Raw genomic sequence first — 288358 nt, 5'->3', positions numbered from 1 at the left:
GGAGTGGAGAGCTTTGGAGACCTTTGTAAATAGTTTGAGACTGGTTGCTACTTTGTTTGCTTTTGCTACTGTTGCCTATACAAGTGACTTTATAGATCAAGTAAATGTGGATTCAGAACAACATATTTGGAGTCAACTGAGTTATTGAGTGGATTTGTTCAAAAGTCTGAACTGTTTATTTGACGTCCTGGGTTATTCCATTCCCAGACTTGTCCCAACAATTCATACATTTGTTTTCGTATCCAGTTCTCACCACTCAGGGCAAACATTAAAGGCAGCTGTCTAGGTGATCACCAGAACCCAGGGTTACATATCCATATTAAAATAAACCTCATATAGTCATCAAAAGTTTTACATCAATCAGTAATCTAACTTGATGAGTTTTTAAAATATTTGGATTATTGTAAACACATTTTTAATCGGGGAAAACCTCAGAATCCAGCCAAAGTGGTCTCGATATTGACTTGTGTACATAAACTGCATAAAATTAGCTTTCATGCAATCATCAGTAAAACACCTCTTGTGTTGTATGTATTCTTGATGCAAAAAATGTTCCAAAATGTTACTTAAACAGCCGCAAATTGGTGTTATTTCAAACCATTTAACAATTGTCCAATAAGTCCCCCATGTTTTTTTTAAAGAAACACTTTCACTTATCTTAAAATATCTGTTATGTTTATGAATTCAAATCAAACACAAAGCAGCTTAATTCTTATGCATTTAAACAAAAGAAAATAATGAAAGCCAACTTTACAACTGCAAAATAAATCATCTCAAATGTGTGTGCAGCAGTAGTACTTGAAACACCACTTTTACGTTTGCCAAATACAAAATCTCCCTTCTGTGATATTATTCATCTACAACCCACTTCTAAATTCAATCTTGGCATTCAAACCCGCAGCCTGTACAGTTCCCAGCTGGAATATCCACTATTGTTTCTTTTGCATTGATCCCTCTTCTCTTATTGGAGGCCACACAATCAATGCAAATACATCAAAGAATATTTGAAAGGTATTAACATACAAACAAACCTTTTCCAAAGATGGGAAGGTGGTAGGCCTAGAGGTCATGAATTTAGGTTTCAGGGGGGCTGACACAGGATTAACATCAGGAAGTACTTTTTTACGGAGAGGATGGTAGGAATCCTATATGGAAAGAATGGAATCAAACAAACTTAGCAGTGCTTAGACGGCAACTCTAGTAATTGGGAAGCAAAGCCAGTGTCTGGCAGACTTCTATGTAGAGAATGACACAGGAACAGGTAGTCACGTTAAACCGCAGTAATCCATTGTTACACTGTGGGAACGGCAGAAAGTGTCCGTGTTGTACAACAGATTCAATCAGCAATTATTTCCCCACCCAACGGAAGTGGTAATAATCCCTGTACCTGCAGTAAAATGGATGCTTATCTTTTACCTCTATTTTACTGCTGGGACTGGGCAACGTCCGACATCCGGCCTCCTCTCCATTCGTTTTGCTCTGCTGCTCCCTGCCTGCAGTGCAGGGTTGCCAGGTGGAAATTTTTTTCCCACCCAAACGAGCCCGAAAAAACCGCTTAAAAAACTGCCCAAAAGACCCAAAACAAGCCCAAAAAAACGCAACCCGCCGCAGGAAATTCGCGGAAAACCGCCCAATTGGGCGGTAAAACCGCCCACCTGGCAACACTGCTGCAGTGTACTCATGGTGGCACGCATGTGCACAGTCCTTCCCAAACTCCTCTCTGGAGTGGCATGCTGGCATATCAGTAGTCCCCTCCCTACTTACAATGCATGACATCACCAGAAGAGAGGACCCTGATTGGTCATCTTTCATTTCACGCTACTGCCACCACACTGTTAAATAGCATGCCACCACAGCACACCATTTTGTGGATTATTCAGTGTAGAGATGGTAGTGGCATCATTGTTAGGAGAGAGAGTAGCGGCCGCGGGCAACACAGTAGCAGTAGAGCAGTAGAGGAGAGGACGGCGTCGGGACTTAGCTAGAGGACTCAGGTAGGAGGGCTCAACAAGGAGTGTAGTATGCCTAAACCCAGGAGGAACACAGTACACCCTCGGAAATTGTGAAGTGGGACAGGGAGGGAGAATAGGGGAGGGGATGTTTGTGAAAGGAGAGAAGGGAGGGAAGATGAGGGGATGCATCTTCTATTTTTCCTTTATAAATGACAGTTCAGAATATTGTTCCTTTTTATTTTGTAATAAAAAGATTTAATTATAAAATCAACTGTTTGAGGCTTCTGTGGATGGGCCGGGGTCGGGGACAGAGTTTGCTGAATTATATGTGGTGAAATACTGAAATTTGTTTTTCTTATTAGCATTGCCTGTCACCAAAAGATTGATTTGTCTGTACAATGATGTTACATATGCTGCAGCTTCACACTTACAAGGTCCTCTCAACATGTTGCCCATCAAAGCAATATCATGCTTCTTGCTATTCAGGTAACATTAATGGACCCAGTATCTTTCAAATTATAATTTCTTTTATAGGCAATCCTCAATCTACAGTCTTGAAAATATGGTAATAGATATAACACCTGTTAATGCTTCTTAGTAATAATGCTGATTTTTGTGGCTTGTGATGTATATCTCAATACACATGTCAACACTTTATTGCCACCCTTCACTCTGTTTTTATCCATTTCTACAGGATTTAATAATAACTCTCTATGACTGAATAATGTTCTTTTATATGCTTTGTGCACAATATGTTGAGGATAACCTCTTTCCAAGAACTGCTTATTTAAGTATTCCTCTTGATTAAACATTTATTTACAATAGTCAAAATATTTAAAAAATCAAGTTGGATTTATTGATTGATGTTTGATGAGGAATTTTTGATGACTGTATGAGGTTGCTGGATTCCACAACCATTTTTGTGGTTTATTGAAATATCCTGAGAGAACAAAAAAGAAGGAATATAGTCTGCAGAAGAGAAGCACAGACACAAAGAATGGAACCAGCCAAGAAGAGGATGCGGAATCACAACAGTTTATTGAAATGCTGATGCAACAAGGTTGGCAAGGTGTGTCTGCATCAGGGGTCCAAAATCTAAAATACAAATACATTTAACCCCCAGTTCTAAAATGACGCCTAAAGTTGGACACACAGATGCATGCCCAGTTGTAGAATAGGGTCAGTTGTGTGCATAACATAATTAGCTATTTGGCACTAAATTAGTACTTCATTAGAGATGAGTACCAATAATTGGCATTAACAAGTTCTAATTATACTAATTAGCAATTGCACATGCAACTGACTTATGCTCCTATTCTGTAAACTGAGCACCTATCTGCTCTTGTGTGCAACTGCAATGGGGCTGTTAATGTGGGAAGGGCATGTGTGTGTCAGGGCAATCCAAGTATTCCTGTGCATACTTTATAGAATAGATGCATGTACACGCCCAACTGCTGACTTTAGGTGCTAGCATTTATGCCAGCTATAGACATAGTGTAAGTGGTCGCACCTAATTTTTGGCATGTAACTGCGGACATACTAGTATTTTATAACAGATTTGGTGTGCAACTCTGTTGTTATGGAATACCGGCTTAGTGTCCACTTTTTTGGCACCTAACTTTAGAACCATTTATAGAATTTCCCCCTTAATGTAATTAAAAAAACATACATAGGACATGCAAAACACATATAAAACCTTATCAAAAATGTAAACAATATCTAACAATACATGTTAGTAAATAGACAACATAAAAACCAGCAACAGAAACATCAATTAAAAGCATATTTATGTATTAAAAGCATAGAAATCAATAATAGAAATATTAATAGGAGCAAACAAAAACATATTGTGAATAAAATATTAGAAAACATTTCTGGTAACATTATTGAATAAACTTGAGTAAGGAAACTCACTGAGACAAATAATGGACACTATAAAAATTATATTCAGCAGCAAATACTCAGAAAAGCAGAAACTTTTGCATATATCATAATACTTGAGTAGCTGCCAAGGAAGGAGAACCAGAACAGCAAAGCTGTATATTCATTATATTATAAATATATTATTTTAATCGTAGGAGCCCTTTTACGAAGAGGCAGTGGGGCTACTGCTGAGTTGCGTGTTGTCAAATTGGCCCTACCTCCGGGCTTGCCCAGGAGCCTGGCAGTAGTTCTGGGTCTGTGACATGCCATTTCTAGCACCAGTGGGCGGGGAGTGGGCATGCCCAGTGATAATCGGGAGCCCTCACCACCTAGATAGGAAGCACTAAGGGCTCCAGCAGTAAATGGCCATGCAGACATTTTTTAAAGTACCACACAGCCATTTACTGCATCCTTTAAAAAAAAAAAAAAAAACTTTTACCCACTGTGTAAAAGGTAGCCTCAGTGCATGGCAACCCATGTGCCATCACCTCCACGGACGACCTTTTACTGCCACTTGGTAAAAGGGCCTCTTATAATGATGCTATAAACAAAAATATTTACCTAATGAAAGAAGTGTGTTTATTGTTTCCCTTGTAAAAAAGGAAGTGTCATCCATTGATGACCAAAAATCTTCCAAGACTTGGTAAGATTTTTCAAGGATATACATCAAAACAACAGCAAGGAGGTGGAGGAGCTGTGCCTGCTAGAGAGTGAGGAGAACTAGAGGAGCCTTGCTAGCAATTGAGAAATTTTAAACCTGCAAAAGTATCTCAGCCACCCAATAAAGCTTCAATTAACGTTGATAACATCATTTAATGAATTCTATATGGGAGTGAAGTCTGGATTCTATGTAAGATTGGACAGAATCTTAATATACAACCTGTACCTCTAGTTCTCTAACACATATTCCACATTTCTCAATAATGAAGCTAGGCAGTGGCATATCTATTCAAGGTGCATGTGTTGTGTACACACTCCCTGTCAGTCCCTTTTCTTCTTCCTCCTGCTGCATCTCTCTCTTCCCTTCCTGGCTCCACAAAGCTCTCACAATTCCCTCCCTCACCCCACTCCCTCCCTCATGTCTTAAAATCACCTCCAGTGTTTGCCTGGGCAGTACCAGCAGCACTCACAGGTTGCCTGCATAGGCTGGCTGCGGCCTGCACTGGGGCTTTCTCACTGCACTGCCATGCCCCTTCTAATGCAACTTCCTGTTTTCTGAAGGGCGGGACGGTTCAGAGAGAAAGCTCCGGTGCAGGTGACAGGCAGCCTATGAGTGCTGCTGACCATGGGTGAAGGCTGGAGATGATTTTAAGGTATTGGGGGGAGGGGGAGGAGCAGTGGCATGAGACAAATCTCCTGTTCAAAGTTCCTGGCTACGCTGCTGAACCTAAGACAGGGGCTTTCAAACCTGTCCTGAGGGACCCCAGCCAGTTAGGTTTTCAAAATTCCTAAAATAAATATGCATGAGACAAATTAGCATGCAATGGAGGCATTGTGAATATCCTAAAAACTTGAATGACAAAGAGGGGCATAATCAAAAGGGACACCCAAGTTTTGCTGAGGACATCCTCGCAAAACATCCCGGCGAAGGGGCGGGGAAACCCCTATTTTCGAAACAAATGGACGTCCATCTTTCATTTCGATAATACGGTCGGGGATGCCCAAATCTTGACATTTAGGTTGTCCCTAGAGATTGTCGTCCCTAGACTTGGTCGTTTCTGATTTTCGGCGATAATGGAAACTAAGGACGCTCATCTCAGAAACAACCAAATGCAAGCCCTTTGGTCGTGGGAGGAGCCAGTATTCGTAGTGCAGTGGTCCCCCTGACATGCTAGGACACCAACTGGGCACCCTAGGGGGCACTGCAGTGGACTTCACAAAATGCTCCCAGGTAGATAGCTCCCTTACCTTGTGTGCTGAGCCCCCCAAAACCCACTCCCCAAAACTGTACACCACTACCATAGCCATTACGGGTGAAAGGGGGCACCTAGATGTGGGTACAGTGGGTTTGTGGTGGGTTTTGGAGGGCTCACATTTACCACCACAAGTGTAACAGGTAGGGGGGATGGTTCTGGGTCCATCTGCCTGAAGTGCACTGCACCCACTAAAACTGCTCCAGGGACCTGCATACTCCTGCGATGGAACTGAGTATGACATTTGAGGCTGGCACAAAATATTTTTAAACTTGTTTTTGAGGGTGGGAGGGGGTTAGTGACCACTGGGGAGTAAGAGGTGGTCATCCCCGATTCTCTCCGGTGGTCATCTGGTCAGTTTGGGCACCTTTTTGTGCCTTGGTCATAAGAAAAACAGGACCAGGTAAAGTTGTCCAAATGCTCATCAGGGACGCCCTTTTTTTTCCATTATGGGTCGAGAACGCCCATGTGTTAGGCACGCTCAAGTCCCGCCTTCACTACGCATCCAACACGCCCCCGTGAACTTTGGTTGTTCCCGCAATGGAAAGCAGGTGGGGTTGCTCAAAATTGGCTTTCGATTATGCCGATTTGGGCGACCCTGTGAGAAGGACACCCATCTTCCGATTTGTGTCAAAATATGGGCGTCCTTTTTTGAAAATAAGCCTGCAAGAGTCCCCCAGGACTGGTTTGGGAATCTCTAAGCTAGAATGTTTACTCTTATAATTCACTATACATTAAAAAAAATACTCAAATTGTGCTGAAACCTCAGAACTGGAACACACTCTTTCCACTGCCAGACACTTTGGGGCTCATTTTCGAAAGAGAAAAATGTTTAAAAAGTGGCATAAATCAACATTTGGACATTTTGCTTGTTAAAATGTTCAAATCACTATTTTCAAAACCCATTTTGGTATACAGTTCATCGGCAGTGAACAAGGGGGCATTTTGGGGGCATGTTGGGGGCGGGATTTGTGCATTCCTAAGACTTGGACGTTTTTTCAGCCATAATAAAACAAAATGAAAAACTCCTGGACTACAATTTAAACATTTTGGTCTAGACATGTTTTTATCATGAGTAAATCAGAAAAAGTTGCTCTAAATGACCAGATGACCCCCCCCCTTACTCCCCCCAGTGGTCACTGACCCCCTCCCACCCTCAAGATGTGAAAGAAGCAGTACATATCAGCCTCTATGACAGTCTCAATGTCCTATTAGAGCAGCAAACAGGTGCCTGGAGTAGCCTAGTGGTTAGTGCAGTGCACTGTGGAGAAGGGGACCCAGGCCCATAATCCACTCTAACTGTTACACTTGTGGAGGAAAGTGTGAGCCCTCCAAGGGTCTGGCCTGCAGAGACTCGTGACTATATTTCCACAGTGCACAGAGATGGACTATCAGGGGGAAAAGATCCAAAGAAAAGAAAAGAAAAGATAAAAGCTCCAAAGAAGTTCCCCTACAAAATACCAGTGACTAGTGTAGTTATTGTCCTGCTCTGCCCTGCCCAGGTGGGGCAGGACCTTACCAGGATGAACAATCAAATATGTATATGTGAACACAGCCTGGCTGGGGTAACATACACGTCCACGGAAAAGGGGAATGTTTTTTTCCCTCAGTTACTAACTGATAAGGGAGGGTGAAGGTCTTTGACTGTGGCAGGAGGATTCAGAGACACAGCAGTGCAAACATGGGCATGTCAGATAAGAAAAACAAATGTGAGGCACAGACGTGAAGCCAAAAGGTAAGGCCTTGGATACCTAGGGAGAGGCTCTAAAAGGCCCAGTTCATAGTTATGTGGGCCCAATTTACTTCGACAAAAGCAGGTTTGTACCATTCTGCATCATTCCACCTCTTGGAAACTGGGGTCACAGATGTGCCCTATACAGCAGGCTGTGCATCTGATCATAAGCAGATATACCATAAGTAGGATAGTCAGGAATAAGACTATATATTGCAAAATGCCTGTCGGATGTATGATAGACCTTCTCCCAGGAAACACCTAAGGATTCTCTAATTTCATTATCATTGGAACATAAGCACTGCCATACTGGGACAGACCGAAGGTCTATCAAGCCCAGTACCTGTTTCCAACAGTGGCCAATCCAGGTCACAAGTACCTGGCAAGATCCCAGAACGGCAAAACAGATTTTATGCTGCTTATCCTAGAATGTGCAGTGGTTTTCCCAAGACCATCTTAATAATGGCTTATAGAATTTTCTTCTAGAAAATTATCCAAACCTTTTTTTAAACCCTTCTAAGCTACCTGCTTTTACCACATTCTCTGGCAACAAATTCCAGAGTATAATTACTAATTGAGTGAAGAAATATTTTCTCTGATTTGTTTTGAATTTACTACTCAGTAGCTTCTTTGTGTACCGCCTAGTCCTAGTATTTTTGGAAAGAGTAAACAAGCAATTCACATCTGCCTGTTCCACTCCACTCAGTATTTTACAAATAAGTACATAAGTACATAAGTAGTGCCATACTGGGAAAGACCAAAGGTCCATCTAGCCCAGCATCCTGTCACCGACAGTGGCCAATCCAGGTCAAGGGCACCTGGCACGCTCCCCAAACGTAAAAAACATTCCAGACAAGTTATACCTAAAAATGCGGAATTTTTCCAAGTCCATTTAATAGCGGTCTATGGACTTGTCCTTTAGGAATCTATCTAACCCCTTTTTAAACTCCGTCAAGCTAACCGCCCGTACCACGTTCTCCGGCAACGAATTCCAGAGTCTAATTACACGTTGGGTGAAGAAAAATTTTCTCCGATTCGTTTTAAATTTACCACACTGTAACTTCAACTCATGCCCTCTAGTCCTAGTATTTTTGGATAGCGTGAACAGTCGCTTCACATCCACCCGATCCATTCCACTCATTATTTTATACACTTCTATCATATCTCCCCTCAGCCATCTCTTCTCCAAGCTGAAAAGCCCTAGCCTTCTCAGCCTCTCTTCATAGGAAAGTCGTCCCATCCCCACTATCATTTTCGTCGCCCTTCGCTGTACCTTTTCCAATTCTACTATATCTTTTTTGAGATACGGAGACCAGTACTGAACACAATACTCCAGGTGCGGTCGCACCATGGAGCGATACAACGGCATTATAACATCCGCACACCTGGACTCCATACCCTTCCTAATAACACCCAACATTCTATTCGCTTTCCTAGCCGCAGCAGCACACTGAGCAGAAGGTTTCAGCGTATCATCGACGACGACACCCAGATCCCTTTCTTGATCCGTAACTCCTAACGCGGAACCTTGCAAGACGTAGCTATAATTCGGGTTCCTCTTACCCACATGCATCACTTTGCACTTGTCAACATTGAACTTCATCTGCCACTTGCACGCCCATTCTCCCAGTCTCGCAAGGTCCTCCTGTAATTGTTCACATTCCTCCTGCGACTTGACGACCCTGAATAATTTTGTGTCATCGGCGAATTTAATTACCTCACTAGTTATTCCCATCTCTATCATATCTCCCCTCCGCTGTCTTTTCTCCAAGCTGAAGAGCCCTAGCCACTTTAGCTTTCCTCGTAGGGACATCATCCCATTCCCTTTATCATTTTCATCACCCTTCTCTGTACATTTTCTAATTCCACTATATATTTTTTGAGATGCGGTGAACACAACTGCATACAGTATTCGAGGTGCAGTCGCATCATGGAGCGATACAAAGGCATTATAACATTTTCACTTTTGGTTTCCATTTCTTTCCTAATAATTCCTAACATTCTATTTGCTTTCTTAGTAGAGGGTTTCAACATATCATCAACGATGACACCTAGATCCTTTTCCTGGGAGGAGACTCCTAATGTGGAACCTTGTATCACGTAACTATAGTTAGGGTTCCTCTTTCCCACAGGCATCACTTTGCACTTGCTCACATTAAAAGTCATCTGCCTTTTGGATGCCCAGTTTCCCAGTCGCGTAAGGTCCTCTTGCACTTTGGCCATTTTCAAATCCAGGCTAAAAGCCCACCTCTTTAACACTGCTTTTGACTCCTAACCACTACTCACTTGCCCTGTACCCTTTTAGCCCCACCTCTCTTTAATTCCCTTAGCTCTTAGTTGTTCTATCTGTGTGTTTGTCCTATTTAAATTGTGAGCTCTTTGAGCAGGGACTGTCTTTTTGTGTATGATGTACAGCGCTGCGTATGCCTTGTAGCACTATAGAAGTGATAAGTAGTAGTAGTAATAACTTTGGGGCTCATTTTCAAAGCACTTAGACTTACAAATTGCTGAGGACCCCTAGGAAACCCCACTATCTACCCTTCACCATTGAGAATAGTGACAATTTAATCCTACTCTCTCTGTTTTCTATCTTTTAACCAGTTTTTAATCAACAATAGGACATTGCCTCTTATCCCATGACATTCTATGGAGGCTTTCATGAGGTACTGTGTCAAATGCCTTTTGAAAATCCAGATACACAATATCGACCAGCTCACCTTTATCCACATGCTTATTCACCCCTTCAAAGAAATGTAGTAGATTGGTGAGGCAAGATTTCCCTTCACTAAATCCATATTTGCTTTGTCTCATTAATCTGTGCTTATGTATATGCTCTGTAATTTTCTTCTTTATAATAGTCTCTACAATTTTGCCTGGCACCAACATCAGGCTCACCGGTCTATAATTTCCCGGATCACCTCTGGAACCCTTTTTAAAAATCGGTGTTACATTGGCCACCCTCCAATCTTCTGGTACAATGCTTGATTTTAAAGATAAATTACATATTACTAACAATAGCTCTGCAAGTTCATTTTTCAATTCTATCAGTACTCGGGGATGTATACCATCCGGTGCAGGCGATTTGCTACTCTTCAATTTGTCAAATTGCTCCATTACATCTTCCATGATTAAAGAGATGTGTTTCAGTTTCTCTGGCTCATTAGCATTGAATACCATTTCTGTCACTGGTATCTGTCCCACATGATCCTTGGTGAAGACTGAAGCAAAGAATTCATTTAATCTCTGTGCTATAGCCTTGTCTTCCCTGAGTGCCCCTTTTATCCTTTGGTCATCTAGCAGTCCAACTGATTCTTTTGCCAGCTTCTTGCTTCTAATATACTAAAGTTATTATTCTGTGTCTTTGCCTTCAACGCAATCATCTTTTCAAAGTCTCTCTTTGCTTTCCTTATCAGCACTTTGCATTTGACTTGCCATTCCTTATGCTGTTTCCTATTACTTTCAGTCAGATCCTTCTTCCATTTTCTGAAGGATTTTCTTTTAGCTCTAATAGCTTCCTTCACCTCACGTTTTAACCATGCCGGCTGTCGTATGCCCTTCTTTCCTCCATTTTTAATACATAGAATATGTCTGGTCTGGACTTCCAGGATGGTATTTTTGAACAGCATCCATGCTTGATGTAAGTTTTTGACGTTTGCCGCTGCTCCTCTAAGTTATTTTTTGACTATTCTTTTAATTTTATCATAGTCTTCTTTCTGAAAGTTAAATGCTAATGTATTGGATTTCCTGTGTGTACTTACTCCAGAGCTGATATCAAATCTGATCATATTATGATCACTGTTATCAAGCAGCCCCAGCACCATTACTTCCTGCACCAGATCATGCACTCCACTAAGGACTAGGTCTAGAATTTTCCCCCTCCTCTTCTTGTTGGTTCCTGAACCAGCTGCTCCATAAAGCAGTCATTGATTTCATCAAAGAATTTCACCTCCCTAGCATGCACTGATGTTACATTTACCTAGTCAATATCAGGGTAATTGAAATCACCCATATAATACAATTCATTTCTACAGTTACTTATGGGAATAAGGCAAACCAAAATTACTAACAATTATGCTAGGCATGTACGCAATATCACTAATACTAAATGAGCATTACTCAGATCTTCTTTTGCCATTCTTGACAGTAACACACTTGTCATGTGAAATGTAAATCAATCAGTTCATGATGGTCTTTCATATAGAGTGACTCTTGTGGTTCTAGCTACATACAGGCTCATTTTCAAAGCACTTAGCCTCCCAAAGTTCCATAGAAACCTATGGAATTTAGCCTCCCAAAGTGCTTTGAAAATATGCCTCAATTATTATGTAACATAGTAAATGACGGCAGATAAAGACCTGCATGGTCCGTCTAGTCTGCCCATCAAGATAAACTCATTTTACATGTGGAAACTTCTGTCTTGCTGCACGTTCGGTGGTCAGTTCAGTTCATCTCTTCTGCAGCAGCATGAGGTAGCTGAGGTAGCTGTTTCAGGTTGTCATCAGCATCAGCCCAGTTGTTAACTACCAGATGGCTGTGGTTGGATTGCTTGCAGGACAGGTTCACTGTTCACAGGTGATGTGACGTCCTGTGGGTAAGAACAGTAATTCTCCTGCTTCCTATTCTGCTTGATGTCCCTCCTTCTTGGGACAACTGTGTTGCAGGTTGTGGCAGCTCCTAAGTACTGGAGGTTTGATCCCGAAAGGAAAGGGAACTGTTATAGGTAAAGGTACACATCATCTATCCCAGGTGTTCCCACTCAAGTGGCCCAAGCCATGACACACGTCAAGCTACTGAAAATCCACACGCCCAGAGTTTAATGTATCAGTTTGTATTTTAGGAGATAAGGACAGACACCATCTCACTGTGTTCTGGGGTCAGAGAGCTGTGAGTGCTGACACAATCACTTCTTTTGTTTCTGCCAACACTAACATCAGGCTTGCCATCCATCAGTAAGTTTATTGACAGTAAACGTTCTTTATTATATGCACTGACAATAAAATCCATGAGAGTTGAATGTCGAGAAGGAGCTGATTGTGAACTGTTATGACAAAACTGAGTCATGATGCAGACACAGGCATGTTCAAAAACACACGTACTAATTCCTAGGCCAATTGTATTCCCAGCAGTACTGCATTTGAAATAGATGTGTTCCTGGTTGAAGTATATGAGATACTTGGGGGAATATGATGGGACCAATTGAGAGCTCTTAAATGACAGCTTGACTTTGCTGTTTGTCACTGAAATAACAATTACTTTCTATCAGTCTGAATCCTGTTTTCACATGGGAAATCACCAGAAAGTTGAGAACTAGAGTTTTCAAATCAGTCAGAGTACAAAGGAAGCATCCAGTGACTAGAAATAGCAGCGTTTAACCTTGCCTATCAAGCTGTTCTGCAAATCTGTCTGCTGAAAACAGTAGGCTATGACAATGCTAATCATAAACTAAAAGTGGAACCCACAGGCTTATTGGAATATTCTATGAAAAGTACTATTTAGTTTAAACAGTTAGTGCTTACCTGTAATTCATAGCAGAATGAGAGTATTTGTAAAGCTCATATACCCAGTCATCATTTACCAGAAAACATATTTACATCTCTTGTAATTTTATGGATTAAAATAATCAAATGTGTAGCACTATATAGGATATTTTAAATGCAAAAAGAAAAAAAAGGAGAAGTGACCTATTTAGATTGTGAGCTCTTTGAGCAGGGACTGTCTTTTCGTGTATGATGTACAGTGCTGCGTATGCCTTGTAGCGCTATAGAAGTGATAAGTAGTAGTAGTAGTAATAACTTTGGGGCTCATTTTCAAAGCACTTAGACTTACAAATTGCTGGGGACCCCTGGGAAACCCCACTATCTACCCTTCACCATTGAGAATAGTGACAATTTAATCCTACTCTCTCTGTTTTCTATCTTTTAACCAGTTTTTAATCAACAATAGGACATTGCCTCTTATCCCATGACATTCTATGGAGGCTTTCATGAGGTACTGTGTCAAATGCCTTTTGAAAATCCAGATACACAATATCGACCAGCTCACCTTTATCCACATGCTTATTCACCCCTTCAAAGAAATGTAGTAGATTGGTGAGGCAAGATTTCCCTTCATTAAATCCATGTTTGCTTTGTCTCATTAATCTGTGCTTATGTAGTGGAGTATAACTATAATCCCATTATGACTGGATGTATGTCCCGCCACAGCCAATACATTAGAGCAAGACCTTATAGAGTTACTACTTGGATCTGAGGTTAGTCCCATGGCACACCCTTACAATTAAGGTGATGACTTGGGATCCCTGTGTGGGAGGAAGTAGCCATCAGGGAAGCTAAGAGGGGAGGTGACGGGCGGGGGGGGGGGGGGGGTACTAACCCTTCTGGGAGATAGTGGCATAATTCCTTGACAGCTGGGGACGAGTGATAGGTGCCCAGTGACTGAGCAAGTACCTTCATTGGCTTATGGTTTGCATAGATGGATAAACTTTGAACATTTCATAGGACCCAAAAATGGACAAAAGGCTCCTGTTAGGCCCACAGGGGAAAGGCTATTCTTGCCAGGACTTGTTAGGGCTAACAGGGTGGTGGACCACTGGCGAATTGTAAACTCACCATGACATGAAGGGGGAGCCAAGTTAGGACCCTGTGGCTGGTGGCGCTGCAGGGGTGGAGACTATTCTCTCCTTTACAAAAGATGAAAGAGCTTTCTGTGGTGGATTGTGGATGGATCTCTTCTAGAACTATTAGACTGCTGTGGAGGATCTTGGATGGATCTTTCTTTTTGGATTATTGTTTTGTTTGAGGTCCACCCTTTTCTTTGACTTTTGGCAAGGTTTTGTGGACCTACTTTGATCCTGGATTATCGTGTTGATGTGGAATTCGCAGATACTCGGCTCACACCTTCGGGTGGGCGGTGAAGTGAGTTGGCAGAGGGAGCAGGGAGCCAGCGGAGCCGAGAGCCGCGCGGCTGCTCCCAGTAGCCAAGAATGCACCCGGGGGGGGGGGAGGGGGAATGATGCACCGGGGGCGGGGGGGGGGGGTGTCGTGCTGCACCCAGGGGGGGTGTGCATCGGCGATCTGCCCCGGGCAGCAGCCGACCTAGGATCGTCACTGTGTTTGACACCCATATATCAAAAAGTACGTCATTCAAAACTTATTACTTATTTATAGAACCCAGTAAAAGTCACCATTAGTATTACCATTATTATCTTAATCTTATTTTTTCATATTTTATATAAGGAAGAATAAAAGCCTCATAGAGCATATCTTCTGACTTGTCACTTCACTCATTTTTTCTTAATCATAGACAAAAATTCTTTCCTATTTCTTCACTTATATGTGGTCACTACCATAACAATGTAATTTATGCAAACAAAACAGATGTCCTCTATCTCAAAAGCACTTAAGTTAGAGGCCCTTTTCCAAACGGAGGTAGTGGTAGTGTCAGTTTGGCGTGCACTGATTAGGCCCTACTGCCAGGCTCCTGGAACTGGCCGCACGACAAGTATTTAACTTACTGCATGGCCAATTCCTTTTTTTTTTTTTTTTAAGCCTTTTACTGGCAATGGTAAAAGGGGGTCTTGGCATAAGGCAAATCCACTCGCCAATGCCATTGGAGGGCCCCTTTTACTGCCATTTGCTAAAAGGGGCCCTTAATATGCTGTGTCTCAATGGTCCATCTCTGACAGTGGCAAGTGGTTTGCAGAAGTACTGCTGTTTCAGGGAGCCCAGACCAAAGTTTCGTTTCGAAAAACTCATGTTCACTAGAGACACTTTGATCCAGTTAGAGCAGAGCTTCTCAACCCAGTCCTGGGGCATACTAAGTCCCATCGGGTTTTCAGGCTATCCACAATGAATATGTATGAGATAGATTGACATGCACTTCCTCCTTGGTATGCCAATCTATCTCATGCATATTCATTGTGGATAGCCTGAAAACCCGATGGTGTGCCCCGAGGACTGGGTTGAGAAGGCTTGAGTTAGAGAACATTTGTTTTGTTTGCAGAAGATGGATGGATGCAGAAGGATTGGATCCTAAGGAGCTTAGACAAGATTGGGTGGCAAAGCCGGTGGCGGGAGACAGAGATGGTGCTGGGCAGACTTATACAGTCTGTGCCAGAGCCGGTGGTGGGAGGCGGGACTGGTGGTTTGGAGGCGGGGATAGTGCTGGGCAGACTTATACGGTCTGTGCCAGAACCGGTGGTGGGAGGCGGGTGTCTTGTGTGAGAGGACGGTGAGCCCTTAGGTCCCGTAAGGCCCCGAGGGACCTTAAAGAACAGCCGTGCAACCCCAAGTCTTCACCCGCGGCGACCGCCGTTCACCAAGGGTTGAGCCCCCAGCTGCAGGCGGTCAATGGGACTTCAGGAACCGCGGGGTGCCAAGCTGACCCGGACAGGGACCAGGAGAGCAGAGGGCAGATGGAGAACGAGAACATCCAATAACAGTCAAGGTTCAGGGCAGGCAGCAGACAACGAAGTCAAGATCCGGCAAGAGGTCGAGGCAGGCAGCGAGCAGGGAAAAAACCAGGAACAGTCCAGAGGTCAAAACCAGAGGAACACGAAACACAGAGGAACACAGGAACAAAATGGAAACGGGCCTCGGGAACAGAACCTGAAGCAAAGTTCTAACTCAGTTCTCTTCCTTAAGTACTGTTCAGCATCAGCCGCCCCGCCCCCGCAGGTATAGCCGACCAACCCGAACCTGGCTATTGACAGAGCCCTTCTGATTGGCTCTGTCTGCCCAATCCAGCACCTCAGAGGCGGAGCTCCGGACCCCAGCGCCCAGGAGAGACGAGGACGCTGGCCATCGCGCCTCGGCACCGCCTTCTCCCGCAGTGCAAACACCGCCCCCACAGCCGGCGACCGCGAGACCGGCGGCCGCAATCGCCGGCCTCTGGCCTCGGCCCCGGATTGGGCGGCCATCACCGTGGCGGGCCCCAGCTCCCCGCTGCGGCTTCCGGATCGTCGACCCTCGCCGAAGTGGACGCCAGCTCCCGCCCCCCGCGGCAGAGGAGCCGGAGGGAGCTGCGGACGCAACAGTATCCCCCCCGGATGCCCCCTTCCTCCTGGGGCCAGGTTTATGAGGATATCGCTCATGGAAGGTCCTTACCAACTCCGGGGCATGTACATTGGTAGCCGGTTCCCAGGAATTGTCTTCGGGACCGAAATCTTCCATGATAACAGGTAGAGCAGCTTTCCCCGACGCCTCTTGGAGTCAATGATTTCTTCCACCTCGTATTCAGGATTGGGGTCAGCCTCCGGAACAACTGACTCTCTATTCTGTGGATGCCATTTGGACCCCCGGAAACTCTTCAGCAGAGAAATATGGAAGGCATTATGGATCCGTAGAGTACTAGGTAGCCGCAGGCGGTATGTCACAGCTTCGATCCGAGATTGGATAGCAAACGGCCCGATGTACCGTGGCCCCAACCTCCGAGAGGGTACCCGGAGCCTTAGGTATTTCGTGCTTAACCATACCTTTTGCCCCGGTTGCAATACCGGGGCGGGACGCCGGTGTCGGTCAGCAAATGACTTGTACTTGGCGGCCACTCTCTGTAGTTGCTCTTGGGCCATATTCCAGACTTCCTGCAGGTCCGCCAGGGTTCGGGTAACCATGGGCGTAGAGGAATCAGAGGGAATGGGTGATGGAAGCCGCGGGTGTTGCCCATATACCAAGAAGAACGGAGATTGCCCAGAGGCCGAATGTTCACTGTGGTTATAGGCGAACTCGGCCCACGGAAGAAGGGATGCCCTGTTGTCTTGCCGCTTGTTGACAAAGGCCCGCAAGAACCCCTTCAACGTTTGGTTAATCCGTTCAACCATTCCGTTGGTCTGTGGATGGTAGGCAGAGGAGAAATGAGTAACAACCCCCAGAGCAGAACACAGGGCTCTCCAGAATCGTGAAGTGAACTGGGCTCCACGGTCACTGATGATCCTGGCTGGTAGCCCATGGAGCCGGAAAATATGTTGGATGAACTGTTGGGCTAACAGTGCTGCCGACGGAAGCCCTGGCAGGGGAACGAAATGTGCCATACGGGAGAACCGGTCTACCACAACCCAGATCACGGTGTGCCCCTGGGAGCGGGGAAGGTCCGTTATGAAATCCATAGACAATTCCTCCCGGGGGGCTGCAGGGACGGGCAAAGGCTGCAGCTCTCCCCAGGGGCGCCCCACCACAGACTTGGCCCAGGCACAGGTAGGGCAGGTCGTGACAAACTGAAGGATATCTTGCCTCATATGAGGCCACTGGTACTGTCGAGAAATCAGACGGAGGGTCTTTTGGAACCCAAAGTGTCCGGCCCATACATAAGAATGTCCCCAACGCATTACTTTACCTCGGTCCTGTGGAGGCACAAGCTTCCGCAACGGAGTGACCCCTCCCGGGGCCGCACTGAGACAGACTGGGTCCAACATAGGATGAGGCTCTTCAATGTCCTCTGAAGCTTCAAAAGCTCGAGAGAGGGAGTCCGCAGGGGTATTCTGAGCAGCAGACTGGAAGACAAGTTGAAACCGGAACCTGGCGAAGAACACCGACCAGCGGGCTTGCCACGGATTCAGCCTTTGGGCCTCCTGCAGATACAAAAGATTCTTATGGTCAGTAATTACCGTAAACCGGTGCTCCGCCCCCTCCAGCAAATGTCTCCACTCTTGCAGAGCTAACTTCAAGGCTAGCAGTTCTCTGTCTCCCACAGTGTAATTGCATTCTGCTGGGGAGAACTTTTGGGAGAAGAAGAAGCAAGGTTGACGCTGGCCCTTGAGAGAGGACTGCCCCGGCACCCAGAGCAGAAGCGTCCACCTCTACCACAAAGGGCTTGTCAGGATCCGGAGCCTGAAGAATGGGAGCAGATGCAAAGGCTTTCTTCAATAGGTCAAATGCTGCTTGCGCCTTGGCTGGCTATTTCCGGACATCCGCATGCTTCTTAGTGAGCGCTGTTAGGGGAGCTGTCAATTGTGAATAGTGCGGAATAAATTTACGGTAGTAATTCGCAAACCCCAGGAACCGTTGCAGCGCCTTCAGGCCCTGGGGTTGAGGCCACTCCCGGATAGCGCGGAGCTTATCTGGATCCATTTGCAGACCTCCCGGTAACAGAATATGCCCCAGAAAGGGCAGAGACTGCTGATGAAAGGAGCATTTGCTGAGCTTGGCAAACAGGCAAAATTGTCGTAGACACTGAAGCACAGTTCGAACGTGGGTAACGTGCTCCAGAGGATCTTTGGAAAAGATCAGGATGTCATCCAGGTAAACAATTATGAACCTCTGGAACACCGCAGGAGCATTGCACAGGCCGAAGGGCATCACCCGGTACTCGAAGTGTCCTTCATGCGTATTAAATGCAGTCTTCCATTTGTCCTCCTGCCGGATACGGACCAAGTTGTAGGCCCCACGGAGATCCAACTTGGTGAAGATCTGGGCCCCCTCCAGCCGATCAAACAACTCTGGAATAAGGGGCAGAGGGTATCGGTCTTTCACGGTGATGGCATTTAGGCCCCGGTAGTCAATACAGGGCCTCAAAGAGCCATCTTTCTTGGTCACGAAAAAAAATCCTGCCCCGGCAGGGGACGTGGAGGGACGGATGAACCCCTTCTGGAGATTCTCCCGGATATAAGCTTGCATGACCTTCGATTCCTCCCAGGACAGTGTATAGAGACGGCCCCGTGGTGGCATTTTGTCAGCCATCAAATTAATAGCACAATCAAAAGATCGATGAGGCGGTAGTACATCCGCTTCCACAGGACTAAACACATCCGCGAACTCCCGGTACTCCTCTGGCAGGGCAGCTTGACAGGCTGACATAGCTCTAGGGGTGGCTATTACCGCGGGACAGCTGGATTCCCGGCCCTTTAAACAGGCCTCAGTGCAGGCGCTACCCCAGGCCTGTATTTTCCCTAAAGTCCAGTCTATTACAGGAGTGTGGTGCAGTAACCAGGGCAGGCCCAATACCACAGGATGAATGGTGCGGGGTAAGATCAGAAATTGAGCCTCCTCACGGTGATCCTCCCCCACCTGAAGCCCCAAAAATGGAGTCACCTCTGTGATAGGCTGGGGTAACGCTGTACCCTGGATGGATGTCACTTGCAGAGCAGGTCGGTAGGGCAGCGTGGGCCATCTCATCTGCCGCAAGAGTTCCTGACAAATGAAGTTCCCCCCGGCCCTGGAATCCAAGAGGGCACGGGTGTGAACCATTGTCTCCTGCCACCGCAGAGTCACCAGAAGAGTTATCAGATGGTCGGGTAGGGGAGTAGAGTGCCCCAAGACCCCTCCCCTCAGGGCGCCTTGGGAGTGGCGTTTCCCGGCCGTGCGGGGCAAGTGCGAATGAAATGACCAGCCTCGCCACAATACAGGCAAAGACCGCCCCAAAGACGTTGAGTCCTTTCAGATGGAGTCAGTCGTTGGCGGCCGATAACCATAGGTTCTTCAGAGGTCTCCCTGGGTTCTCTAGAGCCACGGCGGGGGGACGTTCCCCAACTAGACCGAGACCCAGCCCGGGTCCCTTCCGCCGATCCGCTCGGGCTCTAGCCCTTTCCTGAAAACGGGTATCTACCCGGACACAGAGCGAGATCAAGGCATCCAATTGCCCCAGGACCTCCCGGCCAGCCAGCTCGTCCTTGATTCGATCCTGAAGTCCCTCCAGGAAGATTGCCGATAGGGACTCCTGATTCCAGCGCAACTCAGTTGCCAAAGTCCGAAACCGAATAGCATATAGTCTGCCACGGTCCCTTCACCCTGTTGAATCCGCAGCAGCTCGGACGCGGCGGAAGACGGCCTTCCTGGAAGATCAAACACCATGCGGAAGCGGCGTTGGAACTCCGCATAGTTGTCCAAGAGCGGATCCTGCTGTTCACATAACGGGGACGCCCAAGCTAGGGCCCGTCCCGTAAGCAAGGAAATAACATAGGCCACTTTTATCTGGTCTGATGCAAAAGCCTCTGGTTGCATCTTGAAGTATAAGTTGCACTGGTTGAGGAAACCCCGGCAGCTTCCGGGAACACCATCAAACCATGCAGGCTCAGGGAACCGAGGTCCCGGGAAGGACCCTCCCGGACGGGGAGCCGCTGCGGCGACCTGGTGGACCGCAGCGGCCTGGTTCTGTACCTGGACCGAGGATAACTGGGAGCATACGTTCTGTAGGGCCCCCGACAGGGCGTTCAACTGCTCCTGCTGCTGCTGGAGAACTTTAGCCAGGTCCCGTAGATCGGATTGCGTAGGCGAGCTCATGGCTTCAGGTTCCTGTCTTGTGTGCAAGGACGGTGAGCCCTTAGGTCCCATAAGGCCCCGAGGGACCTTAAAGAACAGCCGTGCAACCCCAAGTCTTCACCCGTGGCGACCGCCGTTCACCAAGGGTTGAGCCCCCAGCTGCAGGCGGTCAACGGGACTTCAGGAACCGCGGGGTGCCAAGCTGACCCGGACAGGGACCAGGAGAGCAGAGGGCAGATGGAGAACGAGAACATCCAATAACAGTCAAGGTTCAGGGCAGGCAGCAGACAACGAAGTCAAGATCCGGCAAGAGGTCAAGGCAGGCAGCGAGCAGGGAAAAAACCAGGAACAGTCCAGAGGTCAAAACCAGAGGAACACGAAACACAGAGGAACACAGGAACAAAATGGAAACGGGCCTCGGGAACAGAACCTGAAGCAAAATTCTAACTCAGTTCTCTTCCTTAAGTACTGTTCAGCATCAGCCGCCCTGCCCCCGCAGGTATAGCCGACCAACCCGAACCTGGCTATTGACAGAGCCCTTCTGATTGGCTCTGTCTGCCCAATCCAGCACCTCAGAGGCGGAGCTCCGGACCCCAGCGCCCAGGAGAGACGAGGACGCTGGCCATCGCGCCTCGGCACCGCCTTCTCCCGCAGTGCAAACACCGCCCCCACAGCCGGCGACCGCGAGACCGGCGGCCGCAATCGCCGGCCTCTGGCCTTGGCCCCGGATTGGGCGGCCATCACCGCGGCGGGCCCCGGCTCCCCGCTGCGGCTTCCGGATCGTCGACCCTCGCCGAAGTGGACGCCGGCTCCCGCCCCCCGCGGCGGAGGAGCCGGAGGGAGCTGCGGACGCGACAGCGGGGCTGATGGTTGGGAGGCGGGGATAGTGCTGGGCAGACTTATACGGTCTGTGCCCAGAAAAGGACAGGTACAAATCAAGGTAAGGTATACACAAAAAGTAGCACATGTGAGTTTATCTTGTTGGGCAGACTGGATGGACCGTGCAGGTCTTTTTCTGCCGTCATCTACTATGTTACTATGTAAGATGATACTAATGGTAATTTTTACTGGGTTCTATAAATAAGTGACAAGTTTTCAGAGAAGTTCTTTTTGACATATAGGATATTTTAAATATACATAGCACCAGATTATTACTACTTGGACATACCTGTATTCCATGTAAACGGCCATCGCAACCCCTAGTGGCAGTTTCACGGACTCATTAGTAGGAGGGGGAGGGCAGGGCACTTGCATACCTGTCACATTTTGACTGGTGGGTGAGCCCTTGGTCGCTGGAAAGGGTGTCCTGAGTCGACGACCCAGAGGCCCTAACTGGTGGTAGACAGAACGCCTGTATGGGCACAGAATAGGAGCACTCAAGCCAGCCTGTCCTGTAATGGCTACGGAGGAGCTAAGACAGGAACAACTGAAGCACTGGGGCAGCCTTATCCCAAGATGGCTTTGGCTGAGACATGACCGGACTGAAGCACTGGAGCAGCAATTTTAAAGTTTTTTTTCTGTATGTAAAACCATTTTACCCATGGAAAAGGCCATAAGAACATAAGAGTAGCCATACTGGGTCAGACCAATGGTCCATCTAGTCCAGTATCCTGTTTCCAACAGTGACCAACCCAGATCACAAGTACCTGGCAGAAACCCAAATTGTGGCAACATTCCATGCTACAAATCCCAGGGCAAACAGTTGCTTCCCCATGTCTGTCTCAATAGCAGACTATGGACTTTTCCGCCAGGAACTTGTCCAAACCTTTTTTAAACCCAGATATGCTAACAGTTGTTATCACATCCTCCAGCAAAGAGTTCCAGAGCTTAACTATTTGTTGAATGAAAAAATATTTCCTCCTATTTGTTTTAAAAGTATTTCCATGTAACTTCCTTGAGTGTCCCCTAGTCTTTGTACTTTTGGAATGACTAAAAAAATCAATTTATTTCTACTCATTCTACACCATTCAGGATTTTGTAGACCTCCATCATATCTCCCCTCATCCATCTCTTTTCCAAGCTGAAGAGCCCTAACCTCTTTAGCCTTTCCTCATATGAGAGGAGTCCCATCCCCTTTATCATCTTGGTCACTCTTCTTTGAACTTTTTCTAATTCTGCTACATCTTTTTTGAGATATGGCGACTGAAGGCAGTACTCAAGGTGAGGTCGCACCATGGAACAATACAGAGGCATTATAGAATTTTTAGTCTTATTTACCATCCCTTTCCTAATAATTCCTAGCATCCTGTTTGCTTTTTTTGACTGGTGCCGAACATTGAGCAGAAGATTTCAGCATATTATCTACAATGACACCTAGATCTTTTTCTTGAGTGCTGACCCCCACCCCCCCAGGTGGACCCTAGCATCCGGTAACTATGATTCAGATTACTCTTTTGTAACACTGTATGGCCATATATGTTTATAAAAATACACATACCAAAATGTTGCATGTATTTTATTTTATTATTTTTTTTTTTTGTTGCATTTGTATCCCACATTTTCTCACCTATTTGCAGGGTCAATGTGGCTTACATAGTACCTTGAAGGCGTTTGCCAACTCCGGTAGAGAAGCAAATACAAAGTGATGTTATAGTCGAATAAGGTTCATATGTTACAGACACATTGGGAATCGTAGAGAAGAATAATTATATAGTGTTCATTACGAGCTTTAGTTACATTGTGTTGCAGGGTTCAGACACTTAAGATGGGTCGGTAGGGTATGTCTTTTTGAACATGTTGGTCTGTAGTAATTTCTGGAAGTTGAGATGGTCGTACGTTGTTTTCACAGCTTTTGGTAGTGCATTCCACAGTTGTGTGCTTATGTAGGAGAAGCTGGATGCATAAGTTGATTTATATTTGAGTCCTTTACAGCTTGGGTAGTGGAGATTTAAGTATGTACGTGTTGATTTGACTGTGTTTCTGGTTGGTAGGTCTATGGGGTCGGTCATGTATCCTGGGGCTTTGCCATAAATAATTTTATGGACCAGGGCGCAGATCTTGAAAGCAATATGTTCTTTGATTGGGAGCCAGTGCAATTTTTCTCGGAGGGCTACCTTTAGGCAGACCACATGTAATCATTCCTTTGGTCTGAATAGAGCAGAGAGCTCATAGTGCTAATTTGCCAACTTTGCTTTTTTTCCCCCCAAAAAAAACTCCCAATATGTAATCTCAACTGGCATTCCTATCCACATATCCTGAACTGCCACCCCCTCCTCCAAGCCCTCCCAAAATCCAGAGGCCATCATTTCACCACCTAGTAAAGAAAAACAAGGGAGGATATATATATATATATTTTTTTTACATTTGTACCCTGCACTTTCCCACTCATAGCAGGTTCAATGCGGCTTACATATTATATACAGGTACTTATTTCAATCCTCATCCCAATTTATACCACCCAAATCCTTTGTATATTTATGAATAAAACTAGCCCATAAAGAAATGCATCCCCTAGTCCAAGCCTTAGAACTATATATGTTTGCAACTCACTGTGGGCCAACTGCATCATCTAACGTAACCAAACTTGATATGGGGGAGCTTCCATAGAAATCCAGTGTTTCGAGATTAACTTTTTCATAAGCATAAGTGTGTATAATGCAAACCTTTCCCCTGCTTTCTACTCCCTCTTCCTTGTCCTGTTCCCAGTCTCCCAGCATCAAGAGTGGGTATGTGCAGTGCATATCCCTACCTAATATGCCTTCCGCAATCTGAATAGCATTAGTCTAGTCTCTGTAGTATAGTATACTCTACAAATGAATGAAGCCATATGCCCCCTGTTTGCCTACATATATGACAAACATCCTCCTCCCACAACTTAATTTATAAGCCTCGAACCCTAGTAATATACACTCTGAAGTATACTGAATATAATTTCTTGATACTACACAGCAGGTATTTATTTATTTATTTGTTGCATTTGTATCCCACATTTTCCCACCTAATTGCAGGCTCAGTATGGCTTACATTGTTCCGTCATGGCAATCGCCATTCCAGAGTGAGAGATGTAAGTGGTATTACATAGAGAACATGAATGACAAAATAAAATTAAGCAAACAGGTATAAAGAGAACACATTCAGAATAATAGATAAAGTGGTAATGCGTTAAAGTTCATATGAAGGATCGTTGTGGTATGCCTTGTTGAAGAGGCAGGTTTTTAGTGATTTCCGAAAGTTGATTAGGTCGCATTGTTTTTTCACGTCAAGTGGTAATGCTTTCCATAGCTGCGTGTATATGTAGGAAAAGCTGGATGCATGTGTTAATTTGTATTTTAGTTCTTTGCAGATGGGGAAATGAAGATTTAGGAATGTGTGTGCTGATCTTTTAGTATTCCTGGGTGGCAAGTCTATGAGGTCTGACATGTAATCCGGGGCATCACTGTAAATAAGTTTATGAACCAAGGTGCAGACCTTGAACGTAATACATTCTTTGAGTGGAAGCCAATGCAGTTTTTCTCTTAGGGGTTTGGCACTCTCATTTTTTGTCTTACCAAATATGAGTCTGGCTGCAGTATTTTGGGCTGTTTGAAGCTTCTTGATGATTTGTTCTTTACAACCAGCATAGAGTGCATTGCAGTAATCTATGTGACTTAGAACCATTGATTGTACTGGGCTGCGAAATATTTCTCTTGGGAAGAAAGGTTTAATTCTTTTGAGTTTCCACATTGAATGGAACATTTTCTTTGTTGTATTTTTCACATGGCTTTCGAGTGTCATATTTCGGTCAATTTTCAGGCTGTCTGAGATGGGAAGGGTAAAGGGTATTAGTTTATATCTTTGAATCCAAACTTTCCTAAGGGTATTTTCTATCAACTCCACCCCTAGTTCTTCTGACCATATCTGAGCTAACACACAAACTTGCCCCACTTCTTTCATTTCCTGCATATCCCCATAACAAATGGTAATTTGTAAAATGTAGGGGGCACTGCAGGAAAATCTTCCATTTTCCAAAGTCCCTCCCAGTAATTAAGGGACTATTAGGGATCTGCCAATGGCATCAAAGGTTGGAAAACAACTTGCTCACCATCCTTAGTTCTCAGCCCACTGTTCTGGAGCTGCAAAGTTAACCAGTTCCAGGAAGCAGACTTGGCCAATCCTGTTCTGTTCTTTTTTTTTTTTTTTTTAACGTACATCTCAATTCAGTGTGTTATTTGTAGTTCCTGATTCTGTCCATTGAAATCAGCGCTATAAATTTGATAATGCACCAGGATAAGGTTGCCTAAAATCTCCCTTCTTGAACTGTGTAACTTGGTAGTTCTACAACTCCAATCTTTAAGCACTCCATTTGAAGCACAAGCTTGCCTAGTCCCCATACTCACTCACAAACTATTACTGCCACTACAGCCACGGCTAGGCTCTGCACTTTTCCCTGCTATTTCTGGAGAGATGATACGTGTGGGGAAGGCCATAAGAATAGCCATACTGGATCAGACCAATAGTCCATCTAGCCCAGTATCCTGCTTCCAACAGTGGCCAATCCAGGTCACAATTAGGCAGAAACCCAATTAGTAGCAACATTCCATGCTACCAATCCCGGGGTAAGCAGTGACTTCCTCCATGTTCATTTCAATAACAGACTATGGACTTTTCCTCCAGGAACATGTCCAAACCTTTTTTAAACTCATACACTAACCGCTGTTACCACATCCTCCGGCAGCAAGTTCCAGAGCTTAACTATTCTTTGAATGAAAAAATATTTCTTCCTATTTGTTTTAAAAGTATTTCCATGTGATTTCATTGAATGTCCCCATGAATGAAGATGGTTTGGAAGGGGAGAGGGAAAGTGACTCTGGCAGTGTGAGATAAGAAATAAATGGTAGTCCATGGTAGAGTAAGCCATAAATATATGGTTGCCTAGAGCCCAATATAGTGTTAATCTAGCCCTGAAGGGACTACAAATTAGAAACAGAAACACACAGACAAAAACTGAAATGGAAAGCTTAACAGTCTTTCAGCAGTAGAACAGAAAAGAAAGAACCAGGGATGAATTCTGTCCTGCACTGAGCAAATTAAGAAATGCATATTCCCAAAGTTGATATATTCCAATCTCTATAAATTCAAAATAAAATGCTTTTCTATATCTTTTTTGACTAATCCTTTCATTTTTCTAACTGGATTGGTCATGGTCTATTTCCATTTTCCTCTAATTGATCTTTTTCCAAGTCTTTCCCTGATATATCTTTTTAATTTTTGGTTTCTTCTCTTTCCCTGTCATCTTTCTCTCTCTCTCTGACACTTATCTTTCATCTTTTTCACAGCTGAGACTAGCTTTTTTCTGCAACTGGGACAGATGTTCAGAATTACAAACCTCCCTCCCACTTGCTGTTTTTGTTAATTTGAGCTTCCTTTAATTGTAAAGGTTGGGGGAGGGTTGCATGGAGCAGCGGTTCTCCTGAGGACTTGCCAGCGCCAGATGATTTGTCATTCAAGGTTGGGATAGGGAAGCCGGTAGACCAGTGGATCATCTGGATAAATGAATTTGGGTTGGAAATAGAATAATTCCAAATGACATTGATCATTGCTTATGATACAGTGCTTGCAGTTGTTTGGTTTTTCAGGAGTTGTTTTGGCCTGGTTTCAGTTGCTCTTCTCTAACTGGTTTCAGGAAATAAAATTAGCCAAGCAGTGGCGTAGCCAGACTGCCAATTTTGGGTGGGCCTGAACCCAAAGTGGGTGGGCACAAAATTTTCTCTCTACCCCCCCCCCCCCCCAGCAAAATTTAGTCACACTCATATGCATTTGTCACACAGGGTAAAGTGCTGCTTTTCAGTGCATCCGATTTCAGACAATTTATTTAATAGCCTAATCCTTTTCAGTGAGCTTTCAGAGGCCAAAACCTCCTGCCTCAGGTCAGTATAATGCTGTTACGGTATCCTCTCCTGACCTAAGGAAGGAAGTATTGGGTCTCTGAAACTTTATTAACACCATATTACTTTATCCTAAATTAAAAATAAAATTATTTTCTTTACCTTTGTTGTATGGCCATTTACTTTTTCTCATTGTGTTGCTCCCAGTCTCTAGATTCTGCTTTCCTTCGTTTTCGCTTAACTCTTCTGCCAGGGTTTCCTGGCCATTTGTCATTTTTCTCTCCTTTTTCTTTGCTTTCTTCAATATTTTTCTGCCTCTCTCTGTGTCCAGATTTAATTCATTCTTACTATCCATTCTTTAATTTCCTTCATCTACTTATGGCTTTTCATCTTTTCTCACCCTTGTTCTCCCCATGCCCCTTCCTCTTATTCTCCAATCTTTCACTACTCCCCCTTTCCATGCAGCAGCTTTCCTCTTTCTCTCCCCATCCTTACAGTGTCTCCCCTCTCTCTCCCCATCCTTCCAATAGTCTCCCCTCTTTCTTTCTGCATCCTTCCATCCAGTGTCACCTCTTTCTCCCTACCCTTCCATCCAGCGTCTTCCCTCTTTCTCTCCCCATCCTTCTACCCATCTACCCTCTCTCCTGATCCTTCCATCTAATGTCTCTCTCCCTCCTTCTAACCAGTGTCTATCTCTCTACCCTTTTCTGTTCAGTGTCCCTTCTCTCTCCACATCCTTCCAGTCTCTCCCCTTTCTCTCTGCATCCTTCCATCAAGTGTCACTTTCCCCATCCATCCATTTTCCCTCTTTCTCTGCCATCCTTCCATCTGTTTTCCCTCTTTCTCTGCCATTCTTCCATCTTCTTCCATCTCTGTACCTCTATCTTCCTCCATGTTTAGTATCTCCTTTTCTCTGTGTCCCTATATTACTCTGTCCATCTTCTTCCCTCTCGTTGTCCCCAGTGCCAATATATCTCTACCCTCTCTGACCCTACCCCATCCAGCTTCTCTCCCTCTCACTCCCTCTTCTTTCCAGCATCTGGTTTGGTTGCTTGATTTCCTGCCTCCCTCCCTCAAGCTGTAGGTTTAATATTCCCTTTTCCTTCATCTCCTTGGTCTGGTATCTCTGTTTCCCTTCCCTCCCTCCTTGTGCTGTACCAGCAGTTCTCTCCCTTCCCTCCAGTTCTCCTCCCATGTCCAGCAGCTCTCTCCCTTCCATCCAGATCCCCTCCTCCTCTTCCTCCCACATCTAACAGCTCTCTCCCTTCCACCCAGATCCCCTCCTCCTCTTCCTTCAGCAGCTCTCTCCCTTCCATCGTCCCCTCCTTCTCTTCCTCCCATGTCCAGCAGCTCTTTCCCTTCCCTCCAGTCCCTTCCTCCTCTTCCTCCCTTGTCCAGCAGCTCTCCAACCCCTTCCTCCTCTCCCTCCCATGTCCAGCAGCTCTCTCCCTTCCATTCAGTCCCCTCCTCCTCTTCCTCCCATGTCCAGCAGCTCTCTCCCTTCCCTCCATCTTCCAGAAGCTTTCCAGCCCCTTCCTCCCTTGTCCAGCAGCTCTCTCCCTTCTATCCTGATCCCCTCCTCCTTTTCCTCCCACCTCCAGCAGCTCTCTTCCTTCCCAGTTCCCTCTAATCCCCTTCCTCCTACAAGTCTGACTCTGTCTCTGGCAAAAGTATCCCTTCTCCCCCCCCCCCCCCAACCAACCAACCAACCAACCACAAATCCAGCACTTACTCTTCCAGGCCCGCCCATCCAAATCCTTCATCGCTGTCGCTGCCCTTCTCCCGCGGCTTCCGGGAGGCAGTGATCAGCGTTACCTGTCAGTGCCTGCCCTGAAATTGTGCTTCTCTTCTCCCCAGGCTTCGCCCCGCTCGTTTCTTCGCTCGTCGCGCTGCGCTGCTATTCAAACAGGCAGCTCCACTCCTCTCTGCCGCGTCTATCCGGCCCTACTAAACAGGAAGTGCATCAGAGGGCCGGATAGACGCGGCAAAGAGGAGCGGAGGTGCCTGTTTGAATAGCAGCGCAGCGCGACGAGCGAAGAAACGAGTGGAGCGAAGCCTGGGGAGAAGAGAAGCACAATTTCAGGGCAGGCACTGACAGGTAACGCTGATCGCTGCCTCCCAGAAGCCGCGGGAGAAAAGGCAGCGACAGCGATGAAGGATTTGGATGGGTGGGCCTGGAGGGAAAGTGGGTGGGCCTGGGCCCGTCCAGGCCCACCCGTGGCTACGCCCCTGTAGCCAAGGTTATGTTTTTGAAAGCAAGTGTCCCCTCAGGGTTCCACTCTATCAGCTGTCACCTAGATAGGATTTTAGATAGTGCTGGGGAGGAGCCAGCTGTCTTGGTACATGTGGATACCAATGACATAGGAAAATGTGGGAGAGAGGTTCCGGAAGCCAAATTTAGGCTCTTAGGTAGAAAGCTCAAATCCAGTTCCTCTAGGGTAGCATTTTTTGAAATGCTACCTGTTCCACGCGTAGGGCCCAAGATACAGGCAGAGCTCCGGAGTCTCAAGCGTGGATGAGATGATGGTGCAGGGTTTTAGATTTGTTAGGAACTGGGCAACATTCTGGGGAAGAGAGAGCCCAGGCTGCTGGCATTGGCATTTAAAAAGGAGATAGAGCAGCTTTTAAACTAGAAACGGGGGGAAGGCCGACAGTCACTCAAAAGTGCATGGTTCGGGATAAGGTATCTTTCAAAGATATCTCCAAAACAGGGAAGATAGGGTATCCTGATAGTGAGGTTGCAAAAGAGACCGTAGATCAGGTGTCCTTAAATAAAAATAAAAATCAGACAAAAGATTGCAAATTAATACTGTCAAGTACTAAGTATGATGTAAATAGGAACAACAAACATACTTTGTCTATATGCGAATGCCAGGAGCTTAAGAAATAAGATGGGAGAGTTAGAATATATTGCACTAAATGAAAAATTTGATATAATAGGCATCTCTGAGACCTGGTGGAAGGAGGATAACCAGTGGGACAGTGTCATACCGGGGTACAAATTATATCGTAGTGATAGGATGGATCGAATTGGTGGAGCTAAAAGAAAATCCTACAGAAAATGCAAGAAGGAACTGACTGAAAATAATAAGAAATAGCATAAGGAATGACAAGTCAAATGCAAAGCGCTGATAAGTAAGGCTAAGAGGGACTTCGAAAAAAGGATTGCATTGGAGGCAAAAAACACATAGTAAAACTTTTTTTAGGTATATTAAAAGCAGGAAGCCGGCAAAAGAATCGGTTGGACCACTAGATGACCAAGGAATAAAAGGGGTGATCAGGGAAGACAAAGCCGTAGTGGAGAGATTAAATTAATTCTTTGCTTTGGTCTTCACTGAGGAAGATTTGCTTGGGATACCGGTGCCAGAAATGGTATTCGAAGCTGACGAGTCAGAGAAACTTATTGAATTCTCTGTAAACCTGGAGGATGTAATGGGGCAGTTCTACAAATTTGAAGAGTAGCAAATCTCCTGGACCGGATGGTATTCATCCCAGAGTACTGATAGAACTGAAAAATGAGCTTGTGGAGCTATTGTTAGTAATATGTAATTTATCCTTAAAATCGCGCGTGGTACCAGAAGATTGGAGGGTGGCCAATGTAACGCCGATTTTTTAAAAAGGTTCCAGAGGAGATCCGGGAAATTATAGATTGGTGAGTCTGACGCTGGTGCTGGGCAAAATGTTAGAGACTATTATTAAGAACAAAATTACAGAGCATATTCAAAAGCATGGATTAATGAGACTAGTCATGGATTGTTACGCCAAGGATTTTCAAACTGTCTGCGATAGGAAGGGTATAACCTGGGGTGTTTATGTTTGTGGGTTTATATGTGTTGTATTGGGATGAGATTATGAGACAGTGTGTTTTCTCTGCATTGAGTTTTAGTTGGAATGCGTTTGCCCATGAGTCCATGATTTTTATTTATTTATTTATTTATTGCATTTGTATCCCACATTTTCCCACCTCTTTGCGGGCTCAGTGTGGCTTACAATAAGATATGAATAGTAGAAATACATTTGTAACAACTTGAATATGGAATACGTTGTGCAGAGTTGTGTGAGACATTCGATTATCATTAGGAATGAAACAATGGGACATCAACATAGAAACATTAGGAGGAGACAGTGGGACAATTGATTACAGGATGAGGGATCTGAAGTGGATGTATGTTGCATTGATGAACAGTGAGTATGGACTCTATGTGTTTTGGTTCTTTCCGTAAGTTTGTTCAAACAGGTGCGTCTTCAGTAGTTTTCGGAAGGAAGCTTGTTCGTTAATCATTCTTAGGTTGCGCGGTAGTGTATTCCAGGCCTGCGTGCTCATGTGGGAAAAGGTTGACGCGTGTAGCGTCTTGTATTTCAGGCCCTTGCAAGTGGGGAAGTGGAGGTTGAGGTATGTTCGGGATGTTCAAACTGAGCTTGATTTCATTGGTGATTTCTGCCAGGTCGTGTTTGTAGGGGATATATATTGTGACATCATCAGCATATATGAATGGGTTGAGGCCTTGACTGGCTAAGGACTTGGCTAGTGGGGTCATCATGAGGTTGAAAAGGATTGATGATAATGGTGATCCTTGCAGTACTCTGCATTCTGGTTGCCAAGGTGATTATATATTTGTGCGTGGTTAGGAAGCCCTTGATCCATTTGAGTATGTTTCCGCTGATTCCGAAGTACTCTAGGAGTCTTAGAAGTATGTTATGATTGACTACGTCGAATGCATTGGACATGTCGAATTGTAGTAGAAGAATGCTTTTACCTATCGCTATGTCCTGCTTGAATTTAGTTAATAGGGTGGGTAGTACTGTTTCGGTGCTGTGTAAGGGGCGGAATCCTGATTGTGATTCATGTTATATTGTGAATTTGTCTATGTAGTCATTACGTTGTTTGGCAACCAAGCCTTCCATTAGTTTGACTACCAGTGGGATGGATGCTACTGGACAATAGTTGGTGATGTCATTTGTTTTTTTCTTGGTGTCTTTTGGTATTGGGGTGAGTAGGATGTTGCTTTTTTCTTTAGGCAAGGTACCTTGTTGAAGCATGAAGTTTAAATGGGATGTGAGGTCTGTTATGAAGCGATGGGGGGCAGATTTTAATAGGTAACTGGGACAGATATCCAGTTGACAGTGACTATTGGAGTACCTCTTGATTGCTTGGGTAACTGTGTCGGCAGTGAGAAGGGCAAATTTTGTCCAAATTCAGTCCACTGGGTAGTCACCAGGGGGTGGATCCTGTTCACTGATGAAGGTTTTGATGTCCGTGTTGTCCTGAGGCAGAGTTTTGCGTAGATTTACAATTTTTTCGTTGAAGTAAAGTAAGATTGATAAACCCCCTCCCATCCCGTCGATCAGAAAGGGCACCGCTGTTCTCTCTAAGCTGAACGGGAGTCCTCACACAATATTGATGAACTACCACCCACTGGTAGTAATGCAGTTGGAGGACTCCTGTTCAGCTTAGAGGGAACTGTGTTGATCTATCCCCTCACTTAGGGTAGTTCATTTTGCTGAGGCCAGGTCCTGCACCTCTTCGATTGCTGGGCCTGTAGTGTGGAATCCAGTGGCATAGCCACGGGTGGCACAGGCCCAATCAACAGTGGTGTATCTCTGATGTGGCTGGTGGGGCTCCCCTAGGGTTACCATATGGCTCCAGGAAAAGGAGGCCGGATTGAGCCAGCCGGGTTTTACTTCCACTACTTTCCATTGAAAGCAATGGAAGTAAAACCCGGCTAGCTCAATTACTTCCATTGAAAGCAATGGAAGTAAAACCCGGATGGCTCAATCCGTCCTCCTTTTTCTGGAGCCATATGGTAACCCTAGGCTCCCCAAGTCCTGCCAGCTGAAGGCTCCTGGAATCTCTCCCTCCTCTTCCCCGCAAGCATTGCAGCATCTCTTAGCTCTATCCCCCTATACCTTTTAAAGCCTTAATTTCTTTGCCAGCAGTGACCAGCGACTTTATACCCACTGCACATGTTGGCCTCAAGCTTTCCCTCTGACCTGGTTCCACTTATGCAGAAACAGGAAGTTGCATCAGAGGGAAGGCTCTGGGCCGGCATATGCAGTATGAGTCACTGCTCATTGCTAGCAAAGAAATGAAGGATTTAGAAAGTATGGAGGGGTGGGTGTGAAGGGGGAGAAAGAGTTGAGAGGCATCCTGTCACCTGGGGGGGGGGGGGGAGGGAGTGATGGCAGGCAGGGTTCTTGTACTCACCCGCTTTGGGCTCAGGCCCACTCAAAATTGAGTGCCTGGCTATGCCCCTTTGCCTGGAATCAACTGTCAATTCAGCTTAGGCTAAGCACAGGTACAGCAGAGTTCAAGGAATAGCTGAAAGCATTCCTCTTTACACAAAGCTTTTACTAACTGATGTGATCATACTTTTGCAATCAGGTGTTTGTTTATATGAGGTCTTCAATCTTCTGCTGGTTTGATATAGTCTGTATTGATGTTCTGTTTTGTTTAAATTGTTGCAAATGTTTTACTGTACTGCATTTAGTACTGTTAGGTGGATTACAAATCCAATAAATAAAATACAGTTTCACACATCATCACAACCCCTCCCATCCCTGCCTTTAATTTAGCTACAAAGACAATACAAGAAAAGTCTCAAGGGCCTTCTATGTAAAAAGGAACCCCCCAGCCAGTAACAGCCATCCAGGAAAACTGTCATTATAACTGATAGCGTCATTCAACTAATTATTCCATATGGGAGTAAAGTCTGAATGCTATACAGGATTAGAGGGAATCTCAATACAAAACCTACCTCCAGATCTGTAACACACTCCACATTCCCTCAACTATGGTCTAGGATATTTCTCCTTACAATTCGCCATACACAAAAAAAATCATAACCATAATTTAATTGTGTTGTAAACTCAGGAACAGGAAACTCCCCTGCTATCAGACACTTCGCAAAATAACATGAAATCCTGTATAAAGACATGCAGAATCTATACAGCAAGCTTACCATAACAGCACTAACTCCCAGTGCTAACACCCACTGCAACAACCGTATCTATTATAAAACAGCATTGTGAATATTACACCAGGCCCAGAGCATTACTTCACATACTATTGGGAAAAGAGAGCAAGCAGGACTATTATTGATCCTTAGACCCAGTTAGGTTTTATCCCTTATTCTCTGAGGAGAAAGACTAGCTTGGTTGGCTCAACAGATTGAGAACCAGAGAAGCCAGGATTCAATTCCCACTGACACTTCTTGTGATCTTGGGCAAATCACTTAGGGCCCATAGGAATAAAATGGGCTCTGCTGCAGATATCTCGAGTTACGCTTTATGTTTCAATCATTTTTATTGATGACATCCCACATGAAATATATTCCACTTTCCAAATATACAAGAACATATGCATGTACATATAGGTTTGTCAATTAATACATAGAACTACATTTGTCATCAAACTTTTGTATTAGTTCCTCCCCCCACCCCTTGATGCAGGAGTTAGCAATATATACTAGCATTACCAAACCCAACATGTTTCCAGGAATCCTGGGGAAAAACACAACCTTACCTCATACTATTTACAATGAACCTTTTGCCACTCTTCCTTCTTCCTACTTGCCATTAAGTTTAACATTTTAGGCTTGCCAACTTTTTTAACAACCATTTGGTACATCAATCCTTCCAACATTATCAAAACTACCATGCGGTAACATCCCTAATTAACTACTAAGCTCCATATTTTTCGATTGGTCTGATTTCTAATCCTGGTTCGATTCTCCCCCCCCTCCCCCCCCACATACATTCCATTCCATCCCCCCACCCCACCCCTTCTCTCTGCAGTTAGTGATTCAATCTCTTATTTATTTGTCCATCTAAGTTCAAATATTTAACAGATAGCTTCTGGCCTTCGGGTTCATGGTATCCCAAAATGGGCTCCATCTTTGCTGGAATTTGATGCCTTGGATAGTGTCAAATCCTTTTATGCCCCTGCGTTCCATATGGAGCATAAACAGCATTCGGGTGCGCCATTGTTGCCATGTGGGGTATTTGTGGGATGTCCACTCCGTTAAGATGGACTGTTTTCCAACAATTATGGCCCTCTGCACAAACGCAGTATATTTTTGAGGGTCCCAGGTTAGGGTGTCCAAACAGCAGGTCTGGGTTACAATACCATCTCTGTTTCCACATCTTAGCGACATGAGTGGTGATCAATTTCCAGAACCTCTGGACGCCAACACAGGTCCAAAACATGTGGCCCAAAGTCGCCCCACTCTTTCCACATTTCGGGCACTCCCCCCACGGTGAGAGCCCCATGTGAAAGGCTCTACGCGGAGGGATGTGCAAACGTAAAGCCATTTTATATTGTAATTCCCAATGTTGCGTCAGGTCCGTTACTTTTCTGATCGCCAATATGTGGGATTTCAGCTGCGCTTCTGTGACCATCACTTGGAGGTCTGTAGACCACAACTGCGCCAATTTACGATATTCCAACTCTGGGACCGTGTCTCGTATGTGCCTATGGTGGTAAGACATTGGCACTCTGTGTTGTGATTCAAGAGAGAAGACTGATGATAGTTCCTCCTGAACATCTTCTGTCAGAGACGTCCATGGTAATGATGATATGTAATGGCGTAGTTGTGTATAGTAGAACTTGTCACTATCTGGAATGTCATATTCAGCTTGCAGGTCCCGAAATGGTTTCACATGACCCTCCCTGGTCACCACCTGTAGCAAATATACGATTCCTTTAGTCTTCCATCTTTGAAATACTGAGTACATCTGTCCTGGTGTAAATGCATGGTTATCACATATTTGCATGTACGGTGTTACCTTGGGGGTAAAGTGATGCAAATGGCAGATCCACCCCCAAACTGCTCTTGCAGTCTTCAGGATCCCAGAATGTTGTAAAGCTGGCGGTTTAGGTGCTCCCGTCCCATGCAGATGGTTACTGAAGTGAGTCCCCAATGAGAGGCTCAACTCCAGATCTGTATTGGCATAGTCGTTAGTATTCCTATACCAGTCATTGATTGTCCTCATGCCGCTGACGACATTCAGATATCTCAGGTTTAGAAGGCCAAGTCCTCCATACTCCACTAGTATACTTAGTGTGGAGCAGGGGCGTATCTGCATGGGGCCACAGGGGCCTGGGCCCCCGCAGATTTCACCCTGGCCCCCCTCCCCGCGTACAACGTGCTGCGACGTCAGACTCCGAACTGGATTCAACGAATCAGCAGCGTTACTTACAGCATGGCCACAGAGGTGTCGGAGGAAGATGAAATATGAAGACTGCGGGTCGGACCTCGGCTGGCGGGGGTTGGGGCCCCCCGCCAGCAAAGGTAAGCAGTGGGGGAGGGTTGACGGCGGGGGGGAGGGTGGAGAGTGGCAGCGGGGTTTGGGGGGAGGACTACTACTACTACTACTATTTAGCATTTCTATAGCGCTACAAGGCATACGCAGCGCTGTACAAACATAGAAGAAAGACAGTCCCTGCTCAAAGAGCTTACAATCTAATAGACAAAAAATAAATAAAGTAAGCAAATCAAATCAATTAATGTGAACGGGAAGGAAGAGAGGAGGGTAGGTGGAGGCGAGTGGTTACAAGTGGTTACGAGTCAAAAGCAATTTTAAAGAGGTGGGTTTTCAGTCTAGATTTAAAGGTGGCCAAGGATGGGGCAAGACGTAGGGGCTCAGGAAGTTTATTCCAGGCGTAGGGTGCAGCGAGATAGAAGGCGCGAAGTCTGGAGTTGGCAGTAGTGGAGAAGGGAACAGATAAGAAGGATTTATCCATGGAGCGGAGTGCACGGAAAGGGGTGTAGGGAAGGACGAGTGTGGAGAGATACTGGGGAGCAGCAGAGTGAATACATTTATAGGTTAGTAGAAGAAGTTTGAACAGGATGCGAAAACGGATAGGGAGCCAGTGAAGGGTCTTGAGGAGAGGGGTAGTATGAGTAAAGCGACCCTGGCGGAAGATGAGACGGGCAGCAGAGTTTTGAACCGACTGGAGAGGGGAGAGGTGACTAAGTGGGAGGCCAGCAAGAAGCAGATTGCAGTAGTCTAAACGAGAGGTGACAAGGAGGGAGGCAAAAATGTGCCCCCCTCTCTGGCTCTGGCCTCCCCTACCGCCAGATTCCAGATACGCCCCTGGTGTGGAGACCGGGAGACGTGCCTTTTTCCCTTTCCAGAGGAACTTCTGCAGATGTGAGTTATAAATTCGTTCTTCCTTCCGTTGCAAATAAATCGGGATGGTTTGGAAAATATAAATCCACTTGGGCGCCACTATCATATTGTATAAAGGAATCCGCCCTAGCAGCGAAACCGGAAGTGTAGCCCAGGCTTGTAGCTTTGCTTTACTTTCAGCCAGTAACCGTTGTATATTTAGTTCATATAAGCGTTCTAGGTTGGTTGGTATTTGCACTCCTAGATATTTGATGGATGTTTCTGCCCACCGAAGGGGGAATTTAGTTTTCCAACCTGGATGCTCTCCTTTCACGATTTCAAGGGCCGAGGATTTGGTCAAGTTCAGTGTGAAGCCTGAGATCTTGCTGAAACGTTCAATCTCTGCAAGCAATGTCTTCATGGACCCGGGCGGGTCCGTCACTGTTAATAGCAAGTCATCTGCAAACGCCATCACTTTCACCTCCTGCCCAGCCACTGAGATTCCTTTAATTTCATTCTTTTTCCTAAGCACACAGAGCAGTGGTTCCATTGCTAGCACAAATAAGGCCGGTGAGAGGGGGCAACCTTGTCTAGTGCCTCTTAATATTTCGAACCCCTGTTCTCTTATGCTATTTACCAGAACACTAGCTCCCGGGTTGCAATAAAGAGTTCGGACTGCCTGCTGGAACCATCCTGTTACTCCCGCTGCCATTAACGTGCAAAATAAGTAGTCCCATCCAACCAGATGAAATGCCTTGTCAGCATCCAGGCTAACCACTGCAGCTGGGTCCCCTTCTCCCTGGCTTGTCGCCATTGCTAGGAGCAGGCGGCGTACATTGTGTGTCGCCTGCCTACCTCGTACAAACCCAACCTGATCTTTACCTGGGTAGAATTTGCGCCAATCTAGCTGCCAGCATCCCCGCTAGTAACTTGGTGTCAACATTTAACAATGATATCGGTCTGTAATCCTCTGCCTTGTCTAGAAGCTTCCCTGGCTTTGGTATGAGTGATTAAAGCGTGATTAGCGTATTGAGGGAAGCGCCCTTTTTCTGTCACTGCTCCATAATAGTCTAGCAGGGCCACTTGCGCATCCAGAGGGAGTGTCTTATAATATTCCCCTGTATACTGTAATAGGTTGCTGGGCGTTGCTCAGCCTCTAGGGCTATCCGCCCTTCTCAGCAGCCTTTAGCATACAAGTCTTGTTCAATAAAGAAACAAACGAAAAAAAACACATCAGGATCAAATACAAACTTTTCCCTTTTATTGTTCTCCCAATCCGCTTGGTAGAACACAGCCCAGGCTTCAGCCGCTGATTCCCCTTTCCCGGCTTCCTTGTTCGGAGAGGCTCCAAAAGAAAGACACCCTAATTTAGTCCCTACCCGGGCTTGTTATAACACAGTCCCCATACAGCCTGGGTTCAAAAAAAAAGAACTAACAAAAAAAAAACAGCTCAATACATCTTGGTTTTTAAATCCACAGTTCATGTAGTCAAGCTCTTCAAAACCGCAATATAACCTGGCTTTTTAAATCCACAGTTCATGTAGCCAAGCTCTCCAAAATAGCAATATAACTTGGCTTTTTAAATCCCCCAGTTCAGGTAGCCAAGCTCTCCAAAATAGCAATATAACTTGGCTTTTTAAATCCACAGTTCAGGTAGCCAAGCTCTCAAAACAGCACTATACCTTGGCTTTATAAATCCACAGTACCTCTGGCTTTGCGCGGGCTCAAAGCCTGGGGTCCCACCCTCTTGGTCAGACTTTTACTTACTCTCTGACCTCCTCCCGCTTGACCCCTTTCCTTCTCTGGCCTGCTTAGCCAGTGCCTGTCTTACTTCTGTGGCTTTCTCTGGGCCAGAGCTGATACATCCATGGGCTCCTCCAGGGTTTGCTCGGGTACTGTCAGTTCCATGGCCCAAGGCCCAAACTCCTCTTTCTCCTTCTCAGGAGCCCAGTCCATACTCTCCTCGCCCCACCCTCTTCCCAGCTGCTCCTCATTTTCCTCATTAACCCTTTTAGGCTTTTTCTCTTCTTTTTTCCACCTGTTCCACCTCTCTTTCCCCCAGGTTGGAGAATTAGTATTACTCCTTCTCCTGCAGCCCCCTTCTGGTGACTCTTGTGAATGCACCCTGGTTTGTCTCTCTTTTTCCCAAGGTGGCTGCTGGGATTTGTATTTCTTGCCCCTAAGTTGTCTCTTGGGGAAAAGCGGCCGGTAAGGGAGAATCTGCTCTGTGGCTTTTTGGGGGTTGTAGGATCTGGTTCCCTGTGTTTCTCCCAGGTCCCTATGGTTTTCCACATTCCCTTTACAATACCCGTCAGGACCCGGGGCTGAGCGAAATTTCAGCCTCTTAATCGCCTGTTGCAATTCCTTCAAAGTCAGGGAGGTGTTAAGCATACCTAATTCCTCCTCTGTCAATGTTGGCAATCCTGCCTGTTCTATATACTCTCGCATTTGCTCTGTATGTGGCGTTGCACCGGATGCATAAAGAGATTCAAAATATTTTGTAAAAATCTGTCCTGTTTCTTTTTGGCTTGTTGTTAGCTTACCTCGGGTATCTCTCAGTGCAGTCACCACCCTAGGCCCTCCCCAATTCTTTATTACCCTGGCCAGTAGTCGACCTGATTTATTACCGAATCGTTGTAACTTATATTTGTAATAAAGAGCAGACCTAGTTTCAGTCTCATGGATTAAGGAATTTAATGTTATTTGTATTGTTTTCAAAGTTTCTAATGATTGTGGGGTGGGTTTATTCATGTGCACTTTTTTGGCCCTACCAAGTTGATGTTCTAGTCGCAATATGTTCGCCACCCGCCGTTTCTTCTTTATGCTACAGTAAGCTATGATGTCTCCCCTCAAGACTGCTTTCAAGGCAGACCAGTACAAAGCCGGATCTGTCTGGGCATGCTCTTCGTTATTATGCGCATAGTCCTCCCACTTATTTACCAGGTATTCCTGGAATTGGGGGTCTGCGTGTAGATAGGCTGGGTACCTCCATCCTACCCCTCCCATCTCTTCCATTGGGAATTCCATATCCACCCAAACTGGAGTGTGGTCCGAGATCTCCTCGGGTCCTATTGAAGCCGCCTTTACAAACGGGAACATGGCTCGCTCCATCAATATATAATCTAACCTCGCTAACGTTCCATGGGCTCTTGACCGGTGTGTATAATCTCTCTCCCCGGGGTGTAACGTCCTCCACACATCCAATAAATTTAATGTCTGCATGAACCCCGAGAGTGTTCCAGCCCTCGGCCCTGAGTAGTGCGTGGAGGTAGGGTTAGAAGAGTCCTCTGCAGGGTCTAGGACTAAATTAAAGTCTCCCAATACCATCATCTTAGTACTTTCACTTTGTAAACATTGATTCCCGAGGGTCCCCAGGAACCCGGGGTCATGCTCCGTGGGGCCATATACTACCACTAACAGAAATTCGACCCCTTGCAACCATAGCCGCAGGAAGAGAGAGCGTCCCTGTTCCCCTTTCACCACCTTAGTCACTTTGTACGCCAGCCCTTTTCTGAATAACACTGCCACCCCACCTTTGTGTCCTTTGGAGGCCACTGCATAGCATTCTCCCACCCAGGATCTTTGTAATTTCATATGTTCCAGGTCACTTAAGCGGGTTTCTTGTAAACAAGCTATATTTGCCCCGTGTCTTTTTAAAGCTGTTAATATTTTATTTCTTTTTATTGGGGACGTGATTCCCCCTACATTCCAAGTGATTATTCTTACAGGCATGGCAACATTAGGATTTTATGAGCCCTATCTTCCACTCCCTCCATGACGCACTCCGTGTTAATCGTGTCTAAAGTAAGGCCCTGCCACGTCCTGCCCTCTAAATCAACAAAATTTGTCCACCATCCGGCCACTAAAAGGGGTTTGTTTCCCACCTTCTGCAGAGAGTCCCTTCCCCCCCCCCCTTCCCATGCTCCCAAAACCCTAATTATACCCCGTTCCAGCCACATAACTAGTCAGGTGGCAAGGGAAGACCTCGGTTTGTGCCAAGGACCCCCAGCTCCACATTCCATGTGACCTGTGTATTTCTTACAAGTTCCCTCCTTTAACCATATTTCTCATATCCCACCATCTACTGTGCGCTTAGGACTAATCTCAAATTGCGTCAATTACCTTGTTTTCTAGTAATTGTTTCTGGGCTTCCGATGCTGTCTGAAAGGTCTGCCATTTTTCTTGGTAGAAAATTTTGAGCTGGGCAGGGTACTGGAGTGCAAAACGGATTTTCTTGCTTGCTAATGCTGAGCACAGCGGGTGGTACAGCTTCCTCTTCTCTTGTACTAGCAGGGAGAAGTCCTGAAATATTAAAATGTTCTTTCCATTATATTTAAGGGAGTCTCTTTTCATCTTGAAGTCTTGGAGGACTTCCACCTTGTGTTTATAATTTAGAATTTTTGCCACTACAACATGTGGCCTGTTTCGTTCTGTATTTTTCCGGCCCACGCGGTGGGCTCGCTCAATCAAGAAAGGGCCCATGGTGTCCGTTAGAGCCAGTTCTTTGGACAGCCAACCTTCGAGCCACGTGTCTAAGTTCTTCTCTGGCAATGACTCGTCCAAGCCCACAATTATAATATTATTTCTACGAGCCCTATTTTCATATTCGTCGAGTAGGTTTCTTTGGTCTTTTAGTTGTTGTTGAAGGCTGGCGATATCAGGGCCGTAGCCTCGGGAGCAGTGGCGTAGCCAGAAGGCAATTTTTGGGTGGGCCAACAAGTTGGATGGATGGGCACTAAAGAAACACTTGCCACCTGATATGCCCTGCCCATGTCCCTACTCCTACAGCACACCTACCCCACTCCCAATAACTTCAATGGGAGTAGCAGTGCTGGCCTCAGTGGCAGCAGGACACTTTGAGAGCTAGGGGAAATAAAAGAGGGTGCACGCTTCATCCTCCACTGAGCCACAGTCCGCCAACACACATATGCTTCCCCCAAATATGCCCTAAATTTTACAGTGGGGCCCTAAAATATCAATACATCAAGAAAACTGAACAAGCCAAAGTACTATAGAATACTACATAGAAAATTGGTGCGAACAGAATACTTTGGTCACACACACAGAACACAAATGCCAAATACAGAATAAGTGACCACAAACCATAAGCAAATTAAATCAAAATCCCAAGAGGCCAGACCTTGCATTTAGCACAGAGAAACACAAAGAGATGCATTTTCTCCTATACTGTGCAAAATATGATACCACATGCAAGAGACAGCGTTAGGGGAGATACAACTAGGGCAACTGCATTTGGCCCCCTAGCCAAAGAGAACCCCAGGCCAGCTGGAAGCTGAAGAAGGTGCAATCTGTTAGCATGACTGGGGCCCCAAAGCAGATATTTAGGGGTCCCCTCCTAAATATCTGCCTTGGGCCCCAGTCATATCTACCACCAGCTCTGGCAGGATGTACATTTCAAATCTGACATATTCTAGTCACAAAATAGAAAAATAAAATTATTTTCTCTACCTTTTGTCGTCTGCTCATTTTATTTTTCAAGTCATGTTGGTCCCAGTCTCTGGTTTCTACATCCTTCTGTCTTCTCTTAACTCACTCACCAAGGTCTCATGTCCATTTGATATTTCTACTCTCTCTCCATGTCCACTATCCATCTTCTTCCATCTCTGTACCTCTATCTTCCTCCATGTTTAGTATCACCTTTTCTCTGTGTCCCTATATTACTCTGTCCATCTTCTCCCCTCTCTTTGTCCCCAGTGCCAATATATCTCTACCCTCTCTGACCCTACCCCATCCAGCTTCTCTCCCTCTCACTCCCTCCCTCTTTCCAGCATCTGGTTTGGTTGCTTGATTTCCTGCCTCCCTCCCTCCCTCAAGCTGTAGGTTTAATATTCCCTTTTCCTTCATCTCCTTGGTCTGGTATCTCTGTTTCTCTTCCCTCTCTCCTTGTGCTGTACCAGCAGTTCTCTCCCTTCCCTCCAGTTCTCCTCCCACGTCCAGCAGCTCTCTCCCTTCCATCCAGATCCCCTCCTCCTCTTCCTCCCACATCCAACAGCTCTCTCCCTTCCACCCAGATCCCCTCCTCCTTCAGCAGCTCTCTCCCTTCCATCGTCCCCTCCTTCTCTTCCTCCCATGTCCAGCAGCTCTCTCCCTTCCCTCCAGTCCCTTCCTCCTCTTCCTCCCTTGTCCAGCAGCTCTCCAACCCCTTCCTCCTCTCCCTCCCATGTCCAGCAGCTCTCTCCCTTCCATCCAGTCCCCTCTTCCTCTTCCTCCCATGTCCAATAGCTCTCCCCCTTTCCTCCAGTCCCTTCTTCCTCTTCCTAGCTTGTCCAGCAGCTCTCCAGCCCCTTCCTCCTCTCCCTCCCATGTCCAGCAGCTCTCTCCCTTCCATTCAGTCCCCTCCTCCTCTTCCTCCCATGTCCAGCAGCTCTCTCCCTTCTATCCTGATCCCCTCCTCCTTTTCATGCCATCTCCAGCAGCTCTCTTCCTTCCCAGTTCCCTCTAATCCCATTCCTCCTACAAGTCTGACTCTGTCTCTGGCAAAAGTATCCCTTCCCTTTCATCTCCCCCCCCTAACCAACCAACCAACCAACCAACCACAAATTCAGCACTTACTCTTCCAGGCCCGCCCATCCAAATCCTTCATCGCTGTCGCTGCCTTTTCTCCCGCGGCTTCGGGGAACGGCCGTCCGGGAGGCAGCGATCAGCGTTACCTGTCAGTGCCTGCCCTGAAATTGTGCTTCTCTTCTCCCCAGGCTTCGCCCCGCTCTTTTCTTCGCTCGTCGCGCAGCGCTGCGCTGCTATTCAAACAGGCAGCTCCGCTCCTCTCTGCCGCGTCCATCCGGCCCTACTAAACAGGAAGTGCATCAGAGGGCCGGATGGACGCGGCAGAGAGGAGCGGAGCTGCCTGTTTGAATAGCAGCGCAGCGCTGCGCAACGAGCGAAGAAAAGAGCAGGGCGAAGCCTGGGGAGAAGAGAAGCACAATTTCAGGGCAGGCACTGACAGGTAACGCTGATCGCTGCCTCCCGGACGGCCGTTCCCCGAAACCGCGGGAGAAAAGGCAGCGACAGCAATGAAGGATTTGGATGGGCGGGCCTGGAGGGAAAGTGGGTGGGCCTGGGACCGTCCAGGCCCACTCGTGGCTACGCCCCTGCTTGGGAGTCATCCTCTGCAGCTGACAGTCTAGTTTCCAAATCTCCTACTCGGATACCTAATCCATCCAACGTCGTTTGGTAAGCCTCCAATTTGTTATTTAACTCCGTCCATTTGGGAGTCCAGGCTTTCTCTATCGCTAAGGTGAGCTGCGTTAACTGTGTCTCTGTGAATGCTGTTCCCGGTGGGGCCGATTCCTCCGCCATCTTGACGACTCCACTGCTCGCTTTGTTTTTCTCTTTTTTTGTTGTTTTTTGCGCCATTCCTGCTGGAGAGCTTTTGAGGAACTTGTCTATACAGCGATATTATTCGATGCGGGTCTGTTATTTCGCCAATTATTACTTTGTTAGAGTCGGGGGTCTCAGAGCCTCGGCAGTGCTGCTCCTTAGCTCATGACGTCCCTCGAGTTACGCTTTAATAAAAGACCCCTCTTAACTTTCTGTTGCCTCATGCACCAGCTTTATTCAGTATATTGTTAATGTAATTGAGTTCCGTTAAATGTAAGCCACAATGAAATGAAATTAATTTTTACATAATGTGGGATATAATAAATAAATAAATAAAATACCTACTATACCTATCTCACTCCTACTAAAAAATGTGAGCTAAATCCAAAATTTCTTCCCCCTTTCCTCCTCTCCAGTCCTCAGTCTCCCCTGTCTCGTTCTTCTTTCTCAATTTTCTATTCCCCTATCAATCGTTCCTTAGTTCCCTGTTGTCATCCTCTGTGCTCACCCCTTCTCAGCCCATCATCCAGCTTCCTCTAACTCTCATTCCATCACCAGCACCAGCTTCTTTCATGTTATTCAACCCCTTTATTTTTCTTACCTGTTCCCAACTTCCCATTGCCCTCTTTCACCGCCTCTCCAGTTCCACAGTCTCTTGCTCCGGATTTCACAGTCCCCTGTCCATTTACACGATCTCTCAATTCTTTACTTCAGATGCGTATTTATTTTTATTTATTAGGATTTTTTTTACTACCTTTTTAAAGGATACACTCAAGGTGGTATTCAGCAAGAAAAAGTCAAACATAAGCAATAGACAATTACAGCAGCAAAATTATTCAAATAACAATACAGAGTGTGGCATGGTCTACTACTTACAATGTCAACACAATACATAATTAAACATTTTAATAGACAGTGTAGGGTATAAGCAAAGATGGAACATATAGATATGTACAGTGGTGTGCTGGTAAATGTTTAACAACATGCTCTCTCCTCGGTCCCCCTCTGCGCCCCCCCCCCCCAAATTGCAAAGCTGGCTATAGCCGGGGAGAGCGCCTGGGGGGGGGGGGGGTGGCAATGCATTACTCCAGTAAAAAAAATTTAATGATCTCAGGTTCCAATCTAATTAATGTTTAATGTGCAATAAAATGCCATAAATAAGTGAGAATCAGGTGCTCAACATTAAAAGTTCATATTTATTTAAAGTGAACATATTCCAAACACTATAATGAAAATAAAATGATTTTTCTCTACCTTTGTTGTCTGGTGACTGTTTTTCTGATCATGCTGGCCCACTATCCGATTCTGCTGCTATCTGTCCTCTTACTCCGTTTCCAGGGCTTCCTTTCCATTTATTTCTTTCCTTTCCTCCTTTCTTCTTCATTTCTGGTCCTCAGCTTCTGCCTATTTTCTTCATCCATGTGCAGTTTTTCTCCTCTCTTCCTTTTCCCTCATCTCATCTCCTTCCTCACTCTTCCCTCCCCTCCATCCATGTCCAGCATTTCTTCTCTCTCCCCTTCTCTCCCCCTGCCCTCCATCCACCCATGTCCAGCGACCCTTCTCTCCCCCTGCCCTGCATGCACCCATACCCAGCGACCCTCTTCTCCCCTGCCCTGCATGCACCCATACCCAGCGACCCTCCTCTCCCCTGCCCTGCATGCACCCATACCCAGTGACCCTCCTTTCCCCTGCCCTCCATCCACCCATGTCCAGTGACCCTCCTATCCCCTGCCCTGTATGCCCCCATAACCAGCGACCCTCCTCTCCCCTGCCCGGCATGCACCCATACCCAGTGACACTCCTTTCCCCTGCCCTCCATCCACCCATGTCCAGCAGTGACCCTCCTCTCCCCTGCCTTACATGCATCCATACCCAGCGACCCTTCTCTCTCCTCCATCCACCCATGCCCAGCGACTCCCTTCTTTCCCCTGCCACCCCCTCCCGAGTTGTTCAGCGAATTCTCCTCTCTCCCTCCGGATCCGGTCCCTCATTGACTCCTTGTCCTTCGAATTCTTTGGGGCAGGCAGTCTTGTCTGCCCACTGCCAGCACTGACTCTCCCCCACTGCCGGATCGCGCTTCAAAATGGCCACCAAGACTTCAGCAGAAGTCTCACGAGGCTGCCTCTGGAAGTCTCGGCGGAGAAAATGTTTCTTCACCCAACGCGTAATTAAACTCTGGAATTCGTTGCCGGAGAACATGGTGAAGGCGGTTAGCTTGGCCTGGATTGGTCACTGTCGTGGACAGGATGCTGGGCTCGATGGACCCTTGGTCTTTTCCCAGTGTGGCATTACTTATGTACAAGATGGATAAGCAAAAGAATAATCGTGTATACTTTTATATTGCACATTTTTGATAGAAGAAAAATCTAATCTTAAAAAAGAGGTAGAGCGAACTGGCATTCTACTAGAAGGGTAAATTAATAGCTCACTGAGAGAAACTGGACAATCAACCTGTGAAGATCAAGTAAACAAAACAGGACACACTAAAGTCCACCCGCACTGTCACTGGCAACCAATGAAGTTCTCTCAAAATAGGTGGCACATGATCATATTTCTTACAACTGAATATTACTCTGTCTGCAGTTTTCTGTAATAGTTGTAATCTATTCAATAACTGTTGATATATACCAGCCTACAGAACACTGCAATAATCAATCTATGAGAGAATTATCATCTGTACTATCACACAAAACTGTTCTTGAAAAAAGAAAGAATGCACTGCCCGCAACTGACGTAATTTAAAGAAAATTCTTTTACATAGAGAATGAATCTGATTTTTCATATTCAATTGTGTATTGAGTACTACACCTAGTACGCTTGAAGAAGTTTCAAACTTTAAGTTCTCTCCCGAATTTATAGTAATAGTTTTTGGCATATCCAACAATGTCTCACAGAAGTAAAGTAATTTCGTTTTATCTGTATTAAGCTTTAAATAATTTTTAGATGCCCAATTTCGTGTTTTATTTATAAAACCTGTATCGGTTTATAACCCTCTTCAAATCCTGAAATGATAGGCACTAATATAAAAATATCATCCTCATAGGAGAAAATATAATATAAAGAAGAATTCATATAAGATCCCAGTGAACTCATAAAGATATTGAACAAAACTGTGATAAAGTTGAGCCCTGTGAGACTCCACATCTACATAGTAACATAGTAGATGACGGCAGAGAAAGACCTGTATGTTCCATCCAGTCTGCCCAACAAGATAAACTCATATGTGCTTCTTTATGTGTATACCTGACCTTGATTTCTATCTGCCATTTTCAGGGCACAGACCGTAGAAGTCTGCCCAGCACTAGCCCCGCCTCCCAACCACTAGCCCCACCTCCCACCACTGGCTCTGCCACCCAATCTCTGCTAAGCTTCTGAGGATCCATTCCTTCTGAACAGGATTCCTTTATGTTTATCCCACACATTTTTGAATTCCGTTACCATTTTCATCTCCACCACCTCCAGCGGGAGGGCACTCCAAGTATCCACCACTCTCTCCATGAAAAAATACTTCCTGACATTTTTCTTGAGTCTGCCCCCCTTCAATCTCATTTCATGTCCTCTAGTTCTACTGCCTTCCCATCTACGGAAAAGGTTCATTTGCAGATTAATACCTTTCAAATATTTGAACGTCTGTATCATATTACCCCTGTTTCTCCTTTCCTCCAGGGTATACATGTTCAGATCAGCAAGTCTCTCCTCATACATCTTGTAACGCAAATCCCATACCATTTTTGTAGCTTCTCTTTGCACCGCTTCAAATCTTTTTACATCCTTAGCAAGATATGGCCTCCAAAATTGAACACAATACTCCAGGTGGGGCCTCACCAATGACTTATACAGGGGCATCAACACCTCCTTTCTTCTGCTGGTCATGTCACGTCTGTGGCCGTGACCACCCTCATTCTTACCCTGTTTCTGGGAGTCAGTGGCTGTGCTGGCTTCTGCTTGTCTCTGTGTCTGTCTTAGTTTCTCTCTGGCTCTGTGTGCTGATTGCCTTACTGGACCTCACCTGTGTGGGCTATGCCTCTTCCAAGATGGCTGCCGACTCCTCTATGCCAGTATCCAAGATGGCTCTCGCTGTTCCTTCCTGTGGGCTGACTTCTCTGTGTGTCAAGCCTCTGTTTGGAGGCAAGGAGATTTTTGCAGCTGTGACTCTGGTGTTGAAGGGCTTTATTAATCACTTAGAGACTGCAGCCCTGGCCTTTGCATTTCGTCTAAGGGCCCTGGTATGTAGAGTGCTCTGTACACTGCTACATTGTTTGCTCTGTGTGAGTTTCTAGTGTTTGACTTGTTAGCTTGGGCACAGCTTTGCTTGTTAGCTTGTGTACAGCTCTACTAGTTCTCCTGTGTTTGCTCTGTGTATGTTTCTAGTGTATGACTTGTTAGCTTGGGCACAGCTTTGCTTGTTAGCCTGTGTACAGCTTTGCTAGTTCTCCTGTGTTTGCTCTGTGTATGTTTCTAGTATATGACTGGTTAGCTTGGGCATAGCTTTCCTGTTAGCTTGTGTTCAGTTTCCTAGTCTTCTCGTGTTTTGCTTTCTGGTTTTTCCCGTGTGTGTTTTCTTTTGCTTCTGGAGCTTCAGCCCTTGTTCTGGCTGTTGCCAGTACTCTTTGATACTGGAACTGCTGCCATAGTCTTGCTCCTTGAACTGACCATTGCTTTGATCCTGACTACTGCTTTGCTAGCCGCCTGCCCAGAGACTTTGCTTTGAACCTGACTATTGCTTTGCTAGCCGCCTACCCAGAGACTTTGCTTTGAACCTGACTACTGCTTTGTTAGCCGCCTGCCCAGAGACTTTGCTTTGAACCTGACTACTGCTTTGCTAGCCGCCTGCCCAGAGACTTTGCTTGGAACCTGACTATTGCTTTGCTAGCTGCCTGCCCTGAGACTTGCTTTGAACCTGCCTTCTGCGGAAACCCGGACTTTCCCTGCCTGTCTGCCTTGCTTTCGCCTAGGTGCCTGGGGGCACTTCTGTATTCTGATTCCTGCTGTTCCTGCTTGCAAGTTCCAGTTCCGGTTTTTCCTGTAAGCCCTGCCGGCTGCCCGAACCTGAGGGCTCAACCCTCGGGGAAAGGTGGCTAAGCGTAGGTGAAGCTTAGGTCCAGTGTGTTCCTGTCCAGCGGGTTCCGGTCCCGTGGGTTTCAGTCCAGTGGGTTCCGCTCCAGTGTGTTCCAGTGCAGCGGGCTTCACTCCTGTATGTTCCAGTCCAGTGGGTCCACTCCAGTGTGTTCCAGTCCAGCGGGCTCCACTCCAGTGCGCACCCGTCCGGTGCGTTCCAGTCCCGTGTATTCCTGTGTAGAACTCCAGTCTGGGATTCCGGTCCAGTCTTGTCTCGTTTCTACCTTGAAGGTGATCTTGCATGCCATTGCCGCTCCACGGTAGTGGCCCAAGGACTCACGAACCCAGTGCTCCCGGGGAAGAAGCCTGACAGTATGCCAAGGCCCTCGGGAACGCGACAGGTCACACCTATCTCTATACAGCCTAGCAACTTTCTAGCTATGGTCACTGCCTTGTCACACGGGTTCGTCACCTTCAGATCCTCAGATACTATCACCCCAAGATCCCTCTCCCCGTTTGTACATATCAGACTCTCACCGCCTAACACATACGTCTACCGTGGATTCTACTCCCTAAGTGCATCACTTTGCATTTCTTCGCATTGAATTTTAATTGCCAAACCTTAGACCATTTTTCTAGCTTCTGCACATCCTTTTTCATGTTTTCCACTCCCTCCTGGGTGTCCACTCTGTTATAAATCTTAGTATCATCCGCAAAAAGGCAAACTTTACCTTCTAACCCTTCGGCAATGTCACTCACAAATACATTGAACAGAATCGGCCCCAGCACCAATCCCTGAGGCACTGCACTACTCACCTTTCCCTCATCCGAGCGAATTCCATTAACCACCACCCTCTGGCATCTGTCCGTCAACCAGTTCCTAATCCAGTTCACCACTTCGGGTCCTATCTTCAGCCTGTCAAGTTTATTCAAGAGCCTCCTGTGGGGAACCGTGTCAAAAGCTTTGCTGAAATCTAAGTAGATTATGTCTATAGCACGTCCATGATTCAATTCTCCGGTCACCCAGTCAAAGAATTCAATGAGATTCGTTTGGCACGATTTACCTTTAGTAAAACCATGTTGTCTCGGATTTTGTAACTTATTGGCTTCCAGGAAATTCACTATCCATTCCTTCAGCATCGCTTCCATTTCTTTTCCAGTAACCAAAGTGAGGCTTACCGGCCTGTAGTTTCCAGCTTCTTCCCTATCACCACTTTTGTGAAGAAGGACCACATCCGCTGTTCTCCAATCCCATAGAACCTCTCCCATCGCCAAGGATTTATTAAACAAATCTTTAAGAGGACCCGCCAGAACCTCTCTGAGCTCCCTCAATATCCTGGGGTGGATCCCATCCGGTCCCATGGCTTTGTCCACCTTTAGATTTTCAAGTTGTTCATACACACTCTCTTCCGTGAGCGATGCTATATCCACTCCATTCTCATATGTACTTTTGCCAGTCAATCGTGGTCCTTCTCGAAGATTTTCTTCTGTGAAAAAAGAACAAAAGTATCTATTTAGCAAATCTAGGTGACCAATTGCTTGAAAAAGTATTACCCTTTTTAATTGTATCTTCTATTTAAAAAAAAAAACCCTGAAACCAGTCAAGAACTGCCCCAGAAACTCCATGTTCACCTACTCGACAATTCAGCATGGTCCACAGTGTCAAATGTACCAGAAATATTAAATTGAGGTAGAATTGTTGGTAGTTTTTGACTTAATAACAGTTTCACTCTCGACACTAAAGACATCTCTGTGGTTGTGCAGGTGAACTAATCCATAAGATGCGACAAAAAGCTTCACAGTCAAGAGGCCAACACCACCCTGCTGATGAGGAAGCATCAAAATCTATGTGGGGATGCAGGCTCATCGCCCACGCCATAAATAAGAGGAAAGGATTCTAAGCAAACATTGCTAATCTTTGTAGGATAGAAATAGTGGGAGAGTTTATAACACATATAAGCCACTTAGGAAGAAGGATCATATTATACAGAGCTATCTGCTCAAGGAGGGAAAGGGGAAGAGAATGCCAGCCCTGGAGAACATGAGTCATGGACAATTGCAAAAGGCCAATATTCTGGTTATACAGCTGTGTGGGATCTGGAGAAATATGCACCCCCAAGTATTTAAAAATCTGAGGCCCATTAAAGGGGAAATCCCCTATCCAACTCTCCCTCATTGAGGAATGAATCAGCAGTGCCATGGATTTCTGAAGGTTCAGATGAAATCCAGAATAGAAGCTGAATTCATCAATGACACTAAGCAGGTGTGGGAGAGCCTGCTGGGGGTTGTGTGAGAGTGAGCATGATATCATCCGCAAATGCTAATATTTTGACCATAAGAGATGAGAGGATATTCCTGTGATCTCAAGGTCAAACTGGATGGTACGCAATAGGGTTTCCAAATATAATAAAAACAGTAGAGGAGAGCATGGACAACCCTGCCTGGTGCCCTTATAGACAGTGAAGGGATCAGTACAAATGCTGCTCACAAGAAAAGCTGCCCTAGGATCAGTGTACAAGGCCTGAACAGCACTAAGGAACCAGCCGCCCAACCCAACATACTGGAGGACCTGAAAAAGGTAGTCCCATCTCACTTGATCAAATGCTTTTTCCACATCCAGACTGACCAGCAGCAAGGGCTCTTCAGTGGCTCTGCTTTTGGCTATTGACAAGAGTACCTTACGGACATTTAAGACTGAATGATGACCTTGGACAAAGCCCACTTGGTGGTCAGCGACCAGGGTTGGATGATGGATAACAAATTGGTCAGCCAGGACATGGGCCAGGATCTTGATGTCAACACTGAGCAAGGAGATGGGTTGGAAGGACTCTGGCCTATCAGGGGTTTTTCCGGGTTTGGGATTAAAGTTATCAATGCATCATTAGCATACAAAGGAAAGACACCTTTGGACACTGCCTCCTCAAAGTACACCACTAAGGGCCACATAGATGACAAGATTATAGTAATCTGAAGAGAACCTGTCAGGGCCGGTGTAGTCATAGATGACAGGGATTTTATGGCTTTCTGAATTATCTGTGTCCTCAGCGGCATTGCAAGCTGTCACTTAGCCTCTGGAGAGATAATAGGTAGGCCAGAGTCCTCCAGGTAGTCAGACAACATGGGGCCAGGAGCATCCACCCCAGAGGAATACATGGAGGAGAAATAGTCATAAAAAGCACTGACTATGGCCAAGAGGTTGTGAACCTGGGTCCCATCCTTAGTTAACATGGTGGGAATAAATTTGTGGGGAGACCATGCTTTAACTAGATGAGCTAAAACTTTCTCAGCCTTATTGCCAAATTTATGGAATTGGAATTGACGATAAAAAAGACATTTTTTAGCTTGCTCGTGGATTAAGGAGTTCAACACAGCTAGGGCAGCCATCATTGCTTCCTGATTGATATCAGAAGGCATACAAAGATAATCGCATTTAGCCACCCAATATGCCTTTTCCAAATGTATTATACCCCATGAGAGGTTACGGGCGCTCACAAAAGCTATGATATCGTCTCTAATTAACACCTTAGAGGTTTCCCAAAAAGGTACTGAGGAGTCGAGATGTTGCTCATTGGTGGCCAGGAATGGCCCCCATTTCCCCACTAAAAAGTCATGAAAATCAGTGTCCTATATTAAGTAGGAAGGAAACTGCCAGGCATTAGGGCCCACAAACCATTGCCCCAGATTGATCTCCAGCCAAATAATAGTGTGATCTGAGACCTCCATAGGACCAGTTTCAACTCTCTGCACTAAAAAAAAAAACAGTGATTGGGACACCAGAATGTAATCTAAATGAGACCAAGTATGGGAGAGGTGGGTATAGTCACGTGTGGTAGGGTTGAGCAACCACCAGGGGTCCAAAAGATCCAAGGTCTCACACAAAAAGGGCAAGCCCTTACCACTTACCAGGGCTGGTCATCCTCGTGGGGAGGAGCGATCCATTGCAGAATCTAGCACTTGATTAAAGTCACTCACCCAAATCCAGGGAGTAATGCAGACCCAAGGATACCAGTCGGGAAAAAATATTGGGAATCATAGGTGTTCGGGCCATACACTGCACAGAGATAGAACTGTTGCCGTAAGTAGTTCACCCAAACCACCACATAGCAACCAGCGTCTTCGCAGGCAACCAGGTGCAACTGACAAGGTAGGTTCTTCTTATAAAGTATAGCCATACCACCTTGTTTACCCTCTGAGGAAGAATAGTAGCAATCACCCACCCACTGTTGTTTTAATTTCTCATGTTCCCCATCCGAGAGTTTCATCTCCTGGAGACAAGCAATAGCTGCTCTGTGATGTTTGAGCAAAGATAATATTTTGGAGCGCTTAATAGGGGACGTTATTCCAGACACATTCCATGAAACGTGAGGCATGAGAGAGTTAACCATTGCACAATGACATGGGAATTGTGTCTGAGACACCAGAGAACCCCAGGATACCCAGCCTCACCCAGGGTGCACAAACAGGAAACCTGTTAGGAACCATACAGGCCCCAGAGGGCCAACTTTGGGACACCAGACAAAGATCAAAGTTACAGCAAGCAGTGTGCAACCAAACCCCAACCCGCACAACCTCCCCACCCTCCCATCTCCTCCCCGAAAACACAAGACAGACGAGTCAATTCCCACCACAGAGGAAACACAACAGCTCATTCAGATGCTAAGGGGGTCTCCCCCCCCCCACACTCACAACTCAGATAAGAGAAACAAAAAACAGAATCAGCACATTACGAAAACAGTAAGAGAAACATATCTAATGGGTACACAATGTAGAACGGTAATATGAGTGCACAGATCCAGGTCCAGAGAGCAAAGTCCATTCAGATGGAAACTAGTGCCATCAACGGACATCACATGCAAAAATCAAGCCAGTAGCCCCTGGTGACATGTCTCATAGGAGAGCCAATGTGTTGAGCCATTCCTGAGCCACTGCTGGTATGGAATAAGATGTCCATTTGCCCTCATAACAAATCTGCAAAGTAGATGGATACTGAAACTGAAACCACATCTTATGCTCCACCAACTTGGTACGCACTGTAGAAAAGGTGTGTTGTTTTGCTGAGAGTGCCACAGAGTAATCTTGAAAAATCCATATGAGTGAACCATCAAAGCAGATCTCTTTCTTGCTAGATTGAAAGAGGCTTCGTGCGTGTGCCAATAGAATTTAGCCAACACCATGTGGGGCCATCTGCTTCGGTGTGCAGGTGACCCAGCCTGTTCCAGTTGGATGGATTCACTACCACCAGCCTGTGGAAAAATTGCCACATTTCCAGAGTACAGCAGAGGGAAGCTTCAGGCACAGATTTGGGGAACCTGACAAAGCGCAAATTTTCTCTTCGGGCCATCTTCTCAAGATCATCAGTTTTGGCTTGTTGTATGTGCACCAGTTCAAGGCACACCAAATCTGAGGTATGGGCCTGTGCCACACCCTCTTCATCAGGCATGTGGCACTCTAGTTCCACAGCCCTCCTGGTAAGTTCAGATGTTAGTTGGGAAATCCCCGCCAGTTGCTTGGATAGCTGGGGAAAGCATGGGTCGAGAGCTTCTGCAACCACTGCTGTTAATTCTGGGATTAGGTTGGCCAACCCTGATGTTTGTGAGGAGGAGGGTGAAGCCGCCATGTTGGGATCAGGCATTCAACTGTGCTGTACCTCACGGCACTGGGAGGATAGGGACAAAGGAGAATTGCTGGACATAGAAGGGAGGGGAGGGCAGGGGAGAGAGCAGAGTTGCTGGACATGGATGGATGGAGGGAAAGGCAGGAGAAATGCTGGGCATGGATGGAGGAGAGGGAAGAGCGTGAAAGTGAGATGAACATGGATGGAGGGGAGGAGAGAGGAGAAATGCTGGGCATGGATGGAGGAGAGGGAAGAGAGTGGAAGTGAGATGAACATGGATGGAGGGAAGGAGAGAGGAGAAATGCTGGACATGGATGGAGGGGAGAGGAGAAATGCTGGATGTGGATGGAAAGAAGAAGGAGATGCATACTGTCGAAATGAGGGAAAGGGAAAAGAGGAGAAAAACTGCACATGGATGGATAAAATAGGCAAAAGCTGGATCCACTCTATACCTCCTCCAGCCAAGTCCGCGGAGGACCCAGCTTTTACCTATGGATGTAGGGCAAGAAATTAAGAAGAAAGGAGGACAGTAAAGAAATAAATGGAAAGGAAGCCCTGGAAACAGAGTTAAGGGAACAGATAGAGAGCAGCAGAATCAGATACTGGGACCAACATGATCAGGAAAACAAAGTCACCAGACAACAAAGGTAGAAAAAAATCATTTTATTTTCATGTTAGTGTTTGGAAGATGTCCAATTTGAGAATTTATATCTGCTGTCTTATTTTGCACTGGGTATACTGGAGCTGTAACAGCTTACAGAAATTATTTATAATGAAAAAAAAAAGTTATTTTTTTTTCTCCTATACTGGTATAGTATTTTCAGTGACACTGCTTATATGTGCCATGACTGGTATAAGGGGTATGGCTACCATAGGGGCGGAGCCATAGATATTGACCCTACCCATAATGAGTACCGGTACCTTTTTTCCTAAAAAAAAAAAGCACTGGATATTCAGTAGCTCTGCCAATTAAGTATCACTGAATATCCCTTCCTGAGGCACTGAGTGTGGTTTAACCAGACAGGAGCCTATCCTCCATGGTAAAATTCTTTTGAATATTGGACCCAAAATAATTTTTGAACATAATTTTGAGGTTCATTTTCAAAGCACATAGACTTACAAAGTTACATATACTATGTAACTTTGTAAGTCTATGTGCTTTGAAAATGAACACCATTGTGGGTGAAATGTTTATAACCAATGCAGCACATACTGGTTAGGAAAACACTATCATGATTAAGAAACAATAGCTATTTCTGTTTCTCATCTTCTTCAGATCAACAGGAATACTGGCTCTCTGTTAAGAGCATCACAAATACGTATCTCAGTTTTGCTGTTTACAATAAGACTAACAGCCATAATTTTTGCATAGCACAGTGTTGATTAAATGATACAGCCTCACCCTGGTGAGTGGGAGCTGAAAAATAAAGTAGCATTCTAGTGGATCAGTATGAGTTCATCTTTAAACCATAAATTATAGCATTTATGATATGTAAGACGATGAAACTAGCTCGAGTGATTAAGAATTGTTTCTATTCCTGAGTAACCTGAAACAAGGCATTAATTAGGTGATTGTACAGACTGGTTCTGGAGAATGGCTAAAGCCTCGTAGGCAAAACACAGTAAACAAGCTGTGCAGCAGGCATTTGAGACATGAGGTGCAAACAGTGAGACATCAAACGAGTAAGGCTGAAAATAGAAAGAAGAGAGTAAAGAAGTTTAGCTAGTAGGAAAATTAGCTGCTGTGTGGGTAGGTCTGAAGATTAATTATGATACAACTGTGTTTGGAACAGTTTTTGACACTGACATTAAAACTGGAATCTCTAAGGATAAAAAAATATATCAAGCTTAGGGATGGCCCCAGTGGCACAGTGGAGGTCCCTGGACCCCAGTTCAATCCATTTTGGGTTTCTGCTTGCCATGTCAGCTGAGGCACTCCTCACAACCTCTCCCCTGGAAGAAGGGGAAACATGGTTATTGCTGAAGGGCGACACCATTCTGAAAGGAGCCCTGGTGCATTGCCCCGGGCCTAAGACCTTCATTGCAATGAACAGCCTGAGTACGTTCATAAGTGAGGAATGAATATGAACATAGAGGGAAAATCCCTGGATGGTTGTGTCAATGAAGACACATGGCGCTAGATCCTTGCCCTGGTTCTGACAGAGCTTGAAGGACAAAAGAACAGAAGAAGATTACTAAGACAAAAGCAAAACAAAATAAAACAAAACAAAAGCAAACTCAGGTTGGCTGAATGGCCTTGCTATGTACAAGACCTAGGTACAGTTCCTAGGCCAGGGCCTTTACTCCCAGGCTATCCAGGGCTGGGGATGCTGCAGAGGCAGTGTTCACATTCTCTGCAGGCAGGGAGAGGGAATGGCAACTATCACTCAATAGTGACAACTAATGCTCAGATTTCGGATCCACATTATCCCCTGGATTCTATAAATGGCACTCAAGATTTGCATGCCCAAATTTGGGTATGCTCTTGAGATGCACATGCAAATTAATTGAATAACGAGCTCTGAACCATCAATAACAGGGTGCCAACAACCAATTATTGAAGTTAGTTAGCACGCATTAGAATATGCACATGCATCTGGCTGCATGCTATTCTATAAAGCAGTGCGCCTAACTCCTATGGCGTATATCTCAAAAGAGGGCATGGCCATGGGAGAGGCATGGGCGTATCAAGGGCATTCCAAAAGGTTCCATGCATCCAACTTGGGTACCAGCATTTAAACCAGGTTTCAGCAGGCGCAAGTCTGGTATCAAAGAGGGTGTGGGAATCGTGTGATTCTCTCAAGTGTGCGTGCCATTAATAGAATTACGCTTAGCACCAATCTTTTCTGGCATCCATTTCTAAGTGCCATTTTTAACTGTTTTTTGGGTAAAGTGGATGAGATGGTAATGGCATGGAGTGATTATCTGAGATTTAATGTAGAAATGGATGGATGAAAACGCTGTGTAACACTGAGGGAAAAAAATAAAATGGGAAGAGTGGTTTATTATAAGACGAAAACTGAGGGTTTGATATTCAAAGCAATTAAAATGGCCAGGAGAGGCCTGTGCAGGGCTGTCTACTGATGTTAATTCACCATTCCTCATTATTTTAAAATTATCACTGCTTCATTTCAACATGACAGGTCTCCACTTCAGGTGTCCTTTAACCATCCGTTCCAATACGATTTCAACATTTTTAAATTACTCACCCCCCACTCCCAAATGTTTCTCCACACCAGCCTAACTTCTTTCAACTCTCACACCCATCCAGTCCAATCTTTTCCTGTCTAAACTTGCCACTTTATTCATTTTTCCAGGAACACAATTTTTTTTTTAAATTCAGAACCCAGATTCACCTTCCTGCAAAAACCCATTTTAAAACAAAAGGGTAAAGGGGTAAAAGGTCATAGATTTCATATAACACCTTTCTGTGGTACAGCCAAAGCAGCTTACATATTATATATACAGGTACAACCAAACAAATACAAATAAAAAAAAAAAAGTCAATTTCTCTTCTGCAAACTACCAGCATGGTCAAAGATTACATTTCTAGGAAAATATAATAGAATCATTAAATTGAAAACATTATGTAGAATGAGAGTCCTTTTATCTGAACAAAATTACAGGAGTATGTTGTATGCATTGGTAATTTCAATTTTTAATTACTGCAACTCTTTGTTGCTAGGTGTGTCTTTGAATTTTTTACGTTCTTTGAAATGGCACAAAATACCACAGCCAATATTGTTACAGGCACTTTAAAATTTCACCATATTTCTCCTGAACTTCAAAAACTAAATTGGCTGTTACGCGGCGAGCACAGTTTAAAGTGTCTATGTTGTGACCTGAATTCCAAAATCTTGGCCATACCGGTTTTCAATTAGACTCTCTAATCCGATAGTTTTACAGGATACCTTCTGGAATGGATGGTACCATAGTAAGATAACCCTGGTGTCACCCTATGAGATAGGGTGAAGAGGGGAATGTTAATATGTGTCCCAGCTCGAGACCCATCCACTGGAATAGTGGTGGGCCAAGTTACATAGCTTAAACTGCCTGTCACCGTCAGCGAAGCTACGGTCGGTTGAACTGAGAATTTGACTGATGTCTGTAACAGATTGAAACTTCATTCGGTAAGAATAAAGACTTATTCTATCTTTATCTATTTCAGTCTTTGAATCAATTCTTTGCATCTTACATCTATTTCCCTCAATGCACCTACACACTCACAATAGAAACTAACACCTGTTCTCAAACATATTAGGGTTGACAATATGTGGCCAAAGATACACATAGATCCTAGAAGACAGAAAGTTGAGGTCATGGGAATTAGATTTGAATTGCGCCTTCTGTCACCCCCTCTACACCTCCGTGCCCGAAGGAATTCCTTTGGTCCCCTGTTCACCTCACGGTGGAAAGGGATTCCACGTAGGTCTAGAGAGGGGTGGATAAACAGACTCTTAAAAAAAACAAAAGTTTTGACTTTAATATTCAAAACTTTAACTGGAGATGAACCCCCTCCCTCTGGTCACTACATTACAATTCTACTGTCCACCACCCCCACTGAGGTCTGCTGACAAATTAATATCGAATGTGTCATCATTTAGGCAAATTAGATTGGACAATTCCAGATCAAGAATTTTTTTGTATGTAGAAGGTTTGTGCACCCTCCCAGAAGGAATATGTTCTCTACAATACTATTTGCAATTTAGAAAATAACTTAAGACACACTTATTTCAACAAGCTTTTAAAATAATAATTTGTTTTTAGAATGTTCTGATTTTATTGTTTTGGTTGTTTTTAAGGGCCCTGTTTACTAAACCGTGCTAGAGGTGCATTAGTGCTTTTAGCGCATGCTAACCATTAGCGCGTGCTGTGTAGGTGCCCACAATATTCCTATGGGTGCCTATACAGTTAGCGCGCGCTAATTTTGTGCATGCACTAAAAACACTAGCGCACCTTAGTAAACAGGGCCCTAAGTGTTTTTTTTTATTTTATTATTATGAATTCAAATTTATAAACTGCCTAGCACCATGGATAGTGCAGTAAATAAACTGTGCAATAAATAAATAAATAAATAAGATATGCAACAAATTATTCAAAACTATTAATCACAAAATACTTCTGAAAACTATCATTTCTAAAATATATATTGTCAGAAGTAGTTAATTATTAAGAAAATTCCTAAATAAAAAAATGTTCAACTTTTTTCTAAAAACTTTATCATCAATTTCCATTCTTAAAGAAGCTGGTAAAGAATTCCATGTTGAGGCAGCTTGATAAGAAAATTATCCCCTGTTTACTAAGCCAAGCTAGTGGCTGCCACACGGCAATGCCGACACAGCCCATTCAAAGTGAATGGGCTGTGTCGGCATTAGCGCATGGCAGCCGCTAGCGAGGCTTATTTCTTCAACAGATTCTATTAATGGTGCCTAAACAATAGGCGCTTAGTGCTATTTTATAAACTGTGCTTAAAGTTAGGTGTGGTTTATAGAATAGTGCTTAGCACCAGGAACCGTGACTACATTTAGGCGTGACCATTTACACTAATGAAAGCCTGGTATAAATCCTCATGCGTAAATTAGGCACGGATCTCCCTAATTCTATAACAATGCAAATAAATTGCAGGGGACGTCTCCAACCCGCCCTTGCTCCTCCCATGACCGTGCCCCCTTTTCAGATTAATGCACCAGAATTTATGCGCAACTCTTTATATAGAATACGCCTAAAAAGATGCACATGTAAATTCTAATTATTGCCCAGTAGTGTACCAAGGGCGGGGCAGTGGGGGCAGGGCAGTGGGGCAGGGTATTGGGGGCAGTCCGCCCTGGATGCAGGCAGCAAGAGGGTGCACGGAGCACTCGCATGGCTGTTGGCTCTGCCGGTCCCCTGCCCTCACTGATGTTACTTCCTGTTCTGAGGCAGGGGACCGGCAGAGCTGACAGCTGCATGACTGCTCTGTGCACACCCATGCTAGGAGGAATGGTGGTGGGGGTGATGTGCTTTGGGGGAGGTGACACACCTCAGGGGGGTGATGTGCCTCAGATAGGTGTGACTCCGGGTGGCAACCAAGCTAGGTACACCACTATTATTGCCAATTAGTGCTGATGATTGCTTGTTATTGCCCAATTATCAGCACTGATTGGCTCATTATTCAATTAAGTTGCATGCCCAAATTTACAAACACAACTCAAAGCATCAAATATAGAATCTAGGGGTTAATGTCAGGATAGTATAAATTTAGGTTTTGTGGTAGGTTGAGGATGATTGATCAGATGACGTAAGTATAAAGGAGTGTGTCCTTGCACGATCTTAAAAACTAGACATGTGGTTTTAAACATAACCCTTGGGTTATGCTATCTTGCAGGAAAATTACACATGGAGTCAGAAAAGATGCATGAAAATGATCTCGGCTGGTAGGAGTTGATAAGCAAGTTCTGCTACATTATGGGCGGCTTCTGTTAGTCCTTGAGTGTGTGACTAGCTATTTAGTTGTTTCTTCCATTATAGGCTTGGGAGAAGAGCCAAGCCTTCACCTGCTTCCTGAAGTAAAGATAGTTTTGTGTTAAATGAAGCCTTTCTAGGAGAGTGTTCCAGAGTGTGGGGGCTACCCAGAGAAGGATCACTGCTGAGTGTAACACTATGTGATTTCCTTTGGAGAGGGTGTGGTTACAGATATTCCTTGGGAGGACCTTAGTGACCTTGGGCATGTGTAGAGGGAGATCCTTTTTTTCAAGTACTCTGGCATACTAACTTTAAGGGCCTTGAAGATCAGACAGTGTTTTAAATTTAGTCCTGTATTGTACTGGTAGCCAGTGAAGGTTTTGCAGGAATAGTGTGATGTGGTCACATTTCTTACAACCTTCTATCAGACGTGCTGCGGCATTCTGAATCAATTGGAACTAGTGCAAACTCTTTGTAGTCAGACCATAGTACAGTGCATTAAAGTATCCAGCCTTGATGTGACAAGACTTGCCTTCTCAGTGTATGGAAAGAGACAACTTATTTGTTGCAGATGATAGATCCAGCTCCTGAAGGTTTCTTGGATTTGGGCTATCAGTGTAAGTGTCGAATCTAGCTATACAGGGCTTTTTTTGAGGGGGTACTTGGGGGTACTGAGTACCGGCACCTTTTCCATTGTCTGCTAAAATTGACCCATAAACACCAAGTTTTAATGAAAGAGCTCAGGCTTTACACACTAATTCTGCCTTGTCATAGATTCTGTGACTGGTTGCAGGGGGCCTGGCTATTGTGAAGTGCATCCCTCAGTGATCATTCCACCCTTCAAGGGTGGCCTAACATTTGAGTACCGGCACCTTTTTTGCTAGAAACAACGCACTGTAGCTATACCTCAAGGTTTTTGACCAGTGATTTAAGGGGGGGGGGGGGGTTCGTAACTCCCAAAAGTGATTTTGATATCAAGTATGTGTCCCCTTGTGTTAGGGACCCAAAAGAGCTGTTTTACTTGGTTTCAGGCCAAGTATTTCTCTTATGCCAATTATATTGTGCTACTGTTCTTGTTAGCTGATTTGCAGATGGTTTATTCTCATATGAATATTGTTTTTGATTACATTTATAATTGGATGTCTGCACTTGAATTTAAAATTAATCCTGATAAGTACAAATATTTTAAGGACTGGGTGTCAGTCAACCTTAGAACCACAAAAAAAAATGCCAACTGGCAGGACGGAGGTCCCAATCTGAAATGAAATTAAGATTTTGGGAGTCTTACTTGATTCTGGATTAACAATAGACAAGTACATCAATAATGTTATACAGAAATCATTTTTAAGTTTAAAATGCCTCATCAAACTAAGCCTTTATTGAATGTTAAGCATGTTCAAGTGGTTACTCAATCTATGGTAGTATTCCATATAGATTATTAGAATTGTTTACCTGGGTCTTCCAGATAAACAATTGTTGAGACTGTAAATTGTATAAAAATGCTACTGCTAAATTCATTTCAGGAGGCAAATAGTTTGAACATGCCTCCTCTTTACTTTATACTGGAATTATATCCTGCTAATATCATGAATTGTTCTAAGCAGGTTGTCAGGATTGCTGGATGTCAGGATTGATGAAACCAACTCCTGATAACTCCCCCCTCTCTCAGGAATCACTGAAGATGGCAAATGGACCAAATGCTGTCCAGCTGCCTGCTAGCCCTTTTGTTTCTCAATTAACATACCTTTGTCCTCTCTGGGCATCTGGGAGCAGGGCTCTCTGTGAGAACAAAGAAAGCCAGACAGTTAGGCTCCAAAACTGGGGACTTCAAAGAGTAGAACCTGTGAAAATGGTCACCTTCCTTACATCAAGGAAATTAAACTGGAGTTTGGCTAGGAAGGAAAGAAGTTATTTGATCCCTTTCTGTTCCTGAGGTATATAAAGGAGAAGCACATGGCTCTGGGCAGCTTTCTCTTTCTTTCTTTCTTTCTTTCTTTCTTTCTTTCTTTCTTTCTTTCTTTCTTTCTTTCTTTCTTTCTTTCTTTCTTTCTTTCTTTCTTTCTTTCTTTCTTTCTTTCTTTCTTTCTCTGCACCCCCCCCCCATTCTTACCTTTCTCTCATTGATTCCCATCTAAACCCACACACACAAATACAGCATTGTAATATTTACTGGTACTAAGTGCTGTGAGCCTATATATGTAAATACAATATACTTTCTATATATATATATCCCAACCCATGTGGATTGTGTATTCTATGGGAACCCACTGCCTCTATGAACCCACTGCCTCTGTGAACTGGACCCGGGACCATACCTAGACAACGATTGCTGACACAGGTCACAAGTGAAAAAGAATAAATCAAATGTTCACATAGCACATCAGTTAATTAACTGATACAATATTCTTAAAAATGTACGATTCTAAAAAGAAAACCAATAGATTATACATTTAAAATATTTCCAAAATAAAAGGTTTTAAGAGATTTCCTAAAAAGCAGGTAATCAGTTATCAAACAAAGTTCTAATGATAAGGAGTTCCAGAATGATACTGCCCTAAATGAAATAGAGGTAGACAGAAATCTCTTGAACCTAACTTTGTATATACACATGGAAAGTATAGTAAGCATTGTCTCTGTAAATAATCAGACTTATAGCTTGTTGAAATAGTCACCATTTTCACTAGATAATATGGAGCCTCACCATATAACATCCTAAAGACAATAATCCCTAATTTGAAATGCACCCACATCTCAACTGGCAACCAGTGTAAATCAGACAAATACGGTGTTATTGAGTCAAATCAACTCAAGGAATAAATCAACCTAGCCGCCATGTTCTGCAAAGAGGTTTTGATGCAACCTGAGAAAACTCTATTACAATAGTCAATTCTGAAAAGAATTAAAGATTGAACTGCTAATCTAAAGGTAGATGTATCAAAATATTTTCTGATATGGCATAATTTTTTTTAGTAAGAAAAAAGATTTATTAACAACAAGATTGATGTCAGATCACATATTAATCATACTATCTAACTTGATGCCAAGCACCCTAGCTGACTTATCAACACTGAAACAGTCTGTCCCAATATTAAATTCTAGACTCCTAAATAGTGGCTGTAAGACCTAGCCAGAGAAATTTCGTTTTTGCTTATTTTATTTAAGCCTATGAATCATAATCCAGTTCTCTATTATGCAAAAACAATTTGCTATACCAGTCAGAAAAAATGGGATACAAGATCGAAATATCATCAGCATATATGAAAAATTATAAGTTAGCTTGCTCCAAAAGAACTCCCAGTGACTACAATAAAACATTGAATAGAGTGGGCAACAACGGAGAGCCCTGCAGCACTCCACAGGGTAGTCTCCAATAATCTGATATTCCATCATTCCACTTTACTAAGTAAGACCTACTAGAAAACCACAGAACCACTATAATACTGAACCAGAAATTCCAAAATTTCTCAGCGTAAACAGCAAAATCTCATGATCAACCAAATCAAACATGCATGAAAGTTCGAATTGAACCAAGATAGCACACTTACCTTGGCTCAACAAGGTTTTACCCAAAGCAACAATCAAACATACCACAGTTTCAGTGCTATATTGTCTACGAAATCCAGACTGGGAATAGTGTAGAATATGATATCTTTCCAAATATATCTGAAGGTGCTGAATAACAAGACCCTCCATTAACTTTGTTATAAGTGGTATAGAGGCAATAGGTCTAAAATTACTGGCCTCTGTTATGTCTCCATTTGGGTTCTTGTGAATAGGAGTAAGGACAATGCTACCATAGTCAGAGGGAAACATACCTTCCTGAAATTGAATGTTAATCCACTTAGTCAATAAACACAGATATGATGGTTAGGCATGCTTCAACAAATATGCAGGACAAATATCCAAACAATATGAAGACTTAGCATATTTCCTTAATGCTCTCTTAGTATCGTTCAACCATATCCTATCTGCTAAAATGGTGGTATTTGACAAAGCTGTATTCATTATAAAATCTTTATGCAATGGTAATTGTATTCTCAACTTTGCTTTTAAAATATTGAGCTAGTTCCATAACAGTTGGCACTTGCAGTCCACTAGGCTGAACTAAGTCCTCAGGTTTAACAAAAGAAGCAACCAAATTAAATAGTTTTTTTTTAAATATTGAGCTTATCCTTACCCACTAACTTTGAGTAAAACTCTTTCTTCTTTGCAGATATTGTCCTCTTATAAACACAGACTAAAGAGCACCAATCACATTTATTTGCCTCTGCAGGAATTTTCCTCCATAATCTTTTCTTTTGTCTACACTCTCTTTTTAAAGAAAGCACTTCCTGATCAAACCATTTATTAGATTGTCTGATTGATTATTTTAACCTTCTAAATTGAAGGGGCAACATCATCCAATATATCTATACATACTACATTCCAATTAAAAATCAAATCCTTAGGTTGAACTGAAGATTGTGTTAAAAACATCATCCACTCTTGTTACGATTGTGGTCATGACCCCTCTCAAACTTACCTTATTTCTGGTGGTCAGCTTCTTAGCTGGCTTCTGTCTGTCCTTCCTGAGTTAGCTCTGTCTCTGTATGCTGGCTGCTCCAGCATGGTTCAAATTGCTTCACTATACTGCACCTGTGTGTGTTGCCTGAGTTAGCTCTGCCTCTGTCTCTGTGTGTTGGCTGTTTCCAGTGTGGCTCTAATTGCTCCACTATACTGCACCTGTGTGTGTTGAGCCTCTCTGTGCTTCAGTATGCTTTCTACCTGAGTCCTGTAGCTGTGAAATCATCAGTCAGGCCCTTGATAAGGAAGTGGTGTTCTTTCATTCAGGGCCTTTGCAAATGCCAAAGGTCCAGGTTAGTGTTTGGTGCTGTTAGCACTTCTGCCTTGTCTTGCTTGCCTTGAATCCTATCCTGATTCCAGTCCTTTTGGCTCCCTTTCCCTCCTGTCTGAGAACCCTGTATTCTTGATGCAGTTAGCACTTCTGCCTTGCTCTTGTCTGGGTGCCTGGTGGCACTTCTGAATCCTGTCTGCTTTTGGCTTCCTTTCCCTCCTGTCTGAGTACCCTGTACCCCTGTCTGCCTTGCTTTTATCTAGGTGCCTGTGGGCACTTCTGAACCCTGTCTGCCCTGCTTTTGTCTAGGTGCCTTTGGGCACTTCTGAATCCTGATTTCTGGTGGTCCAGTCTGCTAGTTCCAGTACCAGTTTTCCTCCAAGCCCTGCCGGCTGCCTGCACCCGGGGGCTCAACCCCCGGGGAACGGCGGCTAAGTGTAGGTGAAGCCTGATTCTAGTCCTGTGTGTTCCTGTCCAGTGTGTTTCAGTTCAGTGCATACCAGTCTGGTGTGTTCCAGTCCAGTGTGTTCCAGTTCAGTGCGTACCAGTCCGGTACTTTCTAGCCCAGTGTTGGTTGGTGGGTTTTGCCTGCTGCTGCCTCTCCTCGTCAGCAGCCCAAGGGCTCATGATTGCTCCAGAGTCCGTGCCTGCGTGTTATGAACCTGAGAACCTGACAACTCTATACCAAAAGTTGGAAGGCTCAGTTTTACCTCCGGAATACCTAATTTGCTTGTGCTTATTTTTTCTAACTAAATTGTCTCTCCAAAACAATACAAAATCAGTAAGAAAATGATCAAGGCACTGGAACAAATGAATTAAGCTCCAATGTACAGTAATTTTTTACATTAGTAGACACTGCAAGCAGATTTAACTGATGGTCTTTCTCATGGGTTTGATTGAACCTAGGCCAATCAAAGCCAGAAAAATCCCAAAATTCCATAACCTCCCCTACCTTGGAGCTCAGATTATCATCAAGGTGTAAAATGATATCTCCAATCACAGAACATGATCATATTGCACTAATTGTTTATAAAAACTCATAGAAAGAATCTCTGCAAGTGTACCATTTTCCAGGAGGACAGTAAAATAGAACACAATTAACTGACCCTATAAAAGAGTCATCGCTAATTTCACATGACAGCGCCTCCAGAGAGAGAGAGAGATAATCGAATGTAACAGTTTGATATTAAAAAAAGATTTATATAAGCAAGCCCACCCCCCTCCTATCCATCCTAGGCAAATGGAGGATTTTATAACTAGGGGGACATAAATCTCTTGATCTAGGGTCTTTCTTCAACATCAGCCAAGTTTCCATTACAAAAAATAATCCAAGTTGTTTATCAACTATTACATCCCTAACTGTATCAATCTTATTTAATCTGGTATTTATGTAAGCACAAGGGATTGGTGTAAAAGTTATATGACAATCCGAGGACCTTGGAATCTGACCAAGTGTAATGCTTTGGACATTGTTGACACCAAGTTGCCTGAATCTAGGCCTAACCTGGCCATAAGTTGTATCAGCCTTGTTCTTTCTTCTAAATGTAACGCTGCTATTTCATATGGCATTCTATCTGAGCAATTCACCAAATTTCCCCTGTATACTGAAAAAGGTCATAACCGTTTATATGAAATAGTGGTACCTTTTTTATTGAACATAACTTAATACATTTCTTGATTAGCTTTCGAAGGTTGCCCTTCTTCATCAGATCGGAAATATTCTTTTCCATGTTTTATTTTGTTTGATTTCTATTGATAACCTTTAAGAGTGGACTAACACGGCTACCACACCTCTCTACTTATGAAGTAGTGGAAATAACATCATGCCATGCCTGAGAATTAATACTAACCAGTAACCCCCCCACAGCCCCAAATTAAAGACAACCCCAATAAATAATACAATACCCACGTCATAACTAAAATCATCTTTAAAAATCTTAATTACAAAAAAAAGTATGTAACTAATTTTCAACAAACTCCAGCACCATCCTGCACACATCACAACACTAAGGAGCTCCTTTAGATTGTAAGCTCCTTTGAGCAGGGACTGTCCTTTGTTAATTGTACAGCACTGCGCAACCCTGGTAGCACTTTAGAAATGTTAAATAGTAGTAGTAGTAGCTCCCAAATAGAGTAAGACTTGAGTTTAAACCACTGCTTTTTGTGTTTTAAAGTGCAATATGGCCTGGGCCCTGGTTATCTGAAGGATTATGTCACATTATATTAACCTAAATTCAACTTAGGAGCCCTTTTACCAAGTTGCAGAAAACGGGCCCTGTGCTAGCAGCATGGGCCATTTTTGCCATGCACTGAGGCCCTTTTTACCGCAGCAGGTAAAAAGGCTGAAAAAAAAGACACGGCTATTTGGTAAGATTGCTCTTACTGCATGGCCATGCAGGAGAAGATCACTTACCGCCACCCACTGAGGTGATGGTGAGGGCTCATATGATAACCTAGCGGTAACTGGGTAGCATGCAGTGCTGCCTGATTACCACCGGGTAACCCCCTGCCAAAATATTTTTTGGAAAATTTCCACTAGCGCCAGAAATGTTATGCGCTGAGGGTGGAATTACCGCTGGTGCCCACATTGGGCTGGCAGTGGCTCCAGATTGGTGCGCGGTAAGCCCACGGGGCTCCAGATTGGTGAGCGGTAAGCCCACGGTGGGCTTACCACTGCTTAGTAAAAGGGTCCTAAAGAGAACAGGAACCAAAAACACCCTACACATAGTCCAGCAAGCACAAATGAGCAGGGGTAGACCAAAAGACTTCCAGACCACAATTATGGATATAAAAGTATTTATTAAATGAAGCACCTCACAAAAAAACAAGACCTTGTTTTTTGTGAGGTGATTTGTTTAGTAAGTACATTTATATCTATAATTGTGGTCTGGAGGTCTTTTGGTCCACCCCTACTCCTTTGTGCTTGCATACATTGTATTATCCTACCAGGAATTTAAGATCAACACAGGAAATTAGACAAGTGCTTCTAAACAACAAACTTTGTCGTTTTAAAAAACTAGAAATAGGACTATTTTTGAGAGAGACCCAGATTAGTAAAAACATGGCTTTCTCAAAAGTTCTTTGGTGAAATTATGATCGAAAAAAATTATTCACCCAAAACAGTGTTACTTTTTTTCAGCTGGGAGAACAATTTTTTTTCGATCATAATTTCAACAAAGACCTTTTGAGAAAGCCATGTGTTTACTAATCTGGGCCTTTCCCACAAATAGTCCAATTTCTAGTTTTCTGAAAATGATAAAGGGCCCTGTTTACTAAGGCGCATTCGCGTTTTTAACGCACCTACAATTAGCGCATGCTATAGGGATATTGTAGGTGCCTAAATGGTTAACGCGCATACATGTTTAACATGCGTTAAAGATGCTAACGCACCTATAACGTGGCTTAGTAAAAAGGGCCCAAAGTTAGTTGTTTGAAAGCACTTGTCTAATTTCCTGCATTGATCTTAAATTTTATTTTGAATCTGGTAACAGAATTATTTTGTATATTTTGATATTTCTGTTAATTTTGTTAATCTAATTTCAGGTCTTTATATTAATGAAATGTATTTTTGTATTTCTTATTGCTCTCTGTCTAGAACTTTTTGGGTTAAGCTGTCAGACCTGTGAGTTCTTGTACCAAGTAGAGCACTGCCGAGCCTGGTAACCGGACCAGGTTCTGCTTGGCGGCTGGACAACCCCGGGTTTCACCTGCGCTGACTGCCGATCCCCAGAGGTTGAACCCCTAGGTGTGGGCGGCCTACAGGGCTTACGAGATGGAGCAGGAAGTGGGGTGATGAACGTGACGGCCAGACAGGCAGCAGGCAAGAGAGTGATCCAGGTACAGGCAAGGTCAGTAGGCAGGCAGCAGACACAAGAGTAATCCAGGTACAGGCAGAGTCAGCAACGAAGAACAAAGGAGGAGAAGCACACTATTGAGCAAGTAACACCTACCAAAGTAGAAGCCGATGCAAGGAGTCGAGGTCGAGAGCTCAGCTGATAAAGTGCTGGCGTCTGACATCAGCAGGGAGAAGGGGCACAGCCATAGGACAAGAGCAGGGGAAGGAGGAACTGAAAGACCAATAGGAGAGATGCAAGGGAAGCCAGGCAGAGGAAGACCAGACCCAGGTGGGTGGAAGCAAAGCAATCAAGGAGCTAGAAGCCAGGCAGAGAGAGAGCAGGGCCAGGTGCATAGAAGCAAAGCAATCAAGGAGCCTGCAGCCAGAGAAGAACTACACACACACATGGCTCAGGGCTGTGCCAGTCAAGTGTGCGTGTCGACGGGACCCTGCGCAGCCCGAGGATGAAGCTTGCATTGAGGTAGGGGACATGATGGCGGAATACAAATGCATAAATTATATTAAAATAAATTACGTTTGTTGGTTTTAGCCCATTCTTGAATCACTGATAAACAGGTAGTCAGTTATTTCAGGGCTGTAGTTAAGTCTGGTTCAATTAATATGAGTAGCTGTGTATTTATGCTGCAAGGCACAACATGTCCTGGTGCATAATATGGGAGTGAATAATGCAGACTGTTTTTCCATTTAGAAAGCTGTAGGTGGAGAGTAGGCGATTTCATAGAGGGGTATAAGAATCCATGTAGATAAATGTGTCCTTTTGAAGGGACGTAGCCACAGGGGGAACTTTGGTTCCCTCCACTTTTGGCTCAGTTCACCCCTACCAGAATGTACCATGTAGGAATCATAGTACATTTGACAGAGATTCCCCGGACTTTGCCATCTGCGAAAAGCCAAAGCCACTGCTGCTGAAACAGACACAAGGTACACAAATCAACTGCCTGTTGTATAGAGGCAATGGGAAGAGAAAGGGGAAGGAATTTTGGATTAACTCATGCTTTTTTCAATAGTAGCTCAAGGCAGGCTACATTCAGGTAGTCAGAGAAATAAAACCTGCCTTTTGGCTGCAATTTCTCTTCTCATACTGGGGGTTAATCAACCTATTGTTTTTTTGAGATGTGGAAGACAGGCAGAGTTTTATGCATGTGTAGTGTGGCTGCCACTAAGGAGCAACACTAAATCTCTGGGAAAAACACTCAATATGGGGAGGAGTGGCCTAGTGGTTAGGGTGGTGGACTTTGGTCCTGGGGAACTGAAGAACTGAGTTTGATTCCCCGCACAGGCAGCTCCTTGTGACTCTGGGCAAGTCACTTAACCCTCCATTGCCCACCGCATTGAGCCTGCCATGAGTGGAAAAGCATGGGGTACAAATGTAACAAAAATAAAAAAAATATTCCCTGATCCATATCAATTGTGCTTCCTTGAAAATCAACATAAGAAAAAATGCTGCACACTGGCATTTGGATCATTGTATTTGACACATTTCTATTCTCTCCTTCGATTTACAGCTTGCTTTTCTCACAAATATTTAAAGCGGCTATGTGATAGAACAGTGTATTTTAAGCCTGTGATGATTATTTTGATATTTTCCTGCAATATATTTCTCTAGTTTGGCCAGCAGGTGGTGCATGTTCATGCTTAAAGCTGTTACAGAGAACTGACCTTTCTGTCTTTAGTTAACACAGAGAAAGGGAAAGTGCCTGCAGTGATGTAGTCAGATGTTTTCAAATGTTGTTGTTCTGGACTCTGATTGGCCTGGAGTTTGAAGTTACCCGGGAGCTACTGGCTTTTGCTCCAGTCTTAGCCCAGGAGAAGAGAGAGACAGATCAGTTCTATCTGATAATCTGTGAGTAGCATATTTCCTGATCTCCCCAGGTACTTTTTAGAAAGTAAACAAATATTTAGATAGTTTTATCATTAATCTATATTTAAGTTACCTATTGCTTATGACTCTGCCTGTCTGGACTGATGAAGAATCCTGGTGATTTGTGTGTTGGGACTGTGAGTGCTTTCTAGTAACTGTGGGACCACTGGGAGTGTGGCCTCCAGTAACTTAGACATCACTGGGGATAATTTGAGAGCGGGGACTTGCCCAGAGGTGGTTGTGACCCAGTCAGTGGGAGGAGGGTGCTAGTGTAGAGCACAAGCGGCAGGTGCAGGTGGACTTGAGCTGTGCTGGGGAAAGACCCTTTAAGTGGCCGCGGGACAGCCCCAAAAGGATGGCTAGGCATTTCGTGACAGGCTAACATCAAGGTACAATGAATATAATAAAATGTATCCCCTCTCCCGATACTTAAACTCCAGGGTCACTGTTAACTTGATCGTAGTGTTTAAATTTATACCTGGATATTCAGCACTAGGCTATACCCAAATACTGGCATTGAATATCTGGATGTAAGTCGCAGCCAGAAATTATCTGGGTACTGCAAAATAGCTGTCCTAACTTTCCCAGATAGTTATCCAGGTTCCAGTGCTGATATCAGCAGTATCTGAATAACTTCCATCTCCACCTTCGCTCCACCAATGGACTACCCTGGCACTATCTGGATGGAAAACAAGCAGGCCAAAAAAAATAACCAGATGATAACCAAATCACAAAAAATGTGCCAATACTTGTAAACAATTTTTACTAATTTTTCTCACAATAATATTATTGTGAATCTAAAAATGGAGGAGAGACCTCAGCGGTTCTGGGGCAAATCAGTACCATGATTGCTTTTTGCCACCTTGAACTGATGAGCTGTTACGAAGATACAAAGCTAGTATATGTCACGATTGTGGCCGTGCCCTTATGTTCAGACTTACTGTTTCTCTGTATCTAGCTCTGTGACCTCTCCAGTCTGCCTTTTTTCCTGTTGTTGTTCTTCCTGTTAGCCAAGCCTCGCTTTGATGTCCCTGAAGCCAAGCCTCACTTTAGTCTCCCTGCTTCTGCTTCATTTCCTACTTGTGACCAGTGTTGCCAGGTGGGCGGTTTTACCGCCCAATTGGGCGGTTTTCTGCGACCCGCCGCGGGAAATTTTTGCCCGCGGCGGGTTGCGGTTTTTTGGGCTGTTTTTTGGGCTTCCGGGCGGTTTTTTGTGTGGCTTTTTCGGCCGCGGGGGCGGGGTTAGTGACGTGGGAGGCGGGGCCGATGACGTGGGAGGCGGGGCCGGTGACGGGGGAGGCGGGGCCGGTGATGGTGGGGGCGGGGTTAATGACGGCGGGGGCGAGGGTGATGACGCGGGGTGGGGGTGTCAGGGGCGGGGTTTGAGTTTAGGCGGGTTTTGGGCGGGTTTTGTGCTGGATTGGGTGGGAAAAAAATTTTCCACCTGCCAACACTGCTTGTGACATCATCAGCCTACTCCTTTATAAGGACCCAGGGAGCTTTTCTACGTTGCCTTGCAACAGGTCTATTTTCCTTTTCTTGTTGTACTGTTTGATTCTGAGGGAACTGGTCTTCTTGTTAATCTGTGCCTTTGGGCACAGCCCTGAGCCCTGTGTGAGTGGTTTTGGTTTGCTTTCAAGCAAAGCCCTCTTCTGTTTCTCTGTGTGTGTTGTTCTGGTTTAAACCTGTATGGATTACTTGTCTGTTAACTTTGCTCCTCAAGCAAAGGCCTGTTCTATGTGTGGTTCTGCTCGGAACCTGAATAGATTCCTTTCTCGTTTCTAGGCTCTCTAGCTTAAACCTGTTTTGTTTCCTTGTGTGGTTTCCCTTGTTACCTTTCACTGTTCAGAGAGCTGGTTGCTCCCAGTCCAGCTGCATTTCTTGATTACTTTGCCTTCACAGCCTAGCTGCTTTCATTGATTACCTTGCTCCCGTGCAGCTGGGTATGCTCTCTCTGCCTGCCTTTCCCTTTCCTACCTGGCTGTGTGTACTGGTTGAGTTCTGGTAAGAACATTGTTTGTTTTTTCCTTTGTTTGCTTTAAACCTTTGACTGCAGTGTAAGCCCTGCTTCTTTCTGATGTGTTTTAGAAGCAGCTCTTTCTTTAGCCTGCTTTAACTCTTGGTCTGCTGGTCTGTCTCCTGATTTTTGTGAGCATTGCTCCTTATCCAATTTGTGTATGTAAAGCAGCTTTCCCTGTTTTCTTGCTTTTCCCTTTGTCTCTAGTGTCTGTTATTTGAGTGCTGTGTGGCACAGCCTTGTATATTGTTATGAGTGGCTTTCCTTTTTCCTTGAGTGCCTAGTGGCACACCGTTGAGTATTCCTATGAGTGGCTTCCCTTATCCTTGTATAGCATAGCCAAGTTCTGTTCCTATTGTGTGTTTGAGCCAGGTTCTGCCCCTGATCTGTATTTGAGCTAGTTCTGTCCCTGTTCCCTATCAAGCCAAGTCCCTTTCAGAATCCTGTTCCAGTCAAGCCAGGCCTGTTCCAGAATCCTGTTCCAGCCAAGCCAAGCCCGTTCCAGAATCCTGTTCCAGCCAAGCCAAGCCTGTTCCAGAATCCTGTTCCAGTCAAGCTAAGCCAATCCTGTTCCAGACAAGCCTGTTTGAGAATCCTGAATCCTGTTCCTGCCTTGTGTATTGTCTTGCTTGTTGCTTGTCTTGAGTGTGCTCTGTCTGTTTGCCATGTCTAGTATCCTGTTTGTATTCAGTGCCTGGTTCACCTTTGCTCTGCGCCTCCCCAGAGGACTTGTCTGCTGCAGCCTGGCTGCAGCCCAAGGGCTCACCATCCCGGGTTCCGTGACAGTATATTTGCATTATTGCCGACATTTCTATCAAGTGGAAATAATTGCTGTTCTTAAATTAAAATGAAAACATAAAAACATATGGAGAAGCTATAAAATAAGTAACAGATATAAATAAACAAGTAGAGGTATTAAATGATTGAAAGTGCACTATTTTGGAGGCTTTTTTTTTACCTATGATTGGAACTGGGAATCATGAAGGTATCAAAAAAGCAGTCATGGTACTGATTTGCCCCAGACAATATTAATTATTGTGAGAAAAACTAATAAAAATTGTTTGCAACTATTAGCACATTTTTTTATTTACTATATGGATAGTGCTGAAATGGTCACATATGATCACCAGTGAATTCCAGATAATGCTGCTGAAAATCACTGATGGGAGATGGGAACACTAGTTATCGAGGTAGCAGGTACTACTACCTAAAAAACTAGCTTTGAATATCAGGCCCATACATTTTACACAACACACATTCAGCATATACTAATAAAATACATAATTAAATACAATAATTCATTCCTTGTATTATTATTTTTATTTTGCTTTGAACAAATTATCAAGGATAACTTTGATTAAGATATAGATCTTCCAAAAGTGTACAATAAGAAATCAATAACCAACAAAAGTAAAACAAAATCAAACAGCTTATTTATAGGCAGCAATTTCCATAGGCTGCCCTGCCGCCAGTCCCAGCCCTGGCCCCTTCTCTCTAGTACAGCCTGTCTCTGAGGAAACAGGAAGTTACTTCAGAGAGGTGGGCTGCAGTAAAGAGAAGGGGCTGGGACCGGTGACAGGGCAGCCTACAGGAATCGCTGCTGCTGCTGCTGTTGTCACCGCCGCTTTTTAAAAAATAAAACAAAAAAAGTTAAGTTTGAGGAAGGGGGTTGGGGAAGGAACGTAAGGGGGAGATGTCAGATCACGGCGGGGGCGGCAGAGGAGGCACTGGGACAGCAGCTCATTGCTTGCCTCAGGTGGCAGATTGTCTTGGGCCGCCCCTAGGAGTGATTACCTATAAGAATCATACATTTACAAGGATATCGCAATTGAAGCTTATCTCCAATATCTAAAACCCATTGACGAAGGTGAAGGAACTATCTATGTCTGATCTGAGTAGAACAAGCAACGTCAACAAATATAGAAATCTTCCCTCCAAGAAAATCAGAAATCTTAACTCTAAAATATAAACAAAGTATGGCTTCTTTATTTTGAAGGAACACAAAAGTCACCAACAAAAGTAGTTCATGTAACCTTTCCAGTATGCTAGTCAAGACCAAACTAACAGACAATAAATACATCCATAACAGATCGATCCCTCTCAGGAATGGATTGCTTTTTGTTCAATATTGGCTTCCATAGCCTCCTACAGATCAATCTAGAGATTTGTGGGTTGTGTCCCTCTACCAGCAGGTGGAGATAGAGAGAACCTCCGAGGTTTGCTGTATGTGGACCTGTGCAGCCAAGTAAACCTTGGTATTCTCTCTATCTAGCAGATGGAGGGACATCTCTGTGCAGCTCTGGTTTGATCTGGCTACTGGTGTCCTTTGGGCCTAGTTTAGCATAGTCAGGGGTTGAGTGTCTGTTTGTAGCTTCTTATGTACACCTGGTGGTGCCAGGTCCCTCCCGGTCTCCCCTTACCTTTCCTCCGTCGCCCAGGGCTGTGGGCCTGATCGGGTGTTGCCTTTCTCTCCTGAGTAAAAAAAAAAAGGTAAGCTTCTCTTTAAGAGACTTTGTTTTTGTTTATTCATACGGAGGAGCTAGACGGGCTGCCAAGTCTGTTTGAGGGGCAGGCATTTATGGAGCATGTCAGTGCCATCTGAGGCAGCTAAGCGCTGCTCCCAGTGTGGGGGCTGGAGAGCAGCGTCGGGGGAGTGTGAGTTGTGTCGCTGTCAGCCCACAGCGGGTGTTCAGCGCGACGGGGGTTCTCCTCAGGTGTCCGGTGAGTCAGAAGCGCAGGGGATAGTTTTGGCAGTTTCCTTGGGGCAGTTAGTGCAGCGCGCGTTGGCAGGTGCCACATTTTCTTCTCAGGCATGACCAGCTCTGCACGTGGCAGTTGACAGACAGGAGGCACAGCGTGCTTCTGTGGCACAGGCTCCGATGGAGGAAAGCAATTTAGAGGGAGCAGGGGAGTCCCTTTCAGTTCCTTTTTCCACAAATTTTGTTTTATTAATGCACAATGCCTTTCTTCTGAAGAAGTCAGGAGCTACTCATCAGGCAGCCCTGTCTCCTCCTCAGCAAACTTCAGTTGCTGCAGCCTCTCAGTCTTTCCTGCCAAAACATTCCCGGATGGAGATTTTGGATCCCGAGGAGCTATCTGAAACAGATGGCCCAATTTTGTCTCTGGGCTCTTCCTCAGAATCATTTCTGTACACCCTCCTGAAGAAACGTGAGGATAACCGATACCGAAGCTGCTGACAATCCCGAACTCGCACACCACGAATCAAAGGTACACCACACCCTAGCATAAGCTATCGAGGTGGATCTTTTCTGAGCCTGAAGTATCGTAGCGATAACCGCGTCCGGATATCCTTTCCTTCTTAACTTCGCCCTTTCAAGGGCCAGGCCGTAAGACCAAAGGGGGAGGGATCCTCCATCATGACTGGTCCCTGCAGCAAGAGACTGTCCTGCGCCTGGAGCCGAAGAGGACGATCGAACAGGAGCCTGACCATATCCACGTACCAGGGACATCTGGGCCAATCCAGGGCCACCAGAATCACTCGACCGGGATGACTGGCAATGCAAGTCAGTAACCTGCCCACCATAGGCCATGGGGGAAAGGCATAGAGCAGGCCCCTTGTCCAAGGTTGTAGAAGAGCATCGATGCCTTCCGAGCCCAGCTCTCTTCCCCTGCTGAAGAAACGGGGAACCTTTGCATTGAATGCGGTGGCAATTAAGTCCATCATCGGCATCCCCCAATGGGCAGCTATCTGATCGAAGGCAGAGGGGAAAGTGTCCACTCCCCCGGCTCCAACGGGTGGCGATTGAGAAAGTCCGCTTGCACATTCTGTGACCCCGCTATATGAGCTGCCATCAAGAGAGAGAGATGAGTCTCTGCCCAACGGCAGATCAGGGCCGCCTCGTGTGCTAGTGGTGCACTCTTGGTGCTCCCCTGACGGTTCACGTAGGCGACTGCCATCGCATTGTCTGAGAGAACTCGAACTGGGCAACCATGGAGAAGAGACAGAAACTCCCGAAGGGCCAGACGAATCGCCCGCAACTCCAAGTGGTTGATGGACCAAGACGCCTCCGTTGAGGTCCAAATGCCCTGGGCCGTCTGTTGGAGGCAATGAGCCCCTCAACCAGACAGCAACGCATCCGCAGTCACAATCTTCCATTCCGGGGTTTGCAGAGGAATGCCCGATACCAGATTCTTTTGAATGAACCACCAATGCATGATTGTGTGCAGACGGGTCGAACATGGCACCTGAACCTCATGGGTGCTGTGGGTGCTCGAGCACCCCCAATATTTCACCCGCCAGAAGTCGGAACCGGAAGTTCCATTCGCCAGCCTGACCTGCCCGGTGCCCTCCCTCTTCTCCCTCAACAGTCCTCCGCCGGTCCGCCCTCGCGTTCCTGCATGCCGCCAAGAATTTTAAAAGTCATCTTACCTCGGGGTCCCGGCGGCAGCAGTGAAAGGTGAGCAGGCTAGGTGCTTCCGCCTTCCCTTCTCTCGTCTGAGCTCTGTTCCCGCCCGGCAGGAACTCGGAGGGAGGGAGGGCAGGAGGGGGGTCTGGAACTTGGAGGGAGGGTGGGCCTGGAACTCGGAGGAGGAGGAGGAGGAGAGGGAGTGGGAGGGGGATAGGGAGAGAGGGAGGGGGGAATGCACCACCTGTAAAAAAAAATTTTTTCAGCAACCCCAATCACTTTGAAAAGTTGGCTCCTACGGTATGCCTCAGAGGCAAGGAGATGGCCAGAACCTCAGCCCAGCTGAGAGATAAAGCTGTAATACTCAAAGGGAATAAGGTATTGGAAGGAGAGAAAAGTGGAGTGGAGGAGTAGCCTAGTGGTTAGAGCACCAGTCTTGTTATCCAGAGGCAGCTGATTTAAGTCTTACTGCTGCACCTTGTGATCTTGGGCAAGTCTCTATTGCCTCGGGTACAAAATTAGATTGTGAGCCCTCCAAAGATAGAGAAATACTCAGTGTACCTGAATGTAACCCTACTGAAAAAGGTGTGAGCAAAATCCAAACAAAAAACAAGCTGAGAGAATTTAGTGGAAAGATTAAACAAGCACAACAAATCAAGTGAACTTCCCACTATGTTTTTCTCAAGCTGCGTTGGCTCAGATGGTTTTGCTGTATCTTGCCCATTGTGGATATCACACTTACTAGCTACTGCTGCTGCTGCTGCTGCTGCTGCTGCCTTTGTGCAACTGATAGTAACAGGCACAGGATGTACTGTTGCTTCACTTTCTGAAAGACTAATTAAGGTTCTAAGAATAAGGAAGTACATGATTCATGACCGTTGTTTTGAAAGGTGTTTTAGTGAATTTTTATGTGATGTTTATTGAGCTCACACATGATGAAACATACATGCTCTCATTCCTTTTTAGCACTGGTTACAGAACCATTATCCACAGAAAACATATTAAACTAGAGCCATGTAAGCATATCTCAGATTAAAACATGAGAACTGTGGTTCAGAGAACTGATTTTTAGATTGTCAGAATAATTTATTTACGGGAATTGCCAATGAGCAGCAGAACAAAATTATGGTGTCATTGAATTTCTCTTCCCTCACCACAGGCCTTTTAATGCTCCCTAAATGAGAAAGTTGAAACAAGGAGGACCAAATAGGCTTTAAAAATAGCTTGCTAACAAATGAAAGGTACTAACTCTGGGAGAGGTAATTATTGGATAGCATAGTGAGCTGGAGAAGGCAATGGCAAACACGCCACTAATAACCTGCCAATAATCTGTCATGCAAGTCATTCTCAACCTGGTACTTAAGTTGTGCAACCCAAGTCTCACCCAGGTTAGTTCTGGACCCAGGCCACAGAGAAACACTCTCATTCTGCTTTCAGCCAGTGGGTCTCAGGCCCATCCAACAGTAGCACATGGTAATGAAAATGCTGCTCTCCACAATACTGGCACCTTCGCATGCTCAGTTTTCAGCGCATGCCTTCTGCAGACTACCAAGATGGAGACTGGAGAGAAGCATTTTCCCACCAGCTGAGATATTTTTTTTTTATGTGGGGGTGGGGGAGAGAAATTTGGTGCCCACCCACTTCTTGCCTAGGCCCACTCAAAATCTGCTGTCTGGCTACGCCCCTGCTTTCAGCTCCAGAGTGTCTGCTCACTCTCAGGCCATGTGCACCCCCATTTTCTCCCATTCTCCCTTGCAGTCAACTGGGATGGGTGATGGTCTGAAATAACAGTTAGGGTCTTTGGGAGACATTTATTTCTGGATTCCGCTCAACTTTTCAGTCCAGGAACCACACAGCACTCCAGGAGATTTAATAATCACTTGATCTTTATTTACAACTTCAGCAAACAACTTTGCTTCAATGATTTTTCAACACAGTCAATTAAGTAATTGCCCTGTAACTCTGAGTCAGTAATCTGTGGGCATTTCTTTCACTCACCCACCAGGGGTTTTGCAAGGAGCAGTTCCTTTATAAGGCTATATACTTGGGAGGGGCATAATCGAACGGGGCGCCCAAGTTTTCCTGAGGACGTCCTCGCAGGACATCCTGGCGAAGGAGCGGGGAAACCCATATTATCGAAACAAGATGGGCAGCCATCTTTAATTTCGATAATACGGTCAGGGACGCCCAAATCTCAACATTTAGGTCGACCTTAGAGATGGTCGTCCCTGATTTTCGGCGATAATGGAAACCGAGGACGCCCATCTCAGAAACGACCAAATGGCTTGGATTTGGTAATGGGAGGAGCCAGCATTCGTAGTGCACTGGTCCCCCTGACTTGTCAGGACACCAACCGGGCACCCTAGGGGGCACTGCAGTGGACTTCAGAAAAAGCTCCCAGGTGCATAGCTCCCTTACTTTGTGTGCTGAGTCCCCCAAACCCCTCCCAAAACCCACTCCCCACAACTGTACACCACTACCATAGCCCTTGGGGAAGATGTGGGTACAGTGGGTTTGTGGTGGGTTTTGGAGGGCTTACATTTACCACTACAAGTGTAACAGATTGGGGGGGGGGTGTGCCTGGGTCCTCCTGCCTGAAGTGCACTGCAGTACCCACTTAAACTGCTATAGGGACCTGCATACTGCTGTCAGGGAGCTGGATATGACATTTTAGGCTGGCATAGAGGCTGGCAAAAAATATTTTAAAAGTTTTTTTTTTAGGGTGGGAGGGGGTTACTGACCACTGGGAGAGTAAGGGGAGGTCATCTCCGCTTCCCTCTGGTGGTCATCTGGTCAGTTCGGGCACCTTTTTGAGGCTTGGTCGCAAGAAAAAATGGACCAAGTAAAGTCGCCCAAGTGCTCATCAGGGATGCCCTTCTTTTTTCCATTATCAGTCGAGGACGCCCATGTGTTAGACACGCCCCAGTCCCGCTTTCGCTATGTTTCCGACACGCCCCCGTGAACTTTGGTCATCCCCATGATGGAAAGCAGTTGAGGACGCCTAAAATCAGCTTTCGATTATGCCGATTTGGGCGACCCTGTGAGAAGGACTCCCATCTCCCGATTTGTGTTGAAAGATGGGCGCCCTTCTCTTTTGAAAATAAGCCTGATAGGCACAATCTTGCTATGCCTATCCTGCAGCCAGATGTAACCCCAGGGCTGATTTCTCCTTCTGGTAATCTCTGTTACCACCAGGTCTGGACCTCTTTATAGCTATCTTTCTTTCGTGGGTATCACCTTGCAGGTAACACTCAGCTGTGGGTAGACTGCGTTCTACCCTGAGCCCCATTTATGGGCCAGACTCCCCAGTCTGCTTGAAGTTCTGGCTCCTTGACCTTTTGCTATGAATTTGATAGCAAGTGTCCCTTTGGGATAGCCAAACTGGAGCTGGCACTTCAGGACCACCCCCAATCCTCTGTGGGCCACTTGGTGGGTATCGTAGGAAACTCAAGACCTAGGCAACTAAGGACGCTTTCCCGCTCTAACTCCGTCCTTTTATTTCCTTCCCAAACTCCTCCCAAGCTGTAACTCTACAAATCAGGTAATTATTCTACTGCATTTCACTTCATACACCCTCCCCTAGGCTTGGTCTCTTTCCCACCCAGGGACCTCCCATATTTTCCATTTTAACCAGGGGTTACACTTACATACAGGGACTACCTTTACCTTTATTTGGTGTGCAAGACAGTCACTAGACAAAGCAGAGACACAGCAAAGGTTGCCTTCAGCAGCCCCCTTTCCGTTTGGGCTCACATGCTCACAGGTTGATGGAAAAGGGTGATTGTTCTCCCCACATCCTGCTTGGCACCTAGGGCAGTTGCCACCCCCCCCCCCTCCCACTGTTCTAGTGGACCTGGTGTTTTTTCAAAGCAATGCAGCATTTAGTACGTTTTTAAAAAGTGCTACAGACGGTGCTATGAGCCTTATTGCTACGTTACTTTGGGCATGGTTGTAATGAAGTGCTTGCTTGCCAAGAAGATTTGGGTACCTAACTAAATGGCTGAAAGAAATGAGTAGGGATGCCAGTACAGGTGTGGTGAGTAATATTTGATATATAAATGAGTCAGGACCTGGTGGAGCTAAAGGGCTGGATTTCAAAGGCCCAACTGCATAGCTGGAAATGGTTGCCTTTAGTGCAAGGGTGTCATATGTTCCATGGGTTGTTTCTGGTCCACTGAGCCCCTTCATCCAACAGATTTTCTATTACAAGCTCTGAAGCTGTTTTTTTTTCCACTCACATTTAATGGTATGGAGAACTAACTTAGTGGTTAGACCACCAGCCTTGATATGAAAAGGTGCCTGGTTCAAATTCCACTGCTGTTCCTTGTGATCTTGGGCAAATCACTTAACCCTCTATTACCTTGGGTACAACAAAAATTTGATTATGAGCCTCTCAAGGACATACTAGTATACCTAAATATAACTCACCTTGAGCTACTACTGAAAAAGGTGTAAGCAAACTTCAAATAAATAAAATGGTAACCTGTACTGACTAAAGGGAACAGGATATGAGGTAGCCTCTGGGAAATTATTTATTTTCATTTTATGGCCCTGATCTTGGCTGTGAAAAATTTGGCAGCAGCAGAATCTGGACTGAGGCAGCACACTGGCATGTCAAAGACCAGAAATAGAGCAGGTCAGTAGCAGAAGCGGCAGCTCATTGCCCTTTCCTCCTTCTTATCTCATGCTAGCTCATCTCATCTTAATAGGATGGAGGGGAAGACAGCAGCATGCAGCACCTCAGGCCATGTTTTCCTCTTCTGCTATTCAATCCCATTGTTCCATGCTTTGAACTGAACAGCACTACAGTGTATCCTGTGGCTTTCAAAGTACAACATAATGGGCCTGGAGAACAATTACTCCTGAAGAAATTCTGTGCAACTGCAAAATGCATGAATTCTGCAAGTAGAGTTCTGCGCAAGCAGTGGCAACTGCTCAGTAGTGATGCCTTGACCAGCCAGCCTCCCTCCTGCGATTAAGAGGAGTAGGTGCACAGCTGCAAATGGGACTATGTCCTCTTCCTCTGCCATTCTGGACCCAACTATTGCTTTGAACATACAGCCACATGATTTAAAGAAAAAGGATGGCAGAGGAGGAGGATGCAATGATGTATAGCTACGTGACTCCTCCTTTTGCCATGCAATTGAGAAGGGGTCCCACAGGGTAGGGGGCTGAGAAAGCTGGGGGAGGGGTGCCATGGGAGAGAGGGTTAAAAAAAAAAAGCTAAAAGCTGAATGGGTTTTCCAGGTTGGAGGGCAGGGCTGGATAAAGTTGAAGGGTGTGTATGCTATGGAGAAAGGTAGTGTATGCCACGGTTGGGGAGGGGGGACTGGTGAAGGCTGGAGAGAATGTGTGCCATGGGAGGAGGACTGGAGAAAGCAGGCACTAGTATGTAACATGGGGGAGGGGGAGGGACTGGAGAAAGCTGTAGGAAGTGTGCCATTGGAGGAAGTAGTGTTTACTATGGAGGGGCAGGGCTAGAGAAAGCTGGAGGCAGTTGGTTCCATGGAGAGGGAGAGTGTACACCATTGGGAAAAAGCTGGAAGGAGTGTATGCCCTGGAGGGAGGGAACCTAGAGAAACTGAATGGAGTGTATGCCATAGGGGAAGTGGGTGTTTGTCATGTTGGGGGCTGAAGAAAGATGGAGATAGTATGGGCCAAGAGGGGAGTGGGTGTATGCCATGTGGGGAAGGGGGCTGGAGAATGCTGGAGGGAGTGTGTGCCACAAGGGGAATGGAAAATGCTGAATATGTGTTGTATGGGTGGGGAGCACTGTAGCAGGAGTGTGTGGCATGGGAGCTGGGGGAAGATCAAGCTGATGTGTGCCACAGGGAAGGGGGAAGAAAAAGGAGATGTGAGGATATGTCAGATATTTCCAGTGCATTTTTTCTAGCGAAAAAGGTGCCGGTACTCAAATGCCAGGCCACCCTTTGGGGGGGGGGGTGATCACTGAGGGACCCACCCCACAATAGCCAGGCCCCCTGCAACCAGTCACAGAATCTATGACAAGGCAGAATTTTTGTGTAGAACCTGAGCTCTTTCATTAAAACTTGGGGACCATGGGTCGATTTTAGCAGACAATAGAAAAGGTGCTGGTACTCAGTACCCCTAAGTACCCCCTCAAAAAAAGCCCTTGGATATTTCAGATATCTGTCTTGTCTTTAAGATTTTGTCATAGCATTGCTTTTATTTTATTTTTATTTGTTAAATCTGAGGACAAGGAGGATACTAAGATCTCACAAGTGGTTGATGTCATCCAACAACGTCCAGCTCGGGAAAGTTTGCCTTATTTTAGGAACAAAGAGCTTTTGACCCTGATAGCGCATATGCAGCACTGTACTATTGCAGAGGAGCACATCAGCTCTTATTTTTTAGCAGAGCCCATAAGACATGCCCTCTCCCCCCCATCCCCAAATTCTTAAAAGTGATGTATGGGTCATCCCTTCTTCTTTCACTTTTTTATTACTGTATTTAAAAACCTTTGAGAGCAACTGGAAAAAGCAGCAGCATACTGATAACACAGTACATATGAGAAAAAATTACAATTTGAAAGGTATTACAGAACAAATAAGCCTTTTTCAAATAAGAGTAAACACTAGAATTAGACATGATGTGAAGTTACAAGGAGGTAGAATCAAAAGCAACTTCAGGAAATAGTTTTCTCCAAAAAGAGGTGGGGAAGGCCAGAATTAAAAGAAGGAGTGGGTTAAACACAGTGGACCCCTAAAGAGTACAAGGGTGGAAACAAAGAATGGCCCTTCTAAATGCAAAACAGCTGTAAAATGTCTGTTGTGCCTAACCTCTTCGCAACCCCACTGCACAGACTGGATGCACCATATTGGTCTTCTTTATCTCAAGCATCCTATAAGTCCACCAGTGTGGGGAAACCAGTTAGGAAATAAAGCTATTACACATTTAGACAAAAAGGGAAAAATGCATCAAATTAAAAAACAAAATGTAGCTATCTTCAGTCAAGATATAATTGAACTAGAGACAATGAACCTTACCAAGACTCTTTGGCATCAGAAAATATGTATTGATTATTTCCACACTTAAAAAATGTACTTGGAAAACAAATGAAAAAAGTGCCAAGGTTCTCTCTCTCTCTCTCGGTACATTAAAAGACCTTGTTTTCTCATAGCTTGTGTGATATGATATATGTAAAGAAATACCCATATCCAGTATCCCAAAAACGTCTCTCTATTGTGAAAATACAATCCCAGGATCCAAGCTTTATCTGGCTCTAATACCAATATAAGAAGATGAATAGCTCTTATCATCTCGTCCCCTAAAGAACATCTGGGGATTGGCTATGTTCTTAAAGTCTGTTTTGCTGCAGGTCTTCAAGTCTCACCTCATTTTTTTGCAGCTAGATAACATGGTAGCATGGAATGTTGCTATTAATTGGGTTTCTGCCAGGTACTTGTGACCTGGATTGGCCACTGTTGGACGTAGGATACTGGGCTAGATGGACCATTGGTCTGACCCAGTATGGCTATTCTTATGTTCTTATGATATATGCATGGAGGGTGGGTAAAAAAGGAGGAGAGGTGTGGGGTGCGTGCCAGGGAGGGAAAGAAATAAGAAGAGATAGGGGAATGTGCTGTGGGGATGCTGGGAATTTTGGGACCAACATAACTGGGAATCTTGCTGGGAGTTAGGGAGAGAGAGAGAACAGGGGGGGGGGGGTAGTGAAGGCTGAAGGGTGGGGAGAGAGAACTGTTGAAGGCAGAGAGCAGCTAGTGGGTAGAGAATAGGTGAACAGAAAGGGGGTGGGTCACGGAGAAAACTGGGAGGTATTCAACCTGGAGAAGGGGCAGAGAAAGTTGGGGGTAGAACTTACCAGGGGAAGCTAAGGAGTTCAAACTAAGGGAGAGATGTGGAAAGTGGAATCTGAGGAGGGAAAAAAGCTGAGGGAAGGGGGTTTCATGTTTGGAGGAGTCAGGCCTTATGATGAGAGAATTCTGTGCAAAAAATTACATATAAAGGATTCAGAATTTTACAGCACTTTCAAATATTCTGCCCATATTTCTTTTAGCTTGGCTTGCTGGGTTTATAAAATGTTTGAAGGTACTTGCCCAGAGTAATTGATAAGTTTATTTTCCCTTTCTTTGTCTTCTACCTCATCTAAAACTGGAGATGTTCATCTTCTCGATTTTCCATCATTCCTAGGGATTAAATATAAAAAAATCTTTGCAGGTATCTTTTCTTTATCAGGCAGTTCATTCATACTTGATGTTCTCTACCTATTGAGCTTAGGATTATGCCCATTTATTTATCCTTTTGAAAAAAAGGACACCTGAAGACCTATTTGTTCCAGAAATCATATCTGTAATGAACGTATTTCTTTTTTATTTTTGCTATCCGCTTTGTACCTACATTATGGTAGTTGGCGGACTATAAGCATATCATATCAAATTTTCATATTTTTGGTGCAGAATTCCCCCAGGAGTAGGAGGAAGATGCATTCCCACTATCCTCCTTCTCCTCCACCTGCTAACAAGCAAATGGGACCATAAGTGAGAGGATCAGAAGGAGAAGAAAGTGAGGGTAAATACAGGGAAGCAAGAGAATGATGGAATCAGAAGTGCTGTGGAGGAAGGGAGCAAGAGAGTTGTTATGACCCAGTAATAGTGAGCCCCTGTGCCCCGACTGAGCACGGCTGAGATGGAGTGATGCCGCACTCGGTCAGGCAGTCAGACAACCTCTAGCTTCACCTGGGAAGCGACCACCGTTAACTGAGAGTTGAGCTCCCAGCTGTAGGTGGCCACCAGGACTTCTGGAACCGGTGGCGTTGCACAGCCGCTGACTAGGATGGCAGAGAACAGAACAGTCCAGAACCAGAACTCCAATAGGAAAGAATAGTCAAAAGCAGTCCAGGGTCAAGGCAGGCAGCAAACAAGCAAAAGCCAAGAAAACTAGCCAAGGGCAGGTACACAGGCAACCAGGAACAGAAGATATTTGGTGAACACCACTCACCAGCAATTCCTCAGAACAATCGAGGCCAAAGCAATGAAGGCCTGGAGGCAGTGCTTTAAATAGTGAAGCAATCTGAGTAAACCAAACTCAGGTGAATCCAACATGGCTGCCCCCATAGGAGAGCCTCCCAAGACCAAATATGGAGTTCCTTCCTGTTCTCGTTTATACAAGATGGTTGCCCCCTCCTGAGCTAGCCAAGATGGCTGCTGCCCTTGCTCCAAGCCGGATGACGGCTGCCAGACTTAGGAAACTGAAACAGACCCTCCTAAGACTGAACCTTGTCCCTTTTGGACGGAGCTGAGGAATGACTTAGCTGGGAGGAGCGTCGAACAGGTGAGGGACGTAACAAGAGTGAATGAGGTGAATATGGTGGGGATGGGGAGAGACTGAGGTAATTGGAGAAGCGGTGTGAGGAAGAGAGCGAATGAGGGGCTATGGGGGACACAAGAGAATGAGTGATGGTCTGTGAGGGGCATGTAAGAATGAGATACAAGATGTCTAGCTGTCAAGAGTGAGGGGATCTAAAGTACTGCAGGATAAGAATGAGAAGTTTAGAAAAAAGTGAGAAGAATCAAGGGTGCAGCAGGGTGAAAAGGGAATGATTGATGGGACCAGAGGTGCATGGGATCTGGCCTTTCCTCTCCCACTCCTTGACCCCCTTTTCTTACCCAGAATCCCCTTTCTCCTCCTCTCTCCTCTCACTGCGTGATTCCTCCTATTCTCCCCTTCCTCCGCACCTCCATCCTCCCGTCTTCACCTTTTTCTCTCTCTGTTCCTCCTGCCTTAGATCCCTTTTCAGTTTCCTTCCTTTAGATTCCATCTCTCTCCCCATTATCTGATCCCTTCTCCTTAGCCTATATTATGTCCCTCTTCTCCTTTCCCCAACACCGATCACTAAAATCTCTTCCTCACCCAAAGGCCAGCCCTGCCTTTAGGTAGATGAGACGTCTGCCTAGGGCAGAATTGGTAAGGCGGCTTTGGTGCACATGAGAATCTTTGTTGGGCCTGTTACCACCGCTCCCTGCCCTATCCTGCACCAGCCTAAAACTTAAACAAGATTGAGCACTGCATGGGTCCTGTAAGTACAGGCCCATGCTCAAGTGCTGCCTTGTCCTGCCCGCTCTGAAATAGACATCCTGTCAGAGAGGGGTAGGACACATCAGCACTTAAGCACGGGCCTGTACTTACAAGGCACATGCAGCACTCAATCTTCTTTAAACTTCAGGTTGGCTTGGGAAGAGATAGGGAAGCAGTGTCAGCAGTGGCCTAAATAGGGAGGGAAGATTCTGTATATGGGGTGAGAGTAGATAAGGGGAAATGAGATGCTGGTCATTGTGGTGGGGGGGGGGACAGGAAGAGGGATGCTGGTCAGGGAAAGGGGAGATGCTGGCCACTGGGGGGGGGGGGGGTGTATGAAGGAAAAGAGGAAATGGTGAACTACAGGTAGGGTTTGAGCTGCCCGGGGGTGGTGCACAACTAAAGGTTTGCCTAGGGCATCTGATACCCTTGGGCTGGCCGTGTCTGTCCTCTTCCCAAAATAGACTAAATACATTAACTGGACACACAAACATATCAGAAAATGATTTCATTCTACATAATTTAATATGCAAATATAAGGAAAATTATACAAACCCTTTTCCTTTCCTCTTCCAGTGAGTCCATGGAAAGTACATTTTTTCCAGTGCAGCCTAACACTGAAACAAGATTGACACCCTTGCCCTAGTCTATTTCTTTTATTTATTTTCAGTATTTATTTACTGCCTAGACTAGACCTAAGCGGTTTACAATTTCTTTACAGGTACTGGCACTGTCCCTAATGGACTCACGGAGTGCTTGACTAAGCTGTGACCCAGCAACATTAAAGGTCTTAACATGCATCACACTGAGCCAAACTGCTGCTCAGTCAGAAAGGAAGACCTGGACTTCCAGCAGCTCCAGTACATTCTTGGAGAATCAATGGTAGGCCGTACCACATAACTGAATAAAGTTTGGCAGAATGAACATTTTTGAGAAATTATTTAGAATTGTTTTTCCCACAAAACTGTATGTAATACAGAGGAAGATGCAGACTCACTGAATTGATATAATATTTGTTGGAGTAATCTGATTAAGAAGAATAGACAGCAGAGTCTTCCAAACAACATAACTTATGCACTGTACCTTACAACACACTGATAGAGAAGCACTCCAAAAATATGGAGTTTATGTCTGATCTTGCTGCTGCTGCTGCTGATTCGTTAGCAGAAAAACAAACCAAAGCCATCTTTAGCGTGCAAAGATTGAATAGAGGACATGATACGTTAATTTCAAAATTGTAATCCTTGTAAAGGGCAAGAAGGCAATGAGATGTAAGAATGATCAATCTGCTGAGTTCCACAAGCAGGACTTTAAATGAAATAGCTGACAAAATCAGCTGACAAGAAAGCAGAATATTTAATAATGGGTGATGAGGTTACAATATTTAATGATTAATACCTAGTGGCTGTAAATATTAAATTAACAGCTAAAGTGCTGAAGTTTATTGAAAACAAGATCTTGAAATAAGATCTAGAAGAAATAACATCTGCATTATATGATTACTGGAAGGTACAAATGCAATAGTATATCTGCATACATATTTTGCAGAATCACTGGGAATTCTTGTTGGAGTGAAGAATCCAAATCAAAAGAGTTCATTACTCCCACTTGTTAAACTAAAAGAACATAAAAGGCAGAGAGCTGCAATCCTTCAAATCTTGAATTGTAGAGACAAAGAGAAGATTCTGAATGTGTACTGATCCAAAAAGGAAATGTCTGCTGATAACCAGATTACTATTCAGCAGATCTTAGTATTACTTTGAGCAATCAACTATCTACTAGGGCTGTTTCTTCCATTAGGCAGACCAAGCAACTACCTAGAACACAAAAATGTTGTGGAAAGCATTAGGGGCTCTCCTCCAAATCAGTAAACATCATATATGTAAGGATTTTGTTTTGTCATTATCAACCATGTCCATTTTTATTATGTTAAACATTATCCTTCTAAGTACATTTTAAGTATTTTTATTGTTTTCAAAAGGTTGTTTTCACATGATTACTGTACTTTTTATATATATTTTTGTCATTTATTTATATTTACATGCATTTATACATTTCTCCAGCAGTACAGCTTTTATTTTTAATTTTCCTTTTAAAATGTTATTTGATCATTGATATATATGTAATCAGTTTATTTTATCTTGATCTTATCTTTAGAAACTATAATTCAGATGCAGGCAACTACCAAAATGGGCCTGTGTTGGGTTTATGTTCAACCAATAAATTGTTGTGTCAGTGCCATACCAGCGTCACATTGTGCTGATCCTTTCATTGTCCGGCTATCTTGGACCTCTTATACTAGGTTATTTTAGAGTGAGATCAATCCAGGAAAACAAGGAGTTGGCTACAGACATCAAGGGATGAACCAGAGGATTTCAAGAGTATCTCACAGTGGATTTTATTGAACGACGTGACGCAGACTGTGTTCTGGCCAATGCCTACTTCAGGGGTTTTAGTTGAATGATACAAAATTATTTTAAAAAAACGTATAATTTAGAAAGACTTTATCTATATATATAAAAGGCACCACTGAAGCCTCCAGCCGGAAGTGTGAAGCGCCAGAGATATCCGGTTTCCCCATGAGTGAAGGAAAACAGCACAGCACGAAATCCCAGGAAACAGTGAAGGACTCAGAGGGGGGAGGGGAGAGAGATGCCCTCACTCTCTCTGTAACACAAACACAGAACAGCAGGAAACAACACTGAAGGACTGGACTCGGAAGGGGGAGGGGGAGGGAGAGAGGGCAGAGGGCAGGGACACACACACTCCCACATGCACACTCTGAAGAAAACCTTGCTAGCCCCCGTTTCATTTGCATTAGAAACGGGGCTTTTTTACTAGTTTCAAATATTTTCATTGAAAAATGTGTAACGGTATCAGTTTATTACTGAAATATGTAGCATGTTTGCTGGATTATATATACACCAATATATTTGTGTATCTTTTAAAAATATATATTTGACACTGCAGCAGAGAAAATAGGCTCATTCCAAAAGCCCTCTTCCCTCCCCCTTTGGGGCCTCACCTTGCCTTTTCTCATTCCTCAAACAAAAGACTTAAGACTGCTTTAAAGTTTTAAATTGACTCTATTCCTCTGCCCTCCCACCTAACAAAAGATGGACTAAGGTGGACACCTGAATAAAACAAAGAAACTCAGGGGAACCATAAACAGGACATTTGCTTGTCAAAGGTATACCTGCCCCTCCCATCAGCTTCCAGACATGTGCAGAAAGGAAGGACTTTTAATGTGTATCTGCCCCAGAGACTGAACAGGACATCAAAAGACATTTGCCAGCAAAGTCCAGACTGTAAGTCTCGTGATGTCATAAGACATGGGACCAACTCAGGGGTCGTGTGCAGACCAAGATACCACAATGCTTTGCAAATGCTCAGGGGTCGTGTGGAAACCAGGAAATCAGAACAGGGATCCACATGGCATACCCTCCTGCAGCTGCAAGGTATAAAAGCAAAAGCTGTTTCCCCAAGAGTCAGATTCTCATCAACTGCCAGCAAGTCAAATTCTCTTCAACTGCAAGCAACTCGGATTCACTCACGGCAGAAGCCCTCCTGTCCTAACCATGTGCTCATCAATCAGCTGGACCACAGCATGCTTGTAACAAGGACTTGTAAGTTGATCTAGACCTGCTACTTTGTTCTAATTTTAAGCACAGATTACCTGTAAAGATTCCTCTCAAAACCTACCTCTCGTGTGCAATTGTATATTAAATCAATCTTTTTGAAGCTAAAAATATGGTCTCTTTGTGTTCTGAATATATATATATTTAATTTATTTAATTTATTGCAATTATCACCTTTGGTGATTGGTGGAGAAATTAATATCCTAAAACTTATAAATACAGCGCTTGCTCTTAAATTATAAACAGTAGCGAGTTGCTCTCGAGCTATTTTCCCCAAAATAAATCATTTCTTCCAACATATTAATTGTACTTGTAACATTAATTGCTGGAGAAGTGGGTAGAATTTCTTGTAACATATTAATTCGTGGAGAATGTGGGCAGCAAGTAACAAATGGACACTCCAGCAACAGTACATATGCTGACATTGTTGGAACAAGGACCTTGCTGGCGATCCTGAACAGCATCCTGAAGCTAAGTACTACCACTAATCATTTCTATAGCACTATTATTTATTTAGTGCTGTATATATTACTAGTAAAAAAGCCCCGTTTCTGATGCAAATGAAACGGGGGCTAGCAAGGTTTTCTTCTGTGTGCATGTGGGAGTGGGAGTGTGTGTGTCCCTGCCCTCTGCCCTCTCTCCCTTCCCCTCTGCTCTCTGTCCCCTCCCCCCTCAGAGACGAGTCCTTCAGTGTTAAGTTTCCTGCTGTGCTGTGTTTGTGTTACAGAGATAGTGAGGGCTTCTGCCCTCTCTCCTCTCCCCCCTCTGAGTCCTTCACTGTTACAGAGAGAGCGATTTGATTTCGTGCTTTGCTGTGTTTTCCTTCACTGTTTGTGTTACAGAGAGAGCGAGGGCGGGGCAGACACTCATGGGGAAACCGGATATCTCTCCCCCTTCACACTTCCGGCTGGAGGCTTCATTTAGAATGTTGGTGGTGCCTTTTATATATAGAGATATGCAGGTACTTTGTCCCTAGAAGGCTCACAATCTAAGGGGGTCTTTTACTAAACTGAGGCAATGGAAGGTTAAGTGATTTGCCCAAGATCACAGGGAGCTGCAGTGGGAATTGAACCCAGGTTGCCAGGATCAAAGCCTGCTGCCATTAGGCCATTCCTCCACTTATGTGGAGTAAAAGACTGGTAAAATAGAAAAAGCAAGGAGGTTTTTTTTTTTTTGGATCTATGATTGATTCACCTGAGCTCTAGCACTGAGGAATCACATGCAAATTGTTATGTGGCACTGAGATGTTTTTCTCCTCGTGCAGTGTTTCTGCCTATATAAAGTGTTTGTTTTAGGATTGGCTTGATTTGCCAGCAAATTATTGTCTTTATATCAGTGAAAAAAAAAAAGAGATGACAGCAAATACAAGAACTTTACAAGATGGTAGGCATAGCTGGCTGGGGGTGGGGGGAGAGACACTGACTTACTCCTTGGGGAATTCTGCATTAAAAAATACAATTCAGCACAAAATATTTCAAAATGCTACACACAATATTTTAAAATTATGCTTACTTCATTTGTAATATTTTTGTGCAGTCTCTCCCATCATAAAGTCTGACTCCCGCCACCAGGCCTGAAATCTCCTATCCCACGGTTTCCCTCTTCAGGCTCCACTTTCTCCAGCTCTTTCTCACTCCAACTGCAGATCTTTCCCCTCACCCCCAGCCTTCTTTACTCCCCTTCTGTATCCTTCTAACTCTCTGAGAGACTCCCTAATTCTCTCTGTCCCCAAGGTCTCCCCCAGTCACACACATACACTTTCCCCTCATCCTTTCTTCCCCTCAAACACATACCCCCACCACTCCTCCATTCTTCCCCTGGAGTATACTCCCAGCCTGTCTTCTCTCTCCATGCCCTGCACATACAAACCCCTACCTCTCCTTCTTTCTTCCCAGGTATATACCCCACTTCACTTTCCTTGCCATACCATGGGCATTTCTTAAAGCCAGGCATGTTATGCACCTTCAGCAAGTTTTCAAATGTTAAGAAGCTTTTTGATGAGTACAAAAGGGTTTGTTTGGTGCAGAGCTCAGTAATCCAACCATTAGGAACAGCAGAAAAAGTAGACCGTGGGGTTGCCTGACCTTGCCCTACAGGGATCCCTACCACACATGTTCAGAGGGATCAAGAAAAAAAAAAAAGAACTCTCTGAGTTACTGGAGAGCATCTCCATCCAATGGAAGCTGCCGGATGACCCTCACCTCTCCTCCTTTCTTCCCAACACATACCCCACCTCACTTTCCTTCTGTTACCCCCCAAAAACATACACCCTCAAATTGGCTCCCCACACCCATATGGCACATTTTCAGCCTTGCTGTGCCCATGCTCCCATGACATACCATCAAGCTTGCTACACCCCCACACCAACCCTTATGGCATGCCCCCCAAATCTCTTCCCCCACCCACACTCAATGCTAATTCCCCAGACCCCTAAGTTTGTTATGCCTCCCACCAACATGGTACACCCCTAAGCATTCTCTCCCCCCCCAGCCTGCTCCAGACATCCTGTCTGTGGCACCCCCATGGAACTTACCCCAGCCTTCCCTCCCTGCTCCAATTGTGCAGCAAGAGGAGTAGGAGACACATAGGGACAGATTCAGTAAATGGCACCCAAAGGGCCATTTTTACCAAGCTGCAGCAAAAGGGGGCCAGTGCTGGCATCGGCGCATGTTTTACACGTGCGCCGAGGCCCCCTTTTACTGCAGCTGATAAAAGGGAAGTCTCGCCTTCCTGCAGGAAATGATCCTGCGGCAAGTAAAGCACTTGCCACACGGCCATTTCAGGGGGGAGCCCTTACCGCCACCCATTGAGGTGGTGATAAGGGCTTCTGCATTAACCCAGCGGTAACCGGGCAGCACGCGGCACAGCCCGATTACTGCCGGGTACACTCCGGTGCTACCAAATTAAATAGTAGTGCCGGAAATGACGGCACACTAGGGTTGGGAAGTATCGCCAGGCTGCTGTGGTTGCCCGGCGGTACTTCCTGTACAGCGAGCGGTAAGTCCATGTTGGGCTTACCCCTGCTTAGTAAAAGGAGCCCAAAATTAGGTGTTATGATCCGCGCTGATAGCACTCTGTAAAGGATGCTCTGCATGCCTAACTTTGGTTGTGAGCGCTTACACCTGCCAAAAGCTGGTGTAAATGCTTGCACCCAATTGATGGCAGTTAGATGTGCAAATACAGGTATTCCATAACATCGGGCCTAATTTCTGGGAATGCCTCTGACCGGCCCATGCCCCCTTTGAAATTTATGCAAGCATGTTATAGAATAGGGTGCAGGGCAGATCCACGTGTAACTCCTAATTACTGCTAATTAAGTGCTTGTTATCAATAATTATTGCTTAATTAACTAATTAGTTTACGTGCAGATTTGGGTAACCTATGCAGAACCTTGGGGATGGTGCATATCAGGCTACAGCCTCCTCCTCTACCATCCTTAGCCCAACTACTCATTTGAACTATGGGGCTGTACAGAAGCTTGTGCGGTTCAAATAAGCATTTGTGTCTAGGATGGTAGTGAGGAGCATGTGGCTTGTTGTGCACAGTGCAGGCAGGGGGAAGGGAAAGAAAGGACAGCTGCACAGGTGGAAAATTCTGTACAAATTCTGCATTGCATACTTGTGCGGAATTTCCCCGGGAGTACTGACTGAATGAGCACATGATCAGCAGAAAGTAGCAGGGGGTTGTGGAGTCAGTTGTATAAAATTATAAATTTATCATATATTAAACTAGTCCACCACAAGTTATCCCTGACACATTGGATGCCAAAATCTCTCATCTGCATAATCCAGTGGTCTTCGTTAATTTTTAAGTCAGGGCCACTTTCCAAATACATTCTTTTTGCCTTGTCCTTCAAGCATGTGACTCTTCCTCCTATCCACTTCCCCCTTTCTGTCATGAGCATGGGTGGAGAAGCAGAATGTAGTTGGGGGTAGTGGGCTTTGGGGGGCTCAGCAGACAAGATAAGGGCACAAAAGTGAGATGTGTACCTGGGAGCATTTATTTAAAGTCCACTGTAGTGTTTCCTAGGATGCCTCATTGCTCTCCTGGGATGTTTGTGTAGCCAGTCTACTAAGAATGCTGGCTCTTCCTACATCCCAGTGGTTTGAGTTTGTGCGTTTTTCACTTGGACATTTTTATTTTTGAAAATGGACCAAAAAGATAAATGCACAGAGCACAAAAAAAATCTAGCAAATAGCCATTAAAAAAAAAGAAGACTTTTTTCAGTTTTGAAAACGGCTATATTCCCCACTTTAATTTTAGTTGGATTTAGAAGTCATATTGAAAATACCCCTCCACGTATGTGCATGTACAGTATGTATGTCTGAAATATGACAGCGTACATGGATATATCTGAAGCATGAATGTGAATGGATGTGTGTGAATGTAGATCTGAAGAATGACAGTAAGTATACATGTGTGTTATGTGCATATGTGTACATGTTTCTGGTGGGGATAGTCACATATACATAGAATGTCCCTATGAAAATTGGAACTGGAATGGAGAAGTCTCCTGGTGGTACTAATGTACACAGTAATTGAAGGAAGTTTTCTTTCTGGAGAATCTTACCAGTTATCTGGCCAAATTCATTTGAAAACTATCATAATACTAACTCTACTCTGTCTATACTGTTTCAAAAACACAAAAGAAGGCAAATATAATTTTATGTTGCTACACTTTAAGAAAAAAGAGTTTTGAAAAACACCACAAGCTAAAGGTTTAGGGGCTAAAGTTCAAAAAGTGAGTTTTACAGAGAAAATCAATCACATAGAAAAGATCCAAACTACTACAAGGCCAAAGTCAGAGAGACATGGAAAAAGAAGAAATTGATCCACAAGGTCAAATGCTGATGTCAGGTTGAGTGAGATCAGCAAAGCTATCCTTCCTCTGTCAAAGATGTCATGGAGTTTGCTAAGTAAAACCGTGTAAGTATTTTGATATCGTGTCCTGCACAGAACTCAGATTGCTGAGAATGAAGGATTTTTGAGTGCTCATGTGTTGCAAGAGCTGAAAAACACACTGCCTCCTCCAGAATTTTGCAGGCAAAAGAGAGGTTTGAAATTTGTCTGTGGTTCACATGCACAGAACTATCTAGATTAGGTTTCATTGGGATAGGGCAGAAAATGTAATGTTTCCATACATAGGGAACCTTCCCATTTAGAAGACTGAAATTTAAGATTGTCAAGATCATTGAAAGGATACAGATCCAAGGAGATGGGAATGGGTCAAACAGACACATTCTAAGATTAGAAGATGACAAATGCTTTGAAAGAGCAAGGGATTAATAGTATTAAAAGGGTTGAAGATGTAATGGATATAGGTCATGCTGTCAAATCACAGGCAACAGAGTGGAGGTAATTGTTTGCATGGGACCTGAACAGAGGGAAAATGTGAACTGACTACGCCAGTGATCTTCAGTGCAAGGCCTGGGGGCCAATGACGGCCCCAGGAGAACTCTGGGGCAGCAGGACTCAGCCTCATTCTGTTTTTTATGCTACGTTCTGCTTCTCCACCCAAGCTCACGACAGAAAGGAGGAAGTGGATAGGAGGAAGAGTCACATGCTTGAAAGACAAGGCATTTCTCAGTAGGCAAAGAGAATGTATTTGGAATTGCCCACCTCCTTGAGGATACACCCAATAAAAAGCCTGAAGGTGGGCTGGTTAGGAGTGTTGTGGCCCTGCATGGGAGGATATATGGAGGCTCATTTTCAAAGCACTTAGCCTCCCAAAGTTCCATAGAAACCTATGGAACTTAGCCTCCCAAAGTGCTTTGAAAATATGCCTCTTAGTGGTTCTCCTTCAGCTCATTTGGATCCAAAGTGGCCCTGACATTAAAATTAGCAAAGACCACTAGACTATGCAGATGAGAGATTTTGGCATCCAATGTGTCAGGGATAACTTATGGTTTACCAGAAGTCAAAGTGGAAATGATAGAGAACATTTTTGTAGCACCGGTAGGCGATTAGCAACCAAAGTAATTTGTTTGGAGTGATAGGCTCTCAGGGCTTCTACTATTACTGCTGCCATACCCACAGCTAGACTCTGCACTTTTCCTTGCTACTTTTAGAGAGGTGAAATGTGGGAAGACCATGAATGAAGGGTGGGGGGGGGGGGGGGGGGGTTAAAAGCGAACATGACTCAAGGGGGTAAGAAAAGAAGTAAATGAGTTCCATGGTAAGGGGCCCCACAAATATATGTTTTCCTCTGGTCCATAAATGGCAGTCAAAGTATAGAAGTTCGTATTAGTTTCTTATCTAATACTCCACAACCTCCTTATTCAGGTTCTGTGCGGATTACACATAAGAAGTCTTGAACAAAACCAAGGAAATATAACAAGATTTTCTAACTAAAATTCATACATCTACATATTCCTATATATAATCATAACAACACCTTGAAACTTAAGACCTGGATAACAAAAGCTTGTGAAATAGGAAAGTCTTTAATGCCTTCCTAAAAAGAGCATTAGCAACATGAATAATCTGTCAACTATCAGATGCATTGTGAAATAATACAAAACCTGAAAAAAAATCTTAACTCAACAGACATGTAGCAAACATGTCATACAACAGCAGCATTAATCCTATGATTTACACATCGAAGACCATACCTATGAATAGGCAGCACTACAAATATTGCACTGGGTTCTAAAATACCAGTACACCTACTACAGATAAAACAGAACAAGTGGGATAGCTAAAGATCTCTACACAGAAACAATATGCAAACAGAATACCACACCTTAGTCACGTGCAAAACACAGACAGATCCTCACCAAATACAGAACAAACTAGAAATAGAAATATACAGACAAAACTTGAACTGGGAATCTCAAGATGTCAAATTCAACATGTACTGCAATACTGGAAAAATAAAAACAGAAATGATTGCCCTTTTGTAGTGAACATAATACAAAAACATTTATGATGCAGATTTCCCAGAGCTAACATATTCCTGTTTTTTTGTTTTCTGTCTTCTTCTGACTGACTCAAAGCAGAATCGTAAAATTTTACCAAAGAGAACAGGAAAAACAGGAGAACACCACAAATCTCAGTAAGCAAAAAAGATCTCCCAATCAAATGCAAAGGAAGTGTCCAAATTTATTGCATATTCTTCCACACACTTTTGCAGATGAAAAATGACAATAGGTTTTGCAACTTTTTCTTCTAAATTACCAAAATCAGTTTTTAAAGCGCCTGTGATGTAAATGAATTTAACAGCATCAACAGAAAATGTCTGCTGTATGCAAACCAGCTTATTTTCGAAAGAGAAAGACGCCCATATTTCGACCCAAATCGGGAGATGGGTGTCTTTCTCCCATGGGCGAACAAATTGGTATAATCGAAAGCCAATTTTGGTCGTCTTCAACTGCACTCCGTCGCAGGAATGAACAAAGTGGATGGAGGCGTGTCGGAGGCATGGTGAAGGCGGGACTGGGGCGTGGTTATCGGCTGAGGAGAGATGGGCGTCTTTAGCTGATAATCGAAACAAGAAGGGCGTTTTTGACGAGAATTTGGTTCACTTTATTTGGACCCTTTTTTCAGGTCCAAGTCCCAAAAAAGTGCCCCAACTGACCAGATGACCACCGGAGGGAATCGGGGATCACCTCCCCTGACTCCCCCAGTGGTCACTAACCCCCTCCCACCAAAAAAAACCCCACTTTACAAACTTTTTTTCCCAGCCTGTATGCCAGCCTCAAATGCCGTACCCACCTCCATGACAGCAGAATGTGTTCTATCCTCTGACAGCCTTTCCCTGGTTCTGATGTGGCTCTCGGGTGAGTGTGACACCTTTTCTGTTATGCGCACTGCAGAGTCACATCAGCAATGCATTGTGGTGGGTGTAGGGTATTGGGCTCCGTGATTCCACTAGCTTGTGTTAAATGCTCACAATGTTGGTAGTTGGTAGGCTCTACTCCCATAGTGCTTTTCCCTCTGCTTACTGGGTCAGAGTGTGCCCTGTTTTGTTGCCGGTAGTCCATGAGGTAGTGGCCATTTTTAGCTCCCTTTCATGTGTTACCTACGTTACTGAAAGTGGGCATTGTACAGCATTCTGCCAGCTCTGACCTACTGCTAATCTCAGTACCAGGGAGACTCTTTGCCAGTGGGGCACAACCTCTGACCTGCAGTTAACTGTGAGTAAATGTGCTTATTTCAATAAAGGACATTTTCGGAGACATTAGTCTTCAGGTGTCAACTGGTGTGCCAAGGTTCTACAGCAGCAACAAGTCCTAGAGGCCTGCGTGTATGCAGTTCCCTGGAACACTTTTAGTGGGTACCGCAGTGCACTTCAGGCAGGTGGACCCAAGCCCATCCCCTCTACCTGTAACACTTGTGCTGGTAAATGGGAGGCCTCCAAAACCCACTGTACCCACATGTAGGTGCCCCCTTCACCCCTAAGAGCTATGGTAGTGTTGTACATTTGTGGGTAGTGGGTTTTGGGGGAGGGGTTGGGGGCTCAGCACCCGTGGTAAGGGAGCTATGCATGTGGGAGCTGTTTCTGAAGTCCACCGCACTGACCTCTAGGGTGCCTAGTTGGTATCCTGGCATGTCAGGGGGGCCAGTGTACTACGAATCCTGGCCCCTCCCATGACCAAATGGCTCGGATTAGGACGTTTGTGAGCTGGCCGGTTTTAGTTTCCATTATCGCTAAAAAAAAAAACCGCCCAGCTCAGAAACAAACAAATCCATGGCATTTGGTCCGTACAAATCGTATTTTCGAAACAAAAAAAAGACGTCCATTTTTTTTGAAAATACGGTCTGTCCCTCCTCTTCACGTACCCGTTTTCGGACATAGACGCCCATGGAGATAGGCGTTCGCGTTCAATTATGCCCCTCAAAGCCAACAGGACCCATTTCACCAACAAACATGGCTTCATCAGGGTCTAAGATGTAAGTTTGTCTTCGACATACACACAGCAACTGCAAAATTGGTTGTAGGTATTGTTCAAGACTCTGAATGTTGAGCTCCTGCTCATATCTTTTACTGGTCCTTTATCAGGAGAAAATAAATCTATGCATGACATGCTAGGGTATCCCCTCCAAATGACACACTGATTACAATTTATAACATATGACTACTCTACCTATGCAAAGTTATTGTTATTATAGTTCCTCTGTGTACATCCGTATGCTGCACAAGCTGGCATGTTTGAAAATATATGAGATTAAATAAAAATGCTACCAACAATAAAGAACGACAACATGGATGCAACAGCTCATAGGTTTGTTTGCTTTGCTTTGATTGTACGCAGAACAATGGCTGCACGGGAAAGGGGAAACAGACTAACCTAAGTGGCTTCAACTTTTTTTACGTCATACCGCCTCCTGTTCTCAATCAAACCTCCTCGATCGCAGCCAAGGAGATTTAATAGACAGGAAATGAATTGATGTCAGAACGCTGAAGCCAATTAGGGCAGTCTAATTTTCCCCTTCCCAACGTAGCTGTCATCCCTGTTCACTCAAAACAAAGCAAGCAAACCTAGGAGCTGCTGCATCTACTTTGTTGTTCTTTATTGTTGGTAGCATTTTTATTTAATCTCACTTATATTTTCAAACATGCCAGGTTGTGCAGCATACAGGTGTACACAGAGGAAGTATAACAACAAAATAACTTTTCATAGGTAGAGTAGTAATTTGTTATAAATCTTAATCAGTGGTCAGTTGGAGAGGCTGATTACAGAGACACCCTAGTGTTACAGTCTTGCAGAGATTTTTGTCTCCTGGTAATAGACCACTAAAACAGACATCATGTTATGAGAATCAGGTGCTCAACAGTCAGAGTTTCTATTTATTTATTTATGACATTCATATCCCACATTTAACATGTATTAGGTTGAAACCAGGGAGCATTTCAAAGCTTTTTTTTGTCCTGTGCCTAGATCAAAATAGAAAGATGGTTTGTGGGAACTTGCTCCTTCTGTTTTGAAGAATGCTGTGGTATATTATAAAAATGCACTTAATATTGTTTATTACTATTATTTGCTACTGGTTGATATACAGCAGAAGTTAACCAAGTCAACTTCATGCTTTGTAATATAATTTTAATAGCATTTTCTCAGTTATTACCCAAATACAAATAAAATTATAATGTTAATTATATGACCGTGATTGCCTCGTATGGTAGTTAGGATAACCTGGTCCTGGAGCTAGCTACCCAAGGCAGCCAGGTTTGTCAGGATATTGACAATGAATATTCATGAGAGAGATTTGCATACAGTGGAGGCAGGGCTTGTTATGAAATGCTTTGAGTCTTACTGATCTGTATATCTGTTGTGTTATTTTGGCAGGTGGAAACAGTCAGGTGGGCTTATAGGGAGGAAGGGGAGTACAGGAAGGGAAGGGTTATTGGGGTATGTTCTCTGTAAAAGTTTGTATTGTGCCATGTTGGATGGTTTACTGTTTTTTTCTTGTTCTGTATGAAGCTTATCAACCAACATATTTTGCTTTTAATAAAGATGATTAAAACATAAAAAAATAAGTTTTGGATGTTACTGAATTCTATTATTCTGTCTCATTGTATTTCCAGTTTTGGCACAGTATAAGCCATCAGAAGAACAAAATATAAGAAAACCAATGGACTGCATTGGGGGCTTATAGCCCATTTAGTTATGTTTCAACAAATGAGAGATCTGTTTGACAGAAAATATTTTTATTATTTTGACTTATAAACCACTTGTCCCTGAAACATGCTCAACAACAGAATAATCCATTTGTGTATCTAAAAGGTAAACTTCTACAAAACAGATGATGTGATTCCATGTGCCCCAATGAAAGGAGAATTTTATTCTACTTCCATTTAATTTCAATATATTCCAAAATCTTTATAACACCAGGCTTCCCAAGACAGATTACAACAACACTTAAGATGAACCTCTCAGGAAACAGGATATTCTCAGTGAAATTTGGCCATTGTATTGTATGCAGTGTATTATTTAGTTTTTAGTGTAGAAAAATGAGCACAAAATACAGAGTTTAAAATTACTGTTTCTACCAGCTGTAATAATTTTTAAACTGTTTTAGTGATATTCAATTATTATTTCATGATATTTATATGTACATATGGGAAGCTTTCAAATAAATTAAAAAGATGTCCAAAAAGTTAAAAAAAACACAAAAACAAAACAATTTTGTCCTCCACCTTTTAAGGCACTGCCTGTCTAATTGAAACAGCTTTAGACTTGCTACAGATGGACCAAAAAAAAACAAAACAAAACGACAATGTGGATGCAGCAGCTGATAGGTTTCCTTGCTTTGTTTTGAGTGAATGGGGATGACACCTGCGTTGGGAAGGGGAAACTTACACTGTCCTAACTGGCTTCCTTGCTTACAGTGGTCTAGATAGGCTTACTTCCACTCCTGTTTATTAAACCTCCTTGATCGCAGCACAGTCCCCTATCCTGCTGCAAGGCAGTACTGTACTTCGTGCGTACCAGCGTACGCAGTTGGACGTACGCGCATGTCAGCACGTGGTGCGGAAGAAGTGACTCGCTCCTCCGCTTCCTCCTCCTTCTTCCATCCGGGGTAAACGGTCGATGTTCTGTTAGGCTCGAGGGGTAAGGGAACGTTTACGTCGAGAGCTTGCGGGAGGAGACGTGAGTGATACTGCTCGCTTTCGCAATAAAAGTTAGACGCCATTATAGATAGAGGAGTGAGTGCGGGAGCAGTTTTCGAGGAGGTGAGTGGTGGTGGTGGTGGTGTTTAATGTATTACTTTATCTCTCTTTCTTTTCTTTCTTAGTATGTTAGCCTCTTTTCTTTCTTAGTATGTTAGCCTTTGCTGAGCGACGTGCGTACTAGGTTTGGTTGCTCAACCGTGTTCCTCTACTTAAGAAAGAGTCATTTCCTGGGTGTTGTAGGGAAGGTTGCTGGGCCGCGGATGGGGGTATAGTCCATCTTGGGTGTGTTTTTTTTTCGCAAGAGACTCGGCTCTCGGACCCGTATGTCGGTGATTTTGCTGTTGATAATTGTATGTAGCTTGTAGCATTTCCTTTTTTCTGCTCTCTTAATCTGCAGTACCATTATCTGTGTCTGGGGTTTGACTAGGCAGCAGGGAAAGTCCTTGTTCTGCTCCAGCTGTCCTGGAAACCTGCCAGGCGCTAATCTTGGGTATAATATAAAATCTAGTTTCCATATTTAGGCCTAAATGCACTAAAATGTTTTTCTCATCTTGTGTTTATGGGGGGGGGGGGGGGGAGGCTTGGTGCGGAAGATTGTAAACGAATATGGCTGTAATGTCTCGTTTGTGCTTCAGTGACTAGTGAGAAGAAATTTGGGATTTAAGAATGCAGATTATGTAACTCGGTCTAAAATGTCACTACTCAGGGTTCAAATATGTTTTGTCGATTTGTTTTCTGTTTGTGTATGTTATATTGTTTAGGAAAAGCTTTTTAGTGGTTTTAAATAAGTAGAGCCGGCTAAGTGATGGTCATTTGCTGCCCAATTCGCTTCCTTAATAAGACTAGTGTAATTCTACGTTGGTGCACAGTTTTACAGTTGTATTTTGTTAAATATATTGTGTTGGTCAGAATTGTATGTTTTGTATCTAACATGACTGTAAAAAGAGAAATAACATCAGTAGTGAAGGACCTATGGGGTGGGTGTTTTGTTTGGTGTTACATGGTTGATGTATTAAACTTGGGGAAAGTCTTAAGAGTTGAGAAGAAAAATCGAGGAATATTATCCAGTTATTTTAGCTAATCAATTACCAGCAGCTAAACTTGTTTCATGTGCTGTTATCTGTACTTCAGTGTGTTTGATCTGGGAGTGAGTCCCTCTACTGAATTTGTGAACAAGTTATGGGTAGGGATTCTGTTCTTGGCCTCTTATACATTATAAATGTAGGTGTTTATTTTCCAGTTAATTTTATCTTTTTTTTTGGGGGGGGGGGGGGGAGACAACGAAAAATCTGCATTTATGGGTGTTTTTGTGCCATAAGTACTATTGATGGGTATCTCTCCTGGTGGAATCAGATATTTGTCACTTTATTTAGTTTTTTTTTTTAGTTTAATGAATGGTTTGCAGTGCAAACTTATGGTAAATTAGCAGCAGCAAAGAATTTTACAAGCAAAAATAGTTCAGACCAAAATAAACATAAATGTTCAAATATAGCACATAGGAAAAAATATAGATTAAAAAATTAGGACGCATGTGGTAATAAATATCTGACACACAATCAGGCTAGGAAAAGGGCTATATTGTGAAGCTGTATAAAACACCCTATCAAAAGTAGGGCTAAAGTAGATGGCCATATTTGCTACTGAAAGTTTGGATGTTTTTTCCTAAAATGTCCAAAATCGGATTTAAATGTCACATCGAAAATGCCCTTCCACATCATACTTTATAGTATTATTTGAATATTTTTACTGCTGTAATTGTCTATTGCTTTTGTTTGGCTTATTCTTGCTCTACACTGCATTGAGTGAACTCCTTCAAAAGGGCTGTAAATAAATCCTAATAAATGAGCAAATGCCTATGTAAAAAAAAAAAACGAATATATTTTGTATTAGTTACATTTGTACCCCGCGCTTTCCCAGGTTCAATGCGGCTTACATATTATATACAGGTACTTATTTGTACCTGGGGCAATGGAAATCCCACAATCCTTGGTAAAAGAATAAAATATACTACTGAAAACCAAAGATATTAACTGCTGTATGAAAAACAACTCAGGCTAACAGCTGTATAAGGCAAAAAGACTTTTGTATACTATATGATAATCCTTATGTTATTTCTTTGTATATCTCAATATTTTCAAAGAGTGCCCTCAGAAATCTCCACTCGTTTTAAGGCAATATAATTTGTTTGCCGAGTGGCATAGCGTATCTTTCATAGGGCCACTCTTATACATAAGTGTAAGTGCAGTTGCCTGCATCAAAAGTGCTATAACTATTATAGTGCAAAAAAAATTAGAAAAAAACGTGAACTTATCTTTAAACGTTTTTTTCAAAAGCTCAGCTCGCAATGTGACTGCCCAAACGGCTTCCCCTGGAGATGCCAGACTCCACGGGTTTCAAAAGACTTCCTCAGGGACTTGGGTTAAAGCCATCCAACGCTTCCGTACCAGCCATGTACTCTTGACTGCACCATATTGTAACTATGGTGCGGTCAAGAGTACATGGCTGGTACGGAAGGCAAAATAATATTGCCTTAAAATGAGTGGAGATTTCTGAGGGCACTTGTTGAAAATATTGAGCTATACAAAGAAATAACATAAGGATTATCATATAGTATACAGAAGTCTTTTTGTCTTATACAGCTGTTAGCCTGAGTTGTTTTTCATACAGCAGTTAATACCTTGGGTTTTCAGTAGTATAGGTAAAAAAAAAACCCCAGCATCTTAAGTTTAGGCAAAGATGATTCATCCCTAAGATGATGCTAGAGCAGTGGTTCTGAACCCTGCCCTCAATGTACTCAGGTTTTCAGGATACCCTCAATGAATATGCATGAGTTAAATTTGCATAAAATGGAGGCAGTGTATACAAATTTCTCATGCATATTTATTGTGGATATCCTGAAACCTTACTGGCTAAGTGTGTCTTGAGGGATGGGTTGAGAACCACTGCAATAGGTCTGTTTCTTATTGTGGGATTCCCTCTATTTGACACCCTCAAGTCAGTCCTAGAGTACCCCCTTACCAGTCGGGTTTTCAGGATAGCCATAATGAATATAGGTGAGATCGATTTGCATACACTCCATTGTATGAAAATCTTTCATATGTATTGATTGTGGCTATCCCAAAAACCTGACTGGCAGTGGGGTACTCCAGGACTGAGTTGGGAAACACTGAAATAGGTAAAGACTTTTGAATGGGTGACTTCAAAACAAATGTTAAGAATTATTAATGCAGAAACGGTGGAGGATACAAAATAAGCCTGGGAGGGGCTGAGTACCAGAGAAACGTTTTTTTTTTTTCTCTTTTAATCAAACACCCTACTGTTTAAAAACCTAGAACTAGAAGTCCTCATTATAGTTGCATTTTGGAGTATAAGGGGCCCTTTTACTAAGCCAGGTAGGTGCCCTTGTAATTTCATTTTTTATGAGTGTCTATTACACGCACCAGAAAATATTTTTATTTTCTGGCGCACGGGCGGTAATTGGCTTTTTACACATATATACCATTACCTCCTGTTTACTGCGGGAGACCTTACCAGTTGGTCAATGACTGGCAGTAAGGTGTCAGACCCAAACTGGACATGTGGCAATTTTCATTTTTGCCCCAAATTTAAAAAGGCATTTTTTTACAGGTGCACTGAAAAATGATTCTGCGCGCACCTAAAACACGCATCTACACTACCACAGGCCATTTTCAGTGCACATTTGTAAAAGGGCCTATACGTATCCCAGTTGAAAGACAAGTAAGTCACAAACTCCATTGTAATGCCTTCCTTTGCTTATTAACTGTTCAAAATGCTGCATTTCTGTTTTGACTTAAAAGTGCTAAGGTAATCTTCCCTGCCCTTCTCTTGTCCCTTAAAAAAAAAAAAAAAGTTGGCTTGTACAGTAAGAGCACAGACAGTCAAAAAGAACTTGTCCATCAACTATGTTAATATTATAGCATCACTTCAGTTTAGCTCTTTTTATCCAGCTACTGAAATGTTCTTTTTGGGTGTGTGCTGCTATTCTGCAGTCTTGCTTTGGAAAAGTACTTGGGTGTTAAGGGTATTTATTTTCCTGAACTTTGTGCAGAGCTTGGGCTGTTTTGACTGCTTTCAGATCTCTGAAAAGACCCTCCCAAAACATAACTGGGGCCAAGAATCATCATTTGTATGCATTGTAGTTGGCAAGTAAGGACTTAGCCAACTGGGTTGTCCCAGTTACGGAGACTCAGCTTTTTATTTGTTTTCCTGGCCATCATTTTGAGTGTATTACTAGTCAGCTTTGCCATTTACCTGTAAATGTTTGAGTTGTTCAGAGAGGAGTAGGAAAAAGCTGAAACACAGGACACATTTTAAGTACTTATTGTTTGTCTGTGTGTTGTAGCTTAAATTACTGCATCAATTTGGCTGAAAGTTTGTTGGGGGTTAATGATTTCTTTTTGTATTGGTGTAAAATTTAGAAAATGGCAACTTCTGGTCTTGATACCCTGTGCTGATTTTTTTTTTTCACTCCTTCATAGGAAGGAAAAACATGTTACAACCAGTGTATATTTATATACAACTTTTTTTCTAACTTTATTTGTATTGATTTTTCAAACACCAAGAAAATATATTACAGAACTACAGTTGGCTACATAAGCAACACAGTACAAAACTTTCAACATTAACTCGCTGCTGGAGCCATTTCCTGCATAAAAACCTAGCAAAAGAAAAAAAAACCCAACCCTCCCCTTCTCCGCTCATTCTAGTCTGTACACTGTGAGAATTAACTAGAATTTAAAATTTAAAGTTGAAGATTTAAGACATAAGCATCGCCATGGTGGGACAGACCAAGCAAGGGTCTATCGAGCCCAGCACCCTGTCTCCGACAGTGGCCAAAAGAACAAGCATTTTGTTCCACCCCTCCCAGAAATAGTGGATTATTCCTACGTCCATTCAATAACATTGTATGTCCTTTTTCCTCCAAGAAGCCGTCCAACCTTTTTTAAAACTCCGCTAAGTCAACAGTCCCAACCACCTCTGGCAACAAATTCCAGAGTCTAACCACGCATTGAATGAAGAAAAACTTCCGATTTGTTTTAAATTTACTACACTGCAGCTTCATCGCATGCCCCCTTGTCCTAGTATTTTTGGAAAGCGTAAACAGGGTATGGGTGCAAGATACGATACATAACCAGTATATCCAAAGTATCCCTTTATAACATGAAAGCTATGGGACTCAGTTCAGCAGTTTGAGGGTGAGTTTTTATACCAAGTAAGAAAAAGTTCCCAGATCCTCTGGAAAATAGCCAGACACCCTCTCCTCTGCACAGCTAACTTACTAAGATAGCATCTCGCAAAGCACTTCATAGCTGCTTCTTGGACTGGAGTACCGGGGACCTCCAGCACTTGGCCACCTCCCTCTGTTTCTACCTTGCATAGTGGTTCTTCATTCTCTGCACACCTGGGGATGATGGATACAGGCACTATATGCAGCAGAACAAGAGTAGGTTCTGCCAACACCAAAGCAGAAAACATTGTAGAAAAAACCCTCACCCAATCATTCCAGAAAGATTTAATATGAGGGCAGTCCCACCAGACATGCAAATATGTTCCCACATCCCCTCCAGCAGTCCCTTGAGCTAGTGGGGATTAACTGAGCAACAGTCACATGTTCTCTATACCATCTATACATCATGTTGACACCATTCCTCCAGGTTTACTGAGATAGAGATATGGGACATGTTGGAGTATGCACTATCCCATTCCTGCAATTTCAGGGTACGCCCCATGTCGACCTCCCACTTGCGCACATTTGAGGGTATCCGCTGGAGATGTGGATAGGATAAAAAAAATCATAGAGGGGTGGAGATCATCTTAGGCTGGCGGAGGCCTTTAGCGAGAGACTCCTCAAAAGGGGTAGGAGGAGCTAGAAATCCCCCCCCCCCCCCGTGTATAGTTCACTGTTGAGCAAATGTCTAAGTTGTAAATACATTAAAAGTCTTTATTGTCTATATTAAACATTTTGCTGGATTTCAGAATACAAGGAACTCACCCTCTCAAAGGATATGACCTATCACAACCAATCCTTTCCTTTTCCAAAGGTGACAAGCATGAGGAGGGCAACCCTCTATAAGGGGAACTAAAACTGAGAGTGGTGCACACTGCGATAATTGGTGGCCTTGAAACAGCATATGCGAACCACGCACCCATAATGAGAGGGAGCCCTGAATAATAGGGTTCGAGATACGCCATCTACCAGTCACCTTGCGGAGCGTCCAAAAAAGTTGCATTAGATTCGACTTAGTCCCCAAAAACTCTCCCTCTGTGTGCACCCATGACATACCCTGCATTTGTCCCCAAGTCATTATGGTGCGTACTTGTGCCGCCTGATAATATCTTAAATTGGGGACCCCAAATCCCCCCATACTTCATCTCATTAGAACTCATTTAGACACCCTCGGAGGCCATTTCTTCCAGATATATTGAAACAGCTTATGTTGCAGTTCCCTAACACTTGTGTAAGGACAGGCACCGGGAGAGTCTGGCATAGATACAAAAACCTTGGTAACAGCATCATCTTGCACACAGCCACGTGCCCCAGCCATGTACGAGTTAAACCATGCTACCAATCTAAGGCCATAGAGAGCTCCTGGAGCACCCCTTGGTAGTTGTATTTATAGAGAGAACTCTGGGAAAATGTTTACTCCCAGATAGTGAATATATTGCTTAGCCCATCCAAAAGGCAGGGAGGCCCTCAGAGGTCACACCCTATCACGGTCCAAGTTGATATTCAAAATGTCTGATTTGGCAGCATTCATCTTGAAACTGGACATAGTACAATATTCAGTTAAAGTCTGGATAATTAGTGTTAGACATTTCTGACTCCATAATGGAAAGTAAAATATCATTGGCAAATAAAGAAATTTTATATTCATCTGCCCCTACTCGCATGCCATATATACCTTGGGTCTGATGTATGTGAGCTGCCAAAGGTTCCACCGTCAAGGCAAATGGAAGAGGGGACAAAGGGCAGCCCTGTTGTGCTGAGGAAGACAATCAGCCGGTAAGAACCACATTGTTTTGTGTCTTTCCCTGGGTTGGGTAGAATAGTGATTCCTGCTTCTATCATGGGCGGGGGCAGCCGGTCTCCCTCCAGAACTCCATTAAAGACTTGAGTTGGTAGCGGAGCTACAAATCCCTGAAAGGTCTTATAAAATTTAGCAGTGAGACCATCTAGTCCAGGAGATTTTCCAGGCTTCAGTGAACGAATGAATGGCCATATGCACCTCCTGAACCCGTATCTCCTGATCCAGACTCTCACGCTGATCTGCAGCAAGTCGAGTCAGATCAATGTTATCTAAGTATTTTTTCATGTTATATCTAAGTATTTTTTCATGTCTCAGAGGTATACAGATGCGAGTAGAAGTGCAAAAAACATGCCCATAAATCTGCAGGCTTAAAATATTCTGTTCCATCTACATCTCAAAGAGATACCACTCGTGTCTGCATCTGCTGAGAAGCCAACAATTTGCTGGCCCAATTACCCTCCTCAAAGTGCACTTGCTGTGCTTTTATTAAGAGTAAACATAGCCTCGCCTGTCCAAAGGGTTTTCAACGATTGACGAAGGATCTTGAACTCGTCTTATCAGAGTAGAGGTAAGATGCTGTGAGAGTTGCTGCCGTAGGTCTCTATCCTTACTCTCCCTTTCCCTCTTCAGCCTGCTAGCCCATGTTATGAAACGGCCTTGTACAAAAACGTTTAGACTATCCCAAAGAACACCCAAAGAAACCTCTGGTGTAGTGTTTTCTTTAAGAAAGAGGTATTTCTTTATGGAGATCTTGCACAACACACTCCTCATCTAATAAGATCTCATTAAGTCCCCAAAAGCGTATGTCTGGTCTTCACCAGGGCCTTTATATTGAACCCAAATTGGGGCATGATTAGATCACACCATAGTATCTATTTCCACTTGTTCAACCAGGCCCATACATTCCAACATCGCCAACAAAGCTTTTTGGTCAGACTGCTTATACACCACTTTAGCAGAGGAGTCAAATTTACTGTGCAGGGTCACATTAATTTTCCTCCTAGAACCCATAACCCATTAGACCATTGCATTAAAGTTTGCTCCAGTTCTGAGTAAAAAGATATCTGAGCATCATTTGGAGCGTATACAGTGACCAAATTATATACATTTCCCTGGATGTCAATTTGCAAAGCCAAAAAGTGGCCACTGGGGTCATAGATGACCTGTTGAACAACCGGGTGAAGCAAACTTGAAATTAGAATTCTTACCCCTTGCTTTTTCACTGAAGAGTGGGAAGCAAAAAATTGCAGCGGATACTCCCTATGTCACATCAGCTGCTGATGGTGCTTCATTAAATGTGTTTCTTGCAGTAGGCAAATAGAAGCAGATAGCCTTGAGAACTCTTTAAAGAGACATTGCCGCTTATAAGGTGAATTTAGTCCCCGAACATTCAGAGACCCAATCCTAAAGTCATCCATAGAGAGAGTAATCAAAAGCATAGTGTAAATCCCCAGTGGACCTTGACATCTTACCCCTACAATCCCCTGTGTATAAATTATCAGAAATTCCCATCTTAAGCCTCTATTCCATACCCTCCCCAACCCTGCCCCCCCACATCAAAGCAACAAAATCCCATTATCATAGTGAGCCAACTATATGTAACCCAGGGACATAGTATCAAGGTAATGCAATACACAGTCATCCTGCATTTCCCTCAGGTGCTTGAGGCACAGAAGCAAGAACTGGGTAGAGCTTACAGTTTAGGAAAAAAATAGACAGTCTAGTTCTGAAACCCTACAAGGAGCCATCTCTGTGATCGACCAAGTCATCTTAATAATCAAGAGGCTCAAAGTGGTGTGGCGTTCGACAGTCCAGGTTGTGAGGTCTGGTATTGCGAAAGGTGTCTCTTGCTAGTAGAAGCCCTTTGCCACTTTGGGCGAGGTTGGATCTTTTGTTCCCCTCGGGATGTTGACGTCTTCACCAATTCAGGGACTGCCTGTAGACAGAGTTGTAGCACCTCTTCCTTGGAACGAATTTGATTAAGTTGCCCCTCATGGGTGAACACCAGGGCAAAAGGGAACTGCCATCTATACCGCATTCGTTTGGACCATAGTTTTTCTGTAAGGAAGTGTAGTTCCCCATGCCACCTGTGTTGAACCTGCCACATCTTGGTACAGCGACAATGTGTAAGTATCCCACACATAAGTGTCTTTATTACAGGCAGCTTTGAGCACCGCCTCCTTCATTTTGAAACTTTGAAAACAGGCCACGATGTCTCTTGCCTGATTATCCCTGACTTGAGATTGGTGTGCCCATACTATCGCGATATATGTTCTGCTGAAGTTGTTTCACCACCCTCAGAGAGAAGGGAACTGGCTATATGTTGCATTACTGATTCGCAGTTCATATAGTCTGGGGTTTCCAGAAGCCCTCTAATTCTGATATTGCATCGTTTAGACCTGTTTACTAGGTCTTCTATTTTCAAACAAACCAACCAAACGGAAGAAAACAATAATAAATTACAAGTCAAACAATATCAATAATATTCCTTAGGTCAAAATTCTATCAATAAATATCTCCTATATATTTAATCAGTGTAACAGTGATATATATATATATATATATATATATATATATATATATATATAAATTTTTTTTTTTTTTTTTGAAATGTGCTCAGTCCGTACCCATTACAACCATTGCATCCCCAAGGGGAATATGTGGTAGTGTCACAGGTGGAACCATCATAGCACATTCTGTGTTCCGCCTCCTTTAAAGTGTATGCACACTTGTATTTTCAAAGCCAGGTCTGTATTTGTAGCTGTCAGGTTGTCCATACGTTTGTCCATAGATTAAAGAGCCCCTGAATGCTCCTCCAAATATTGCTCTGACTCATCAATTCACCTGCCCAGTTCGTCAGTATCCCTCTGCAGATCTGAACCCAGGGTGGCTAGGTCGTTGTGAACTGCTTTAATATCAGCCTTAATCTTCTGCAGCCATTCTCTTATCTCTCCCTCTGAGGTCGGCCCTACCTCCGCCAGTGCTTTTATGGATGCTGTAGTACTGCCCTCATGGTGTAGCTCTGCCTTCTTGCTCAGTTCTTCGGGGGGGGGGGGGGGGCTGTACTGCCTCTGAGTCCGAAAAGTGAGTGAAATCAACACATTGTTTTGGACACCATCAAAAAGCAAGGCTGCAGAACCTGAAGGATCCTCGGCTGCACTGAAGTAAGACTTGAAAGATTGGATGACTGTGGTATTTTGGCGATTGCTGCTCTCCATTCCCCCGAGACATAATCTTAAACTGCCATCTCTGGTGGTGACATCACTTCCCCTCCATCCACTTTTTTTTTTTTTTTTTTTTTTTAAATCAGACCAGTTGATATCCTACATTTGTGAAGGAACTATCAGAGTGGCCCATTTTTGAGTCTGATTCTTTATTTTGTCTCTTAATAGTTTTTTTGTCTCTTAATAGTGAAAACTGAGAGTAGTGCCCAGGTCTCTAGTACTTTTTTCAAATAATGTTTGTGGTGATCTCCTTGGCGTGTATGCTGAAATTTCTACATGTCAGAGGTTTGTTACTCCATGTTACCTTTTGTCATATGGGCCTTACAATCCATCTCGTTCTTACAAAACAAACTGATGTAGAGCAGGAGAGCTATGTGTAACATCCTTATCCTGCCAGACCAGACCAGTCCAGATGCATGTGCTTCTCTGTTTCCATCTGCTGCAGGATGACAAACAGTATTTTTTCAGTGATGTCATCACTAATGTAATTGCTGGTGCAACTGAGTAAACTGTCAATGTTTTTTGTTGACAACACATGATGATTGTGTTTGGAATAGTGCTGCAGTATTAAGCGCACAACTATTTATTTATTTATTTGTTGCATTTGTATCCCACATTTTCCCACCTATTTGCAGGCTCAATGTGGCTTACAATATTACATCATATCAAGCGTCATTAAAGAGTAGATACACAATTACATACAGAACAGTTGTAACCGAATGGATATAATTCAGTGTACAAGAAAACAGAATATCAAGTGACTAGTGATGTGTTGGAAATCATATTATTGACTATTATGGTAAGTCTTGTTGAAAAGATGTCTTTAATGATTTTTGAAAGTTGATTAGGTCGTGAATAGTCTTCAAATCTATGGAATGGACTCCCATATGCAGTTAAAACAATACATGACTACCTAAACTTCAGGAAATAATTAAAAACCCACCTATCTGTAGGGCATTCTCCATAGACATCAGGATTAATCAGTTCTACCTAGCTCTCTTAATGTTGATCATGAGCTTTGAACACACTGAATTGTGGGGTGGGAAGAACTGCTGCTGTGGGAATGGCTGTACATGGTGAGAAACACACTGGATTGTGGGGTGTGGAGAACGTGTGGGAATGGCTGTACATGCTCATAAGTTTATGCTAGTTCTGATCTGTTTGTCTTGGTGAAAACAAAAAGGGGGGGGGGGGAATTGGCTCTATTCAAACAATGGGGCAGACGTATAAATTAGTTAAAACAATGATTTTTATTGTGAATAGGTGACTCAACACAGCCGTGTTTCGGCGCTGTAGCGCCTTCCTCAGGAGTCTTCCGGAAGTGTTTCAATCTTTGGGGTGATTGGCACACTGGGGAAAAAAACACTAGGGGATACACAATCCTTTCTTCCAAAGGATTATTCAGTGGTTAGATGTCTTGGCACGATTGGATAATATCCACTTGTGTGCCTGATTTTAATCCAGCTGTCCATGGAGAACATCTGTTATAGATTAGCACCTTCATGATCTAATATGGTAAACTCTAAAATCACAAAATTCAGTCATGTTGGTCTTAAACAGTTGATCTGTTTCCTCTACTTAGGTGTACAAGCATTGTGGCGTCTTTCTGTGTAGAAAGTTATTTGCTAATTTTGCTTTTGTACACAGAAAAGAATGCAGTCTAAACCTTCAAGAATCCCTCGTAGGATATCTGTCCAGCCTTCAAACACACCACCTCTAAGTGCTAGAGAGCTGCATGGAGGAGGCGGAGGACCTACCTCAAGTGATGTGTACTACAAGAGAGAGAATTCAGTGAGGCTGCAATCAAATTATCAGGTAGTGCATTGTAAATATCTTTGTTTATTCTACCCCACCAGCTCTGTTCTGATGAAAGATTCAGTGAGCTGTTAACCCTTTGGAGTTCTGTTTCTCTTTCTGGGATAGTCAGGATGCATAGGGCTGCATGTTTTCTGTCTCTGAATCTTTAACTCTGTTAAAGGACTGAGCTCAGAGAGGGTAATACATAAATTATAGTATGTAAATAAAAATGTACTTTCCAAAAGTCCTTTTTTTCTCTCTTTAAATTGTGTCTTTAACAAAAAAGATTCTGGAAAGGGACTTCTTAGATTCCATTAACCTCTTGTGGTATTCATAGCAGTCATTGCTACACAGTTTTTATATATTGGGGCACAGACTGTCTAAAAAAACCTACCGTTGTAGATTATTTTCTTCTTCCAAATCTGCAGTGTACCTTCAAGTGCACAGAGTTTCCAGGTGCTTTTTGGCTAGGATCAGGCGACCCTCAGGGGGAGGAATGCTGGCTTCGGCCTAACCCCTGGTAAGCCTTTCCTCAGCTGAGAGGTGCCCACCTCTACCACCGGCTGCCTTTCAGGTGCTGTGGAGGACTTGCAGCTCATCTGCATATCCTTACAGCCTTCTCCGGGGTGACACCCAGGTCCACCCCGATCCACTCAGGGCCTCCGCTCTAGGTGCCTAACGGCGCGCGGGGCATTTTTCTCTTTGTATCTAATCTTTTTCCAGTTGCTAAAGTACCTGAATCATTTATGGCCCCTATTCACATTCTCTTCCTAGCTCTGTCCCTTCCTAATCTTTTCCCTCACCCCCTACCTCTCTCCGCTACAGGAACTCACTTCCCATCCATTGACTTCATCACCTCACCTTCTCTCCTACCCTCTTCCTCCCTCTTGGCTTTTAATCTCCGTCTCTTTCTTCCCTCCATTCTGCCTTCCCCATTCCTCCTAAATAGATCTCACCGTGACCTCTCTAACCTCATCTCTATTCCTCTACTCCCCTCCTCTTCTCTGCCCTTCTCTTGCGCCCTATGGAATGCCCGCTCTATCTGTAACAAACTCCCCTATATCCAGGACCTCTTTATCTCGCGTCACCTCCATCTGCTCGCCATAACAGAAACCTGGCTCTGCCCTGATGACTCTGCTTCAGTCGCAGCCCTGTGCCATGGCGGTTATCTATTTTCACATACTCCTCGCCCTGCTGGCCGTGGGGGCGGTGTTGGACTTCTTCTCTCTCCCTCCTCCAGATTTCAACCCCTTCTTCCACCTCAATCTCACTGTTTTCTCACTGTTTTTCCTCCTTTGAAGTCCACTCTATCCGCCTTTTCTCTCCTCTGCCTCTTCGAATAGCGGTCATTTATCGTCCCCCTGATAAGTCCCTTTCATCCTTTCTCAGTGACTTTGACGCCTGGCTTGCCTTCTTCCATGATCCTTCCTCCCCCTCTCTCATCCTTGGTGACTTTAATATTTCTGCTAATGATCCTTCCAACTCTTATATTTCCAAGTTACTCGCTTTAACGTCGTCCTTTAATCTCCAACTATGCTCCACCTCCCCCACTCATCAAAATGGTCACTGTCTTGATCTCATCTTCTCCTCCAACTGTTCACCTTCTAATTTCCTTGCCTCTGATCATCCCTCCTCTGATCACCATCTTATAACTTTCACACTTAAATCTCCTCCCTCCCAGTCCCGTCCTATCCTATCTAATTTATCTAGGAATCTTCACGATATTGACCCTTCATCTCTATCCTCCCATGTTTCAAACCTCCTCTCTACTGTGGCACCATCCACGTCTGTCAACGAGGCTGTTTCTTCTTACAACAATACTCTATCCTCTGCCTTAGACACTCTTGCACCTTTGATGACCCGCCCTGTAAGGCGTACAAAACCCCAACCTTGGCTGACTTCTAATATCCGCTACCTACGTTCCTGTACCCGCTCCGCCGAACGCCTCTGGCGGAAATCTCGGGCCCTTGCTGATTTCTTACACTTTAAGTTCATGCTGACCTCCTTCCAATCTGCTCTTTTACGTGCCAAACAGGATTATTATATCCAACTGACCAACTCTCTTGGCTCTAATCCTCGACTTCTCTTCACCACATTGAACTCTCTCCTCAAGGTGCCCCCTCCCCCAACTCCCCCTTCATTATCTCCTCAGACCCTTGCTGAATTCTTTCACAACAAGGTTCAAAAGATAAACCTTGCTTTCTCTACCTCACCAGCTCTCCCTCCACTAGTCCGTTCCCCTCTCTCTCCTTCCCCTCATTCCCTTTCCTCCTTTCCTGAAGTTACTATTGAGGAAACTACACTTCTCCTTTCTTCCTCAAAATGTACCACCTGTTCCTCTGATCCCATTCCCACCCACCTTCTTAATGCCATCTCTCCTACTCTTATTCCTTTTATCTGTCACATTCTCAACCTCTCACTTTCCACTGTGACTGTCCCTGCTGCCTTTAAACATGCTGTGGTCGCACCTCTCCTTAAGAAGCCTTCACTTGACCCTACTTGTCCCTCTAATTACCGACCCATCTCCCTCCTTCCTTTTCTCTCCAAATTACTTGAGCGTGCTGTTCACCGCCGCTGCCTTGATTTTCTCTCCTCACATGCTATTCTTGACCCATTACAATCTGGTTTTCGCCCTCTCCACTCAACCGAAACTGCGCTTACTAAAGTCTCCAATGACCTATTACTGGCTAAATCCAGAGGTCAATATTCCATCCTCATTCTTCTTGATCTTTCCGCTGCTTTTGACACTGTCGATCACAGCATACTTCTCGATACCCTGTCCTCACTTGGATTCCAGGGCTCTGTCCTTTCCTGGTTCTCTTCCTACCTCTCCCTCCGCACCTTTAGTGTTCACTCTGGTGGATCCTCTTCTACTTCTATCCCTCTGCCTGTCGGCGTACCTCAGGGTTCTGTTCTTGGTCCCCTCCTCTTTTCTATCTACACTTCTTCCCTTGGTTCATTAATCTCATCCCATGGCTTTTCCTACCATCTCTATGCTGATGACTCCCAAATCTACCTTTCTACCCCTAATATCTCACCTTGCATCCAAACCAAAGTTTCAGCGTGCTTGTCTGACATTGCTGTCTGGATGTCTCAACGCCACCTGAAATTAAATATGACCAAAACCGAGCTTCTCATTTTCCCCCCCCAAACCCACCTCCCCGCTCCCCCCGTTTTCTATTTCTGTTGATGGCTCTCTCATTCTCCCTGTCTCCTCAGCTCGAAACCTTGGGGTCATCTTTGACTCTTCTCTCTCCTTCTCTGCTCATATCCAGCAGATTGCCAAGACCTGTCGTTTCTTTCTTTACAACATCCGTAAAATCCGCCCCTTTCTTTCCGAGCACTCTACCAAAACTCTCATCCACACCCTTGTCACCTCTCGTTTAGACTACTGCAATCTGCTTCTTGCTGGCCTCCCACTTAGTCACCTCTCCCCTCTCCAGTCGGTTCAAAACTCTGCTGCCCGTCTCATCTTCCGCCAGGGTCGCTTTACTCATACTACCCCTCTCCTCAAGACCCTTCACTAGCTCCTTATCCGTTTTCGCATCCTGTTCAAACTTCTTCTACTAACCTATAAATGTATTCACTCTGCTGCTCCCCAGTATCTCTCCACACTCGTCCTTCCCTACACCCCTTCCCGCGCACTCCGCTCCATGGATAAATCCTTCTTATCTGTTCCCTTCTCCACTACTGCCAACTCCAGACTTCGTGCCTTCTGTCTCGCTGCACCCTACGCCTGGAATAAACTTCCTGAGCCCCTACGTCTTGCTCCATCCTTGGCCACCTTTAAATCTAGACTGAAAGCCCACCTCTTTAACATTGCTTTTGACTCGTAACCACTCGCCTACACCTACCCTCCTCTCTTCCTTCCCGTTCACATTAATTGATTTGATTTGCTTACTTTATTTATTTTTGTCTATTAGATTGTAAGCTCTTTGAGCAGGGACTGTCTTTCTTCTATGTTTGTGCAGCGCTGCGTATGCCTTGTAGCGCTATAGAAATGCTAAATAGTAGTAGTAGACCTGAAGGGAAGTCACAATTCAGGTGCTGTCACTTTTATTTTCTTGCCCATGTGTGCTTATTTATTAAGTGGGGTTATGGTAATGTTGTACATTAAAAGGCAATTGACGCTCATTTAAAAGCCTGCTGTTTTGCATGTAAATGCATGCAAAACAGCTTATAATGCAAAATGAATAAAACAGCTTGTAATAAACTTTCATTTATTTTTTTTTATTCATTCATTTAAGTATTTACATACTGCTTAGACCTAAGCGGTTTACAGTTTTCATTTTACAGGTACTGGGTCTGTCCATAGTGGGCTCACAGTCTAAGTAGTACATTGTACTACTGTTGTACTTGGGGCAATGTAGGGTTAAGTGACTTTCCTAGGGTCACACGGAACTGCAGAGGGAATTAAACCTGGTTCCCTAGGATCTCGACTCACTGCTGACCCATCAGGTAGTGGGAAGTGAACCCAGTTCTCCAGCTCCACAGCCTATAGGATCTCGACTCACTGCTGACCCATCAGGTAGTAGTGGGAAGTGAACCTAGTTCTCCAGCTCCACAGCCTATTGCACTAACAGGTCACTCCTCCACTTCACAAGGTGTTCTTTATTCATGGAAAGTTACTGGTAATAATGTTTCCAGAGATGGTGCTCACTTCTCCCAGGAGCAAGTAAAAGGGGTCAGTCCCTGCCCCCACCCCTTCCCAGGAAAACTAGTGGTGATGTAGTAGTGAGAGGCATGTCCCCCTCAACTCATTCCGTTGAGGTAGGGAAAAGCATTGAGTAAAAATGTTGTTCAACCCTGCCTCTTCTGTTCTAAACTTCACAGGATATATCTTCTACATAGGTACTTACCAGCTGTCTCTGGAGGCTGAGGCCTGTGGTCTAGTGAGGGCAGAAACAATTCTCCAGTCACTGCAGCAATAGCAACTCCATTTTCAGAAAAGAATGTCTTGAGCCTTTATGGCTAGGGATAAAGGCAGCACCGTTTTTGAGAATGGAGCAAACAGTGTTGCTCCAACTAAATTTCCTGGGATAGCTGGTAGGTGTGTGGAAGGGGATGGCTTCATAAGGGTTGAAGGCCTGGATGTTTTGGAATAAAGGGGTGGTACCTGGGAAAAATGTTATGTAGGATGGAGATATGCCCCTCACTGTTATCACTACTGATTTCACCTGGATGGGAGGAGAGACGACAGGGAAAAAGTCCTCGACTGTTGAAAAATAACGAATCGGAGAAAATTTTTCTTCACCCAACGTGTAATTAGACTCTGGAATTCGTTGCCGGAGAACGTGGTACGGGCGGTTAGCTTGACGGAGTTTAAAAAGGGGTTAGATAGATTCCTAAAGGACAAGTCCATAGACCGCTATTAAATGGACTTGGAAAAATTCCGCATTTTTAGGTATAACTTGTCTGGAATGTTTTTACGTTTGGGGAGCGTGCCAGGTGCCCTTGACCTGGATTGGCCACTGTCGGTGACAGGATGCTGGGCTAGATGGACCTTTGGTCTTTCCCAGTATGGCACTACTTATGTACTTATGTACTTATGTACTTATGTAGATTTGATGCTCACTCATATTCTGAGCAGTAGTAACACGTGATCTTTCTGCTACAGCCATAAGAAAAGAATTATTGTGGTGGAACTAGGAAACCAAACCCTCCCATCATTTGAACAAGTTAGGAATACGTGAATCTAAATAATAAGCAATTTTATCAATTTTTGCAGGTGCGTGATTACTATCAAAAACAAGCAAGGGCTTGTTTACAGTTTACAACGCTGGATAGGGTGTTTCTATTGATGCCGATCACTTGAAATGGTCTGTCCCAGTGGTATCGAAGCATAGTTGACCGTAGGAGAATGCAACCTCTAGCTGGATTGGCGGCAGGGTGGAGTGAAATGTTGGGAGGGAAGATATTGGAGGAACGGGTGGGGGAGGCGTTTGAGCACATTCCCAGAATCACAACCAATGCAGCATTGCAAGACATCCAATTCCGAATATTACACAAAGTATACATCACCCGACAAAGGGGAAAGGAGATGGGACTGTGGGAGGATGATGGATGTGCAAAGTGTCAGGGAGAGACGGGCACATTTATTAACTTTTATGGAATGCTCGGCCCTGGCAGAAATGTGGACCCATTCTCTTGAAGCCCTGGAAAAAGTCATAGACCATTTGAGTGGTCATTCTCAGCATTATTGATAGGCAACACAGATCAGCTAAAAGGAGAGGGGCTAACGGAGGCGCAATGTAGGTTTATCCTTCTGGCAACCCTTCTGGTTAAAAAAAATGTATTCTGCAGTTTTGGGCGGAGCCGTCATTGCCATCACGACAGAATTGGCACCATCTGATGAACGAGATGGCAACATGGGTGGAATTACAATATAAGGTAGCCTCTTTAGGTAGGCATAAGGTATACCAGGACCTGTGGAAAACATATTCCTTGCTATATGACAAGGGGGGCGGGACCCCCCATTGATTTTTCTAAAGTGGTTAGCCTTAACGGAAGGTACCTGGAGAAGGGAGAGGTATGGGGGGAGGGAGGAGAAAGGGTGGGGTTGGAGGAAAATAAAAATGGAAAAATCCAGGACGAAGACAGTGGTACTTATCTTCTCATAGGGCAATGGATATTCTGTTGATTATGGCAAAGAATTTGAGTAGCATAAGGGGGCATGTTGCACATATGTACTACGGACCCCATGAGATATATTGTATTCACTTATTTTCTGGTGTTAATAAAGATATAAAAAAAAAAAAAAAGAATTATTGTAGTCACTTACCTGTGGTACTGAGGTACCACAGGTTGTCCCATGGCAATTTTCTTGTTAAAATAGTATGCAGTTTTACCTCCACCTAGTAGATGGGCATCTAAACTTTAACCTTAGGGAGTGGAAGGTGAATTGACTTGCTCAAAGTCACAAGATGCATCAATGAGAGAAGCAGAATTTGAAGCATGGCTTCTTGACTCTAGCCAGTAGGCCACTGTAGTCTGCTTATGAAGAAACATATTAAAAAAAATGTTTGTTACTCTTAAATTAGACAACCTTAGGACATTTGTAACTTTGTATTATTCTTTCTTCTTAAGAGTAGTTCAGTGTTGGCCAATGATGTCTTGAGTGTACAAGTTAGGGTGGCTTTTGTCCATACGTTAGACTTCAAAATTAAGAGGGAGGTGATTTCATGGTACCCTGTTAAGTAGAGTAGTGTGGTAGCCGTGTTAGTCCACTCTTAAGGTTATCAATAGAAATCAAACAAAATAAAACATGGAAAAGAAAATAAGATGATACCTTTTTTATTGGACATTATACATTTCTTGATTAGCTTTCGACGAAGGGCAACCTTCGAAAGCTAATCAAGAAATGTATTATGTCCAATAAAAAAGGTATCATATTTTCTTTTCCATGTTTTATTTTGTTTGATTTCTAATGGTACCCTGTGAAATTTGGAGCAGTATGCTATTAGTTGGCATTGTTACGCAGTGGCTGGGGAGTCCTTGCACTTTAAGCTGTAAAGACTGCTTTTTACAGCAATCTTAGTCAGAAGTGTAAAATCCAAGCTTGAGTTTGAGCACTATATCTCCAGCACATCATACACGTTTCATTGTGTTTAAATTGCAGCCTGTCGCATTTTATTTAACTAAATTTCTTAGCATCCCTCAGGAAAAGTCCAGATGTGTAGGTTTACTGTCTCCTTCCATCAAATGAAGACGCGGAACTACTACTAGGGGGAATGGGATTTGATATACCACCTTTCTGCGGTTACAATCAAAGCAGTTTGCGTATTTGCACTGCAGGTACTTATTTAGTACCTAGGGCAATAGAGGGTTAGGTAACTTGCCCAGAAGAGCTGCTATAGGAATTGGACCCGGGTCCCCTGGTTCTCAGGCCACTGCACTAACTGTTAAGCTGCTACTCCACTCCATACATCACTTTTCAGATATTCTCTGCAGTCCCCAATAGTCATTATTTGTCAGTTTTCCAGTGATGGTAGGACATCCTGTGCAGCCTGTCTGGTTGGGTAGGCCAGTTAAAGGGCTCCAGTCTGGGTGGGTCTTCTGTTTATGTTGGGGGGGGGGGGGGTGTCTGGGCCATTTGAGGTTGGGGGGGGGGGACTGATAGGAGAGCAAGGACAGAAAACTGTTTTAAATGACTATTACCAGGTAGCTGGCGGGGGAAGTATCCTTGATACATGCTTAGCGAACCATGTCAGATGTTTAAGCCCCTTTGATAGGTCCCCCACAGAAGACTCGTGAATAAGCTGAAAGGACTGAACTTAGGACTGATAGTGGTGAACTGGTTGATCAATAGGTGGCAGAGGGTGGTAGTAAATGGAATCTTCTCGAAGGAAAGGTGAGCAGTGGGGTTCCTCAGGGGTTGGTGCTGGGGTCTATTTTGTTTCATATATTTGTAAGAGATATTACTGAAGGGTTGGAAGGAAAGGTGTACTTTTTTGCGGATGACACGAAGATAGCCAATAGCGTGGGTACCCTGGAGGGAGTAGAAGCGATGAGAAGGGATCTCCAAACATTAGAAGAGTGGTCCTATAGTCTGGCAGTTAAAATATAATAAATGCTAGAAAATAGAAACCTGTTATATCTCTACCACTAGTGACTAAGCACAACTTCTGTGAATAGTGTGAAGCAATATACCTTACATTAAATTAAACAGTGCTCAGAACTGGGTGTGTGAGGTGAAACTTTTTTAAAAATAGTAAAACTTTTAATGCCAAGAAGTGCAGAGTGATGCATCTGGGGTGCAGAAACCCAAAAGAGAGATACCAATTAGGAGGGGAGAGTCTAGTAAACTCGACTTGGGAAAGAAACCTTGGGGCGTTGGTGTCCGAGGATCTGAAGGAGAAGAAACAATGTGACAAGGCAGCGGCCGTGGCAGAAGGATGCTAGGCTGCATAGAAAGGGGTATAATCAGCAGAAGAAAGGCGGTGTTGATGGCCCTGTACAAGTCGTTGGTGAGGCCCCACTTGAGTATTGTGATCAGTTGTGGAGGCGTTATCTTTTGAAAGATGTAAAAAGACTGGAAGCGGTGCAAAGAGAAGCTACAAAAATGGCACCCCCTCCCCCACACATCCATTTAAACATCATAGAAATGCAAAAGGTAACTTCCTTGTCATCAAGCAGATGAAGCCATTACGTATGGGTTGTGTCCATCAACCAGCAGGGGGAGATAGAGAGCACTCAACTTTTCACAGTGCCTCATGGCCAGCCAGCTCCACTGCCTCTTCAGTATTTTCTATCTCCCCAAGCAGGGTGGCTGCAGCTTCTTCGAGCGCCATCAAAAATCTGCCTGGGGGTGGCTCCTGGCTTGCCAGTTGTTAGCCGTGGTGTTAGAGGCTATAGCAGCTTCACTTTGAAGGCACATAGGTTAGCCCTTTCCCTGCCTTACCCATGCCCCCGTGGATGTGGACATATTAGCTTGCTTTTCCCTGTCCTTTCCCACTCAGTGGATGCAGGCACATTGGTTTGCCTTTCCCACTCATCTGAGCCTCCGCCGTTTTCGGTGATGGCTGCAGAGAATGTAAAGCGCTGTTCCCAGTGTGGCAAGCGCAAATCAGCAGCGGGGCTCTGTAAATCTTGCTGTACAAGTGCAAGAGCCGGCCCGAGCATGGCGAGCGATGATTCTTCCTGCTCAGAGCTGGCAGCGGGCGCCATTTTGAATTCTCCGCATGGCGCAGCCTCCGTAGAGACGGAGAGCTCTGAGCCCGCGGGGGGGGGGGGGGAGGGGGGCTATTCAGGGAGCGTCTAGCCCCGGACGGGATCTGGGTGCCCATGGCGAGTTTTTCTCCCCTGATTTTGTTATTATTGCATAAAGCATACATGCTGAAAAGAGCTCTCCCTCGAGGGTCGTCTGAGAGGCCCCTTCTGTTGTTGTCCCCCGGTGGATTCTGGCCTGGGACTGCCCGCTGAGGCTATTTTCCCTGATAATTGGCATAAAGAAAAGCGTAGAAGGGCTAATTCCCCTTCAGATTGTGGTGCACCTCCTTCCTCCCCCCCCCCCCCCCCCCCCCGTGGTCGGGCTGTGAGGATTCGGAGAGTTCTGGCAGGCCTTCGTGGTCTGAGGAGCCAGAGTCAGGTGCAGAATTACCACAGGATCTGGATGATCCCTCTGCGGTGAGGATTTTCCACCGTAATGAGCTGCCAGCGCTTATTTCAGATGCCCTACAGGTCCTTTCTATTGAAGAGACTGACAGTGGCACGGCCTCCTCTGTGAATCCTAGGATGGCTAGTACCAAAAAGCCTGCTCGAGCCTTTCCTTTGCATGACTTCATCCAAGAGCTTATTTCCGCTCAGTGGGCTGACCCCGAGGGACCTTTGAAAGTTTCTGTTATGATTGGGGTCAGAACCCCTCTCAAACTTACCTCTTTCCTGGGGGTCACCTTCTTAGCTGGCTTCTGTTTCTTTTCTCTGTCCTTTCTGAGCTGGCTCTGTCTCTCTTGCTGGCAGCTTCCAGCAGCATGGGGTTAATTGTTTTACTTTATTACCTACAGCTGTGTGGGTGGACTGAGTTAGCTCTACCTCTCTTTGGGTGTACTGGCTTCAAGTGCTTCACGGTGTTGCATTGGTGTGGGTTGGGCCTCTCTGGGTCAGTGTGCTTTTGCCTAGGTCTAGGGAGTGTGACATCATCAGGGAGGGCCTTGATAAGGAAGTGGGGTTGTTTCCTTCAGGGCCTTTGCAACAGTGGTGTTTGCTTTAGGTAGGGTGGTGCAGTGTGCACTTGCTTTTGCTAAGGGCCAGGTTAGTGTTAGTGCAGTGTGCACTGGTGACTGTGTGTTTAGCTTTCCTGCTTTTCCCTCTTGGTTTTGGAAGCATTGCTGTGTGTAGGGCTTTGGAAGCTCTGTTGTTGATAGTACTTCAGGGTTTGGTGTTGTTAGGAACACTGCAGAGTTTGCTGTTAGAAGTACTTCTGGTGTGTTTGCTATTGGGAGCATTGCAGTCTTTGCTGTTGGTGATTTAGAATCACTTTTGGCTTATGTGTTAGCTTCCCTGCTTTTTCCTTGTGGCTCCCCTGTCTTCCCTTTTAGTGCTAGGAGCTCTTCTGGTTGCTTGCCAGAGTAGTGCTTAGGAAGCACCTTGTTAGTTTTGTATGTAGTTTGCTAGAGCAGTGCTTAGGTAGCTTGTTAGTGTAGAGCTCTGCTTGTAGCTTGGTGCTTAGTAGCACCTGTTTTAGCTTTGTGTTTAGTTCCCTGCTCTGTTAGTTTAGGGCTTAGGAAGTCCCTTTCTTGAGCAGGTCTTAGGAGCTCCTGTTTAGTATAGGGCTTAGGAAGTCCTTTTGTCAGTTTACTGTTAGGAACACTCCTGCTGGTTTAGGGCTTGGGAGCACGTAGATCAGTTTAGGTTTAGGAGCACTTCTGTTTCCAGTCCTGGTCCCTGTGTCATCAGGTATCCAGTAAGTCCTGCCGGCTACTCGAACCCAGGAGCTCAACTCCTGGGGGGCTTAGTAGCTAAGTGCAGGTGAAACTGTGTGGACCAGTCCGGGGGGGGGGGGGGGGGGGGGGGGGTTCCAGTCCTGTGTCCTCCAGTCCGGGGGGGTTCCAGTCCTGTGTCCTCCAGTCCGGGGAATTCCAGTCCAGTGTTCCAGTCCATGTGTTCCGGCTCGCTGGGCGGTGCCTGCAGTCCCTGTCGGTGTGCTTGCCCAGCGTTGGTTGGTGGGTTTTGCCTGCTGTTGACACTCCTCGTCAGCAGCCCAAGGGCTCACGTTTGCTCCAGAGCCCAGCCCCGCGGGCTCTGAACCTGAGAACCTGACAGTTTCCAGGGCTATGGGGCAATTATACCCTCTGCGTGAGGAGTATTTGGCTTGCTTTGCAATGCCTAAAGTAGATGCCCTAGTCACTGCGGTGACAAAGAGAACTACCCTCCCTGTGGAAGGAGGAGTTGCCCTGAAGGATATACAAGACCGTAGGCTGGAAGCAGCACTTAAACAGTCCTTTGAAATTGCAGGTCTTACTGTTCGGGCGTCTGCATGCAGTTGTTATGCTGCTAGAGCCTGCCTGGCGTGGTTGCAACAGGCAGTGGAACAGCCCGGAGATGGAGCGGAGCCCTTCTCGGATATGGCTCCGCGGCTGGAGTCAGCCTTGTCCTTTTTGGCTGATGCCCTTTATGATATTGTCAGAACTTCGGCTAAACAAATGGCAATAGCAGTGGCGGCTCGCCGTCTTATTTGGCTACGACATTGTGCAGCGGACATGGCTTCTAAGCAAAGGTTGGTGAAGTTGCCCTTTCAAGGCCTTCTCCTATTTGGTGAGGAGTTGGAAAAAAAAATTGTTAAAGGCCTGGGAGATCCTAAACCCCAGCGCTTGCCCGAAGATAGGCCAAGGCCTTCCTCCAAGGGCCAGACGGTCCACTCCTCTTATAGACCTCGCTTCCGTGAAGCTAGAAGGTAAAGCCCGGGGCGTTCTGCTGGGTTCACTTCTCGTGCCCGTTTTTCAGCAGAGGAACTCCTTTCGCTCGGACAAGCGTTCCGCGGCCACCGGCTCTAGGCCTGGAGTTCAGGGGCGACCCTCTCAATGATGGTGCGCCGGCCCTCTCCTCGCTTCCTGTCATCGGAGGACATCTTTCCCTCTTTGCCGAGGAGTGGGCCAATATTTCCTCAGATCAGTGGGTTCTGGACCTGACCAGAGATGGCTACAGAATAGAATTCAACGCCCCAGTAAGAGACGTGTTTGTGGAGTCCCGATGCGGTTCTGCCGCCAAACGGGCGGCGGTAGAGGAGACTTTGCAAGATCTGATTCAGTTAGGGGCCGTGTCCCCGGTACCTCCCGCCGAACACGGCTACGGCCGATACTCCATCTACTTTGTGGTGCCGCGAAAAGGAGGGTCTTTTCGCCCTATTCTGGACTTAAAAGAATTAAACAAGTCCCTGAGAGTGCGGCATTTCCACATGGAAACCCTGCGCTCTGTCATTGCTGCGGTACAGCCAGGAGAGTTTCTCACATCTCTAGACCTGAAAGAAGCTTACTTGCACATACCAATTTGGCCCCCGCACCAGAAGTTTCTGAGGTTTGCGGTGTTGGGAAAACATTTCCAGTTCTGGGCCTTGCCTTTTGGCCTCACCACAGCTCCCCGAACCTTTTCGAAGGTAATGGTGGTAGTAGTTGCTTTGCTCAGGCAACAAGGTATCAGGGTTCACCCCTACCTAGACGACTGGCTCATCAGAGCAGTCTCTGTAACAGAGAGCTATCAAGCTACAGCCACAGTGGTCTCAGTACTTCAATCTCTAGGCTGGGTCGTCAATATGGCCAAAAGTCACCTGACCCCCTCGCAATCTCTAGAATATTTGGGAGCAAGATTCGACACAGACTCGGGCTATGTATACCTACCCGAGCTAAGGCGGTGCAAGCTTCAGGATCAGGTCCGTCTGCTCCTGAGGATGCCCCGCCCGCGAACTTGGGATCGATGACAGCCACATTGGAAGTGGTGCCCTGGGTGAGAGCGCACCTGAGACCTCTACAGTATTCCCTACTTCAAAGATGGTCTCCAGTTTCTCAGGATTATCAGTGCAGACTTTCTTGGCTCCCTGCGGCCCGACTCAGCATGGAGTGGTGGCTCTCAGACAGCATGCTGCGGCGAGGAATGCTGCTGGCGCTCCCCGATTGGTGTCTAGTAGTGACAGATGCCAGCCTAAAGGGCTGGGGCGCACATTGCAAGGGGAAGCATGCCCAGGGTCTATGGACACCCGAGGAGTCGGAGTGGTCCATCAACCGCCTGGAGTTGAAAGCGGTGTTTCAGGCGCTTCTGGCCTTTTGAAGTGATCCTGGAAGGATTGGCTGTCCGAGTGATGTCGGACAACATGACAGCAGTGGCCTACATAAATCGACAAGGCGGCACTCAGTGCAGAGCACTGGCTGCGCAGGCCAAACAGATTTGCCACTGGGCCGAGCTGCAGCTTCAGTTTCTGTTGGCAGCTCACATTGCAGGTCAGAGCAACGTGCAAGTCGATTATCTAAGCAGGCATCAGATCGATCCAGCAGAATGGGAACTAGCAGTCAAAGTATTACTGCAGATATGTGCCAAATGGGGCAAGCCCGTGATGGGTCTTATGGCGAGAAGTTCAAATGCCAAAGTCCCGTGCTTCTTCAGCAGACGGAGAGATCCTCGCTCGGCAGGGTTGGATACCTTGACTCAGCCCTGGCCTCCGGGCCTACTATGTGTTCCCTCCGTGGCCCTTGATAGGGTGCGTGCTCCTGCGGATTCGGCTGCACCCGGGAGAAGTGGTCCTCATCGCCCCAGATTGGCCCAGGAGGCCTTGGTATGCGGACCTCCGACAGATGCTAGTGGAGGCTCCCCTTCCTTTACCTCTGGTACCGAGCCTGTTGTCACAGGGCCCCGGTAGCCATGGAGTACGCCTGCCGCTTTGGTCTTATGGCATGGCGATTGAGAGGGCGCAATTGAGGGACAAAGGCTATTCAAACACAGTCATTTCCACTCTCCTGCAGGCCCGCAAGCGTTCCACTTCCGTGGCTTATGCCAGGATTTGGCGCCAGTTTGAGTCTTGGTGTGCTTCAAAAGCGATCACACCCATGTGGGCTCCTCTCTCGCCGATTCCGGACTTTTTGCAGGATGGTGTACAAATAGGCTTGGCCTATAATTCCCTGTGGGTGCAAGTGGGAGCGTTGGCCTCCCTTCGTGGTAAGGTTGAAGGCGTGTTTTTAGCTGCTCATCCAGATGTGGCACGGTTTCTTAGTGGGGTGCTTCAGCTCCGGCCTTCCTTGCGAGCACTCTGTCCAGCTTGGAATCTGGGGCTAGTTTTGAAGGCCCTGCAGGCTTCTCCTTTTGAGCCGCTTCTACAAGCATCAGAGAGAGATTTGACACTAAAGGCCGTTTTTCTTGTGGCCATTACTTTGGCGAGACGGGTGTCAGAGCTCCAGGCGCTGTCCTGTAGAGCCCCATTTCTGCAATTCTCAGAGTCCGGGGTCACGGTTCGGACCGTGCCTTCCTTCATGCCTAAGGTGGTTTCAGCGTTTCACCTAAACCAGCCTATTTTCTTGCCCTCCTTTGATAAGGAGGAGTTTCCAGAATCTTTTTGGCAGTTGCACCTGTTGGATGTGCGCAGGACTCTGCTGCAGTACCTGCGAGTTACTATCTGTTTTGCTATCAGGTCCTCGCAGAGGGCCTCCAGCGTCTAAAGCCACTATTGCCCGCTGGCTCAAAGAAACTATCTTTTCAGCTTATCTGCTTGCCGGCCGGTTTCCGCCTGTAGCCTTTAAGGCGCATTCTACCAGAGCGATTTCTTCCTCTTGGGCTGAAACTGGAGCACTCTCTCGTCAAGAGATATGCAGTGCAGCAACATGGGCTTCTAAGCTCTCTTTTGCCCGACATTACAGGCTGGATGTGGCTGCTAGGAGGGATGCGCGTTTTGGAGCACAAGTGCTAGCGCGTGGTGTGACCTGTTCCCACCCTATATAGGGATTGCTTTGTTACATCCCATACGTAATGGCTTCATCTGCTTGATGACAAGGAAGGGAAAATTAGGTTCTTACCTTGGTAATTTTGTTTCCTTTAGTCATAGCAGATGAAGCCATGAGCCCTCCCTGTATGATTGTCTGTATGCTGTGAATCTGTTTCAGGTTCTGTTCTTGTTTCCTGAAGTACCTTCCTTGGGAGAAAGTTGGAAAACAGTCTTCAGGATTCATGTTCACTTATAGGAGGATGAGTCCATTCCCTCCAGTTTGTTTTGGAGGTTGCGTGTATCCCCTCCAGTTATACAATAAGGAGGACGAGTTTATTCCCTCCAGGAGGATGTGTTCATTCCCGCCTATTGAGTTCATGCCCTTGTTAAGGGGCCATCGTTCGCTGTGAGGAAAGTTCATGTTATTCCCATTGCGGTTTGCCATACTGCTTTGGAAGCTTCAAATACTGAAGAGGCAGTGGAGCTGGCTGGCCATGAGGCACTGTGAAAAGTTGAGTGCTCTCTATCTCCCCCTGTTGGTTGATGGACACAACCCATACGTAATGGCTTCATCTGCTATGACTAAAGGAAAGAAAATTACCAAGGTAAGAACCTAATTTTCCCATTAGAGAGACTCCAGTATTGGCGTATCCTGTATCAACGCATTATACTGTGTATTTTACTAATGCTTATCTGTGATAATAAAAATTTTAAGGATATAATTCATGAATACAGCAAAGTTGAGGTACTGCAGAAAGTGTTCAATGTAAGTTGTTGTTGAGGGCTAATATCAACCATCAAGGAATCCTTCTGCCTGTCCCGGCTGCAATTGCTGCTTTAGCCGCTTTCCCTTCTCCGGCATCTCTGCCATCATGGGACAGGCCCAACTGCTGAGTAGGTTCTTTGTCTTAGCCCATTTTTATAAAGACTAGCTTGTGCCTCCTCCATTGTCTTGATTCTGTATGCTGATACTCTCAATACAAATGACAAGCCAAGGGGAAACAGCCACTTGTACAGGATATTCTCACGATGCAGTGTAGAGGTTATTTCCTTGAATTCACGATGTCTCTGGAGCATAGTTAAGGAGAGGTCCTGATAGAGCTCTATCTTGACGCCAAGATATTGTAAGGACCCAGATCTTCTTGCGCTGCCATAAGGTAATCTTTCATTGAATAATGGTGGAGACAGAAAACTGTCTCGTGTTGCATCATTTTTTCAAGAGCCGAGGGCCTGATGTGCTGTCTATTTTCAGTTCTTGTACTTCTTGTGGAAGGCCTGGGGAATCTCTTACTATTGCTGCATACACCGCTCTGGCGATCTCCAGGCAATTTTCTTCTCCTGTGTTCTCAGGAACTCCTCTTTGCAAACGATTTTTCTAGATATTCCATTTTTTTTTTTTGTTGAAATTAGTTATTGCGGTCAAGCTGCTTAATTTTCACTTTATAATTCTCCTGTACATCTGCATGCGCCATCTGCTTCTCCACATCATCCACACGTTGATTTAGATTTTCTAAACCACTGCGGAGATAGCCATCCACTCCTTTAATTCTGTCATTTGTTCTGCAGTATCAGTCTGCAACACTGTTTTTTTAATTCCAGTAATAAGTGTTAGGTCCCTCTAAGTTATCGGGCCCTGGTCGACAGTGTCCGAGTCATCCATCAAAAGGTCCTCCTGTGGTTCTCCCTCAAAAATTCTGCCGTCATTACTCGACCATGTGCTTTTCTCTGCGGTCTGAGACTCTCGATCCAATGCTGTAAAGTATTGTGAAATCACGCCAGTTTTGCTCCGAGACTTCTGCATTCGACTTTGAAGTAATTGCTCCAAATTCATCAGCAATCTCGGGGGGTATTTTTCGCCAAAAGATGCCTATTTCGCAGAATTATTGTGGAAGTCCACCGGAGCTTCAGGCAGAAGCTGCCATCTTGCAGTGAAGTTACCAGAAGCTCCTCTTATTTTATATCTCTGATTGTATTACTATATAATTAATAACTTTGTAAACTGCTTAAAAGGTTCTCCAGTTTTGGCAGTATAGTCAAGTCCTTGACACTGTATATCGGTAAGAACACCCCTACTGTATGGTATACCTTTTTGATTTTCTGGGGAGTCTGGTTATACTTTAATATAAAGAAGGAGAGGGTGGAGGGCGGAACGAATAATGAAGATCTCTGCCAACATATCTGGAATGGACAGAATAAAGTATTGAATCTAATTGGTGCTGCTGCTTCTGCTATTTAGTAGAGAACAGTTTGTTGGAGTACTAAAAGGAAAATTTGTAGATTTCCTTGCAATTGCTTTTGGTCTGTAAGGCAACAAAATGGACTATTTTTAAATATATGTATAGGAATGTTCCAAAGATAGTAAACTGAGAGAGAATATCATGTCTTGTGTTGGTTTAATTTATTGGCACAGAAGTAGAAAGCATCTGTAATAAAATCTTGGTCATTTATAGCTTAACTTCCAGAAGGGAAATTAGTCTTTCAAAATCCTCATCTATCCCTTCAGCTAATACATTGAAATTCTGCCACATCTATTGACAGACATCCTTCTTCCTTCCTTTTCCTATGCATGCACTTATACTCTTATGCTGTCCTACACTTACTGTTGCTGAGGAAATACTTTGGTTGTCATGATGAAGTATTTTTAAATCTGGGTTGCCATTGGCTAGTAGTCATAAATGTAGTAAATATCCAGATGAAAAAAGGGAATTGGATATCCTGTCTTAAATGTGTGTGTGTGTGTGTGTGTTTTTTTTTTAACATGAAACAGGCTGAAGAAAATTAACAAAAGAAAAGACACAACTTCTATCTTCCCCCCCCCCCCCCCCCCCAAAAAAAAAAAAAAATCTTGGAGATGTTGACTCCACTTTAACTCATGCTTGCACAATTGGTCAACTGTGATTTAATAGCAGTTTTTTCTTTAAATTTATGAGACTGCAGTGCAGAGTTTACAAAATGAACTTGTGTAAATAAAAAAAGAAAATTGTAGTTTTTAGTATAAGCTGGTTTTTATGTAAAATTATGAAAAAAACCTAGGGCCCTGTTTACAAAGGCGTGCTAGTGTTTTTAGCACGCATTAACCGTGTAGACGCCCATAGGAATATTATGGGCAATCTGTGCATATTAGGTACTATATTCTATATATTTTAATTCATTTGACAAAAATATTTTGCCACCTTTTTTTTTTTTTTTTTTAGGATTCTAATGTATTTGAGACTCCTGGTGGAAGTTACTTCCAAGAAAGAGATGCCAGTGAGTCTTCCTGGAAGCTTACATCTCCATCTTCCCCTCGCTACTCAGGGACGTTCGATCGTCCATGGTCAGGAAGCTTGGGAAGCAGAAGCAAATTGGTAGGAATTTTAGTATTCTTTTTCTTTTAATAGCTGTGTGGTATGGCTACTTTTTCTCCTTATTGATAGAAATCTGTTGTGTAGGAGACTTTGCTAGTGATAGAGTTCACGATTAAAAAATAGCAGAAGTGTCCCCCTAATAACGGACCAAAACACACACACACAAAAAAAGGGGACAGACCAGTGTGGTTTTATTTAAGGATGGCAACTAAAATAACTCAAGACTCGATGCTGTTCTGTGTTTTGGCGCTGTGCCTGCTTCAGGAGTCAAACAATTTGTTCTGCAAGAGCAAAATAGCATATGTACATAAGATATAATATAAAACAGCAATAAGAACAACAACAAAATGGACTGTACAGATGAATAATAAAAATACATGTGTGACTAAAATTATTGCACACCGTTAGTTGCATTTTTATTGTTTTTCACCTGCACAGCCTGTTTTGTTCTTACTGTTTTATATATTTTATCTTGTGTATGTTGTTTTGCTATTGCAGAACAAATTGTTTGACTCCTGAAGCAGGCATAAGTGGCGCTGAAACGCAGAACTGTGTCAAGCCTTTTGAGTCATTTTAGTTGCCATCCTTCAATAAAACCACTTGCTTGGGAACCACATTGGTCTGCTCTTTTGTTTTTGTTTCGGAATTCACAATGCAAATGTTGCCAAAAATATTTATACTAGTGTTCCAAGATATGAGCCAGTTTCCTGTTACGTTGGATAAAATACAATTACGACTGCCTAAAACAAAATCCCTCTAAGTGAAGTAGTATAATGTAGCTGAGATCTTTTTACCGTTGTATGCTCTTAACATAGATGCAAGCTCCTTTATATCAAAACTTTTATTCAGCATTGACATTTAGTGGTCCAGAGATGGACTTAAGTCAGTTGATGTACTTGGGATTCTCAGTTTAATCTGGACAAAGAATTGGAGTGGATTATGGCTTCTAGTATACAAGTTTTGTTTCTGTAATAAAAAAAAATGTAGAGCCCTGTACTCGGTGATTTGAATCAAGCAGGAGATAGGTTTCTGCCAGGTGAAATCATCCTTGGCATCCTGGCTGATCATAGCCAGGCAGTGTTACTGAATAAATGCCACTGAATATCAGCTCTGACTGCCACAGTCCTGCCTATTTAGTGCCAGGATGATCCATAGGGCGGAATTTGGGGGAGCCAGCAGTTAGACACTGATTATATTTGGTGCTGGTGCCCATATATAGCTAAGTGGGCAGATAGGACTGCACAAGAGACAGTCCTGTCTTTGCCCCTTAGCTATGCAGGTGCCGGCATTGATCATCAGCCAGTACCTTCTTAAGTACCAGGTCAGCAGCTCTCTGTGATATTCAGTACTGGTATCAGGATATGACCTGGCATTAAATATCCATCTTAATTTTGTCCATAGCTGTCACAGCTTAAAAACTGACTTATGCAGGCTATTGACCCCTTAATGTTCAATGTATAATTTTGAATATTCCAAGTGCCCAGTGTATTTTCCCAAATTTAGTAATTCCAGTCCAGTATTGGAGGGGATATGGATGAGTTGATATTTAAATCCACATGTGGTGGAGGATGAGTGGACCACTATTACTGGTCATTTGGTAATCTGGCGGTAGACTATGCACTAAGAAAAGATCTTTATCCCACTTACTGCTTGCCACACAATTTAGCTACAGCTTACTGTTGGAAGATGACAACACTAAAGAGTGCTAGAACAAATAACTTTATGCATTAACCCTCAGATTCTGTATATGGGTACTCTTAATTGCATGTGCAAATTAAATGTTATCAATTGGGTGCTAACAACTAATTGATGCAAACTGGCATTCATTACAATTTTCTTATATATCTGGTTGTGTGAAATTAAATGGGTGTGGCCATGAGCTTGTCGAGGGCATTCCAAAAAGTTGCACTCGGAATTATAGAATATGACCTCAGCTTGCCTATATTGGGTGCAAGCATTTATACCAGATTTCAGCAAGTATAAGTCTGTTGTCTAAAGTGAGGTGCTGGAATTGGCACCAAGCGTGATTCTATTTATTTATTTGCTGCACTTGTATCCCACATTTTCCCACCTCTTTGCAGGCTCAATGTGGCTTACATTATGCCGCAATGACAACCGTCATTAGCGGTAAGAGAATAACAGAGTATTGTTACAATTAAGGTACATTAGACGTCCAAGAAAATTGGGAGTAAAGAAATTACATATCAGATATGCACAATGTAGGATAAAGTATAGCGTAAATAATATTCTCCGAGGACAAGCAGGCTGCTTGTTCTCACTGATGGGTTGACGTCCTCGGCAGCCCCCTCCATCGGAAAGTTTACTAGCAAAGGCCTTTGCTAGTCCTCGCGCGCCCATGCGTACTGCGCATGCGCAGCCGTCTTCCCGCCCGAAACCGGCTCGAGCCGGCCAGTCTTCTTTCGTCCGCGCTCGGTACGGTCGTGTTACGCCGTTCGTGCCCCAGAGAGTCGACCTCGCGCGTCCTTTTCGACGTGTTTTTCGTGTATTTTCTTCTAAAAAAGTTTGGGAAGCGCTCCGGAAGTGTTCCGGAAGACCCTGTCGGGTTTTCTGCCCTTCCCGTATTTTTTTCAAGTTTTGCCCCGTAAGTTTTCTTTCGTTGTCGGGGTAGGCCTAGTTTGGCCTCGGTCGAGATTTTTCTCCCTCTAAATTTGGTGCTTCAATTTTCGCCATTTCGGCTTTTGATTTCGCCGGCGTGATTTTTCCGCCCATGACATCGAAGCCTTCCAGCGGCTTCAAGAAGTGCACCCAGTGCGCCCGGGTAATCTCGCTCACTGATAGGCACTCTGCGTGTCTTCAGTGTCTAGGGGCCCAGCACCGCCCTCAGAACTGCAGTCTGTGTTCCCTGTTACAAAGGCGGACTCAGGTAGCGAGATTAGCCCAGTGGAACGTTTTGTTCTCGGGCTCTTCGTCGGCATCGGCACCGGAGGCATCGAGTGCATCGACGTCGTCAGCGTCCGGACCATCTCCCTTGGCTGCCGCTCCATCGACTGCATCGAGGCATCGGACCTCTGCATCGGCGCCTAGGCATCGGGCGACTGCATCGACGTCGGTGGTACCGAGACTTCGTCTGCTGATGTCGTCGGACGGAGGTGCATCGTCAGGAGTGCAGGTGAGGGCTGTCCATTCCCCTGCTGGTGGCGGTGAGCCTTCGGGTGGGTCTCCTCCTACCCTGAGGGCTCCTGCGGTACAGCCCCCCCGGGATCGACCCTCTTCGGTCTCGGCTCCGAGGAAGCGACGGATGGATTCTACGTCCTCCTCGTCGGTGCCGGGGAGTTCCGGTGACATGCTTCGGAAGAAGTCGAAGAAGCATCGACACCGGTCTCCTCCCCGTGTCGGCACCGAGAGCTCTGGGTCGCCGAGGGATTCGGCACCCAGTAGTCATCGGCACCGAGAGGACCGCTCACCCTCTGTTCAGGAGGTGTCGATGCGCTCCACTCTGGACAGCCCGGAACAGCCTCCTCGCCCGGAACAGGTTCTGACGTCGACGCCTGCATCGACCTCTCAGCCTTTTTCTGCAGCCACTCTGAACGAGAGCCTCCGGGCCGTTCTCCCAGAGATTCTGGGAGAGCTGTTGCGCCCTACCCCTCCGGTACCGGCGGTGCTTGCGCCTCCGGTACCGTCGAGCGCGGCGCCGGCTGGCCCATCGCCCAGGTTGAGGTCCCCGACGTCGGTACCGCGTGCGGTGCCGACCGCGGCCACCTCCCAGGAAGGCTCCCCGACTACATCGGCGGAGGGAGCTTCGCCGATGCGGGCGAGGGAGTCTACCTCTCGACGCCCCCACCGTGGACGGGGTTCCACCGAGTCGAGCAGGGCGAGGTTGCAGACACAGGTCCGTGAACTTGTGTCTGACACCGAGGGTGAGGCCTCGTGGGAGGAAGAGGAAGATCCCAGATATTTCTCTGACGAGGAGTCTGAGGGTCTTCCGTCTGATCCCACTCCCTCTCCTGAGAGACAGCTTTCTCCTCCCGAGAGTCTGTCTTTTGCCTCCTTTGTCTGGGAGATGTCTACGGCCATCCCCTTCCCGGTGGTTGTGGAGGACGAGCCCAGGGCTGAAATGTTTGAGCTCCTGGACTATCCTTCTCCACCTAAGGAAGCGTCCACTGTTCCCTTGCACCATGTCCTGAAAAAGACATTGCTTGCGAACTGGACCAAGCCATTAACTAATCCCCACATTCCCAAGAAGATCGAGTCCCAGTACCGGATCCATGGGGACCCAGAGCTGATGCGCACTCAGTTGCCTCATGACTCTGGAGTGGTGGATTTGGCCCTAAAGAAGGCTAAGAGTTCTAGGGAACATGCTTCGGCGCCCCCGGGCAAGGACGCTAGAACCTTAGACTCCTTTGGGAGGAAGGCCTACCATTCCTCTATGCTCGTGTCCAAGATCCAGTCTTACCAGCTCTACACGAGCATACACATGCGGAACAATGTGCGGCAGTTGGCGGGTTTGGTTGATGCTCTTCCCCCTGAGCAAGCCAAGCCTTTTCAGGAGGTGGTCAGGCAGCTGAAGGCGTGCAGAAAATTCCTGGCCAGAGGAGTTTGACACTTTTGATGTTGCGTCCAGGGCCGCTGCTCAAGGTGTGGTGATGCGCAGGCTCTCATGGCTGCGTGCCGCCGACCTGGAGAATAGAATCCAGCAGCGGATTGCGGACTCGCCTTGCCGTGCGGACAATATTTTTGGTGAAAAAGTCGAACAGGTGGTAGAGTCTCTCCACCAGCGGGACACCGCATTCGACAAATTCGCCCGCCGGCAGCCTTCAGCTTCTACCTCTACAGGTAGACGATTTTTCGGGGGAAGGAAGACTGTTCCCTACTCTTCTGGCAAGCGTAGGTACAATCCTCCTTCCCGACAGCCTGCGGCCCAGGCTAAGCCCCAGCGCGCTCGCTCGCGTCAGCAGCGTGCGCCTCAGCAAGGCCCCGCGGCTCCCCAGCAAAAGCAAGGGGTGAGCTTTTGACTGGCTCCAGCAGAGCATAGCCGACATCCAAGTGTCCGTGCCGGGCGACCTGCCAGTCGGAGGGAGGTTGAAAGTTTTTCACCAAAGGTGGCCTCTCATAACCTCCGATCAGTGGGTTCTGCAAATAGTCCGGCAGGGGTACACCCTCAATTTGACCTCAAAACCTCCAAATTGTCCACCGGGAGCTCAGTCTTACAGCTTCCAGCACAAGAAGGTACTTGCAGAGGAACTCTCCGCCCTTCTCAGCGCCAATGCGGTCGAGCCCGTGCCATCCGGGCAAGAAGGGCTGGGATTCTATTCCAGGTACTTCCTTGTGGAAAAGAAAACAGGGGGGATGCATCCCATCCTAGACCTAAGGGCCCTGAACAAATTTATCGAAAAAGAAAAGTTCAGGATGCTTTCCCTGGGCACCCTTCTCCCCATGATTCAGCAAAACGATTGGCTATGCTCTCTGGACTTGAAGGATGCCTACACACACATCCCGATACTGCCAGCTCACAGACAGTATCTGCGATTTCAGTTGGGCACACGCCACTTCCAGTACTGTGTGCTACCCTTTGGGCTCGCCTCTGCGCCCAGGGTGTTCACCAAGTGCCTAGCTGTGGTAGCAGCGGCGCTTCGCAGGCTGGGGGTGCATGTGTTCCCATATCTCGACGATTGGCTGGTAAAGAACACATCCGAGGCAGGAGCCCTGCAGTCCATGCAGATGACTATTCGCCTACTGGAGCTACTGGGGTTTGTGATCAATTATCCAAAGTCCCACCTTCTCCCAGTGCAGAGACTCGAATTCATAGGAGCTCTGCTGGATTCTCGGACGGCTCGCGCCTATCTCCCAGAGACGAGGGCCAACAACTTGTTGTCCCTCGTCTCGCGGGTGCGAGCGTCCCAGCAGATCACAGCTCGGCAGATGTTGAGATTGCTGGGCCACATGGCCTCCACAGTTCATGTGACTCCCATGGCCCGCCTTCACATGAGATCTGCTCAATGGACCCTAGCTTCTCAGTGGTTTCAGGCTGCTGGGGATCTAGAGGACGTGATCCACCTGTCCACGAGTTTTCTCAAATCCCTACATTGGTGGACGATTTGCTCCAATTTGACTCTGGGACGTCCCTTCCAAATTCCTCAGCCACAAAAGGTGCTGACCACGGATGCGTCCCTCCTGGGATGGGGAGCTCATGTCGATGGGCTTCACACCCAAGGAAGCTGGTCACTCCAGGAACGCGATCTACAGATCAATCTTCTGGAGTTGCGAGCGATCTGGAACGCTCTGAAGGCTTTCAGAGATCGGCTGTCCCACCAAATTATCCAAATTCAGACAGACAACCAGGTTGCCATGTACTACGTCAACAAGCAGGGGGGCACCGGATCTCGCCCCCTGTGTCAGGAAGCCGTCAGCATGTGGCTCTGGGCTCGCCGGAACGGCATGGTGCTCCAAGCCACATATCTGGCAGGCGTAAACAACAGTCTGGCCGACAGGTTGAGCAGGATCATGCAACCTCACGAGTGGTCGCTCAACTCCCGAGTGGTGCGTCAGATCTTCCAAGAGTGGGGCACCCCCTTGGTGGATCTCTTTGCATCTCGAGCAAACCACAAAGTCCCTCAGTTCTGTTCCAGGCTTCAGGCCCACGGCAGACTGGCATCGGATGCCTTCCTCCTGGATTGGGGGGAGGGCCTGCTGTATGCTTATCCTCCCATCCCTCTGGTGGGGAAGACTTTGTTGAAACTCAAGCAGACCGAGGCACCATGATTCTGATTGCTCCTTTTTGGCCGCGTCAGATCTGGTTCCCTCTTCTTCTGGAGTTATCCTCCGCAGAACCGTGGAGATTGGAGTGTTTTCCGACCCTCATCACGCAGGACGAAGGGGCTCTTCTGCATCCCAACCTCCAGTCTCTGGCTCTCACGGCCTGGATGTTGAGGGCGTAGACTTTGCCTCTTTGGGTCTGTCAGAGGGTGTCTCCCGCATCTTGCTTGCTTCCAGGAAAGACTCCACTAAGAAAAGTTACTTCTTTCATTGGAGGAGGTTTGCCGTCTGGTGTGACAGCAAGGCCCTAGATCCTCGCTCTTGTCCTACACAGACCCTGCTTGAATACCTTCTGCACTTGTCTGAGTCTGGTCTCAAGACTAACTCTGTAAGGGTTCATCTTAGTGCAATCAGTGCATACCATTACCGTGTGGAAGGTAAGCCGATCTCGGGACAGCCTTTAGTTGTTCGCTTCATGAGAGGTTTGCTTTTGTCAAAGCCCCCTGTCAAGCCTCCTACAGTGTCATGGGATCTCAATGTCGTTCTCACCCAGCTGATGAAACCTCCTTTTGAGCCACTGAATTCCTGCCATCTGAAGTACTTGACCTGGAAGGTCATTTTCTTGGTGGCAGTTACTTCAGCTCGTAGAGTCAGTGAGCTTCAGGTCCTGGTAGCCCAGGCTCCTTATACCAAATTTCATCATAACAGGGTAGTCCTCCGCACTCACCCTAAGTTCCTGCCAAAGGTCGTGTCGGAGTTCCATCTGAACCAGTCAATTGTCTTGCCAACATTCTTTCCCCGTCCTCATTCCTGCCCTGCTGAACGTCAGCTGCACACATTGGACTGCAAGAGAGCATTGGCCTTCTACCTGGAGCGGACACAGCCCCACAGACAGTCCGCCCAATTGTTTGTTTCTTTTGATCCCAATAGGAGGGGAGTGGCTGTAGGGAAACGCACCATATCCAATTGGCTAGCAGATTGCATTTCCTTCACTTACGCCCAGGCGGGGCTGGCTCTTGAGGGTCATGTCACGGCTCATAATGTTAGAGCCATGGCTGCGTCGGTAGCCCACTTGAAGTCAGCCACCATTGAAGAAATTTGCAAAGCTGCGACGTGGTCATCTGTCCACACATTCACATCTCATTACTGCCTGCAGCAGGATACCCGACGCGACAGTCGGTTCGGGCAGTCAGTTCTTCAGAACCTGTTTGGGCTTTAGGATCCAACTCCACCCCCCGAGGGCCCTGTTTGTTCTGTTCCAGGCTACACTCTCAGTTAGTTGGTAAATTTTTTTAGGTCAATCTCTGTTATGTCCTCGCCGTTGCGAGGCCCAATTGACCTTGGTTGTTGTTTTGAGTGAGCCTGGGGGCTAGGGATACCCCATCAGTGAGAACAAGCAGCCTGCTTGTCCTCGGAGAAAGCGAATGCTACATACCTGTAGAAGGTATTCTCCGAGGACAGCAGGCTGATTGTTCTCACAAACCCGCCCGCCTCCCCTTTGGAGTTGAGTCTTCCCTTGAACTGTATTGTCTTGCTACATACTGGACTGGCCGGCTCGAGCCGGTTTCGGGCGGGAAGACGGCTGCGCATGCGCAGTACGCATGGGCGCGCGAGGACTAGCAAAGGCCTTTGCTAGTAAACTTTCCGATGGAGGGGGCTGCCGAGGACGTCAACCCATCAGTGAGAACAATCAGCCTGCTGTCCTCGGAGAATACCTTCTACAGGTATGTAGCATTCGCTGTGTGATTAAAGTAACCAAATTAAGGAGTTCAACGTTGAATTAGTTTTTTGCCTTTTATAGAATCATGCTGACTTTTGAGCATTACTTATTGAATCTAGCCCTAAGTGGGTAACTTTTATCAAGAATTTCCATGTGGAAAATGATTGTTATACATGAGTGCAAACACATGAAGGCATATTTTCAAAGCACTGTAGACTTACGAAGTTTCATAGTAACCTATAGAACTTTATAAATCTAAGTGCTTTGAAAATGAGCCCCATACTGAAGCTAATTACTTCTGTATCTGCCACTGTGCACATAGGGGGGATTCCGTGGATAACTAGGACCATAAGGTGACACTTGTAGTAGTAATATATGCCAGCAAATCTGGCTTTGTTATAGGTAAACTTGCAGTTGATTGGATTGTATCAAAAATCTGTGGTCAAAAAATACTGTCCCCTCTATCTCCAGATTTTGATTTACAGAAATTGACAATAGTCTAGAGTGCAAAGAAAAGGTTAAATGGGCAGGTGAAAATCTCTAGTCAGATATTTGCACCAATATGTGGTAGAATTTTGATCTAAATGCTATGAAATTAGTGATGCAGTTATAGTGAACATTGTGGGGGTACGGATTTAAAACAGCAGTTAGATGGTTGAAGACATTCTTCATAACATATACACTTTCATAACTTTATATGTGACAGTTTTTTGGTAGTTTCATTTGCTGCTTTGTTTCCAGATCAATTCCTACTAGCTTCTATTGAGTTAGTGCCATACACCTTCATTCACTACCTCTTAGGTATTATTCTCTTAACTCCATAGCCCAGTCATTGCAGCAAAAATCTGACACTTGCCATGCACCAGTGCATTCAGTTTGATCCCTGAATTGTCCTTTTACAAGGCTGTGGTAAGCACTAGTGTGCACTTAGTGCAGCTTAAAATGGCTTACTGCAGGACATTCTCGGGCATCCTGAGGTAAGTTCCTAATCTGTGTGCATAACCTATATACTAAAGTTATTTTTTAAATATGTTTTTATTTTTGCAGAAGAGGAGTGGAGAGTGTTTCTGTGCTTATCAGTTCAGCTATATTACCACTCACTAACTGGCATAGGTTTACTGCATGAGCCCTTACCACCTAAAAATAGGTGTTGGTAAGTGCTAACACTGTAATTTTTTTTTTTTAATGGCTGCACACTAATGGTAGGGCATGGCCATTAATGAGATCGTGGAGGGGGTGGAAGGAAAATTGGCTGTTTTACTGGTGTGGTAAAAATGGCCTTAGCATGCTCTTATGCTGTTTTTTTCCTATGTGCTGAGGCCATTTTATCGCAGTTTAGTAAAAGGACTGTTTTAATTTGTTCACTAGGCATCACTTCATGAGGGATTTGTTAGTGCTGCTTTTGCAGCAACCCCAGCTGGTCTGTGTAGTGGATCACTTGAACGACAGTATTGCCACTGGCCCAGTATTTATTTTTAAGGTATTTGTCATACATGGTGGACATATGGATTGTTTATTATACAGTGATGATATTAAATTGAGAGCCTTACTTGCAGGTTTTGTAAATTGGCCTAGCTTCACTGCCACATACAACTCCTTACAATACTTGCACTCAGAATACAGATTGCATACAGTCAGCTCATTAAAAGCTGTACCTAAGCAGTTTTAAAATCCTCTGTTTTGTATGTGGTACATGTGGTTATTCGTCTTAAAAAAAAAATTAGTTTGGCTTCAGACATTTTAGAATTGTATTTCTCTTTGCAATGTAGTTATACTTTTTGGTTTTGTTTTTTTTTTTTGTTTTTTTGGAATACGGTCAGGGTATGCTTCTTGTTAATGTTGAAAACTAGGAAAGATATGTAACTTGTTACACAAATTAGAGATTAAATCTGGTTTATGAATAAAAATCTCCTTTGAACATCTAGTCTACAGCATCCATGCCTGCTCAGCCTGCTTGGTATGATGAATCTGAGAGAACTCATGGAGCATACTCAAGACTGCTTAATCAGCAACAGGATTGGGATTCTAAGAGACCAAAACTCTCATATTCTGGGTTCACCTCTGCTTCTGGTGTAAGCAGCAATCATCATGCGGTTTCAGGTATGGCAAGTTCGGGCATGTGCATAACTGTTTATAGAATGATTTCAGTGCTTGGTACAACTGGGAGATCTCTAATTGAAGAGGATCACACCGATGTGTCACTAAACAGTAAATACAATTTCAGACTGGCTCCCATCCAGTCATATTATGGTAACTAGATCGTCTAGCACAGGGGTGGGCTACTGTCTTTTGCCTTTTGACACCCTCATGCACTCGAACACCTCTGGCTTCGTGCCACCCCTCCTTTCCCCTAAGGTTTTTCAAAGCCTTTCTGCCTCGCTCTCTCTCACACATAATCTTTTTGAAGGCATAAGGTGCCAGATGACCATTGCAGACTTCAGGTACATGAGGAGGGAGAGTTGGCCTTAGCTTCCACTTCCCTTCTTGGTTCCTAGAAGCATTCTTACCTCCCCCCCCCCCCCAAAAAAAAAAAAAAAAAAAAAAGTTGTGTCCTGACGGGAGCTTCTGGGTGATTCCCTTTTTCTCCTTTGCTGTCAACTGAATTACATTCTCTGGGAGTGCCTATTCCAACTTCTACCTTCCAAATTGCAGATAATGTAAGATCTAGCACTACTTAGCTGGTGGGATGGGGAAGTAGACAGGATTAGAAGTGTTGATGTAGGAGGATTGGGTTTAGATTTTATAGTCTGTTATTGACCATTCAAAATCTGAGCTCAAGGCAAGTTTGTCAAGTATTGTAGGTACTTTTCTGTCCTAGACAGCTTAAACCTTTGGTAGTTCATTTAATATGCTTTAACATGTTAGTAATGCAAGTTCCTTAGCTTCAGAGCAGATGAATCCAGAAACTGGTGTGTTATGACCATCTACCAGCAGGTGGAGATATTGGAAAACTGAACTCGGCCATATAAGACAGTAAAGCTCCTGGTGGTCTGGTATTGCTCTGTCTCCAGCAGACAGATGGTCACTTTGACCCCCTCCACAAGCAGCAGCAACTGACACCTGAGATTGTGTGGTTTTTTTTTTTTTGTTCCTCCTCCCCCCCCCCACTATGAGGAAGGAGAACCACCAGATTTTGGCAGGAGTGGGGTGGGGGGGACCTTGCCCCACAAGGTGTGCAGAAGCCATATACCCCCCCCCCCCCCCCCCCCCACACACACACACACACACACAAGCTCAACTGGAACAGGAGCTAAAGTGCAGCAATGAATATTCCCCCTTCCCCCCCACTACTGTGAGAAAGGAGAACCACCAGATTGTGGGAGGAGTGGGGGAGGGACCTGGCCCCACAAGGTGTGCACCAGCAGAAGCCATAACCCCGCCCCCAAGCTCAACTGGAACAGAATCTAAACTGCAGCAACTAATCTCCCCCCCCCCCCCCCCCCCCCCCCCCCCACTGTGAGGAAGGAGAACCACCAGATTGTGGCAGGAGTGGGGGAGGGACCTGGCCCCACAAGGTGTACCCCAGTACCAGCAGATGCTATACCCTCTCCCCCCCCCCCCCCCCCCCCCCCCCCCCCCCCAAGTTCAACTGGAGCAGAAGCTAAACTGCAGCAATGAATTGGTGCAGAGGCGGGGCTAGTGCTGGGCAGACTTCTACGGTCTGTGCCCTGTAAATGACAGATACAAATCAAGGTAAGGTGTACACAAAAAGTAGCACATATGAGTTTACCTTGTTGGGCAGACTGGATGGACCGTGCAGGTCTTTTTCTGCCGTCATTTACTATGTTACTATGAATAATAATAATGGATAATACATTGATTTACTCCTGCTGGAATTCTGCATGACTGCAAGTGCAGACGTCCCCAGCTGCACAGAATTCAACATTTTTGCACAGAATCTGTGCTCTGACAGGAGCTGGCTGGCTCCCCCCTCTCCCCCAGGCGTACCTGAGCACACCCTTGTGATCTAGTGGCCTCTTCGGGAGCAGGAAAGAATCCTACTCTTTCTTGCCTGCTGCTGCAGCTCTCTTGCTGAGCTGCTGCTGCTGCTGCTTCAAAATGGCCACAGAGACTTCAGGTGGTAATCTCATGAAACCACCGCAGGAAGTTTTGGCAGCCATTTGGAAAAAGTGGCGGCAGTGGACAGGAAAGAGTACGGTTCTTTCTTGCCCTAAAGAGGTATTTCTGAAGCAGCTGCTCCTACCTCGCAGGCGAGTGCAGGGGCAGCTAAAAAAATATATAGATGGCATGTGGGTGGAGGGAGGGGAGGGGACTGTTAAAAAGGTGGATGCTATGTATGGGTGCAGGGAGAGAGGGGCTGTAAAAGAAGGTGGGTGCTATGTGTGGAGGGAGAGGAAGGGGGCTGTAAAAGAGGTGGCTGCTGTGATGGAAGGGGTTAAAAAAAAAGTTGTGTGGGTACTGGGATATGGATGGTATCTGTGTATATGGAGGGGGGCTGTAATATTGGTTAAATTATGACAAACTTGCAGAATGTATGAATTTGGGGCCCTGGTTACTAAGCTGTGCTGTAGGAGTGCTATCTTTTTTTAGCGTGTGCTAATTCTAGAGACACCCATAGGAATATATGGGTGTGTGTAGTGTTAGCACTAGTGCACCTTAATAAACAGGGCCCTTTGTGTGTGTAGAATTATTATTTTTTTTTTAGCACAGAGAATTCCGGCAGGAGTATTTGATAGAGTAGCCATACTGGGTCAGACCAGTGGCCCATCTAGCCCAGTATCCTGTTTTCCAAACTGTGGCCAAGCCAGGTCACAACTAACTTGCAGAAACCCAGTTAGCAGCAACATTCCATGCTACCAATCCCAGGGCAAGCAGTTGCTTCCCGATGTCCATCTCAGTAGCAGACTGTGGACCTTTCCTCTAGGAATTTGTCCAGACCTTTTTTAAAATCCAGATACACTAACCGCTGTTACCACATCTTCCGGCAAAGAGTTCCAGAACTTAACTATTCGTTGAGTGAAAAAAATATTTCCTCTTGTTCTAAAAAGTATTTCTATGTAACTTCCTTGAGTGTCCCCTAGCCTTTGTACTTTTGGAACGAGTAAAAAATCGATTTACTTCTCCAACACCACTCAAGATTTTGTAGACCTCAGTCATATCTCCCCCTTATCCGTCTCTTTTTTCCAAGCTGAAGAGCCCTAACCTCTTTAGCCTTTCGTCGTACGAGAGGAGTTCCATCCCCTTTATCATTTTGGTTGCTCTTCTTTGGACCTTTTCTAATTCTGCTATCTCTTTTTAGATAGGTGACCAGAACTGAACTCAATACTCGGTGTGGACGCACCATGGAGTGATACAGAAGCATTATAGTATTTTTGGTCTTATTCACCATACTTTCCTAATAATTTCTAGCATCCTGTTTGCTTTTTTGGCTGCCACCCACCAAGCAGAAGATTTTCAGCATATTATATGCGACATCTATATCTCTTTCTTTAGTGCTGACCCCCAAGGTGGACCTTATGATTTGGATTATTCTTTCCAATGTGCATCACCTTGCATTTGTCCATATTAAATTTCATCTGCCATTTGGATGCCCAGTTTTCCAGTTTCCTAAGGTCTTCCTGCAATATTTCACAGTCCACATGTGTTTTAACAACCTTGAATGCTTTTGTATCATCTGCAAATTTAATCACCTCACTCATTGTCCCGATTTCCATATCAATTGTAAATATGTTGAATAGCACTGGTCCCAATGCAGATCCCTGCGGCACTTCACTGTTCACCCTCCTCCATTAGTTAAATGACCATTTAACCTTACCCTCTGTTTTCTGTCCAATAACCAATTCCTAATCCACACCAGAACCTTGCCTCCTATCCCATGACTCCTTAATTTTCTCAGGAGTCTCTCATGAGGATCTTTATCAAAAGCTTTCTGAAAATGTAGATACACTACATCAACAGGTTCACCTTTAGCCACATGTTTATTCACACCTTCAAAGAAATGAAGCAAATTGGTGAGGCTGAACCCACGCTGAGTCTGTCCCATTAAACCATGTTTGTCTACATGTTCTGTAATTTTATTCTTTATAATGTTTCCACTATTTTGGCCAGCACAGATGTCACCGGTCTGTAATTTACAGGATCACCCCTAGAACCCTTTTTAAAAATCTGTGTCACATTGGCCACCCTCCAATTTTCAGGTACTATGGATGATTTTAACGACAGGTGACATATTTACTAACAGTAGATCAGCAATTTTATGCTTGAGTTCTTTGAGTACCCTGTACCCTTGGATGTATGCCGTCTGGTCCAGGTGATTTACTACTCTTAAATTTGTCTCAGTACATCTTCCAGGTTTACCAAGATTTCAGTTCCTCCACATCTTCACCCTTGAAAACCGTATCCGGTACAGGCAGATCTTACATCTTCTTCGGTAAAGACAGAAGCAAAGTTCATTCAGTTTCTCTGTTAATGACCTTGTCCTCCCTGAGCGCCCTTTTGCTCCTTCACAAGCAGCATCCACCAATGCCAGTTAGAAACTGGGTCGCCTGAGATTATTGTTGTTCTGCCTAGGGGAAATTCCATCAAAGCGGTTTACAGTACAAAGTCAAACTAATGGTAGAAAGTAAAAAGGAACTGCAGGACGCTACAGGGGGCAGAAAGATTATGCTTGAATATAGACGACACCCCCCAAGTTTATACTTAAGTTTTTCCAGAAAGGGGGGAAACTTAACTTGGCTTATACTCGGGCTTATGTTCAAGTAACCCAGTGAAATTGAATTTGAAACTTCTATATATAAATTTCTTTGCAACAACATCACTCTGAAAACTTAATGGAATGGGGCCAGATTTTGACATGGCAGAACCATGAGGCATATGAAGCTTGAGAATAGACTGTATTAGAGATTATGGAGAAATGAACCCCCCCCTCTCCTCCCCCAACCAAAAGAAAAGGCACATTCCATATCATCAAGCTGATCAATCCATAGACTGGTGGGTTGTGTCCATCTACCAGCAGGTGGAGATAGAGAGCAAACTTTTGCCTCCCTATATGTGGTCATGTGCTGCCGGAAACTCCTCAGTATGTTCTCTATCTCAGCAGGTGGTGGTCACACACAGCAGCAGCTCTGGCTAGGCCTCCAAGCCTAATCCTTAGGTTTTGTTGAGGCCTGGGGTTGAGGGCTCTTTTGAGCAAGTGCAAACCTGGTGGTGCCAGGTCCCTCCTTTTCTCCCCCCTCCCGCTGGCTCCGTTTAAAAAAAAAAAAAAATTTTAAACGTCCTTAAAGGCGTTTATTTCGACGTTTATTTAAACGTTCATTGCAGCTACTCACTGGGACACCAGTTCGTTACAGCTCGGAGCGGCAAGCAGGTAATTTTTACCTTTTTATAGCGGGCAGGGGGTTCCCCGATTCTTCTCCTCGTGGCATATGGCGTCGGAGGGCGAGGGCGCAAAGGGTCGCTCCCCGGATCGCTTGAGCGCTTCTAGAGGGGATGCGGGGGTCTTACAGCCTGATTCGCCCTTGTTGGGTGACAGTTTCGTGACCGATGAATGTCCCGGTCCTTCCTCCGGCGTGGCGGTTTTTCCCGCCATAAACGCCCATCCCCCGCTCCTCGCCTCCGCCATCTTGGCCGGCCACACGGCTCGGACGGCTTCTTCGGGGCCGCCCTTGAGGTTGGAGACATTAATGCCATGAACGCCCTTAATTTGGGCGAGGGCACAAAGCGGCTAAAGTAAGCGCCGCTCTTCCCGCGCGGCTCCTTCGCGGAGTGTTGCGCCGGACGCCATTTTGGATGCGCAGCATGTTTCTCCCCCGCTCTTGCGAGCGCCGGTTGAGGGTGCGTCTAGGGCTGTTGCCCAGGCTGCGGAAGTGCACAGTCTGGGGGGTTTCTCCCCCGAGTTTGTTTTGCTGCTGCATCAGGCTTTCCTCATGCACAACGCTGCCCCTGCTCCCTCTTCTGATAAAGAGGTTGAGGTTCCCAGAGGTAAACGCCCTCGGGTTGATTTCCAGGCCTTGGAGGACTGTGTCTCCTCCGATGTAGATGAGGGCAGCGTGTCTGAGGTCTCCCAACGGTCCTTTGCGGATTCCTTGGAGGAGACGGATCCCCGCTCGGATGGAGCGGATGACCCCTCTGCAGCGCGTTTAGCCCAGAGGATTTGCCCAACCTGTTAGTGCAGGCCATGGGCATTTTGAAGATTTCCTCTCCGGAGGACGTCTCTCCCTCAGCCCCTGTTGGCTCTGCCATTATGCTGGGGACGAAGCGCCCGCCTAGAACCTTCCACGTGCATGATGCCATGCACACCTTAATTTCGGCTCAATGGGATGTCCCGAAAGCGAGCCTCAAGGTGGCTAGGGCTATGTCCCGCCTCTATCCTTTACCTGAAAGTGAACGTGAGGCCTATCTGTGGCCTACTGTGGATTCTTTAATCACTGCGGTGACTAAGAAAACGGCTTTGCCGGTGGAAGGTGGCACGGCCCTAAAGGACGCCCAAGACAGAAGATTGGAGGCGGCCTTAAGGTCGTCCTTTGAGGCAACTGCTTTAAGTTTGCAGGCCTCGGTTTGCGGTTCCTATGTGGCCAGGGCGTGCCTGACTATGGTGCAGCGGGCTTCCCCCTCGGATCATTCCTTGAGGGTTGATTGGCCGGCCCTGGAATCGGGCCTAGCCTATTTGGCAGACTTGCTGTATGATGTCTTGAGAGCCTCAGCTAAAGGCATGGCTCAGACAGTCTCTGCGCGGCGGTGGCTTTGGCTGAAACATTGGTCTGCTGACCACGCCTCTAAATCCCGCCTGGCTAGATTGCCTTTTAAAGGCAAGCTGCTCTTTGGGGTCGAGCTGGACAAAATCGTGACCGATCTCGGCACGTCTAAGGGCAGAAGTTACCAGAGGTCAGGGCTCGGGCTAGTACTCGTCCCGGTACCTCCAGAGGACGGTTTCAGGAAGCCCGTCGGTACCGCCCGGGCAGGTCGGGCTCCTCTGCCCCCTCTTCCTTCAAGAGGTTTTTCTCCCCCAAGCAGCATTCATTTCGCAGAGACCGCCGTCCCGGAGGTGCTCCCTCCGGTCCTCCCCCAGGGTCTCGTACCCAGTGACGGGGCCTTGGTCCACGCCCCAGTGCAGATTGGAGGACGGCTGTCCTCGTTTCTGGGTGAGCGGACCACAGTAACTTCACAAGCTTGGGTGCTGGAAGTCATCAGAGACGGCTACAAGCTAGAGTTCTGCCGACCCTTAAGAGACGGGTTTGTACTCTCTCCCTGCAAGTCTTCGGTCAAAGCTGTGGCAGTGCAGCAGACCTTGGACAACCTGATCCGCCTGGGTGCGGTCGTTCCGGTGCCAAAAAATCAGATTGGCAAGGGACGTTACTCCATTTACTTTGTGGTACCAAAGAAAGGAGATTCTGTCCGGCCTATCCTCGACCTCAAAGGGGTCAATCGGGCCTTGAAAGTGGAGACTCTCCGCTCTGTTATAGCGGCAGTGAAGGCAGGAGAGTTCTTGGCTTCCTTGGGCATCTAGGAAGCGTACCTGCATATTCCCATCTGGCCTCCTCTCCAACGCTTTCTGCGTTTTACAGTCCTGAGACGACACTTCCAGTTCAGAGCCCTCCCTTTCGGGTTGGCTACTGCTCCGCGGACCTTTTCCAAAGTAATGGGGGTCATAGCGGCCTTCCTGCTAAAGGAAGAAGTACAAGTCCATCCTTATCTGGACGACTGGTTGATCCGAGCCCCCTCTTATGCAGAGTGCGGCAAGCTATGGACCGGGTAGTTGCTCTTTTGAGCTCCCTAGGATGGATCATCAACTGGAAGAAGAGCCAGCTGCGCCCGACTCAGTCCCTGGAGTATCTGGGAGTTCGATTCGACACCCAAGTGGGCAGAGTGTTCCTGCCAGACAATCGGATTGTCAAGCTTCAGGCTCAGGTGGACTAGTTCCTAGTAGCCTCTCCTATTCGGGCTTCGGACTACGTGCAGCTGTTGGGCTCTATGACGGCCACGATGGAAGTAGTGCCCTGAGCCAGGGCTCATATGAGACCACTACAGCTATCTCTGCTGTTGCGCTGGACTCCGATGTCGGAGGATTATGCTGTGCGCCTTCCCTTGGACCCAGCAGTGCGCAAGGCGCTGAGCTGGTGGACGCAGACAGTCAAGTTGTCTGCAGGAATGCCTCTGGTGACCCCGGAGTGGATTGTCGTCACGACAGACGCCTCTTTGATGGGCTGGGGAGCCCAATGCTTGGGAAGGACAGCGCAGGGGCTCTGGTCTCCTGCAGAGGCAAGTGGTCTATCAACCTCCTGGAACTCAGAGCCATTCGGTTGGTGTTTTTGGAGTTCATCCCGGTACTGGTGTTGAAGCCTGTACGGGTCCTGTCGGACAATGCCACGGCTGTGGCTTATATCAACCGCCAGGGAGGTACCAAGAGCGCCCCTCTAGCCAAGGAGGCTATGAGTCTATGCCAGTGGGCGGAAGCGAACCTGGAGCAGCTTTCAGCGGCCCACATTGCCGGAGTCATGAATGTCAAGGCGGACTTTCTCAGTCGCCATACCTTGGAGCCCGGAGAGTGGCAACTATCTGCTCAGGCGTTCTTGGACATCACGAAGCGCTGGGGCCAGCCGAGCCTAGATCTGTTGGCGTCATCGGCCAATTGCCAAGTGCCGCGCTTTTTCAGCAGAGGACGGGACCCTCGATCCCTGGGAGTAGATGCTCTTCTCCAACAGTGGCCGACACAAGAGCTTCTCTATGTGTTCCCGCCCTGGCCCATGTTGGGCAGGGTGCTAGACCGGGTGGCAAAGCATCCCGGCAGGGTAATCCTGGTGGGTCCGGATTGGCCCACACGTCCCTGGTATGCGGACTTGATCAGGCTCTCAGTCGACGATCCTCTGCGGCTCTCAGTGGAGCAGGGCCTGTTACATCAGGGTCCCGTGGTGATGGAGGATCCCTCCCCCTTTGGTCTTACGGCCTGGCTATTGAGCGGCAGCGTCTGAGGAAGAAGGGCTTCTCAGACAAGGTCATTGCCACTATGCTAAGAGCGAGGAAGCGCTCTACTTCTACTGCTTACGCCAGGGTTTGGCGTATCTTTGCAGCGTGGTGTGAAGCAGGCTCACTTTCTCCCTTCACTGCTCCAATTTCTTCAGTGTTGGCGTTCCTGCAAGAAGGTCTGGAGAAAGGCCTGTCGCTCAGTTCCCTTAAAGTCCAGGTAGCGGCTCTGGCTTGCTTCAGGGGCCGCCTGAAGGGTGCTTCCCTGGCTTCGCAGCCAGATGTGGTGCGCTTTCTCAAGGGAGTTAATCACCTGCGCCCTCCTCTGCACTCAGTGGTGCCTGCGTGGAATCTCAACCTGGTGTTAAGAGCCTTGCAGAAGCCGCCTTTTGAACCCTTGTCGAGGGCATCTCTGAAAGACCTGACGTTGAAAGCAGTCTTTTTGGTGGCTATCACTTCAGCCAGAAGAGTTTCCGAGCTCCAGGCGCTCTCATGTCGAGAGCCTTTTCTGCAGTTCACTGAGCAGGAGTGACTATTCGCACAGTGCCTTCCTTCCTGCCCAAGATTGTTTCTCGCTTCCATGTGAATCAGCAGCTCTGTCTCCCTTCCTTTCGGAGGGAGGACTACCCAGAGGAGTACTCTGCTCTTAAATATCTGGATGTGAGACGAGTCATCATCAGATACTTGGAAGTGACCAATGATTTCCGGAAATCGGATCATCTGTTTGTCCTGTTTACAGGTCCTCGTAAGGGTCTGCAGGCTGCTAAGCCTACAGTGGCAAGATGGGTCAAGGAAGCCATTGCAGCGGCTTATGTGGCCGCAGGGAAGGTGCCGCCTATCCAGCTGAAGGCTCACTCCACGAGAGCTCAGGCGACCTCGATGGCAGAGGCCGGGTCCGTCTCCTTGGAAGAGATATGCAAGGCGGCAACTTGGGCTTCGGCTCATACATTCTCCAAGCATTACCGTTTGACTGTGGCTGCACGGGCGGAGGCCCGGTTTGGAGCTTCAGTGTTGAGGTCAGGGATTTCAATGTCCCGCCCTGGGTGAGTACTGCTTCGGTACATCCCACCAGTCTATGGATTGATCAGCTTGATGATATGGAAGGTAAAATTATGTATAATCATACCTGATAATTTTCTTTCCATTAATCATAGCTGATCAATCCATAGCCCCTCCCAGATATCTGTACTGTTTTTATTCTGGTTGCATTTCAGGTTCAAGTTTAGTCTTCAGTTTCTTCAGAAAGACTTCGTGTTCAAGTTTTTTCACTTGGATTCTTCAAGAGTTGAGACGAGTTTGTGTTGCAGTGAGCTGCTGCATTCCTCTCCCCTCCGTTTTACGGGGCTGGATTGAGACATAAATTCTGCCGGCACTCCCTCCCGCTTCGTGCGGCTGTAGGGCAGCTTTGTACCCTTCCCGCTTCGGCGGTGTTAGGGTCAGTCAGCTCCTCCCGCGGTTGCGGTTGCAGGATAAGCCAGATCCCCCCGCATCGGCGGGTGTGGTGTCCCTCCCCCGCTCCGCGGGGATGAGCTGGACGGATTCCCCTCCCCCACTTGTGTGGGGATGAGCTGGGTTAATTCCCCTCCCCCGTTTCGGCGGTGGTGAGCTGGGCAGAGTGTCCCTTCGTGGGTGTAATTCTCTAAGTGCTGAGTCCTGCGGATGGAGCTTTGATATCGACATACTGAGGAGTTTCCGGCAGCACATGACCACATATAGGGAGGCAAAAGTTTGCTCTCTATCTCCACCTGCTGGTAGATGGACACAACCCACCAGTCTATGGATTGATCAGCTATGATTAATGGAAAGAAAATTATCAGGTATGATTATACATAATTTTACCATGCTTTTCTATGGGAAAGTCAAGTGCAGCTGCTGCAGGATAGAAACATGGTGGCTGTATACTACAAAAGCAACCTAAAGTGATGGAGTGTTAACATGCTCCACCTCTGCAAATATAACACAATAATTAAATATTTTAACAGCAGCAAATTATTAAAAAAAAAAAAAACATTTAAGGGAGGAACCCCCCCCCCCTTCCCAGAAAAACTTATAAGATCACTATGTATCAAGCAGTGCTTACTCCACCTTCCCATATTTAGCAAACTTTGTTTTTATGGGCTTTCAGTATTAGGCACACTGGATGGACCAAACAGGTCTTTATCTTTTGTTATCTACTATGTTAACTGTGATTTTTGTTTTGTTTAATAACAGTTCATTCACAGAAACTTAGAGCAATTAGGAAAGTGAGGGAGGGAGGTTCTAGAAATGAATCTTAGATTTTAGGTGGCATTCTGAGAAATGCTTCCTGTTCCATGCACAGGACTGCAGAGACAAACTGAGTTCCAGAATCTCAGTATGTGGCTGGGATGATGGTACAGGGATAAGGGTTTTAGATTTGTTAGGGAATGATACTTTGTGGTAGGGAGCGCCTATTTTGAAAGGTTGGGCTCCATATTTAACCAGGGAGGATCCAGACTGCTGTCACTAATGTGTTGTGTGTCTGTTAGTTCATGCAGTAAGCCACAAGTCACTGAGGAGCATATGGTTTAAGTTTTCAATGGTACGAGGAAAATGGGAAAGCTAGAATACCCCAATAGAGAGGTGATCTTAATAGCTGTAGTAGTAGTGGTGGTATATTTTAGAGAAGAGCTGACAAATGACTCCTGTTAACTTTTTTCTTAATTGTCAGAAGGCTATGAATACAAATATAACTTTTTTTTATCTGTATACATATGACAGAAGCCTGAACAAAGACTTGTACTAAATGAAAATGGAGAGAGAGCGCTTTTCTAAGTCTGGGGGAACACGAGCAACTAGTGGAACACTGATATCTGGGTACAAATTATTGAAATGACAGGTCAAATCAGATTGGTGAGGGAATGGAAAAAGTCTGAAGGAAATAAAAGCCACTGTGGGATCCTTATGGCTACAAATTCACGAGTGATGGGAAAGAATAGAGCAGTGGTGGGTATATTACTTTCCATCTGTCCAGGATGAGGAAAAAGCTTTTCTAATCTAAGTATTTCATTGACACAACCACAATAATAATGGGAATTTTCAGATACCCATGTAATATTGAGGTAAATGTCTCATTGGGACATGCTAGGGAAGTAGTGTTTAGATACCATAAAAGACTGGTTCGTGCTGGTCCTAAACAGACAGAAGGGGAGCTCCTTCACTCAGGATATAGTGCAAGAGATAATGATGATATTTCCGCTTGGCAATTATGATTACAACACAATCAAATTTGACGTAATCATTGAAAGGTGGACGTTATAGAAGACTACTGAAGTTGTGTTTAACTGTAAAAGAGGGCACTATGATAAAACAAGGAAATTAGAAGCTAAGGGCCCTGCGCTAGAGTTGTGCTAGTGTTTTTAGTGCATGCTAACCGTATAGATACCCATAATAATTATATGGGTGTCCACACAGATAAAACATGCTAAAAATGCTAGCGCACCTTAGTAAACAGGGCCCTAAGTTTGCATGCTGTGCAAATTCTACAGGCGCTCACACACACACACACACACACACACACACACACACACCAGAATACTGCCAGCATGATCAAATGGTTAGGTAAATGCTGCTATTAAAGCCAAAAAGATGCTGTTCAAAAAAACAAAGCCGATCCAAATGAAGAAAATAGTAAAGCTCATAAATTGGTAATGGCTTGGAAGTAAAACCTTTAATGTGGATAAGAGATGTGCAGTTTCCTATTCTGTGACTTTAGAAAAGGAAGATAGTGGCAGGAGTTGATGGAAAGTTGTGAGAATCAAGTGCATTGGTGGGGGGGGAGTGGGGGTGTGTGGAAGTGGAGGTAACCTGGTGGAGAACTCAAGATTTAACTTTGTGAATCTTGTCAAGGAAATGCTTAGCCTCACTTTGGGAGGAAGGAAGAGACTTTGTGGAGGAAGTTCAGCATATCCGAGCAAGAATTGGCGGCAATAGTTTGTTAAATGGACATATGCTCGTGCCAAACAAGAGTACTACTGGAAGATCAGCAATAATTTGGAGTGTATGAGTTTAGCAGAGGTGCAGGATTTTTGTCAAAGGTGCTTAGCAGAGCAGGCACAGGTAGTGGATTCTGGTGGCCAGCCAATTCTGAGGTTTGGTAGGGCTTACAGAATTGGGGAATGAGAGGCACGAGTGTCCAGAGGAGAGAATAGTAGTATAGGAAGAAATGGCCTCATCGATAGACTTGGATAACATAGTGGATGAGAGGAGAAAGAGAGGTAGAGATAATGCAATGGTCAGTAGCCCAAGGATTCTAAAATGTGTCGGTGGGGATTGGACAAGATTAAGGGCGAGAGTGGTAAATATAGAATTTATCATATGATGGTCAGAGGAGAAGAACTGAGGTGGAGCAATTTGTGTATGAACAGTTGGAGGAGGAGAGGAGAGATCAAGGCAACAGCTATTCTGGTGAGTAAGTGTAGTGGAGCATAGCTGGAGATTGAATGAAAGAGTTAAAGCAAGAAACTTAATAGGCATGAGTCATTAGCAAAATAAAGAACCCAAGAATAAGGCACAGTATTATGCTTAACCATCAAAACCCTAACTTGTAATCATCTAGTGCCCCTATTTCACCTACAAAATTCTATAGCTGGATAAGCACACCTTTCTCAAATTTAGAGAGGAATGGCATATTGGTCACTGGGGAAAAGGTTTAGTGCTATCCAAATGTGCTTTTATTAGCAGCACTCTGGTCACAGATCTACCCAGTGCCTGGGGGAAAACCCATTAAGGACGGTTCAAGAAAAAAGGAAGGAGTTGGTCAGTGAGAAAGGAAGAGAGGGACCATCAGGGTGGTTTATAAATGACAGCTACCTGGAAAGGTTGTGGAGTGAATAGGATATGGAGTGGACTTCAAAGAAAGAAAATGAGTGAGTGAGGTGGAAGAAAGGGTTGATCCCTGGAAGAATGGCAGCTTGATACCACTACTGCGGCCAATTAGGTGAGGTGTATGGGAGAAAAGGCAACCTCCATGACAGAAGGAAGGAACTGAAGAAGAGTTTTCAGGGAAAAGCCAAGTTTTGGACAAGATGGAATGTAATATAGGTTGAATGTGGACAAGCTTGTTGGAGACAGAATAGATATGCCATAGGGCACATAAGGGAGGGAAGAGGAAGGAAAGGAAAGAGTAAGACTGGAGAGTTTGTGATTTCACCTGCTTTGGTATGGTGAGAGATGGAGAGTCAGGCTTGGGATTGATATCCACAGCAGCGAGAAGCAAGAATATGGAGAAAAGTAGGCGAGGCATGATGAGATAAGATGTGCTCGGACAGAATGGAGATGGCTGATTGACAGGAAGAACATTTGAAGCTCGAAGGCCAGAAGATGGCTAAACTGGTGAGGTGATGAAAGTAGAAAATGGGTAGTGTGGTCTTGAGGTATGTAATGGTTTGAGATGAGGAATAATATTGGAAAGACTTATTTTCAGGAAGAAGTATAATGGAGCCATAGGAAATAGAAGGGAAAATGCAAATCTGTTGAGAGATGACAGGCACCATTAGGAACGGCATGTACGGGGAATCAAAGGCTCAAGTGGTTTGGAGAACTTGGGAATTGCTGGAGGATGCTGGGAGGAATATGGTGATGGGCTACAAAATCTTTACAATGCAACAACCTCTGACATATACTCCTTTTTCTAAGAGATATTTGCATGATGTACCAAAAAGATCATATTTGCCCTTGGAGGAGAAGGAATTGCTTACCTCCTTAGTCCCAGCAGAACAAGAGCCTTGCTCTTGTTCTAGATGGCAGAGAAGCTGCAGCCAGTTTCATACCTAAAACCTGAATTCCAGTTTCATTAAGAGAGTGAGACAGAGATCTAACATAAACCATTTGCAAGTATAATCTGACACTTTGTAAGTTGATGTGCACTGAAAATGAGCCTCTTAATGTTCTTTAAATCTGGAATGTATGCAAACGTCATCTGTTCAAAATGCCACCAAATTACTCACCCATAGTATTTGGTTTTTCCTGAATATCTTGATTGTCTTAAGTGAGAGGACTGCATAGGAATGTATCTGAATGTGAATTGCCTTGAACTAGTGAGAATAGTGCAAACTAGAGCTAAATCCAAATTCCTTTAGTCTTTGTTTTCTGGATACAAAAAAGACTATATGGAGAAAGTACAGGAAATATGTCACATTTATAATTGTCATGTTCTGCCTTTTGCTCTTACATCAGCTATGTATATTTTCATAAAAATGCTTAGCTGTGTAGCAACACAGCTATGCAAACTGGGAACACATGTGTTTTCTTATCTACATGTTTGGCTTGTCGAGCTTTGTCTCAGGAAGGACCATCTGGGCACTGGAGTTAGTAGAGTTTATGATCAATTACTCAGTCTCACTTGAGCTCTTTACATCAATTGGAATTCATAGGAACTCTAGTAGACCTGATTTGCAAAGGCTGTTCTCCCACCAGAAATGATCACCATGCTTGTGTCCATGCTACAGGAGATATTGGTAGGTAAGCAGGCTTCAGCATAGGATATGTTGAGATTCATGATTTTCATATGGCATCAATTGTACAAATAACTGCTGTAGATTATCTCCATAATGGACCATGCCAAATGGACATTCATGATTGTAGCAAATTTGAGCCTTTCATAACATACATGATAACATACATAACGTAGCGATGAAACTCCTCTTCAGTAATACCGGCTGGGATGTCAATAGCCTGTTCATCTGACGCGTTTGCAACAGCTGCATCTGTTTCATCCCTCTCCACATCCTTAACAAAGCTTGCCCGCTTGTAGCAGTTCACAATGGTTGCCTATGTAACGTGATTCCAGGCTTCTTTCTGCATATGTAGGGAATCCAACAGTGATTGAGTCAGTTCAACAGCACGTTTATCCTTGCCAGTCTGGTCATCCATAACGCTCATCAGACAACGTAGCACAAGAGCCCGATAATGTTGTTTGAAATTGGCTATTATGTCCTGTTCCATAGGTTGGATCACAGATGTAGTGTTTGGTGGCAGGAAGAGACCACCTTGACATTAGCCTGACAACATCCCTGTGTGCAGCATAACAGTACTTCATAGTTTATATTTTGTCACCCTGAACATTTTAATGAGGATGAATTAGGGTTCCTTGGGTTAGTAGAAGTCGGATATTGTTGGGGTGGATTGGTATTGGGGAGGGGGTTATTTCAGTTGCTCATTACATTTATATTACAAAATCAGTCATTGCCACAAAGTTCAAGATGGCTCACAATAAGAAACAAATCATAAACCATCATGTAAAACAATCTGAGTATATATCACTTTACTAGCACAAATTTCCAAAATATAAAAGCTTTTAAAGATTTACAGAATTGTTTGTAGTCAGTTATACATCTCAAAGTCAAAGGTAAAGCATTCCAATTTTTTGCAGCCATAATTGTGAAAGTTATAGAGAATAATTTCTTACATCTAACTTTAGTTATACTAGGACACAGGCATTAAAAGTGTTTAGAAGAAGCAACACAATTTTTTGATAAAATTTTGACTAAGCTCAGCATATATTCCGGAGGTTGTCCATTCAAAATTAAAAAGTACAGTTGAACAAATTTTCAATATCACCCTAGCCTCAATGGGCAGCCAATGTAATTTAAGTAGCAAGGTTGATGTAGTGCTGTCAAACCTAAATACCTGACAAATGAGGCGTGCTTTTTCTCATCTTACTCAAATTCAAGCTAAATATTCACCTTTTTGAGGTTACTTTTAAATCATAACATCTTACTTATCTATTTAATACCCATATTTTAAATCTTTCCCAAAGTTTTGTGCATAGATTTTAAGCCCTGTTGAGCAGGGATTGTCCCGAGTGTATGTGTACAGCACTATGTACATCTAGCAATGCTATAGAAATGACTACTATTAGTAGTAGTAAAATAATGTTGCACCTTATGCAATAAAATGACTCTTATACTAATGTCTTTCAGGTGTTGAGTCTCCAGGGCTTACTAAACTGCTGTTAAATTGATGAGGTATTGTGTTTTTACAAGCCAATCAAAAGTGCTTTCCACTTTGTTTTTGGCTTGACAGTTAGCATTGTGATGACATGCCCGAGTCATCTTTACATCTAATATTTCTAAACTGCATTTTATATAAACTAAAACCTGTGTCCTGAGATTTTTTTTATACCATATTCTAAGTATGTAGCTGTACTTTTCTTGAAGTATTGTTAATTTATAACCTATTTCCATTTCCTAGATTCATCATGGCGATATGGTCATGCACCCAGGTCTTCATCAGTGGTGCTTGCTTCATCTGGATCTGAACTAATGAGGGACAGGAGGGATCCAGAGAAGTCTACAGATTCACCTGTAAATAGTCTTGTGGATTATAATCATAGAAATGGTGACTTAACATCTTCATCATGTACGTATCAAGTTGTACACTTTTTCCTGTATTTTATAACTGTATACTGCCATACTCTCTGAGCTTTAAAATTGTGATGACCTGGTGCAAAAAAAAAAAAAAAAATACTAGTGCCTTAGTTAAGCAAGGCTGTGGACATACTATTTTTTTATAGCAGTTACATGGGCCTAAAGCTTGCTGGACAACTAAGATGCATATATAAAAGTGATCATAAATAAGTTGAACATGATTTCAACCAGAAATATTACACTATAAAATTCAAATTTAGCCCCAGAACTGGAATGTTTTGTAATAATCACATATGTCCTTGAAATTATGTAATCACTAATATTATTCCCTGAGGGCAAAAAGGATTGACAATGTACACTTGTGGGTAACACTCTGTGTCCGTGCAAAAAGATATATCTCCCAGAGCATCTGGAACTACTTTTCTGTGTATGTAGGCAATCTCACACAGCCACATCCCACAGCAGTATTCACACACATTCCCCATACATAAGAGCCATACTGGGACAGACCGAAGATCCATCAAGCCCAGCGTCCTGTTTCCAACAGTGGCTGATCTAGGTCTCAAATACCTGACAAGATCCCCAAAAAATACAATACATTTTATGCTGCTTATCCTAGAAATACACAACTCACCAATGGTGGAATCTATCCCACTAAGTGCTGACAATTAATAAAGGGGTCGTCTCATACAGTCATTCAGGCAGTTTTTACCACCCAAACTGGTGAGCCTTCATTACAGGACCATTTATAATCATTGACTGCCACCCACCTCCCGTAGTGCAAAATTAACCAAAAAAACAGTGTTCAGTTCTGTACCTTCAATCCAAACAGTTTTTTTGTCTTTTATACTGCAATTAATCTCTTCTTTTTTTGCTGCTTTTATTTTCTCTATTTGATTTATCTCTACGGGTGATTTATATACAGCAGTTATATTTAAATCTTATTCCAGTTGCAGGAACATTTCATATCTTCAATTTATATACCGCTACAGCCTTCACAGAGATAAAATATAGAAAATAAAAGAAGCAAAAAAAGAAGAGATTAATTGCGGTATAAAAGACAAAAAAACTTTTTGGATTGAAGGTATAGCACTGAACACTGTTTTTTTGCTTAATTTTGCACTACAGGAGGTGGGGGGACAGTCGATGATTATAAATGATCATGTAATGCAGGCTCACCAGTTTGGGTGGTAAAAACTGCCTGAATGACTGTATGAGACAACCCCTTTATTAATTGTCAGCACTTAGTGGGATAGATTCCACCATTGGTGAGATGTGTATCATTTACGGTAGAGGTGGAATACTGACATTGATTTTTTTGACAGTTATTCTAGAAATAAGCAGTGGATTTTCCCCAAGTCATCTTTTCATTATGAGACCACCTTTAGTCATTTTCCTGTTCTTTTCTGGTGGTACTTTATAAATAACATGAAGTGCCAGGACTTGATATATCACCATGGTCAAAAAGTGAAAATTCTCTAAATATGGTCCTAGATGAAATCTACAGGGGTATCATCTTTTCAAAGTAACTGTTAACAAAACTGTATGCAGTCATAGGACTTGTCAGCAATTTTGAGTTACTTTGAAAAGATGATACCCCTATAAATTTTATCTAGGACCATATTTAGAGTGTCACTTTTTGATGACCATGGTGATATACAAAATTCTACTTTTATATTTGATTTTTTTCGCCATATAATTGCATACTCTATTTTTTTTTATCAACTTGTAGTTTTTTAAAGTCGGTGGTCAAGGTGATGTATCTCTTGTTTTGATATGGCTAGTTAGTCCCAAGTTTTCCTCCTCCAATGCAGTCCTCTTAAGCAATCTCTGATGAATTTTAGAAGTGTAAATTTTGGCCTATTTAAACTTTACTGAGGATAGCAACATTTTAAGCCATTGGTTTTCTGGGCCATGATAATAATTGGAGCTAGAGAAGTACCACTGTTCAGAGCCAAGACTGAAGGATTATATATGGGAGCAGAGAACCCTTCTGCGCAGCTTATATTGTACATGAAAGGATTCATTGGAATCAAGTTGAAAGGCAAAAGCCTTGTTACTATTCTCCTTTGACACCTTAATCAGAAATCAGGGGGATTACAACACTTGCTGTGTGTCTTTGCAAGAGAATTTTCAGATGAACTCATTCCAAATATAGTATGATCTTCAAGGTTTCCAGACTATGGCCACATAGGAGGGCCTGTTCTTTTCTGATGAGATTTCTGCAGTTTTGATACCTTCGGTCTTATTTGGCTTTAGCTCATGCCTTTTCGTTCAGAGTGCACAGCAAGTTACATTCAGGTACAGTAAATATTTCCATTTCTCTAGAGCACTTACAATCCAAGTTTGTACCCAAGGCAGTGAAATGATGTGCCCAAGGGCATGAAGAATGTTGGGTCAGGTTTGAACTCTGGCTAGGTCTTTGCCTGTTGCTCTTATTAGGTGACTGCTCCACTTGCAGGAGGAATAGCCTAAGTGAATAAAGCAATAGGCTGAGAACTGGATAGAATACTAGTTGAGCTATCAGTACCAGAAACCTCAGTCATTTGTGGCATCACTCCAACTAGACCTCAAGACCTCCTTTGTCCTGCCAACTGGTTTGCTGCTGAATTTGAGGACTCACCAGTTTGAGATAAGCCTTCCCAGCAATATTTAGTCCTAATGCTCAAGGAGTTATTTGTAATACTGAGTGTGAGTCTATGGTGCTAATTTTTGGAATAGATGAAAATCTTAAAATGCCTAAAACTCCATCTGCTAAAAACTCAAATTCTGATTTTGGAAAGTCAGAATTTGGATGTTTTATTGTAGTTCATCCAAATAGCAAGGGAACGTGTTTAGGTCAGAACTAGGGAGGGCCCAAAAGTAGGACATCCACCAGGAATTTTCAAATGGGAAGAAATGTACATGTCTAAAAAGGACATATTTTTATCTAGACCTGTTTGTCACGTCCAATTTTCGAAAAAGTTTCTCTAATTGAGCAGCTGACCACTGGAGGGATTATGGCATGACCCCTCATTAATCCCCCAGTGGTTGCTGTCCACCTCCCTCTCCTCTGAAAGTGAAACTGGAAAGGAAAACAAAGCTCTGTCATCTGCAGGTGGTATGGCTATTCTGAACAAAGCAGCAAGCAGGTCGGAGGACTAGCCTAATGGTTAGTGCAGTGGACTATGAACCAGAAGACCCAGGTTTAGGTCTCGCTTCAATTTTTTTTAAATCTGATCCTTTCAGAAACAGAAAAATACTTACTGTACCTGAATGACACACCTTCAAGCCTGAAGGCTATTGAAGTGATGTAGATTGAGGTACAGTAGGTATCTTTCAGGTCCTGGAAGGATCACTGTGACAATGGAGTGGAGGAGTGGCCTAGTGGTTAGGGTGGTGGACTTTGGTCCTGGGGAACTGAGGAACTGAGTTCAATTCCCACTTCAGGCACAGGCAGCTCCTTGTGACTCTGGGCAAGTCACTTAACCCTCCATTGCCCCATGTAAGCTGCATTGAGCCTGCCATGAGTGGGAAAGCACGGGGTACAAATGTAACAAAAAAAAAAAAAAAAAAAAAACAGTGAATTTTTAATATTGACTATCTTGAAGTGTATTTTTCTAGTTTGACCAGGAGGTGGTGCATGTTTTTTTTTTTTTTTTTTTGCTTGTTTTGTTCGTTTTGTTTTTTTTAAAGCTATTAAAGAGAACTGATTGTTCCTTCTTTAGCTAACACAGAAATAAGAGGTAACCTGCAGTGATGTGGCCAGCTATTTTTTTAAAACTTGTTCTGGGCTCTGCTTGGCCCAAGAGCTCAAAATTCACTAGGATGTACTGGCTTTTTGTCCAGTTTTAGCCCGGGAGAAGAGAGAGAGATCTCCTTTGCTAAGGCCCTGTGAGCAATTATATTTGATAACCTGTGAGCAGCTATATGTCCTGATCTTCCCAGGTACTGTTTAGTTAGTTTTATAATTGATCCATTTCAGTTACCTGTTATATTGTTTTACTGATTGCACCTTTTCTGTTCACTGTTCTAATTTTTCATGACAAACATTTTTTTAGTTTATTGCCTCTGTCTGGACTGATTAAGTATCCTGGTGGTTTGTGTGTTGGGTCAGTGAGCGCTTTCTAGGAACTGTGGGACCACTGGGAGTGTGGCCCCAGTAACCTAGACATCACTGGGGATAATTTGAGAGTGGGAGACTCGCTCGAGGCGATTGGGACTCAGTTGGTGGGAGGAAGGTGCTAGTGTAGAGCATAAGCAGCAGGTGCAGGCAGACCTGAGCTGTGCTGGAGATAGATCCTCTTAAGTGGTGTGGGATAGCCTCAGGCCGGTGGCTAGACGTTTCATGACCATCACATTTACAAAATAGTTTATAGTGGGGTTTGAGCCCATGTCCCTTGGTTTACAGTCCACTTCACTAACCACTAGGCTACTTCTCTGTTCTTCAGGAACATCTGTGTGGCCATATTTTTGAAAATGATGCCAGACAGACATTCATGTCCCTCTTTGTTTTGTCATTCAAAAGTTGGACATTTCACTTTGGAAAATAACTATTCATTTTGGACTTCCATCTCGCAGCCGTAATAGAACAGGAAATCTGTGTTCTGTTTGCTTATGGCTGTGAGATGGCCATTTTTTTTTGTTTTGGACATTATGAGCAGGACTTTTTTTTGGGGAGGGGGGGACTTAAATGTTTGGGAGCCGTGGAGGGGCATTTTTGTTTTTAAATTTTATTTGTACCCCGCGCTTTCCCACTCATGGCAGGCTCAATGCGGCTTAGGTACTTATTTGTACCTGGGGCAATGGAGGGTTAGGTGACTTGCCCAGAGTCACAAGGAGCTGCCTGTGCCTGCAGTGGGAATCAAACCCAGTTCCCCAGGACCAAAGTCCACCACTCTAACCACTAGGCCACAAAGCTCCCCATATGTTAATGTCAGACTACAGGTCAAGTTACTGTTAGGGTCTGAAATGGCGTAAAATGCTGATTAATCTTTTTGAAGGCCAATATTTTAGCTTCCCTCAAATGAGGTTAGGCTTCACCCCCAGGACAGGGAATGTCTGTGCTTGTCACTTTTAGTTTAGAGCATAAAGATGAAAAGGAGGTACCACTACTAGACATTTTCAAAGGATGTAGGAGATTTCCATGTTAAATACTTATGGAAGGTTTGCCCTGAAAAGAATTGAAGTCAGGCTTGCTGTTTAGCACCCTGTAGTGTGATTCTGAGATTTTTAGATCATTCACAGTCCTCTCAGTCTTTAGGTAAACATTGTTTTCATGGCTCTGAGTACTCACATATAAATGGCAGTGTGTTAAGTAACTGCAGCAGGAAACTGATGTTACTTCTGATGATTGGCTTTTCAAGGCTAAATGAGTTCTTTGTTTCACTGTTTAGTGAAAAGGATGCAAGGGAGTTAGTTACCTGTGCCAGAAATGGTATTTAAGGGTGACAGTATGGAAGAACTAAAAATCTGAGTGAACCTGGAAGATATGAAAAAAACAACAAGTTAAACAACAATCACCTGGACACCCCAGGGTACTGAAAAGCTCAAAAATGAAATTGCAGTTCTACTATTGGTAATCTGTCATTAAAATCTTCCACAGTATCTGAAGGTTGGAAGGAGCCAATATAATTCCAGTTTTTAGAAAAAAGGTTACAGGGGTGATATGGGAAGCTACAGACCTGGTAAGCCTAATGTGCCAGGCAAAATGATAGAAACTACTGAAAACATAAGACAAGCATTGTTTAATAAGACAGTCAGTATGGACTTGCCTCCAATTTGCATAATTTTTTGCAGGCATAAATAAACATGGATAAAGGGGAACTGGTTGTTGTAATTTTAAAATTTTTTAGAAAGCTTAAACTTCTGAGAAAATTAAAAAGCCGTGGGATTGGAGGTGATCTGATGTGGATTGGGAACTGATTAAAAGATAGAAAATGTATTAGGGTTAAGTGGACAATTCTGTCAGTGGAGGAAGGTGAATATTGAAGTGCCACAAGGATCTATACTAGGACTTGTGCTTTTTAATATATTAAATCTGGAAATGAGAACGATGAGTGAAGATCAAATTTGCAGAGAACACAACTATTCAAAGTTGTGAAATCACATGTGGACTGCATGAATTTGCAGGAGGACTTTGGGAGGCTGGAAGACTGGGCATTCAAATTGCACTTGTCCACATTAATTTTTACCTGCTACGTGATTCGCATTTGGATGAATACTACTACTACTTAACATTTCTAGAGCGCTACTAGGGTTACGCAGCGCTGTACAAATTAACAAAGAAGGACGGTCCCTGCTCAAAGGAGCTTACAATCTAAAGAACGAAATGTCAAGTTGGGGCAGTCTAGGTTTCCTGAGTAGAGGTGTAGTGGTTAGGTGCCGAAGACGACATTGAAGAGGTGGGCTTTGAGCAATGATTTGAAGATGGGCAGGGAGGGGGCCTGGCGTATGGGTTCAGGGATGATTAATCCAAATTATAGCTACATGATGCTAGGTTCTGCATTGAGTTACCACTGAGGAAAAAGATTTAGATGTCATGGACAACATGTTAAAATCTGTTCCTTGTCATCAAGCAGATGAAGCCATTACGTATGGGTTGTGTCCATCAACCAGCAGGGGGAGATAGAGAGCACTCAGTTTTTCACAGTGCCTCATGGCCAGCTAGCTCCACTGCCTCTTCAGTATTCTCTCTCCCCAAGCAGGGTGGCTGCAGCTTCTTCGAGCTCCATCAAAAATCTGCCTGGGGGTGGCTCCTGGCTTGCCAGTTGTTAGCCGGGGTGATAGAAGCTATAGCAGCTTCACTTTGAAGACACCTAGGTCAGCCCTTTCCCTGTCCTTTCCCACTCAGTGGATGCAGGCACATTGGTTCGCCTTTCCCTGCCTTTCCCACTTATCTAAGCCTCGAGTGTTTTTATTTACCTCTTTTGCCTCTGCTCTCCTCACTTCGTTAAAAAAAAAAAAAAAAAAAGCGATCTTGGAAAAGAGGTTTTTTTTCTTCAGATTCTTCTGCAGGACTGGAGCTGTGATACTCGGTCTAGTGAGGTAAGAGTGTTTTCTGACTCCTCCAGGTTAGAAGCTTTGCTATCTTGATTTCAGTAGTGCTAGCATTTCTTTACATTTATCTGGTACAACTGGCACTGAGACTAATGTTGCTGTTATTGATGATAATTTTTTACCTCCTTCTCAAATGCTGGCTCCTCAGATTAACCTTGCCTCCTTCTCAAATGCTGGCTCCTCAGATTAACCTTGCCTCCTTCTCAAATGCTGGCTCCTCAGATCAACCTTGCCTCCTTCTCAAAAGCTGGCTCCTCAGATCAACCTTGCTGGCTCCTCAGATCAACCTTGCCTCCTTCTCAAATGCTGGCTCCTCAGATCAACCTTGCCTCCTTCTCAAATGCTGGCTCCTCAGATTAACCTTGCCTCCTTCTCAAATGCTGGCTCCTCAGATTAACCTTGCCTCCTTCTCAAATGCTGGCTCCTCAGATTAACCTTGCCTCCTTCTCAAATGCTGGCTCCTCAGATTAACCTGAGCATGGTTAACATAAGAGGAGGAGTGGCCTAGTGATTAGAGCACCAGTCTTGCAATCCCGCTGCTGCTCCTTGTGAACTTGGGCAAGTCACTTAACCCTCCATTGCTTCAGGTACAAACTTAGATTGTGAGCCCTTCTCACACACAGTGAAATATCCAGTGTACCTGAATGTAACTTACCTTGAGCTACTACTGAAAAAGGTGTGAGCAAAATCTAAATAAATAAGAACATAAGTGTTGCCATACTGGGACAGACCAAAGGTCCATCAAGCCCAGCATCCTGATTCCAACAGTGGCCAATCCAGGTTACAAGTACCTGGCAAGATCCCAAAACTGTACAATACATTTTATGCTGCTTATCCTAGAAAATAAGCAGTGGATTTTCCCAAAGTTCAGATACTAATAACATATTTATAAATGAGATGGAAATCGGAATGACGAGTGAGGTGATTAAATTTGCAGATGATAGAAAACTATTCAAGGCTGTTACATTACTATAATGCCTTTGTAACGCTCTCTTTTGTATTCAGTTCTGGTCATTGTATCTTAAAGATTTAGCGGAATTAGAAAAGGTTCAAAGAAGAGCGACCAAAATGATAAAGGGGATGGAACTCCTCTCTTATGAGGAAAAGCTTAAAGAGGTTAGAGCTCTTTAGCTTGGAAAAGAGACGGATGAGGGCAGATATAATTGAGGTCAACAAAATCCTGAGTGGTGAAAAACAAGTAGAAGTGAATAGATTTTTTTTTACTCTCTTCAAAACTACAAGGACTAGGGGACACTCGAGGAAGTTGCATGTAAATACTTTTGAAACAGGAGGAAATACTTTTCCCTGCAATTTATAGCTAAGTTCTGGAGCTCTTTTCCAGAGGATGTGGTAACAGCAGTTAGCGTATCTGGGTTTAAGCAAGGTTTGGACAAATTCGTGGAGGAAAAGTCCATAGTCTGCTATTGAGACAGACATGGGGAAGCAACTGCTTACCCTTGGATTGATAGCATGGAATGTTGCTGCTAATTGGGTTTCTGCCAGGTACTTGTGACCTGGCCTGGCCACTGTTTGGATAATGGGATACTGGGCTAGATGGACTATTGGTCTGACCCAGTATGGCTACTGTTATGTTCTTATGTAAGTTCATCTTAATGGCTTATTGACTTTTCTCTGGCAACGAATTCGAGTTTTTAATTACACGTTGAGTGAAGAAATATTTTCTCCAATTTGTTTTACATTTACTGCTTTGTAGCTTCATTGCTTGCACCTTAGTCCTAGTATTTTTGGAAAGAGTAAACAAGTAATTCATGTCTACCTGTTCCACTGCACGCATTATTTTATATATCTCTAGCATATCTCCCCTCAGCCGTCTTTTCTCCAAGCTGAAGAGCCCTAGCCACTTTAGCCGTTCCTCATGGGAAAGTTGTCCCATCCCCTTTAATATTTTTGTTGCCCTTCTCTGAACCTTTTCTAATTCCACTATATCTTTTCTGAGATGCGGTGACCAGAATCGTACAAAGTATTCGAGGTGCGGTCACACCATGGAGCAATACAGAGGAATTATAACGTCCTCCCAGGGCAGTCAGATCCTAGCGGCAGACCAAACTGCGTTAAACATAGTGTTTAATTTGTCTCTGCCTTGTTTTAACTCCTTCACAATTTTTGTATTGTTAGGTATGTCTTTTGTACCTTCACAGAATTATGTTTCCTATGCTACTCTGTATCTAAAAAAATTCTTTAGGAAATTACACTTGCAGGGTTTTATTGGCTCAGAATCAGCCTCTTCTAATAAAAATTGTGAATCATTTTCTGATTTCTATAAGTTTTCTTAGACCTGGATTCCTCCTGGCCCAGTGAATGCTGTTATTAATACTTATCAACAGTTGGTAATGTGTGATGTTACGGGTTTAGAACAACACTCGAGGTCTGTTTTGAATATGACTAAGGAAACAGCAATCCACTTTGAATGAATTGCGTAATATGTCTCATATTGTCATTACTCAGGCTGATAAGGGGGAGGGGTAGTTGTGCAGGATAGGTGTAAATATATAGCTGATGCCCAACATCAACTTTCTGATGATGCCTTTTATATGGCATTAGAATGTGATCCTACAGAACTTTTCCAAAAGGAATTTGTATCATTGTTGACTCAGGCTTCTTGTATGAGGATTATTTCAGCTAAAGAGTTTAGGTATTTGTATCGAGAATATCCAGTATGTCCATTTATATACTTTCTTCCTAAAATACATAAAAATCTTTCTAATCCCCCAGGACATCCTATAGTCTTCGGGAGGAACTCCCTTTTTTGAGCCACTTTTCTCAATATGTTGTTTTCTTTTTACATCCGTTGGTTAGTAGAATTCCCTCTTATGTAAGGGAACATTGAGACTCCACCTGTACTTATGACCATGGATATCAATGCTTTGTACACTAATATTCCCCAACAAGGTGCTATTGATATTATTCAACGGTCAGCTAATGAATTGTCCATACCAACCCAGCATGTAGATTTGTTGGTTGCCATGTCCTCCCTGGTTATTCTTAAAAAAATATTTTGTTTGAGAAGACCTTTTATTTACAGATTAAAGGAGTGGCCATGGGGGCAATCATGGCACCTGCACTGGCCTGTATATGGCTGATTTTGAGAGGCAGTTTGTAGTTCAGTTTTCTTTTTTTTTTCCATCAAACATTCTGTTGTGGAAACACTTCACTGACTGTGTGTTCTTTGTAGGAGTGGAGGATCTTCAGATTATTTTGCCTTTATTAATTCCTGCGACTCCAATATCACCTTTACTAACAATGTGGGGATCACTAATGAATTCTTGGATATTCGTATTTGGCTGGAGGGAGGAATTTTTAAAACTTCAGTTTTTGTAAGCCTACTGCTTGCAATACTATTCTTCACTATAACAGCTATTAGCCTGAGAGACTGCAGGATGATATCCCATTAAGTCAATTTTTTGCGAATTAAACTGTTATGTAGTACCCCACTTGATTTTCATCAACAATCAGCATTTATGGTAAATCGTTTTGTTCAGAGAGCGTACCCTTGACCTGTGATTTAAATCCATTTATAAGAGAGCATTCTATGCGCAGAGGTGCTGGTTACTTAATAATTGTGATCATAGATTGGTTAATAGTAGTTTGTCTTGTCTTGTGTTCTCCCTCATTCTCAGCAAGCTAATCAGATTGGTGCTATTATTAAACACCACTGGGAAGGTTGGCAATTATTTACCTGAGTTTGTTGAAAAACTGATGTTTGCTCGTACTCATGCTAGAAATGTGGGACAGATTTTAATCCATTGGCATGAGCAGGAAACCAGGGGGAGGATAAGGAGTCACAAACAGTGCATCCATTGTACATATTGTCAATATGCCATGTCTACACAAATTGTAGCCAGTCTACACGCAGGGAAAGATTTTACTTGCGGTCTGTAACTGACTGACTGTAACTCTAGTCATTAGTATATGCAGTTAAATGTCCATGTTCTCTTTGGTACATAGACAAAGTTGAAAGTTAAACAGTGCATAGCTTGCCATCTTAGTAATATCAGAGTGAATCGAAGAGAGGCACCACTGGTGATATGGCTGGCCATGCTTTAAAGGATTTGCAGTTTGTAGTCTTAATACAAGTTTCTTTACCCCAATGGGGAAATATTTCAACTGTTCTCAAGAGAAGAGTATAGTTTGATTTTTCTGTGGAGTACTATTTCTCCTTTGGGTTTAAATAAAGATAGACTGGTGGCTTAAAGATGATTTTGCATGTATGTATGTTTGATCTTTTCTGATGAGTGATTTCATGTTAAGTGATTCGCTTTATATAAGGCATGGTAGTGCTTTCTATCACATATGGTAGATTTAGCCTTCGGGTTGCAGTCCCTTGGGGGACTGTTTTGAGTTTGTCCACTCTTGCTATGCTGACCCTGTTTTATAAATATTATTTTTGATATTTAGATTGTAAGCTCCTTTGAGCAGGGACTATCCTTCTTTATTAAACTGTACAGCGCTGCGTAACCCTAGTAGCGCTTTAGAAATGTTTAGTAGTAGTATATGACTTTTTCAGACTGTTTGTTTTGTGTCTGTATTTTGTAAGACTTGAGGTCTTGAGTAATTTATTTATTTTATTTGTTACATTTATATCCCACTTCCTTGTCATCAGCAGCAGATGAATCCATTACGAATGGGTTGTGTCCACCTACTAGCAGGGGGCGATAGAGAACACTGAAAACCATAGTGCCTCCTGGACGGCTGGCTCCATTTGTCTCCCAGCAGGGTTGGACGCAGCTTATTCAGCTCCTTCAAGAATCTGCCTGGGGTTGCTCCTGTGCTTTTGCCAGTTATAGCAGGGGTGTTGTGGCTATTGCAGCTTCACTTTAAAGGCACATAGATTAGCCCTTTCCCTGCCTTACCCTTCCCCCTATGTGGATGCAGGCATATAGGTTTGCCCTGTCTCTGCCTTTCCCACTCTCTTCTATGTGGATGCAGGCACATTGGTTCGTCCTTTCCCTGCCTTTCCCACGCTTCTGGACCTCCGGAGTCCCTCTGTAGCTGTTGCCTCTAACTTTCCTCACAGCGTAAAAAAAAAAAACCGTGACGCTGCGATTCTGAGGCTATCTTCTGTTTGTGCAGCGTGACTGGAGCTCTGGGACTCGGTCTGTTGAGGTAAGAGCGTCTTGTAGCTCCTCCGGGGAGGGCCCGCGATCGGGGCGTTTTTGGCGCAAGTCGGCCATTTGAAATTTTCCACCATTTTCGGCGATGGCTGCGGAGGTTGTTAAGCGCTGTTCACGTTGTGGCAAGTGCAGATCAGCAGCGGGGCTCTGTAAATCGTGCTCTTCAGACGTCGGGGCCTGCACGAGCATGGCGAGTGATGTTTCTTCCCGCTCGGTGGAGCTGGCAGCGGGCACCATCTTGGATGCACCGCATGGTCCAACCCCCGCAGGAGCGGAAGGGTCTGAGGCTGGAGGGGAGTCTCGGATGGAAGCTACCAGAGGAGCTGCTTGCCCCGGATTGGAACCAGGAGACCAGGGTGAGCCTTTCTCCCATGAGTTTGTGTTGCTTTTACATAAAGCATTCATGTTAGAGGGCTCTGCCGCAAGTGTCTGATTCTGCGTTGCTACCTGGTTCCCCTCCGGTGGCCTGGGATTGCCATCAGGCGTTTTGTCCCCAGACAGTTGGCCACAGGACAAGTGTAGATGGGTAAATTCCCCTTCAGAGAGTGTCGCACCTCTCCCCCCCCCCCCCCCCCCGTGGTCGGGCTGTGGGGATTCTGAGGGGTCTGGCAGGCCTTCGTGGTCTGAGGAGCCAGAGGAAGGTGCCGGATTGCCACTGGATCCAGATGTTCCCACCGCGGTTAGGATTTTCCACCGCGATGAGTTCTTTGAGCAGGGACGGTATTTCTTCTATGTTTGTGCAGCGCTGCGTACGCCTTGTAGCGCTATAGAAATAAGTAGTAGTGGTAGTAGCTGCCTTTCTCAGGTGAGAGGGTATCCAGGTTCACCCGTACCTCGATGACTGGCTCATCAGAGTGGACTCTGCAGAAGAGAGTCGTCATGTAACAGCCAGAGTGGGTCTCAGTACTGCAGTCTCTGGGCTGGGTCGTCAATATACCCAAAAGTCACCTGACCCCCCTCTCAATCTCTGGAGTATTTGGGGGTTCGGTTCAACACAGCCAAGGGTTTTTTTTTTTTTTTTTAACCCGCGCAAAGGAGGTGCAAGCTTCAGACCCAGGTCCGTCTGCTCCTGTGGATGCCTCGCCCGCGAGCTTGGGACATTGTTCAGCTATTGGGGTCGATGACGGCCATCCTAGAAGTGGTGCCTTGGGCGAGAGCGCACATGAGACCGCTGCATTGTTCCCTGCTATGACGTTGGTCTCCCATTTCCCAGGATTATCAGTGCAGACTTAGTTGGCTCCCTGCGGCCCGACTCAGCATGGAGTGGTGGCTCTCAGATAGCAAGCTGCGACGAGGAATGCCATTAGCACTCCCTGACTGGTGCCTGGTGGTAACCGATGCCAGCCTGAAGGGCTGGGGAGCTCATTGCCAGGAGAGGCATGCCCAGGGTCTGTGGACACTTGAAGAAACGAAGTGGTCCATCAATCGCTTGGAGTTAAAAGCAATTTTCCAGGCGTTGCTGGCCCTTCAATCGACCTTGGAGGGGATTGGCTGTCAGAGTGTTGTCGGACAATATGACGGCAGTGGCCTACATAAATCGTCAAGGTGGAACACAGTGCAGAGCACTGGCCGCGCAGGCCACTCAGATTTGCCACTGGGCTGAGCTGCATCTACAGTTCCTGTCAGCAGCTCATATTGCAGGTCAGAGCAACGTGCAAGCCGATTATCTAAGCAGACACCACATCGACCCAGCAGAGTGGGAGTTGGCAGACGAAGTGTTCCTTCAACTCTGTGCCAAATGGGGAACGCCCGTAGCGGATCTGATGGCATCAAGCACAAATGCCAAAGTCCCGTGGTTTTACAGCAGATGGAGAGATCCTCGCTCAGTGGGGTTGGATGCCTTGGCTCAACCCTGGCCTCTGGGCCTACTATATGTGTTTCCGCCTTGGCCCTTGATAGGGCGAGTACTTCTGCGAATTCGGCTGCACCAGGGAGTGGTGATTCTCATTTGCCCAGGTGGCCCTGGTATGCGGCCCTCCGGCGGATGCTGATGGAGGCTCCTCTTCCTTTGCCTCTGGTACCGAACCTGTTGATGCAGGGCCCGGTAACCATGGAGGATCCCTGCCGCTTTGGTCTTACGGCATGGCTATTGAGAGGGCGCAATTGAGAGACAAGGGCTATTCTAACAAGGTCATCTCCACTCTCTTGCAGGCCCGCAAGCGGTCCACTTCTGTTGTGTATGCCTGGATTTAGCGTCAGTTTGAGGCCTGGTGTGTTCCAAAGGCGATCACACCCATACGGGCTTCTGTCTCTCTGATTCTTGACTTTTTGCAGGATGGTGTACAAAAAGGCTTGGCCTATAATTCCCTGCGGGTGCAAGTGACAGCATTGGCATGCTTTCGTGGGAAGGTCGCTGGCCTCTCCTTAGCTATGCATCCAGACATTGCACGGTTTCTTAGAGGGTTGCTTCGGCTCTGTCCTCCCGTGCGGGCACCTTGTCCGGCTTGGAACCTGGGGCTAGTATTGAAGGCTCTGCAGGGTTCGCCCTTCGAGCTGCTACGGTGGGCTTCGGAGAAGGATATGACTTTTTAAAGGCAGTCTTCTTGGTGGCCACCACATCGGCGAGATGGGTGTCTGAGCTCCAGGCGCTGTCCTGTCGAGACCCATTTCAGCAATTTTCGGAGTCTGGAGTAACGGTATTTCTCCGAGGACAAGCAGGCTGCTTGTTCTCACGACTGGGTGACGTCCGCGGTAGCCCCCACCAACCGGAAGAAGCTTCGCGGGCGGTCCGCACGCAGGGCACGCCCACCGCGCATGCGCGGCCGTCTTCCCGCCCGTGTGCGACCGTTCCCGCCAGTCTTGTTTTTTCCGCGCTGGAGAGAGTCGTGCGTGAGCCACTCTCTCTTGTCAGCCCCGGAAAACCGTCGCGTTTCGCGAATTTCTTATTTTTTTGTTTGTTTCTGGTTCCCGCGTGTTCCGGACCCTTTTTCTTGTTTAAAAAAAAAAAAAAGGTGAACTTGCTTGTTTTTCCCTCGTTTTCTAGCGGGGGCGTCGCGTTGCGGCCTTGTGGCCGCGCGGTCGATTTATTTTTCGAGGTGTGATTTACCGCCACCATCGACGACTTTAATTTCGCCGACGCGATTTTTCCGTCGATGTCCTCGAAGGTCCCGAGTGGATTTAAGAAGTGTGGTCGGTGCGGCCGGCCTATCTCGCAGACCGACACCCACGCTTGGTGCCTCCAGTGCCTCGGGCCGGAGCACAATATCAAGTCGTGCTCTTTGTGTCTTGGTCTCCGGAAACGGACTCAGGTTGCGAGGCAAGTTCTTCGGGACCGTCTTTTTGGAACTTGCGCTGGCCCCTCGACGTCGAACTCGACGGCATCGGTATCGACGGCCGGTTCTTCGGTACCGGTATCGATGTCCGCGAAATCGGCACCGATGGCATTGACCCCAGGAGCACAGGTCCCGTCGGCCCGCCGGTCCTCCGGTGAGGGTAGGGGTGAGAGGCCGCGTGGGCAATCGGCCCCGGTCCACTCCCTCTGCCCATGGCCCTCGGGACTGAACCCTGTCTGACCCGGTCCCTCGAGTCCGAGGGGAATCGACCTCCTCCTCCTCCATTCCATCTGGCGCCGATGACGGGCACCGCAAAAAATCAAAGAAGCACCGTCATCGGTCGCCTTCGATGCATCCGGCTCTCGGTGCCGGTGAGGAGTCGACGCAGAAGCATCAGCGTCGAGAGGAGAGGTCCCCTTTGGTAGTGGAGGTATCGACGCGTCAGGGTCCCAGCACTTCGGTGCAGTCTCCTGGACCCGAGCAGCTTCCGGCACCGACACCTCTGCCTAATGTGGTTTCAGCATTTCACCTAAACCAGCCTATTTTTCTGCCCTCCTTTTCTAGGGATCAGTTTCCAGAATCCTTTTGGCAGTTGCACCTTTTGGACGTGCGCAGGACTCTGTTGCAATACTTGCGAATGACCAATGTTTTTAGGAGCTCTGATCACCTTTTTGTATTGGTGTCAGGTCATCGCAGAGGGTCTCCAGCGTCTAAAGCCACTATAGCCCGTTGGCTTAAGGAAGCCATTTTTTCTGCATATCTGCTTTCTGGCCGGCCTCTGCCTGACGCCTTTAAGGCACATTCCACAAGAGCGATTTCCTCCTCTTGGGCTGAGATGGGCACACTCTCTCTTCAAGAGATGTGTAGTGCAGCTACTTGGGCTTCTAAGCTCTCTTTTGCCTGTCATTACAGGCTGGATGTGGCGGCCAGGAGGGACGCGCTTTTTGGAGCACAAGTGCTTGCGCGTGGTGTGGCTTGTTCCCGCCTTATCTAGGGATTGCTTTGATACATCCTATTCGTAATGGATTCATCTGCTGCTGATGACAAGGAAGGGAAAATTAGGTTCTTACCTTGGTAATTTTCTTTCCTTTAGTCACAGCAGATGAATCCATGATCCCTCCCTGATTGACTCTGTTTTGTGTTCAGTTTTTCCTGCAGACATGTTCCCTCATTGGGAGAAGTTGGAAAACAGTCTTCAGGATTTCTGTTTACTGTTCTGTTACAGGAGGTTGAGTTCGTCCCTCCTTTGTGTTATTGCTCCTGTTCTGGGGCGTTTGTTCGCTGTGAGGAAAGTTCATGTTATGCTACTTTGCGGATTAACACTGCTTTGGAAGCTTCAAAATACTGAGAGGCAGCCGTCCAGGAGGCACTATGGTTTTCAGTGTTCTCTATCTCCCCCTGCTGGAAGGTGGACATAACCACTTTGTAATGGATTCATCTGCTGTGACTAAAGGAAAGAAAATTACCAAGGTAAGAACCTAATTTTCCCATTTTCCCACCTATTTGTAGGCTCAGTGTGGCTTACGTAGTACTGGAGAGGTGTTACAGACTCCGGTGTAAACAAATACAAAGTGATGTTGTGGTAAGATAAAGTTCATGTGGCACAGCCACACTAGGGAATCGTACAACAGAAGAGTTGTGTTATGTCCATTACGTTCTTTAGTTTTCTTGTGTTGCAGAGATCAGACATTTATGTTGGATCGGTAGGGTATGCCTTTTTAAACAGGTTAGTTTTTAGTGTTTTCTGGAAGTTTAGGTGGTCGTTCGTAGTTTTCAAGGCTTTTGGTAATGCGTTCCACAGTTGTGTGCTTATGTAGGAAAAACTGGACGCGTAAGTTGATTTGTATTTGAGTCCTTTGCAGCTTGGGTAGTGCAGATTTAGGTACGTTCGTGTTGATTCAGATGTGTTTCTAGTTGGTAGGTTGATCAAGTCTGACATGTATTCCGGAGCTTCACCGTAGATAATTTTGTGAACCAGAGTGCAGATTTTTAAAGCACTGCGTTCTTTGATTGGGAGCCAGTGTAGTTTTTTGCAAAGGGGTTTTGCACTTTCAAATCTCGTTTTTCCGAAGATAAGCCTAGCTGCTGTGTTTTGAGCGGTCTGAAGTTCCTTTTAAGGTTTGTTCTTTGCATCCCACATAAATTCCATTGCAGTAGTCTACATGGCTTAGTACCATTGATTGTATCAGGTTGCAAAATGTTTCCCTCGGGAAGAATTGTTTCATGCATTTGAGTTTCCACATTGAGTGGAACATTTTTTTTGTTGTGGATATCACTTGGCTTTCTAGTGTTAAGTTGTGGTCCATTGTAATGCCGAGAATTTTCAGGCTGTCTGAGATAGGGAGGGTGTAATCTGGGGTGTTGATAATTGTGGGGTTATCCGCGCTGTGTAGGGATGAGAGGATGAGACAGTGTGTTTTTTCTTTGTTTAGTTTTAGTTAAAATGCATTTGCCCAAGAGTCCATGATGTTCAAGCTGATCTTGATTTTTGTTGGTGATTTCTGTCAGTTTAGATTTGTAAGGAATGAATATTGTGACACTAGTAAAAAAGGCCCGTTTCTGACACAAATGAAACGGGCGCTAGCAAGGTTTTCCTCGGAGTGTGTATGTTTGGGAGAGTGTATGTGAGAGTGACCGTTTGAGAGTCAGAGTGAAAGTGTGAGTGTGTCTGTGTGAGAGAGAGAGAGTGAGTCTGGGTGTGAGTGTGTTTGTGAGAGTGTGTGAGAGAATGAGAGTGTGTGCAAGTGTGTATGTGAGACACAGTGTGAGAGAGAGTGTGTGTGTGTGGGCGAGAGAGAGAGTGTGTGTGAGAGACAGATTCTCTGTGAGAGTGAGTGTATGAGACCAAGCGAGTGTGTGAGTGACTGTGTGGCACATAGAGAGTGAATGTGATACAGTGTGAGACAGAGTGTGTGAGAGTGAGAGTCAGAAAGACATTGTATATGAGAGAGAGAGAGTGTGAGCCCTGCCCTCCCAATCTATGCCCATCTGTCCCCTGCCCCCTCCATTCATCCTTTTCCAGCAATTCCCCTCTGTCCCTGAGCCCTGCCCTCCCAATCCATGCCCATCCATGCTCCTCTGTCACCTGTCCCCTCCATTCATCCCTATCCAGCAATTCCCCTCTCTCCCTGAGCCCTGCCCTGCAATCCATATCCATCCATGCCCATCTGTCCCCTCCATTCATCCCTATCCAGCAATTCCCCTCTCCCTGAGCCCTGCCCTCCCAATCCATGCCCCTCTGTCACCTGCCCCCTCCATTCATCCCTAACCAGCAATTCCCCTCTCTCCCTGAGCCCTGCCCTGCAATCCATATCCATCCATGCCCATGTCCCCTCCATTCATCCCTATCCAGCAATTCCCCTCTCTCCCTGAGCCCTGCCCTCCCAATCCATGCCCATCCATGCTCCTCTGTCCCCTGCCCCCTCCATTCATCCCTTTCCAGCAATTCCCCTCTCTCCCTGATCCCTGCCCTCCCAATCCATGCCCATCCATGTTCCTCTGTCACCTGCCCCCTCCATTCATCCCTATCCAGCAATTTCCCTCTGTCCCTGAGCCCTGCCCTGCAATCCATATCCATCCATGGCCATCTGTCCCCTCCATTCATCCCTATCCAGCAATTCCCCTCTCTCCCTGAGCCCTGCCCTCCCAATCCATGCCCATCCATGTTCCTCTGTCACCTGCCCCCTCCATTCATCCCTATCCAGCAATTTCCCTCTGTCCCTGAGCCCTGCCCTGCAATCCATATCCATCCATGCCCATCTGTCCCCTCCATTCATCCCTATCCAGCAATTCCCCTCTCCCTGAGCCCTGCCCTCCCAATCCATGCCCCTCTGTCCCCTGCCCCCTCCATTCATCCCTTTCCAGCAATTCCCCTCTCTCCCTGAGCCCTGCCCTCCCAATCCATGCCCATCCATGTTCCTCTGTCCCCTGCCCCCTCCATACGTACAACATGGCTATTATTAAACTGCAATTATAAGCGCATACAATTGTACTATAAACAGAATCTCAAAGAGAAGAGACTCCCGTCCCACCCACGTATCCCCAGTGTGTACCCTCCCTCTCTTCATCCAAACCCCCCAAATCAGCGGTCTTGCATTTTTTATTTAAAACAAACCCCTCTTTAAGACCTAAAACTGACGCGTCCTAAATGAGCAAAACACTTTATCACACCATCTTCCCAGGTCCCCCTCACCGCGTTTCCTCTGTCAGTTTATGACCCGGCCCAGCTGTTTTAAACTTCATGTCGGTCTTGATTCCTTGGAAAAATCTCTTCATGACTTAAGCTACCGAAACACAGCCCTTCTTTTTTTTAAATTTACCTCCGTGGCGGTTCCGGTAGCGAAGCGTCAGGGAAGGAGGCGGCGCTCCCGACGTCTAGCCTTCCCTTCGCTGTGTTCCGCCTTCTTCTGACGTCATCCTTGACGTCAGAAGAAGGCGGAGCACAACGAAGGGAAGGCTAGAGACGTCGGGAGCGCCGCCTCCTTCCCTGACGCTGCGCTGCCGGAATTGTTTGTTTTTTTTTCCGCCCTCGACGTCATGACGTTTGACGCGAGGGCGGGGCAGAGACGACTGGCTGGCTTGAAGGCTTCACACCACGAATCCACGAACCCTTCAGCCTGGGAGTGACGTTAGATGGCTTCAGAACGTTGTCCTCAGAACGTTGAGGGTGCGTTTTATTATATTAGATTGTCTACCTAGATGAAAGGGTTAAGGCCTTGGTTGGATAAGGACTTGGCTAGTGGGGTCAGCATTAGGTTGAAGAGAATCGGTGATAGCTGTGATCCTTGTGGTACTCCACAGTCTGCTTTCCAGGGTGATATGTTTGATTTTACTTGATATGTTCTTGTGGTTAGGAAACCCTTGATCCAGCTAAGTATGTTTCTTCAATCCCGAACTTATCTATTTCTTATTAATATATTATGATTTACCATGTCGAATGCACTAGACATGTCGAATTGGAGGAGGAGGATGTTTTTGCCTATTGCTATTTCCTGCTTGAATTTGGCTAGAAGAGTGAGTAGTACTGTTTCTGTGCTGTGGGAGGGGCTGAAAACCTGACTGATTCGTGTAATATTGAGAATTTGTTTATATTTGGCTACCATGCTTTCCATCAGTTTGACTGACAACGGAATGGATGCTACTGGAAGATAGTTAGTGATTTCATTTGTTTTTTTCTTGGTGTCTTTTGGTATCGGAGTGCGTAGGATATTGCCATTTTCCTTAGGGAAGAGACCTTGCTGAAGCACATAGTTTAGGTGGGATGTGAGGTCTGCTATGAAGCAGTCTGGCTGATTTCATTAGGTAATTGTGGTAGGTATCTTGTTTACAGTGAGTGTTGGAGAACCTGCTGATCGCCTTTGCAACTGTATCGAAGATAAGGAGGGCAAATTTTAACTAGGTTCGGTCAGCCGGGTATTCTCCAGTGGTTGGGTCCAACTCATTAAGGAAGATTTCAATGTCATTGTTGTCCTGCGATAGCGTGTTGCATAGGTTTGCAATTTTTTCATTGAAATACTTAGCAAGTTTGTCTGCAGATGGGATGTCTGTATTCGATGTAGTGACCAAGTTGGTGTCTAGGAGTTTGTTCACGAGTTGGAATAGTTTCTTCATGTCTTTGTAATCTGTCCCTATTTTAGTTTTATAGTATGATCTTTTGGTCTGTCTTATTGCGTATTTGTATTTTCTTTGTGATTGTTTCCATGTGTTGTGTGTTCGTCTTTTGTTTTTCTCCATGTTCGTTCGAGTTTCCTGGATTGTGTTTTTTTTTTTTTTTGCTTTTTCAGTTCATCGTTGAACCATGGTATTCAGTTATGGTTACGTGAAGTTCTTGTTCATAAGGGTGCTATTTCATCTAGTATGCATTTGCATCTTTTATCCCATTCCAGGAGGTAATATATGGATTCTGTACTGTCCATTCATTGTATATCTGTTTCCAGAATGTTTTCGTGTCTACTTGGCCTCTTGTGCTGTAGGATGTGTGTTCTAGTATTTGGTGTAATCCCTTCTTCCGCCAGTGTAGGGATAAATTTAATTTGTAGTGATCAGTACAGGGTGTTTCTGTCCATTTAATATCTGTTATTAGGTTCTGGTCTGTTGAAAGTTTGTGTGAGATGAGATCAAGTGTGTGCCCTTTGACGTGGGTTGCTTGCATTTGTGGCCATTTGAGATCCCATAGGTGGAGGAATTCCTTACATTCTCGTGCGTTGATTGAGTTGGGTCTTCTAAGTGAAGGTTGATGTCTCCTAATACTAGTACATTGGAGTTGGTTACACGTGTTTGAAATGAAGTCCATGAAGTTAGTCTGGCCTTCATTCCAATTACCTGGAGGTCTGTAAAACAAGACACAATTCAATTGATCGCGTAGGGGTTTTGTTATGGATTCTGATTGAGGCTCATTCCAATTACCTGGAGGTCTGTAAAACAAGACACAATTCAATTGATCGCGTAGGGGTTTTGTTGTGGATTCTGATTGAGGCAATTTCAAGTTGAGGTGTCATGGACTCGGCAGTGGTTTCGGTGGTAAAGTGGGATCGATAGATTAGTGCTGTGCCTCCGCCTCTCTTTTCCTTTCTGGTCCAGTGTGTGATTTTTGTATCCTGGAGCGCACAGGTCTAGGATTATAGGGCCCTTTTGGTCGTGGATCCAGGTTTCATTGATGAAGAGTAGGTCAAGGTCTTCTGCCGTGATCGTCTGTTAGTATTACTGTTTTGTTTATTGCAGATCTGGCGTTGATGTAGCCCACTTGGACTGTTTGGAATGGGTCTTCTGCGTCTGGTGTTGTGTGGACTTTTATTAGTTGTTGTTTCTTTGTTGAGGTGAGTTTGTTTGGACCCTTCTTTGCATTCTGTAATGGTTGTCTGTATGTTGATGTTCTTCCTTTGTTTAAGTTGTCGGTTTGATGAGGTGTGGTGTATCTGATGAATCTTTGATGATTGTATTGTATGCGTATAATGTTACTTTTTACAAGAGGGGTGGTTAGTGTTAAGTGGATCAGTGTTAAGGAGTAGATTATTAGGAGTAGTTTGAAGGTATTCATTTTGGTTTCTTTTTGCTGTGGGCTACTAATAAGACCGAGCAACTGCAAGCGACTTGCTTGCAGTTGCTTCCCTCTCTTCACTGACTTACGAAGAGGATCTTCCTTTCAAGCTGTATGTATTTCAATGCTTTTAGTCTTACTCCTGATAAAGTATAAATGAAAGCTCTGTCAGGTGAGGACTTTTATATATGAAGACTAGATTTTGCTTTATGAAGAATTAATTTATATAAGGACCTCTATCTCCATTAAGTTGTGACCTGTTTGGAATTTTTAATGGCTTGTGCCCTACAAATTTGCACAATAGAGCTGCTTTGCTTTCAGCTGAACCAGGATATGGAGAAAGATTTGAAACTGAGATTTAAATACTGATTAGTGTTTGTTCCTATGTTGATTTTTGCCTTCAGTAAAGCCAAGATGTTTATAATGGAATTGAGACATTGATTTGAACTCTTCATGAGGAACATCTGTTCCTATTAAGAATTTTTCACTGAATGTTTGATTGCTCTTCACGGCATGCTCTCTTTCTGAAAATCACACTCGTGCACTCTCTGAGAATATCCAGAACAAAATTTGAATTACACATTATTAATTTACTTATGAAAATGTGTACACAATTCTAGATGGTATAAAATGAAATTGAAATAAATACAAAAACATTCCCAAAATTCAGCATCTAGGAAAGAAAACATTTCAGTGTGTAATAAATAAAAGAACAGAGGACAGTTTGCTGATCCATGTGGCAGCTTATTCCATCCATTCTTCAACAGCTCATTGTTGAAAAGGTTTCTTGCCTTGGACCACGGCTGTCTGCCCGATGCTACTGCTTCCTGGGCTGATCCCACCTTTTCTGGGACCAGCACAGGAAGCGGTAGGGGCTGCAAAGAGCCACGATGTCGCTCTCCTTCTTTGGTTTTATTAGTGTGGACCTGGGGAAGGTACAGCGGGAGGGAGGAGAGGTAGTGGATCTGTGGGCCAGGAAGAATGCGGTCAGGTCTGTGGAGGCTTAGTCTCCCCAACCTCTTAACATGGGGTGCCTATGGGTTCCCTGCTAGTTCGGTAATGACAGAAGTGGCTGTTTAAAAAAAATACTCCATGCTTTCTTCAGTTCTCTGACCCTCTCCCATCCCTAGCTTTCTTCTTTTGTCTGCATGTTGGTACATACTTTAGATTCCTTTAGGATATGATAATTTTCAGCATAGAAAATCTATCCAGGGAATTGCTTCATTACTCAGGGAAATTCCATTGAAAATTGCTCTTCCCTTATCTAATGGTTTGTAAACTCTCAATTTTGCAAATTTCTTAAGCCACATAAATTGGATACAATTTCAAAATCCATGAGCTTTGATTGGAAAAGTAACATGTATATTAGCTCAAAGTTCTAACTATATACTACAGAGATATTTAGATCAGTTTAGGGCTATTCCTCTCTATCCCAAAGAGATTATATTAGTATACCTAGCTTTCACAGAAGTGAAACCTCACAAAAAAAAACCCAAAATGCCCAGTATAGTATGTTCTGTCTTACACATAGATCAGTATTCTTAGGAAACTGTATACTTCAGCTGCATAAACTTCTATAAACCAATATTGTATATATATGGATAAAAGCTACATGTTTTTCACATACACCAATAATGTCACCACAGAAAGCAAAAGGCCTACTTGACATAATTTAATGTGAATTGAGGCCCAAGGGTTAGCATCAAGGTGTTTTGCTTCTTTGTGCATGGCTACAAAGTTTACTTGGTAAACTCAGCTCTTTAGTCTTCTGACATAATTGGTATCCATGTTATTTTTTCATAATAAATGTCACTTATATAACATGCTTTAGATAAAGTAGTTAAGTCACAAAGTATAAATGGGAATTTTATTGGGGACAGGAATAATGTAATGGCCTAAACTTTAAAAACTTCTGTGTCTCCATTTGCCTTTTTTTTTTTTTTTTTTTTACAGTGTCAGACTGATACTCATTCCTTTCTCTCAGCCTTCACCTGTTCTCTCTCTGTATTCCTCCTCACTTCTGCCTTCACCCTGTCTCTTTCCCTTCAGCTGCTGATTGCTTCAACAGGATCCCTGCTTCCCTGCTGTGAGTGGTCCACAGAATCTTAGTGAATTCATCCTATGGGATCCCTGCTTCCCCACTGCAACTGGTATAACCACAAAGTTGAGCCATGCTGCACCGTAAACTGAGGGTGATCTTGCAAGACTTAAAACCACGGAACAGCCTCAACTTCTGGTACTGTGTGGCACAAGCTCACGGTTAGACGAGTCCTGGCGGGGGAAGCAGGGATCCCATCAGTGGAATTTAGAGCTTTGGGTTGTGGGCCACAAGTTGAACAAGCCTGATTTAAATGTTAGCTGCAGAGTGTTCTTATTTGTATGCAGTTGAATAAGATGGTGATACTATTTTGTGTTGAGTATACTCATTTAAAACAAAAAATTCTCAATTGTTTACAGCATTTCTGCACTTAACAGCCATACGTCCAATAAATCATTAAAAAAAGAGTAGACATTGAGGATCAGATTTGTTTCCTCATTTATGCACTGTTTAAAGCAGCTACTAAGTTTCCCTCTCTGGTAAGAGAGGTTTTCTTCATTCCTTTTCTGGAGCCCCTAGGTATGTCACCTCCACAGTGTACTCCGACTTTTCCAGAGACTGTTGGATCTGAACATTCAGATTTATAGCCAAGCCAATGTTCGACCCATGAATAAATTTTGATCACTTTACTTTTCTTACTTCATATTTTTGTGGCTTAATTCTTCTATACTTAAGTACAGTGAACATAGAATTTAATGGAGAAAAGTTTTTAGTAGAGAAAATGATATTGGCTTAAAAGTTTGGCTTCCAGAAGATTTTGTGCAAGAGGATTTCTGTAGTAAGTATTTTGTTTATATAATAGTCATTTTTGTTAATATTGTATAGTACTTTATGGAAAAACTTTTTTTCTACATGCTATAACAGTCTTTTTGTTTCCCACTTGTCAAAAATATATCATGACAGATCTTCAAGACAGCGTTACCACCTCATATTCACAGGGAGCAAGACCAAAAGAGAACTCATTAAGCAATTTGAGGCTCAACACTTCATCTGTCAACCATCATGTACCTTCTGAACATCCCTCATTGTTTACTAGAGAGTTGCACAGAAGCTCTTCAAGATCAACTATGTCAACAGCTAGAGAGATGGATTCCACTCAAAGGAGCACACCATTAGCTTTCACCCATATTACAAATAGAGGTGAGGCATTTCCCCTGAATACTTCATCTTCTCAACAAAGGTCAGGAAATGAGCTACCATCTGACACAGAAGGAAGGCGTACAAGCAGGCAAATATTATCTCGCTTGGCTTCTAGTATGTCTTCTACTTTTTTTTCACGGAGATCCAGCCAAGATTCTTTAAATGTGAGAACGTTGGAATCTGAAGATTCATACACTGTCCCAAGAGCTCAGTCATCCACTTCATCTGTTAGTGCGTTAGCTGCTGATGTTATGGACAATAGAACTTCTGAACCTTCTCAGGGATTTGGATTTCTTAGGCGACGCAGGGGGGGTTTATCAGCTGATTCCCAAAACTTGGCTACTGATTCAGATGCCGAAAGGTACAGACAGGATGGATATAGGACCCCTAGCACCTGGTTATCATCATCTTTTAGAAGCAGGTGTACACCATTATTTTCGAGGAGGAGGAGAGAAGGAAGAGATGAATCTGCAAGACAATCTTCTGTCTCTGATGTATCTTCTACATCACCTCAGCGGTTCAGAAGTGACTCTAGAGGAGGTTCTCTTGTAGAAGTGCAACGGAGAAATTCCACTACAACAGCTGCCAGTACATCGCCAGTGCCTGCAGAATCTGCTAACAGTTCTGGTACTGCTGCTTCCACTGCCATATCTGATTCAGTTCACAGTAGAAGAAATTCAGGGATTTCAGGGATTCTACCAAGCTCACTTTTCCGATTTGCAGTGCCCCATGGAAATGGGAGCTCTGGATCGGACAATGTCATGATAACAGTAGATATTGTCCCCTCGCTAAGAACTCTAACTGATGAACAAGAGAGTGACCAGGATCACAAACCTTCAAGAGATCCTGAAAAGATCAAGAAAATACAAGAGAGGTAACTTTTGGTGCATATTTAAGTATAAAAATTTATGATTTTGTAAATCTTCTGCAGTAGCAATACTAAAAATCTTTATTTGAAAAATGTAGCATACAGTATTTGTAGAGTTGCCAGAAACACACTACTAAAACTGTGTGGGCAGTTTTTTAGATTTCTTATAGTTAATACTTCCTCAGTCAGCTGACATGACTTTATTCTTAGGGACCTTTGTTTTCAGTTGAAATTAGAGTGAAAATAGATGTAATTACCCACATACACACCTTACACACCTTTTATAAAACTAGCAATTACAGCTGCAGTGCAGTCCAGCTTTGGAAAAGAATTTTTCCCCCCTACAGCACTCTGGGGAGGGGTATTGATGCTTGCACAGGATGCCACTGGTATTCCCCACACCTACAGTCCCCATTTTTCACTCTTAGTACTAGCTTAGACTCTTGAAGCCAAGTGCCATATGCAGTCCCATAGTTTTGGCCAGTCATGAGTGGCATGGGGTTATGGTTCCTGCATGACTCCAAGTGTCTAGGAACCATACAGAGCTGAATTAATAGTCTCTGGCCCACCCAAAAATGCTTCATTAGTAAATAGGTCTGTAGTTAAGCTATTTAAAAATATGCATGCATTCTGATACAATACTAATTATGAGAATAGTTTCATAAAATATTTTTCCACATATAAAACATCTTTTTACTTGTAGAAGATAGCTGTCTAAAATTGCACATGGGCATACATTTGTGAAAAGTGCAACGTGATAGGTTCATAAATGTGCTGAGAACATAATTTGGGTGGAGGTGTGATTAAAAATCTGCTTGTGTAACTTTTTTTTTATTTTTAGAATAAGAACATATTTGAACAAATTTATATCTTTTTCACAGGTATAAATTTATGTGAGAATCTGCTGCTGAGGCTTGTTGTAAGAGCCTATTTTTATAAAATGGACACCTTTATTGATTTTTTTTTTTTCCCGGGGGTGGGGGGGAGGGTTGGCAGGGATTTTACATATGTGCCCTGTTATGAAAATAACCCTCCCCTGCACCTCCCAAGGTATTCATGGTTTTAGTATATTGTACACCAAAATAAATGGTTGATTCAAAGAAATAGCATATGCCTATCAAAATAAACACATCTATTAGGAAAAACAGTACTTTTCTTTCCACTGATCTTTTGCTTGGTTTTGTTGAAATAAACATGAATAAATACCAGGAAACTTTAAATACAATAAAACTGAAAGTGAAGGTGTGTACTTGTATATCTAACTCATTAGCTGTAACATACACTGTAGACATAAATATAACTTGGTCAGTATAATGCTGGATCCACTTTTAGGGGTCCTTTTACAAAGGTGCCATAGAGTTTTTAGTTCACTAATTGGCGCCTGCTAAATGCTAGAGACACCAATAGGAATATATGGGCATCTCTAGCATTTAGCGCACGCATGTTTAATTCACATGCTAAAACGCTAACGTGTCTTTGTAAAAGGACCCCTTATTGCGGTAGTAAAGGGTTGTACCCAGTCCTGCCTTTTATTAACATATTAAACATTTGACTGGTAGGTTGATGGTGTCAGCTGTCAGTACATGTAATTGTAAATAAATGACATAACATGGTCAAATATCTTGGACCCCAGTGTCCATGTTATAGTGTGTCTACAGTGTATTTTGTAAGGCACAGTTTTACCAGCTGAGCATTTTGCCCATTCAGCCTGTAAATCCGTTAAGTCCATTTTAAACACTTTAAAACCTGTTGTTTTGAAGCTGTTTTGTGAATTTTGTTTTTTGATTTGCACTTGTCAGGTGAACTCTGAAACCTTTGTACGGAGTCTTAGTTTTGTAGTTTTTGTTTGAAATACCAGGACTCCTCTCTCAAAAGCATTTAGATTCTGTAAAAAATAAATAAATCCCAGTTCCCATTTAAATTTTATTGTCATCAGTTTTTTAGTACTAATATATCCAGCAATAAAATAACTAAAACCAAGTTGCTTAATGGCCACTGACTTTTTTTTCCCCTAAATGTTCCCCCTCCACCCCCCCCCCCCCCTTTACACAGCTGCACGGCAATGCTCTCAACATTTCAAAGTGAATGGACAGTGTCGGCATTAGCGCACCGGCATTCGTTAGCAGGACTTTGTAAAACTGGGAAGTTAGTATTTTCTGCTTATATACAGTTACCAGCTCTTTTTTTCCCCTTTGTTGCAGCCTTCTTCTAGAGGATTCAGAAGAGGAGGAGGGTGATTTATGTAGAATTTGCCAGATGGGAGTTGCATCACAAACTAATCCCTTGATAGAACCATGCAGGTGCACTGGAAGTCTGCAATATGTTCACCAGGAGTGTATAAAGAAATGGCTGCAGGCTAAAATTAACTCTGGTATGGTGTACTGTTAATATCTATTTCTGCTGTGTTTTTGATCTCTTAATATCAGCTTTATATATTTGAGTAGTATCAGTGCACTGTGAAAATACTAATTAGCTTTGTGTTTGCGTGTTTTGTTGGTTTAAAGGCTTTTTTTTTTTTGGTAATTCTTTTTTAAATCTTTGCATTCCTGGTACGCATCTTTGTTTTTTTTTTAAAGGATTTGTTCATATTGGCTATGCTATCATAAATGACCGCACAAAGTAGAATTCTGCAGTACCAATTTCAGTTTCTTATTGCATCTCTTTATATTTGGGATCCCAAGCAAGAATTGTTGATCAAAGTAATCTGGTAACAAATAAATCCTTTTCATCCTGCTAGAACAGTGCAGACCAATGGGTTATGTACCCCCCTACCAGCACATGTAGGTAGTGACATCACTGGTATAAGGGCTGGGCAGCTTGGAACAGTTCAGTATGTTTTCTGTGTTCAGCAGATGATGTAGATTAGACTGGTGCAACAGGCTTTTCTCGATGCATGTCTTCTCAGTGTGCACTGTCTTCTTTTTGTCATTTTGGCTGATGTATCTCTTAGGGTTTGGACCACAATCTCTTATCCCCCCCCCCCACCCCTCTTGGTCAAGCCTGGAAGAGTCTGACCCTCCACAACCCTGAGTCTGTCAACAATCTCATTTGATGAGGTTTTATGGCAAAGGTCCCTGCAGGGTCCATACCAGCAGGGGTTGAGGATCCCCATTTCCTCCAGAACATTCTTATATTGTTTCATGTGGGGTTTTTTTTGTTTGTTTTTTAATCTAATTGGCTAAGTAGCAGGGACTGTCTCCTATTTTCATCTAGTACGTTCTGTAAAGATACAGATTTTTCTACCATTGCTACATCCTGTTTCCCAGAAAAGTAAAGTAGCAAATTCAAGGGACACCATGGTGGTGGTGGTAGTGCTCAAATTGGTTTTATTTGGACAGTCACAGCCAGTGGGCAGTTTCTGGGATTTCCCTAATGAAATATACACAAGATTTGTATGTACTCCTTCCAAAATACACAGATATCCTTAATGATATGAATGATAAAAGCCTGATGGTCAAGGGGGTGCCTGAGGACTGCACCCCCTGGTTTGCACACTGTTGAAATCAGTCCTTGTTTGAAGGAGGTCATTGTATTATGTGGGTGAGTTTGTTCATATAAACAATAACTTTGCAGGCGGGTCAAATTAGTAGTCAGTTAAGTATGTGTGTATGACTTGTTAGTGTGCATATTCTTTGCTTATTACATGGTTAAAAATATAATTAAATTATGATATGTACTACCAAAATTGAATTACTTTATATAAATGTGCGGCTTATACCTTGATGGATTAATACTTAATGTAGAATTTCAGTAAGTGAAGCATTTGTGTTTCTAGGTTCTACATTGGATGCAGTAACTACTTGTGAGTTGTGTAAGGAAAAGTTGAAGCTTAACCTTGAAGACTTTGATATTCATGAACTCTACAGGACACGTGCAAATGAAAGGGTCAGTATGTCATGTCCTAGCTGATTCAGCTCGTCAATGATAGGATTGCTAAATTTCATAGTTCAGGTGTGTTTTGCATACCTATGACTGAAGAAATGTTATAACTGGCAAGTACTTATGAGCAACTATTTACTAAATAGAACTTTAGCAAGGAAATACATTACTGAGCATTTTATATCCTAAAGTACATCTCTTGTAAATGAGTAACTTTTTGTATAATCCATCTAGGAACTGCTGTGAATTCTAAAAATACAGGAAAAATAGGACTTGGGTTGAGGAGTCGGATGGTATCCTGGGTCAGTATCCACTCTGTTTAGGGTTGATACCTGAGACACACTATCTTTGTTCTGTTTTCACCATGGCTGCCTCTTAAAAAAACATTTTAAATATATTTTTGGATCAGTAGTTCCCACTGTATGCTTCCGTCTCAGTTTGGACTGGGCTGTAGCACTGAGCTTTCATTTGCAATTATCTGATGTTTTTTTTTTTTCTAGTATAGTAATCATCCTTAGCCAGTTGGTGTAGTGATGGTCTGTGAGCAGGAACCACAGGCTACCATTTCCTCCAAAATTCAGTATATATTCATCCTAAGTCCAGCACGTAGGGTATGGTCAGTGATTGGGGCTCCTTATCACTGGGAACATGAACACCGCCTCTGCAGCATTACCAGACAGGCTAAGAACTGAAAATATGCACTTCTACATGGTTATGGGGCATCTCCTTGAGGGCCTCCTAAAGTATTACTGTGCTCTATATCAATGGTTCTCCCATCCTTAGGACACACTTAATCTGGTTTTCAGTGTACTCAGAATGAATTTGCATGTGTTAAACTTGCATCTGCTGAACCTAGCTGGTTGGCATGTCTTGAGGACAGGTCTGTGTAACATTGCTCTAGATTGGAACTCTGGTTCTCATGGTCTCTTAAAACCAGAATTTTATATGTAAAAGCTTGTTTTACATATTAAAGCTAGAGCAGAAGAGTATTGGACGGAGCAGGGCCCTTATCACCTTTGAGGAGTTACAGGCTTGCCTAGTGGTGACCTGGGAGAATAGATTTGCTTATTGCCAGATCAAATACTATTTTACCTCCTTGAACAGGGAGCTTTTAAATCATAAAATGGGTGACCAAATACGGGGATAGTTTAATGACATTTCTTAAGATATCTATTTTGGGACTTCATCAGGCTCGGAGTCAATGGAAACCCCCAAAGAATTTAGAGGATTTGATGCTCTGCTGGGAGAGGGACTTGGTTGCCCCCTTGCTTGACTAACTGATATATTTTGAAAAGTCTATGCCGTATTCCATGCCTCACTCCTAACGTGAGACTTACAGAATACTATTTTAGAGTCCTCCACGAGCCTATTTTGCTCAATTACAATTGTATCATGTTTTATCTGTCATATCCTCAATCTTTCACTGTCCACTGCGACTGTTCCTGATGCCTTCAAACATGCCATAGTCACACCACTCTTTAAAAAACCCTACCTGTCCTTCAAACTATTGCCCCATCTCCTTCCTTTCCTATCCAAGATACTTGAACGTGCTGTTCACCGCCGTTGCCTTGACTTTCTTTCATCTCAAGCTATTCTTGATCCACTTCAATCTGGCTTTCGTCCCCTTCATTCAACTGAAACAGTGCTTGCTAAAGTCTCCAATGATCTGTTCCTGGCCAGACCCAGAGGTCTCTATTCTATCCTCATCTTTCTTGATCTATCTGCTGCTTTTGACACTATTGATCACAGCCTACTCCTTGATACGCTGTCCTCACTTGGATTTCATGGCTCTGTTCTTTCCTTGTTTTCTTCTTATCTCTTCCAGCGTACCTTTAGTGTATACTCTGGACTGTCCTTCCATGTTAAAATTGTACAGCGCTGCGTAACCCTAGTAGCGCTTTAGAAATGTTAAGTAGTAGTAGTTGATCCTCTTCTACTTCTATCCCACTGTCAGTTGGTGTACCTCAGGGATCTGTCCTGGGACCTCTTCTTTTCTCCATCTATATTTCTTCCCTTGGTACCAGGGGCGTAGCTACGGGTGGGCCTGGGCCCACCCAGTTTTCAGTCAGGCCCATCCAGATGTCACTGTGTCTCCTCACCCTCTCCCACCCCCGCCGTAGCGCTTGTATTCAACGCTATCGGTGCTGCCTCCTCCACCTCACAATCTCCGAGTCCGTCTCCCACTCCCGTGGGCTGCCGCTTGTGATTTGCTACCAGCACTGCCTGACAACAGCTGACAGACGCGGTGCGATGTCCTCCGGGGGTGGGGCCTTCCCTCTGCCACACTGATTCAACTTCCTGTTTACGCAGGGCAGAAGAACACACGTGGCAGAGGGAAGGTCCTGGAGCATGTCGCCGGTAGCAAATTACAAGCGCTGCCACGGGGGTGGGAGATGGAGACTGTGAGGTGGAGGAGGCAGCGCCGATAGCGTTGAATACAAGTGCGGGGGTGAGAGAGGGTAAGGAAGACAGTGGTCTGCTCGCCCTGCAAGGGGAGGGGGCTGAAGGGAAGGGAGAGGTTCTGGGGGTGGGTAAGGAAGACAAAGGGGAGCGGGCTGAAGGGAAGGGAGAGGTTCTGGACGTGTGTGTGGGGGGGGTGAGGAAGACAAAGGGGAGTGGGCTCTGTAAGGGGAGGGGGCTGAAGGGAAGGGAGAGGGTTCTGGACGTGTGTGTGTGGGGGGGGTGAGGAAGACAAAGGGGAGTGGGCTCCTCAAGAGGAGCGGGCTGAAGGGAAGGCAGAGGTGCTGGACTTTTTTTTGGGGGGGGGGGGAGGGAGGTAAGGAAGATACGGAGGGGCTGGCCCTTGGAGGGGAGGGGCCTGAAGGGAAGAGAGGTGCTAGACTTGTGAGGGGCAGGGGGTTGGAGAGAACGGAAGGGAGAGAGGTACTGGACTTGCAGGGGGGAAGTTTGAGGGAAGGGGAGTGGTGCTGGATTTGCAGGGGGGTTGGAGCGAAGGGGAGAGGAGCTGGATATGGGGGGTTGGAGGGAAAGGGGAGATGTGCTGGATATGCAGAGGGTTGAAAAGAGGTGCTGGGCACGTAGGGGGGCTGGATAAAAGGGAGAGAGGTGCTGGACATGGGAGGGGGGGGGGGCTGGAGGAGAGGTGCTGGATATGCAGGGGATGGTTGAAGGGAAAGGAGAGATGTGGACCTGCAAAGAGAGAGGTGCTGGACCTATGGGAGGGGTTAGAGGGAAGGGAGAGATATGCTGGACAAGGGGATGAAGGAAGAGGGAGTCGAATGCTGAACCCATAGTGGGAGAGCCAGATGCATAAGTGGAAGGAAAGAGAGAGGAAGAGAAGCTGGTTGGGGTGGGATCAGAGAGGAGAGGGACACATTGGTGTGGAGGATAGAGAAAAGGGACATAGGTAGGTGTACAGATACAGAAGGGAGATGATAGGCATTAGGTGGTAGCATGGGGACAGGCACACAAATGTGAGATGCTGTATGGGGATGGCATATGGGCACAGAGGGGCAATGCCTGACAAGGGGGGGGGGATATGGAATAGAAATATAATGCTGGACACTGGAGAAGGGGGTATATGGAAACAGAGAGGGGGGAGAGATACCAGACAAGGGGGAGACTAGGAACACAGAAGGGATATGCTGGGCATGGGGTGCGTAGGTGCAAAGAGGAATGATGGATGAGGGGATATGAACACAGGGGAGATACTGGACAGGGAAATACAGGAAAACGGAGATGGATGATGGACATGGATAAAGAAGAAATGTCAAATAGACAGGAGACCCTGGCAGGTGAGTTCAGAGAAGACAGAGGGAAGCAGAAACCAGAGACTGAGACCAATATGATTTGAAAAATAAAATGACCAGACAACAAAAAGGTACAAAAAATTATTTTATTTTCAATGTTGTGAATATAACTATGTTGAATTTGGAATGTACATCTTGCCAGAGTTGATTTTAAACATGGCTGGGGTCCAGGACAGAAATCTAGGAAAGGACCCCAAAGTCCATTACCAGGCTGCATCTTCAGCTTCCAGCAGTCAGGCTTTCTCTGGCCAGGGAACCAGGCACAATTGACCTAGTTGCAGCCCCTAACACCATCCCTGGCATGTGCTGTCTTTATATTTTGCCCAGGAGGAAATGCGTTTCTTTCATGTTTCTCTGGTGTTGTACTACATGCAAGGTCTGGTTTCTTGGGGTTTCTGTTTAATTTATATTTCTAGAGTTTGTGGTCACTTATTCTGTATTTGACATTTGTGTTCTCTGTGCGTGAGTGAAGTATTCTGTTAACATGACGTTTCTATGTAGCATTCTGTTGTAATTTGGCTTGTTCAGCTTTCCTCGTATTTTAGGGCCCCACTATAATATTTAATGCACTTCCTTTTCATAGGTAGGATTCTTGTTTTTGGAAGTTAGGGTTGGCATTGTAGATTTGCTGTGGGTTCTCAGTGACTTTTGTTTTATAGATTTTTTTAAAAATTAATTTATTGAGATTACACTAGAAACCAAAATTTCTTTGTATGATGAGTTTTATGGGGAAATGTCCTTGCTGTGCTCTTTATCCATTGTTGGTGGAGGGCCAGGAGGTCCTCTGGATGCAGAATGTGTTTGGCTTCAATACCATATGTGTGTTGGAGGACCATGGCTCAATGGGGCTGATGTGCAGTCTATTGTACTGCCCTTAGCTCTCAATTGGCCTGCAGCCACTGAAGCCTGCACTGCTACCCTCATTAAGGTTATGGGGAGCATGGTAGGGACAGAGCATGGGTGCATCAGGTTTCTGTTTTTTCTCTTTCAAAATAGTTGTAGTGCCCACCCATCCAACCTGTTGGCCCACCCAAAAATTGCCTTCTGGCTACGCCACTGCTTGGTACTCTGATCTCATCCCATGGTTTTCAGTATCATCTTTACACTGATGACTTCCAGATCTACCTCTCCACACCAGAAATCTCAGCCGAAATGCAGGCCAAAGTATCAGCCTGCCTGTCTGACATTGCTGCCTGGATGTCTCAGTGCCATCTGAAACTAAACATGACCAAGACTGAGCTTCTTATCTTTCCCCCTAAACCAACCTCTCCTCCTCCCCCATTCTCTATTTCTGTGGATAACACTCTCATCCTTCCTGTCTCATCAGCTCGTAACCTTGGAGTCATCTTCAACTCCTCTGCACATATTGAGCAGACTGCTAAAACCTGTCGTTTCTTTCTCTATAATATCAGCAAAATTCGCCCTTTACTTTCTGAGCACACTACTAGAACCCTCATCCACACTCTTATCACCTCTCGCTTAGACTATTGCAACTTGCTTCTCACAGGTCTCCCACTTAGCCATCTCTCTCCTCTTCAATCTGTTCAAAATTCTGCTGCAGGACTAATATTCCGCCAGTGTCGTTATGCTCATATTAGCCCTCTCCTCAAGTCACTTCACTGGCTTTCTTTCCATTTCCGCATACAGTTCAAACTCCTTTTATTGATCTATAAGTGCATTCACTCTGCAGCTCCTCAGTACCTCTCCACTCTCATCTCTCCCTACATTCCTCCCCGGGAACTCCGTTCACTGAGTAAATCTCTCTTTTCCTTGTCATCAAGCAGATGAAGCCATTACGTATGGTTTGTGTCCATCAATCAGCAGGGGGAGATAGAGAGCACTCAACTTTTCACAGTGCCTCATGGCCAGCCAGCTCCACTGCCTCTTTAGTATTCTCTATCTCACCAAGCAGGGTGGCTGCAGCTTCTTCGAGCTCCATCAGAAATCTGCCCTGGGGGTGGCTCCTGGCTTGCTAGTTGTTAGCCGGGGTGTCAGAGGCTATAGCAGCTTCACTTTGAAGGCACATAGGTTAGCCCTTTCCCTGTCCTTTCCCACTCAGTGGATGCAGGCACATTGGTTTGCCTTTCCCACTCATCTGAGCCTCCGGAGTTCTTATTACCTCTGCTTTCCTCATAGCGTTTAAAAAAAAAAAAATGGAACAGAGGCTTTCCTTTGATTCTTCTATGGGACCGGAGCTGTGATACTCGGTCCGGTGAGGTAAGAGTGTTTTCTAACTCCTCCGGGGTGGGCCCGCGATCGGGGCGTTTTTGGCGCGAAACCGCCATTTTGAATTTTTCCGCCGTCTTCGGCGATGGCTGCAGAGAATGTAAAGCGCTGTTCCCAGTGTAGCAAGCGCAAATCAGCAGCGGGGCTCTGTAAATCGTGCTGTACAGGTGTAACAGCCAGCCCGAGCATGACTAGCGATGATTCTTCCCGCTCAGAGCTGGCAGCGGACACCATTTTGAATTCTCCGCATGGCGCAGCCTCCGTGGAGACGGAGAGCCCGGGGGGGGGGGGGGGGGGGTCCTCGAATTGTGGATATTCAGGGATCTGGGTGCCTAGGGCGAGTTTTGTTTTCTCCCCTGATTTTGTGTTGTTGTTGCATAAAGCATACATGCTGAAAATAGCTCTCCCTCAAGGGTCGTCTGAGGCCCCTTCTATTGTTCCCCCCCCCCCCCCCCCCCCCCCCCGGTGGTTTCTGGCCTGGGACTGCCCGCTGAGGCTATTTTCCCTGATAATTGGCATAAAGAAAAGCGTAGAAGGGCTAATTCCCCTTCAGATTGTGGTGCACCTCCTTTTCCCCCCATGGTCGGGCTGTGAGGATTTGGAGAGTTCTGGCAGGCCTTCGTGGTCTGATGAGCCAGAGTCAGGTGCAGAATTACCACAGGATCTGGATGATCCCTCTGCGGTGAAGGTTTTCCACTGTGATGAGCTGCCAGCGCTTATTTCAGATGGCCTACAGGTCCTTTCTGTTGAAGAGCCCGACAGTGGCACGGCCTCCTCTGTGAATCCTAGGATGGCTAGTACCAAAAAGCCTGCTCGAGCCTTTTCCTTTGCATGACTTCATCCAAGAGCTTATTTCCGCTCAGTGGGCTGACCCCGAGGGACTTGAAAGTTTCCAGGGCTATGGGGCAATTATACCCTCTGCGTGAGGAGTATTTGGCTCGCTTTGCAATGCCTAAAGTAAATGCCCTAGTCACTGCGGTGACAAAGAGAACTACCCTCCCTGTGGAAGGAGGAGTTGCCCTGAAGGATATACAAGACCGTAGGCTGGAAGCAGCACTTAAACAGTCCTTTGAAATTGCAGGTCTTACTGTTTGGGCGTCTGCAGGCAGTTGTTATGGTGCTAGAGCCTGCCAACAGCCCGGAGATGGAGCGGAGCCCTTCTCGGTTGTGGCTCCGTGGCTGGAGTCGGCCTTGTCTTTTTTGGCTGATGCCCTTTATGATATTGTCAGAGCTTCGGCTAAACAAATGGCAATAGCAGTGGCGGCTTGCCGTCTTATTTGGCTACGACATTGGGCAGTGGACATGGCCTCTAAGCAAAGGTTGGTGAAGTTGCCCTTTCAAGGCCTTCTATTTGGTGAGGAGTTGGAAAAAAATTGTTAAAGGCCTGGGAGATCCTAAACCCCAGCGCTTGCCCGAAGATAGGCCGAGGCCTTCCTCCAAGGGCCAGGTGGTCCACTCCTCTTATAGACCTCGCTTCCATGAAGCTAGAAGGTACTGCCCGGGGCGTTCTACTGGGGTCACTTCCCGTGCCCGTTTTTCAGCAGAGGAACTCCTTTCGCTCGAACAAGCGTTCCGCAGCCACCGGCTCTAGGCCTGGAGTTCAGGGGCGACCCTCTCAATGATGGTGTGCCGGCCCCCTCCTCGCTTCCTGTCATCGGAGGACGTCTTTCCATCTTTGCCTAGGAGTGGGCCAATATTTCCTCAGATCAGTGGGTTCTGGACCTGATCAGAGATGGCTACAGAATAGAATTCAACGCCCCAGTAAGAGACGTGTTTGTGGAGTCCCGATGCGGTTCTGCTGCCAAATGGGCGGCGGTAGAGGAGACTTTGCAAGGTCTGATTCAGTTAGTGTGTCCCCGGTACCTCCCGCCGAACACGGGTACGGCCGATACTCCATCTACTTTGTGGTGCCGTGAAAAGGTGGGTCTTTTCGCCCTATTCTGGACTTAAAAGAATTAAACAAGTCCCTGAGAGTGTGGCATTTCTACATGGAAACCCTGCGCTCCGTCATTGCTGCGGTACAGCCAGGATAGTTTCTCACGTCTCTAGACCTGAAAGAAGCTTACTTGCACATACCAATTTGGCCCCCCGCACCAGAAGTTTCTGAAGTTTGCGGTGTTGGGAAAACATTTCCAGTTCCGGGCCTTGCCTTTTGGCCTCGCCACAGCTCCCCGAACCTTTTCAAAGGTAATGGTGGTAGTAGCTACTTTGCTCAGGCGAGAAGGTATCAGGGTTCACCCGTACCTAGATGACTGGCTCATCAGAGCAGACTCTGTAACAGAGAGCTATTAAGCTACAGCCAGAGTGGTCTCAGTACTTCAATTTCTAGGCTGGGTCGTCAATATGGCCAAAAGTCACCTGACCCCCTCGCAATCTCTAGAATATTTGGGGGCCAGGTTCGACACAGCCTGCTCCTGAGGATGCCCCGCCCGCGAGCTTGGGACATTGTCCAGCTGCTGGGATCGATGACAGCCACATTGGAAGTGGTGCCTGGGCGAGAGCGCACCTGAGACTTCTACAGTATTCCCTACTTCAAAGATGGTCTCCAGTTTCTCAGGATTATCAATGCAGACTTTCTTGGCTCCCTGCGGCCCGACTCAGCATGGAGTGGTGGTTCTCAGACAGCATGCTGCGGCGAGGAATGCTGCTGGCGCTCCCCGATTGGTGTCTAGTAGTGACAGATGCCAGCCTGAAGGGCTGGGGTGCATATTGCAAGGGGAAGCATGCCCAGGGTCTATGGACACCCAAGGAGTCGGAGTGGTCCATCAACCGCCTGGAGTTGAAAGCGGTGTTTCAGGTGGTTGATGGTGCACCACAATCTGAAGGGGAATTAGCCCTTCTACGCTTTTCTGACCCTGGAAGGATTGGCTGTCAGAGTGATGTTGGACAACACGACAGCAGTGGCCTACATAAATCGACAAGGCGGCACTCAGTGCAGAGCACTGGCCGCGCAGGCCGAACAGATTTGCCACTGGGCTGAGCTGCAGCTTCAGTTTCTGTTGGCAGCTCACATTGCAGGTCAGAGCAACGTGCAAGTCGATTATCAGATCGATCCAGCAGAATGGGAACTAGCAGACAAAGTATTCCTGCAGATATGTGCCAAATGGGGCAAGCTCGTGATGGATCTTATGTTGACAAGTTCAAATGCCAAAGTCCCGTGCTTCTTCAGCAGACGGAGAGATCCTCGCTCGGCCGGGTTGGATGCCTTGACTCAGGCTTGGCCTCCGGGCCTACTGTATGTGTTCGCTCTGTGGCCCTTGATAGGGCGGGTGCTCCTGCGGATTCGGCTGCACCCGGGAGAAGTGGTCCTCATCGCCCCGGATTGGCCCAGGAGGCCTTGGTATGCGGACCTCCGACAGATGCTAGTGGAGGCTCCCCTTCCTTTACCTCTGGTACCGAACCTGTTGTCACAGGGCCCGGTAGCCATGGAGGACGCCTGCCACTTTGGTCTTATGGCATGGCGATTGAGAGGGCGCAATTGAGGGACAAAGGCTATTCAAACACAGTCATTTCTACTCTCCTGCAGGCCCGCAAGCGTTCCACTTCGGTGGCTTATGCCAGGATTTGGCGCCAGTTTGAGTCTTGGTGTGCTTCAAAAGCGATCACACCCATGCGGGCTCCTGTCTCGCCGATTCTGGACTTTTTGCAGGATGGTGTACAAATAGGCTTGGCTTATAATTCCCTGCGGGTGCAAGTGGCAGCATTGGCCTCCCTTCGTGGTAAGGTTGAAGGCGTGTCTTTAGCTGCTCATCCAGATGTGGCACGGTTTCTTAGTGGGGTGCTTTGGCTCCGGCCTTCCGTGCGAGCACCCTGTCCAGCTTGGAACCTGGGGTTAGTTTTGAAGGCCCTGCAGGCTTCTCCTTTTGAGCCGCTTCGGCGAGCATCGGAGAAAGATTTGACACTAAAGGCCGTTTTTCTTGTGGCCATTACTTCGGCGAGACGGGTGTCAGAGCTCCAGGCGCTGTCCTGTAGAGCCCCATTTCTGCAATTCTCAGAGTCCGGGGTCACGGTTCGGACCGTGCCTTCCTTCATGCCTAAGGTGGTTTCAGCGTTTCACCTAAACCAGCCTATTTTCTTGCCCTCCTTTGATAAGGAGGAGTTTCCAGAATCTTTTGGGCAGTTGCACCTGTTGGATGTGCGCAGGACTCTGCTGCAGTATCTGCGAGTTAGTATCTCTTTCAGGATCTATGATCATCTGTTTGTTTTGCTTTCAGGTCCTTGCAGAGGGTCTCCAGCGTCTAAAGCCACTATTGCCCGCTGGCTCAAAGAAACTATCTTTTCAGCTTATCTGCTTGCCGGCCGGTCTCCACCTGTAGCCTTTAAGGCGCATTCTACCAGAGCGATTTCTTCCTCTTGGGCTGAAACTGGAGCACTCTCTCGTCAAGAGATATGCAGTGCAGCAACATAGGCTTCTAAGCTCTCTTTTGCCCGACATTACAGGCTGGATGTGGCTGCTAGGAGGGATGCGCGTTTTGGAGCACAAGTGCTAGCGCGTGGTGTGACCTGTTCCCACCCTATATAGGGATTGCTTTGTTACATCCCATACGTAATGGCTTCATCTGCTTGATGACAAGGAAGGGAAAATTAGGTTCTTACCTTGGTAATTTTGTTTCCTTTAGTCATAGCAGATGAAGCCATGAGCCCTCCCTGTATGATTGTCTGTATGCTGTGAATCTGTTTCAGGTTCTGTTCTTGTTTCCTGAAGTTCCTTCCTTGGGAGAAAGTTGGAAAACAATCTTCAGGATTCATGTTCACTTATAGGAGGATGAGTCCATTCTGTCCAGTTTGTTTTGGAGGATGAGTTTATTCCCTCCAGGAGGTTACGTGTATCCCCTCCAGTTATACAATAAGGAGGACGTGTTTATTCCCTCCAGGAGGATGTGTTCATTCCCGCCTTTTGAGTTCATGCCCTTGTTAAGGGGCCATCGTTCGCTGTGAGGAAAGTTCATGTTATTCCCATTGCGGTTTGCCATACTGCTTTGGAAGCTTCAAATACTGAAGAGGCAGTGGAGCTGGCTGGCCATGAGGCACTGTGAAAAGTTGAGTGCTCTCTATCTCCCCCTGCTGGTTGTTGGACACAACCCATACATAATGGCTTCATTTGCTATGACTAAAGGAAAGAAAATTACCAAGGTAAGAACCTAATTTTCCCATCTGCACCCTTCTCCTCCACTGCTAACTCCAGACTTCGTTCCTTTTATCTTGCTGCACCATATACCTGGAGTAGACTTCCTGAGTCGGTACGTCAAGCTCCATCTCTGGCCGTCTTCAAATCTAAGCTAAAAGCCCACCTTTTTCATGTTGCTTTTAACTCCTAACCCTTATTTTATCATCCTCACTTTAATATTCCCTTATCTCTTGTTTGTCCTAATTAGATTGTAAGCTCTGTCGAGCAGGGACTCTCTTCATGTTCAAATGTACAGCGCTGCGTTTGTCTAGTAGCACTTTAGAAATGATTATTAGTAGTAGTATCGTGTGTGGGGGGGGGGGAGGGGAGACAGACCTCCTCCCTTTGTCTTAAATGTGGATGGGACGCTAACTCCTTTTATCACTCATTTTGGCTTTGCCCTAAAGTATAGGCTTTTTGGGTGAATATTAGACGATATCCCACCCCCAATCACAGATATTATCTATCGGGTACAGTAGAACAGTTCTAATTGGATAAGCTGGGGGCCTACAGAGGCCAGCACAGGAGCCACACCATGTTATTTTGCAAGATGTTTGATGGTGAATAAGTGCATTCTGCAGTATTGAATTTCTCCTGAACCTCTGAAATTTTGGCATTGGAGGAATCAATTACATTGGTCACCTGGGAGGCTAGAGATGCAAAGGGCTCGCCTAAACGTAAAAAGCAATTTTTGTTGGTTTGGGAGCCTTATTTGCAAACTCTCCACCCATGAGATCGAGGCTTGATCATTAATATGTTGTAAGCATATGTTTTGTCAAGACATTGTGTATGTTTTGTTTTCCTTCACAGGGGTGGGGGAATGTTTCTGTTTTATTTAGTATTTTGGCACGGAGGGTCATAAGAGTACAGACCCTCGGCGGCAGTTTTGGTAAAATTCTCTGAATTGGATTAGGGGGGTGAGGAAGGGAAGGTTGGCGGGTGTGGAGGAGGGGGGGGGGGTGAGGAAGGGAAGGTTGGAGGGTGTGGAGGAGAGGGTGGGTATTCTTGTTTGTCAGGTTGTACAACATGTTAATTTGTTGATCTGTCTCATTTATTCAAAAAAGCTGTTACTTTTGTTGTTTTAGTACCTTTGTTCAATAAAATTGTATAAACAGCAATATTAAAGCTGTTGCACCTGTATCATTTCAAAGAAGTTTGACTTGACTCATACAGAACAAGCTGGGGTGATATCTCTCCTATTGGCCAGAAGCTAGCAAGTACAGATGAAAGGGCAACATTTTTGTAACAGTTTTACTGGGAAATACTTAACAATAGAGCTTCATATTTGCATTCTATTAAAAAAATAAATGTTCATATTTGTTTTGGTAGTATTTAGTGTTTCATGCTTGATTATGAAATTCTAAAGTTTGGACAAATGTGTGACCAGGTGTGTAGTGCTGATTTTTCTGAAGACCAACACGATACAAGTTCTCACAACACGGATGACATCTCTAATAACTAAGCCGAACACAGGAAATGCTACTCCAGCTAGATTCTGCTGCTGTTATGCGGTACTGCTTTAGTCTTCGTTTTTCTGTGGAGCTGGTTAGATGTGTTTCTAAGTCTCGTGTTATTTTTCTAGTGACTTTCTTTCGACTAGCTAATATTTTTTGTGAGGATTTTTTTTTTTCTCTTGTAAAGTTCTGTTACTGTCATACGGGACTTTTCCTATTTGATCAAAAAAGCTAAAAACTCAAGTTTCCTTTCATTTTTCACATTAGGCTTGGTATAGATCTTGTTACATTAGGCTTGGTAGATCTTGTTAGATGTCTAACTTGTGGCCCGGTAATTTCTCTGGGGTTTATATTTAATTGATAACGCATCCCCCCCCCCCCAAAAAAAAAAAAGAATTCTCCTAGCAGCTTTGAAAAGTGTGCCCAGTGCAACAGGATCATACCCATTATGGAAACCCATACTTTTGGTGCCTGCAGTGCCTAGGGGTCCCTCTGTGATTCATCTTGCTGTAAATAATTTTCATAGATATCTGTGGTTGAGGAAAAGGTATGAACACATTTTTGGCACAGATGTCTGGTCCATCGAAACATCTTCATGAGTGGTGGAACTGTAACAGCTACTGGAGATGCTTGAGCATTGAAGTGTCTCAATTACCCTTGACAAATGAGCATTTAGTAGAGGCCATCAGGACTGGTCATCATTTGGCATTGCAACTTTGAATGTGACATTGTGAACACAGGTTGCTAGCATCCTCCTAATGCCCAAAACATGAGGACCGCTCATTCTCTGTGACGTCAGGCAGTTTATCAGCTGAGACCGGTATCCAATACTATTTGAGTGTCTCGGGAAGATATGGCTATACTTGCTGCTCTCTCTCCATGCCTTTTTGATAGTAGTAGTCTTCAAGGAGCATCTTATGAAGTTTGAGGAACAGATGAGAATGTCTTTGATGTGATACTGCAGCTTTGCTATTTTCTATTTTGAGGCATCCATCCAGTCCTTGATCTGTGCACTACCTGCAGGGGAAGGTGCCAACCGAAGACCTTAAAGGGTCTTGGATCAGGTTGGCCTATTGGGAAAGGAAACTTTGCTGGTGCAGCAAAGTTTTTTTGGTGGCCTGATGGTGATGTCAATAGGTTTACATAGGCAAAGACTTAGACTTTTTTTTTGTGGAATATGTTTCTGTTTTAGATTGAGTACTCCTGGGATTCTGACTATAATCTAGGCATTTTCTCTGAAGAGGGTTCACCTGGTTTACTGTCTGATTCTCCTCACCTCATGAGAGAGAAAAATCCTCAGTGGAGAAGCTCTTATTCATTAATTTTGTGAGGGTTTTCAGCATGGCAAATGTTGAGAATTCTAGGCCACAGGGCCTCAACAGTACATGTTGCATGTCTGGTATGTCTGAATTTAAGAATAGCTCAATATACCCAGATCACTGGAAAGCTCAAATACACAATTTTTGTCACTGGTCCTTGGAAGTCTGTCCTGGTGGACAAATAAATCCAGTCTGTCTAAATTTCTCCAGTTCAAGCAATGTTAATGGCCAGATGCATCCAAACTAGGATGGGGAGCCCATGTAGATGAAGTTTCTTCTGGGAGGATCAAATCCCCTGAGCGTGAAACCTATCAGATAACGTCCTGGAATTGAGAGTAATATAGAATGTCTAAAGGCTTTCAGAGATTAGTTGGCCAACAAAATTGTTTTAATTCAGACTAAAAATCAAGCAGCTGTGTTCTATATCAACAAGCAGGGAGGAATCTGATATTACCTCTTAAGTTACTGTAAGGATTTAGAACTAGGCCTTTCTCATGGATTGACCCTCAGGGCCACATGTTTGGTGGGCAAGGGCAACTGTCTTGCAGACAAACTGAGCCACGTTTTACAACTATACAAATGGTCTTTGGATGAGGTAGGGTACCTCCTTGTTAAATCTCTTTGCCATTCCTTGCAACAGGTCCCTCACTTATCCTCCAGGGTAGGGGGTACATGGCAAACTAGCCTCTGATGCTTTCCCCAAGAATTGGAGAGGAGGACTTCTGTACATAAATCCTCTTATGTCTTATAGTAAAAACTCTTCTGAAACTGAAGACCTAGAACTATGATTCTCGTAGCCCTTTACTGGGTAAGGCAGATCTAGTTCTCCTTTCTGGAACTTTCCGCAAGAAGACCCAAGAGACTGGAGCTTTTTGCAACACTGATCACACAGGTTCTGGGAACAGTGGTGCATCTCAACAAGAGTCCCTAGCCCTTGCAGCATGGATGTTGAAAGAGTAACTTGTGACTTCCATGAATCTGCTGGACTGTATGTGAGAAATTCCATGAGATGATCATGCAGTTTTTTTTTCTTAATGGGTTTGCATTCTGGTGTGAGGAAGAGATCCTTAGATATTTTTTTCCTGTCCCACCAACCGCCCCCCCCCCCCCCCCCCCCCCCCCCACAAACGAACACACACCTGCCTGTATATCTTCTACATCTGAGTTGGGTTTAAAAACTAATTCAATTAAGGTACACCTTAGAGCAATTGGCATATCGTATGATTATCATGTACTAGTAAAAAAGGTCCATTTCTGACACAAATGAAATGGGCGCTAGCAAGGTTTTCTTCAGAGAGTGTGTGTGAGAGTGATTGTGTGTGAGAGAGAAAGTGAATGTGCGAGTGTGTCTGTGTGAGAGAGAGAGAGTGTGTGTGTGTGAGCATGAGAGTGTGTGCCAGGGCCCCCCTTCCCTCCCAGTTCCAGGGTCGTCCACCCCTCCCTCCCTCCGTGTTCCAGGGTTGTTGTCCCCCTCCTTGCCTCCGAGTTCCAGGGTCGTCCCCCTCCCTGCCTCCCTCAGAGTTTCAAGGTCCCCTCCCTCCCCTGCATTCATCCATATGCAGGCAGCGTCCTCTGTGCCCTGCCCCCTCCATCCATCCATGTGCAGCATCTCTCCCCTGCCCCCTCCACCTCCCTCCGAGTTCCATTGTCCCCCTCCCTCCCAGTTCCAGGGTCCCATGGAACTGGGAGGGTGGGGGGATATGAGAACGTTGGAGGAGTGACATCAGCAGGTGGTTACAATCCCAGTGACACACATTAGAATGTTGGAGGAGTGATGTCAGCAGGTGGTTACGATCCCAGTGAGACACATTGGAATGTTGGAGGAGCAAATTATTAGATGACATTTATATCCCACATTATCCTAAAAAGGCTCAAATTCAATATGGATTAAATAGACAAGGAATGAATTACAGCAGTTGTAACACTGTAAGACGTAATGATGAGGTTTAACAGGTTAACAGTTAAGCTGCAACGATGTACAAATTAATAGTGTCATAATGCAGAAGAAAGATAAGATTGTCAACTAGTTAGATCGATCTAAATACTTAGACTAATGAATTTTGAAATGTAAAGAGAAGTTTTTAGCATTTTTTGAAATTGCATGCAATTAGGATGAAATGTAAAAGATTTTGGGAGAGTTCCACTGTAGGTGAAGCCTGCAGAAAGTGCCTATTTATAAACAGTTTTAAAGTTTGGCAGGCGGAGTCTAAGAAAATCCCTATCTCCAAGGAAAGCATTGCATGAAGGTAGTTCTATTAAATGTTGCATATGGTCTAGAGCCAACCCATGTAGTATTTGAAAGATAAAAGGTACAATGCTTGAACAAGCCCCTGGCTTAATGGGGAGCCAGTGCAATCTTATTAGCTTTTTACCAAAACTAATTTTTTTAAAGTATAGATTAGAATGGTGAGGACAGTTTTTGGTACTATAAGAGGGTCTGAAACCTTATTGGGATTTATGCAAGAGTGAAAAAGATGAGATATTCCATAAGCTGGGCTGTAACTATACCTTCCATGACTTTAGTTAGTTGGGGTATGGATACCACTGGCCTATAGCTAGTGACATTAATTGATATGGGGCTTCTTTAGAAGCCCCCTGCAGTTTCATGGGACCTCAATATTGTGTTAACCCAGCTGATGAAAGCTATTTTTTGAGTCACCTATCACTTGAAATACCTAACCTGGAATATCTTTATTCTTAGTGGTGGTGGTGGTCACTTCAGCTTGCAATGGTGAGTTCCAGGTAATTGATCCACCGTAAACTACTTTGAAAAATTTTGTGTAAGAATTTCTATTCCACTTATATTCCAAGCTAAGTAGAATAAAACATAACATATAACTGCAATATTCATATACAGTACAAAAACTTATAGCCAATGGGGACAAAAACTACTACTCAGAAAGGAAGCTGCCTTTATCTATTCTCATCTGTATAGACAAAAAGTGCCCTTAACCAAATGTTTGAGTAAACAATGTTGCTTTTGAAATCAGAGGTATCGGACAAGTCTCAGGCCGCTCGGTGTCTTATTTCGTTCTAGTGGACCTACAGTAGAGAGACTGCTGGTACTTGTTTCTGCAAAGTGAATTTTAGACAATGAAGGAATTGATAGATGTTGCATACCTTCTAATCTTAGGGCCCTACTTGGCTTTAAAATATTTAGTACAGATGTCATGTAGTATGGCATTGTGCCTGGAATGCTCATTTAGTTAAGGTTGTAACTTTAAATTTGATCCTAAATCTTACAGAAAGCCCATGTAGAGCCTTACGACAAGGTGTGTTATGATGGCATTGTGATTTTTCTTTGATTTATTGAGAATAGTGTATTCCGGATACCAATTGTACAGCAGCGTTCTGAACTAATTGAATGGCCTTTAGGTGGGATGGTGAGGTACACAAATAGCACAAATTACAGTAGTCTGTATTTGTGTAGTATTGTGTATTACAGTAGTAGTAGTTCTGCATACACATACTAAAATTCTTTTTGAAAGTCATGTCTGAGTTCCATCTTAATCAGCCAGTTGTCTTGCCAATATTTTCTTTTCCAGATCTCATGTTCTCAAAGATGAAAACACACTGCACATTCTGGATTGCAATAAAGCACTTGCTATCTATCTGGAGTGGAATAAAACCCATAGAAAGTCCACCCTGTTTTTCTTCTTCAGCCCTAACAGGATGGGGCCTTAGGCAGATGTACTCTTTCATTGTATATGTCTAGGCAGTTGTGACTTGAGTCATAGAAACGGAGAAAAATGTAGACAAAGACCATATGGCTTATCCAGTCTGCCCATTCATGTCATCTAATCTCCCTATCATTCCTTTAGAGATCCTATTCACTTGTCCTAAGCTCTGTGGAATTCAGATACTGTTTTCATCCCCACTTCCATCAGGAGGCCTTTCCATGAATTCACCACCCTTTCCATGAAGTATTTCCTCAGTCATGTCAGAGCTATGGTGGCATCTGTTTCCCACTTGAGGTAAACTTCTGTGAAGGAGACTTGAGAGCTGCAGCATGAAATCTGTTCATGCATTCATTACTGTTGGGAATAAGACTCGCATTGAATTGGTCCTCCAGAATCTGTTTGCAGATTAGAATCCAACGCCATTCCCCTTTACTCCATTTCTTTCAGTTCTAGGCTGCAGCCTTTATAAGTAAAGGTAAAATACTCAAAAGGCTTGTTGGTTTTGGTGGCGATCTTGGTGTCTTCCTATTGGCAGCACCTTTAGTTGTAGTATTCCCCTTTCTGGTGGAGGCAACCTGTAACCAGGGAATCCCACGTTGTAAGGACTTGCACAGTAACTTGATTTTCTCTGAGGACAAGCAGGATAGCAAGTGCTTGTGGAATTTTATTTTATTACAAGATTTCAAAATAGACTGAAGCAGTCCCACATGTCGGTAGCAGGTGAGAAGTATCACACATGTGCAGTGAGCCTACTCAGAAGTTTATAGAAACTCTAAGCTGGAGTAGTATTTCTGTGTTGAGCTCCATTGGTCACATCACCCGTGTTGGAAAGACTTGTATCCATGGTGAACATTTGCCACAGGTAAGTAACTTGATTTTTAGGAACAGACGGAGCTAATGTGATATCTTTAAAACTCTCCCAGGCACTAGAATTTTTACTATTAAGTTCCAAAACTGTGTCCTGTAACTGAAGACAAAATAAACTTACCAAAATTTCATGTATGTTTATTCTAGGCTGAGTATGAATTTATCAGCTCTGGTCTCTACCTTGTAGTTTTGCTGCACTTGTGCGAGCAGCGCTTTTCTGACATACTGGGAGCTGCAAGTGATGCAAGCACAAGAGTTCGTGTAAGTATGTTTGTTAGCTTTGTTTAAGAGGGAAAGAGGATGGAATTTGATATACTGCCTTTCTGTGGTTACAATCAAAGTGGTTTACATATTATATACAGGTACTTATTTTGTACCCAGGGCAGTGGATAGTTAAGTGGCTTGCCCAGAGTCACAAGGAGCTGCAGTGGGAATCGAATCCAGTTTGCTTGGTTCTTAGGCCACTGAAAACATCATGTTTTGTCAACCAATACAGTTGTAGGCCTGTATTGCTATTGCTGTTTGTTCTTTTGACACAGGATGAATCAGCCACACAAATGGGTGAGATCTTATAGCCAACACAAGTGTTTTGTAAGCTCATAGAAACCAAGTGTTTTGTTTTTTTCTGAATATGTGCAGGAGCTGTGTGTGTCAACTTCACACACGTTTCCCCAGTCTCTGTACTAACTGCTAGATGTGACTTGGCTGTGTTCATCTTATTTCCTGTTTTTGTGTTTTTCATCATGCTCCACTGTCACCTCTGCCACACAAAAATTAATTTTGCAGCATCAAAATTGAGTTGGTTTGTGTGTGTTCTGTTGGCTTCAAATGAGCCCCAGTGGGCACAGAGTGGCAGCCTTGAATACTCACTGGCATTGCCTAGGGCCTTTCAGTACTGTACCAGGTTGTCCCTGAGGGCCAGAAGGCACAGAACGTACAAGAGAACTTCATTTTTCCCTTTCATGCTCTCCTACATCACTGAAGAAGAAAACAAAGCCATCTAGTGCATACTCCTCAAGAGACCCTTCTAGACGTGATTACAAAAGATGATAGCACCTCCTCCTTTAGCACAGATTGCTAAGTAATACATCCAGTAAAATCTTTCTTCTAGGATCAGAGAGCAGACACACAAATATATCAAGCTGGAATTATTCCTTAGCTTACTGGTTCACGTAACAGTTATGGTTCACATAACACTATTTTGCACTTCTCTTCACATGCATTAAGTGGTCACTCAAGTTCCCATGGGACCAGCCAGGCTTGACCACTGTTATTACCAGTAAGAATACATAGCTGAACTGTTTGCTGCCTACGATGATGCAAGATATGAACCAGCCTACCCCAGAGACTTCCATTCTACCAGCTTCAGCATTTGTTGTATTAACCACAGATGTGTCAGAACCTCTTTTATTGACTGAGTCTATTGCATGTAGGGGGGAGTATGGTGTCTGCATCTCATCACTGAGTTACTAGATCTAAGAACAGTTTTTTGAGTGCTCTCAAGGTTTTCATTGATGCAGGCTAACAGGCAATGCTTATAAAATTCAGAGGGGGAAGAATAAGAAGCACTGAAGATCTGGAACAAGACAATATCTCAGTAGATTTCTCTCTAGCATACCCACTGAGAATGCACAGTGGGATTGGGGGGCACTGTCACTACTTGAATCTTCACAAATGGTTCTTAGACTAGGAGGAACTCAGGCAGTTTTCTGAAGATAGGGAATCTGATAGACCGTTTCATAGCCTCTTCCATCTGAGTCAAAAAGACCAAGCCACCTTGAATTACCATATGATGTGTTTAGCATTCACTGGGGAAACATATTGCTTTCCAAAACTGACCTGAGGACCTCACAGCTACTCAGTGCCAGGATATCCACAGTGATGCTGAGATGGATTTGCAAATTTTATGCATATTAATTTTGGATACCTTGAAAACCCAGTTGGTTGTGGGGTTCCCAGGATAGCTTTGGGAAGTCCTGCTTTTTCTGCCTATTGTGTTACTATAAAGAACCTTAGAACAAGCAAGTGCGGGGAAAAAAATCCAAGGAAAAGTTTTTTTTTTGTTTTTTTTAATTTTCCTCTCCCCCAGAGGAGATGTTTATTCACAAAAATGTATTCAGGAATACAACAGTGTAAAGCAAGAACAATACAACAAGCTTCAAGAGAAATGGGACCTTATTCTCCCAATTTTTAATTATTTTCCCCTGCCCCCCCTCCAAATCCCAAAAGTAGAACAAAAAAAAAAAAGGGGGGGGGGTGGGTATGAGCATGTACCCAAACAAAGTAAAATTCCCAGTAAATCCATATTCATTATCTTAAAGAAAGGCCTCCATCATCCAGAAAAGTTAAAATTAACAGGTCCCTGAATTACCTACTACTATTTAGCATTTCTATAGCGCTACAAGGCGTACGCAGCGCTGAACAAACATAGAAGAAAGTCCCTGCTCAAAGAGCTTACAATCTAATAGACAAAAAAATAAATAAAGTAAGCAAATCAAATCAATTAATGTGAACGGGAAGGAAGAGAGGAGGGTAGGTGTAGGCGAGTGGTTACGAGTCAAAAGCAATGTTAAAGAGGTGGGCTTTCAGTCTAGATTTAAAGGTGGCCAAGGATGGGGCAAGACGTAGGGGCTCAGGAAGTTTATTCCAGGCATAGGGTGCAGCGAGACAGAAGGTGCGAAGTCTGGAGTTGGCAGTAGTGGAGAAGGGAACAGATAAGAAGGATTTATCCATGGAGCGGAGTGCACGGGAAGGGGTGTAGGGAAGGACGAGTGTGGAGAGATACTGGGGAGCAGCAGAGTGAGTACATTTATAGGTTAGTAGAAGAAGTTTGAACAGGATGCGAAAACGGATAGGGAGCCAGTGAAGGGTCTTGAGAGGGGTAGTATGAGTAAAGCGACCCTGGCGGAAGACGAGACGGGCAGCAGAGTTTTGAACCGACTGGAGAGGGGAGAGGTGACTAAGTGGGAGGCCAGCAAGAAGCAGATTGCAGTAGTCTAAACGAGAGGTGACAAGGGTGTGGATGTGGGTTTTGGTAGAGTGCTCTGAAAGAAAGGGGCGGATTTTACGGATGTTGTAAAGAAAGAAACGACAGGTCTTGGCAATCTGCTGGATATGAGCAGAGAAGGAGAGAGAAGAGTCAAAGATGACCCCAAGGTTTCGAGCTGAGGAGACAGGGAGAATGAGAGAGCCATCAACAGAAATAGAAAACGGGGGGAGCGGGGAGGTGGGGTTGAGGGGGGGGGGGGGGGGGAAATGAGAAGCTCAGTTTTGGTCATATTTAATTTCAGGTGGCGTTGAGACATCCAGACAGCAATGTCAGACAAGCACGCTGAAACTTTGGTTTGGATGCAAGGTGAGATATCAGGGGTAGAAATGTAGATTTGAGAGTCATCAGCATAGAGATGGTAGGAAAAGCCATGGGATGAGATTAATGAATCAAGGGAAGAAGTGTAGATAGAAAAGAGGAGGGGACCAAGAACAGAACCCTGAGGTACGCCGACAGGCAGAGGGATAGAAGTAGAAGAGGATCCACCAGAGTGAACACTAAAGGTGCGGAGGGAGAGGTAGGAAGAGAGCCAGGAAAGGACAGAGCCCTGGAATCCAAGTGAGGACAGGGTATCGAGAAGTATGCTGTGATCGACAGTGTCAAAAGCAGCGGAAAGATCAAGAAGAATGAGGATGGAATATTGACCTCTGGATTTAGCCAGTAATAGGTCATTGGAGACTTTAGTAAGCGCAGTTTCGGTTGAGTGGAGAGGGCGAAAACCAGATTGTAGTGGGTCAAGAATAGCATGTGAGGAGAGAAAATCAAGGCAGCGGCAGTGAACAGCACGCTCAAGTAATTTGGAGAGAAAAGGAAGATGGGTCGGTAATTAGAGGGACAAGTAGGGTCGAGTGAAGGCTTCTTAAGGAGAGGTGTGACCACAGCATGTTTAAAGGCAGCAGGGACAGTCGCAGTGGAAAGTGAGAGGTTGAGAATGTGACAGATAAAAGGAATAAGAGCAGGAGAGATGGCATTAAGAAAGTGGGTTACCTTCCATCTATCTTCTGCATTGTGCTTAATGGTAGTCAGCTTTTCCATTCTATATAAGGAAAATGTTTCTTATAAGTCCAATGTTTCTTATAAGTCCAATGTATTAAATTAAAATTCAACATAAATGCATTCTAACTGGAGGCATGACTTGACAAAGACCCTATTTGGCAAAACTGCCTGTGTCAGGAGTCTAATCCTCTGACATTGGTTCTTCTAGTCTGAGAGACCAAAAGGTATGATGTACATACAGCACTGGTAATTGAATGTTGAACTAATTTCTTCTACAACTGTCATGCCTTTGCACCGAGGGAGGGAGGAAGAGTTTTAGAAGATTCTTAAGGAACTGGGGATGTGATATCCCCAGTGGGAAAAGCTCTGAAATAACAAATGAGCACAAGGAGGGACAGGAGGCTCCTTGCTGAAGACAGCCTAGACCTATTTGCTCCTGGAGCTGAAGGTGAAAGGCAGATGAGGTTTGATTCTGAATTTGGCTCAAGATTACACATCTAGAACACTGAATGACCCTCCGACAAATCTTTGGACATGATTTGGTCAGCTATAAGGCTATAGCAAATTTGGGTAAGACCCCCTCACCCCTTTCCTGTAATTAAAGATTTGAAACCTGACATTAACTTTGGAAACAAGAATTAAATGTTAAGAAGAAACTTCTGAATTAAAAAATTTTGTTGGCTGCTTGCAATTGTGTATAGTTTCCATATTATCCAATCTGTCCAAGATTGGAGACTGTGATTGCAGTTCATTTTAAATTGGAAAATATGGACAGTGTGTTCAGGGGGTATAAATTTTGATATTATTGAATTACATTCACTACTTTGGAGAATCGGCTAAAGTTTGTTTAAAAATTATTTAATGGGAACAGTGTGTTTTGAAGATCTATTTCCAACAATTATTCAAGATCTTCACTTTTAATGTCATGCTTTACTGCTCTCCTGCTCAGGTTTTCGCAATGCAATCTTTTGTCTCTCAGGTCCCACTAAGCTTAACTGAGTCTTACATTGAACCAAATTACATTAACCAAAACCTTACATTGAAATCTGAAAAAGGGTCACGTGATGGTTGAAGCCTAAGCGGACGTCAGTTGGCTCGTCTCCTCTCCCCCTCTCTTGTTAATCCGCTTTTTGAAGACTCTCCATGTTCTGATTTGCCCTAACTTCTCGTGAGTAGTTCATGAAGTTTGGGAGACGACTGCAGTGAGGCGATAGGTGCCGTGCAAGCGGCGGTTACAGGATGCCAATAAAATCGCTGTGACCGGACGAGAGAAGCCAAGCGCAGCCCTGAAAAAGATGTAGTCGCCAGCCTTGTCGCCGCAGATTCCTTTGTCAACGATGGCCCTGCAAGAGGATACTGTGCATGTATCGATGAGAAACTTATCTCAATTTCTGGATGATAAGCTAGGTAAGCTCCACGCAGGAATGGAGTAGTTCAAAGATAGTGTTGCTGGCCATGCGGTGCGGATTCTGCAGGCAGAAGAACGCATTTCCGCCCAGGAAGATCTGTTAACAGCAGCATAAAAGCTTTGGAGTCCAAGGTTCATATGGTACTCGATAGAGTGGAAGACCAGGAAAACAGGAGACGCAGAAACTATTTGCGCATTATTGGTGTTCCTGAAAGTGTATCTGATAATGAGCTCCGAGAGCTGGTTGAGAGTGCTTTGGGGCTATCCTTGGAGGCAGGCCGTGTGCATGTGGAGCGGACACATAGGATCAGTGTGCGCAGAGAAGAGACTGGGAAGGCGAGACCGGTTATTGCCAGATACCTCCCTGTTCACAAAGGCCTACCAGTAAGAACCAACCTAAACTCTGCAACACAATAGAAACTCTTACCAGAACTGGACAAAATCTAACTCTCTCTCCTTGATCACTTAAAATACTCTGTCATCTATGAACATCAACACTAGACCACTCTGTATTTCTCTTACTGGAATTGGCGATCGCCATCACGGTACTATGTAAGCCACGTTGAGCCTGCAAATAGGTGGGAACATGTGGGATACAAATGCAACAAATAAATAAATAGCAAACAACTTAGCTTCCACATTCAACAGTGAAATAGGCCTATACGAGGAAGGCTGTGTAAGATCCTTCTGCGGTTTCAGCAACAATATAATCTGTGCTAATTGTAGGGATCTGGGCATACACCCATCCGTAATAAACTGTGTAAACAGAGATTGTAACATGGGGACAATGGACGGTGATAGAAGTTCGTAAAATTCAACTCTAAAACCGTCAGGGCCTGGTGCCTTTCTTAAGGTACTTTGCTGAATAGCCAAAGGTGCATCACATTTATCCTTTTCTTCCAAAACCGTGGTAGATCCAAGCTATTTTGAAATGTTTCTCCTTCCAAATCCTCCCCCACTGGGCGAGTGTACAAACGTTCATAATACCTCAGGAAAACCACTGCAATCTCCGAATCTTTTCTCACCAAAACCCCATCTCCACGATCTATCTGAGATATACTAGGAACCCTCTAGATCTTTTAACCAAATTTGCCAAAGCTTCCCCGGTTTATACCATGACAATATAGCTGAGATTTGTAATATTGCATTGAATTTATCGCCTGAGCATGGAGCAACTCACCCAAAGAAGTCTGTAAAGCCAACAATGAGCTACGCTGATGCACAGAAGGAGACTTCCCATATTGAATACGCTCCTTAATCAGTTGCCTTTCTAGCTGTAAAATCTCCCGATCTCTCGCCGCCTTCTTGAAAGAAATATATGCTAAGATTTCTCCTCACAGCACTGCCATGGCTGCCTCCCAAAAAAGTACTGGGGTGTGTACATGCTTGGCATTATTATTCTGATAATCATCCTACTTATGCAAAAGATATTCCCGAAATTCAGCATCCCAATATAAATGCACTGGAAAACGCCAGCGATATGCCTTATCCCCCAATGGCCCAAAAGTAAATGAGCACCACACCAAAGCTATAGGGACCAATCCCTACCTTCAAAACTGAAGAAAAAAACGAAGATGAGACCAGCCAGTAGTCAATACGAGACTGAGACCCATGAGCCCTTGACAAATGTGTATAGTCTCTATCCATGGGATGTAATGTTCGCCAAATATCCAAAAGATGTAAAGTAGAGCAAAGCAACGGAATACCCCTATTCGGGTTCCCAACATCTCGTGCAGAATTGGGAGATGTATCCAAGGTTGGGTCATGTACTAAATTAAAATCCCCTTCCATAAGGACCAGGATATCAGGCATCCCCAAAATCCTATGTGTAAGTGTTTGAATAAATTTGTGATCATACACATTAGGGCCATAAACATTACACAAGAGCAGCTCTCTGTTACAAATAGCGACTTTGACAATGATGAATCTACCCTTAGGGTCCTTCTAAGTTTGCAATATTTGAAAAGCCAACCCTTTCCAGAATAAGATCAACAACCCTGCTTTATGATTTATCGCTGGTGTCTCCACCAAATCTCCAACCCACTATCTTTTAAATTTAAGATGCTCTAAAGTTGATAAATGAGTTTCCTGTAAAAACACCAAATCTGCTCTCTGCCGATTTAAAGCCTTCAAGATTTTTTGTCTCTTAATGGGAGAGGTTACTCCATTAACATTCCATGAAATTAATTTAATCGGGGCCGTGGTTGGTAAAAATGGCAGTACAGAACATGCATCAAAAGTTTTGCGGACAAAAACTATGGATCTTTCTTGATGTTACCAAAGCTACGCAAGAAAAACGAAAAAATTTCTGGAGTTGAGAGAGGAAGCAAAGGCTTTGGGTGCTAGCTTCCTTTTAGCATACCCATGTAAATGCATAATAAGATATTTGGGAGTTAAATATGTGTTTTTTTTCTTCAGAACAACTTAGAGCATTTATAGACCTGAAGAGGATATCGGGGTCATAATATCATAAAGGCTAGATAGGCTATATGCCCACCTACCTGTTACTTTCTTCTTTTTATTTTTCCTAATATTTCCCTGATTTATTTGTCAACCCCCCCCCCCCCCCCCCCCCCCCCCCTCATATTGTGGTCTAAGGAAGGAACAAAGTGAAATAGTTTGCCTATATGATATCTCTATTTATTATTTACCTTTTTATTATGTATTACGATTCCCTTTGGATCCCTAAATTTCATGTAACAAGTTTTTTTTGCTTGTGTAAATATTATGAAAGCATAAATAAAAAAAAAAAAAAAAGGCAGTACATCCAAAGATCTAATACATCTAACCAGGTCATGGGACCACCCCAGCTCATAGCCCCCCAACCCAAAGCAACTGCATCAAAAAAACAGACTTCAGTCCTCCTCCCCACCACACACGCCTTCCCATCACAGTGTGACATCCCAACATAATAAAACAACAACAAAAAAGTAAACAAAATACCAAACCCATCCCCAACCCAAACATTATCTCCATTCCCACCCTTACTCCCAAAATGCACAGATAAAATTGCCTCCTTACCACCCTCGTACCTGCCCTCCCATCACATACCGCCCAATATAGGTTGAGACCCGCGTGGAGATCAGGCCCCCGAGCCCCCACCTCTTTGTACCTTAGGCACCATTAACATAACAAGAACACAACAAGGTGCAGCATATAACTATTACCATCAACATGTCCCTAGGTACATGCATCCACATCTACACACACAACCCCCCCCCCCCCCCCCAAAAAAAAAAAAAACCCCTATCTCCGTGAAACATCCAATCATCACATATACCACCCATTCGGACTCAGCCGAGATTTTCAGTTCCCATCCCAGCGTATCTTTCCTCCCCCCTATTAAAGGTATAGCTTGTGATGTTTATGTTTCAACAATTTTTTATTGATGAGGTCACATGGTATACAATTCCATCTCAGTCAATATAAATCGTATAACAGCAAAGTCTAGTACATATTACTAAACCTGAAATGTCCATCATCAATGTTTTCCAAACTTTTCTCCCCTATCCCTTCCTTCTTGTCTACTCCTATATCTATAATGTGTACATGTATAATTACTGTGCAGTTGCATAACTATTAACAATAAACTTTTATATGAAACTCCAATATTTATAACTCGTGTTTTACTCAGTGTATTATCCCAACAATATTTACTGGTGGGTCCTCTTAATGTGCTCCTTCAAAGGATTGTTCTCCTATCTAATAATACACATGTCCCTCTATTATGCATTGAACATTACCCTTCCCACTCCTATACCCCCCTCCCTCCCAACCTCCCTCCCCCTCTACTCGCTTAAAATGTTCTCTAAACATCATGGTTAATTACCTCTACCTCTGCACATGCTATTCCTACCAGAGTGTAAAATATTGGTCTTGCTGCTTTTGGCACTGTGCTCCTCTTATAATAGGGGCAGATTATTGAGCACTGCGCTTCTCGCTTTATGTGAGATACTGTGTAAATATCTGTTCCAAATTGAAATAAAGGCTTTTCTTTTCTTTGGGATGCCGCATGCTGCTCTAGCCTCCCATAACATCAACTCATGAAATTTATTCCTCCAAACCAGATGGTGGGTGGTTCCTCTTGCAACCAATGCCTCAGTATACATTTTTTTCCCACTGCGTATGCCTTACCCAGTAATAGATCCATGTTATAGCTTGTGATGTTTAAGACAACTTGTCAATAATCATATTCAAAACCCCAACTGTTCACCTTCACAATGTTAATATTCATAGTTGCTCAAAACGGGATACCTGGAGACACAGTCCAATCCCCTCTTCTGTATGAATTTAAATACAATTAACATAATGAGAGCACATCAGAATGAAGTATATATTAGATTTCCCCAACATGTCTCTTCATAAAAAAAAAACTAGCTGAGAGTTCCAATTCCACTCTCATTCAGTCCATCTTCCAGACATATTGAGAGCATATCAGCCAAGCCTCTCTGTCAATGTTCACAGATAGTTGTTCAAAAGTGACAATGTTTTTTTATATAGACATCTTAATTCTGGCTGCTGCAACAAACCATTGCCACATCAGCACATCCGGCAACTTCCAAACAAACCTAACAACTCACATTCTGATCTACAGCATCCACACTCCTCCACATTAATATCCACAGTTAATTGCTCAGAGGTGTAAGAGTTTAGTGAGTTATTTATTTATTGGTTACATTTGTACCCCACATTTTCCCACCTATTTGCAGGCTCAATGTGGCTTACACAGTACCTAAAGGCGTTCGCCAAGTCCGGTAGAGAACAAATACAAGGTTATATTGTGGTCGAATAAGGTAGGTTAAGCCAATAAACTAAACTTCTAGGTACTAACAACAGATACATGTCGCAACACAAAGCAATATTCTTATTCTCTATTCAAAACATGACATTAATAAATTTCCAAGTAGTTTGGTTAGCCCCTATCAGACCCTATCAGGGTCAGAATAAAAATCTAAACTGTAAAAAAAAAAAAAAAAAAAAAAGTGAGTTTTGGCATACCACATTAGCTGCTGCATGCCACGTTACCTGGTATGTTATGGCTAAAGAGCAACATTATTGTCCTTCCATGGGCTTTCATGTTATGGTTTCCACACAGTCGTGCATTTAAGAGAAATGCATCTTGCTTTTCCTTTGTCATTCGTTTCATACATTTTCTTAAAAAGAATCATCAATGTCTGGAGGACAAGTCTGCAACACAGCAGAAGCTTGGCTTCCCCGACTGAGTCTTTGGCTGATAAACACATGGGATGGTTGGCAATTTGTCTAATACTATTGCAGTTTCACTTTTTTTATGGTCTTCTGCCAATTTCTAGACATTGTGTGCATTTACGAGGTTTATTTGAAGACTTAACGGTTGTCGGAATAATTGTCAAATACAGCATCATATGCCATACCAAACAAAAACATCTCATTGGGTCAGTCACATCACTTGCTAGAGCCTTATCTACTGGCTATAAGACTTAACTGGTTTTGGAATTAACATCCACCTGGACTTTGCTGATTTTGCAAACAAATTTTATTTTAACTTGATAGCAAGCAAAGTACAAACATGTTTGATCTCAACAATTACACTGGTAGATAATCTTTTATCCATACAAACTATATATATACCGCTCCGAGACTGGTTTCAAGGCCAACTCTGTTAGGGTTTACTGTTTTGCAATTAAAGGGCTTATTTCCAAAACCCACTAAGTCCACTTGTAGTAAAAAAAAAAAAAATATATATATATATATTTTATACTACAAGTGGACTTAGTGGGTTTTGGAAATAAGCCCTTTAATTGCAACACAGTAAACCCTAACCAGAGTTGGCCTTGAGACAAGTCTTGGAGCGGTATAGATGGTGGTCAAGCAGTTTTTGTGTAGGACAAGGAAATGGATCTAGGCCTTGCCCTCACACTGATTGGCAAACCTGTTCCATTTAAAATTATTTGACCTTTGTGAAATCCTTTTGAAAGCAAGGACATGTAAAACACCAGTCATGCTGCTGGAGAGTAATGACTTCTAACCCTTCAACATCCAAGCTGTGAGGGGTAGAGACCAGAGGCTGGGATGCAGAGAAACGACCCCTCATTCGAGTGACGAGGGTCAAAAAAACACTTCAGTCAGAGGGAACCATATCTGCTTCAGCCAATAGGGAGAGAGGAAGATCACGGTCCCTCCGTCTTACTTGAGTTCAGCAAAGTCTTCCTCATAAGAGGTACCGGAGGATATGCATACAGAAGACCTGTCCCCCAATAAAAAGGAAGGCATCTGAGGCTACACTGGAGTGGAGGTGGAGGAGTGGCCCCTAGTGGTTAGGGTGGTGGACTCTGGTCCTGGAGAATTGAGGAACTGAGTTTGATTCCCACTTCAGGCACAGCTCCTTGTGACTCTGGGCAAGTCACTTAACCCTCCATTGCCCCAGGTACAAATAAGTACCTGTATATGTAAGCCGCATTGAGCCTGCTATGAGTGGGAAGCGCGGGGTACAAATGTAACTTAAATAAAATGTGATCCAAATCTGGAGCAGTACTGAGAGACTTTGTTGTTCAAATTAGTGGCAAAAAGTTTCTGCCAAGGGGTGTCCAACTCTTGAAAAATCTTGTGGGCTATGCCCAAATTCAGTGAACACATTGAATTAATTTTGTACATCAGCCAATCTCTGAAAGCCTGGTCTGCTGCATCAAGATTTGCATTAAATGCATGCCCTGTAATATTCCAACCAAACTGTTAATAACTTGCATTAAGAACCGCAGCAATCAAACTCCTCCATGCTAACGTTCATAGTTAATTGCTAAAACATGGAAGAGTTTGGAGAACAATTTGGCCCAGTCTGTTGCATCAAAGGTGTACACTAACAATACACCCTATAATATTCCTGACAACTGACATTAATTGATATTCAGGCCCACAGCAACTGAACTTCTCCATGTTGATACTCCCAGTTAATTGGTCAGAAATGGATGAACTTGGGAAAACATTCTGGCCCTGCCTGCTGCTTCAAAGGATGGTCTTACAGGTACCTCCTGCAGTATTCCAACAAACTGTCCATGACTCACAATTAGGTCCACAGCCTCCAAACTGTTCCATACTAACAGTCATGGTTGATTGCTCAGGGGCGGTACAGTTTGAAGAAATGCTTTGGCCCAGTCTGCTGCATCAAAAATTTGCGGTTTCCCTTCTGTGAACATCTTGAGACGTGCTGGGTACAACAGGGCAAACTGAATATGCTGTCGATGCAGTTCCCCACATATGGAGCGTAAGCTTTTCTTAACAAAGGAGACTAGATGAAAAGTCTTGAAAACCAGCAACTGGTTTATTTTCAAACGTGAGTGTCCCTTTGCTCCGAATAGCGTGTAAAATTTCAGTTTTATGCACAAAGTTCAGGAGTTTAAAGATAACTCGAGGGCGTGCCTCTATAGGCCTGCCTCTGTGGGCCTAATCGATGTGCTCTTTCAATACGCAATGCTCCCGCTTCAGATTGTAGCTGCAGACTTGAAACCAACCAGGATTCCAAAAACCCCCGAAGCCCCGACTCGGCAATCTTTTCGGGTAGACCTACCAAACGCTGGTTCCCCCTTCGCGATCTATTTTCCAAGTCATCCAGTTTGTCTCCCAAGGTATGCATCCCTATTATGCAGCTGTTCATTACCTGTAGAGAGTTGCTGCACCCTGTCTTCCAAGTCCGATACGTGTTGGCAATACGCAGTAAATTCTCCCTTTAAAGATTCTAGCAGACCATCAACAATGTTGAGCTTATCGGTGATACACAGCAAACGCTTATCCAACGAAGCATCAATAGCCTGTTTAACTTCCATCACAATCTCTGCTACCCAGGCGGAGCTGATCGAACAGTGCCCTGAGTCTCCATGCTCTGCCATCTTGCTCTCACTCTGGTGCGGCTTCTCTTTGTCTCATCGTGTCGCTCGCAGTGCCATCCTCTCCAACCGACAAAAATTATTTGCAAAACACAAATACAGGTATCAATCCTTTGCTGGCCAGGTACCAATCACCGATATACCCTCTAAAAATAACTTCTTTGAGGTTTGGGCCCCGGAGCGCGCTCCACCAGCGCACGCTTACAAGCACGACATCACATGACCACCTACATTTTTTTTTTAAATAGCCTTCCCTCACTTCATATTTTGACTCCTATATTTTGAGTATTTAGTGTCTGACCTTGGCTTCAGATTCACTTCTGTAACAGAAGCAACTTGATTTGTTATCCAGGAGTATTCACATTGGCTGAATTAGTGGTAAGACCTAGGTGGGCTCTATTTAACTTAGCCGTGAGCTTATGAAAGCAGTTTTTAGAAACTAAGCTAATATGGTTTTGCAGTGTCAGAGGGGGTGACAACTGTGGGACTGTAGCACTCTGGATCCAGTGCAGAAAGCTACTGTGAGCAGAACTGTGCTGTTAATGAGCATTCTGCTTGCATGTTACCGGCCACACAATGCAGAAAATGGTTTGCTGCAGCAGATAACTTGCAAGGTAAGCATGGACACACAGTTTATTAAAATGGTAATGAGGCTAAGTATACCATCCTTTGTAATGCAGAGAAGCAGAAGAGGGATTTTTACATGCACTAGATATGAGAAATTCATCACCAAATCTGTGGCAGTATAGAAGGGTTAGTCAAGAGGATTTACTGCCAGTTTTGGAGATTTTAGTACCAGGTTTTTGTGATTTTTTTTTTTTTTTTTTTTTTGCTGCTGTTGGTGACCATACATACCTGCAACTTTTAAGACTGAACAAAAGTAACAGCTGTGTATGGAGGTAACAGCGGCTTCTGTGCACGTCTAAAGAAAACAAAAATACCAGCACTCATCTCTACATGTTCTATACACAAATATTAGCCTCATAAAAAATGGCACTTTTGTTTTCTTTAGACATGTGTATGACAGGATTTCCCTGATCAGTGCACAAGTTCTGCATCCTTTATTTTGTTTGAATTTGCATCTCATTCTGTTGCATTACCATGGAATATTTTCTCGCTAACTCACAGTAGAAACCATGTGCTCAGCCATCAGCATGTGGCTGTATGGTGTGGCTTTCTGCTTTGACAACTTTGTGGTTAATCTGTAGATTTAGTCCTTCCAAACCAGAGGAATATTTCTGTATTGCTTCATTCAAAGCACCCTAACCCTCTTCCCTCCAAGACACAGACCACGTAAGTAGAGAGTGGAGGGGGAATATGCGAGCACCTAACCTGTATGTTTTTTGAAGTTTAACAAAGAAATAAAGTTTGTGCTTTAATTGCACTGTCAGATACCAGAGGTAATAACTCCTGTAGACCTGGGTTCTTATTTTTTGACATTTTGCTTTTAAGTACCATAGGTGTGCAAGTTTAACAGTTCTTTCAAATTTTGTTTTCAGTTCATTAACCTTGCAAGAACGCTTCAGGCCCACATGGAAGATCTTGAAAGTAGGTACCTTTTTTTTTTCTCAAGGAATTTCCTGGAAAATTACTCTTGCATATGTAGTTTGTGCATGAGCCTGTTTTATTGCAGAAAAATTTATGAGGAACTGAATGGAATTTTAATAATTTCTGTTTTCAGGGAAGGGCTTTTGAATTTGTTCTGGCAGTAATGCTTTTATTGATGGAGCTGCCATGCAAGAATTTGCTGTCATTTGAGAGCTGCTTTTTAGTACTGGGCTGCGGAGTATTCCTCTAGTTACCACCATATATGGAACACAGAGGAGATGGCCAAAAGACAGAGACGTAACCACAGGTCCCAGTAAAAGCCCTTTGTTAATAACTGACCTGACATGGCTGTGTTTCGTCACAACTCCTCCTAATGCAGGCATTATCTAGGTGTATGAGCAGATCTGTGCCATACTTACAAAATCCATAAATGAGAATAAGTGGGAGGTACCTCAATGTTGGATGCTTCTGTCTACTTTCAAACTCCTCCCTGTAATCGAGCAAAGCAGAATGTACTTGGACCTGTGGCTACATCTCCATATTTGGCCATCTTCACTTTTTTGTGTTTGTTTACTGTGCAGAGATTCCTCCTCTTCGTGGTGTTGAGTAATAAATAAACTAATAGTCTTCAGTGGAGGACTATGATTTATGTATTATTGGCCTAAATATATCTTAACTCCATCAGCTCCCTATTCCACTCAGGAAAATGGAAAATGTCTGTAGTATTTCTTTTGAGTCTACAGTGTAGGCAGTGTATGAATGTGAAATATGCTTTACCTTGTCCCACATTTGAACCAGATGTGCTACGATTCCCTCTTCTCAGGGGCTGATAGTGCTGGCCTGTCTGACTTGGACAATTAGAGATCTGAGCTGAAAATGAAACCCAAGTTACTTTGCTACAGAGATAGCACTGCATACACAATCAGATTATTTTGGGGATCTTGGAATTTTTCTTTTCATCTGCTTCATCATGATGTACCTGACTGAGCATGGAAGATGTGCAGTTCCAGTGTATCATCAGCAAAGTTCTATGAGCAGAAGAATGCCTATAGCATCTGAAATTTTATATAACAGGGAAGCTGAAGTCAGGTGATCGTGTTTTGCTGCCACAAAAACAAGTCCACACAATTTACAATTTTAGCCTCGGTGCACAAATTGTCCTGTCAGGAATCAGAATGTCAAGATGCAACAGGAGGGTAGCAGTTTTAAGGATACTACAATGACTGTGGATACATTGATATCAGAGGTATAGAAGACATTTACCACATTCTCACTGTTCTTCCCTTGTCATCTCCCCCCCCCTCCCCCGAAGAGATCAGCAACTGTCCACATTCTGGGCCAGATGCACTAAACTTAACGAGCCATTAACGAGCAAGTAGTAAACCCTGGCATGCACTAAAGGCCATTTTCCTATCACTGTAGCAGCTAACGAAAACGGAATGCAAATGATCCAAAAGAGCTGCACTACAGTTGCAAGGCTATTATAATGAGATGCACTAACGTTTACCAATTCCCCTTACTGTCAAAAACCTAACTTGAGGTCTGCACCTCTCGTTAGGCTGGGGCTGCTGTGGAGATCCGTGGGAAAGCGCCGAACACCCATCTAAAAAAGAAAAGAACAAGCTGCGTGTCCCAAGTGCTCATCAGGGACGTCCTTCTAAAGTGCCTAACATGGGCGTCCTTCAAGGACGTCCCTGACATGCACTTGGCTTTTTTCCTCCTCCCTTCCTATGGACGTCTTTTATGGACGCCCTTCATCATTAAATATATAATAAAAAAAAAAAATAAAAAAAAAGCTGTGCCTATGGACGCCCTTCCCCGGCCTCCCCACCATCCTCCGCACACCTGTGGCCCCACCCCTTGTCTCCTGAGCCCCACAAACCCACTACCCCCAACTGAAAGGGGTGTGTTTAATCCCTCTGTTCAGGCACTCGGTCCCTCCGTGGAATCTTAGTCTTGTGTTGTCAGCCTTGGTTTTGGCTCCCATTGAGCCTCTGGTCAAATTAAGGACCTAGTTCTGCACTTGAATCTTCAGCTACACGGATATATGTATTTGTATTCATACCACTAAAAAAAGTATCCAACAATAGCAGCTGCATCATGAAAAGATAAACTGAATTTTTTTTGGTACGCGACCCCTAATTAACTGAAAAATAAACACCTATGAACAGAAGCCCCCCCTACCTGAACACTTATTACAAGTAAGTAGTTTTGCTTTCTCAGTTATACCTTACGTGGATAGTGTGACTAGATTTGCTCTTGTCTTTTAAAGGTTTTATTACAAGGACTTTATAGTATGTCGATACGTATGTGAGTGTTGATTTAGGTATCTAAAAGTTCTTGATTTCTATTTCTAGAATTTTTTACACAGCCCCATTATGTGGTGATATGTTCAACAAGCTATTCTGCATTCCTGCTTTTATTAAAAAAAAAAAAAAAACCAAACAAACCCAGAGCAAAACAAAGCATTAGGCTACTTAACCTCTTTGTTGCACATAGTTCACTGCTTAGATCTTTTGGTAAGGCAGATAATTTGACATAGAGATTTTGTAAGTCTGCAGTTCAGTCTTTAGTTTTTTCCTTCATGAAATGTAATTTTATTTCACAGCTTCTGAAGATGATTCTGAAGGAGATAGCGATGGCAGTAGAACGTTTTGATGCTGTATGAAGCTCTGTATGAAGCTGTAAAAGACCTCAAACTACTACAAAAGTTCAAATAAAGTGACAAAATTATCATAGAGATGCATATGTATTTTGTTTTATTATTCATTTCCTTCCATAGATTTGTTAATTTGAGATTCCTGGTACATTAAAGAATAACATTTAAAATCAGATTTAAAAACTATGGAAATTGGCCTTTGAAAGTAAAGTGTTGCCGCCTTTTGACTTTGTCCAGAATTTAAGTAAACATTTTTTTTCATGTTAATACATTTTTGCTTCCTATAATATTTAGGACAGTTTGTCAATTTTTGTCACACTGTTCTTTTAACAAGAACTGCAGTGTTAGATTGATCTAATGGGTTTTTGAAAAATACTGAAACATTCTGCTTTCTTTAAAAAAAAAAAAAAAAAAAAATCATGCCTTACGTTGCACTTAGTTTGTAATGGCTTGCTTCAAGTGTTGGCAGATACAAATGGGATTTTGTAAAGTGTTTGGTTAATTTTTGGTATTCAGCAATAAAAAAAAAATTGTGGGACTATTCCTCTAAAGTGTTAATGGTTTTATAAATGTATAAATGAATGGTGACTACAATGATTTTGTAGTTGTACTGTTCTATTACTGAATATTAACAACTGTAAAAGGTAGGTGTCAGCATTTGCTGTGGATATGCAACAGAAGAATATTGAATTCTTCCCAAGCTTAAACCATTTTTGGACCCCTCTCCCCCAACGTGTCTATTAAACACTTGAATGTTTTAAATCATGTCACTTGTTTATGGTTAAATGAAAAATAAAGAGAATGTCAAAATTCTTTGTAGTTTTTAACTTTTTTGGAAGTCTGAATATCGGTTCTAATTTTGCAAGGTGGTCTCTTGCTTTGTAGTTCTGGTGAAGTCTTTGCTGTGAACATATGCAGCTGGTCCTTTGTGCTGTATCAGCGTTCCTTAAAAATGATGAGTACTTCTGTACACTCTTGTACTCTGCTGGGGGTTCTGTTCCATTGCTTGCAGGTACTGTACAGTTTATATGAAAGAACCACAGAGAAAAAATGTCAGAACATTAGAGCCAGTCTGAAGTATGTATGGGTCCTTGTGATAACTCTGCCAGCTGGGGTTTAACCTTTTGCTAAGCATATCTCTGTGTGTGCCAGGGAGACTCCAATCATACCCTTATTCCCAATCTGCCAGAGTGAAGCATAGGTGTGGTTAAGCTGGGAAAGAGTAATTGGTTCTCCTGGACACTGGAGAACCCCGAATAAGAATGATGGACACCGAAAGCTAAGGAGCCTGGAACTACATTAATAAAGCTTAGTAGTTCTCTTGGGATACTTGTTTTATTTAGTAGTCTGAAACGTAGTTGAAATTGCAGGGAAGATAATGATGAAGAAACAGATGAAGAGCATTGATTCTATTGTAATCTGAAAGAGCAGTGCCGATGTATCAACTTTTGAACTGGCAAGGGTCAAGTTGTACTGCCCCAGTCTTATGTGCCAGCATGTGCAAATATGATCTAAGCACAGTTTAGAGTTGTGACTAGCACAAACATTCATGTTTATAACCTTGAATTGGCTTCCTGGAAGAAAGGCTTTGGATTTAAGTGACTAGATGCAATGCGAGACATGAAACAAGATAGCTGGATGTAGGGTGGAGTTTTGAAAGCTGTGTAGAAACAGTACAGACTGAAGTGTGAGGTTTTTCCTCCAGGAAAGGTAAGGCCTATGCCTTTGGAAGCCAGTTGTCCAAGATGAGGAATGAGAAAAGGATTCTTGTCTCTGGGAGTGTACAGCCATTACAGCCAACATTTTGAAGAATACCGTGGGGGTTGATGATAAACCCAAGGGAAGTACTTAATACTGAAAATAACATCTGCTTATAGTAATGGGGGGGGGGGGGAATCCTTCCATAGTAGCAATAGGCAGATGGCTAGTGGCTGAAGACGAGGAGGTTTTATGACAGGAGATGGCATGATGTGAAAAGGTTGAAGCTGACCCCCCCCCCCCCCCGGCGCAGCTACCATTTTGGTCAGAACAAAACAAACTATCAGCTGTTGTATCCACGATGTCACTATTGTGTTTTTTTTTTGTTTTTTTTTTCAGTTATAGTTGGAAACATGCTGGCTTGTTCAGCATAAAGATGTAAACAGAAGAAGTATCACAACAGAATAACCTTTCATCGGTTATATTAGTAATTAGTTCTAAATTGTAATCAGTGTGTTAGTTTGAGGGGCTGGTTATAGGGACACCCTAGTATGTGTTGTATTGGTGCTGGGATATTTTTCACTTATTAAAAGGGCCACCGGAACAGATGTGTTCTGAGAATCAGGTGCTCAACATTCACAGGCCAGGTTGTTTTAAACCTTAATTTAGGTTGAAACCAGGGGGCATTTAAACTTTTTTTTTTTTTTTCCCCTGTGCCTAGATCAAAAAAGGAAAGATATGTGGGAACGCGCTCCTTTTGTCTTGTGGAATGCAGTGGTTTAGGTTTACTACTATTTAAGAGAGATATTGAATAATGAGAGAAGTGTTACCTTCATGCAGAAGTCCAGCGTCAGTCTAAATGTGTCAGTTCTGTTGTATATATTTATTTCTACTTAGTCTGGATGTAAATGCAAGCAGTACACTATTAACTGCCACATTCATACAAAGTTAATTATCCTCAGTGGAAAATCTGTTGGCTGCCTGCCGTGTGACTCACAGTTTCATTATTGCAGCAAGTATTCTCCGAGGACAAGCAGGCTGCTTGTTCTCACTGATGGGTGACGTCCACGGCAGCCCCTCCAATCGGAAACTTCACTAGCAAAAGCCTTTGCTATTCCTCGCGCGCCCATGTGCACCGCGCATGCGTGGCCGTCTTCCCGCCCGAACCGGCTCGTGTTCGTCAGTCTTCTTTTGTCCGCGCTCGGGACGGTCGTGTTTTGCGCCCCTCAAAGTTGACCCCTCGCGCTTCTTCGCGATTTTGTAAAAAAAAAAAAAAGTAGAGACCTTTCGGTCTTGCCCCTTTCCCGTGTGTTCAGTTTGTTTTCCCCGACGTAAGTTTCCTTTCGCTTTCGGGGTAGGCCTTTTTTGAGGCCTCGGTACGGGTTTTTTCTCTCCCTAATTTTCGGTGCCCTTAGTCGCCATTACGAATTTTGATTTCGCTGGCGTGATTTTTCCGCCCATGTCATCAAAGTCTCCCAGCGGCTTCAAGAAGTGCGCCTGGGTAATCTCGCTCACTGATAGGCACGCGTCGTGTCTTCAGTGTCTGGGGGCTGGGCACCGCCCGCAGGCCTGTAGTCTTTGCGCCCTTTTACATAAGAGGACTCAGGTAGCGAGATTGGCCCAGTGGAACGTCCTGTTCTCGGGCTTTTCGTCGACAACAGCACCGAGTCATCGAGTGCATCGACGTCGGCAGCATCAAGACCTTCGGCATCGACTGCATCGAGGTATCGACCCTCTCCATCGTCGGTACCGTGACATCGAAAGTCGGCGTCGGTGGTACCGGGACCTCCACTGTTGCTGATGTCGTCGGATGGTGGTGCTTCGACTGGAGTGCAGGTGAGGGCTGTCCATTCCCCTGCTGGTGGCGGTGAGCCTTTGGGTGGGTCTCCCCCTACCCTGAGGGCTCCTGCGGTACAGCCCCCCCGAGACCGACCTTCTTCGGCCTCAGCCCCGAGGAAGCGAAGGCTGGATTCTACGTCCTTCTCGTTGGTACCGGGAAGCTCCGGTGACATGCTTCGTTTGAAAAAATCAAAGAAGCATCGACACCGGTCTCCTTCCCGCATCGGTACCGAGAGCTCTGGGTCGCCGAGGGAGTCGGCACCCAGTAGGCATCGGCACCGGGAGGACCGCTCACCCTCTGTTCAGGAGGTGTCGATGCGCTCCACCTTGGACAGCCCGGAACAGCCTCCACGCCCGGAACAGACTCTGACTTCGACGCCTGCATCGGCTTCCATGTCTTTCTCCACAGCCGCTCTGCACGAGAGTCTCCGGACTGTTCTCCCAGAGATCCTGGGAGAGCTGTTGCGCCCTTTCCTCCGGTACCGGGGGTGCTTGCGCCTCCGGTACCGTCGAGTGAGGCGCCGGCTGGCCCCTTGCCCGGGGTGAGGTCTCCGACATCGGTGCCGCTTGCGGTACCGACTACGGCCGCCTCCCAGGAAGGCTCGACGTCGGCGGAGGGAGCTTCGCCGTTGCTGGTGAGGGAGTCTACCTCTCGACGCTCCCGCCGTGGCCGTGTTTCCATGGAGTCGACACAGGTTCATGAACTTGTGTCTGATACCGATGGTGAGGCCTCGTAGGAGGAGGACATCAGGTATTTCTCTGACGAGGAGTCTGATGGCCTTCCTTCTGATCCCACTCCCTCCCCTGAAAGGCAGCTTTCTCCTCCCGAGAGTCTGTCTTTTGCGGCCTGTGTCCAGGAGATGTCTACGGCCATCCCCTTCCCGGTGGTTGTGGAGGATGAGCCCAGGGCTGAAATGTTTGAGCTCTTGGATTATTCTTCTCCACCTAAGGAAGCGTCCACAGTACCCATGCATCATGTCCTAAAAAAGACATTGCTGGCGAACTGGACCAAGCCTCTAAGTAATCCCCACATTCCCAAGAAGATCAAGTCCCAGTACCGGATCCATGGGGACCCAGAGCTGATGCGCACTCAGTTGCCTCACGACTCTGGTGTGGTGGATCTGGCCCTAAAGAAGGCTAAGAGTTCTAGGGAGCATGCTTCGGCGCCCCTGGGCAAGGACTCTAGAACCTTAGACTCCTTTGGGAGGAAGGCCTACCATTCTTCTATGCTCGTGGCCAAAATCCAGTCTTACCAGCTCTACACGAGCATACATATGCGGAACAATGTGCGGCAGTTGGGCTTGGTGGACAAGCTCCCTCCTGAGCAAGCCAAGCCATTTCAGGAGGTGGTCAGGCAGCTGAAGGCGTGCAGAAAATTCCTGGCCAGAGGGGTATATGATACCTTTGATGTTGTGTCCAGGGCCGCTGCTCAAGGTGTGGTGATGCGCAGACTCTCATGGCTGCGTGCCTCCAAACTGGAGAATAGGATCCAGCAGCGAATTGCGGACTCCCCTTGCCGAGCGGACAATATTTTTGGAGAGAAAGTCGAACAGGTGGTAGAGCAGCTCCACCAGCGGGATACCGCTTTCGACAAGTTCTCCCGCCGGCAGCCTTCAGCATCTACCTCTTCAGGTAGACGTTTTTATGGGGGAAGGAAGACTGTTCCCTACTCTTCTGGTAAGCGTAGGTACAATCCTCCTCGACAGCCTGCGGCCCAGGCTAAGCCCCAGCACGCTCGCTCTCGTCAGCAGCGTGCGCCTCAGGAAGGCCCCACGGCTCCCCAGCAAAAGCAGGGGGCGAGCTTTTGACTGGCTCCAGCAGAGCATAGCCGACATCAACGTGTCAGTGCCGGGCGATCTGCCGGTCGGGGGGAGGTTGAAAGGTTTTCACCAAAGGTAGCCTCTTATAACCTCCGACCGTTGGGTTCTTCAAATAGTCTGGCAAGGATACACCCTCAATTTGGCCTCCAAACCTCCAAATTGCCCACCGGGAGCTCAATCCTACAGCTTCCAGCACAAGCAGGTACTTGCAGCGGAACTCTCCGCCCTTCTCAGCGCCAATGCGGTCGAGCCCGTGCCATCCGGGCAAGAAGGGCTGGGATTCTATTCCAGGTACTTCCTTGATGATACGCTGAAACCTTCTGCTCAGTGTGCTGCTGCGGCTAGGAAAGCGAATAGAATGTTGGGTGTTATTAGGAAGGGTATGGAGTCCAGGTGTGCGGATGTTATAATGCCGTTGTATCGCTCCATGGTGCGACCGCACCTGGAGTATTGTGTTCAGTACTGGTCTCCGTATCTCAAAAAAGATATAGTAGAATTGGAAAAGGTACAGCGAAGGGCGACGAAAATGATAGTGGGGATGGGACGACTTTCCTATGAAGAGAGGCTGAGAAGGCTAGGGCTTTTCAGCTTGGAGAAGAGACGGCTGAGGGGATATATGATAGAAGTGTATAAAATAATGAGTGGAATGGATCGGGTGGATGTGAAGCGACTGTTCACGCTATCCAAAAATACTAGGACTAGAGGGCATGAGTTGAAGCTACAGTGTGGTAAATTTAAAACGAATCGGAGAAAATTTTTCTTCACCCAACGTGTAATTAGACTCTGGAATTCGTTGCCGGAGAACGTGGTACGGGCGGTTAGCTTGACGGAGTTTAAAAAGGGGTTAGATAGATTCCTAAAGGACAAGTCCATAGACCGCTATTAAATGGACTTGGAAAAATTCCGCATTTTTAGGTATAACTTGTCTGGAATGTTTTTACGTTTGGGGAGCGTGCCAGGTGCCCTTGACCTGGATTGGCCACTGTCGGTGACAGGATGCTGGGCTAGATGGACCTTTGGTCTTTCCCAGTATGGCACTACTTATGTACTTATGTACTTATGTACTTGTGGAAAAGAAAACAGGGGGGATGCGTCCCATCCTAGACCTAAGGGCCTTGAACAAATATCTGGTCAAGGAAAAGTTCAGGATGCTTTCCCAGGGCACCCTTCTTCCCATGATTCAGGAAAACGACTGGCTATGCTCTCTGGACTTGAAGGACGCCTACACGCACATCCTGATACTGCCAGCTCACAGGCAGTATCTGCGATTTCAGTTGGGCACACGTCACTTCCAGTACTGTGTGCTACCCTTTGGGCTCGCCTCTGCACCCAGAGTATTCACCAAGTGCCTAGCTGTAGTAGCAGCGGCGCTTCGCAGGCTGGGAGTGCACGTGTTCCCCTATGTCGACGATTGGCTGGTGAAGAACACATCCGAGGCAGGAGCTCTGGATAATTTGTCACAAACCCCAGTAGCTCCAGGAGGCGAATAGTCCTCTGCATGGACTGCAAAGTCCCATCTTCTCCCAGTACAGAGACTCGAATTCATAGGAGCTCTGCTGGATTCTCGGACGGCTCGTGCCTATCTCCCAGAGATGAGAGCCAGCAACTTGTTGTCCCACGGGTGTGAGTGTCCCAGCAGATCACAGCTCGGCAGATGTTGAGATTGTTGGGCCACATGGCCTCCACAGTTCATGTGACTCCCATGGCCCGCCTTCACATGCGATCTGCTCAATGGACCCTAGCCTCCCAGTGGTTTCAGGCTGCTGGGGATCTAGAAGACGTGATCTACCTGCCACGAGCTTTCTCAAATCCCTGTATTGGTGGACGATTTGGTCCAATTTGACTCTGGGACGTCCTTTCCAAATTCCTCAGCCACAAAAAGTGCTGACTACGGATGCGTCTCTCCTGGGGTGGGGAGCTCATGTCGATGGGCTTCACACCCAGGGAAGCTGGTCCCTCCAGGAACGCGATCTGCAGATCAATCTCCTGGAGTTACGAGCGGTCTGGAACGCTCTGATGGCTTTCAGAGATCGGTTGTCCCACCAAATTATCCAAATTCAGACAGACAACCAGGTTGCCATGTATTACATCAACAAGCAGGGGGCCACCGGATCTCGCCCCCTGTGTCAGGAAGCCGTCAGCATGTGGCTGTGGGCTCGCCGTTACGGCATGTTGCTCCAAGCCACATATCTGGCAGGCGTAAATAACAGTCTGGCCGACAGGTTGAGCAGGATTATGCAACCTCACGAGTGGTCGCTCAATTCCAGAGTAGTGCGGCAGCTCTTCCAGGTGTGGGGCACCCCCTTGGTGGATCTCTTTGCATCTCAGGCCAACCACAAGGTCCCTCAATTCTGTTCCAGACTTCAGGCCCACGGCAGACTGGCATCGGATGCCTTCCTCCTGCACTGGGGGGAAGGCCTGCTGTATGTTTATCCTCCCATACCTCTGGTGGGGAAGACTTCGTTGAAACTCAAGCAGGACCGAGGCACCATGATTCTGATTTCTCCGTTTTGGCTGCGTCAGATCTGGTTCCCTCTTCTTCTGGAGTTGTCCTCCGAAGAACCGTGGAGATTGGAGTGTTTTCCGACCCTCATCACACAGGACGAAGGGGCGCTTCTGCATCCCAACCTCCGGTCTCTGGCTCTCACGGCCTGGATGTTGAGAGCATAGACTTTGCCTCTTTGGGTCTGTCAGAGGGTGTCTCCCGTATCTTGCTTGCTTCCAGGAAAGATTCCACTAAGAGGAGTTACTTCTTTCTATGGAGGAGGTTTGCCGTCTGGTGTGACAGCAAGGCCCTAGATCCTCGCTCTTGTCCTACACAGACCCTGCTTGAATACCTTCTGCACTTGTCTGAGTCTGGTCTCAAGACCAACTCTGTAAGGGTTCACCTTAGCGCAATCAGTGCATACCATTACCGTGTGGAAGGTAAGCCGATCTCAGGACAGCCTTTAGTTGTTCGCTTCATGAGAGGTTTGCTTTTGTCAAAGCCCCCCGTCAAACCTCCTACAATGTCATGGGATCTCAATGTCGTTCTCACCCAGCTGATGAAACCTCCTTTTGAGCCACTGAACTCCTGCCATCTGAAGTACTTGACCTGGAAGGTCATTTTCTTGGTGGCAGTTACTTCAGCTCGTAGAATCAGTGAGCTTCAGGCCCTGGTAGCCCAGGCCCCTTACACCAAATTTCATCATAACAGAGTAGTCCTCCGCACTCACCCTAAGTTCTTGCCGAAGGTAGTGTTGGAGTTCCATCTGAACCAGTCAATTGCCTTGCCAACATTATTTCCCCGTCCTCATTCCTGGCCTGCTGAACGTCAGCTGCACACATTGGACTGCAAAAGAGCATTGGCCTTCTATCTGGAGCGGACACAGCCCAACAGACAGTCCGCCCAATTGTTTGTTTCTTTTGATCCCAACAGGAGGGGAGTGGCTGTGGGGAAACGCACCATATCCAATTGGCTAGCAGATTGCATTTCCTTCACTTAACGCCCAGGCTGGGCTGGCTCTTGAGGGTCATGTCACGGCTCACAATGTCAGAGCCATGGCAGTGTCAGTGGCCCACTTGAAGTCAGCCACTATTGAAGAGATCTGCAAAGCTGCGACGTGGTCATCTGTCCACACATTCACATCTCATTACTGCCTACAGCAGGATACCCGATGCGACAGTCGGTTCAGGCAGTCAGTGCTTCAGAATATGTTTGGGGTTTAGAATCCAACTCCACCCCCCTAGGCCCATGTTTATTATGTTCCAGGCTACACTCTGTTAGTTGGATAAATTGTTAGGTCAATCTCAGTTATGTCCTCGCCGTTGCGAGGCCCAGTTGACCATGTTTGTTGTTTTGAGTGAGCCTGGGGGCTAGGGATACCCCATCAGTGAGAACAAGCAGCCTGCTTGTCCTCTGAGCAAGCGAATGCTACATACCTGTAGAAGGTATTCTCCGAGGACAGCAGGCTGATTGTTCTCACAAACCCGCCCGCCTCCCCTTTGGAGTTGTGTCTTCCCTTGTCTTTGTCTTGCTACATATGGGACTGACGAACACGAGCCGGTTCGGGCGGGAAGACGGCCGCGCATGCGCGGTGCGCATGGGCGCGCGAGAACTAGCAAAGGCTTTTGCTAGTGAAGTTTCCGATTGGAGGGGCTGCCGTGGACGTCACCCATCAGTGAGAACAATCAGCCTGCTGTCCTCGGAGAATACCTTCTACAGGTATGTAGCATTCGCTTTACATACTATTACTACTATTACTTAGCATTTCTATAGCGCTGTACAAGTTTAAACATGGGGAAGGACAGTCCACATATTGGTCATGTGCTTAAAACTTTAATGGTTTTAATTTGTTTATTCAGACTTTACATGCACATGGTATTACTCTTCCAAAGGTGAAACCTAAGTGTGGTTAAAAATTAGGTATAAACTGCTTTGAGTCCTACTGATCTGTACATCTGCTGTCTGGAATTTTGGCAGATCGAAAAGAGGAAATAAAAAAAAAATGTTTGGATGTACTCTGTTGGAAGTTGTTTACTTTTGCAGTGTGTGTATAGATGCTTGTTCTGCTGTGTGCTTGTGATAATATTTGAATAACTATAATTATGGCTATGATTTCTGAACATGCAGCATCAAGGACAGATTTTTAAATCCTGGTTGGGTTATATATGCTATACAGTGGTGGAAATAAGTATTTGATCCCTTGCTGATTTTGTAAGTTTGCCCACTGACAAAGACATGAGCAGCCCATAATTGAAGGGTAGGTTATTGGTAACAGTGAGAGATAGCACATCACAAATTAAATCCGGAAAATCACATTGTGGAAAGTATATGAATTTATTTGCATTCTGCAGAGGGAAATAAGTATTTAATCCCTCTGGCAAACAAGACCTAATACTTGGTGGCAAAACCCTTGTTGGCAAGCACAGCGGTCAGACGTCTTCTGTAGTTGATGATGAGGTTTGCACACATGTCAGGAGGAATTTTGGTCCACTCCTCTTTGCAGATCATCTCTAAATCATTAAGAGTTCTGGGCTGTCGCTTGGCAACTCGCAGCTTCAGCTCCCTCCATAAATTTTCAATGGGATTAAGGTCTGGTGACTGGCTAGGCCACTCTATGACCCTAATGTGCTTCTTCCTGAGCCACTCCTTTGTTGCCTTGGCTGTATGTTTTGGGTCATTGTCGTGCTGGAAGACCCAGCCACGACCCATTTTTAAGGCCCTGGCGGAGGGAAGGAGGTTGTCACTCAGAATTGTACGGTACATGGCCCCATCCATTCTCCCATTGATGCGGTGAAGTAGTCCTGTGCCCTTAGCAGAGAAACACCCCCAAAACATAACATTTCCACCTCCATGCTTGACAGTGGGGACGGTGTTCTTTGGGTCATAGGCAGCATTTCTCTTCCTCCAAACACGGCGAGTTGAGTTCATGCCAAAGAGCTCAATTTTTGTCTCATCTGACCACAGCACCTTCTCCCAATCACTCTCGGCATCATCCAGGTGTTCACTGGCAAACTTCAGACGGGCCGTCACATGTGCCTTCCGGAGCAGGGGGACCTTGCGGGCACTGCAGGATTGCAATCCGTTATGTCGTAATGTGTTACCAATGGTTTTCGTGGTGACAGTGGTCCAAGCTGCCTTGAGATCATTGACAAGTTCCCCCCTTGTAGTTGTAGGCTGATTTCTAACCTTCCTCATGATCAAGGATACCCCACGAGGTGAGATTTTGCGTGGAGCCCCAGATCTTTGTCGATTGACAGTCATTTTGTACTTCTTCCATTTTCTTACTATGGCACCAACAGTTGTCTCCTTCTCGCCCAGCGTCTTACTGATGGTTTTGTAGCCCATTCCAGCCTTGTGCAGGTGTATGATCTTGTCCCTGACATCCTTAGACAGCTCCTTGCTCTTGGCCATTTTGTAGAGGTTAGAGTCTGACTGATTCACTGAGTCTGTGGACAGGTGTCTTTCATACAGGTGACCATTGCCGACAGCTGTCTGTCATGCAGGTAACGAGTTGATTTGGAGCATCTACCTGGTCTGTAGGGGCCAGATCTCTTACTGGTTGGTGGGGGATCAAATACTTATTTCCCTCTGCAGAATGCAAATAAATTCATATACTTTCCACAATGTGATTTTCCGGATTTAATTTGTGATGTGCTATCTCTCACTGTTACCAATAACCTACCCTTCAATTATGGGCTGCTCATGTCTTTGTCAGTGGGCAAACTTACAAAATCAGCAAGGGATCAAATACTTATTTCCACCACTGTATATTCTAATCTCAACATTGTTAAATATTTGACATATCCATTGACTTGTTCCCATGATGATGATGTTAGCCAGAAAGAAAAAAGAGTGTTCATTTTTGGTACATTATAAGTCATCACAAGAACAAAATATCAGAAAACCAATGGACTGCATTATAGCCCATTTAATTATGTTTCAACAAATGAGAGATCTGCATGAAACAAACTATTTTTATTATTTTGACTTATTAAAAAAAAAAAAAAGACCCTGCTCAAAACAGAAAAATCCATTTGTATATCTAAAATGTAAACCTCTACAAAAGAGATGATGTAATTCCATGTGGTCCAATGAAAAGGAGGTTTACTTCCCATTTAATTTAAATATATTCCATCTTAATAACACCTGTCTTTCTAAGGCAGATTACAACAGCAGTTAAGATGAACTCCATCAGGAAACAGGATATCCTTATTGAGATGTGGCCATGTATTACTGTATTATATTGAACAGTGTAGAAATATTAGCACAAAATACTGAGAATTTTATTACTGCTGTTTCTACCAGCTATAATAATTTTAATGCTGTGTTAGTGATTTTCAATTATATGTAATGATTATCTACATATGGGAAGCTTTCAAATTAAAGAGCTGTCAAAAAAGGCAGTTGTAAGTTTGCTATTGTTTTTATATAGAAATAATCTTTGTCATCATGAACAAAAATAAAGGCATAGTGCATCACTGAAATCCACACTACAGGATTGCAGATAACAAAGCAAGCTCTTGAGCACTGACAATATAAGCTGCCCCACCTTGCAGACCCCTCAGATGCCCCCACCCCCACCTAACAATGCAAAACCTAGGAGGTTTAATAAAGCAAACCTCTCAAGATTGCTATTGATTTGTTCTGACCAATATGGCAACAAGCTCTGCCTACTACCTTCATCCCAGATGGGCCAAATATGATCAGGCTGTCTCCTGTCGTTCAACCTTGGCTGAAGAGGGTATAGCAGTCTGTTTGATTTGTTTTTGTTTATTTTATTTAACGTCTCTAGCATCAAAATATGTTGGAGCTTAGAGTGAACAATCTCATGGAAGGCAGTAGTTCACAGCTACATAGCCATGTATTTAGAATTGCAGAGGTGTAAAGTTGAGCCTGCAAATAGGTGGGAAAATGTGGGGTACAAATGCAACAAATAAAGTTCTGAAGGTTGGGTAATTTGATCTGGTGTGGTGAGTAATACCGGTCCAGCAGCCTTTTGTAGAATGGGAAATAACATGTAGCCATGAATAATAGCATAGGAGCAATGATTGCTGATGAGAAAGGAGTATTTTTTTTTATTTTTTATTTATCATTTTCACATTTTTACAAGCATTTACTACTTGAGTAGGTAATACAGTTAAGAAATTACCACATAGTTAAACAAAATAAATCAGGAAAATATTACAAAACTTGTGTTAGACCACCAAATTCCAGAGGCCAAGAGCCGTTTAACTTAGGAGAAAGGAATTTACTTCAACATATCTCAGGATTGAAATAAAGCAATAGCAGATTATTACAAACCCCCCAAAATATAATTACACTCCCAACATCCTCGTCTTGAGGCGAAACATAACGGTTTAGATTCAAGAAGCATTATAATAATTTTTTCTGAGAAATGAATTGTTTTAAATGTTCAGGTTCAAAGAAAACATATTTTACCCCTAAATATTTTATATTGCATTTGCAAGGATAGTTCAAGTGAAACGAGGCTCCTAAAGACAAAGTTTCAGCACGAAGTGCTAAGAAGTCTTTCCTTCTGTTTTGAGTTTGTTTAGTAACATCTGGGAATACCCAGATTTCCCCCCCCATAAAATGGGATTTGCAAGTTCTTCAAAGCCATCTTCCTAACAGATTCTAAATCTTGCGGAAATATGAATGAAACCAGCAGAGTTTGCCGCTCAGTTGTATCAGTCAGCGACGTTTCTAGTAATTCTGATACATTTAAATCCGGTTGTTCCAACACTTGTGTTGCTTTCTTTGTAGGAAGATAATAAATTTTATTCACTGGAGGCACATTTTCTAAGGTAAATTTTAAATTTTCCACCAAATACCTTTTAAAAATTTCTAATGGAGGGTATATAGAAGTCCGTGGGAAATTCAAAAATCGTAAATTTAGCCTCCTATTATAATTTTCAAAATATTCCAACTTTTTATGTATCAGCATATTGTCTTGTATTAGTTTAACTGAGGTTTCCTTCAATTTAGAAGTTTCAATTGACAAATTTTAAATCTTTTCAGTTACCTCTTCTTTCATGGAGGAAAATGCAATAGTTAATTCCTTTACATTACCCACTAACTGTTCAATCTTGCTAGTTGATTCCATCACCGTCTGTAGAGTCTCCCATATCGCCTCAAGAGTCACCGCCGGCGAGGAGACTAAAGATTTTCCTAGTCTCTGTGCCATCTGACTTTCAGCCATTGTTGTTATATAGGCCTCAGCTGTAGCGTCGAAGTGGGGACCCAGTAGTAGCTCTCCTCTCCCGTCACCACGGTAAGGGGCTACTCCTCCATCATCGACCTCAGCCGGTTGCGGTGGTGGTGGGCGCACCGGGGGGACAATGAAATGTCCTGCCCCTGAAGCTCAGCCTCTCCTCGGGCAGCGAGCTCAGCAGGGCTTCCCGGCGTCGTAGCAGGGGTTCTCACGAGGAATCCTTGGATAGAGAGCTGTGTTGGAGTCGAAGTTCGTACCGGCAGGGCTCCGGTTCTCAAAACCCCCTTCCTCTTGGTATGCGGCATCGCCAAGAAAAGAAAAGTAAGATATCTTAAGAAATATCTACCAAGAGGTGTAGGTTTAACACAGCGGTATCCAAAGGGTCGCTCGCGGAATGATGTTGCTGCCGCCATCTTGCACCGCCCCCGGATGTCTGGCCGAAAGGAGTATTTTATTTATTACATTTGTACCCCGCGCTTTCCCACACATGGCAGGCTCAATGCGGCTTACATAGTAACAATATAAAGAATTACAAAGTCATAAGAAGAATAAACAATAAGTAAATGTTAGTATTAATGGGGTTAACGGATAATTAAATTGAACATAGGAGGAATTGGTTGCAGAAGGAAATGAGCGTTAGGAGGTAGGTGTAGGAAGATGGAGAGGAATAGATATGGGATAGCAATAAGGATAATGGGAAACATGGTCAATGTATAACAATCGTCGGTAAGAATGATGTGGGCAGGCTTTAGTTAAGTTGAATCGTTAGGGTAGGCTTTCTTGAAGAGATGGGTCTTCAATGCTTTTCCAGAAGGAGTTTCTGAAAAGTGACTGCATTTCAATGTATGTCCTTCCTTCTGCATAAGTTTGATGTATGTACCTCTTGCAGTATATCAAGCCAATGGCTGTATTGCTGTGGTCCCTGTGTGACTTGATGGATTGACCACCACTACAGAAAGGAAGTAGTTAAGCTTATGCACAATTCCAGCAGAGCTGGCCATGCCTATTTCAGTGAGATGACTATACAGAACATGCTGCCATTGTTAGTAGCCCTTGACAACCAAAGCACAGTGTGAATTCTTCAATGAGGATATTTCCAGCACAGATGACACACACAAAAGAGTTGCCAGATTTTTAAAAAATGTAGTATTCAGAGGTGATTATACATGTAAAAGCATAAACGTAATGTGTAAGGCAGAGTTTTCTTGCTTAGTTGGAGGAGTGGAAGAAATAAAGTGAAGATTTGATGATACTGCTGTATGGGGAAAGGCCATGTATGCTCTGAACATCACACTGAGTTCTGGGAGCGCTGTTCTATCTTAATGCGTACACATACAGTGAAACCTCGGTTTTCGTTGACGTCTGATTTCGTCGTTTTCGGTTATTGTCTATTTTTATGCGCAAAATGTTTGTCTCGGTTTTCTTCGGTCACCTCGGAATTCGTCGGTAAATGCCATGTTAAATGTTCATTTATTGCTAGTGATTTGAGGACATGCGCAGGAGGTGGGTGTGTTTTACATCAAGTGCGTTAATTGCATTGGCTGGCTGTTGGTGTGGAAGGCTTGGGATATTTCTAGTGCCACTCCCCCCTTCCCCTTGTTTCTGATTGCATTTGTTTAGCGTTTTTGAAGGGCGGGAGCAGGAGGTGGGTGTGTTTGTGTGTGGGATCGTTAGAGAGGGGCTGGTGGAGGTGTGTGTTTCTGTGAGGGCGGGACGGGATAGCGATTTGCGGATGTGGTGCGTTGTAAGTAGTTGCTGGTTGGGGACGTGCACTGGGGGGTAGGCGGAGGTAAGCAGGGCAGAGGAATCTGGAGTCCTCTTGATCGGGCCGCTGATTTGCCCTTAGTTGCTTGTTGGCGCTGTTACAGCCTGTTATGATATCTGAAGCGTTGTGTGACGTGCCGCATCATCATTTATATAGTAGGATTAGTCTTTTTATTCATTTAAAAGAATTTAAAATAAATTGCCTTGGTTTTCGTCGATTGTTTTCGGACGAATTATCGATTGAAAACCAAGGTTTCACTGTAATATTTAAAAGATTAAACAAAATCATTTAAAAAATGATAGTGTTCATAATGGCATTTGACACAAAGTACCAGTAAGTCACACATCTTTACAGTATAATCACTACATAATCAGTGTGTCCTAATATTTCAAAAAACAACTGTTTTGAAAAATTAACATCAAATACCACCAAAATGGTCACAAGTATCAACAGTTGCGAACAGCAAGTCAGAAAACTGTGATTTTAATACTTATTTCAGAAAAAAAAGTGTAAGATGCCAGCTGCATTTACAGATCGAAAAACTTCTAGAAGCAAACAGTTTCCAGTTCTTGAAATGGACCATTTTTTGCGAAGGGTTCTTCAGGGAAAATCCAAATCGATCACAATAAAGTATGTCAATCTTCAACTGGCCTGTAAATGTCACTTGTTCTTAAAACTCCCAAACAAGCAAATGACCACCACATTCAATTTGTTTCTAAAGAAAACAAATATGGTCATAAAGTAAAGAAGATATTTGCACTAAGAAAGTGGTTAGAAATAGTTGAGCTGCAATTGGCTGGGTACCTTAAACAGGCTCTTTACTGATGCAATGTTTCCACACTAGATGCAGTTACAAAGACCCACAAGTGCTTGGTCAGAATATGAATTGCATTACATACAGGTTGCATATCTAAAGAAAGGCTTGACATGCCCCCATTAAGACCCAATGTTTCACAGTTCTCCATGCATAGATTCATCATTGCTCTTTTTTTGCCAAAGTAACTCTGAGATGTCACGCCCATGGGCTGATGAAAGCACTTCTAAAACGAGAACTTTAAGGTCTTGCAAAGAATGATGATATGCAAGCCAGCATTGGATTAACAGGGCATCATGAACTGGAAATGGCTGAGATGTTAAAGAATTCTGATCTTTATCCATGTAAATTTTTATATTGGCCACAGAAAGGCAGGAGGAATGATGTTGCAAATTTAATGTAACAAAAAGAAAAGTGGACAATGCTGGACAGCATCATTCTCCCACACATCTCTACAGTTTGTGTAGTTGCTACAATGATAATGTTCCTCTTGTTCATTCAAAGTCCCAGGTAGTTAAATTTCCCCAATTCCCCCCCCCCCCCCCCCCCCCCACCACAACCAAAGGCAAATCTGGCAGGATCCGTGAACACATCACGAAGTTCCAAAACATGCCAAAACTATAATCTTTTTAACAGCAACAGCTCTGTTAGAATAAGGCAATACACATATATGGGATGAAGCCTATTCTTTCACATCAGATTGTAACAAAAGAGATTGTTGGGCACATAAGACTCTTTTATAGGTTTTACGAATCATACCTGTAGGATGCGGGACTTCTCCACTCTAGCCTGCAATAACACCCTTCCCTACAACTGAAGCTTTCCAGGAACTCATCCATTTTTCCTGAAAGCCCCCCCCCCCCCCCCCCAATTCTACTATTTGAGCTACCACTACTACCCATTTAAGGCCCCCTTTGAAAATGGTGTCTGATCAGCTGACCTTGTATGCTTCTAGTGTACTTAACCACCTCGGGTACTATTTTCAAAATGCACAATCTCTTTAGACCACTAACAGTGTGTGGTGAAGGAGGGGTTTGGTCCCTTAGACCTGCCTTTCCAAAATTGTCAAGGTGGTGCACAAGTATCAGTGATAACCAGTAACACAAAAATAATAATGCAATAAACTAAGCTTCTGAAACACTTAATGCCTATGTTTACTAAGATGCATTATAGGCATTAATGGTTAACACGCATTAAACACTAATGTGCCCATAGAAATGTAGAGGTGCGTTAGCGTTTAATGTGCCTTAACTTTAAAGGTGCATTAGAAACGCTAACATGCCTTAGTATACATACCCCCAAGTCTTCAATAGTATTCTGGGTCCCAGAATGCAAAGTGCATTAAAACAGATGGCATTACTCCAGTTTTTTAGAACATACATTTTAACCAGTGTTCACTTTGTCCTTAATCTATTCAGTGTAGTGTAGAGAAGTGTGCTAAAGACTTAGCACATTAGGACCGATCTTTCAGCGCTACAGCTCTTTTGAATAGTTGAAATGCTGCTATGTTATGTAAAGTAGTCCTAGTAAAATTGGAGCCGGTAGGAGTGTTTAAAACTCAAAGGGTTGTTAAAACAAAAAGCCAAGTAAGTTATTGAGAATTACTTTATTTTTATACAAGAAATGTCAATTATGTGAAAATATAAAACTGTACAAAAATATGTAGGCTATCATCTCATTGTTACAGCAAGGTGGGTTTTTTTTCCCTCTATTTGAAGAGAAAACCAAATGATTCTAGCAGTAACTGCAGCAGCAAAGTTTTGCCAATAAATTTTTCATTAAACTTTTTCTCTTGCACCTATGTTTTTTCAGCAGTTGGTGCTCTCCTGTCACATTATTTTGACCTTCTGGGATTTGTTCTAAAGCTGAATAGAGACAGGATGAGAAGCTACAATACATGAGCCTGGGAACGGGAATGAAGGCATAGAATGTTTGTCTATTGTTTTAAAGTTTTTCATATGTACTTTTGTTCAGGGCCGTGCCAACATAGTAAGCGAGGTAAGCACTGCAGGGGGGCACTGACCTCTGGAGGGCACCTGAGGTCTGCTCAGTTGCAAAATCTTTTACCTGAAGTTGTGATCTCCTCTCGCCCCTGCCCTCCCCTCTTCAAGTAGCAGTGCTCACTGAGGCAGGCAGGCTCTGCTGAAGTTGTTTGAAAGAATACAACTAGTGCTATATATGTCTTTGGTGTGGGAAGAACTCCTTAGGGTGAGCTTGTACAACATTCAAATTCAAGAGAACAGGTTTGGAGGGAGGTGTGCAAGTGAGACTGGGGAGAAATAAAAAAATAAATAGTGTAATTGTTAAAATCTGTAAGTGGTTCAAAGTTTTTCTGAGCATGTACACCGAGAGGAGGGCATGATGACTGCAATGATGTGTGCATAATTATCAGGTAACCTGAGATAGCTAGAGCTATCTCATTTCATTGGCTGATGGTTCCAACAGTAGTTTCAAAGAAGTTTAGCTGACTGTTTAGTGTTTGAAGAGCTGGTAAGTGAAAATCTGATTGCTTTTTTTGTGTTTGTTTTTATATAAAACATTCTCCTTGGATAGGAAGAGTAAAGAGTTTGTGATATGTGAAAATACATTTTGCTTTAATGAAATTGCTAAACTTTAGAGTCAGTGCTAGCGATCATTTTCACGGTTAAAAATCATAAAAAATTATTTGCGATCAAGTATTTTGCAAGAAAGACTTGTAAGCCTTGCCATGATTGCTATTGGGAATGATATATGTGCCCAGTTAGATATCAAAGATTTAATTACCAATTTCATGAACATGAAAGCACGAAAAGCTAAGTGGTTGTAAACCCTTTATTTGTTCAGCAATCCCACAAAGATGCACTCCATCTTTCAGCTCCTATTTCCTTTGCATCTTGTGCCAACTGATAGTCTGCAGGGGGTGCGCCAGAGACCCTTGGCACAGTCCTGCTTTTCTTACATTACTGACGTTTATTTCACAGTCCATGTTTACAGCTATGTGCTCTAGCAAACAGCCTAGATTTATTCATTTGCTTTATTAGTAGTGCGTGTTTCCCATAAACCTTAAATTTTTTCTCTGGAGGATGAAATAAAATTATTCCTTTTAGTCTCTTATGGCAACGACCTTCACCGATTTTTACTTGCCTGCTGAGAATGATGAGTTAGAAGTAATGAGAGCACCGACTATTCCATTCATTTCCATAGGGTTAGATTTAGTAGCTAGTTGCATATGAAAACATCAATCGTATACAGTAGAAACTGCCAAGTCACAACCAGAATTTGTGTTTTTTTTTAGTACCAGGCAATTCCACCAAGTGGGAGTTGATAAAAGATCCCATTTAGTGTAGCTTGTCAAGATTCATGAATTCTTCCCTCCTTTTGAATTCTTGTCTGAATCAGTTAAGCATACAACTGTAAATTAATATGCTATAACTCATTCCCAAAATTTAAATGTCAGGGAAGGACTGAATTAGAGTATCTGTTAGTTCTAACAATGTATGTCAGTAAATTGGCGTTTAGTACCACCTTTCTGTAACTGAAGATTACATGCACAATCAAAAGCTTTCATTTAAAAAAAACTGTAATTACATGTTTGGATAACAAAATGGTAGTTTTTTTGAATTAAGCTGCGAATTCCTTCTCTTCTGCATCCACTAGACCCATTCCATCACTGTAAGGAGTCACTAAAGTTGAGGGCTGGTACTGAGCTGACAGATGTCTAGATGAAACATAATGTCTTTTGTATAAAAACCAAAGGACTGTTGAGGTAATTGCTATGATTATAGCAATTGTAATAACCAGGGCCATTATTAAAACTTTCTGATCTGAAATAAATAAAAACAAACAAACATTCAGTTAAATGTTAATCTGAAAGGCATTTGTGAACTAAAGTCGATCATGTTACTAATTGGTAATTAAAACAAGGCCAGAGTTCCATAGATGGAAGTTCTTTTATTTAATTTTATTATGATATTTGTACCCCACATTATCCCAAACAGAGTTCAGGTTCAATGTGGCTTACAATCCAATTATAAGCAGGTACTATCTCTGTCCCTAGAGGGCTCACAATCTTGGTTTTTGTACCTGGGGCAATGGAAGGTTAAGTGGCTTGGCCCAAGGTCACAAGGAGCTGCAGTGGGAATTGAACCCAGGATGCTGGGATCAAAGTCTAGCAGGCTTAACTATTTTATATATCATACTCTACTAGGGAACAGGACAAACTGTTGGCTTTTGCTTTAGAAAAGCTGTAATGTCCTTTCCCAAAAGGCCTTAAAATGTGTGTTCTAGCAGTTCATATTTTGTCAATTCATCTTTACAGCCATAAATAATCTGAAGCCAGTGTGAAAAAAAATGTCAATAAAGACTTTCAATAAGATTTAACATGCTTTTTGAGGACTGCAAATCAAGTCTATATCTTCAGTACAGTTGCAGATAAGCATAATTTTGTGTCAATTTGAAGTCAGAAAATTAGATCGTAAATTGGATTATAGGAAAAGATTCGTACAAAATGGACTTTATACACACTGGCTTATTTTGGAATTTTTTTTTTAAAGACACATAGTACTGCATAACAATAAGGAGAAAGCAATATAGTGTAGGCAAAACTATATATATATATATATCCACCCAACCCTCTCATCTATATATATCGCATACAGTTTGCCACAAAATATGTACCTTCATATTTTGTGGGGGTTTCCCACTTCTCAAGATTTCTGGTATAGCTCTAGCAGTAAGCAGTGGTGTGCTGGAGCGGGCTCTCATGGGCTCGCGAGAGCCGTTTGTTAAGTTTTTAAGAATTTTGGAAGTCGGTTGTTAAAGTAGGCTGCTCCCTGCTCCTTGTTTCTGACTCTGATCATCAGGCTGGGACTTTTCATGCAAGTGCAAGAAGGTTCCATCATGTTGCTCACAGCCAGAAACAAGCAGCAGAGAATGGTGGCAGTCCATTTATTGGCTGGTGGGGCTCGGCAAAGGTATGCCTAGCGTGTCCGCACAAGGGAGAAGAGAGAGAGGCATGTATTCCCACACCCCACCCCCGAAATTTCAGGGCCGGCTATGCCCAGAGAGAGAGCCCATTGTTAAAAATTTACCAGCACACCCCTGGCAGTAAGTATAGATAATTGAGTGTTGTCATGATCCTTCATTAATATATTAAGAGTGGCACCCTTGTACGATAGTGGTTCTGATATGTTGAAAATGTGTTGTATTTTACACCAGATTTGAGACCAGAAAGCAAACACCAATGCACACTGGAATAATAAGTGCTCAAGAGTCCCTTTATCTGCTATACAAAACCAACAAACATCTGAAGAAACTGAAGATAATTTGTTTTGACTGGTGACCATATTTCTCTGTGAGCCATAAAAAAAACTATGGATTGGAAGGCGTTCCAAGATGGCGGCACGTAGCTAAGTGAGCTCTGACCTCGATTCGGCGGCGTTTTAAAAATTAATTCTTACCTATGCTGCACACCAAACGGAAGGGCACGGTCCGGGGCGAAGCTTCAACACTCCGGACCTCATCCCCGCAACAGCTCTATCGAGCAGTTCATCTCGCAAACTTCTTCCCAAGATGTCGTGAGTGTTCCCCGCTGTCCCCCAGAGCGGGGGAGCTTTGGAGGACTTGGGACTTGATGTCACGCTTTCTCCTCCGGCGCTTAAACCACCTCCCCACCCAGAAGGACGCCGGATCCAGAGAGGTTCCCTCAAATCCGAAGGGGGTGTCGATGGTGAACCCCTAATCGAAGGGGCTGGAGCGGCGGAACCAGATGGGTCGCAAAGGTCTAAGGGCCTGAGCTTAGAAGAGAAGCTTCTAAAATCTGCTCCTGGGTCGGTGTCGTTGGAGAACATATGGAGTGTTCTCCAACAATTAGCAATGAATGTGGATAAGTCTACGAAAGAGCTATCTTCTTTAGTAAGTACAATGAATGCCTTTTCTGAATCTCTGACTGGTATAAAAAAAAGGAGTTTACTGCTCAAACCATAAAGCTCAATCAAGATGTTAAAAAAACTACAAGATTTATCTTCAGAAATGATAAAAGATAAAATCATAACAAGAAAGATTGATCAAATTGAAAACTACAATCGAAGACTAAACGTGAGGATTCTGAATTTTCCAAGAGAGAAAGAGTAACACCGTTAGATGCTTTTAAAAAATACTTAATTGAAATTTTGAAGTATACCCCAGAAACTTTACTTCCAGTTAACAAAATTTACTACATAATGAACAAGACCTCCTTGGAAGCAGGATCCTTAACCGATAAACCTGTAAGTTTAGGGGAACAAACAAACTTAAATATATCTGAACTGTTGGAAGCTACTATTTCGGATCAATCAGAAAGAATGACTTTAATGGTTCAGTTTGTTTTCTTGCAAGACGTTCTATGGTAAAACAGTACGCATATTTCAGGATGTAACGAAACAAATGCAGGATATTAGGAAATCTTTTTTGAGCATGAGGAAAGAGACCCAGGAATTGGGAGCCTCTTTCTTCTTGAATTATCCAAGCGTGTGGTGAAATATCTAGGTTTAAAATACATATTTTTCCAGCCAGAGCAGTTAAGAGTATTCATTGACTCTAGGAAGTTATGATTTTTCTACATTCTAACTAAATGTTTAAGTTGTAAGAAATTAAGGAAGAATGATATGTGTGAAGACTGTTCTTTAGTTATATTTACCTATATTTTTCCCCATTTATTCTTAGTAATGCCTTGTTTTTGCTCGTATTTTGTGATATAAAAAAGGCATTGATGTATCTTCTTAAGATGAATGTGATATTCTTATAATATTTTCTGTCTGATTTACTCAGCAAGTTTGTCTTGTATTGTAAAGTTTTTGAAAGTATAAACAAATTAAAAAAACCCCATGGATTGACAAATCAATGATGATTTACAAGGTCTGAATCTTTTAGATCATAGAGTTGACCAGTTCATATCCTCAAGATCTGTTTCTCATAACTTTGAACAGGAGGATTTAAAGTCTTGAATCTACTATTTTTCAGTAGGTAGTTTGATAACTTTGTTCCAACTGGATATTTCATGTTTGGATGCATGAATCTTAATACACAAAAATTGAACATCTGGGCAATCTGTGCTTGGAAGAGAGTTTTTAAAGTTTGCCTTGAGTGTATGCTTAATTTGAATCCATTTGTAACACTGGGTAAAATAAAGACGATAAGCTTTACATGCCTCAGAAAATGACAGGTATTGTCTTCCTTTATAATATCTCCAACAGTTTGTATTCCCATTTTGGCCCAGGAAGACCATCTTTGACCTTCAATCTTCAGATTGGGATTATTCTATAATGGCATACACATAAAGTGATCAGCAATTTGAGAATAGATGACAGATTATGTTTCGTATGTTTGGGAAGTTTTTTCCCGTAATGGTTTTCCAGTGCAATTGGATAGTACATATCAGTCTCTAGAGTAGCCCAGCCAGGTTGGCCATTGGTGGTAGAATTTTGAAACCATAGCATTCCTTGATGCAAGATATAAACCCAATGCTAATTGTATAAATTAAGAGAAGTTAACTCCACCTTGATCTTTTGTTAAGAACAGTTTATACAATGCAATTCGAGGTTGTTTACCATTCCACAGAAATTGCACCAACAACTTAGTTAATGAAGTATATAATATTTCCTATCAAAGAAAACTGGTATCATATTGAAATAGCACAGGATCACAGGCACAATAGACATTTTTATAGTTTCAAGTCTACCCCACCAAGATACCCATTTCGATTTCCAGATAGTGCAGAGATCTCTGAGTTTTGAAAGTAAGTTTTGCTTGTTAGAATTAATAGTATCTTGTATATTAGGAAGAATTTTCATTCCAAGATATTTAAGACTGTCTGCTTTCCATTGACAAGTTTAAAGTAAATCTTTAGTTGCATGGATGTTTAAGGGCAATATTTCAGATTTAGACCAATTTATTTTGTACCTCAAGAAGGTACCAACCCTGTCTATAAGCTTAAGGAGAGAAGGATGCAGATAGTTTATATGTGCGTTCTTGCAAACTAATACCATGTATTGCAGAATTTTGTTATAGCAAGTAATAAAGGTTCCAATGCTAAATCAAAACGGAGTGGTGAAAGAGGGCAGCCTTGACGTGTACCCCTTTGAGGTATGAAAGGGTTTGCCAGTCTATTGTTAATATAAAGCCTAGCTGAAGGATTGTTATAAAGTGATTTACCCATATGGCAGAATTTAGGGCCAAAACCAAACGTTTCCATTACCCTGAACTTATATTGCCATTCAACTCTATCGAAGGCCTTCTCAGCATCAAGAGATACTGAGAAGGCTGATTCAGAGATTTTCTTTGATATTTGCATCAGTTGGAGACTGATGACTGTCTATTCCAGTTTGATCTGGCTGTATAAGTTTGGAGATATGTTTAGATAATCTGTTAGCCAGAACTTTAGTTATAAATTGCACCATTTATATTAATGACAGAGGTCTGTAATATGATGCAAGCAATGGATCTCAACCTGGTATAGGTAATACAATAACCAAGGCCTCAGCCATAGTACCAGATATTTCTCCTCTATTTCAGTGTAAACCTCTTAGAACATTGGTGTTAGGTTGTGTGTTGAATTTAGCATAGAATTTAATTGTTAGACCGTCCATGCCAAGGGTTTTACCATGTTGTAAATCTATAGTGTTGATCAAGTGTTGAAGCTTTCAAGGCTTTCATATTCTATTTCTGATAATTTAGGCATTGAGATAGAGTTGAAGAATTCCTCTCTGCAATTAGTATCCTGCTGTGTGTCTGCTTATGTAGTGATTGATAAAAGGAAGTAAAATGATCCAGTATCTCATGATGTTGTATATAAACACAATTACCACCACCTTTTATGGCTGCTATTCTTTCAATTTTTTGCCATGCAAATATGATGCCAGCAGTTTGCCTGCTTTATTTGACGATTCATAATAATTGGCATTCTGTATAAAAATTAAACCTCTCACTTTTTTTTACCCTGTAACAAGCAGCTAACCATTTAGTCCTTAATTGCAAATCTAGATTTTGAATGCCCTTTTCCAGTATTTGTTTGTAATCTCTGTAATCTATTAAATTTAGCAGTGTATCTCATAATATAATCTCTAATAGTTGGTTTAAAAGCATCCCACAATGCTTATTCCATAAAAGTAATAATCCCCCCCCCCCTTTTTACAAAGCCGCACAGCAACGCTGACACAACCCATTCACTGTCTTGGCATTACTGTACGGGGAGCTGCTAGCGCAGCTTTGTAAAAAAAAAAAAAAAAGGGGGGGGAGTCTTTATCCATAAGCAGAGAGTTGTTAAATCTCCATAAGGAAGGTGGTGTGGGAGGAGGGGAGATCAAGAGTTTCAACATAATACCTGCTGAAATTATAGCATTTTCAATTGTGTAATCAATTCTAGAAAAAGATTTGTGAACAGGAGAGCAGCAAGTGAAATCTTGTTCCGCTGGATTATGTATTCTCCAGATATCAGACAGCCCAAAATCTGGTATTAATGATGTAATTCCATTATTTATTTTATTCATAAGACCTATTAAGTTTCCTATCCAATAGTGGATCAAGTACTAAGTTAAATCCCCTGCAATAAAAAGATTCTGGTATGATTTATACAAAACATTTTTACAGAGTGAATGAAAAACAAATTCTGTATTACCAGATGATGGAGCATAGATATTAAAGACAGAGTATTGTGTTTGATCTATATTAATATAAGAATCCATCTACTCTCTGCATCTCCATATTACTCATTGATTTTAATATTAGTTTTTAATTAAATAAGAGTAGCTACTCCTCTCTTTTTACCTATTGCTGGTGCATAGAAACACTCTTTAACCCACCCAACCATTCAAATGAGTTTCCTGTAACAGACGTATGTCAGAGCTAGATTTTTGCGATAGTTTAATATTTTCTTTTTTATGGGATGATTCAATATTTTTATAGTCATCAAGCTAATAACTAATAATATGTACTATTCTAGGTGTCTAATATAAATATGGATAAAGACAATTATGAGAAAGTAGTATATGTTATTTGAGTGTAGTGATTTAGCTTGCTACTACATATGAAATGAGAACCCCAAAACAAACGCCCTGCAACATAACCCCTTATGTTTTCTCCAATTTTGTGCTAATTATTGGTGAGCATAGCAAACATGGTACAATGGAACTTTCTCCAAGCTCAACCCCTCTTAACAACTAATCAGCAGTAAAGAAATAATATCTGCTCTATGACTAATGAGCAGTATTAACATTTACCAATTATTTTGGGGTTAAACATGGTCAGTTACAGTTTGTACCTCCTGGAATTCTTAATGTATTCTTTAAGCCTTTGTATCGCTCCATGGTGCGACCACACCTCGAATATTGCGTTCAATTCATGTCGCTGCATCTCAAAAAAGATATAGTGGAATTAGAAAAGGTGCAGAGAAGGGCGACAAAAATGATAAAGGGGATGGGACGACTTCCCTATGAGGAAAGGCTAAAGTGGCTAGGGCTCTTCAGCTTGAAGAAAAGGTGGCTGAGGGGAGATATAATAGAGGTCTATAACATAATGAGTGGAGTTGAACTGGTAGATGTGAAACGTCTGTTTACGCTTTCCAAAAATACTAGGACTAGGGGGCATGCGATGAAGCTACAATGTAGTAAATTTAAAATGAATCGGAGAAAATATTTCTTCATGCAATGTGTAATTAAACTCTGGAATTCATTGCCAGAGAATGTGGTAAAGGCAGTTAGCTTAGCGGAGTTTAAAAAAGGGTTGGATAGCTTCCTAAAGGAAAAGTCCATAGACCATTATTAAATAGACTTGGGGAAAATCCACTATTTCTGGATAAGCAGTATAAAATGTTTTGTACTTTTTTGGGGATCTTGCCAGGTATTTGTGGATTGGCCACTGTTGGAAACAGGATGCTGGGCTTGATGGACCTTTGGTCTTTCCCAGTATGGCAATACTTATGGACTTATGTAAGCTCAACAGGGTCCTCATAGTTTTTGGTGTTATTAAGATGCGTCACCTGCATGATCGCAGGATACAGCCCATATTGTGCCCCAATTTGCTTTAGTTGAGGGTGCATGGCTAAAAATTGTTTACACATTTGTGCAGTAGACTTAGCAAAGTCCTGAGTAATAATGATTTTTGATCCATTCCATGCCAAATTTTTAATGGCTTTAGCTTTTGAAATTATTTCGACAACCTGGGTGTATTGGACCACTTTAAAATCATTGGTCTAGGCCTGGACATGTTTTCAGGTTTGCAGGTTGGGATCTGCAGAAGTATAAAGTCGTGTATAAAACTGCATGGATTCTGCCCTTCTATACCTTCTGCAAAACCCAGAATCCTTATTCCATCTACTTCAATTGTTGGCCTCTTCCAAATCCTTTTGTATCTGTAGAAGCTTGTCATGATTAGAGTGCCATTTAAACACCTCATCCTCCAATTTAGAAATCTGGTTTTCAGCATGTGAGTTTCAGTCATAAGATGTACTTAATTGCAGTTAAAGTCGCTACTTCTGCTTGAAGTGCGAAGATGTTTAAAGCACTATTCTGGATAATTCTTTGACTGTGAGCTCATTCATAATTGGCTCTGTAAACTCCTGTAGTTCTTGTGGACCAAAAAACGTTTTTGGTGCTCTTACCATCTGTTGTTTCAGTCTGGTCCTTTTGGGTTTCTTCCGCTTGTTTTGTTGTTTTTGTGCGTTTGGCATTTTTTGCGGGAGATTTGGACTCTCTTGTTCTTGTGGAGACGCCATTTTCAATGGCACAATAACTTGACTGGCACCAACTAAAGTTCATTTAAATGTCCTGTTGAAATTCTAAAGCTGTGTTATTCTAGATCTGTAAAGGGACCGGTGCTATATTGTACTGATCTGCAAATGGGAATGATGAGTGAGGAAATTACATTTGCAGATGACACAAAATTCAAATCTGTTAAAATGCATGTGGATTGTAAAACATTGCAGGAAGACTTTAGGAAATTGGCTCTTGGGCCAAACCAGGGGGGGGGGGGGGGGGGGGGCGGCGGCGCCAACTGACAGTCTGCAGGGGGGCACCAGAGACCCTTGGCACGGCCCTGCTTGCTTGGAATGCAAGACAGCAGTAAAGCATATTAAAACGTAGAAAAATCTAATAAACAGGGCAATAATCAAAAAGCATGTTTTCCCTAAACGAGCTCTTTGATTATTTCTCAATCTGTGTAACAGTACATTTGCAACAATGTGGGTACTTTTACCTCTGCAGTGAAGAGGCATTCCTACAGGTTTTTGTTTTCCTTTCTCTTATTCGCAAGGGCTCTAGTACAATTTCTCTTGTTGATACTAAATTTTCCCAATCTCTTTCTCCATCTGAAACCACTGCATATCACCTTCTGCTTTCATCACTTCACCACCCCTTTTGTCTTCTCCCTTTTTCTCAGCTATCAAATTAACATTTTCTTCCTGTTATTCAAACATCTCCATTCTGTCTGAGTGCATCTCATCTCCATTGCTGTCATCGTGCCTCTCCTACTGTTCTCCGTACTCTCTTGTTCCTTCTCCTGCTCTCTGTTGGGGATATTAATCCCAGTCATGGTCCTCCAAATCAGCTCTCAGCCTACTCGTGCAGGTCACACCACAATATCTCCAATCTTATTTCTGTTCCTCTCCTTTACCCTTCTTCTCTGCCTCTCTCATGTGCCCTGTGAAATGCCCGCTATGTCTCCATCATGCTTGCCTACATCCATGACCTCTTTATCTCTTGTACTTTTCATATCTGCCTGAACTAATTGAGACTTGGCTTTGCCCTGAAGACCCTGTTTCAGCAGTTGCCCTATGTCCTAGAGGTTACATTTCTCCCATATACTTTGCCCAGTTGGCCACGGAGGTGGTGTTGAGCTGCTATTGAGCTGCTACTCTCACCCTCTTGTAAATTCCAACCACTTCCTCCACTTCAGTCTCACTGCTTTACTCCTGTACCTCTCTGAGTAGCAGTCATTTATCGATCCCCTGATAAGTCCCATTCTTTCTTTCTTTCCACTGACCTGGCTTTCCTTCTTTCTTGAAAATTCATCTCCTTCTCTCATTCTTGGGGATTTTAACATCCATGCTAATGACCCCTCTAACTCTTATGCCTCTTAGTTTCACGTTTTAACATCCTCATTCAGTCTTCAGCTGTTCTCCACTAACCCTGCTCACCAGAATGGCCATTGTCTTGATCTTGTCTTCTTCTCCTCCAACTGCTCACTCTCTAATTTCTGCACCTCAGTTCTTCCCCTCTCTCACCATCATCTTGTAACTTTCATACTTAGAGGGGCATAATCGAAAGGGACGCCCAAGCTTTGCTAAGGACATCCTCACAAAACGTCCCGATGGAGGGGTGGGGAAACCCGTATTATCGAAAACAAGATGGACGTCCATCTTTCATTTTGATAATACAGTCGGGAACGCCCAAATCTTGAAATTTAGATCATCCTATTAATAAGCTGTAACGGTAGACAAAGCAATAATATCATGTATTAATAGCACTGAAGTAAAATGACATTTTGAAATATCAGATTTACCAGAAGATTAATTGCTAGCAATGGTAAGAGGTTTACTGAATAAGAATGCTTTCAACAATTTACAAAATTTTAAGTAATCAGTAACATATCTAAGTGATTTAGATAGGGAATTCCATTTCTTAGTAGCTTGATGTGTAAAGCTTGCATCATGAATTGATTTGTAATGAAGTTTCTTACAACTCGGGTAGTAGAGGAGAAGATAGTGTCTTGATGCAGGAAGAGCATTTCGTAGAGGTAATTCTAACAGTCTTTGCATGTAATCAGGTGAAAAACCAAATAAAATATGATAAACAAATACACATAATTTAAAGGTGATTCTTGCATTTATAGGAAGCCAATGTAAGTTGGTCAAGAGAGGTGTTGATTTGGTACAGCTAGGAGCTTTACATATGAGATGAGCAGTAGTGTTCTGAGTTGTTTGAAGTTTTTTAAAAAGAGAGACTTATAATCCTGAGTAAACAGCATTACAATAATCAAATCTGGATAGCACTAATGACTGGAACAAAGAGCGAAATATTCAGTTTGAAAAGAAAAGTATCAATTTTTTCAGTCTCCACAAAGAATTACAGACCCATCATTATGTGGATAAGGATGAGATGGTTCAAATAAAGCCCCATTTGCATAGGGAATTCGAGGTGGGAAATTGGATGTTAGGTCACGATCTTCAAATTTCCTCCAGTATTCTATGAAAGGCTTTGCCAAATGTATTTATAACGTTTATTTTCCCACCCGTTGACAGGCTCAATGTGGCTATCATCATCAGTCCGTTAAGGCAATCGCCAATCCGGTAAACAAACAAATGAACTATAGTAAGGTGAATAGGAAGGATAGTAATTACAAGGGACGAGGGAAAAGAGGAGAAGGATAATAGAGTCCATCAGGTCCATAAATTAGTTGTTTTCCAGGAATTATGGATTTAAGACAGGTCCATTAGGGTAAGCCTTTCAAAATAAGCTGGTCTTAAGAGATTTTCTGAAGTTCAGATGATCATGAATATTTTTCACAGATTTAGGTAATGCATTCCATAGTTGAGTGCTAATAAAGGAAAAGGTGGAAGCATAAGTGGATTTATACTTGAGACCATTACAGGTAGGATGATGGAGGTTTAAATATGAACGGGATGATCTGCAAGAATTCCTAGATGGCAGATTGATAAGGGTATCCATGTTAACCTGGGGCTTCACCATAAAGAATTTTATGGACCAGGGTGCAAATTTTAAAAGTAACTCGTTCCTTTACTGGAAGCCAGTGTAGTTTCTCACAAAGTGGTCTAGAACTCTCGAATGTTGACTTTCCATAGATTAATCTGGCTGCTGTATTCTGGGCGGTTTGGAATTTCTTTAGAAGTTGTTCTTTGCATCCTGTGTATATTCCATTACAGTAGTCTAGCTGGCTTAATACCAGTGATTGAACAGAAGCTTTTGCAAAATGTGTAACAAAATTGCAACAGTACACATGTATATGCCAGCACATAGCACCATATCCATTTTAGAAGCCTATTGTACACATGCAGAAAAAACAGCAGTATCTATGATGTATATGCCAACTTCACAATGCACATTAATATTTGCTGAAACACATGTATGTGCCACATTTTAAAAAGCACAGACCAACCATGCAAATAAGAGGTTCCCTAACCAAGAGAATGAACAATTGTCAAGATACAGCACAAACAGATTTGCACTCCCCTGCCATGTCTAGAGGGAAAGGTTTTATGTGTAAACCACCTTGATTTGTGCTTCAATAGAAGGCGGTATATCAAAAATTGATAGACTTAGAAAGTCAGATGTGGGAAAAAAAAAACTTAACCCCCCCTCACAGAGAGTGGGAGCAACTTTCTTAAGTTGCTGCACCCCAATCCTAGCATCGGCGCCTCTTCATAATCATCTCAACCCCAATGGTAGCTTCTTCAACCCTCCCCAACACCACATCAAAGCCTCCTCCTCACATTACTCGACCCTCCTGATAGCGCAACAACCTACATCACCTGCCTCCCCAACAGCAGAGACCCTCATCGCCCCTCAGAGGCCCCCACAGGTGGATATGAGCTGAAAAGGTGGAGGCCTCACCCACACTCACTCGCCCCCTCCCAGGGCACATATTGCCCTTGGGCCACAAGGCCCCACTAACCCCCCCTTCCAAGCCCTTGTGATTATCTGGAGTATCTATAGGAGCGGAAGTGATGCCCACTCACTCCTGCCTCATGGCTGCTGGTTCTTCGAAATGGCTGATGATCTCTAGTGGTAAATATCATGGTATTACCATGTATTGGGAACTGCATTATAAATTCTTATTGTGACTACGTTTCACCTTATGGAACGTTCAGAGCTGGGTTCCAGGCTGATGCTGCTTCTCCGTTTCCCCATGTGTCAGTAAATCTTGGACACGTGTTTCTGATGTGTACATATATTTATTTATTTATTTATTTGTTGCATTTGTATCCCACATTTTCCCACCTATTTGCAGGATCAATGTGACTTACATCTTACCGGTCAAGGCGATCGCCTAAACCGGTGTGGAACATGCGTGCGTTTGTCCGTGTCCAAACTCCTCCGGCCCTCGAAGAGCTATGGCCACCAAACCTGGCATGCAGACTCTACCCACCGTTGCCAAGGTTATTGTGTAGTCTGAAACGATTCAGTTCACGAGGACATTCAGGGGAGGGGGAGAAATACCTCCATCCATTAAATGAATAGGCTGCAGGTCGGAAAGTTCTTTCTTGCTCTTGCTAAGCCACAAACTGCTCCCTTGCTGTTGCTAAGTAACAAATTGCTTGGGACAGGGTGAGGGCTCAGACACTGGTAGGGAGAAACACGGACAGTAGCTGTGCAGTTGTCCCTCTCTCATTCTCTAACATCCTCTTCCATAACAATGTCAGTACAAGGGAGGTTCAGAGACTGGTAGGAACAGGGTAGGGAGAAAGTATTGGGGTCTGTGCATGAACTCACTACCCTGCCAGGGGAACGCTCCTCAAAAAGGGTGGGAAACTGAATTTCAATATGCCCTTGAACAGAAGTCTGTGTTTTGACAGGAAAATAGTGAAAGCCAAACGGCAGGCACTTGCTGGATTGAAAGAAACAACTAATCAAGAAAATCAAACTAAACAAATTGATTGGAAAAAGAAAAGTTAGTGCTAGGTAGGGGGTGGGGTTGGCATGTCTGGGATCAGTATCAGGATTTACAGCTGCCCCTACAATAGGAATTTAGATGTACCTTGAAGCAGGTGTAAATTTCAGTGTCCAGGTTTCCCAATGCAGACGTGGATTCCCTATGTCAAATTCGGGATGAATGTCTGTATTACTGTTCTGCCCAGACCACTCCTGGACAGAACAGGCCATGCTCACTTGCCATGTAGATGTATTTACCTTTCCTACGCCTAAATTGGCCCCTGTTCTGTGGGTCTCTCCCAGGCATTTGAATGTTAACATTAAATATGGGGATGCTTCTAAAATAAGGGCCTACATATTGCAAAATTGTTCTTAATTCAGTAGTATACAGAGAGGCATATTTTCAAAGCACTTAGTCTTCCAAAGTTCCATAGAAACCTATGGAACTTTGGAAGGCTAAGTGCTTTGAAAATATGATGGAGAGCTACCTAGCTGCTCGTGTGCACAGTGCGGTTTGTTATTAGTAAACCCAAGTACTCTCTGGGTTTGCCTCTTTAACTCTACATGAATTACTGTGTCTCCAGATAAACACTGGAAAACTCAGGGTGCCGACACAGAATTGACTAATACTAGTCCTAAAAGCTGGATTGGTATCAGGTCAGCTGGAGTTCACATGCTGAAGAAGGCCTAGTGAGTTTGAATTGGCCTGGGTGAATTAGAAAAAGCAGTTCTGTCAACCCATGTGAGATCCAAGAGAAAAAAAAAAAAAAAAAAGAGGTCATGTGGACCCACAAAGATCAAAAGCAGGAGTCTCTCCCCCTCCCAAATTAGGATGCATAAACCCAAAAGGAGATTGTGAGGTTGTATGGACCTGTGTAGATCAGAAAGAGCAGCAGGGTTCCCAATCACCCCATGCAAGCCCATAGAAGAAAGTGGACACTTGAGGATCAGACTGTTGACCTGAAGGAAGAAGTGAGGTCACATGGACTGCACAGAAGGGGTTAGGCAGGTAGGGCACTGGTGACGGGAAGGTAAGGGGATAGAGAGATATTATACAAGTGTGTAAAAAGTGTGTAGTGGCGAGGAGAAAGTTTGTGCCCACCCTCTCTTCCAATTGCAGGGTGACCAGAAATCAAAAGCTTACATACTCTAGCTACACTTACAAGGCAGTTTTGCCTTCATAGCACTAGAATTCACTAAACAAAGAAAAACACATTGAATGCTTGAAACTCTTAAGAAACTATTTATACTGCAGCTACTCCACTGATACCCTTAAACAGAACTCATCTGGGATTTCAGGAAACAAATAGTTAAGAAGCTGGTTCAAGAGGAGGATTTAGGTGCCAGAAAATGTTGAACTGGAAGACCTGATTGGGCCTGGAGGACTTTGTGAACACATAAAACTATTATTACAAACAACAACAATAAAAAAGAGATTTATCTTTATGATTTTCTGTTCCAAGAAATATGCATTGAAAAAAAATGAAGTAGGATCTGGGACTTAAAACTGACAACTTAACTCAAGGTATTTTGTAGTACTTTTTGTCTGTACTAATATCATCTTGCCCATAGGATATTTTTGTTCCATACTTACAGGCAGTTGTTTTGCACATAGTTCTAGCTTCAGTAAACTCTTCACAACTCATTTTCCTCCACTGTCCGGATCTTGCATGCATTGCAGCACAGGTGTTAAGCAGTCCCTCATTGGTGTCCTCACCACTCCAATTAGTAAATGTCAGTTCTGATTTATCATACCATTTGTACATGTTATCTGCAAGACAGAACATATTGTATATGTTTATTTTTTTAACTGGCATTTGCAAAGTTTTTTTTTTAAATTTAGCATAGTCAAATACTTTATTTTACTCTAAAAAAAAAAAAACCCCAACAAAACATTTACCCCATAAGAATGTAAGAGTAGCTATACTGGGTCAGACCAATGGTCCATCTAGCCCAATATCCCGTTTTCCAAACAGTGGCCAAGCCAGATCACAAGTACCTGGTAGAAACCCAAATTGTGCAACACTCCATACTACAAATTCCAGTGAAAGCTGTTGCTTCCCATGTCTGTCTCAATAGCAGACTATGGACTTTTCCTCCAGGAATTTGTCCAAACCTTTTTTTAAACCCAGATATGCTAACCGCTGTTACCACATCCTCCAGCAAAGAGTTCCAGAGCTTAACTATTCGTTGAGTGAGAACATATTTCCTCCTATTAGTTTTTAAAGTATTTCCATGTAACTTCCTCGAGTGTTCCCTAGTCTTTATACTTTTGGAACGAGTAAAAAATCGATTTACTTCTACTCATTCTACACCATTCAGGATTTTGTAGACCTCAATCATATCTCCCCTCATCCGTCTCTTTTCCAAGCTGAAGAGCCCTAACCTTTCCTCATATGAGAGAAGTTCCATCCCCTTTATCATTTTGGTCGCTCTTCTTTGAACCTTTTCTAATTCCACTATATCTTTTCTGAGATACCGCAACCAGAACTGAATGTATTACTCAAGGTGCAGACGCACCATGGAGCAATTCAAAGGCATTATTGTATTTTCAGTCTTATTCACCATCCCTTTCCTAACAACTCCTAGCATCCTGTTTGCTTTTTTGCCGCCGCCACACACTGGGTAGATTTCAGCGTATTATCTATGACGACACAGTGAATGGGCTGTGTCGACAGTACCGCACTGCCAGCCAGGCTTTGTAAACAGCGGCCTTAAATTGTTAAAAGACTATCAATGAGAGTAACGGTAGCATCTAGCATAGCAGCTTAGAAGAGCTCCTGGGATGAAAAGCTAAATCCAGCCTCACTGATAGGCAGATGCTCAAAACTCTGGCACTGTTCAGAACAGTGCTGGATCAGTGCAACAAAGGAACTCCCTATTACTCAACACTACCGAGATGTAAATTTAGGTGCGCTCATAGTGTTGAGCATTACAGAGTTCGGCGGGAGCGCATGCCCAGAATGCTAGAGGGGGTGGCCTAGTGGTTAGGGTGGTGGACTTTAGTCCTGGGGAACTGAGGAACTGAGTTCGATTCTGCACTCGAACCGGAAACAGCTGCCAATGTCAATAGCACATCACCAGATACCCTCTGTTGTAATTGGGTATAGGCAATGGGTGAAAAAATATATCAAAAACCACCTTCAGGACAGATAAGACAACCCAGCTTACAGAGGCTGAATGGTGCTATGAACTAAGAGGAACTTGGGATAAATGTCACGCTTTGTGATGTTTGATTTATGGATCAGCTGGTTTGGACAATGATACAGAGTATAAAGATATGTGATAGGTCATTTTGACTTTATCTAACAGCAGCACAATACTGTATGAAATTATATGTTTACGTTAAGTTGAAGTATAAGATCTGTAAACTTATGTTATTATGCTAGTATGATATTGCATATAAAGGGTTAGGCTGTATGGGTGAATGGTGTATGAATGAGTTGAAGTTTTGATTTTATAACATATTGGTACTGACTACTGTATGAAGTCATACAGAAGCAATAAAAGGTGAATTAGGTAAAATAGATATAGTACTGGAGTTTTTGAAGAGTAGAAATAATTGGCACTCCGGTAGTTTCAAATATTATCCCCTAATTAGCATAGTAGGTTTTATCCGGCCACGTATGCATGAATATTCAAGCTGGTGCCAAGACATGGCCCAGCACTGAATATCCAGCAATAAAACCAGCGGAGGTCAGCAAAACACTGACTGCTGCCAGATGAATATTGGGCCCAGTATCTTCCCATAAATTCTAAGCCCAATTATTTTCAGTTTTTTATGCACAAAAAGAAAAACAATAAATATGACAGGTTGCTGGCTTTCATAGCTCTGTGCTCTAACCATACCACTGCTGATGCCTCTATGCTTTCAATCCTTGTGACGAAGGATTACACAAACAAGATCACATGAAAGCTCCCAAATCCTGGATCCCTTTTATCTTCAGTTGAGAACTCATCAATTAAAATGATGATAATCCTTCTGAAATGAACTGCTACAATAAATCTTCCATTGGAATGTTCTTACCGTCTGTATCAAAATATATTCCCAGCAAAATCTCATCAGAATATTGCCAATTTGTTTTCAAGGATTCCACTATAAATATATTTTCTTCTTCATTTTTGATACTGATGATGTCGGCACCAGAAACTATTTTCGAAAAAGAAAAAAAAATCATATTAATTTTATTTTCAGTTAATAGAACTGATAAGAATGTAACTCATGTATCTGGTATGTAAATAGAGAAGCCTTAATTCTTAAACAAAGCTTTAATAGCAAACTTTCTTATTTGACAGGCATACACACAACAAATTTTCTCCCCCTTGTATATGTATAGGATTGAGGGCTAAGACCCAGTAAATGGGGTTCCAATGGAGAGAAAGAAGCACTCTGGAGACCCTCGGAAGTCTCCACCTCCAAATATAGATAAAATTATTTTGGTGGGATTTATTGCTAATAAAGGGAACGTAGATTAATTGGTCTAAAATTGTTTACACAAATAACCATAAAATAATGGAGGACCCTGTGTGAAACTGCTTAACTAATGGGACAAGTAACAACAAGCTAAACCTAATGGACTATCACTTATTTATTTAAATCCTTTCTAAAGTTAAATGCTAGTGTATTTGATTTCCTAAGTTCACTTACTTCAATGCCAATATCAAAACTGATCATATTATGATCACTGTTATCAAGCGGCCCTCGCACCGTTACCCCTTGCAGCAGATCATGAGCTCTAGTAATGACTAAATCTAGTATTTTTCCTTCTCTTGTGGGCTCCTGAACCAGCTGTTCCATGAAGCTGTCCTTGAAATTTCACCTTCCCAGCACGTACTGATGTTACATTAACCCAGTCTATATGTGGATAATTGAAATCACCCATTAATATTATATTGCCCAATTTATTCGCTTCCCTAATTTCCTTTGACATTGCTGCATCCGTCCGCTCGTCCTGGCCAGGCGGACGGTAGTACACTCCTATCACCGTCCTTTTCCCATTTTCACGTGGAATTTCAATCCACAAAGATTCCAATAGGGGTTTTGTCTCCTGCAATATTTGCAGCCTGAGTCAAGGTTCTCATTTACATACAAGGTTCTTACCTCGGGGTCCTGCGGCAGCAGTGAAAGGCGAGCAGGCACGGCGCTGCAGCCTGCCTTCCCTTCTGTCTCAGCCGTGCCTGCTCGCCTTTCACTGCTGCTGCAGGACTCCGAGGTAAGAACTTTTAAATTCAGGCCGGCACGCAGGAAGGCGAGGGGCAGGTGGAGGACTGGGAGAAGAGGGCAGGCAATGCAGGTCAGGCTGCACCTCGGAGGGGAGAGAGGGAGGGAGGCACGGGGGTCTGGAACTCGGAGGACAGGGGGCGATTCTCCCGCGATTGTATCCTCCCCTCCAACGTTCTGTGGCTGGCTGGTGATGGTTTCCCTTCCCTCTCATTGATCTGCCCTCTGACGTCATCACGTTGAGACGCGAGGGCGGACCAATGGGAATTGTGTTATGAACCCAGGCATCCAGACGTAGAACGTTGGAGGTGCAAATTATTATATAGGATATGTGAATACAGTCATATGTGACAGAGAAAATATCGCGGTGTACTAATGATGTAACTGTAGATAAGATGGAAGAAATATATGTTAATGTGTGATGTTGTGACAATGAAATAAACGAAACTAATAATAAAGTATAGAAGATTATAAGAACTGCAAATATGACTTTACTAAAAACAGGAATAAGTGGTAAAAATAAAGGCTGTGAATTATAGGAATAAGTGATAAAAATAATGGCTATGAATTAAAGTGAAGAGAGAAATGTACACCAGAAAGTCTTAAAAATACCTATAGGTAACACAATTAAAATCAAGAATAGCCTAACAAAAATAAAAATTGAAAACAGTAAAAAAAAGGATAAAAACAGTTGTTCAGCGATGAGATCAAAAATATCTAATTAACTCAGGGGCCCTTTTACTAAGCAGTGTAAGCATCTATGCGCACCAGTGCGCCAAAATGGAGTTACTGCGTGTCTTGCGGTAATTTCATTTTTGCCGTGTGTCCGATACACGTGTCCGAAAAATAATTGTTATTTTCTGGCGTGCGTCCACTATGCGCGCCAAGTGGCATTTGACATGCGTAGGTCATTACCGCCTGGTTATCATGTGAGAATTTACCGCTAGGTCAATGGCTGGTGGTAAGGTCTCAGACACAAAAAGGACGCGCACCAATTTTGATTTTGCCGCACATCCATTTTCGGCAAAAATTTAAAAAATGCATTTTGTTGGAGGTGCGCTGAAAAATGGATTTGCGTGCACCCTAAACACGCACCTACACTACCACAGGCCACTTTTCAGCACACCTTTGTAAAAGGACCCTTTAATGTGCACTATCATTTTTAAACAGCGGTTTCTATGCAACTCATACACTACTTTCTTGCTGAAGCTCTGTGCCACTGTTTGCACTAAGGTAGGTGTTTTCATTTATTTTGAGTGGCATTTAATGACTTGATTCCATTCTATATCTAAACCAACTAATACTGATCCCTTCTAATTTGATTATGTTAATCATATATCTTACCTGTTTTATTTTGTGTTATGTAAATAATTCTACTGACCTATCTACCTAATTTCTTACACAGTAATATGTTAAATTAGACCATACCTCTTACTCTGTTTATGATTATACCTTTTGCAACATAGTGTAAGCCACAAATAGGTGGGAAATTGTGGGGTACAAATGCAACAAATAAATAAATAAATTTGTGTTTATACATGTTTTAATGACAGAGCTGTTTATTAATGGTTTATGACAGCTTTCTCAGTCACCGATTTTACCAGAGGTTCAACTGAAGGTCCAGTCTTTTCTCCCTACAGTGCTGGCAGTATGTTTGCCTTGTAAGTGGAGTCTTATAAAATTTGTTTTGATATTTTAGCACTCTCTTTAGCACACTGCACTAAGAATATGTACTTTCAATACTTTACATGACTTTTATGGTGATTCTTTCGTTTTATTTTATTAGCAGCACCTTTGTTTTTACTGCATGGCTGGCTTTAAATCTCACTTTTTGGATGTTGGCAATTTTCTTCCCATTGAGCTTCAGCATTTTTTCTCATACACTCACTTATGCGCATTGAGTTAATTGGTCATTTTTGATCCTGTCACTGCACAACTGTTCTGTTGTCTTTTTCAGTGTTTCTAATAAAGAGATTTTAACTGGTTCACATTTGTCACACTGGTATCACCATGAAGGGCATAATCGAAAGGGACACCCAAGTTTTGTTGAGGACGTCCTCGCAAAACGTCCCGATGGAGGGGCGGGGAAACCCGTATTATCGAAAAAGATGGATGTATCATAGTAAATGACGACAGATAAAGACCTGACCGGTCCATCCAGTCTGCCCAACAAGATAAACTCATTTTACAAGGTATGTAATACTTTATATGTATATCCGAGTTTGATTTGTCCCTGCCTTTCTCAGGGCACAGACCGTAGAAGTCCGCCCTGCACCGTTTTTATTCTCCAAATACCAGCGTCGCCACCCAATGTCCGTTAAGATTCCATAGATCCAGTCCTTCTAAACAGGATTCCTTTGTGTTTATCCCACGTCCATCTTTTGTTTTGATAATACGGTCGGGGACGCCCAAATCTTGAAATTTAGGTCATCCTTAGAAATGGTCGTCCCTAGACTTGGTTGTTTCTGATTTTCGGCGATAATGGAAACCAAGGATGCCCATCTCAGAAACAACCAAATGCAAGCCCTTTAGTCATGGGAGGAGCCAGCAATTGTAGTGCACTGGTCCCCCTCACATGCCAGGACACCAACCGGGCACCCGAGGGGACACTGCAGTGGACTTCATAAATTGCTCCCAGGTACATAGCTCCCTTACCTTGGGTGCTGAGCCCCCCCAAACCCACTCCCCACAACTATACAACACTACCATACCCCTAAAGGGTGAAGGGGGCACCTAGATGTGGGTACAGTGGGTTTCTGGTGGGTTTTGGAGGGCTCACTGCTTCCTCCACAAATGTAACAGGTGGGGGGTGGGTAGGAGCCTGGGCCTGCCTGCCTGAAGTGCACTGCACCAACTAAAACTGCTCCAGGGACCTGCATACTGCTGTGATGAACCCGAGTATGACATCTGAGGCTGGCATAGAGGCTGGCAAAAAATATTTTTAAAGATATTTTTTGAGGGTGGGAGGGGGTTAGTGACCACTGGGGGAGTAAGCGTAGGTCATCTGGTCAGTTTGGGCACCTTTCTGTGCCTTGGTCGTAAGAAAAACAGGACAAGGTAAAGTTATCCAAATCCTTGTCAGGGACGCCCTTTTTTTCCATTATGGGTTGAGGACATCCATGTGTTAGGCACGCCAAAGTCCCGCCTTTGCTATGCCTCCGATACGCCCCCTTGAACTTTGGCCATCCCTGCGACAGAAAGCAGTTGGGGACGTCCAAAATCGACTTACGATTATACCAATTTGGACGACCCTGTGAGAAGGACGCCCATCTTCCGATTTGTGTCGAAAGATTGGCGTTCTTGTTTCGAAAATAAGCCTGCATGTTTTATTACATTTGAATCATGTTTATTAGTTTTTTTATATTTATGTTACTATATTTATCCTTTTTTGGACTATTTTTAATTTTTATTTTCATTAGGCTACTCTCCTTCTTTTAATTGTGTTACGGGTATTTTTAAGACTATATTTAAGACTCTTTGGTGTACATTGCACTATTTTTACCACTTATTCCTATTGTTTTTAGTAAGGTCATGCTTGAACTTCTTATAATCTTATATACTTTATTAGTAGGTTTTTTTTCATTAACATATTTTTACCATCTTGTCTACAGTTACTTACATTATTAGCACACTGTGATTTTCTGTGTCATTCACATATCCATTTACATATTTAATTGCTGTAATATTTATTGTGTCACATGATATTTATACATTCAATGATATATTTACTGTGACTTTATCTAATAGTTAGGACCCCCGAGGAAGACCTACTGCCGAAACACGGTCCGTATTGGCTCGGAATGGTCTACACAGCTTGCATTGGTTAATTGGAGAATAAACTTTTTATGTCTTTGAAGATATTGGGCTTCTGGTTTTATTGGAACTTTTCCTTTGGAGTCTTCCACTCTTTGTTAGTTATTTTGACTGCTGTGGAAGCACTGTTTTCCCCTTTTTGTTTGACTTGCTATTCTTATTGTTAAACTACATTGAGCTGTGAAAGGTATGTAAAATCTATAAGAAAAATGTAGAAGTGCAGGTCTCCAATTCTAGTCAATCACTCCTGTCTGTCAGCTTCCTGTTTATTTTAGCAATTATCTATTAGAATGTCAAAAAACAAAATAAAGAATGTACACAGGAAAACACTGAGCCATGTTATATGATGCATTGCAAGCCAGTATCGGGATTTTAAATTTGCCTTGCTTATCTTTTAGAATCTCCCCACAGATTTCTATTGCCTACTACATGCATATAAGATTTCACTTCGGCATTTTATTTTTCTAACGTCGTGAGTAATATGTAAACCGCTTTGGTTGTCCAACAGAAAAGTGTCATATCAAGAATCTAATAAACAAAGAAAATGAAAATGACACAGTTTCAATGGGTTTAGAGTAAAATAAGGCAAAATATATCATGATTCTCTCCATGTTAACAAGATTGCACATTAATGTTCCTTCTACAATGCATGATTGCAAACCTATGTGTTTGCCAGTACTCCTTTCAGATATTCTAACTAAAGTGCTGGTACACACTTATGAGCTAGCATGAACCATTAGTAAAAAAAGAAAGCAAAGAAGTGCTTTTCTTGAACTGAGTTGCTATGAATTATGCTTTCTAGAACTCTCAGGACATATTACTGTGTAGTGAAGTGTGAAGTTTCATAGCTGTGGAATGGAGTAACAGCTTTTGTAAATGAAAAGGAGTACTACTCATCAGGGAGTGAGTGAAAGGCAAGGTATGCAATGAGGGATGAGGGAGAATGTTTTCTTTTTTTTCTAAAATGAGCATACTAAGGTTGATATTCAAAGAATGTATCTAGCTAACTCTGGGAATTAAACTGGGCCAATCTTCATTGCCACACCCACTGAGCAGGTAGATTTTCTCTAGGCTATCATTGCCCACACAAAGTTTAGAGAGATAAACTGAGGTGGGCTAGAAAAGTTCCCAGGGCACTTTGCACTGGCTGACTGAAATTCTGTGGGGTCAGGGCCAGGGGCGTATCTGAGGTTTGGCGGTAGGGGGGGCAGGGGCTAGAGTGAGGGGGCACATTATAGCCCCCCCCGGCCGCCGCCCCCCCTATCGCCGTTAACCCTCCCTCCCTCCCCCGCCTACCGCCGTCACCTACCCCCGAGGTCCGCTTCCTCCTGCCGGCTTTTTAAAATATTGCTTCAGCTGGCGGGGGACCCCAACCCCCCGCCAGCCCAGCCGTGGTCTTCTTTAACTTCTTCATCCTCGTCGTGCTGAAAGCTGCATGCATCCTTAGTTCCAGTTGGACGAAGTCTGACGTCGCAGCACGTTGACGTTACAACATGCTGCGACGTCAGACTCCGTCCAACTGGAACTAAGGATGCATGCAGCTTTCAGCACGACGAGGATGAAGAAGTTAAAGAAGACTGCGGCTGGGCTGGCAGGGGGTTGGGGTCCCCCGCCAGCTGAAGCAATATTTTAAAAAGCCGGCAGGAGGAAGCGGACCTCGGGGGTAGGTGATGGCGGTAGGGGGGGTCCGGGGCGAAATCTGCGGGGGCCCAGGCCCCTGTGGCCCCACACAGATACGCCCCTGGTCAGGGCCACCAACAGACAAAGCCAGGCCAGGAGCAAACACCCCACCCCCTGAGCCTGCTTACTAGCTTAATACTTTGTCTCCTGCACCTGTGTGCCGGGACTGCATTAACTCTGCTTTGTCACACAGGTCCTTCTTCCTGCCGCATCCCCTCCCTGTTTGCGGAATCAGGAAGTACTTCACACAGGAGGCGGGATGAGGCAGGAAGAAAGACCTGTGGCCATCGGAGCAGAGTTAACGTGATAACCCAGCACTGTGGCACACAGAAGCAGGAGACTAATCAGCAGTGCCAGTGCTTGGAGGGTTCCCCTTGGAGGTCATGCCCTGGGGAATCTTGCCCCACTCTCTGCAGCCCAGCTGTGGGTAAGTCTGGTTGGAAAAAAGTGCAGTCCCAAAGTTAATGAGATAGCTTTATCTGGATGTAGTCAGCAGCAGACTTATCTGTTCAGTGGATATTAGAGTATAGGCCCATCACCTTTTCCTAACCTCTGTAAAACATTCATTGTCACATCACGCTATTTCTCTTTTTCTCTATTAATTCTGTGTTGTTGGTCATATGTAAATAAAGTAAAATGGTGACTACAGTGAAAACATAAGTTTTGGTTTCTTGTCCTTAAATAGTGCTGACAAAGGCAGGCGCAGGCAACATTTCATGCTACCAATCCTGGGCATCAGTGGCTTCCCCATGTCCATCTCAATAACAGACAACAGACTTTTCCTCCAGGAGTGTGTCCAAACCTTTTAAAACCCAGATACACCAACCGCTGTTACCACATCCTCTGGCAATGAGTTCCAGGAAGACTATTCTTTGAGTGAAATAATATTCCTTCCTATATTTTTGGGGAGAGCACGAAGTAAATGAGAGAGGGGAGAAAAGTGGGGGGTAAGCTGTTCTGTTTTCCCCATCATCTGGTGTTGTGTTGGATAAATGTTCAGGAAGCACTGCCTTATCGTATATCATTGTTTCATAGGAGAAGGCATTTCTTATTGTGTCATTCTCCAGCTGTCTGATGGAATGGTGTGGTAGCCATGGTAATCCACTTTTAAAGGTAATGTATAGAAATTTTTAAAAAGGGGGGAAACAACATGATGTATTAAGTTAGTTCCATAAAAAAGGTATCAATTTTTTTTATTTTATTTTATTTCTATTTATTATCTGCTGCTGACTGAGAATCCTGGAATATAGAATGGCTCCTTGTTTTGCTGCCATAATTGTTCCAGAGTACAGATAGGCATCAACTCCAATATTTAAATTATATTCATTAACCAAACAGAAAAGCGTTACATAATATTAAATAAAAACAAAACTATTAGTAGGTGGAAAGTAGCAATGAACAAAACTAAATAAAAAATAATCATAATACCTTTACAAAGGTCTCTTGCTTCATCAATACTAAATGAGTTCTTTAACGCTAAAGGAAGTAAAACATAACAGCTGCTTTTGAACTGAATCCACATAGACGAAGGGCACTCTGTAAAGAAAATAAAACTATTAACTGGAAGAAAAAAATGGGTTCAAACACATTTCCACAACATATGTAACTGGTATCTGCTAAACACATTTAGCTGCATTTTTATGGCTAATAGGCTCCATAAGATTCCATTCAGAATGTCCTACTACCCCACAAACTTTGCAGAGCCAGGAGCCTCATGGTATGACTCTCTCTGAAACATGCTAAACACTCACCCTTAGACCAGCCATCACATGGCTGGTCTAAGGGTGTCTCTTCCTATAATACTATTTTCTCCTCTGCTCTGGATACTCTCGCTCCTCCCATTCCCCGTTCTGTAAAACGAACCAAACCCCAGCCTTGGCTGACCTCTAGAATCCGCTACCTACGTTGCTGTACCGGCTCTGCTGAACGCCTCTGGCTGAAATCCCTTACCCATGCTGACTTTATACATTTCAAATTCTTGCTGACCTCCTTCCTGTCTGCTCTTTTACTTGTCAAACAGGACTATTACATCCAGTTGACAAATTCTCTTGGCTCAAATCCTCGACATCTCTTTGCCACACTGAACTCTCTCCTCAAAGTGCCTTCACCTCCAACCCCCCCTTCACTTTCCCCCCAGACTCTGGCTGAGTTCTTTCATGATAAGGTTCACAAGATTAAACTTGAATTCTCAACCAGGTCACCTCCACCTCTCCGTCCCTTAGTCCATTCTCTCAACCCTCCAACCCCTGCCTCCTTTTCTGAAATCACTGAAGAGGAAACTACACATCTTATTTCCTCCTCGAAACTAACTACCTGTTCCCTCTGATCCTATTCCCACCCATCTACTTAACACTATCTCTCCTACTGTCATCCCTTTTATCTGTCATATCCTCAATCTTTCATTGTCCACTACGACTGTTCCTGATGCCTTCAAACATGCCGTAGTCACACCACTCCTTAAAAAACCTTCATTGGACCCTACCTGTCCTTCCAACTATCGCCCCATCTCCCTCCTCCCTTTCCTATCCAAGATACTTGAACGTGCTGTTCACCGCCATTGCCTTGACTTTCTTTCATCTCAAGCTATTCTTGATCCACATCAATCTGGCTTTCACCCCCTTCATTCAACTGAAACAGCGCTTGCTAAAATCTCCAATGATCTATTCCTGGCCAGATCCAAAGGTCTCTATTCTATCCTCATCCTTCTCGATCTATCTGCTGCTTTTGGCACTGTTGATCACAGCCTACTCCTTGATACGCTGTCCTCACTTGGATTTCAGGGCTCTGTTCTTTCCTGGTTTTCTTCTTATCTCTCCCAGCGTACCTTTAGTGTATACTCTAGTGGATCCTCCTCTACTTCTATCCCACTGTCAGTTGGTGTACCTCAGGGATCTGTCCTGGGACCTCTTCTTTTCTCCATCTATATTTCTTCCCTTGGTACTCTGATCTCATCCCATGGTTTTCAGTATCATCTTTACGCTGATGACTCCCAGATCTACCTCTCCACACCAGAAATCTCAGCCGAAATCCAGGCCAAAGTATCAGCCTGCCTGTCTGACATTGCTGCCTGGATGTCTCAGCACCATCTGAAACTAAACATGACCAAGACTGAGCTTATTATCTTTCCCCCTAAACCAATCTCTCCTCCTCCCCCATTCTCTATTTCTGTGGATAACACTCTCATCCTTCCTGTCTCATCAGCTCGTAACCTAGGGGTCATCTTCGACTCCTCCCTCTCTGCACATATTCAGCAGACTGCTAAAACCTGTCGTTTCTTTCTCTATAATATCACCAAAATTCACTTTCCTTTCTGAGCACACTACCAGAACCCTCATCCACACTCTTATCACCTCTCGCTTAGACTACTGCAACTTGCTTCTCACAGGTCTCTCACTTAGCCATCTCTCTCCTCTTCAATCTGTTTAAAATTCTGCTGCACGACTAATATTCCGCCAGTGTCGTTATGCTCATATTAGCCCTCTCCTCAAGTCACTTCACTGGCTTCCTATCCGTTTCCGCATACAGTTCAAACTCCTCTTATTGACCTACTAGTAAAAAAGGCCCATTTCTGACACAAATGAAACGGGTGCTAGCAAGGTTTTCCCTCGGAGTGTGTATGTTTGAGAGAGTGTATGTGAGAGTGACTGTGTGTGACAGAGAGAGTGAATGTGCGAGTGTGTGTGTGAGAGAGAGAGAGTGAGTCTGGGTGCGAGTGTGTCTGTGAGAGTGTGTGTGTGTGAGAATGAGAGTGTGTGCAAGTGCATATGTGAGACACAGTGTGAGAGAGAGAGAGTGTGTTTCACACAGATACAGTGTGTGCGAGAGACAGAGTGTGTGTGAGACACAGACTCTCTGTGAAACTGAGTGTATGAGACCAAGAGAGTGTATGAGTGACTGTGTGACACATAGAGTGTGAATGTGATACAGTGTGATAGTGTGAGAGACAGTGTGTGAGGGTGAGAGAAAGACATTGACTGTGAGAGAGAGAGAGAGTGTGTGTGTGTGTGACAGAGATACCTCCCCCTGGTGTCAGGCCCCCCCCGCCCTCTCTCTCTCTCTCTGGTGTCTGAGCGTTATTGTGCAGGACGCTGCGCTCTGGCTGTGATTCAAGGAACTGACCAATCTTATTTAATAGAATGCACCTCCAACATTCTGAAGCCGAGAAACCTCGTGTGGTTGGTCACTTCTGCTTGTGACGAACCCGGAAGTACATGATGTCAATTCAGGAGATGGATACAGAGAGCAGGAATGCCTCAGCCATGCAGTCAGCTTCAGAATGTTGGAGGTGCGTTTTATTATATAGGATAAGTGCATTCACTCTGCAGCTCCTCTATACCTCTCCACTCTCATCTCTCCCTACATTCCTTCCAGAGAACTCTGTTCACTGGGTAAAGCTCTCCTATCTGCACCCTTCTCATCCACCGCTAACTCCAGACTCCATTCCTTTTATCTTGCTGCACCATATGCCTGGAATAGACTTCCTGAGCCGGTACGTCAAGCTCCATCTCTGGCCTTCTTCAAATCTGAGCTAAAAACCCACCTTTTTGATGCTGCTTTTAACTCCTAACCCTTATTCACTTGTTCAGAACCCTTATTTTATCATCCTTACTTTAATATTCCCTTGTCTCTTATTTGTCCTGTTTGTCTGTCCTAATCAGATTGTAAGCTCTGTCGAGCAGGGACAGTCTCTTCATGTTCAAATGTACAGCGCTGTGTACATCTAGTATCATTATAAAAATGATAAGTAGTAGTAGTAGTATGTGACCATTATGCAGTGGTAGAAACTCCCTTCTTAGAAACTGTGGAAAGAAGTTGCTCATCTGTAAAGTATGTTCTCTGACGACAAAGACTTTATCTTTAATTAGAAGAATTTGCTTTTTATGACTCTCCTTCTGAAATGGCTCCATCTTGCAAATATCAACCTGTTAACTTACAAGGACATTTGGACCCTGTTTACTAAGCTGCACCTGCATTTTTAGCATGCACTAAAATTAGCACACGCTTAACACTAGAGTCGCCCATATGTTCCTATTTGTTACATTTGTATCCCACATTTTCCCACCTTTTGCAGGCTCAATGTGGCGTACATATAACCGTTAACGGCGTTAGCTGATTACGGTCTGAACAAATACATGGTATGAATGAATACAAAGTGATATTGTGGTAGAATGAGGTACATGTAAGGTAGGTACAGTTGGGGGGAACTTAGAGAGGAAAAGGGGGAAGAAGAGACAGGTAATATTCGTTATGGTCTTTGGTGACATTGTGTCGCAAGTGCCCAGGTATTTTTATGTTGGGTTGGTGGGGTATGCTCTTCTGAACAGGTCTGTCTTTAGTGCTTTCCGAAAATTTAGGTGGTCGAGCGTAGTTTTTACTGAGGGGGGGGGGGGGGGGGGGGGAGGGGTTGGGGATGCCCAATATATAAAGTATTATAATGTGGCCACAAGGTTGCATTTTGTTTTCGGGATTGGTTTAACAGTTCTTCCTGGTACTCTTCTCATTTTCTGGGGAAACAGATGGTGTACCCCCATACCAAGCTCCAGCCAACATCTTTCAGTAGACCTTAAAAGGTCTGGTTTTGGTGACGAACACTCAGTGGTGTGCTGGAGCCGGCTCGCAAGAGCCGGTTGTTAAATTTTCTTCCGACTTGCGAGCCGGTTGTTAAAAAGCGCGAGCTGGCTCTGGCTCTCCTCCCTCCCTCCGGATCCGGTCCCTCTCTGACTCCTAGTCCTTCGAATTCTTCGGGGCAGGCAGTCTTGCCTGCTCGCTGCCAGCGCTGACTCTGCCCCACTGCCGGTTCGCGCTTTAAAAATGGCCGCCGAGACTGCCAGAGGCGGCCTCGTGAGACTTCTGCTGAACTCTCGGCGGCCATTTGGAAGCACAATCTGGCAGCGGGCAGGCAAGACTGCCTGCCCCGAAGAATTCGAAGGACAAGGAGTCGGTGAGGGACCAGATCCGAAGGGAGAAGGAAGTCGCTGGGCATGGGTGGATGGAGGGGAGAGAAGGGTCGCTGGGTATGGGTGCATGCAGGGCAGGGGAGAGGAGGGTCACTGGACATGGGTGCATGCAGGGCAGGGGAAAGGAGGGTCACTGGGTACGGGTGCATGCAGGGCAGGGGAGAGGAGGGTCGTTGGGTATGGGTGCACGGAGAGCAGGGCAGGGGAGAGAAGGGTCACTGGGTATGGGTGCATGCAGGGCAGGGGAGAGGAGGGTCGCTGGGTATGGGTGCCTGCAGGGCAGGGGGAGAGAAGGGTCGCTGGACATGGGTGGATGGAGGGCAGGGGAGAGGAGGGGAGAGAGAAGAAATGCTGGACATGGATGGAGGGGAGGGAAGAGTGAGGAAGGAGATGAGATGAGAGAAAAGGAAGCGAGGAGAAAAACTGCACATGGATGAAGAAAATAGGCAGAAGCTGAGGACCAGAAATGAAGAAGAAAGGAGGAAAGGAAAGAAATAGATGGAAAGGAAGCCCTGGAAACGGAGTTAAGAGGACAGATAGCAGCAGAATTGGGTACTGGGCCAGCATGATCAGAAAAACAGACAACAAAGGTAGAAAAAAAATCATTTTCATTTTCATTATAGTGTTTGGAATATGTTCACTTTGAGAATCAGGTGCTCAACATTAAAAGTTTATATTTATTTACTTATTTATGGCATTTTATCGCACATTAAACATGAATTAGATTGGAACCTGGGATCATTTAATTTTTTTTTCCTGGAGTAATGCATTGCCACCCCCCCAGGCTCTCTCCCCGGCTATAGCCAGCTCTGCAATTTGGGGGGGGGCACAGAGGGGGACCGGGGAGAGAGCCTGTTAAACATTTACCAGCACACCACTGCGTACACTAGAGTCACACTGGAATCAAGATCTGTGGACACAGCTCACAGCAGATCACCTTAAAAGGAATATCGGAAAAATTTGAATGTTATTGGAGCACGTGGTCCTCCGGGAAACACACTATAACTTTTTATTGAGAGCTTATATTTCCCCACAGTGAGCATTCAAGGCTGGGATTTCAGGGGATGGGAGGTGTCTTAAATGTAGGGTAGAGGCAGCATCCACTGGCCATATGTTTTGCAGTGCCCCAGATTGCGCTCTTTTGGGTGGACCTACAAGAGGATCTTAGAGATATTTGGGGGGGGGGGGGGGGGGGGCGGTGGAGCAACCTTTTAAATGCGAAATGATCTTATTTGATATTTCATATGTACTGGGCCTAAAAATGGGCTAGAAGCTTTTTGTATGGAAAGCATTAAATGCTAGGAAATGTAAGTTGCTTCTGTGGAGAATGGATATGGCTCCATCTACATCACAATGACACAAACTGCTGTTAATGGAGAGGAAGAACTGAGTGTGAATCATTCACAGGGCTTTTTAATGCCTATAAAGTAATTGCCCATAAAGCCTTGATTTTCTTAGGGAATCCAATGGGGAAATCAGAATCACAAGTCCCTGCACACAATGGGGTAAGCCCAGAACTGGATCCACCCTGTCGAGCGAATCTGAATCTAGATGGTAACCCTATGTATGCCCAAAACACCTCTGCATGTGGACAGTTGGACCTAAGACCACAGTGCAGTGCAGGAAACAATTTCTGAACATGAGAGCAAACCTAAAAGCTTTGGGAGCAAAATTTGGTCCTTTATCAACTAGGATGTGGTTGACCCTAAAAAACATAATCAAAACCTTCAACCTGTCTGAGGATCTGCAGTTGTATTTAGAGGAGGTTGGTGTAGCAAAGGACATGACGTTCACGGCCCTTATTTGGTCCACGGATCTGCTGTGTGTGGGGCCAAACTGATCTTCGATTGGATGAACTATTTTGTTCTCTCTTGTTTGAAGCGAGAACAGTTTGGTGTGTTACAACCTACTCTTAAGAGGATGTTTTTCTATAGAATTGTGATTGCTTCTTCCCTTTCTGCTTGGCCCTGCTTGAAGTGCTGTTCCTGTGGAGACAGGTTTTCAGGCCTTAACTCCGGAGCCAAGAGGTTCCAGACATGTGTGTTTGTTTCTTCCCATTGTTATCTATCAGTTTTGGGGGCAAAAGATTCATAATGCTGAATAATCAGTTTATTTTTTTTCTGCATTTATACTGGCATTAACATAGCAACCATACTGCATTTATACTGCATCAGAGCTCTGGATTGATATATGCATTTAACAATGGTTTCCCATCCCTCTAGAATGCATGTTAACATCCATAAATGTAAAAGGACTGCATTACCCTATCAAGTGTGAGAAAATAGTCATGTATCTAAAGCTTATCAAAACCAACATTGCCTCCTTCAAGAGACCCACCTATCCACCCCCGAGTCAGAGACGATGCAAAAAATTGGTTAGGCAGTTGCACTGGTGCCCCTGCACAGGGGAAGAAGAATGGTGTGGCAGTATTATTCTGCAGGGCCCCGTCTTGGCTTAGGAGATGGATCTAGAAGGAAGACGGCTAAAAATACATCATAGGCTGGGCATACAGAAGTTATATTCTGAATGTGTACGCTCCCTCAGTGGATGACTCAAGTATTCTTCTGCCCTGACTAATATGAATTGATGGTATTTGGGGCTCCCTTCATTATCAGTAGTGATTTCAACTGGACACGATCTAAAACTTATTCGACGATTTGCTCAATTGCAAGGGGGTCTCGGAGACAATCTAGTTATACAGTCTACTGTGTCAGAATTAGGGCTGGCAGACACAAGGAGAATCCAAATAATTATGCATAGTCACACCACTCCAAAACAAGAATCTAAGGACCTAAAATACCTCTGCTGTTAATATTAAGATTCACAACATAACCAGATCAAACCATGCAGCCATTTCAACTTGGCTACACTTGACAGGTCATGGTACTAGTAAACCACTCTGGCATCTGAACCCAACATTGTTAGAATATTCTGATTTCTCTCCAAATCATAAGGCTAAGATAGCAGAATAGTTTCAGAACAATTAATCATATGTGTCGTCCCTGGCACAATATAGGCAGCTTTTTTTTTAATATGTATATTTAATCAGTAGTATAATTCCATTGTTCTTTTCCTTGTCCTATTCCCTAACGACACCTTGACTTCGTCTCGCTTAACTTCTCACAATGGAATCCATAACTGATTGTAACAAACTGCATTTCCATTATTTACAATGTATTGTAAGCCACACTGAGCCCACAAATAGGTGGGAAAATGTGGGATACAAATGCAATAAAATAAATAAATAATTCAAGTATCCAAACCTTGAAAGGAACTAATCAAGAAGAAAAATAGTTATATTCAATCCATAAGAAAATAAGTTAAATCTCCAAGTCCACAAGAATGAGGAGCCAAGGACATAAAATCTGGAATTAACAAAATCAATAAGGAAAAAAGGAAAAAAAAAATTAAGGCAAAATTACAAGGGAGCCTTTACCCCTTTTCTAATTAAAGGACAATATAATCTTACTAGTAAAAAAGCCCCGTTTCTGATGCAAATGAAACGGGGGTTAGCAATGTTTTCTTCTGTGTGCATGTGGGAGTGTGTGTGTCCCTGCCCTCTGGCCTCTCTCCCCTGCCCCCTCTGAGTCCTTCACTGTTACAGAGCCAGCGATTTGATTTCGTGCTCTGCTGTTTTCCTTCACTGACTGTGTTACAGAGAGGGTGGGGCAGACACTCGTAGGGAAACCGGATATCTCGCCCCCTTCACACTTCCGGCTGGAGGCTTCATAGAACGTTGGTGTTGCTTTTTATATAGAGAGATATGGTCATCTGCAGGCCTCAACATGGGTATCCAGAATTGTAAATAATTGTACATTTTGATATCTAAGTAAACGTTTAAAAGGGAATAGCAACCCCCCTCCCCCCCCCCCCCCCAAAATAAATAAAGTTCCATAGTCAGAACTTCCCAACAACACATTGCAAAAAATCTCTTCCTCTGGTCCTGTAAGGCTCTACAGAGGCCAGGAAATATCTATACCTTCTGCCCAAGAAAGAAAGTCACAAGACATGATCCCTATCTGATGGAAATACAAGGAACACTAGAAGCTCTGCTCCATTAAGTTCCTTGCTATTAGACTCTTCCTAAGTGGTCTCTTATTAATATTATCCAAAAGACCATTTTCCACAATCTCTTGTCTTAAGACAATTTGATTACTGTAATTCCATCTATGCAGGAGTCAAATGCAGTCTTCTTAAAAAACTACAAACTAAACAAAACACAGCTGCGCGTCTTATATGCCTTGTAGCGCTATAGAAATGCTAAATAGTAGTAATCACCGCACTTTGCTAAAGCAAATCCTCTCCTTCACGATTTACACTGGCTGTCAATAAAGAATAGAATATCATTCAAGCTTTGTGCATTTATTCATCAAATTCTGCATGGCATTTCACCATCCTATATGAATGATCTTACTGAATTACCACCACGTAACACTATTACATCATCCAGGGAATATCTCATCATACATTTTCCCTAGCTGCAAGAATGTAACCTACAAAACAATTCATACTGCCAACTTTTCATATCAAGGCACCAAAACGTGGAACTCGCACCCATTCAGATTTCCTTCACTACAAATTCATGCTATCCTCCTTCCAGTCCTCACTATTCCTTGCCAAACAGGACTATTACACCCAATTGACTAATTCTCTCAGCTCTAACCCTCGTCGTCTCTTCGCCACCCTTAACTCCCTCCTCAAAGTGCCCTCCGCTCCCACCCCCCCGTCACTCTCTCCTCAATCACTGGCTGACTACTTCCGCGACAAGGTGCAAAAGATCAACCTTGAGTTCACTACCAAGCCACCTCCTCCTCTTCACCCTTCAACCCTCTCCCTCAACCAACCAACCCAGACCTCTTTCTCCTCCTTTCCTGATATCTCCGAGGAGGAAACCGCCCGCCTTCTTTCCTCCTCAAAATGCACCACTTGTTCCTCTGATCCCATCCCCACCAACTTACTTAACACCATCTCTCCTACTATCACCCCCTCCATCTGTCATATCCTCAACCTCTCTCTCTCCACTGCAACTGTCCCCGACACCTTCAAGCATGCTGTAGTCACGCCACTCCTCAAAAAACCATCACTAGACCCTACCTGTCCCTCCAACTACCGCCCCATCTCCCTCCTACCCTTCCTCTCCAAGACACTTGAGCGCGCAGTCCACAGCCGCTGCCTTGATTTTCTCTCCTCTCATGCCATCCTTGATCCGCTTCAATCCGGTTTTCGCCCTCTTCACTCGACAGAAACAGCACTTTCTAAAGTCTGTAATGACCTGTTCCTTGCCAAATCCAGAGGCCACTACTCCATCCTCATCCTCCTGGATCTATCCGCTGCTTTTGACACTGTCAATCATGACTTACTTCTTGCCACACTGTCCTCATTTGGGTTCCAGGGCTCTGTCCTCTCCTGGTTCTCCTCCTATCTCTCCAACCGCACCTTCAAAGTTCACTCTCATGGATCTTCCTCCACCCCCATCCCCTTATCTGTTGGTGTTCCCCAGGGATCAGTCCTTGGACCCCTTCTCTTCTCAATCTACACCTCTTCCCTGGGCTCCCTGATCTCATCTCATGGTTTCCAGTATCATCTCTATGCTGATGACACCCAACTGTATCTCTCCACACCAGACATCACCGCGGAGACCCAGGCAAAGGTATCGGCCTGCTTATCCGACATTGCTGCCTGGATGTCCAACCGCCACCTGAAACTGAACATGTCCAAGACCGAGCTTATCGTCTTTCCACCAAAACCCACTTCTCCTCTTCCTCCACTTTCTATCTCAGTTGATAACACCCTCATCCTCCCCGTCTCATCTGCCCGCAACCTCGGAGTCATCTTTGACTCCTCTCTTTCCTTCTCTGCGCATATCCAGCAGATAGCCAAGACCTGTCGCTTCTTCCTCTTTAACATCAGCAAAATTCGCCCTTTCCTCTCTGAACACACCACCCGAACTCTCGTCCACGCTCTCATTACCTCTCGCCTGGACTACTGCAACTTACTCCTCACCGGCCTCCCACTTAGCCATCTATCCCCCCTTCAGTCTGTTCAGAACTCTGCTGCACGTCTCATATTCCGCCAGAACCGATATACTCATATCACCCCTCTCCTCAGGTCACTTCACTGGCTTCCGATCAGATACCGCATTCAATTCAAGCTTCTCCTTCTTACCTACAAATGCACTCAGTCTGCTGCCCCTCACTACCTCTCTACCCTCATCTCCCCTTACGTTCCCGCCCGTAACCTCCGTTCACAGGATAAATCCCTCCTCTCAGTACCCTTCTCCACCACCGCCAACTCCAGGCTCCGCTCATTCTGCCTCGCCTCACCCTATGCTTGGAACAACCTTCCTGAACCCTTACGCCAAGCCCCCTCCCTGCCCATCTTCAAGTCTTTGCTTAAAGCCCACCTCTTCAATGCTGCGTTCGGCACCTAACCCTTACCGTTCAGTGAATCCAGACTGCCCCAATTTGACTGCCCCGATCGGACCGACCGTTCACTTGTCTATTAGATTGTAAGCTCTTTGAGCAGGGACTGTCTCTCTTTGTTAAATTGTACAGCGCTGCGTAACCCTAGTAGCGCTCTAGAAATGTTAAGTAGTAGTAACTCTCTTCCTAAACAAATTAGATATATAAACAATTGCATGATGTTTCGAAGCTTACTGAAAACTCATTTTTTCAGTTCAATCTTCAAAGGAAAGAACTACTTTTGAACTGAACAATGATTGATCCTCCTAGATCATATTCTCTCTCTCTTAATTACTTCCTATCTCTTGGATAAATCCTTACTTAATCACTTTATAATTAAAGATTACCTATCTAATATTATTTAGTATAATTTCACTATCATTCTAGTTGTCTCCTTATTTATCAATTCTATATTGAAATATGTATTTCAGGATTATTGTTACTTACGTTGAAATAGCTCATTTTAAATTTCAACCTAGTATTATATGATGTATTATAAGAATTGATACTTTTCAAAATGTGTATGATTGTACTGATGTTTGTAATGCAAGCCACATTGAAGCTGAGCTCTTCTTGGGCTAATGTGGGATAAAAATGTCATAAATAAAATAAATACAGCAGCAGCAGTTGGAAGCTTAGCAGAACTCACCACACTTGAAATCCCACCCACGGCTACATCACCCTTCATCACCAAGGACTGCACCTTCTCCACCAAAGTTATCCCTGATGGCAGGGTACTGGGTGCCAGTGAGATCCTTCCGACAATGATGGCAGTGCCATTACATTTGCACTTCCATGCTGGTCATGAAGCTACCAGTTCCAGGTCTCCAATCACAGCGAGAGCCTCCATTGCATACAACCTGCTGGGATGCAAGTTTCTCGCCCTTAGGTCTGGAGAATAGTGTAACACTGAGCCAGGGGCATAGCCAGACAACAGATTTTGGGTGGGCCTAAGCAAGAATTGGGTGGGCACCAAGTGTTCTCCCCCCCCCCCCCAAAAAAAAAACAAAAACCAAATGATCTTAGCTGGTGGGAAAACGCTTCTTTCCACCTTGGCAGCAGGCATGCACTGAAAACTGAGTATGCGCAGGTGCCGGTGTTGTGGAGAGTAGCGCTTTCGTTACCATCAGGGGGAAATCTTCAGCTGGCGGTGCTTGGGATTCCCACCAGTTACCACTAAACATGTGCTACTGTTGGGTGGGCCTGAGCCATAAATGGGTGGGCCCTGGCCCACCCAAGCCCACCTGTGGCTACGCCACTGCACTGAGCTCAGACTGGGTAGAACTCCCTTCACTACCCGCTAAAGCAAGCCCTTCACCCACAGAAGTAGTCAGGATAGAGGTGAGGTGATTCACTATGCTGATTTGACAGAGCAAGCTCTGGGAGGGTTGGGGAAGGAACTTTATCTTCAGTGACATAAGACAGGGAGAAAGGGAAAAAATAAGGACTCTTCAGCTCACAGCTTTGGAGTCCATCAGCAAACAGGGAGCAGAAACTTACAACTGCCATGTCTGTTTTGAACCATCTAGCAAGGAGTTTTAATTTATGAGCAAAACAGTTAAGGCTGTAGCCTATGCAGATGATGCTCTGTTATACATTTCCAATCCAGAATGCTCTGTTCTAGCCCTTCTTACTGGTATTGACTGATTCTCTCATCTTTCTGGCTAGACAAAACTGAGGTTCTCCAACTAATGGCAGCTCATCAAATCTCTGGCTCTTTCTCTGTAGACACAAACACTTCAGAATGATTGGAGGTGCCAAACACAACACAAAATTACCCTTCCCAAGTTTGCTCAATATTGGGGGTGCTCTGCAACTATTGCACCCACAGAACTGGCTCCTATGACTTTCTCTACTTAGATCCTGCCTCATTGATTTTTCTGGAGGCCTATCTGGTGATACGGGTTACCCTCCCTCCCCCAACAAAAATTGTTGCCGATGCACTGTTGAATTGGTCTGCCTGCTGTCTTGGCCAATATAATTTCCTTACCCTTTGCATACACGCACACACCCAAAGTAGGCAGGCAAACTACACCAATGAATAGATACTGTAACTGAAAAAGGTATAAGCTAAATCCAGTAAATAATTATATACTTGTTTTTTTTATTATCTATAGTCAATATCACCGATTCTTGAACTTTGACAGATGTTGGCAAGATCCGTGTACTGGAAATGTAGCGCTTTTTAAGGCCACAGCATCCAGCTGGAAGTGAGTAAACATGCGCCTCTTGCACAACAGTTTAGCGGAACCAGGACAAATAATTAGTGAACCCTAATGTTACAGTTTAGCTTTCAATTCCGAGCAGCCCCTTGACAAACTGTACGTTGAGAAGCTATAAGATGTTATTTTTATTTTGGTGTTTAAAATTAAGACTATTGTCGTTGCTAAGATAAACACATGCAATTTTTTAAAAGCGGAACAAACATGTCAGTTGCAGAAAGAAAAGATGAAGGAGGTAACCCAGGACTCTCCAGTTATAGGAACTAATAAACACGAAAAATAATACACGCATGCATACAAACACACACACAGCTAAGAACTTTTCCCATTGCTGAAACACAAGAGCTCGTTTCCCAGTGTTAACCCACTGTACTGCGGGATTGTGTGTGTGCAAGCAGGAATCCGTTTGCACA

At 44.2% G+C, this 288358-nt stretch overlaps 2 protein-coding genes across 2 annotated transcripts in view; one reads left to right on the top strand and one right to left on the bottom strand.

Moving 5' to 3' along the window:
- Positions 1-104198: 104198 nt before the first annotated feature.
- On the top strand, positions 104199-230156 carry MARCHF7 (membrane associated ring-CH-type finger 7). Its single transcript, XM_030208827.1, has 11 exons — positions 104199-104380; positions 116241-116408; positions 134985-135137; positions 145497-145671; positions 162703-162870; positions 188358-189468; positions 191664-191833; positions 193238-193347; positions 211972-212085; positions 226636-226684; positions 229293-230156. The coding sequence occupies exons 2-11, from the start codon at positions 116247-116249 to the stop codon at positions 229340-229342; spliced, it is 2262 nt and encodes a 753-aa protein (XP_030064687.1). The 5' UTR covers positions 104199-104380; positions 116241-116246; the 3' UTR covers positions 229343-230156.
- Positions 230157-249028: 18872 nt separating this feature from the next.
- The window catches only part of LOC115475119 (lymphocyte antigen 75-like), a gene marked incomplete at its 5' end in the record, with an annotated part of 231824 nt that continues 192494 nt past the window's right edge, over positions 249029-288358 (bottom strand). The window contains 4 exon segments of the mRNA XM_030210860.1: positions 249029-249778; positions 264186-264362; positions 266619-266741; positions 274734-274841. Of these exon segments, the coding sequence (XP_030066720.1) occupies positions 249576-249778; positions 264186-264362; positions 266619-266741; positions 274734-274841 (611 nt within the window).

Source organism: Microcaecilia unicolor, chromosome 7 (genome assembly GCF_901765095.1).
Source record: "Microcaecilia unicolor chromosome 7, aMicUni1.1, whole genome shotgun sequence".
Classification (NCBI taxonomy): Eukaryota; Metazoa; Chordata; class Amphibia; order Gymnophiona; family Siphonopidae; genus Microcaecilia; species Microcaecilia unicolor.
The sequence above is the reverse complement of the archived record's forward strand: the minus strand, read 5'-3'. Positions and strand labels throughout refer to the sequence as shown.

Coding starts and splice junctions, on each gene's coding strand:
- MARCHF7 (XM_030208827.1), top strand. CDS start 116,247: ATGCAGTCTAAACCTTCAAGAATCCCTCGTAGGATATCTGTCCAGCCT. Junction 116,409..134,984: donor GGCTGCAATCAAATTATCAG/GTAGTGCATTGT, acceptor TTTTTTTTTTAG/GATTCTAATGTATTTGAGAC. Junction 191,834..193,237: donor GCAGGCTAAAATTAACTCTG/GTATGGTGTACT, acceptor TTGTGTTTCTAG/GTTCTACATTGGATGCAGTA.